Source organism: Monodelphis domestica, chromosome 1, assembly GCF_027887165.1.
Source record: "Monodelphis domestica isolate mMonDom1 chromosome 1, mMonDom1.pri, whole genome shotgun sequence".
In the NCBI taxonomy this organism is placed as follows: Eukaryota; Metazoa; Chordata; class Mammalia; order Didelphimorphia; family Didelphidae; genus Monodelphis; species Monodelphis domestica.
The window spans coordinates 650,154,817-650,443,174 of record NC_077227.1 but is presented as its reverse complement, the minus strand read 5'-3'; the positions used below and the strand labels follow the sequence as shown (position 1 = coordinate 650,443,174).

At 36.1% G+C, this 288,358-nt stretch overlaps 1 protein-coding gene and 1 long non-coding RNA gene across 7 annotated transcripts; both read left to right on the top strand.

Moving 5' to 3' along the window:
* Window positions 1-69,201: 69,201 nt before the first annotated feature.
* On the top strand, window positions 69,202-286,702 carry ACYP2 (acylphosphatase 2). 5 transcript variants are annotated; one of them, XM_056814016.1, is made up of 6 exons: window positions 69,202-69,382; window positions 69,475-69,701; window positions 88,504-88,520; window positions 93,237-93,346; window positions 186,439-186,534; window positions 286,255-286,702. In XM_056814016.1, the coding sequence occupies exons 1-6, from the start codon at window positions 69,330-69,332 to the stop codon at window positions 286,367-286,369; spliced, it is 618 nt and encodes a 205-aa protein (XP_056669994.1). In that variant the 5' UTR covers window positions 69,202-69,329; the 3' UTR covers window positions 286,370-286,702. The 5 variants fall into 5 exon arrangements, with proteins under 5 accessions (XP_056669994.1, XP_056669996.1, XP_056669997.1 ...); XM_056814018.1 differs by lacking the exon at window positions 186,439-186,534 and adding an exon at window positions 208,619-208,689 and having other exon boundaries at window positions 69,265-69,382; window positions 286,255-286,375; XM_056814017.1 differs by having other exon boundaries at window positions 69,309-69,374.
* LOC103092681 (uncharacterized) lies at window positions 69,708-80,531 on the top strand. Of its 2 annotated transcripts, XR_008915639.1 has the most exons (3): window positions 69,708-76,633; window positions 77,263-77,302; window positions 77,733-80,531. It is a non-coding gene; the product is annotated as an uncharacterized LOC103092681 (long non-coding RNA). The 2 variants fall into 2 exon arrangements; XR_008915640.1 differs by having other exon boundaries at window positions 69,708-77,302.
* Window positions 286,703-288,358: the final 1,656 nt, after the last annotated feature.

Here is a 288,358-nt window from a genome sequence, read left to right as displayed (position 1 = left end):
TTATCTGTAAAAGCCTTCCAAATCTGCCCAAACTACTGCAATCCACTATACTACCAGCCTACCTCTTTGTCCAGTCATATATCTCTTTGATGGTATCTTTTATGATGCTTCTTGTGTGGAATTCTTCATTGGTCATATGCAGTGGTCTTTTTATACTCACTATGTTTCTTTCTGTTTGTTTATGTGGTTTTTCCAATAATAAACCCAGAAGTTATGGCAGGATCAAAGAATAGAAAAATCAAAGAAAAATTTGCATGACAGCAAGGATGAGATGGAACTGAAAAATAATTAAATCAAGACTGAATGGAGGAAGGTGGGGAAGATGACTTTTTCAAATCTAAAACAGATGTAGTATAGTAAAATATGGCCAAAACCAAATCTATTCAATCAAGTAGAATGCTTTGGGACATTAAATGATCACATATAAGAGATAAGAAAGGTTTCCTCCTCCCCTTTATGAATTGTACTTTATGATAGAAATAGAAAATATCTTTATTTTGTCAGATAATAACAACTTTCAGAGGCAGGACATATTGCCTAATCCTGTTTAGTAAATGCTATAACTCTTCTAAATACTTGTCCCTAGTGGATACTTTGAATCATTGTCATAATAAAGTTATGATGTAATTCAAAAATTCTTATTCTTTGGGATGATTCTTTCTGGTGTTTGATAAGATCATTCTAGGATCATAAGATCTGTAAATGAAGTCTAGAGATCATGAAATCCAAATCCCTACCCCTGCCTCACCAACTATTTTTTTTTTAAACAAATGTTAAAGTATCCTTCCCCCCTTATTTTTTCCTGGAACTGTGATTTCGGCAGTGTAGAAGACTCTCCTAGTGGGGAAATTTCTTCCTTTGAGGCAGGTCAGTGAGATATGGTAACATATATAGTCTTAGAGAGTTTCTTAGGAACATAAAGAGTTTAACTGACTTTTCTATAGTTACACATTGCAAAGTCAAGATTTGAATTCAGATCTTTCTGATTCAAATTCTGGTTTTCTATCAGTTATAATCTACTTCTTAATGGCAACCTTTATGTCACAGAAACATGTCATCTATTAGTGTTTATCATCCTGCCAAATAAAGGACAGAGAGTATGATATGTACCTTTACCAATACTAACAGAAAACAAAATCTATCCAATGAAAATAAGTACATTACTAAAGCCTTATAATGAGCCATGCCTGTGGGAGAACTCTTAGTATGTTTCCTGTAGGCAGATACTCTACTCTTTGGTTGCCAACCCTCCCACTACAATTCAAGAAGTGATCTGCCAATATTCCCACCCCTTCCTGGATTGTTTATCTGATGTGCCAGAGTAGAGAAGGAGTGGAGAGTATGTGTTTACATGGTGGTAAATGGATGCAGATGTCCCCAAAAAGCATGTGAAGGCATGCCATCAATTCTTATTGGTAGAAACCCATTCTGTTACTCTAATGACTTTTTTTTTAAAAGAAAGTTTTAAAATTTATTTTGTTAAATATTTCCCAATTACATATAAAAAAATTTTAAATAATTGTTTTTAAAAATTTTGAGTTCCAAATTTTCTCTCTCTTCTGTCCCTCCTTCCTCCTTGAGAAGGTAAATGCTTTGATTGTAATTATACATGTGAGGTTACAAAAGAAAACAAACAAAATTAAAAGATGAAAATAAAGAAAGTAAAAAAAATGCTTCAATCTTCATTCTGAGTTTATCAATTCTTCCTCTGATAACATTTTTCATCATATATCTTTGGAATTCTCTTGGATCATTGTCTAAACCATAGTGGCTAAGTCTTTCATATCCTTACAATATTACGATAATGTTCTACTGGTTTTGCTAACTTTACTTTGCATGATCATATACATTTCAGGTTTTCCAGAAATCATCCTATCATAATTCCTTATAGCACAATTTATTGCATCACCATCATATGCCACAAAAATTTCAACCCAATTTATGGGCATTCCCTCAAATTTCAATTCTTTGCCACCACAAAAGAGCTGCTATAGTTATTTTTATGCTAATAGGCCTCTTTCTCTTTTCTTTGATCTCTTTGAGATACAGACTTAGTGGTGTTATTTGTGGGTCAAAGGGTATGCACAGCTTTATAGCCCTTTGGGCATAGTTCTAAATTGTTTTCCAGAATGGTTGGACTACTTCACAACTCCATCAATAATGCATTAATATCCCAATTTTTCCACATCCCTCCCAGCATTCATCTTTTTCCATTTCTGTCATGTTAGTCAATCTAATAGATGTGAGGTCTCATCTCAGAGTTGTTTTAATTTGCATTTCTCTAATCCGTGGTGATTTAGAGCATTTACTCATATGACTATCAATAGCTTTGATTTCTTCTTTTGAAAACTACTTGTTCATATCCTTTGATCATTTATCAACTGGCTAATGGCTTTTATTCTTATAAATTTGGTTCATTCTTCTATATATTTGAGAAATGAGGCCTTTTTCAGAGAAATTTGTTGCAAACATTTGTTCCCAGCTTCCAGCTTTCCTTCTAATTTTGACTGCATTAGTTTTGTTTGTACAAAAGTTTTTTTTTTTAATTTCATATAATTAAACTGATCTATTTTGCTTCCTATAATCTCCTCTATCTTTTGTTTGGTCATAAACTTCATAGCTCTTACAGGTTCATTTTGCCATTCTCCTTTAAATTACTTGCATTATCACCTTATATGTCTAAATCACTTTTCCATTTTGACCTTATCTTGGTTGACAGTGTGAGCTGTTGGTCTATGCTAAGTTTCTGCCAAACCACTTTCCAGTTTTCCTAGCAATTTTTGTCAGATGGTGAGTTCTAACCCCCAAAGTTTGGATCTTTTGGTTTATCAGTACTATTCTAGTGATCTTCACAGGTAAAATAGCTATAAAATGCCAGTTATCTTAAGAGCTGGCAAGAAGGGCAGCTAGGCAGTACAACAGACAAAATGTCTAGCTTGGAGTCTGGAGGACTTGGATTCAAATCTTTTTTTGTTGTTGTTGTTTGCTTGTTTGTTTGTTTTGGTAGAACTACCTTTTTATTGTATGTAATTTCTTTAAAAAAATATTTCTTCATTTTATTCCAGTTACAAATTAAAACATAAAATTTCCAATGTTGCCTGTTCCCTGTTGCCTCCCTCCCCTCTTCCTTCCCCTCTCCTGGAATTGACAAGCAATTCTATTGGGTTATACCTGGATTATTGGATTCAAGTCTGACCTCATACACTTCCTAGCTTTGTGACCCTAGACAAGTTACTTAACCCTCATTTCCTAGCCCTTGCTGCTCTTCTGCCTTAGAACTGACATTAAGTCAGAAAGTAGGGGTTTTTAAAAAAGGTTGTTTGGCAAGAAAAAAGCATGGAATTAATATTTTCTTTTGTATATTTCCAAACGAAACAACACCAAATAATTTCCATATGTAGTGTATAACAGAAGGGGGGATTTTACACAAAATCACAGATATCTATTATACATAGCTTGCTTTACTTTTAAATATTTAATGCATTTAATATGTAAATTTCAAAACTACTACTTGCCTGTGATTCTTTCTAGCCATTCTTCTGTTCTCTTTTGTACCTTAAAAAGAGAGATGCTCTAATGACTCTTTTATTTTTTCTTTCGCTACCATATTCTCAACCCATATCTCCTTGCCACCAGCTCTCTCTATTTTCTCTCTCTATTGGGGGAAAAATAGAAAAACAAAGCCTTTGAAACACATATGTGTAGTCCAACAAAAAACAAATTCCAATATTGCTTGTATCTTAAATGTACATGTTGAATTTATTAAATATTTAAAAGTAAAACAAGCTTTGTATAATGGAGATTTCTGGTTGCATGTACAATCTTCTTCTGATATCTTGTATGTTGGGGCTCTAACCTATTAGTAGATAGGTAGTGTGCTTCATTATCAGTCTTCTGGAACTACAATTATTCATTGCATTGAACCTTTGGTTTTAAGCCTTTCAAAGCTTTTTTTGCCCCCTTATAAATGTAGTTTCTGTGTTTTCATGGTTCTGATCACTTTATTTCATCAGCTCATACAAGTCTTCTTGGGTTTCTCTGAAATGATCCATTTTATCATTTTGTAGAGTATGATAACATTCCATTTCATTCAAACACTATAATTTGTTTAGCCTTTCTTCAATTAACAGACATGCCCTTGGTTTTCTAGTTCATTGCTACCACAGAAAGAACCACTACACAAATTTTTATATGTAACTGTCCTTTTCTTCTTTCTTTGTTCTTTTTGGGCCTAAACTAAAAGACTCTGAATAATTTAATTAATTTTTAGATATGGTTCTAGATTGTTTTCCAGGATGGCCAGAAACAATGAATTAGAGATTTAAGTGGGGGAGAGAGAAAAGGAAGCAAATAAGCATTTATTAAGCATCTTCTATGTACTATACATTGTGTTAAATGCTTTACAAATATCCCATTTGATCCTTACAACATCCAAATGGCATAGTAGGTACTATTATCATCCCCATTTTTATAGCTGAGAAAACTAGGCAAAGACAGGTTAACTGACTAACATGGAGTCATATAGTTGATGTCTCTGAGTCCACATTTCAACTCATTGTCTTTCTAACTCCAGGACCAATTTTCTATCTACTGAGCCACCTAGCTGTCTTATCTATGATCAATGATCTCATTAATGTTCTATCTAACTATATTAGTGTTCCTGTTTTCCCAGAGCTCCTCCAACAATTTTCTTTTTTTTTTTTTTGTAATCTTTGCTAATCTTATAGGTATAAGGTGGAAGAACATTTTTTTCATATGATTGTTCACAGCTTCTTTTTTTAACTGCCCATTTTTATTCTTTTGTTGTTTATTAGGGAATAGCACTTAGCAATAGCCTAGTTATTCAATTGAATTCATTCAGTATTTATTAATCACCTACTATACACCAGGCACTATGATAGGCACTAGGGACATAAAGCCAAAAACTGAAGCCATTTCTACCCTCAGACAGCTTACATTCTACTGGCCTATGTCATTGTTACTATTTTGGTCTGTATTTAGGTAGTCAATCTTTGATATACTGGTATTTTTGATGTCCTTATCTAAAAACATATTATCCCAACAATCAGGAGAAGGTTCTTGAATTCTAGCTGTTTGTACATATGTGTTGGCTCAATTACATTCTCTTAAAACTTTTTCCCTTGTGGACCACAAAAATACTTTTATTTATATAAATAGGCATGGTTTGAGTTTGCAGCCAGCAGTTATTATGACAGCTTGTTTTTGTGTGATGACTTGGTTCCATATCCTAAATATATAAACAAAGCTATAATGATATTGAAAACACCAAAAAGAAATACAAGCAACTTTTGGCCAAGATAGCTGCCCAAATGGAAGCAGATTATTTAGATCCTCCAGCAAAACTCTGAAGCTTACATTAAACTGAATAATAACCAAGAAATCCCAAAGAAAACCTATTACAAGTGACTTTTCTCACCCCAGAACTGCACAAAATGTAAGCCCAAAGCCCAAGGGCAATAGGAGGGAGTCAGAGAGTTATCTCCTCCTAGCACTGCTTCTTCTTGCCTCACCATCCAGCAAAGCCAGCACGGGATGAGTTCCTAGCTCTATCAAAGGGGACTTTCTTTTCTGAAGTAGCAAGAATGAAGTACTTCCCTGAAAAAGCACCCTGGTGGAGTGCCAAGGCCCAAGAATTTAAAGGTCCCTAATATACTGCCCTGAAATGCCAGAGGGGAACCTGAGGATTTAGTATTTTGAAACTCAAAGATCTATGGGTGCTAAACAATGGGTGAAAGACGTCAGCACAAAACCCCAAAGGATTCAGGGTGAGATCATTCAGATGATTACTCTTACCCAAAAGTACAGCACATTAGAAGTAGAGCCTAACCTTGGCACAGAGCCCAAATTCGGTACTATAGGTGAAGAGATAAGTAAATCAAAGAAAACACTACTCAGTATCAACAATTATTGCAAATCTAACTGTTAGCAGAGACTCAAAAGAAAAAATGAACATATATGCATTACACAACTACCTAGAAAAAATGAAGCAAGAAAAAAGATGAAATAAAAGCTCTTGAGGAAAGAATTTAAAGGAATGAAGAAAGAAAACAATAAACTTTATAATAAAGAAATGGATTCACTAAAAACAAGAACAGATCAAAAAGGAATTAATCTCGCCATGAGATAGCAAGAAATATTAGGACAAAATAAAAAACTTGAAAAATGGAAGAAAATGTGAAATATTTTATAATAATTTTGTATTTGAGAAGCAAGTCAAGAAGAAATTGTTTAAAAATCATTGGATTCCCTGAAAACCATGATTTAAAAAAAACCAACCTGGACATACTTTTTTAAGAAATCATAAGTAAAAACTGCTTAGATATATTAAAACCAGGGGAAAGAATAAAAATGGAACACATCTACTGATAGGAATTTCAAAAGTAAAATTCTAAGAATGTCATAACCAAAATCTAGAGTTCTATATCTAAGAAAAAAATTGTATTCATCTAGAAAGGAGGAATTCTAGGATGTTAAGGTCAAAAAATTTCAAATGGCTTTTGTGATATTTAGCCACCAGAGGAACATGGTACCAGGATATATGCATTGGTTTATTGGCTTTAGAACATCAAGATTAGGGAATGATAAAAACTTTGCAATGTTCTGGTCCCCAAAGGTCAGTATGCCCTGAAGAGTGCCCTTGCTTTCCTCTCTCTTATCAAAGTTACATCCTGATGCATTCCAAAAGATTGACAGTATATTTCTTGTAATGGATAAAAATGTACTACATTACCAAATCCTAAAAGATCCCCTGCACCTCTTGAAATACTATATAAGCCCATTCACTCCTCCATTCTCTTGGGGGGGGGGGCTTGAATCTATGCAACCCCTTCCCACTCCCCCATGTATGTTTTATAATTCTCTTAATGTAAATGAGCATCTTTGCTACAGAACTATATGTTTGTTTGGTTTTACATTTAATTTTAGTCCAAGGTTTGAGAAGTGATGCTGCTTGATTGGATTTAAGGTTGACAATAATGATGGCAACAGTGGAATGAGGAAGAGGATGCCTCTCCTGTCTTTCAGGATCCAACTGAGATATGGTACCCAAAGAGGCCTCAGTTCAGTCTGGGCTCCTGTAAATAGTAGTGAGGAATCTGTCCTTTCTCCAGTTTTGATTCTTGAAGCTCCTTCCCCCCCCTGTTGTTTTTGTTTTCCTTTTGAGAGAATGAATTCTTGGAGTTGCAATTTGAAAAAAGGAGTTTATCCATCTCTTCTTGGGGAGACCTCTTGGTTTAATTGCTTTGGTCATTTCCTTGAAGTATAGGAAATTTGGTTAGCAGTAAGAATCCACCAAAGGATTGTTTACTGGAAACTCTCAGTGGACAGAGAGCCAATCCTGGAGATAGGAGATCCTGGGTTCAAATCTAGTCTCAGACACTTCATAGCTATGTGACTCTGGGCAAGTCACTCATCCCCCATTTACCTATCACCACTCTTCTGCTGTGGAAGCTAGATGGTGTTGATTCTAAAACAGAAGGTAAGGGTTTTAAAAAAAAGCCACCAGAGGAACCTGGTGCCAGGATATATGCTTTGGTTTATTGGCTTCTAGAAAGATTGTCATTAGGAGGTGTCTATAGGCAAGAAAACTTTCTATTATTTTTCTGCATAAGGATCTTTTTAGTTTCAATGACAGGTAATAAAAATAACTCCTATAAGTATTAGCCACAAAAAGGTAGAATCTTTGATCAGGATGAAATTGTTTAAACATAGCCAGCTCTAAAATCTAAAACCCAAATTAAGTTTCTAAATTGAATATTTTTAAAGACTGACCCAAGAATTTTTAAAAATTACAGTTTTGCATCTAACTATTATCTGTCTGCATCTTTTGTTTGCAGCACTATGTGTAAGTTTCTTTTTTTTTTAAACAAAAGTTTATTTATTTGGTATTGACATTGCATAATGGAGAATCCATGGCAAGGGATGATTTGGTTGCCCAAGAATCATAGACTTCTAGGTTTTAAAGTAGCATCATCAATATAACACTTCATTTGGTAGATGAGGTAAGGTGGAATGCCTAAACTCACATAGTAATCTTGTTTCCTGGTCTGGCTCTTTATACGAGATTACATGTCCTCTCTTTCCAGCCTTTAAGCCTCAATGTCATGATGAGAAGGAATCAAAGGGTGGAACACTGTATACACATGTGTCCAGGAGCTCTACAGCGCATAGGTGCCCTTATGAAAGTAGGAGCAAGTAGGTAAAGCAGAACACAAAGTGAAGGATCTTGGTAAGTTTATTTCAACCTCTAAAAAAAGCCAGTGAAACTTTTTTAAAAAGAGTAAATCAGGCAAGTAGGACTTAGTGGCATGTTAATTGTTTTCATGTCTGTCTTTGTAAATCTGTGCTTTGATCTGTCTGCATGCAAGCTAGGATTTTATAAAGAAAACCTCTATATGACTTATGTATTAGAACTTTTCTGTCTCTCTTCCTGTGTTCTTGAATGTTGAGGAAATTTGGAAGACCAGAGAGCAAGAATGAGATAAAAAGAATTTATGTGTGAAGTGGTAACTCCCTAAATTGTCCTTTAAATGACTTCTATGAGTAAGCAACTGTAACTGTATGTAATCCTTACTTAGGGAAATTCTCTCTATTACGCCTATTGATAAATTTTCAGAACTTAATCGTCCTTTAAAGGATTTTTATATTTGCTAGAAAAAAGGCATAAAGAATACTTGATGCTTCCATCTTGTAGTGAAATTCAGAATTTGCAATAATTTAAAAGTGAATAATCATATGCTAATACTATAAGGAAGAAATTGAATAAACTTGAGATTGGAGACCTTTTACTCAATTTGAAACATTCTTGGAATTGACAACCTTGTTTTGTGAGACCCCAATTTTACCTTTGTGCCTTCAAGGAAACTCCATCACTGACCTTAGTCCCAAACTAAAGAATAGGCCATCAAGCACTATTGAGCACTCTGGATCCAAGCGACATGTAGTCAAGTTTCAGAACCCTTTTTGTCTTTAGGGTCTCCTTTGTGTTAGGCTTCTCCCAGTTACCCTAGCCTTTGAGACTGTGGCTAGTGAAGATCCCAAGTAAATGGAAGATAGACTTAAATCTATATTTTTACACCCTGCATTGTAAATTTCAGGATTGTGGTTCTGTGTGTCTTCCCAGATTTATCTCTTTATTTTGATTAAGGTGCCTATTATAACTACTGGGGTAGTTCTATGTTTTTCCTGGTTGACAGAATAAGTATTATTGAAAAGAATTAATATTTGATGGAAATTTTTCCTTTGGGAAGTGTGGAATTTCATGTTTATATTATTGGGAAGAGTGGTATTAAAACTGCAGTCTGATTTGAAGGTAATATAAAGTAGAAACTATAATGAGTTAGGACTGTCCTGAAATTATTGAGTTCTTTGTGAAAATTAGATTTGAACTAAATTTAATTATGTGCTCTTTAAAAGTGGGCTAATTGGGATAGATTAAAACTAAATATGTGACTGCCACTTTGGTGATTGTGAATTGTTTAAAACAGAAGCTAGAAGATGATAACCATTGTATATTTTGCTTTGTTATTTTATTGATTGGATGTAAGTCTCATACTGAATGATTCTGTATCAAGTTTTCAATGTGATTATTATGAAATGTATATAGAAGGAATTTTGTTAATTACTTGAGCTTATGAAAAGTTATATTATCAAATTGTATGAACTTGATAAGGTTCTCTGTTGGAACTAGTGTTCAAAGGGTAAATTTTTTTTAAAATATGGATTTCTTTGGGTTATTGATTATACCATTATAGCTTTAAATGCTGAAGGAACGACACAAATTGTTTACAACTTCCCATTTGGAAATGTAATAGATAGTACTGTTTTTTTCTGTAAAATTACTTGAGTTCTTAGAGATCTCTGTCCTGAGAAATCTTGGAAGTGCTTCATAGGGCATGAGCAGGGCTACTACCAACTCAAATAAATCTTCAGTTACTCTCCCAGCATGGTAGAAACTCTTTTAGGCGCCAGCTTTTTTATTTCATTCCCTTGGGAATGGGCACTCACAAGTCAGTATTAGAAGTGTTACAGTCAGTGAGTGTGAAATATGTGGGCTCACAGCTTTCCTTTTATCCTGGTCCCAGATGCAAAGATGGTCCTTCCCCTCTTTCATGATTGGCAGGTTACTGGAGAATCACCCTCTTATCTCAGAAGGTGCAATTTACAAATCCAATTATCCTAATTATTTAAACAGGGTTTAACCTGTCAAAACAAGGATAGTTTCAATCCTATCTGAAATCCTATAGCTTTTAACCATTCAAAGGAGGAGAAGGTTGTATACTGCTCTTTGGGAAAAAGAAAACTTGGCTTGTTTATCTCATCAGCCAGATGTACTTCCCTGAGATGGAGTCCATGCTATTTCTTTTCCACACAGGCATAATTCAAAAATAAAAATAATATGTAGTGAAGTTTATTTGAATTATGATGGCAAAAGCAAGAAGAAGAAGGTGAGAAAAGTTCTGGAATAGAATAGGAAAGAAACAGGTTGTCAAGGGACTTGTGAAAGTTAAGGGGCTTATAATTAAAACCTATTGGAGGAAATGTCATATGTATGCTCAATCTAGGAACATGAGGACTTAAAACAGAAAGTTATTTGAGCAATGGTGACAACCATGTTTTATGAAACCCCAAATTTACCCCAGTTCCCATAGGAACTAGCCTTTAAGAAACCCCCTGCCTGATCTTTGTCCCAACTGAACAATAGACCTTCAAGCGCCCACTGAGCATCTTGGATAGGAGTGGTAAAGGTGGTCAAATCTTAAATACCCTTTTAAAATGTTCTTAGTTTCTCTTATTGTAGGCCCCTTCCAGGTACCCTAGCTTCAGGCTATAATCTCTTTCCCAGGCCCCTATAAACTAGTCAGTTGTTTCTCTTTCATTATATTCCCTAAAGTATAAACAGAACCCCAAGTTCTTTAGTCCAATGAAAATTCCCAATCTTCATGTTTTTCCCATAGTTCTTGTTCTCAGAGTATCAGAGCTGAGCTACTCTGTGTGATGGCCATAAGAGCATTATCTCCCCTGTCCTTATTAAATAAATTTTTTTTTGTAACCACTTTGGTAGTTCTGTGTTTTTTTTTTCCTGGTTGACAATGGATTTGAATGTTTTTGAATGCTAAAATAAATTTGAGCTAAAGTTAATTTGTAAACTCCTATCTATTTTGTGATTTGTTTAATTTAATCTTAAGAACTGTTTTGCTTTCCCATTACAAAAAGAAAAACTTTTTAAAAGTAAATGAAGGGTGGGGGGGCAGCTGGGTAGCTCAGTGGATTGAGAGCCAGGCCCAGAGATGGGAGGTCCAGAGTTCAAATGTGGCCTCAGACACTTCCCAGCTGTGTGACCCTGGGCAAGTCACTTGACCCCCATTGCCTAGCCCTTACCACTCTTCTGCCTTGGAGCCAATACACAGTATTGACGCCAAGATGGAAGGTAAGGGTTTTAAAAAAAAAAAGAGTGTAAATGAAGGGTAAAGTCAGGCCCTCCTAAGAATTTCCAGAAAGATGAATTGTAATAGTATGAGAAAATCCTTTCACTTAAGTCCATTTTTGAGGGATCAAACTCAGTAAGGACTGGGAAAATATTGGAATAAAAATGAGATCACCTACTCAGAGAGAGAGAAAAAGAGAGAGAGAGAGAGAGAGAGAATGGGTACTTATGAGCCAGTGGCACACGTTAACCAACAAGCAAGAGTACCAAAAGATGGAGGCACACAGACTCCCTTTTATTTATTCTGGTCCCTACCAGATGATACCTCCCCTCATTCACCATTGGCTGGTCACTAGAGCATTACAATCTACATATGGAAGCTAGCCAATCAGAATGTGTAATTTACAAACCCAATTATCCTAATTATTCAAATAGGGTTTAACCAATCAAAACAAGAATTGTCTTAATCCTATCTATTTGTATGATGTTTTTCTTCAACCAATCAAAGGAGGAAAAGGTTATCTATTGCTCTTGTGTTTCAGTTTCTACACTTGTCACTTCTTATCTCATCAGTCAGATGTACTTCCCTGAGAGGAGTCCATGCTATCTCTAAGTCCTCATCAAAAAAACAAAACAAAACAAAAACCTACCTGATAATCATTATGTGATCAAGCTAAAAGGGAAAACTCTTGCAGAATTCCTTTATCTCTAAGTTTTCAATCTGTATGAGCAAGGTCACCCATCAGTCTTGGGGGGGGAAAAGCTTACTTGGGTTATAGAATTTCTAAACAATGAAATTGAATTACTAAGAATGTACAAGTCTCCTTATAGAAATGATTTCTAATGATTGATTTTTATGCCAGGGAGTTTTATAATTTAAGAAGGAGAGAAGAGAACTAAGTGAAATCTCTTATGTATGTGTGAGCACCAGCAAACTTTCATTATTATTGCAACTCCATGAAAGTAAGCTTAATTGTATTCAGCCACAGGCTGTGGTTAGTGAAACTTGCCATTAGAGGTAAAAACTCTTGGGTGTGCAACTACTATTATTCTGAGTTCTGAATTCATGTATAGTTGTTGGATGAATCATGAAGTCAGTAATCCACCATAAGAGAAAGAGCCACAAATTACTCGGAAGGAACATGATCCTGATTTGTGACAGGTTGAGATCTTCATCTGGGGAACTTGAAGGGACACCTCAGGACAACTGAGGTGAGATGCTACCTGATTTATGTTCCCAATTTTGTTATTTCTGTGAGAGATGAAGTTCAGAAAGATGGTAAACTCTTCTTAATGAAGTACTAAGATGGAGTCAAGGAGCCTTTCTATCAAAACAAGTGTCATGTTCCCAACATAAGCCCCATTTCAGATAGATAAGATTGAAACTGTCCTTCTTTTGATGGGTTAAAGGATATGCAGATAGGACTGAAACAGTCCTTGTTTTTGATTGCTTATAACTCAATTGAATAAATTTTGTAAATTTCACCATCCAATTAGCTAGCTTTTGGGATAAGATTGTAACTCTCAAAACAACCAGCCAATGGTGAATGAGGGGAGAGACCTTCTTTACGACAGGGACTAGGATAAAAGGAGCCTGCCTGATCCTATTTGTACTTGTTGGCTGGCTGTAGCACTTGGAGCACTGGCTCAGGAGTACCTATTCTCTTGAGGATGAAATAAAAGAGCCTTTGATTCTTTCAAGATTCCTTTGAGTAGGTGGTCATGATTCTCATTTCCTTTTGAATCTTCCTACCTGATTATTCCTGAGTTTGGCTCTTACCTGAACTCAAACAAAGTTAAGGATGCTGGTGTACCTGTGAGGAATCATTCTGTGCCTTTAAGTCATGTCTCAAAGGGGCAATTTTGATGCTGTTATAATCCTGTCCTTATTTTTTTCTTATTTTATTTTTTCCTTTTATAGCAAATTTCTATAATCAGAGTGTCTAGATAGAATCTGCTCCCCTCTCTTCCAGCTCATCCCACCTCGCTGCATGGCTGGAGGTCATGGGAATGCTCCAAACAGAGGTCACAGGTGAAGAGCCCTAGGAACCTGGCCTGGAACCTTGGGTTCAAGAGAAAGGATAAAGGTGTGGTGGCAATCTCATGGGGCCTCTCTACTCCCTTGGAGGCGGCGGTAGAGCACCATGGCTGAGTCAGCCAGCCATGTGGAGAGCCAGGCAGTGGTCAGTTAGGTTAGATTAGGCTTCAATCTGCTTTCTCTGTCTTTAGTGATTATTAATAAAACTCTATGGAAAATAGGAACCTGGAATTATTGTTATTAATTTAAATTTAAATTTTACAAGAGCAAGTGGTTAATAGAAGATTTGAGCTGATGCAAATATGTTAACTGTTTTCAGTCTGAATGTGTAAATCCCCAACAATGAAAGTAAATTAGCATTTGGACTTGTCATTAATACATAATGATGTGTTAATGCATATTAGTTATTACTACATTAATTATTAATCATAATTATACCAATTAATCATTAATTAATTAATGCATATTCTATTAATACATAGTCATGGATAAGATTTGTTCATATGAATGTAATTAACAACTGAACATGTTTTACTATAAGCAACACATTTGTTATACAGTGTTCTCTGTATATAACTGGGAATTATGTACTTGACTTTATGCATTTGACTCCACACCAAGTTTTTATTTCATTTGGAGTATAATCAGTCTTTCTTTTTTTTTAGACCCTTACCTTCCATCTTAGAATCAATACTATGTATTAGTTCCAAAGCAGAAGATGGGGGTTAAGTGACTTGTCCAGGGTCATACAGCTAGGAAATGTCTGAGAACACATTTGAACCCAGGACCTCCTATCTCTAGGCCTGGCTCTCAATCCACTAAGCCACCCAGCTGCCCCTATAATCAGTCTTTTGTAAGTTAATTCATTTGTGTAATCATTGAATTTGAGGATGGAAAAATTGATTTGCAAAAAGCATTGTTGCATGTGTTTTTATATGTAGTATTAACTCCCTAATAGTAAAGGAAATGGAATGGAAAGTTTTGAGAAAGCAACAGGTTAGATAATCCTGAATGTTAAATGTAAATGATGGGCATGTAAAAACCTAAAATCTCTGAATTTTAACTGATTTGTTCTATTGTTAATAAAATCAGAACCACAGGGTTTTGGATGGTTTTTAACCACCTCAATTGGGTATTGAAGAAGTAAAAATTTAAAAGTTGTACTATTTTGTATTGAGATTTGCTTTGTAAAAAATTTTAGCAGGAACATCTAAATAATCTTTATAAGTAATTTGGAACCAAAAAAAGCAAATCTACTACTTAGATATCTGAGATAAGTTTTTTTGAAGATAAAGCAACCACATAAATAAGACATCTGAGATCTTAAATGAAATTTGTGGCCATTGGAGATTAGTTACAAAAAATGCAAAAAAGATGATGTTAATATTATCATGATGGTTGGATGGCTTTGGGATTTTTTTTTTTCACTGTATTTGTATATTGAGTTCTTTTTCTCTTTCTTAATATTTCATGGCTATTATGTACTCACAATGGATTGTGACAAAAAATTATGTCCTACCAATTTTTTTCTTCTTCTTTGGCCATTGGGGGCAAATAGCCCCTCTGCCCAAAAATGGGAGAAATATTAAGGGTTAGCAAGTTTCTAATGGCTTTTGTGATATTTTTAATTGCTTTAGAACATTAAGATTATAGAATGATGACAACTTTGCAATATTCTGGTCCAAAAATGTCAGCATTCCTCGAACAGTGCCCATACTTTCCTCTATCTTAGCAAAGTTGCATCCTGAAGATTGACAGCATATTTCTTGTGCTGGGTAGAAATTTCCCACATTATCTAATCATAAAAGACCCCTCTCCCTTTTGTTTTCAAACACCAAATAAACCTATACCACCTTCTGGTCTCTTGTGGGCAGACCTTAGGTCTATCCACTCCCGACCCCACACCTCTCTACATGTATTTTTGAATACTCTAGGTGGAAATAAACATTTATGCTACAAAACTGTGTATTTAGTTTTAAGGTTGACAAGGGTTAAGGAGTACATAGATAAGTTCATAAAAGGTTTGGCAATTTTTACTAAAAAAATAAAAAAAGAGATCTTGAAATATATTCTGGGACAACTGGTTGGACAGTGAATTAGTGCCAGACCTGTAGGGGGATGGACTTGGGTTCAAATTTGATCTCAGTCACTTTCTTGTTGTGTGGCCCTGGGCAGGTCATTTAACCCTAATTGCCTACTCCTTCCTGCTCTTCTGTTTTAGGATTCTTACTAAGCCAGAAGGTAAAAGCTTAAAAAAAATTGAAAGAAATACAATTATTCCAAAAGGCACAAGATATAGGCTTACAAGCAAGAAGTTATTCTGTGAAAATGAGTATTATTCTATAAGGTAAAAATGGATCTTAAATGAAATTGAAGACTTTAAGGAATTTCTGATAAAAAAATCAGTACTGAGTAAGAATTTTGAAATACAAATGTAAGTCCAGAAAAACCTGGAAAGGCATATTTATTTGTGCACTTGGAAGGAACTATGTATGGTATGGTATGGTGCTAAGGTTCTAATAAGGGAGAAGAAAGGTGATCTCTAAGAATCTTAATGTCTTCAAAGAGCATGGAGGAATTAAATAAAACAGAAATCCTGGAAGAAGGATTGATTCTATTGAATTTTAAAAGAGGAAAGAGAAGAGAGAATAAAGGAAGGAGTACACTAGTATGGAATGAAGAAAGAAGTGGTGGAAAATGTTACTTCATATAATTGAGGGGCATGAGAAGATAAAATAAAGGGGTGTGGGGAGTGGGAATTAGATGAACCTCATTCTTATCTGAAATGGACAAGAATTGAACATACAAATACAAATATATATGCAAATGGTTTGGTTTAGAAATATATTAAACTTAACAGAGAAGCAAGTAGTGTTTTTAGTAAAAACTGCTAAAACTTTTATGGCCAAATCTGTGGCTTTTGGTCCTTGTCAACCTTAAAACCAAACGAGCATACAACTCTGGGGCAAAAATGTTCATTTTCCTTGAGAGAAGTCAAAAAGCGCACCTATGGGGGTTGGGGTGGGGAGTAGGTAGCCCCCCCTCCAAGAGACTAGAGGAGGATATAGGTTTATATAGTATTTGAAAACAAAGGGGAGAGGGGTCTTTTAGGATTAGGTAATGTGGAAGAGGCAAGCTAAAAGGAAGACTAGCATAAGGAAGTTTAAAAAAGAAAGTATTAAAAAAGTTCCTATCACAAGTAAAATAAATTTCTTGATTCAGGAGAGATTAAAAGGGGAAACAAAAGAAAGCAAAGAGCAAGGATCTAAGGTGGAGTTGGGTGGGGCTTAGATGATTTTTTTGACCAGGAGTTCCTAACACTGGGTCCATGGCCACCCAAGAGATTGGTAAGTAGATTTCAGAGGGTCTGTAGGGATCCTAAAGTTGACCATAGGAGTAGGGTCCCAAATCTGGCCATCTCCCCAACTTCTCCCCCACTTATATTGCTCCCCTCCTCACCACTCCCTTTTCTTATTCCCCTTTTACTTCTCTATAGGGTGAGATAGGATTTTATACCTCAATGAATCTGGCTGTTCTTCCCTCTCTGAGCCAATTCCAATGAGAGTAAGTGACAATTCCCTAAAGACATTCTGGGCCCATTGAGGCAAAAGCAGCCAGAAAAGACATATTTGCAGACCTGCCTCAAGACTTTGGTAAGGGCCAGTCTGACCTTGCAGTTCTCCAAATCAATGTCTAAAAAAACCTGATTTTCTTAATTGGCTCAGAACATTCTAACCAGCTAATTTACTATCACAAACCTTGAGCTCTATCTCTGGGACAAGTGGCCTTCCTGCATATCAACTATACCTTGGTACTTTTGTACTTCTAAAGAAATCTTTATGCCAGCAATAACAAACCAAAGAGGACTTTGAAGGTTACTATTGATAAAGTGTATGTACTCCTCAATGTAGGTGACAGCTGTGTACTCTAATTGGCACTGAAGGATGTATGTTTTTGACATGTCCATTCTTCTTGATATATCATTTTCTTTTGATCATAGAGTATAGGAACTGCATAAATATTGAACCTATATGTTCAATAAAATGGAATCTGTGATCCCATTCACAGCCCCCTAGGCTCTCATAATTCTTGACTCAATTGCACTGATAGACTTTGGGCATCTCTCTGTCTCTGTTCTCGCTCTGCTTTCTAACTCTCTGTACTCTAAGTTCTCAACCTGCCATTCTCCACTGCAAGTTTCAGTTCATCCATCTCTGCAGGTCAGAACATGCTGAAATCCAACTTCCAGCTGTTGTGCCACAGTGACTAGCTGGGGGTGCGACACTCTATGAACTCCCACTGCAGTTCCCCGTGAACCCACTGCTGGATATTCCAGAGGTCTGTCACAAGTAAGGTTTAAGTATTACCTGTCACCACCTTTATCCTTCTCTCCACTGTAATAGTTCTGCCCCATCCTTGCCTCTTTATATGATACAATTTATCCCATTTTACTTCTCTCTTTCTATTTCTCTAAGAACAATGCTGTTTTTTCACTCCTAGATTTTTTACATACCATCCTAAATAGTTTACTACCACACCCACTGTCTATGTATACTTTTTCTAACTAATATGATAATGATAATACTTTTTAAGAGTTACAGATATCATCTTTCCATATAGGAATATAAACAATTTGACCTTATTGAAGTCCCTAATTTTTTTCTCTTTCTTATTTACCTTTTTATATTTCTCTTGAATTTTGTATTTGGGCAGCAAATTTTCTATTTGTCTGGTCTTTTCTTCAAGAATACTTGAAAATCTTTTTCATTAAATGACTATAATTTCTCCTGAAAAAATATAGACAGTTTTGATGGGTAGGTGATTTTTGGTTGTAAACTCAGTTCTCCTGCCTTCTGGAATATCATATTCCAAGGCTTCCAGTCCTTCAATATGTAAACTGCCAGATCCTGTGTAATCCTGCCTGAGGCTCCATGATATTTGAATTTCTGCTTTATGACTGCTTGCAGTATTTTATCCTTGGCATAGGAGTTCTTGAATTTGGTTATTTCTTGGGAGTTGTTATTTGGGAATTTGTTGCAGGTGGTGATCTGTGGATTCTTTCAATTTCTTTTTTACCCTCTTGTTCAAAAATATCAGGAAAGTTTTCTTTGATAATTTTTTGTAATATGATGTTTAGGATTTTGATTTTTTGGTCATGACTTTCAGGTAATCCATTAGTTCTTAAATTGTCTTTTCTGGATCTATTTTCCAGGTCAATTGTTATTTCAATGAGATATTCCATATTTTCTTCTATGTTTGTCTTCTGTTTATTTTATTTTATTATTTCTTCATGTCTCATGAAGTCATCAGCTTCTATTTGCCCAATTCTAAATTTTTAAAGACTGAATTTCTTCCATGACCATTTGATCCTCCTTTTCCATTTAATCCATTCTACTTTTCAGGAAATGCTTTTCTTCATTGGATTTCTGTGCCTCTTTTTCCAGTTGACCAATTTTGCTTTTTAAGTTATTAATTTCTTTTTGCATTACTTTCATTTCTTTTTCCCATTTTTCTTCTACTGTCTCTAATTATTAAATTCCTTTTTGAGTTCTTCCAATGCCTGAGACAAATTTCCATTTTTCTTTGAAATTTTCCATGTGGTTACTTGGATCTCACAGTCCTCTTTTGACTTTGTGTTTTGCTCTTTGTTTCCATAGAAATTTTCTAGAATTAAGTGGGTGTTTTTTTTTTGTTTGTTTGTTTTTTTGCTGTTTGCTCATTTTCCCAGCATTTTTTTCTTTTGCCTGTGAACTGGATATTCTGAAAATTGCTCATTCTGTCTCTTTTGTTGCTGGCTTGCAGGACTCAGCACTGTGAACTATTTTGCCCTGGTTAGGTCTTCACCTCAGTGAAGGCTTGAAAGGGCCCAGTGCTATGGACTTCTGGGCCTCACTACAAGCTAGTGCCAGGACCTGGGACTTCAAGGGGTGGGTCTGGTGTGCTCTGTTGTTGGTATAGGTAGGGTTCTGGGATAACATGGTGCAATAGATGGGGTTGGTCAATCAGTACTCATCTGTGTGCAGTTTTGCTTCCAGTTCCCCTTTATCTTGTAAAAATCAACTTTCTCTGCATATCTTTCAAGTTGTATTAAGTAGGAGAGCCCTCTCACTTTGTCCTGCTAATGGTTTTTGACTCCTTTTGTTTTGAAGTGCTTTTGAATAATAGGGAGGTAATGGACCCAAGAAATAGAGATACATTTTTGGACTTGGCCAATGTTAATTCATTTTGGTTCATGAAGATTACTTATTATAAGGGTTTGTTTTTGTTTTTTCCTATACTCTTATTTGACGGAGGGTAGGGAGGTGATGTCAAGGAATGGAGGCTTAGCAATCATGATGAAAAAGCATAGCCATTGTAGCATTTTTTTTATAAATGTCCAGAAGAGAACAGAGGAAATTTGGAAGCAAACAAAAAAAGCAAGTCACTTTTGAAAATAATATGTAGAATTTATTATATACTTTTTGAAAAAGCAAGTGGTATAAAATGAAGATTCATGATTTCATATAAAGTTCTACTTTTGTATTCTCTGTATATAGAAATACTCCTTTTTGGTGTTAAAGTTCAGATAGATTTTTTAAAAAATACTAGTATGATCTTGATATTTTTAGTCTAATCCAAAACAATGAACATTTATCAAGTCAGTTAATAAACATTTATTACGTACCTAGTTCATGCCAAACACTGTACTAAACATTGGAGATACAAAAGAAGTGCCATTTACAATGGTTTATGAATTAGTTGGGACAGAATAATTTTGATATGGTATTATTTTGTGATAGCAATGGTCATACACACTATGCTTCTACTGAAATTAGTTTGACTCAGAACAAGTGATCTCATCAGATAAAACTAAATTGATGTGGTTTCCATTTAATTAGTTCTGCATCAGTTGAATCCTGAGTTTTGTGCTATATGTACCTGATTCTCTTTTGTTGTTTTTAATTTTCTGATTTTAAAATGTATCTTGTGCCAAGAAAATGTGCAGAAGTTTAAGCACTCCTTTCAATAATTTTATAGCTATTATAACAGTTGGTGTGGGAAAGTCAAGTGTCTAAAGGATCATTCAAGCCCATTATGAAACAGGATCAGTCATAATAAAACACAAAGGGAATTTTGAGCTGAAAATAAAAATCAATGCCAAGAACTGACAATTGATTACTCGAAAACTGCCTAATTGATCCTCAGAAAACAAACAAAAGCCTATAGTGGGATTTGGCAGTTGATGGGGTTGTTATTGATTCCTCTAAAGTGCAGTGTTGGCTTCTTAAATTTGGAAAAACAGTAAGATTAAGCAGATTCTAAAATGTCCTCCAGAAAAAAAATGCTTTGGGAATTGAATTTTTTTGTTTTAATTTTTAGTAGGCTTGGAAATCCTGATTGAGGGAGCATATAGCCAACTAATTTATCTAACTTGTAGCAAAATAAGTCAGAGAAAGTATATATAGGAGAATATAAAATTTTTAAACATTCTTTTTAACAGAAGATTTGACTTTCCATGAGTATCCAAGCAGTTTCCCTGAAATAGAATTGGCAGATGGCAGAGTCTGCAATTGGAGGTGAGGACAGACTAGAAATCCTGAGGAAAGGCAACTTTGGGACTCTACAAGAAGCCCAGTAGAATGCTATGCCATCCCTAAGAGAAATGCTTTATGTAAAGGAAAAGGGTAAAGGGATTTCCAGTATTCCAGTATCTGTTAGATATCCCATTTGTTACATGTGCTTTAAGCTTGAGTCAATTTTGCTTTAGAATTTTCATGTACCTGCTGGGAATGTGCCCTGGTTGAGCAATTTATACCAAGTGTTCTTACTATATTGCCTTGGGAAATACCAGTATCTGAAAGTAATTCAAGCTGGCTGATTAATTTATTATCAATTGAGAGTCAATGACAGTGCACTAGTGTGGACTTGTAAACAAGAGCATTAGAAAGTTCCAAGGGGAAGCTGGGTAGCACAGACCTGGAGATGGGAGGTTATGGGTTCAAAGCTAGCCTTAGACACTTCAGAACTGTGTGACTCTGGGCAAGTCATTTAACTCAGACTGCCTAGCCCTTCCTACTCTTTCTGCCTTAGAACCAATTCTAAGACAGAAAATAAGATGTATTTTAAAAGGTTAAAAAAGGAAGAAGCAATTGTGCCTCCAAACCCTAGTAGCCTAAGGGGAAGAAGTCACCATTTACTCTCTGGAAACCCAACTTGCCAGGGCAGATGGGAGCTGAGAAAATGAGAACAGAATCATCTCTAAATATACTTGATAACTTAAGGAGAAGGGAGAAAACATTAACAACTATGGGGATCAGGTAAAGCTTATTGTAGTATATGGTTCAAGAGCTGAATCTCAAAAATGGCTAGGTATTCTAAGACGCATAAATGAGGACAAAGTGCATTCTAGGTTTGGGGACCTGATCATAGTCGTGAAAATAGGGGATGGAATGTTGCATGTGAGAAAACAGTAAATAAGGCAGCTCAGCTGGACTGGGGTATATATGAAGGGAAATAATATATACCAAACCTGGAAAGGTAGGCTAGAACCGAATTGCAAAGGGCTTAAAATTTTTAAAAGAGGATTTGTATTTTACCCTGGAGACAACAGAGGGAGAGGCTTTGAAATATCTTAAACAGGATAGAGAAGTGGTCAGATGCATGCTTTGGGAATATCAACTCAGCAGTTATGTGAAGGATAAATTGAAGAGGGAAGAGCCTGGAAACAGCTAGGAGTCCAAGAAAGGTGCTATACGAATACAGGACATTCTAATTTTGTCTTCTTGGGAATAAGTATTTTTAGATGCTGAAGTAAGGACGACAACACATCTAGAAAAAGTATGTCTGGTTCTATTTTTATGTTCTGAATGGGGTGTCATCATTTCCAAATGTGAACAGGAAATATGTCATATGCCATATGTTTTCCAGTGTATGGAGCCATGCCCATTTCCATGACATGTCTTAATATAGCACAATAACAAAGAGGTTACAATGGAAATGTGCACTACTGCAAAATTCCCTTCCCCCTTGATACCTGAAATTTAGATAACCTGGTAACAGAGAAGTCTTAGATTATTTTTCAGGGACAGAATTATTCAACCATGTCTGATTCTTTCTGACTCATTTTGGGTTTTGTTGGCAAAGATACTGGAGTGATTTTGCTATTGCTTCTCCAGCTCATTTTACAGACGTGGAACTGAGGCAAATCGGGTTAAGTGACTTGCCTAGGGCCATACAACTATTAAGAGTCTGAGGTCAAATTTGACCTCAGGAAGATGAGTCTTCCTGACTCTAAATTCTGCCCTCTATATCACTCTATCAGAGTGCCCTCCACTGTATCACCAAACTGCCCAGGTATGGAATAAGTGAATCTTAAATAAACAGATTAGCATATTTACTAAAGAGGGATAAATACATTCAACAGATAAATAGATAATTTGACTCCATAAGACAAGATCTCAAAAATTGTCATCCAAAGCCTTTTATTAAATAAGTAGGAACAGAAAGACATGGGGAAGAAACATTTGTTTGACAAGGAAGCTGCCTTTTTCTCTCATCTCTCTCTCTCTCTCTCTCTCTCTCTCTCTCTCTCTCTCTCTCTCTCTCTCTCTCTCTCTCTTATTTTTTTCTTATCATTAAATGCTTAAGAATTATAGTTTAAAAAAAGCATTGTCCCAGATTATGACCATCTTTGCTACATGCTACTTAGCCAGGTTGATTAAAATTTCGATTGTCTTAAGAGGGTTCTATGTCTTTCCCATAAGGATGAATTTTCTGCCCTCCTACACATTAATATACTGACATGAACCTGTCAGAACAGGATGAAAATTCTGCCTAAGTAAGTACTCTTCAGATTAAGCAACTAAAATCAGGCTATGTTTTTATGCTTGGCACATATACCTTAGCTACCATTGATGAGGAAAAGCAGCACAGTTGGTCTCTGAGTCACAAAAGTGAAGGAGTAGTAAGTATTCAGTGCTGAGGATTCATCTAAACACCCCAGCCTCAACACTTCCTTCTTCATGTTACTAAGTAGGAGGAATATCCTTTTAAGGGAAATCTGAATTGGGCTGCCACCTGTCATCTAGGAGCTTTGTTTCTTAGGAACAACTGGTAAATTGAATATTTAACATGGCAGTAGCTGGAAAAAGATTCCACTTCTTTTATGTGCAAACTCCAAATTTGAGTATTGGCAAATACCCTTCTTACTTGTATAATGCTTGTACATTTCTTTGAATAAATAATAGATGGCTCAGTCCACTATGATCAACATTCTCCAGAGTGATTTAGGATTAGAATTGTGAAACTAACATCAGATTGGGGGATTATACAACTTGATTCTTTCTATTGCCTACTCATATGGCATCCAACTGTGGGAGGTAACCTGAATTTATCACCTCCTCAAAACCAGCTTGACTCAAAACTTATTCTTAATGAACTCTGACTTTCCCCTAAACTCAGCTTATATGGATTCAGCTTGTACTCTCTTTGCATTTGAAGATATGTGTGTGTGTGTGTGTGTGTGTGTGTGTGTGTGTGTGTGTGTGTGTGTGTGTCTTCCTTTTTAGTCCTACTAGAAGAACAGGCAAAGGCAGGGAAGGAGTGGGAGTTCAGTTACATGTGGGTAGAACGGGTGTTTAGCAAGCAGGTGTCCCAGTGGGAATTGTACAGAAAGAGTGAACCTAAGAACAAAACAAGTTAATCACCAAGGTAGATAAACAGCTCTGGGTCTCTGCAGATCTAAAGGACAAGGCATACACCTCAATAAAGTAAACAAACCAAAGCGAGGAACACAGTATAGAAAGCATTGTCAGAATGATCATTGGAGTTGGTCCAAGTCTCATCCTATCACTAGATTTTATGTTCAATGTCATGGTTGCCTAGATTTACTCTCCAGTCTACTCAACATAGAACTGTTTTGTTTCCCTACAACTTGGGAATTTTATAGCTTTATGTATTTTTTTTTAATAAAAGCACAATTAGGCTAAAGAATTTAGGAAATAACCAGATATTCAAAGTTGATAAAGTAGAAGGATTAATGGAATGATGACAACCTGGAAGGATGTTTTTTTTTTTTTAAACCTTTACCTTCTGTTCTTAGAATCAATATTAAGGCTTAAGAGTAGTAAGGACTAGGCAACAGGGGTTAAATGACTTGCCAGGGTCACACAGCTACCAAACATCTGAGACCAGATTTGAACCTAAGACCTCCTGTCTCTAAACCTGACTCTCTATCCACTGAGCCACCTAGCTTCCTGGGATTTTTTATGTTGGTGGTGTGCCACCAGATTCTGCCATTTCTTCTTCAATCAATAACTTCATTAAAAACAGATGACACATGTTTATAAAGTCTCCAGATGCTAGAAAAAGTAGAAGGAACAATTAGCATACTAGATAAGAGAATTGTGATATGAAAAGATCATAAGAAGTTAGAATAATGGGCTGATTAGAACAAAGAAAAATGAAAGATAAATGCATCATACTTGGATTTTTAAAAAATCAGTTATCCAAGTATGAGATGGGAGAATTGTGGCTATAAAGCAGTTCATGTGAAAAAGCACTATATGTGTCTTAAGAGATCTGGGCATGGTGATATGTGCCTGTAATCCCTGCTAAGTTTGTCATGAAAATGGCAAGCAGTACAGGTCAAGGTTACCATGCCAATCAAATAAGGACTAGCTTGTGAGTAGCCCCTGTACTTCTGCCTTAGGAGAGATGGGGTTATCCAATCTTTCAAAAGAAGAAAGAAAAGAAGAGAAGCAAAGAGAAAAAAAAGAAAAGAAAAAGACCTAGAATTTTTTATAAACTTCAAGCTTAATAGGAATCCACAATGTGATATGGCAGCCAAAAAAGCTTATGTAATCTTAGACTACAATAACAGAAGTCTGATGTCTACAAGGAAGGTTATAGTTCCACTACATTTTGCCTTAGTAAGACCGTATCTAGAGTACTGTGTTCAGTTGTTTCCTAAGTATGTACTCTTATTATATAGCAGACAAGTGGTGTCTGTTTACCTCTGGTGTTATAGAACTCAGTTTGTACCTTTCTTTTAGGGTAAAATATGAAATTTTCTCACCATTGTGGTCCTTGTCTTCTGGACATTCCATAGTTCATGTATGTGCTTCCTAAACCATGGTGGCCAGAACTAGACACTCTGCTTTAGCTATTGTAGTATAAGATTACTTTAGCATTTTTGACTGTAAGAAATTCTAAGTCCTTTTCTTTTCTTTCTCTATAGATACAAATATAAAATATGTATATTTCTCTAGATGTATGCATATATATAAACATATACATCCACATACATAAAGTATATATATATATATATATGTACACACTCAAGGCATAATGTTATTTATATATGTGTATGTTTGTATTTGTGTGTATGCATGTAGATACACATAAATAAATATACACATATCAGCTCTGGTATGAATTGGACTAGGTGGCCTCTGAGGTTCTTTTAGACTTCTAAAATTCCATAATTCTATGAAAGATAAAATTTTTGCATAATTAGTCTGAAGAAGCTTCTTTAACATTCTTCTTAACTAAGCTTCTATTTCTGTCTTCCATTCTGCAAAAGGGGAATGTGGAGCCCTTTCAAGCATCAAATCCTACTCCAACACCCTTTACTATGGTTAAGTATCACCAGATTAGTTTCTAGAATTTCAACCTAGAAAAAAATATTTGCACTCTATAACCTCAATCTTAGAAAGGAGAAACACTAGAACCACTAATAATGAACAACAAAATAAGAATAGAACAAATTGCAATAGGATTTATCATTGTTAAACAATCCTAGGAGGTATATATCATTGCATCTCTTTTACAGAATCAGAAACTGAAATTAGAAAGTCAAGTGAAGTACTCTAGGATCAGAAAGAGTATCTAAAACAAAATCCAATTTAAGTCTATTTCACAGACATTAGATTGTAATGTTCTTTTCATTAGAACACCTTAGCCTAATAACAATTATGGGGAAAAATATTCCTCAAGCTCTAGTGTTTAAATTTAGAAGCATTGAGAATTCACAATGGGAAAATACATTTAAAGAACAATGTCTTAAATAAATTGTCATCTGTGAGCAAATGTGTGGGACTTGGATATTCCTAGAACTGAGCCAAGCAGTGAATTCATTATTATGGGAAGAAATTTGAAGTAAGGCAAATCCTAAAATGAGAAATGCTTTAAAGAATATTTCAGTGCTGGATTTTGCAATTGCAGGAATTTCTTTTGCTTGACTATGCATGTTTGTTACAAGTTTTTATTCCTCAATGGACAGGGGATGGGATGAAGAGAAAATAAATTTTTATTAATAAAATATATAACTTTTTTAGTGCAAATTAAAATAGTTCTTATGTTCTACATAACACCAATCATGAATTATTTAGATATGAGGATGTATACATGGATGACTGGAAGAATGGTGATGTCCTCAAGAGAATTTAGGGAAATTACAAAGAGGGGAAGGTGGTAGAAAGAAAGGTCTCATATTTAACAAAATAGTCATAGAAGCTGTCTCTGGGTAGGAATGGTAACAAAAAACTGGAAAAAAGTGGAGAATGACTAAAGAAATTGTGATATATGAGTATAAATGAATATTGTGTAGGAGAAAACAGCAAATATGAAAACATATTTGAAACATACAAAGATGTATAAACTGGTACAGTCAAGTAATCAGAAGCAGGAGAATAATATATTCAATGACTATAATAATGTAAATGAAAACATTAAAAGGCAGCCAAACAAATTATTTGCAACCAAATTTGATTCCACACAACAGATGCTAAAACATATTTCCTTTCTCTCTTAAGAAAGATGGGAGCACTGAACAATGGAGCTATTTTGTTAGTCAGTTTTGCTTAACTCCTTGTTCCTAGAATGGTTTTAGTAGTTGGAAAATGACTGTGGTATAAAAAATGAATGTCCCCAGAAACTTTAATATAACACAAATTTTAAAAAAGAATCAATAAAACATCTTTATATGTGTGTACATTTTAAGGAAAAGAAGATATTTATAAAGAAGTCACCCTATATACTGTTGTATCCATTCAAAGGGAAAATGTCCTCATGGGGAAAAACCTACGTTTAACAAAATAACAGATAATTACAAGCTCCCTGCTTCTTCTAAATTTAAGTTGTTTAACTTTTCTGAATAAGCAGCTGTAAGAGGCATCAATAGGTTTATTATTAGGTCTAGTGCTTTGGCTATCCTAAGTACAGAGTTATTTTTAGCTCTATTTACATAACCAATATGTTTTAAAGCAAAAGATGGAAGAGATGCCATTTTTCAAAATCATGTGATTTTTTAGATATGCTTTAGCTACAAAAAAATGTGCCATTGCATGTTTTACTACCCCATCCAATTCAATCCATTCTCTGAAGTTAAGCTAAACAAATAATCAGGTAATTAGTAATAATTATTGGATTTATTTTAGGGTTGTACTATCAGAAAATATAATATAAAATATTATATTATACTAAGAACCCTGAATTATTAAATCTGTACATTAAAATGTTCGGATTTTCTGATTGGATTGGGCTTTTCCCAGAGGGCAACTGGACATTTGATCTGTGGCCTGTGGGGTAACTTGATCCTTTTGCACTTTGAGAGAGAGATGATGATGATGCCCTTGGAAACTGGTTGTAGGCTGGCCTCAAGGGACTTAGTTCAGTCTACTATATGGAGGCTTCTCAATTCTGATTCTACAGAAATAGCACACTTCAAGATAAGGATATGGTATTTAAATTAACTAGAAAAGATAGATGTTCAGAAAACCCTACCACATAGTAGATGCACAGTCACTATTTACTGAAGTAAGAAAAAGTATTAGTGAATCAGGTAAATTGGCACCATGATTCTAAGAAACAAAATCGCCCAAACAGAGGCAAAGAGAATCAGATTCTGCCTACAGGCATTTCAACTGCTTATTAAACAACATCTTGAAAGGTAAACTGAATATCGATGTTTTGAATATTGAATAATTGAACATATTGAATAATTGAATAATATTGAATATTGGTCCATTGATATTTTCTTTTTTTATGAACGGGTAAAAGGGATTTATTTAAAATTTAAAAAGGCTTAGAAAGTGAGGATAAAGGAACAGGGTTTCCCTAGCTCTAAGAAGTCCCACTAGCCTCCCCCTTCTAAATTTCCCCCAGTGGAAATTCTTCGTTTGCTTGACACTCCCTAAGCCCTGGCATATCTCTGGCCAAGATTCCCCAAACCTCACTGCCTACACCTGAATCTAATTAATCCTCCAGGTTGGTTTATAAGATGCCATTGATATTTTCAGTTATGTCTACATACAAATGACAGTCACTATGGACAATGTCATCTTCCATCCCAAGTCAAAAATAGTCATGGGAATATGTACTTGTCATCTTCTATGATGAGCCAAAAACAAATTGGTAACTCGAGACTTTGTGAATACATTTATTGGTATAAACATTTTACTAGGTGGTTCAATAAAATAGGATTTTAATTTCTTTGTTTCACTTAACAATTTTTAATGATCAAATTTAATACTATCTAAATTAGAGGAGAAAGTGTGGCCATAGCACTTAAAAAAATCTTTACCTTCTGTCTTGGAATCAATACTAAGTATCAGTTCCAAGATGGAAGAACTAGGCAATTGGGATTAATTGATTTTTCACACAGCTAGGAAATGTGAGATCAGAATTGAATCCAGGAACTCTCATCTCTAAGCTTGGCTTCTATCCACTGAGCCATCTTACTGTCCCCATAGCACTTTTTAAATGCATTATTTTAAACTAAACTGTACCTGAGAATTGAAACAAGGAAAGAACAGCCTGCTAGGATCTAACATTTATAAGAATACAGCCAGAAGGAAACATCCCTAAGCTTATCAGGTCAGGCATCCATCTTCTAAGTGGCACATTTGTGATTATTATAGAGAACCTTATAAAACAATTCATCTAGACCTGCTAATTCATCAATGTAGGTATTTCCTCTGGTCACAGGGATCACAGTCCCTTACTGCCTCCCCATCCTGTGCAACTCTTGTCTCTCTTCTGTTCTTCAGTCTGAGCCCTTTCCATATCTTGGAAGCATTCTTGGCTTTTTCTTGATATCATCTACCAAGTAAAGACATACCATGTGGTCAGTTCATCCCTTTTGCTCATAACACATATTTCTATGGTAATGACCTTTGTTCTGATCTCATTCATGGTTCCTTATTTCCCATGTGTTATAAACTGTTCACATTATGGGCACTAAAGAAGAGAGCTTAAATGGAATAAATAACAAGAACAACTAACCAAATACTGTCTTAATATACAATTGGGCATTACCTGAGAGACTATTTTGATAGAAAAGGCAATCCATCCAATTTTTTTTTTACCAAATATCTTAAGCAAAGGAATATAGCTAATAATTTTTAGTTATGCCATATATATAAACATATAACCTATGTTTATAAGATACTTTAAAGTTTGAAATGCATTTTATATATATTATCTTATTTCACTTTCACAATAGCTCTCTGAGGCAAGTATGACAAATTTTTTATAGATAAAGAAACTGAGAGTCTGAGATACTAAGTGACTTTGTTATGATCACACAGTTAAGTGTTGGTCGTGGGATTCAAACCCAGTTCTTCTAGGAATTACACAAGCATGCAGAAGCAACTCTGTGGCACAATGGATAAAATGCTGGAGTAAAAAGAACTGAGTTCAAATTTGGCTTCAGAGATTTACTAGCTGTGTGACTCTGAGCAAGGTCCTTAACCTCTGCCTGCCTCAGTTTCCTCAACTGCAACATGGAATTAATAATAGTATCTACTTTAGTGGGGCATTGTGAGAATCAAATGAAATAATATTTGTAAAAAATGTTTATTACAGTGTCTGGCTTATTCACATACTGCCTTTCTTTAGATTCCACAAATATAGCTAATGTAAGTTTGTATGCATTAAATATGGTGAATGATATTTTGTTTGTAAATCAGAGGTTATCTGAATACTGGTTTGTGATGTCAGAGTTCAGTTTATTTGTATTTAAAGTTACCAGGCAAGAAATTCAGGCAATCATAGCAATAATTTGAGTAATGAAACATACCTTTGATAAGGTTTATAAACCTAACTGAACTTAAATTTTATTTTTATTCTGAACTTAACACCAAGCAAAATGGACATTTCCATTTTAAAAAATAAAAAGGGGGTTAAGGGGAATTGTTTTCTTAGGAAAATTTCTACTTCCAGGGTCCAAGTTCTTTTGCAACAAAAGACAGTTAATAGACTAAGTAGAACCCACAGATATATAATGTTTTTGAACCTACTTCATCTTGCTCACTAGGAGCAATGCCTTTGCCCCAAATCCTTATTTCTTAGGGCAAGTCCCCCATAAATCTCATCAGTATCTAATTGCCAAAGTATATCTCTTCAAAATTATTTTGTAAAATGGAGATAATAGCATCTGCTCCACAAGGAAATATGTTTGATATAAATGATATTCTGTTTGAGGGATGAACTTTCAACAAACTCTGACTAGGTTGTTTTTGCTCTGAGGGTGGGGTGTGTGTGTGTGAGTGTGTGTGTGTGTGTGTGTGTGTGTGTGTGTGTGTGTGTGTGTGAAGTCCCAAGATCCTTTGAGTCTCCATGCAAATGATAGGAACACAGGGAAATTGAGAACTAAACTATTCTAAGGCATTTATAAAGCCAGGAACGTTTCATGAAATATATGACACACAGCACAAATTGTGGCGGCAGCTCAGCAGCTCAGTGGATTGAGAACCAGATCTAGAGATGGGAAGCCCTAGGCTCAGATTTGGCTTTAAATACCTCCTATCTGTATGACCCTGGGCAAGTCACTTAACTCCCCATTGCCTGGCCTTTACCACTCTTCTGCCTTGGAACCAATACACAATAATGATTCTAAGACAGAAGGTTATGGGTTAAAAAAAAAAAGAAATGCATATGGTAACCACCTTATATATGGCTGGCAGCAAGTCATCCAGTATTTGAATTATCCTATAGTCCTCTTCCCCCCACTCCTGTGAAAAATGGAAAAAATTTCCACAAAATTTTCTAGCAGTTCTATCCATTTGGAATTGTTCTCAGATCCCAATCAGTATTTCTTCCAGTTGTTCATCTAAAAATTTATCTTATGTTATTTTAAAAATTAAATTAAATTATTTAATTAAAAAAATTTTTTTACCAATTACAAGTAATAACAAATTTCCACACAAGTTTTCCTAAGTTATATGATCTCATCTGAAAATTATACCAAAGTTAGCCACTGAAGCATTGGTTTAATAGCGAGGAGTGTAGGGAGAATGGGATCGTCAAAGTATACAAAGTAAACAAGACATACCAAAGTGTCTGTATATGAATGAATGGATGAACAAATGAAGAAGGATTTGACTCCCTAAGTCTTGGCCACCTTCTCATCAGCCTTGCCTCTCAGTTCAGAGACTATGCTCTGGAGATTTTATTCTTTTTATCTCAAGGACTTCTGCCTTGGGGATCTGTCCCTCACTTCACTCCTACTCCCTGACAAGTCATCTCAACTTTGTCAGTCTCCATGCTGTTACCACACCACCCTCCCCTTTCCATCCTTTGGAGCCATAATTAAATCAACTCTTCCAGTGTTCCTGAAAGGGGATGTCTAGAGGCGGGTAAAGGAGCATCCTGGCAGGAAGTTGGTCAAAGGGTAGCACTGTGATTCTAGGTTTGGTGAGATGTGATGAACTCTTTATCAATCAGGAGGACAAGACTCAAGGGAGATAGTGGAACAAACCAACATGGAAAAAGCTGATCAGAATCAGTGATTATAGGTGTGAACATACAACACAGTGTGCATAAATATAGTTACTTTTAACTATTTTACAATACACAGACAGGTACCCAATAGATGATATTTAAATATTCATCATATTCAGCTGGACATGGACCATATAGCAAACATAATCCAACAGATCTAATCACATCCTACATGAAAACAATGCATCTGTAAGAAAAGGAATAAAGGTCTCATATATTTCCTGATACATAGCATACAATAACCCCAAATATAGGCTATATATAGGAATACAGCATGTGTACATTTCCATTATAACATTGCATATTTACATACACATCAAAGAAACACGTATCAACATTATACACATAGTATTACATATTAGCAACATACTGATATCCATCCTAGAAACATGAGTGAAACCTGGAAGTGGTAGAGCATTGCACAATGAAGCATATGTCATATACAAATAACTCCCTATGTACTTTCTATGCTTACATATAAAACACACATTCCATGCATTCCAACTCTGCGGTTGGTCTGGTGACCAACTTTACAAGTAACAACAATTACAATTAATTTGAACACATGAATGAGTAACCACTTCTCCCATTTTTCTTGAAGCATCATAATGAGTTGTAGCCAAATAGATCTACCAGTTCTACCAGGACTTTCCGAGCCTGTGGATAGCCTAAGGTTACTTTGAGCATTCAGAGACCCATTGGCCATTGAAGTTATATTGAATTTGAATTATATACTTAATATTGAATTTATGTATATTGAAGTTATAGATGGCTCAAATTATCATATTCTCCTGATAATATTGGTGCCCTCTATTCTCTAGGGATCTTAATAATTGGGGAATTGGGGAGGAAGAGAATAAATTTTTATAAATAATAAGCATTTAAATAGCACCTAATATGTGGCAGGTACTGTGCTAAGTACTTTTTTTTTACAACTATTATCTCCTTGGTTTCTGGTGAGGTAGTTGCTATTATTATCTCCATTTTATAGTAGACAAAACTGAGGCAGAGATTAAGTGACTTGCCCAGGGTCAACACAGCTAATAAGTGTCTGAGTCTAGATCTGAACTCAGGTCTTCCTGACTTTGGACCCAGTACTCTATCCCCATCTTTGTCAGCTGCCTCTGAATTTGGCTAGAGTTAGCTCTGGATCCAAGTCTCACTCATTTGACTTTCCTGGTCTTCTGGTGGGAACAAGAGCTCAAATATCTTTTTTATTTAAATCATTATTTAGGGGCTATTATCTAATTTTGGTGGTGTCTGCTATTGCAGCATTAATGGGCTCCTTTTTTTAGCCTTCTTAGATGAATGTCCATAGCTTCTTTCTTCCTACTTCTCAGGGAATCTAATTGACTGCTTAGTTGGAGTCTTTGTGGGGTCCTAACCACTCTGAAGGACTATCTTATAGACTGGTAAGTTGCTTGGTTTTTCAACTACTTGGCATTGGATGAATTTGCCATCTTGTGCTGTCCCTGGGCACCATGATTTCTTAGTAGTGGGGAAGTGGTCAAAAGAGTAAGAGGGCCACTACATAGCAACAGAACATTTCTTTCATAAACCTAAAGTACATACTCCCATGAATATACCTACTATCAGTAGACATGTGAAGGAAATACATACAGAGGAAACACACACGTAGGAAACACATGTGGCAAGGACACACATGGAAGGACAACATGATTCCAATGATGTAAGGCTAGTGACATCTTCTAGGATATCACTTGCTAGTTCTGCCCATGCTGGTCTTCTGTGATAGGTAGTTTCTGCTTGAAGATTCTCCCTGACTGTTTTTCCTCCACATTTGAACACATGTATAGACTGGTCATGAGTGCTGTTTACTCTGTTCCCCTCCATATGCATGTCCTGTTCACAAATGTTTATTATATTTATGCCCCTTCATATATATTCCTTCTTCCACTCTTATGATATGTCTGTGGAATTGTGTAAGAGAGAAAATGTTCTATTGCTTCTTTTCTTATCATGCTATAGCATTATGTGTTTTTCTTTGAGTTAATTGTATCCTACATCTGACTAGAAAAAAAATAAACACATCACTGTGAGCTCTTGAGCAATGAAGGTTTTTTTTGGGTGGGTGGATACATAATCCACAGAATACTTGGACCCTGATGTATCTTTTCTGGGAGTACCACATGTGTGATGTGGTTCAAATGCTACAGCTAAAATATAATGTTGGCATATACTAAAATAAATGCCTCCACTCACCCTCTGTAATATATTGAACTATTTGATTGAATGTACTCAGGAGTAATGAATTTGAAGCCATGTTGTTCAAGTTCTCAAGTAAGAATGACTTTGGAATTAGCACTGTAAGAGTTAATGAAAATAGCTGACAAAATGTTTTCTAGTCCATTTTCTGAAGCCCTAATGAGAGATTTTTCTATAGCCTCCAAGTGAAAGGAGTGTTTGATGTTAGGTACAATATAAGCAATTAACAAGAATGGATTACATGGCTTCATAGTGTTCCAAAACATTGCCACTGCCATCTCTCTTCCATTTTGTATTTTATTCCTGGCCCCTAAAATCTGTTCACATTTATTTAGCCCTTTTACATAGCCTCAACTCCCTACATGGTTTACAATTATTCTTCCAGAATTGGTATAAAAGAAAGAAATTACTTGGGTTCAAAGTGGGTAGGAGGGCAGAGGGAGAAGGAAAATAGAGTTCTGAGAAAAAAAATTTTTAAATCACAGAAAACTTTAGTTACTTTAAAGGCTATATCCTCTATTTTTCAACTATTCCAAACTTATTCTTCCAGGTCCTTATATACCTTCATAGATAATTTTAGAAAATGGTGTAGTTGTTTTACCTGAAAAGTTTCAGAAATGTCTTCCTATATATTACAATTCAAACCCTGAATTGTCTTTATGCCTTTATAATGTGCTATATAGAAATGATAAATGAAGCAATAATAATAATAATACAGGTATCTCTTCCACATTGTGAATGTTAGGGGTGCTGTACCTCTACAACCTGGAAAATCTGTATAAAAGGTTTTTGCCCTCGAAGTTTGATTTTTTCTATTTTTTATGGGGCATTTACAGTACCACATTTTAAAATTTGGGCATATTTGATCATAGGCTATATGTAGATAAATGTTAAGATATTTCTACATTTCTAGGCATTGTGTATCAGGTGCCTTTTATATTCTTTTTGTAAACTTTAACACCTTATTTTAACTTTAAAAAAGAAATTATATATGTTTATAGTAGTAAAAGAAAATATATTGATACATAATACCATACATATATTTTATGTATTTCTGAGTTTCTAAACATTTGCTTTGTCATTTGTTGGCCTTCACATATGTGGTTTTGCAAAACTCCTCCAAAATTCTCATTTAATTTTTTATGCCAACACATAATATATTGAAATTGTGTTGGGGAAAGTCACAATGTAGAAGGGATACTTGTAATTAATAACAAAACTGCATGGCTTTTATCCTGAGTTTATCTTTCTAAAAAATTCTCTATTGAGCTATAAGATTTAAAATAAAGGAATCACTCCTATTTATGCTCACCGCTCCTAAAATTTGGCATACCATGTTGATTTTCTTGTAATAGTTATCAAGGGTATTTTGAAACATGGATTAAAAAAAAAAACTCTTACCTTCTGTCTTAGAATCCATATTGTGTATTGGTTCCAAGGCAGAGGAGTAGTAAAGACTAGGCAATGGGGGGTTAAGTGACTGTGTAACCAGCTATACAGCTAAGAAGTGTCTGAAGTAAAATTTGAACCCAGAACTTCCCATCTCTAGGCTTAGCTCAGTCTACTGAGCCACCTAGCTGCCCCAAGGAACATGGTTTTAATTCCAGATCTAACATGTAATCTGGAGCACTTAAAATGACTGAAAAAAATTAAGACCAGAACATGCAGCAAAGTATAACCTTTGAATGGTGATAAGGTTCTGTTTTCTATTTTAAAGGATTACAGCTTTACCTAAGTAGAATTTTATAACTTCAAAGGACTGTGAGGATCATTCAGTCCAGTTTCTTCATTTGACAGATGAGGTAACTGTGATGATAGAAACTACTCCCTAAGTTTGTCCTACCTGCACCACATTTTTGCAAGCATATGTTGCTGGATGTAGGGGCACAGAGGATAAAAGATGTGGGCATAGCTCTTTCTCTCTCTCTCTCTCTCTCTCTCTCTCTCTCTCTCTCTCTCTCTCTGTGCTGGAGGGCTTTTGTGGGCTAAGCGGCTTGGTGGGCTTTGGTTTTTGGCTTAGGCATTTTTCTAGATAGGTGAGATTTTCTGTCCCCTTCCTACATTTCCCTTTTTTCATATATTTCCATTTTTTATTAAAATTACATTATTGAGAGCTACTGACTGCTGGCTTAAGAGTTAATTTTATAATGGCAACCACAATATTTTAATTAATGTTACATTTAAAACTTTTACTTTCATTTATCACTTAATAACTAAGACTTCTAGAAGTGAAGATATCCTGCTCAAAATGCCACACCAGGAATTAGAGTTCAGGTGTCCAGACTTCCAGGCCTCTTTTCTGTTATACCACATTTCCTCTTCGCATAAGCAATCATGGTAGCAGAGCTAATTATGCAAAATAAAATTATAATGGGCATTTTAGATGATGAGTATTCTTATTTAGATGACAAGAAAAGGAACAGAGGGTTTTTGGAAAGACAGATTGATTTTACTATGGAAACTCAAGTTGAAGATTTAAGTTCAGTCCTGTTTTCCTGAGTCATCTTCAACTCCTTCATCTCCCACATTCCTCACATCCAAGCAGTTGCCAAGTCTTGTCAAGTCTACCTCCACAATGCATCTTGGATACAATTCCCCTTTTTTCTCTTGAGGCCATAGTTTTCATTAAGTCTTACATAATTTCTTGCCTGGACTATAGCCATGGGCTCCTAATTGATTTCCCTGCTTCCAGTCCTTCCTTTTCCAATCCATCCTCTCTAAACTTAACCACCAACATGATACTTTTCTAAAGCATGCATGTGACAATCACTCCCCAATTTAAGATGCTTCAGTGTTTCTGTCTTTCCTATGGGGTAAAGCATGAATTTCAAAGTTTGAGTTTAAAAGTCTTTACAATCTAATTCCAACCTACCATAAAAAAGCATGTGTGCCCGCACGTATGTGTGTGTATGTATTCTGAACTTAGCTAGCACCAGAAAAAATATACATTTCCATATATATGATAGAAGAGAAAAAGATGCACATGAAACTGTGGGACTTTATTATGTAATGCTTATTCTTCTTTTTACTTATATAATAAAATTAACCTTTAGTTTCTAAAACTGTCTGGTTGTCTGTGCTTCTTTCTGACCTTCCTTCTGTTCTTTTCTCTGCATTTTGAAAGAAGATATTTTAATGAATCTCTTTTCTTTTAAATACCGCCATCTTTATGTACACTTGCTCTTTCACTCTTGTCCCCCACACCGCCCCCAAAATGGGAGGGAGAAATTAGCTTTTATGACAAGTAGAATTATTCAAGTCAAACAATTTATGAAACTATATATCTTATTCTGCAGTTGAATCTATTATGTTTGTGTCAGGAGGTGGGTATGTAGCTTACCTTTTCAGATTTATTACAAATTATTATCCTTCTCACAAATGTTGTTGTGCAGTTGTTTCAGTCATGTCCAACTTCATGACCCCAACTGGGATTTTCTTGGCAATAATACTAGACTGGTTTGCCATTTCCTTCTCCTGCTCACTTTTATAGATGAGGAAACTGAGGCAGAGTTAAGTGATTTGCCCTGGGTCACCCAGCAAGTAAATGTCTAAGGCTAGATTTGAACTTTGGAAAGGCCCAGCATTCTATCCACTGTGCCACTTAGCTGCCAGAAGACAACAAAAGTCACAAGGCAGCCTACATTAGCTCCATAGTAATTTCCACCTTTGTTACCCATTGCTAACAATGGCTAGAACACTACTCACACAAACCACAATCCAGTCAAACTAGCCTGCTTGCAGTGCATTGGATACAACATCCCATCTCATTGTCTTTGGCTTGATATTAGACGTTTTCCATTCTTGGAATGTATTCCCTCCTCTCCTTCATTTTAGATGCAACAAGAACAGTGATGAAATGCTAAGGAAGATTCAAACGTATTGTAAATGTAAAAGATAGAGTACAAATGAATTCTCAAGGTCAGTGAAAGAATAAAGTTTATAAATAGATGACACAGGCACCTAAAAGATATCAGAGTAATTCTTCTTTGGGCCACTGGAAACAGAGATGTCTATAAAAAGGGTGCCTGGGATTTCAAAGTTCCTTAGATGCTTGTTAAATGGAAATGAAAAGTTAGACTATTAATTTTCCTGAAACAAGATGTCTCCTACACACTATTATTAAGACTTCACAGGCGTATAGAACATATGTAACCATAGAGGATTTTATTCATTGTTCTCTGGGGGATTTTGTAAGTAAGGGAATTTTAGATTCTAATTGAAGGGGACAAATATGATCTCATAGGTATTATAGAACCATGGTAGGATGAAACTGGAATATTTTTATTGAAGGGTGTAGTTTATATAAATGGTACAGGATGGAGGTGGAGCATATAGAAGTATTATGTGTTGAGATAATACTCTCATATTTATAAATTCAGGAATTAGAGTGGGGGAAGCATGATGGAGAACATTTGGGTAAAGATCATTGAAGGCAGATCAGAAAATAGGAACAAGATAGAGGAAACAGAGATGCCAGTACCAAGTCATGTAATAAAAGGGGATTTCAATTATTCAGACATCTGTTGGAGTTCTTCCCCAGGGAAAGATGCTTTGGAGTCAGAAGACTAGACTCAAATCCCACCTCCAAAGCTTACTACCTGTACCACTTTGGACAAATAATAACCTCCTTAGCTCTTAGTTTTTTTTATCTATAAAATGAGGTGGTCAGACTAGATGGCCTCTGAGGTCCCTTTCAGATGTAGCTCCATAGTCATATTAGCTTTGGTAACCCATGACACTATTTCCATCGTATTGGCAAGAAAATAAAATGATGGTGCTGGTTTATTACTTCATTTTGTATGCATTTGTTTTGTTCTTTGTTCCTCTTCCTTCTCTTTCCCTTCACATTTTCTGTTTTCTAGATACCTTTCTCATTCTTCCTCCAAGACCCTTTCTGACTATGCTTGCTGTTGATATTCATGAATATTTAAACTTAGACCCAAAAATGGCACTTCATGATAAAAAAAAGTATACTGGCTTCCACTTTAGAGAATATCATAGAATGGAACTGAATTTTTGTCCTTTTTTTTTTTTGGTCTGGCACCCAGAGATGAATTTTGAAATATATTTGTTGTTCATGATTTCTGCCAGTTTATTTTTTCAATCTATTTAGTTTTCTCAGTTGCTCCTTAATTAAAATCAAATGTTCTTTTCTCACTTTTAAATTTAGAGTTCTACTTTGTCATGCTTTTCTGCTGATTTTCCCCCTTCTGAGTTTATATGATTGGCAAACTATTATTGGACAGTCTTATTTTACTGACAATGCTTAAACGGTTGAGAAACACAAGCTGAGAATTGCTCTAAGTGAAGAATATGTAGTCTTATGTAATCTTAAACAGTCAGGTTACAATCTAAAACTGATCAATAATTTTCCTCGAGAATGAATGATCATGTGGGAAATTGAAACATATTTGTAGCTGCCAAAGTAACTAACTGGCTTTGGGTTTTTGTTTTGTTTTGCAAGAGAATCATTCCAAACTACTACCCGAGACAATTTAAGTACAGACTAGCAAAGAGTATGGCCTAGATGTGCCTGGTTTGCCTATGAACTTAAATATGAATGTGCTACCATAAACTCAGTAGCTACTTTGCGAATGATGTTTCAGTCAAAGAATCATGGAATCTCAGAGGTGGAAGGTATTTAGAGAGATGCTCTACATTATACTGAGTAATTATTCAGTGTTTGAAGAACTTCAGCAATGGTGAATCCATTATTTTCTAATGTAGCCCATTTTACTTTTGGATACATAAAGAAGTTTTTTCATTGTGTCAAACCTAAATTTGCCTCATTGCTCCCATTTCTAGCCCTTGGGGCCAATCTGTCTTTCAAGCGACATCCTTTCAAATATTTGAAGTTAACTATCATATCTCCTCATCTCAAATGATTTAATATGTAGAGAGATCTTTATAAACCTTACACTACTATATAAATGTGAGTTATTCTTCAGACTAAAAGGTTCAACTGGCCCTTGTATGAGAACTGAACTCATAACAAATCTAGAGTAGCTTGAAGGCTGTGAAAATAGAGAGGAAAGTGAAGGTTCAAGAAATATATCTGGAGAAAGAATGCATAGGATTTGGATGTGCAAGTAAAAGAAGACAAAAGAGACAAAACATAATGTTGCTATAACAGTAAGGAAGAAGTTAAGGAGACCTACAGGTATTTAGAAGAAAGATAAGCTCAGTTTTCAGTTTGTTGCAAGAATCGATATCGAATTGTAAAAAACCAGAGGTCCAGGCTGCAATGTATTTTTGGAGAACATACATATATAGGAAGAAGATGAACTCCTAAGAAGAGCCCCCAGGTGAGTTCAGAGAAAGAAAAAAGAGCTTATCATTGGTCCTCTTAAGTTGAAGTTCTGGCCTTCCCTATCACAATCTTATTCCAAGTTGGCATTTTCACCCTCCGGAATTTCCTCCCTTCCTACCAATTAGCCCAGATTGCTACTTTCATTCTTAATCTCCTCAGTTATTGCTCTGAACTGCTTTGTCATAGGAGATGTTACTTTAATGTTGGCCCAGATTTTAGAAATATTGTTATAAATAAAATATAATTTGTATTTACTACATATGAAATCAGGATTGCTCTTTTTCAAATAGACATTTCTCCCTTGCATACAGTTTTTAAAATGGGCAGAAATAAAGTTTGAGGAAAGAACAAAAGAATTTTTATTTTGTTTTACTGAGGAAATTAAGATAGTGATTCATTAAGATTAATGACTATTCAATAAATAGTTAGGGAAATCTAATAGTTTATTGATATTGATTTACTTGTCCAGGATCTAAAAATCATGACTACTTTTTTAAAGCTAAGTGCTAGACTAAAAGGAAATTTTAAAGAGATTATGTAAGCTACTTTTAACAGTGCAAAGTAGAAAAAAAAACTTCACAACTTTTTTTTAGAAAAGAGCTATGTCTGTCCATTGAAGGTGCTGACATGCTTCTTTAAATGCTTATTACTTTAAGAGCATAAGAAATTTACATTTCAGCATTCTCAAATTAGCTACATTTCTTGAAGTGGTTTTTAAAAAATGTTGCCCTCTATCTACCAAATGTGACAAATTAAAACAAAGTTCTCAACTCTATGAGATTGCATTTGAATTTCTAATTAGGATATTTGTCTAACAATAAAACTATATTAGCTTGAAGCATTTTTATAAAATTCACCTCTTTGAAACTTACTATTTTGAGAAACATTAGAATAATGTCCACCTTTAAAAAAACTTACTTTAATAAATTTGTTGAGTGCAGATTACATAGAAAACAGATTATATAAGATATACACAAATATTATATACTAAGGAAGATAGATGTAAAACACAATCCTTTTATTCAAGAAATTTAAATTTTTAATAAAGAGATTGCACAAACATATGAAAATGTATTTAACAATAGGTAATAGGATTGGGAGACAACACTTGACATTGCGTGCCCCATCCTTCAAGCATCTGCAATTTGCACATAGAGGTTAGGTATATGCTTCCTTGCCAGAATATGTAATGGAGGGGCCCTGCTTTCTGCTTTGAAGCATGCACAGGTATAACCGTTTCTAGTTTCTTAACCATGTGATAAAGAAATATCAACTTTTGATTATCTGCTGAGCTGGAACTGAATGCACATTCTCAAGGTAGTAAGAGTTAAAATTTAGGGGGAAAACTGAGGCAGGTAGAAATTAGTTTCTCCCTGCAAGGAGTATTATATTTTTAGAGGTTTATTAAAGGTGAAAATACAGAATAAGAAGGCACGTGTCTAGGCCCAAAGAGGCCTAGACAACCTCACCTACATCATGAAAGAGATGCATCTGCTCTGAAGCGGAAGTAGGAAAGAGACCTCAGTAGGTGGGGAACTCTTATAAATAATAATTTGTGATCTCGCCCAGGTGAGAATTCAGTGCGATTACAAAGAATTCTGGGAAGTAAGTAAGGACTTCTGGGGTTTTGAGTCTAGGGTTCAAGTCTCCATTTTTACAAGGCTCTAACCAGCCAAAGCAAGTGGTCCCTTTCTCTTGTCTTCCTAGCTGCATTTGAATGAGGGAAGGCAAAGACTTCTAGATGCCTTCTGGTGGGGAGAGAGCCAGTGTTAGCAGCCTATTCTCTCCATCCAGGACAACATGTGGCTTATGAATACATGGACTGCAGAAGCTTTTATCCCTATTATGTCTGTCCTTTCCTGCCTTAGGGGAAGGCATATTGGAAATGGAACAGAATAGGCTGTGGCTTTGTAAGCTTTGAAAGATCTGGAGAGACTAAAAATCCAGGAGCTGGAGTCCATAGCAGAGTGTGTAGACACCTGAGTCTGGTCTGCAAGCACAATATAAAGGAAAAAAGCCAGGCCCATTTAATCAGTGAATTGACCCTATAGCCAAGATGCCAGATCCTACAAGCAAGGGAGTGACACCTTCAGAAGAAATCTTGGGGGAAATGGCTTTGTAGCCCATTTAAAAAAAATTTGTTTGAGCCCATTTCCCCCAGGGACTTAGGTGATATAGAGGAGAATGTGAGCCTGAATATTAGGGATGTGTGTGGACATTTGTACTTCTATTTTTGTAATATCTTTTCAGTAAATATCTTTTAGTAAAAAAAAAAAAGATATTAATTAATTAAATGGTACTGGGATGCAAATCACAGGCTACTGATTTTAGGGAGAATGTACCGAATGGAGACTTGAGTTGAAAGCATTAGAAAGACATTCTAGTAGCCCGCTGAGGTTGCTAAAAATGTTATTTCTAAAACCCTGAGGGGGAAATATAACCTTCTTCTGGGAATCCTGCTTCCCAGTGAAAGTGGGAGTTGGAACAAGCAGCCCAGTTTCTATAGCTAACTAGATTTGCTTTGGGGTTGGGGGGCCTGACTTGACAGTAAGAGTGGGAGTTGGATTAAGGAACCCCAAGTTCTATGTGAGTTCCAAATGTAAAGTATTATTTGATAAACTGGTATTTTTATTATGATTGGCATAGACCAGAAATATATCAAAAATTCAGAAGAGGGAGGTGTATGGGAAGGAATCGGCTAGGGCTGTCATTAAAGAATGCATGAGAGTCAGTGAGGGACATTCATAGATGGAAAAGAGTAGAGAAGGCATTCCAAAAAAGTTAATAAGATGAACAAAGTATGGAGAGAAGAAAGTACAATATACTAGTAAGGGGGGCAGTAAAGGGAAAGAAATAGTTAGAGATATATTTTGGAGGATTTTAAATGGCAATCAAAAGAGTCTGGAATTTGCCTTGTGAAAAAGCATTGAAGCTTTCTGAGCAAGTTAAAAACATGGCAGTGTTGTTTTTGGAAAAGTGGTAGCTAGTTACAATAATCTTGCCATTGCACCTTGTATAATAAATTTATGAAATTATTAGATAATTTTTCAAAAGAAATATCAGGAATAAAGACTGGATCTATAATTTCACTGGTATGAGGAACTCCACAGGTATAAGCAAACTACTGATACAGATCAGTACCTTCTCTGCAAATCTAGCTTTAGAGAATCATAAGGAATATTGAGAAAAGTTAAATGATTTTCTCAGGATCACAGTACATGTCAGTTGCAGGGGTTATTCCCAGGTTTTCCTGGATTTGATGTTGGTTCTCTATTCACTAGAGGCAGCTAGGTGGTTCAGTGGATAGAGCACTGGGTCTTGAGTCAGGAAGACCTGAGTTCAAATCCAGTATCAGACACTTAAATAGCTGTTTGACCTTGGGCAAATCACTTAACCTCTATTTGCCTTAATGCCTTTGAGAAAGAAATGACAAACAACTTCAGTATCTTTACCAAGAAAATCCCATGGACAGCATTGGCGTACTAGATCCATGGAGTAATGAAGAGTCTAACATGAGTGAACAATACAAATAACAATAACACTAAAACATAATGCTTCTAAAGAAATATTATCAAGGAAAATTTCCATATTGAGTAGAAGTCCTCATAATAACAATATACAATTACTACATTTTATAGAATAGTAGTAAACCTGTGGATTTACTATTTCCTATCACTTACATAATTGTATACTATTAACTTCCTTGATTAAGATAGAGAATCATAGAATTTCAGAGTTGGAAGAGAACTCAGTATCTATTTAGTCCAATCCATATCTGAACAAAAGTCTGTTGTGAATGGTTATCTGGCTTTTGCTTCTAGTATCCAGTGAAGGGAAACTTGATTTCCTGAGGCACTCTATTCTACTTTTGGATAACTCCATTTATCAGGGTTGGTTTTTGTTTTGTTTTGTTTGTTTTTCCTGACAGCAAGCCTAAATCTGCCTCTCTGCAACTTCCCCTTATTGTTTCTTGTTCTGTCCTCTTGGTCCAAGAAGAACAAGTCTAACTTCTCTTCTACAAGGCAGTCCTTCAGATACTTGAAGATAACTATCAATACTGCTTCCTTCCCTCAACTCTTCTCAAATTGAGGCTAAGTGTTCCCAATTCCTTTAATTCCTCTTCATATAGCATGATTTCTAGATTTCTCACCATCCTGCTCATCTTCCTCTGGATATGCTTCAGTTTATTAATGTCTTCGCTAAAATATTGACATATTATCAAGATATGTCAAAATATACTATAGCCATATGCACAGCCTCCATATTTCCTGCATTGATGTCCAAGATTTTTTAAAATATAACTATGATCAGAGATATGCAATTAGAGCTGTCCAGTAAAATAAAGGACTAATATTAGGTACTGAGATTCCAGTCATTGTAGATATTCAAGCCTATATGGTTGACCATATTTTAAAAAAATAGATTTCAATATGAAGAACTATCAGGATCCCATGCTGCTGTTATACTTGATTGTGCGATACAAAATCATTACTACAGAAATCTTTCTGTGTTAAGTAAGTGTGTATAACTGGATTTGAGTTTTATATTGTTAAAGCAAATTAAAGAACTTTCAGAAATTAACTTTCTGATAAAGAGAAATAGTATTATAAAAAAAGAGATGGAAAAGAAGGAAAGCCAAAATGATGGCAGGAAGCAATTCAGTTAGCTCCTTCTTCTCCACAAACTCCTTGTAAATTCCTTTGGAAACATTCAAAGCTTATAAGTCTCTAGCCTGTCCAAGATCCTGGAAAAATATATCCCAAGAAAGTAGCAACAGAGCAGATTTTCCTCCAAAAGTGTAGTAGCGCCTAGTCCTAACATTGTCTGAAATCAGAAAGAAGCCTAGAAGAAGAAGATAACAAGAAATGAACTCCATCATAATAAAATATCATGATGTCAGGAACACTCAAATCACAAACACAAAAGAAGAGAACAACTCCAAGACATCTGCCAATAATTCCTCAGAGAAAAACATAGCATGGGCACAAACTCAACTAGAATTCCTGGGAAAAATGAAGCAAGAGTTTTAAAAAAAAGTTTACAAATGTTTTCATGAATATAGAGTGCTTGAAGAAAAAACTGGAAAAAGAATGAGAGCTATAGAAAAAAGAATGATAAAGGTACAAAAAAGTTGCCCAAGCAACAAACTTCCTGAAAATTTACATGGGATAAATAAAAACCAGTGACTCCAAGAGATAATAAAACAAAGTCAGAAGATGGGGGAGGGGGGAATAGAAAAAAAAGTGTAAGGTATCTCAGAGTAAAAACAATCAACTTGGAAAACAGATTGTGGAGAAAAAATCTGAAGAATCTTTGGGTTAAAAGTCATGATCATGATGATAGCCTAGACATCCCATTTCAAGATATCTTAAAATTAGTCACCTCCTAAGAGAAATTCCAAAAGGAAAACAACCAGAAATGTCATAGTTAAAATCCAGAGCTGCCAGTCAAAGAAAAAATATTGCAAGCAACCAGAAAGAAACAAAGACATTCAAGTATTGAGGAGCCATAGTTAGGATCTCGTGATTTAGCAACCAACAACATATGGGAGCAGAGAACTTATAAAATGATGCTCTGGAAAGCAAAGGAGATGGCTTACAGCCAAGAATAACTTACCCAACAAAAGCTAATATAATGCTACAGAGGAAAAAATGGACCTTAAATTGAATAAATAGAGGACTTCTAAGTATGCCTGATGAAAAGACCAGAGCTATGGAGAAACTGTAAAGTATAAACATAGGAGTGAAGAGAAACATAAAAAGCTAAACATGAATGAACAACAAAAATTAAACAGGAATAAACTGCTTACATTCCAACATGGAGAGATGATATATGTGTCTGCTCTAATCCTTATCATCATCAGGTTCCATAGAGGAAATCCAATTAGACAAGGCCTATGAGAGAATCTATTACATCTTGATGATTCCAAGAAAAAGGTAGAAAGAGAGGGGAAAGAGAATACACCAAAGAAGATTAGAGAAAATAGCCTTTCATAATGAAAGTACATAATTAGACATCTATACAAACAAGAAGGAGGAGTAAGTGGTGGAGTACTGGCTGACAATTGAACCTTACTGTCATCTGAACTGGTCAAAAGAAGGAAGAATATACATAAATACACACAGTTGGATATAGAAATACATTTCAATCAGCAATAAAATAGGAGAGAAAAGGGGAGAAGGGAGAATTAAAGGAAAGCTAGATTAAGAGACAGATTAGTCCCAAGCAAAACAAATTCTAAGAATGTAAAAAAATATTTATAGCATTTTTTGAGTTGGCAAGGAATGGGACTCTAAAGGCGAGTCCATAAATAGAGGAAATAGATTAACAAGTTGTGGTATATAAATGTGATGGAATACTATTTATTGTGCTGAACTGTTAACATAGAAACCAACTGGAATCTCAGAACACTAATGATAATAAGGACTCAGAATGCAGAATGAGTCAAATATTTTTCAGGACATGGCCAATGTGGAAATTTGTTTTGATTGACTATACAATGGGTTTTGTTCTTATGCTCTCAATGATGTTGTAGTTGGGGGAAGGTTATGGGGAAGAATGAGGAGGCAGATCTTGGCTGATAAAAGCAAAATGTGTGTGTGTGTGTGTGTGTGTGTGCATGCGTGTGGTATGCAACCTGGGCTGGTCCAGGTATTATACTTCTTTAGGCACCATAGAGAACTGTTTTCAATTTGGGATAAAGACTGTATTAAAAAAAAAAGTTCATTCCTACCTATTTTCTAGGAATGCAAGATCTTGGTCACCAGCCACAAGAAAAAGTTTCAGCCCTTCATAGCCTGACCGATTTGTACCCAGATGACCATGAAGGCATGTTAAGGACTCAAGTCTTAGTCTCCTAAGCAAATTAAATATATTTAAAAAATATATTTAGACAATATATTAGACAAAATAAATAGACAAATAACTTGTATATACATTATCAAAGGCAAGATTCCATAAAACAAACACATATATAACCTTGTTCAATCTCCGACTAGTAATACTGGGTAAAGAATAAAATGAAGAATATGCCTACAAGTGTTCATGGAAAAGATCTCAGGAGTATAGATGATTCCACTGAGGCATAGAAAATGAGGTAAGAAAGAGTCTTGTTTTGGTGAGAAAAAGCAGCAAACTCCACACTAGAAATTGCTAAAATTGCTAGATTTAAATTGTGATCTCCAAGGTTATCATACTCTCTTAATTGTTAAACCCCAAAATGGTCTTACCTTGATCATTATGCTATTCAAACTCTCAGAAGCTTTTGACATTGTCAATCACTCATTCCTCTTAAGTACTCTCTTCACTTAGTTTATGAGACACTGATCTTGGTTTTCCTCTTACCTGTCTGACCACTCCTTCTTTGTCTTTTTAGATAATCATTATCCTCTAGATGATTAAGTCTGGGCATCTCCCAAAGGTTTTTTGGGCCCTCTCCCCTTTACCTTTTGCCTCAGTGGTCTCATCACATGGCTTGGGTTCAACTGTTTATCTTTGGCTGCCTCCCTAAATTGCATATTTAAGTTTGATCTTTTGACTGAACTTCATCCCCACATTAACAACTATTTATCTCCAACAGACACACACACACTACACAGGCATACTCATTTTATTATACTTTGCTTTATTGTTCTTCAAAGATACTGCTTTCTTTAAAAACAACAACAACAAAACCAAATTGAAGGTATGTGTGGCAATCCTGCCTCCAGCAAGGCCATCAGTCCCATTTTTCCAACATCATATGCTCACATTGAGCCCCTGTGTCACATTTTGGTGATTTTTTCAACATTTGAAACTTCATTATTATTATATCTGTTATGGTGACCTGTGACTAGTGATATTTGATGTGACTCTTGTAATTGTTTTGGGATTCCACACCAGGGAAATTAATAACTGTTGTGTGTCCTGACTGCTCTGCCAATCAGCTGTTTCCCAATACTGTCCTTCTCCTTGGGTCTCCTTATTACCTGAGACTCAACCATATCCAAGAATATTATATAACTTAGTTGATAAAGCAGTGGCAAGGTTTGAGAGAATAGACTACAATTTTGAAAGAAGTTCCACTGTAGGCATAAAGCTATCAAAAAGCACTGCATGTTTCAGAGAAATCTTTTATAAAAGGAAGAGTCAATCAATACAGCAAACTTCTTTGTGATCTTACCCCAATGTTCAGCAACCAATTATAAGTCAGCTGCTAACAACATGGAGGCAAGACCTTCTACTAGCAGATTCACTTGCTAAAGGCTAAGATGATGGTTAGCATTTTTAGTAATGAAATATTTTTTAATTAAGGTATATACATTGTTTTTGTAGCCATAATATTATTGCATACTTAATAGATGACAGGAAAGTGTAAACATAATTTTTATATGCACTGGGAAACCAAAGAAATTTGTGTGACTTGCTTTATTGTCATAATTCCTTTATTGCTATGGTCTGGAACTGAACCCATGATATCTCTGAGGTATGCATATGTGTGTGTATTCATCTACATAAACTCACATATATATATCTAGTAGTAATCTCTTCGTAACCAAGGATGATGATTGTCTTTGTGCGCTTTCATCTATGATGTAGATGAGTGTGCACAAAAACACTTGTGCGTGAAGGAGATTTAAGTGGAAAAGTCGATGCACAGAGGCTCTCTCGGCGTTGGAAGCCTGGGTCCATTGGCACAAAAAATTGTTACACCTGGAGACTTCCTCAGCTGCATTGGATGGCCATGTTGTCTTTTGTGCTTCAACATACCCTAAGCACTCTACAATGCTTTGCTGCATCGCCCTCTCAGCCGTTGAACCTTCTTATTGGTTTCTTCCGTCTGTTCGGCCGAAGCAGTCTTCACATACTGGGTGAGCAAAGCCTTAGTTCACCAGGAGTCTATGACCCGATGGCTACCCTCACAAGGTTTAGCCGGCCTGTTGAAGCCGTTGCCTGGAGTGTGGCTGCTGCCGCATGCTAGCAGCTACTAGGAGCCACAAGTGAGAGCTGGGTGTCAGGTGAGGGTCAGAGGCTGGAGAGCTGCCCTAGGAGGGCACGACAAGTCCTCCATACCAGAGATACTACCCCTCCCTGAGCACCCCATACACCTCTATATGTATCTATATGTATCTATATATCTTATTTGCACAATTGTTCATAGTTGTCTCACCCATTAGACTATGAGCTTCTCTAGGCTAGGCTCTATTTTTTGCCTTCCTTTATATCCCTAGAGCTTTAGCATAGTTCCTCACACATGGTAGGTGCTTAAAAAATGTTTGTTGACTGTGAGAAAGACATCTCCAGCTGGATTTCTCATGTGCGTCTTCAAACTCAGTATTTCCAAAACATTGCTTCTCATGCCAAGCCCTTACATCTCCTAAACTTCTCCATTTCTGTTGCAGGTACCATCATCTTTGCAATCAACTATTTGTCCCTTCTGATTCTAACCGGACTCAATTCGATTAAAATAAAGGATCATTTATTAAATGCCTACTATATGCCAGGAACTGGAGATACAAAATCAAAATAAAACTGTTCCTTCACCTAAACTTTTACATTCTATTGTATGTGTGGATAATATGTATACATGCTAAATGTAAGTTAATGCAAAACAAATAAATTAATACAAAATATGAAGTAGTTTCTGAAATAGAGGTTCTAGACAGTATAATGGAGTGTGACAGAGACAGTGAAAGGACAGGGTTGACTTGGATGAGTATGAAGTTGAAGAGAGTAGTGTGGTCTGGGAAAGGAACTTTAATTTAGACAACTTATAGCTTAATTAAATGAATTAAATGGTCTTTGAGGGAGACACGGGGCAGTAGATTGGCATAGGTGATGTTAGTTTGCTTATCTGTCCTTGGGAAAGAGATAAGAATCAGGGGTGAGAGGGTGATGCTTGAAAAGTGTCAGGATAGACATCTACTCCCAGTCCTGCCTGATTATACAGGCAGATGTTGGAATCTTGAGGCCAGGATGGTTATAAAGAAATGAATCTTGTATGAAGTTATAACCCTGAACCGGATCAGCTCTCCCTTGCCATACCCAGGATTGGATAAATCATCTTTCCCAGGGTGGAGCTGTTTATGTTCCTGGTTTGGTGGGAGGTTGGAGTAGCAAGAACATAGGAACAGATGTCTAGCAGCTGGTTCAGCCTGATAGTCAAGAAAGCAGTTATTGGAGTCCTGCCATCAGGTTGGTTCTCTCTCTCATCCCCACATTTCCATCACATCTCTTACACCCGTCACCTTCTCTCTACTCACATGGTTTCTACCTTGGTTCAGACTATCATTACCTCTTTCCTGGGCTATTAAATAGCTTCCCGGTAGCTCTTCTTAATTCCAGTCTCTTCCATTTCCAATCTATCTTCCACAAAGCTGCCACTTGATAGTCTTAAAACATAGATATGATCAGGTCATCCTACCATTCCTCAGTGGCCTCCTATTACATCTAGGATAACATATAAATCTCTCTTGAAATCTTATACAATATGAATCTTGAAACAACTCCAATATAAATACTTTGTTTTTAATTGATCTGTGTACATATTGAGTCACATCTTACCCTCTCCTCCAGGAAGTCCTTTGAGAATAGATACTGTTTCCTTTCTCTGGGCCCCTGAACATACAGTAGACACTTAATAAGTATATGTTCTATGTGACCCTGGGCAAGTCACTTTACCCAGTTGCCTAGTCCTTACAGATATTCTGCCTCAGAATCTATACTTTGTATCAATTCTTAGGCAGAAAGTAGGTATTAAAATAGTATGTTGAATTAAATTGATGGCAAGAATAAAAGATCCTCTTTTGTGAATGCAATACCTTCACTTTCCTTAACCCTCTTAACTTCTAAGTTATAGTGTCAATAAATCTTTTAATCCTTTAAAAGGATAAAACTGAGCTCAAAGTCTCTTTATTCTTTTGATGAATGTAAATATATGAAAGGCCAGGAGTGTGGTTAGGTCCACCATACTTTCCTTCCTGTGGAGCTATATGTGTTCAGTGACTATGTATTCATTAGAATAGTGTCTGGTTAAGGCAATAGAGAGATGTTTTACCCAATATAGAGGAGCAGATCTGGTGGTAGGAGTATGACGATATTGCCAGAACACATTATTCAGCTATATGTTATCAGAGTTTTAAGTTGCTCTTATATCTCCAGTCATTCATATCCCCTTGAGTGTGTGTCTTTCTATAAATATTCCCTAAGCAAATCCACTTTTTTACATTGGTGGTGGTTCTGCTTATGAGATAGTGGGCTGACTACTAAAGGTCTCACAGAGGCAAAGCATTATAAGATATGATTTTGAGGTTTTTTTTGACTTGTGGTTTACCTTGAACATGTGATTTCCTTCTTGAAGGAGACTCACATGTGAGTTGAGAGCTGCCCCAAGATTTAGGGCCCAATTATTTTAGACTTTGCAATAAACTTTTTGTCTTTAGATTATTATTATACATTTACTGCTTGAAAGAATCATATAGGTTATCTACACTGAATCTCTCATCTTATCTATAACTTGTCATTGATCATAGAAATCATAAGAGGTTAGAAGCGGGAATACAAACCCAGGTCCCATCAATTAAAACCTAGGGATTTTTAATTTGTTCTCTTTCTAGTTTTTAAATTTGCATGCCCAAATTCATTGAGCTCTTCCCTCCCTGATTTGTTAATATATGCACTCAGGGATAGAAATTTCCCCCTGAGTACTGCTTTGACTGCATCCCATATATTTTGATATGATGTCTCATCATTGTTATTTTCTTCAATGAAATTATTGTTTCTATGATTTGTTCATCAATTCAAATCTAGAACTCTTTCCTCAGTACCATACTGCTATATCAACCAATTAATAGGAATTTATTAAACACTTATTATGTGTCAGGTATTGGCAAATTGGTATACACAGTTTTGACACAGTTTTGACCTGTGCACTATGTGTTAATGTCTTAGTTTCATAGAGAAGGAGAGAACCTTTAATACATCTCTGCATTTTAAAGATGCAGGAACTGAAGCCCATAAAAATTAAATCACTTCCCTAGGGTCAAAGAGTTGATTCTTAACATAACCAAAGCCTCCTGATTCTCAATCCTTACTCTCTTCCGGTATACTAGAATTCTTGCTTAGTTTTGCATAGAGTGAAGATGCTGATTTTCATGCAGAAACATCTGGTCTGATATACAGACACTTTATTACAACATGTCATTCACAAACTGAAATCAGGGAAGTTATTTTTCTTTAAACTTCTGTAGGCCTCTAGCAGTTGCAATTAAAGTGTCAATAAAAGTTGTTAAGTGAGGTCTTGCAACTTGACACTTTTGATGTTATCTTTCAGGCCTTCTATTTCTTGCCTTACAAGGCTTCTTTTAAAGTTATTTTTTTTGCCTAGAGCTAAGAGTTGGTAAGTGAGTAATTTAGTGATAATTATAGGCTATCATTTTGGTTCTATTAAATTATATAGACTGCAATAATATAAAAGGGCAAGTTAATAGAAATAGCCAGGGGCTAGATTTTTAATCTTGGGTTCCTATCTTGGTTATGTCATTAATTAGCTGAGTGAATTTTAGTCATATCAACCTCTAGGGTTGTTCCTTATATAAAATAGAGATCTATATCAATCTTTCCTACTTTGTAGGATTGTTGAGAAAAATCAAATGAGATTGCTTTATGTCAAAGCACTTTGAAAAGCATAAATATTCAAATAAAAGGAATGGTATTAATAACAATAGCTCATATAAGAAGCTAGTGCTTTATGATACATAAAGAGAGGCATAAGTTCAGGGATAATTTCTTACATCAACAAAATATTCTGTTATTCTGAAATCAAATTCTTCATAGAAAAGCAATTATAGTATTTAAGAAATATAGATCAAAACATTAGGACAATAGTACTAGCAACAAAAATCACCTTGTACAAAAAAACTTTCTAACCCCTACTTATTGATTTGAAAAAATTCTACTATGAGGATAGCTAATTGACTCAGTGGATAGAGAACTAGGCCTGGAGACTGGAGTTTCTGGGTTCAAATCTAGCCTCCAACACTTCCTAGCTGTGTGACCCCTAGCAAGTCACTTCACCCTAATTGCCTACCCCTTACTGCTCTTCTGTGAATCGCAAAATAGTGAGGGATAACTGTACAACTCTAAGACAAAATGATATACATGTATATAAAACTGTGATATGTTAAATCTGAGGGTGTCATGGATAGTCAGTGATGGTGAACATTGCTTGGATGCTAAAGACGGCATGCAGAGTACTCTTTGTGGGTATGTGCACCACCACCACCTTCCCACCAGAGTTCATTACTAGAAAGGCAGAGAGAGTGTGGTAGTGTAAATTTTAGATTTATTCCATCCTGCTTAGTCTTTAGAATTTTAGCAACTAGGAATGTATATACCTCCACTTAAGGATTAACTGTGGGGGAGGATGGTCTGTGACCTGCATGTGCTAGCAAGTGGCAAATCAGAAACAACTGACTGACTCCCTGGGCTGTCCTAAGCCAAGTTTAAGCCACCATTGGTACATGTGAGACACAGGAGGTTATGTAAAGAACTGCCTTTATATTTTGCATCACTTCCTGTGAGAGGGACTTTGGCGGATTTTTGCAGTGGTTCTTGACTTAGAGGGCTGGAGTGTGGAAACCTGAGACTGCTTCCCTTAGGCGACCCTGGTGAGTGTTGAGGCTGACTTCCCTTTCTCTTGACCTTTCTGAAGGCATCAGCCTCCAAGGAGACCCCTTGTCTTGGAGGAGACCTCATGACTGGAAGCCGAGCTAGATTTAATCTTCTGGGAAGGCCCCTTGGCTGAGGCCTCTGAACTCCTCTTGGCTCAGGTCAGGTCAGAGCAGTTCTTCCCTTTTTATCTTCTCCCTCATTCTTAATTTCTTCCTTCAATTGTAAATAAACCACCATATAATTCCATTCTGACTTGAGTATTTCATTGGGATTTAGAATTTAAACCTCTGGTGACCAGTAAAATTATATTCAGTCTCAACACTAAAAATTTACCCTTAACAGTCGAGGTGCTCCCCTCCCCTCTATACCATGCCTGATGACATTTTTTCATATCCCCTGCCCCTCTTCCCAGCAGCCCAATGGGAGTACACAACAGGTAAGGTGGGCAGCTCACAGGCAGCAGAGCTGGAAGGGAGCAGAGCATTTGGGCTTCTCCATTTTCTCTCCCTACACTTGCTGAGGACATTCCTCACTTCATCTACCCCTCCCCGAAACAGCCCAATGGGAGCACTTTCTCCCTACCCTGTGTGTGGGGGAGGGAGGGGGAGGAGAGCACAGCACATGCTTTCTGAGGGGGGTGGGGCATGGCATACAGTCTTTAAAAGGTTTGCCATCACTGTCCTAGGTCACCCTATTACTCATTAATAATTTTTGAAATATATCTCAGAAAGGAGCTCAAAACTTCACAATTCACTTTGTCTTTTGGCTACAGACTATTATTCAATAGCCTTTTTTTTTATCACAAGCTGCTTTCACAGAATGAATGTGCATACAGACAAGGCTTAACTGACAACTTAGTCACCATCTTTCTCTTTTTTCTCTCCTCTTTTCAAGTCATTCTCAAACACAGTACAAACTTTCTTAGTAAAACTCAAACACATTATTGTAGCTCCAAAGCCTCATACTCAAAGTAGCACAAACGGATTCTAGACATTCTCAAATATATAGTTGTAACTACTCACTCTGAATCTCCCGTCTACTCCCAATTCTCACAGGAATAGATAAACTCAGCACTTACATTACAATTGTTGAACACTCATGGCTCCTAGACTGGCTTCTCAAACTACCAATACCTTTAAGGTTACTTACTAATATTCCAAAATGCCTTTATGTAACTGCAAAATCTTGATAGGGAGGAAATCTTTTGTGATAGAGCACACCTGTATACAGTGCATTTCATTTCTCCTCTCCATCCCACAATGACTTAAGCTCCTGATAGATAAGGGAAGGATCATTAAGATTTGGGGAAAAAATCTTTGGATAAGTATTTAATCTGGGTCTTAAAGGATATAGAATTTTAGTCAGAGGGATGACATGGGGAACATAATGAAAAAGGTTAAAGAAATGGTTAGTGTAGGACAAGCAGAGAGGATATGAATAATATAGTAAGGCTGAAGTATAGATGATAAAAATGGAGAGAATATAGATAAGGGCACAAAAGTAGAGTGGTGCCAGAAAGTGGAGAGCTCTGTAGGCTAAGGAGTTTAAACTTTATTTAGTAGATAACAGAGAGCAAATGAAGGATTGTAAGTGGAAGAATGGCATAATTGGATCCTATCCATAAGGAAAAGTAATCTGGTAGCACAAATTTGGACTAGGAGGGAAAAAGAGTGGAGGCAGGATAGCTAGGTACAAGATAATTGCAGAGTATTCTAGCTTGGGTTTGAATAGGGCCTATATTATACTGTCTTAAACAAGGTGTAACAGGCTAAAAAGATTGTGGAGACAGAAATAACAAAATCTGACAATGATTGGTTTTGGAGAATGAAAAGGACAAATCAAATACCAAGGTTTTCAACAAAAGTGACTAGGTCAGAAGCAGCAGTACTTAGTTGAATCAGTTTTCATTGATTTAATTATCTCCATGTTGATGATTCTTAAATATATTTATTTAGCTCTAAAGTTTCTGTTGATCTCTAGTCTCACAACTCCATCTACCTATTGGACATCATCAAATGAATGCCTCATAAGTATCTCAAACTAGATACTTAAATTCAATATCTCTAAAATTGAACTTTTCCCTAAAACCCTACTCTCTTTCTCACTTCTTCATTACTATTGAGGGTATCATCTTCCTTCTAGTCACCTAGGCTCTCAATCTAGGTTTCATCCTTGTTTCCTCATTGGTCTCCTTCCCCACCCCAAGGGGAACCCTTCCAATCTGTTGTCAATGTCTATAAACTCTGTAATATCTCTCAAATATACTTCTTCTCCTCTGACACTGCCACCACCCTGGTGCAAGTCCTTTCTACCCCAAGAACAGGCTACTATAATAGCCTTCTAGTTAGTCTGCCTGCCACAAGCGTCTCCTCTTCTCTAGCTCATCTTCCACTCAGATGCCAAAATAATCTTCCTAAAGTCAGGTTTGACCCTGTTATTTCCCCACTTAATAAACTCCAGTAGTTTCTCTATTACCTCTTTTTGAAGTTTTAAGCCTTTCATAACTCACCCTTCTACCTTTCCAATCTTATACCTTACCCTCCTTCACTTACTCTGAAATCCAGTGACATGGATCCCATTGCTGCTTCTTATAGAAGATACTCCATCTTCTGAGTCCAGAAAATTTTGCTGACTATTCTCTATGCCTGGAATATTCTCCCTCCTTATTTCTTGGCTTCTCTGACTTTCTTCAAGTCCTAGATAAAATCCTACTTTCTAGGTGAAGCCTTTCTTGATCCCTTTGTTGATTATTTCCAACTTATATAGTTGGAATCTGTATATAGTATATTTGTGCATAGGTGTTTGCATTTTTACTTCTTCATTAGATTGTGAACTTCTTGAAAATAGAGACTACCTTTTCCTCCTCTCCTCTCCTCTCCTCTCCTCTCCTCTCCTCTCCTCTCCTCTCCTCTCCTCTCCTCTCCTCTCCTCTCCTCTCCGAGAGCCCAGGACATAGCCCCGTGGGACATCTGTGCTTATCAAGTATGACCTTGATGAAGATCCAGCAAAGGAGAGTGAGGAGTGGCCAGATAGGTAGGGAGAGAATTAGGAGAAAGTGGTATTAAGAATATATAGAGAAGGAAGTTTCAAGCAGATGAGGGTGATTGATGGTGTCAAAGATTTTAGACAGGTCAAGCATGAAGATCGAGAAAAAGCCATTGAAGAGTTAAGAGAATGAAAGGAGAGGAAATGGAAGCACATTTTGTAAAAGGCCTTTTCAAGGTTAACCAGAAAAGGCAGGAAGACAGATATAGAATGATAGTGGGGCTAGAAGGATCAAATAAGGACTTGGAGGGGATGGGGGAGTGATAAGTACATTTGTAGGCATTAGGGAAGCAGCCAGTAAATGGGAAGAGTTTGGAGTTATTTCTTGTAACCCTCAAGGATAGTGGAATTTTAAAGGGACAATTGACTTATCTTTCCCTTTTAGAAGTAAACACTTGGTCATTTAGCCCTTAAGATGGTTCAGATGTTTTTTCCAAGAAGGAAAAATAAAACATATTGACCCCAAAATACCTTTGAGTTAATTCATTAATTATGATGATGTGCAACATGAAATAAACTACTAAAAGATGCATTTTTAGAAATTTTGATAGTTGTAATACACTCTTCTAAGTTGATCTGGCTGCTTTTTATGCTTATGCATATTAGAAATTGCAGTTAACATCAAGTCCATTTTTTTCCTCTGAACTTGCTCTTCTATATTTCTCTGGTCTTTTTCTCGTAAGATATATAAAGGGTTTGAAAATCCATTATCTTATTGCTTGTAGGAAGTTGGACTATTCCAGATCTTGCTTTTGCAGCCATTACACATCTACATATTTTTCTTCTGTTTGTATTTCAAAGTCTTTGTAGCTCCGGGTTTTTTATCAGGTAAATGAGAGAGAGACTGTGGAGCAACAGGAATATACAGTATTGGATAAACTTGTAGTCAGTGGACCTGAGTTTACATCTCACTGTGTGATTAGCTTTCTTCTTTCTGATCTTGGGCAAAAGAAGTAACCTCTGGACCGTTGCTTTCTGCATCTGCAAAAAGAGATTGGGTAGGTCTAGATATCTTAGTTCTATATATCTTATTTACTGCCTAGCCCTAGTTACATGTTCTGTGAATTCTTGAAAGTCCTTTCATCTGTTAGCCTTCTTCCATATGATCATACTAAATTTTATAAGATGTTAGTCTTCATTGTAACCTTTTTTGGGGGGACTTTTGATATATCATTTTAAAAGTTTTCCTTTTCTTTATTGTAGTTGGATCATAGTCTTGTATGATCCTGATGTAACTAAAAATTATGTAACTTTATGTAACTAAATTATAAGATCCTTTTGGAAGAGCAAAAAGAGGAAATGTTGGAGTTTTTTATTTTTCAGTGAGTTTAGGTATTATTATTATAAATCTCCCATTAGTTTTCTTACTTTTATGTAAAGGCTATTTATAATTGTATTTATGTCTTGGTACACTGACTTATAGATATAGTAAACTTTTTATATTTCTTTTGGTTGGGCTTTTCCTTGCTATTATTTCTTTTTAGTTTTGATTGTTACCATTTAAAAGTTATGATTTTTGTGGATATATTTTGTATTTTGAAACTTTATTTGTCTCTATAGGAATTTTCCTGGCTTGATGACATAAAATTCCAATGCTTTATGAATGTATGAAAATTTCTTGTTTATTTCATTGAATGGTATGGAAATTATATACGTAGCAGAGGTTCCTAAAACCTGCATTCCTTTTTTTCCCACCAAAGCCACCTTAGTGGCACTGTGCTTGCAGTCTTTTTCAGTGGTTTTCCTAGGCCTTTACCCCTGATGTGCCTGTGCTTGTGGGGGAAGATCTCTCAGACTTGTTATGAGGAAGATATTTTTTAAACTTTAAATTACTATCTAAATGGAAAGGTATGAGCTATTCTTTATATATATAAAAGATACTGCCCCCACTGTTAAGTTCCTTTTCTTACTGTATGTGATAAATTTGTACTGTTCAACCTTCACTTGTAATCAGTGGCTGGGGTTGCGATTTTAGGTAGTTTATTGCTATGTAACAATTAGCTATTTGTTGTAAAGTTAATTTGTAGATAGGGATCAAACCTATAACCTTGCATATAAGCGCAATAATCTAAACCATTTATTAAGGTTTAGGAAATGTGTCATTATGGTATTTAGTGTCTGAATTAGTTTCTTTGAACCTCAAAGCAAGTCCTCTGTCTTGATGCAGATTCTCATCAATCCTGCTGGGATTGGTTGGTCTCCTTGACCTTGTGCTTCTTGGCACTATGTAATGGCTCTTTTGTGATTCTTGGAATTAGACACAATTATTAATCAAAGTCCCATAATATTTAACAATCAAAGGCAGGTTTCCATAGTCTAAAGCTTTTAGGTATGCATTAATATTAGGGCTAATGGATATTGTATATATTGTAGCTGCTAGCATGCGGCAGTGACCACACACCGGGCAATGGCTTCGACAGGCAGGCTAAACCTTGTGAGGGTAGCCATCGGGTCATAGACCCCTGGTGAACTAAGGCTTTGCTCACCCAGCATGTGAAGACTGCTTCAGCCAAACAGACAGAAGAAACCAATAAGAAGGTTCAATGGCCAAGAGGGCGATGCAGCAAAGCACTGAGGAGTGCTTAGGGCGTGTTGGAGCACAAAAGACAACATGGCCATCCAATGCAGCTGAGGAAGCCTCCAGGTGTAACGACTTTTCGTGCCAATGGACCCAGGCTTCCAATGCCGAGAGAGTGGGACTGTCTCTGTGCATCGACTTTTCCACTTAAATCTCCTTCACGCACAAGTTTTTGTGCACACTCATCTACATCACAGATGAAAGCGCACAAAGACAATCATCATCTTCAGTTACTGAGAGACTACTACTAACTAACACTTATGTACACTTCATATTTACACAGTCTACATATAGACATACATTATAATACAATTAATTTACAATCATATTATACACCCTATTTACATGTTTTTTTAATAATTTTGTTTGATATGTGATGTCATGTTGTTTGTGTTATGTAATGTATGATGTAATACAAGTCAGTATCTAATTTTCTTATCTTATCTTACTTAATTTTACCTAACTAATCTCTATCTTCAAAGTACTTCTCTTAACTAAATTTCTATGCCTAAACTAAATCTAAGTATGTAACTATATTTTGTTAGTAAATAACATATCTATAGTTAATCATAACACTTAGTACCCTAACTATACATTGTTTCACTCATTTAAGTAGTGATTCAATGTAACCTAACAATGTTTATGTTTTGTGTTTGTTTTATTATGTTTTTACTTTTGCTATGTCATGCTGTTTTTCTATTTTAATGTCAGTGTTACTGTTGTGTAAGAGTTATGTTACTGTTGTATGCAACATACTTGCCCCTACTTCAGGTCTTTCTTTCTCTTCTCACCTCCTCTTTGAATATTTTTCTGCAATTCCATAGTAGTAAATATATTTGTGTTTGTATGTGAATAAATGCTATATTATTATGTACTATAATACATTACCCCAAAGTATAAATTCATTAGTCCATTTATACTGTAATCCTCTTAATTGCAAATTTCACAAAGTCTTTTAAATTTATAAATTTTCAGTCTTTTAACAATGTCCATTAATTCCTGAATTCTCTTCATCTGCATTGTTCTCTTCTATCCTCTTCTGCAGGAATGATCCTCTCCTTACTGATCTTTTTGACTGCAGACTTAATTTGACTGATGATTCTATCTTTCTGCAATCTCTTCTTCATTTTCTTCTTCTTCAATGATTTGTACATTTTCATTATTTATACCATGTGCTAATTTTATATGTGAACAATGATACCATGAATTTCTACCCAAAACTTTTACCGAAGATGGAGAAACTAACCCAATAGTGTAAGGACCTAACCAACTTTCCTGTGTTGCTGATGTTTTAGCAATTTTTTTTTACATATACCATATCTCCTGGTTCATAATTATGAAGAGAATAACCCAAAGGACCAGTTTGAATTAATACTCCCATATCATTTAATTCTTTTAGTCTTTGTTGTAAAGGACTTAAGTAAGAAGCAAATTGACAATCTCCTGAGAGAGATGTATAGACTATCTTACAAGTTTTTGCTTGTAGTGGGGCATTTCCAAAGAGCATTTCATAGGATGATATATGTAAATCTGCTCTTGGTCTCGTATGTAGGTAAAACAAAGCTATGGGAAAAATCTCTGGCCATTTGAGATGAGTTTCAGCATAGATCTTCCCCACCATAGTCTTTATTTCCTTACTTATGCGCCCCACTTGCCCTGAACTTTGTGGATGATAAGGAACATGATATTTTAGTGTTATTCTCTAGATTTTCATAGACTCTTTTCAGGATGTCATGAGTGAAATGTGATCCTTTATCAGAGTCTATTGTTAATGGTACTCCAAATCTAGGTATAATTTCCTTAATCAACACTTTCACCACAAAGCTAGCTGTATTTGTATTTGATGGAAAAGCTTCAGGCCATTTGGTTAATTTATCAACACTTACAAAGCAAAACTTGTGTCTTTCAGCCTTTGGCATGCTGATGTAATCAATCTACAGACTCTCAAATAGACAATATGCTAAAGGTCTACCACCTAAACCTTTCTGTCTGAATGCTCCTTGATTGAATTTTTGGCAAACAGAACAGCTTGAGCAGATCTTATTTGCCACAGTACTTATTCCAGGAGCAACCCATTGTCTCTATGATGTCAATTACAGCTTGAGTACCAAAATGACCTTTTGTGTGAATGGCTTGACACAAGTAGGTATACAGGTTTTTTGATAACAGCAACTTTCCTGTATCTATTAACCATATACCATGTTCTTTTCTTGATCCAAATTTCTCTTTCCATTTTTGTATTTCTGAGTCTACATAAGCTTTTTCTAGATCATCAGATTCTATAGTTGATAAGTTCATAATATACACTGGAGCATTTCCGGCTGCAAATTTTGCTGATATGTTAGCTCTATAATTTCCTTTAGAACAGAATCTCTTCTATTAGTATGACTTCTACAATGGATTACTGCTGGATGTTTATGCTTCTAGATAGCATCCAACAACTCAATTATTATTTCTGCATGAACAATTGGTTTTCCCAGTGCAGTAATAAAACCACGTTGTTTCCAGATCTTTCCTGTAGCATGACAAACAGAAAAAAAGCATAATGAGAGTCTGTGTAAATGTTTGCACTTTTACCAGTTGCCAGAAGAAATGCTTGCTTTAAAGTGATTAACTTTGCGGTTTGAGCACTAAGGTTGGTTACTAGGTAACGATCCATACCACAGCATCTCAAATTCTGTGACAACTGTAGCATCTGTACATCTAATTCCATTACACAAATATGAAGATCCATCTGTGAATAAAACCAAGTCTGGATTTTCTATCAGAGTGTCTTTTAAATATGTCCTTGTATTTAAATCCACTAGATTTACTGCTTCTAAGAATTCATGTAATGGTTCACTGTTCTTTGGCAAATGAGGAAGAAGTATAGCTGGGTTTAATATACTACATCTTTTCAATATGATGTTTTTACTACCTAGAAGTATAATTTCATACTTAGATATTCATTGGTCTGAATATGCTTGAGTATGAAATTTCCTCATTAGTGTTTCTATTTGATGTGAACAAAATACTGCCAATGGACATCCCAAAACTAAGTCTGATGACTTCTGAACTAACACAGCTGCAGCAGCTACACCCCTTAAACAGGGAACTGTACCTGAAGCAATTGGATCTAGCTGACAACTATAGTATCCAATTGGATGTGATGACTTTGTCCTAAAGTCTGTGTCAGTACACCAGATGCAATTCCTTTCGTCTCATTCACAAATAGTTGAAAAGGTTTAGTATAGTCTGGGATTCCAAGACCTGGTGCAGATAAAATCACTTCCTTAAGGTTACTTAAGGCTTACAGATATTCAGGTTTGAGTTTCAGAGGTTCTGGTTCTGGATTCCTGGTTAGATCTGTTAAACATTTAGCAATTTCACCATACCCAGGTATCCATTGACTACAAAAACCAGTTGTTCCAAGAACAGCTCTGAGTTGCTTCTTGGTTTTAGGTGCACTCAGTTTCTGGATATCAGCTATTCTTTTCTTAGTAATACTTCTGGAACCCTCTGACAACACAAAACCAAGATATTCAACATGGGACAAAACCCAATGAAGTTTTGCTTTAGAGATTTTATATCTACATTTATGTAATTCAATAAAAAGAATCTTGCTATCTCTTAAACACACTGTAGCAGATGGAGATACTAGGAGGGTATCATTTACAAAATGTACTATTTTATTTTCCTTTAATGTTATTGTTTTAAGGTCTCTGTTCAAAATTTGAGAGAATTAATTTAGGTTATCACAGAATCCCTGTGGAAGATGAGTGTAAGTCCACTGGGTACTATCCCATGTGAAATCAAAGATCTTTTGAGAATTCTTGTAAATTGGTTTCGAGAAAAATGCTGAACATAAATCTACCATGGTGAAATATCTTGCTTGACTTGGAATGGATGAGATTATAGCAACTGGACTTGGTACTATAGGATGAGTCTTTATTACATGATCATTTACAGCTCTCAAATCCTATATGAATCTATAGATAATTCTGCCATCTAATTTGAGCTTTTTTTTTTATTGGCAGCATGGGAGTATTGTATTCTGAGAAACATAGTATTATAATCCCTTGTTGAATTAGGAACTCAATAATAGGTCTTATTCTGTCTATAGCTTCTTTACTCAAAGAGTATTGAGGAACACAAGAATTAGTCCTTCCTTGGTTCTCACTATTACTTGGGTAGCTTATTTCAATAGGCCTACATCTGTGGAAGACTTTGCCCATAAATCTGGTATATCCTCAGGAATAGGATAGATGGGATTCAACTAATTCTCTGTACTGACTGAATCTAAGAATGGCAATGGAAAAGCTTTCAAAGATTCTTCTGCGAGTTGTAATGATATATCCCCAATGTCAGTACATTGAATCATTGCTCGCAATTTACAAAGTAAGTCCCTCCCAAGAAGGTTTATTGGACATTCTGGCATACAAAGAAATGCATGCTCCACAGTCAGTGGGCCTAAGTTATCATTTTAGGTTGTAGTTTTGCTACTCTCTCTGTTTTTTCAGTAGCTCCAATCACTTCCATAGTACCAACAGCTCTACAATATTTAGGAAGACTTTGCAAAACTGATTTACTGGCTCCAGTATCCACCAAAAGATCATATATCTAATCCCCTATAGTTACAGAAACATAGGGTTCAGTACTATTTGGAGGTTGGAAGGTTTCAAGAATTGGTGCTAGCACAGTAACATCAGTACAAAGCTCAGTCATTTCCTGTCCATTGTTAATGTTAAAATTATGGTTGAGACTGAAAAAAAAAATCTAAATTTAAGTGGTCGCCAGGAGAAATCCCAAATAATAAAATACCCAAGTCAGCTGGAATTTTTTATGGTGATTTAATTGATAGTAGAGGATATTAAGGAGAAGGGAGAAGGAGAAGTAGGCCCCCCCCAATAAGTGAGTAAGGGTTTGGAGTACAAAGGAGGAAGGACTCAGCTTGACCTCCAAAGAGGCTCAGCTAAGATGCCTGAACCTGAATCAGCTTAAGATCAAAACTCACCACCAAACCCAGACAAATAACTGCCATCACTCCAAGGTTGTCAGAATGCCTACCATGCTGCCAGCCAGAGTTGCCTCTCCAGGGAAAGAGGAGGAAGAGGAAGTGACATGCCTTATATAGAAAGTTTTACATCACTTTCCTGCAATCTCATCTGTACCAATGATGGCTTAGCATGATTTAGGACAGCCCAGGGGTCTGTCCTTTTTTCTGAACATGTCTGTTGGAGGCCATTTCCTCAGATAATTAAATCTCGAGTTTGATGCAGACCTTCCAAATCTTGTTAAACTAAGAAGGGAGGAGAGATGTAGAGTTTCCAAGACCTGATTCTGTTATTCCAAGTATCTCCATTGTTACTGATCAGGAAATAGCTAAATCAGATCTTCTAAAGAATGGTCTGATGAGAGTGGAATAGTTTTAAAATTCAGACTATCCAAGTCTACATCTGCTTGAATTACATGACTTTCCCAGGATTTTGTATCATCAGCTTCTATATTACTTTCATTGGTCTTTAAATTCTCCATCTTAGTGTCATTGTTCCCATTTACAATTTCATTATTATTATTTAGTTCATATTCTTCATGAATTTCTCTTATTCTACATTCATTAGGATTTTCTATTAAATTTGTATTACAATATTCTTTTTCTGTACAATTATTTACCCCATTATATCCTCCTTTGATTCAATTAATTTATTTTAATCACCATGTATTTTATTTTCATTGCTCCCAATTTCATTTATCCTCAATTCATTTTCAATTATATCACTCATTTCTTGATTCATTCTCATGTGTTCTTTGAGGAAACCTTTATAAGGCACTAGCATTCTTACGTTGGTCATACTTTACTACTTGGCTGTATTGAGGAAATCTTTATAAGGCACTAGCATTCGTATGTTGGTCATACTTTACTACTTGGCTGTATTTAGGTCTAGCTCCAACATTTACCTAAAACTGCATAGATTGAAATCTGGGACTTGTTGTCACTGGCAACAAGCATTCTGGCATTGATTTGCATACCTATTTTGATTAGTGTTGTGTTCCATCTGTTATTATTATAATCATTACTACTTAAGTTATTGTATTTATTATACCTATTCTTTAATTGTCTTCTAACATGATTCCTGAATCTGCAGTCCTGGTATAGATGTCCAATCCAATCACAAAGGAAACATTACCTGAGGCCTGATCTCCTCTCATTAGACTTAAAATTGTTATACATTGGCTATACACAGCTCAATGCAGCCACAGTTTTTCTTTCTTTAATTTCACTGTCTTTAGCTTTCATTTCAGTTTTAATTTCCTTTTCAAGTCCTCAACAATGGTATCTCTCTCATCAATTTTACTCTCTAGGTCATTTGTCAAATATGTGACTTTTCGCCATAAGTCATCAAGATCTAATTCTTCCCAGTCAGGGTAATTTGTTTTAAAAAATTATCTGACCTTTGGGACTGCATTCTTTACAAAGACCCTTTTGATGTGTGCAATTGTGTTTTCTTCCAGTGAATCTATCCCTAATAAAGTTTCAGCTACCTCGGTTATCCTTTTCAGTGTAAATCTTGAAATTTCTCAGACTTGTGAATGTTAAAAATTTCCACATTGAGGAATCCTCCATTGGAACAAATTCCCTATTGGAAACATTCCCCATTTTGATGTGAGAACTCGCCAGGATCAGAAATGGGAGGACCTCTACTCCACCCGTACTTAAGACTGCTTTAGGGGAGAAAACTCCTTGCAAAACAATGAAAGTACTTGTACCCATGCTTATAATAAGGCAAGGAGTTCTTTCAGCCATGCCTGTTTTTTAGAATTGATACAATGGGATGCTAGGTACCTAAAAGGGTCGGGCAAGTTTTCTCTTAATGATATTAGTCGACTCAGCTGTGTTTTCTCTGGTTCAGACTTACTGAGGAGATTAGTCGAAACAGCAGCATTTTCTCTGGTTCAGACTTACTGAGGTTAGTCAACTTAGCAGGAATTCAGATGGGCTGTCTTTTAGAAAACATCTATGGTGATTGGTAGATGGAAGAACTTAGGGGAGGTGACATAGGAAAAACCCTCCTATATAAGAAAAGGAATCTCTTGAGCAAGGGATCCTTGGAGGCTTGGAGATCCTTGGAGATAGATCCTTGGAGATAGATCCTTTTGGAGGAGGCTTTTGAAGGCTTTGAAGGAGATTCTTTTGGAGATCGCTTAAGAAGGAGCTCTTGGAGGAATTCTCTAAGGAGGTCTCTCAAGGGAGGCTGACTCTGGCTGGAACTCCCTCTGGGGAGACTGTCCCTCTGAATCCCTTACTTGGACAATCTTATGGTGAGTGATAACTTACTGGTTTCTCTCTTAAGGCTTAGGCCTGGGTTGGCCAGGCCTGCCCTGGGCCAACCTATTCTTTTCTCATTCCTTTTCTCTCTCCTTCTCCTTTTCTTTAATTCCTCATTGTATTATTAATTAAATTCTCTATAAAACCCAGTTGATTTAGGCATATTCATAATTTGGGAATATATTCCCTGGAGACCACCTTATATTTAATTTAAAAACCAAGACACTGTAGTGAAACATATTTTCTGCTGTCAAATTTACTCACCCTCTCTTATATCTATCACAATTTATATCTTCCACCATTTTAACTCACTACAGTTTACAACATCAACCATTTTTAATTATAACAGTTTATGGCATCCACTCTTTTAAATCTCACACCAGGAAAACCACAAGAGCTTCAGAGATCTTCTGCTTTATAGCCTCAAATTTTGACCATGCATTGGGCCTTTTAATATATCTTTCCATTACCTCTAGGATTGTATCTCTTGCTTCTAATAACAAATCATAAACCCCCTCATCTGTTGTATCCAGCTTTAAGTCCTCTGGCCAAGATTATAATAAAGGATCTGTTCTTGTCTCCTGTATAAATTTGGTTCTCTCTTTGTCATGACCACTTTCATTAATAGGGCAAAATCATTGAAATCAGGATCATTTAAATCAATTGCACTACGGATTTCTCTAATTATTTGGTTCATCACTGAAATTTGAGGTCCTCTTTTTGATGGATTCAAGGTCCTCCAGGGAAAATCTCTTATGCATCTTAACCTTATGCACTTCATTTTGCTTAACCACTGGCATATCTCTTAGTGGGCATAAATGTACTATTCTTGCTGCTTCCTCCTGTTCTAGCCTATTTAAGTTTTTCCCTTTATTATTTAATAATTTGTTGTCATGTACACTGCCTTGGTTCATATTCATGTTGTTTATAAATTGCTCCAATGTATCTATTTGATGTTTCATTTGCATAACTATCAGCTTTAAGTCAGAATCCCTTCAAAACCAGGTTACTAGATCTTTAAGAGGCTTTACAAAAAGGCACACAGAGGCATGAGACTTGTATATAATACACCCACAGATCACAGCAAGGGGTACATATGCCACAATATCACACAGTTTTAGATTCATCAGTGGCTTCATACAATCCATTTCAAAAATACAATGACAGGAGCTAGGGAAGGACACAAATGCAAAATAGGGAATATATATAATATAGTGAAAAAACATCATTATCATATTACTAAACATGTCTGCTGACATGTCAGTTTCCATTGTTAAATTTATTATACAGAACAATGTTATCAAACTGCAATTTATACATACAACAAAGAATCAAAAAAGAAATAAATTTCAAATTTTAAAAAGTTTTTTCTCCAAGATGGTCGCTCCAAGATGGCAGCTGAGGGAGGGTTCTGTGGGGCAGCCTCACTAACCCCCTTGAGCAAGTTGAGCCCTTAGAATTCTATGTGGCTTACCCCCTAAGCTCCTAGCAACCTAAATATAGAGTAGAATGTTGGCATAAAACTGCTCTCTTTATACTTAAAAATACTTATAACCTAGCTGTCTCTACCAAAACTGCTATGATGGGATTTTGGGTGAGGAAAGAAACTCAGGAACCAGAGTCTACAGTGTGTCTGGATTTAAATGCTACCTGTTAATTTATTAGCCATGCAACCTTGAGCAAGTCATTTAATTGCTCTGAATTTCATTTTCCTTATCTGTAAAATGGGTTTAGGGAATACTTTTCTATCACTTCTTAAGTTCTGAAATTATTCCATTTAGAATACATCTTTAGGTCAATAAAAACTTCCAAAAAACCAACTCCCTAGCATAACTGGGAGCCTGCAAGTGGCTCATCTAAGATTTGGCAATGAAGTCATAAAACTCAATCCTCTGAACTTTGACATCCTGGAGCTGAGGTCTTGCACCCAGATGACGTCTGGCAAACATTAAGACTTCCAACAGAAACATGTTTCAGCAGAGCTCAGAGAGCACCCTCCTGCGCTGCTGCACGGTGGGAAGGTGTCTCTGTTCTTTTCTATTATTTCTAACGGTGGTCTTCACTTTACTTTCCTGCTACTGACAGCATCCCCGGGATTCTTTGCTTTTCCTAGAAGCGTGATCCCTGCGCGATTCCGTCCCCGATCTGCCGAAGGGGGCGCGCCGGCAGCAGGACTGGGACTGATGGCTCCCCTCCCCCTCGTCTTCCTAGGCGCCTCAGTCTCCCGGCTCCTGCCGCAGCTACTCCGACCGGTACCCTCCGCCACCGCTGCCGCTGCCGCCATGTCGACCGCTAAGACCCTTAAATCTGTGGACTACGAGGTGTTCGGCAGAGTGCAGGGTATGTACGGCGCGACGTTTCTTCTCCTCCAGCCGTACCTCCGCCCTTAAAATGGAGAAGGTCAAAGTGTGAATGGGAGGGGGGAGGAGAAAAAGCTAGGGTAAAAGACTCCTACCCAAGGGTAGCCTGACCGCTACCCGGCCATGACACTGCATTGGGTCCAGGTGGAAAGGAGGTTGGGTGCGCAAGCGCATGCGCCAGGCAGCTGGCGCGCTCCTCCTCCGGGAGGGGGGAAATGGTGAGGGAGTCGTGAGGAGAGAATGGGAGGAGAAAGAGAAGAAACCGAGGGTAGGAAGAGAGAAGAAAGTCGAGGAGGGCAGAGGGCTAAGGTGCAGAGCAGGGAGAATGGAGAGAGAAGAATCGGGCAGAGGAGAGAAGAAAATCGACGAGGGTAGGGAGGAAGTGAAGAAGGGAGAGGAACGTGAGAAGCAAGAAGACAGGGCGGGGGCGGCAGAGGAAAAGGAGAGAAAAGTGGAGAAGGGAGAGAAAAAAGACCTAGAATGGGAAAGGAGAGAAAAAAAATAGAGGGAGGAGAGAAGAAAGTGAAGAAAAAGGGATTGTTTTATTTTGTTCTCTTCTCTTCCTTTGAACTATGGAGCCTTTGATTTTCAGACCCCCATACTTGCTGAGACCAATGAGAGTGGAAAGGGCTAAATAACTCAGTCAAGTGTATTCAGCAAAATCTAAAAATGGCCCTAGGAGAGCTTTTAAAACACAGCCATCTGAAAAATCTGAGACCTTAGGATGGATTACTTCTGTGCCTACTGGGAGAGAGTTGGCAGTGTTTAACATTTTTTCTTTCTTTCCTTTTTTCCTTTTTTAATTTCATGCATTTCCTGGGAATGTAATATATAAACACACTTATGGGCAACAATATAGGATGAGAAACAAGCATCATAAAATATACAGAGGCTTTTTTTTGTGGAGCGTTATATAGCTACTGCTTGGGGGTATGTTATATGAAAGGGAAATTTTATACACTATCAATATTTTATTATTCATTTTAGGACAAAAATGTATCAAGCACTTTTCTGTGTTCAAATCATTCTGCTGGTGCTAGGAGAGATACATAGATGTATTTTACACCTTAAGTTATAGTTTATATTGTACATAGAATAAGGAAATGTGAAACTTAGGTTTGAGATCCTTGTATTGCTTATGTGATCTGTTTTGTAGCATCTTCAGTGACATGAGGACCTGGGCGCAATTTTGGTTGTTGCAAAAATCTCTTTTACTTGTTTCTCTGCATCCAGGGAAGTCCTACAAACTATATTGACTTGAATTTAGATGTTAGGGCATTTGTAGCATATGTTTAAATATTGACACTGGTTTGTTGTCTATGATTTCTTTCAAGATAATATAATTTCCTTGTTTAAGTGAATTTTTGTTTCTGCTTTCTCTGATAGTATGATTATAATAGTTGTTTTTTTAGATTTCCCTGATGTTTCAGCCTCTCACTTTTATGTTAGAAGTGACTTTGGTTTTTTAGGTCTTTTTCTTTTAAGTAGTAGTTTATAGGATTTTGCTTTCTTACTTAATCCTTCACTTTTGTTTTACTTGATTCTTTAATCTCACATTTAAAGTTAGGAAATTTAGTTTATATTTTCCCTTCTTTGTGTTTCTAGCATTGCTTTTTATTCTGAATTAATATTTTTTGTTCTCTTAATCCTTTAAGATATTTTGTCTTCAGTCCTTTTATTTAATCTACCTTTATGTTATCCTCCCAACCCCCAGAAGAAAATAAAGATTAAGAAAAACTCTTTGATCCAGAACTCTTTCAGCTAGACATAGATTCCCAAAGAGGTCAAAGAAAAACCTAATATACATCAAAAATTACTTTTGGTAGTAGCAAATAAATAGATGCTTATTTAATAGGGAATAGTTAAACTTGTGATGGAATATTATCGTGCCATAAGAAACATTGACTGTGAAGACATTTAATAATAATGTATATATAGTGAATGATATAGATAACTGATGACAAGTACAGCAGAACCAGGAAAATAATATCTACAGGAACTTCAAAATGTAAATAGAAGGAATAGCAATAGCAATATTAAAATTTAATGTAATATAATTTTAATGATCAAACTTGACTCAGAAAAAGATGTGAATGTACCGTTTCTTTACAAAGGAGGCCAATTATGGATATGAAACTTTAAATGCACTATAAAACTTAATTAATATGTTTGTTAGTTTTTACCCCTTTCTCCCCACTCTTCTCTTTTGTTATATGGGATAGTTCTTTTTAGTAGGGGAGGGGAAGGGATATATTGGGAATGAAAGTGATATAAAAACAAATAATATCAATAAATATTTAAAAGAAATTGAGAGAGGAGATGATCACAGGATAAGCTCTTAAGGGAGGTAGTTTAATATTTCAATCTTCTGTACTTTCTCCCACCTGTGTCTTCAACTTGCTCTGGGTCTGTGCAGCTATTGATCTCTCTTTGTATCTTCATTGTGTCTTTTCTCTAAGATCCTGAAGTCTCTGCTATAATAAAACTATTTTTACTTCAGAGGGTTGTTGTGAAAAAAATTTTTTTTATACATTTTGTGACATTATATAAATGAGTTATTTTTTTATTATTACTTCTCACTTTGATGGATTTTTGTCCTCATCAGTGCTGGTACTCTAGAATGGCACAGATCATAATCTGTCCATACCTTCTTAGCTTATATGACATGCTAAAGCCTTCTTCAAGATTTTTGAACATTGTATGAATTCTAGTCAAGCACATGGACAATTCTTTGGATATCCCTCATTGTTGCTGCATAACTAGGCAAACTTATTTTCCTAGTGCTTTATCAGCCCATCAGCTCTCATATTCTAGCAGAATACCAGTCTAACCTACAACTTAGTATTTTCCCTAATGATGTACAATCTTTGTTGGCACCTTCTATCCCTGATCTTTCCACATCATTATGTGGCAAGAAGTGGCAGATTGTAACTGCTCTCTTTTCCCTCATTTTCAGAAAAGGTGATGTATACAATGATAGCTAAATGACTGCAAATGTTTCTAGATACATATTAGAGAAAAAGAATGTAGAAGATAGAGAATGCGTGATGTACCCTAATTAAGTCAGTGGTAAACAGTGAAAAGAAAATAAAAGCCTGGCTTGAGGAAAAGTAAGGAAGTAAAGCAAAGGATTGAAATGAGTCAATGGATTGCATAAAGTTGAATAAACACAGAGACAATGTAATAGTTAAAATTAAATTATGAGGTTGATAGTAGCTTTAGTAGCTTTATTACATGAAAGTAGTGATAGTAAAGAGAGGGAAATATAGGAAAGAGGTAGAGAGTAGCTTAGCTTACTATCCTATTTAGTATTTGATGAATTGAAGTTTACCACCAACAGGGTTCCTTCAGGTTCCAAGCTCTAGCTAGAAGAGATAGAGCAGACTCCTGGTCTCACCTTATAAGTAGTTTTCTCCACCCCCCCATCACATCTCAGGAACCAATCATACATAGTTCTTTAATTTGCAGGGGGAGGAGGGGCAGTGCCTGTGGGCTTAGTTTCCTGTCTGGGTTTCAACTTCTTTTCCCTGAGGGTTTGTCTATACCTGCACATCTCAATGGTAAATGACCTCCAGGTCACTGATTGATGACATCAAACAAAGTGACATAATGGGGAGGGAAATTCCCTTCCCATAAGAATATTATCCTAAAAGAGAATAAAAACTAATTCCTAATTCAGAATAAAGCAACACTAGAAACACAAATAGAGCAAGATATAAACTAAATATCTTAACTTTAAAGACATTCTAACAAAAATGAGAGGCTGAAACACCTATGTATCAGGGAAATTTTAAAAAACCTGGATATTATACACACACACACACACACACATACACACATATATATATATATTGCATGATTATGATGTCAGATAAAGCAAAACCAAAAATTTACAACATAATTACAGATAAACAAGGAAATTATATTATCCTGAGACCATAGATGACAAGCAATATCAATATTTAAACATGTTATAAATGCTCTAACATCTAAATTCATAAAGGAAAAATTAACAGAATTACAAGAAGATTGAGACAGTATAGGAATAGTAAGAGATTTTAATATCTTTCTTTTAAATCTGGACAAATATAACAGATAAGAGAAAAATATTGAATTTAACAAATTTTGGGGGGGAAATAGAGCTAAAAGATTTATGATGTCTTCTGAATGGGACTTCTAAAGAATATACATAGATATTTATACATATGTAAAAAAGAATATAACTGTATTTTTTAAAACAAAAATTGATCTTGTATTAGGCCACAGGAATTTTGCAAATAAATATAAAAAGGCAGAAGTATTAAATATCCTTTGTAGATTTTAATACAGTAAAAATAGTATTTTAATCCAGGGACCACAAACAAAACAGACCCAAATGGAGACTTAATAATTAGATTTTAAATAACAAATGGACCAAAAAACAAATAATGGAAATGACAATTGTGTGAAAGACTATGACAATGGTAAAATGATTTCTTAAAATTTCTGGGATGCAGCTAATGGAGTCAATGGGGGGAAAATTATATTGATGTATTATTATTATTTTTCTTTTTGGTTAATGTATCCCAAAATCATGTTACTGATTTTTGGCTGCCATACCATACACAATAATGCTCAGTTCTTTGGACCCCTTCCTACTTGACTCAGCTTATTTTCAGTTGCACAGTGGTTGGTAAAGAATGTAGATGGTGTTAAGAATTGTTTCTCTACTCCATATAAACATTAATTGTTTTTTGTTATTCCAAATGACAGATCAAGAAGTCAAATGTGCTACTAGAAGAAGAAAAACTGAATTTTTATATTGATATTGCTATAAATGAAATCATAAGATATGGAGATGGCTTGCAGAGTCTTCTTAGAGAGACAAAGGACTTGCGAAGTTTGTTTCTTTAGTTCTTGTAAGGGCAATAAGAAATATCCTCTCATGCTAGTGCTTGCTCCTCCTTCCTTACATCAGGCATGATTTGCACATACTCAAGGAATATCATGAGCATGATTGCGTAACTACAATATATGTAGCAACAGCTGTTATAGAAAATGAATGAATTCCTCCAAACCAAGTCAATACATACATTGATACTTAGTGACCTCAGTGGAAAGGTGGGTTCAGGGGAGTACAGTGGTAAGTATATTGGAAAATTTGGGTCAGAATTAAAAAATAGAAGAAGCCATTGAGTTATAAGCTATTCAGAAGTCTCATACCTATATATCATGAATATGTTTGTCAAGGGGAGATATGGAAGGCTCTGGAAGTATTGAAGTATTATATAGTATTGAAGGAATGAAATTAATATATCTTAACAAATAGGAAAAGACTAGTTCCTGATGTAGGAGTCATTTTAGAATCAGCTGTCTATAGTCAGACTATAAGAATAATTAGATCAGAAGTCAAACTCTACTACAAATCAGAAGAAACTATATAGGTAAAGAATGGACACTACATATAACTCTACCTCCAATGTGACCTATCAAAATAAGCTGTTGATCTTGAAAAATGGGACGGACAAACTTAGATTTATATGACAGAAGAAATTTCTGCTATAAGTGACACAGGTTTTAAAACATTGATTGATTTTTTTTTTAAAGATATTTTAAAGAGACGAAGATACCGAACACTGGAAAATCAGAGACAATATTATTTACCCAGAAAGCTTATTGAGAAGACATCAGCAACTAATGATCCATATGCATACTTTCTTATCTCTAATTCCGAGAATTTCTAAAACATGTGTCAAGATATCTAAACTATGTGAATAGGATAATTGGACTTTCATAAATAATGTTTTATTACAGATCAGAATTTCAGCCAAACAATTGTATAAGATTTGTTCATTTTAAATGAGGAACAAAAGATGTGTGTTCACCTAAAGTGTTCACTACTATTATAGGATATGTTTTTTATAGAGAACAAATGCAGGAAGCATTCTTTATATATTAGGAGGTAGCCCAAGTGTTCTTGTTTATTCATGGCATACTGATTACATCAGACCCTAGAACCTCTAAAGTGAGGACTTGTAGAATGTCTTTTGCCCAGATCGTGACTTTCAGTAGGTTAATTTGTCGATAGATTTATCTTGGAAAATTATTGCAAATGGATAGTAGACTATGTCTAGGATTGACCAAAATGTGTTTCAATGTCAATAACTATAAACTACTCTCTGACACACAAGTTATTTTTAAACACTAATATACACCCAGGGATGCTGCACAGCTTTGAATGATGGATTATCTATTTCTTCTAGGATCAAATACAAATTTCTCTGTATAGCATTTAAAACTTTTCACAATATGGTGTAAAAGTTAAAATTAATGTACAATAATAAAAATATTATATTTTAGGAGATTTATTAAATGATCATTAGAAATAAAGGAATAAAAGGGATAAAAAATAAAAAAACAAAAACAAAGACACATGTCCATGGCTAATCAGCCAGTTCAAAACCCCCACGCTTACCATCCTTGCCAGGAAGCCAAAGAGGCCAGAGCCCGAACACCCACTGAATTTATCCCCTGTCTACAGGAAGTATAAAATGACAAGAAGTCAGTGGGCTCCCAGGAAATGTAGTTTCTTTTTAAGGTAACATATTTTCAATTATACAATGGTCCCCTTTCCTGTTATGCATATTCTCTCTTCCATATGCTTGTAGTGCCTGGAATTTTAACTAATAAAGAATGAGGCCATTTTCCCAAGAATAATATCTTTTATTCATATGGCATGAGGTCTGTTAAAAAAGCATGGCTCTTTTGCCCATCTCTTCCTTAAGCAAAATATCTGCCATGAGCTCTGACAGTTGCTTTTATAAGAAGGTATGTCCTCTTTCTGATAGGCCTGACAGTTCATCCCTTGGACCTCCTTGTAGCAGGTGGACTTAGAGATCTCAACTCCTCTTCCATTACTTTATCACAGGGGAGGTGAGTCTTTACCCAAATAAGGAAAACACCAGTTGTACCCTGCTTTAGAATGCCTTAGTGAGGGTTGTGTTTTTTGAAGATAAAGGCTTTGAATAAATAACAGAAGGTCCCAGACCAATTTAGATGCCTTGGGCCTGAACTATTTCTGCCTTATCTTGTAAGGCCAATGGACTTGGAAAAGTAAATGATTTCCCACAGGAATATTACGAATAAATTATTACAATTCAATATTAACTTATTCATTCTTCCCTCTAATTCATTGGAAGATAGTCAATCCAACGAATCACAATAGTTGAGATATTTATAAATTTCAGAATTGACTCACCAGGATAATAAAAGGAAGGGAAGGTATTATATATTTAGTAAAGGGTTTTATTATGAAACTTGGGTGTTTCTTAGCATGATGTTAAAAAGTGATTAATAGACCCATTGATAGAGAGCCATTAAGGGGGAATTCCCCTTCTGGGCTAAGGGTCTTACAAATAACTTAAAAAATGTATTCATAGGGAAGAGATGAAGGGGATGGGTAACTCAGTGCTCACTGCTCAGTCCATTATATCCAAAGACTCAGTCTCATAATGTAGCTGTCTCATTTCTGAGGACATATTCTGTTGCTTTCATCTCCTTAGGCCTTCTGGAATCATGCTGGCTCTCAGAGCAGTTTGACTGGTAACATCTTTCTCTAAAATTTCTTTAAAAATAGATTAATATGGGGGCAGCTGGGTGACACAGTGGATTGAGAGCCAGGCCTAGAGATGGGAGATCCTAGGTTCAAATCTGGCCTCAGCCACTTTGTAGCTGTGTGACCCTGGGCAAGTCACTTGACCCCTATTGCCTAGCCCTTACCACTCTTCTGCCTTGGAATCAATATATAATATTGATTCCAAGATGGAAGGTAAGTTTTTTTTAATAGATTAATATAATTTAATACAGTCACTAAAATTTGCTTTACCAATCACTAGGTTGTTTTATGAGAGCTAACTCAAACCTTATGGTTCTAATCTTATTAATATGAAATGCACATCTAATTATGTACCTCTGTAATAGCAAATTTGCATTTCCTGTACTTCTTACTGCTCGTTACTTCTTTCTAAACTAGGAACTCAATTTAGAAACTGCCAATAACTGACTGAAAGGAGAATTTAAAAGAATCTATAGGAACTGGAAAGACCTCCATGAACTGATGCAAAGTGAAATGAGCAGAACCTGGAAAACATTGTACACAGAGACTGATACATTGTGGAATGATCAAATGTAACTGACTTTGCTACTAAAAGCAATGTAATGATCCAGGCCAATTCTGAGGGATCAATGAGAAAGAATGCTATCCACCTCTAGAGAAAGAACTCTGGGAGCAGAAATCTGCAAGAAAACATATGATTTATCACTTGTTTGTATGAGCATATGATTTGGAGTTTTGGTTTTAAAATATTACTCTATTACAAAAATAAATAATATGGAAATAGGATTTGAGTGATAATATATGTATAACCCAAAGAAATTGCTTGTCAGCTCTGGGAATGGGGAGGGAGACAACAAGAATCCTGTAACCATGGAAAATTTTTTTTAAAAAATCTATAGGGCCAGCAGGGTGGCTCATTGGATACACAATCAGACCTGGAAATGGGGATTCTGAGTTCAAATCTGGTTTCAAGACACCTCATACCTATGTGAATCTGGGCAAATCACTTAACCTGATCCTTAGGATAGAGTCTAAGACTGAAAATAAGGTGTTTTTTTTGTTGGTGTTTTTTTTTAAGAATCTTTGAAGATCTAATGTTTAGATTCAATGTTTTTAGTTTAAAAATGTTATATATACCTGATTTTTACAACTTTGTACTAGAATATGCTCAATGCCTTTGTATCTCATTAGAAACAATTATATTTGACATATATATTTTGTCTTTTTAAAAACAAAACCAAAAATCTTTCACTCCAGTTATTTACTCTAGTTTCATTTTTAGCTACGTTCTTCCCTCAGGAGGATGACTGCTGTTTTAATGAAAATTATCACCCTTTAAAGATTGTTATAATAATAAAACTATGGCCGCCAAGGAATTTACTTATGAAATTCCTAAAATGAAACACTCAAGTCAGAATGGAATTTATGGTGGTTTAATCACAATGGGAGTAAGAGAAGGGAGAGGGAGAGAAAGAGAGAGGAGAAAAGGGAAAGGGGTTACTCAACCTCTGGCCAAGCCAGAGGGAGATTAGCCCCAAAGGGCCAAGGTAGAAAAGAATCAGTCCTTGACTCACGTGACCGATCTGAAGGGAAGCTGTCTGTGGGCTCAAGCTTCTAGCACCAACTGTCTTCTAGCCCTGTCCACAGGAAGTGCGCAAATTCCAGAGGCTCCTTTCTCTGTCACTTCCTGTGCCTCACAAGTGCCAATGGTGGCTCAAGCTTGGCTTAGGTCAGCCCAGGTGGGCAGTTAGTTATTTCTGATTTGTCATTGACTAGCACATGCCCATGTAGTGTGGGTGTGCACAATTTTGGGTGCTAGACCAAGCAAGATGGAGATTTTAAAAATTCACAATCCCCCCTGATGATGATTGGGGGACTAGTCTCCCCAACTGATCACTAACATAAGCGTACTGCACCCCGAAAAATTCTAACTGTAAGTGTATACAAAATTTTGCCCTCTAAGAAGAAAACTATAATAGTTGTAGGTTAGGGGAAATAGAGGAGAAAGACAACAAACCAATGTTTTGCTGGGCGCATTGACAAAAGCCAATTAGGGGGCAGTCCCCTTGGCATAAGAGTGTACATTCAAAAAAAGAAAATGTTCAATCAACCGCCCCCCAAGGTTCATTCTGGATCTTTCTGCAGTGAAAAGGTTTAGATTTCTTTCTGCAAACAGTTCATTCTCTGGATTCAGTTAGTTAGCAAGCTTCTTCTCTGAAGATGTATCTTGAACAAAATTTAAATCTTGGATTTTATGAAATACACTGCTAAGGATCTAATCCTATATATGAGTACATAACTAGCACTTTTTGCAAAAAGGTTGCTTCTATGAATAAGTTTGATAGCCATATAGATGAATTTACCCAAAAGGTGCTTATCTTCTTATTGTGAAAACTGACTTGAGATAGTATATGTAAAAAGGATAGGCAAAGTATTCCACATTGTATCAAATAAGTTATATATAATATAAGGAATGAAATTCTTTGGAGGTTATATATATATATATATATATATATAATTTTAAGATATTAATTAAATAAGCAGAACCAGGAAAACAATAATATAATGATTCACAACAATTCTGAGAGACTTATGAAAAAGAATGCTGTCCTCTTCCAGAATAAGAACTATTGAAGTAAGAATGCAATTGAAAGTATATGGTCTATCACTTGTTTATCTGGGTATATGTTTTAGAGTTTTGGTTTTATAAGATGATTAACTTATAAAAATAAATAATATGGGAACATGTTTTGCATGAAAAAACACATATAATACAAATTGAATTGCTTGCCAGCTTTGGGAGGGGAGAAGGAATATGTAAAGGAGACAATTTGGACTATATAACTTTGGAAAACTCATGTGAAATTTAATTATTAAAATTGTGTGAGACAGAGTTGAATGTGCTATTCTCCAAATAAGTATTTAGTTATAAATGCTAATTTGTTACCTTTTTGTTGGTTGACTCTGGGACAGGCTTGGGAGGGAGACTGATGAATGCCAGAGGGAGCAATGAACAGCTGTTATTTCCTTTGTGCCTCACCTCAATTGGGTTCCAAGCACAGGTGTTTTGATTTGTAGACCAAAGCCTGGTTGGGGAGGTGGGGAGGAGCCTTGTGTGTATATTGACTGTTGCCTAGTCAGTTGGCACTTCTTAGCCCATTCTTGGAGTGCTTTCTTTCATTAAGGGGAATAAATAACTGCCTCTTTTTACTCCTACCTTCTGACTGATTTTGTTTATTTGAGTGAGTGGGGCACTTGTAACCAATTTTTATTCCACACAATTAAAAAAAATTAATTAAAGACCACCCAAGATTTTTAGCTAAATAGTGGACTCCCTTCACAGTCTGAAGAAATGCTACAGAACTATCTGGGCAGAAGGTAGGGCCCAAGAGGGAGAGGCATAATAAGCAAGAACAACTAAGCAACTAGGCTAGGTGAGAAAAGAGAATGAATTCTTCTTTCTCAAGCCAATATGTATCCCTTCTGATGTCATCATTTAGTCCTTCGCCTGGACAAATCTGATTGGGAAACAGGCACATACCTGTTCTTCCCTTACTGCTTCATCACAGGAAGGGGCAGGTCTCAGGAGGCTGCCAACAGATCTAGCATATGGCTTCCCAACACAGAGGCTAGAGCTAGCTGATTTCATGATCCTAAGAAAGTTGTTACTTATAGATAAACAAGGAGCAGATCTCCACCAAGCCTATAACAAAAGTCAGCCCAGTGATAGATCCATAATCATGTTATCCTTAACAAAGCCAAAAGATCTAGACAAAAGAGGGGAGGGAGGACCTAGCCCAGTTTCATAGCCTGGGGGGAGAAACTGTTTGTCTCAACTTTAAAATAAAACTGCTTCATCCTGACTCCAAGGTGGGGGGCAAAGGAGAAAAATGATTTTTCAATAATATTCCAATTCAACATTAATTTTCCACAATAGTAAATTATATTTAATTAATAACCATGATGAAATAAATTAGATATTATACCCACATAGCCTATTTAGAGCCTGTCTAAATTCTTATGTAATTTTCCTTATATTACAGAATATATGCTATATATGTGTGTTAGTGTCATAACAATTAACAAATCTTAGATGTCTCTTAGAGATAACAAAAGATAGACCATAAATCATTTTTCTCTAAGATAAGTGTACAAAATTCTTTAACACAGAACAGAAAAGATTCCTTATATAATTTCATTAAATAGTGGAATTATATCCTGGTTTTACATGTTCCCATATCATTGTCCAATTATAAAATTATTGATATACCTTTTTAATATATTTGTAGGAGGCTCTCTTTTATAGTAGGCCCAACTACTCCTTTAGTTAGTTGTGTCTAACGGTATTGAAAAAAACTACAAATTCAGGTTAAATAGCTTAGGTCTTACCAACTAGTGGCTTAGATGTGTTTCAGCCTTATTCAATTAGATAAAAATTTAATACTGTGTTCATATATTTCAGTGATCACTTCCCCTAATTATAGAGTTGCTAAAAAAAGGAAAAAGAGAGACATGGCTATAGTATAAAGAGAATGGTCCCCTAGCCTTATGTCACTTTCAGGCAAGAGTCATAGAGAGAGCCAATTTCATTGACAAAAATTCCATAAGCCAGGCTCATAATCAGTTAGATGGGAATATTTTCCATTCAAGAGGAAATGCCATACTAGGGAAGTCAAGGCCAGAGAGGACTTAAGTAACCAGTGTCAAAGTTGCTCTCCTCCCTTCTCTCTAGACATAGAACTGAACTTGCAGCTAGTTCATAGATGTAAACCCCATAGGGCTGCCAGTGGTGAATCATTGCCTTACTGAATTAGGAATTAATTGCGTTTTGGAATTCCACATAATGAATATGTTAACTTGAGAAAAACACAGAACTACTAAAGTCATCAGAAAAACCAAGTCTTTAATCAGGAAAGAGATAGTGTTCAATATTCCAGCCGCCACAGAGTCAAGTGCCTAATACCACAGAGAGCCTAAGGCTCTGATACTCTGGCAACAGTGTCTCTGAGAGGACCATCACACTAGATGATCCTCCGAAGAACAATAGGACTTGGGAAATTTATATACCTTTTGAGGAACTAAGGGACAAGGAAGTATGATTGATTGACATTACCATGGTTACAAGGAAATGAAAAGTCCAAGCTACACTGACAGGTTACATACCGGTTTGGGAAAGAAACCATAGCCAGATGCCTACTTACAATAGACTAAAAGGATGGTATTCTTGGAAATGGATCTCTGATACAGTGGGGGAAACTTCTACGACTAAAAGGGTACTTAATATTTTTCTTAGATAGGCTAGCTCCACCCGAACTGGGATTATCAAGTACTTTACAGTCTGTTATTCAAAGGGGAAGCTGGGTGGCTCAGTGGATTGAGTCAGGCCTAGAGATGGGAGATCCCAGGTTCAAATGTGGCCTCAGACACTTCCAAGCCATGTGACCCTGGGCAAGTCACTTAACCCTCATTGCCTAACCTGTACTGTTCTTCACTGCTCTTCTGCATTGGAACCAAGACAGAAGGTAAGGGTTTTTAAAAAAAGAGCCTATTGTTCAGTCTGAGTACTGGTGAGTCTGAGACCTCCCTCCAGGGGAACTCTCATATAATGGGGCAAATTTGGGGTCTCCAGAATTCAAGTTGACAAATATATTAAAATTTACTCAAAACTAGAATAAAATGCTGTAAATCTCTAGACTGTCTTTCTACATACAGACACACATACAGACACACACATGCATGTGCACACATACACAGAGCTCCAGATTATAATTCCACTGTAGATGTAAACTCAATTCACAATAAAACAGTTCTACAAGATAATTTTTTTCCCTCTCTATTTTGATAATTACTCTCTGCTTTGATAATCACTCTCTGTTTAGTCAAAGAATAGTTATAATGGAAGCTCATTGGAGAATAAGGGGCTCACCTAAGATCAAACAGGTAGTAAATATCTGAGGCAAGATTAAAATTCTAGTTTCTGATTTCAGAGACTGTAATCCTTAATAATTTTATCCAGTTATTTTATCATTATTAATATTATAAATTCAAATAAATGTTAAATTATTTAATTCTAAATATTGCTCAGTTTCCAACTTCTTTTCAATTCCATAGGAAACCAATATTTGTAAAATAAATTTTAATTCTAGTTAGCTAGAAGTTTCAAATCTAATTCCAACCAACATTTCTTTAAGGGTAGATCATAGCTCTTCAAACATGGCAATCTTTGTTTATGTTGATATTCTTTTTTTTATCTCACTGTTCTCTATTCAGTTTAACGATATTTTGAAAACCTTCTTAAATTTGTGTTGTAATTTGTGCAATCTGGATTTTCTATTGTTTTGTGTATTTTAATAAGGATAGTTGATTTTTCAAATGTTATACTTTCAAGAGTATCTTCATATGTATCTTTTTGGTATTTTTAATTCGGCTACAAAACTATAGTCAGTTTAAGTCAATTCAATACTATGCATCAATTTGAACTATTTTTAAAACTTTCCCGCCTGTCACTAATTCTGATTAACTTAGAATGAATTCTTGGAAATTACAGAAGTATGTTTCAATATTTCACTTTCTTTATATAACTATTTCTTTACCTTATACTTCACAGCTTTCAAATGTTTTATTACTTTGCTCATACTATATTGTTTTTTCTTCACTGAATCTGTCATTGAACTAAGAGTTTTCTTATGCATCTCAAATCCATTGCATAACTTTGCACCTAGGTGAAACTTCCAGATTTATTGCCACAATTTCTCTTTCTTCCCCTCTCCATCGATAATATTTTCAGTTTGCTTTTTTATAGCCAGTAAACTTCATATTTTGCCAAATCATCCAGAGAATCCCATTGGGCTCCAGAAATTCTTTTTTTCCCCTACAGACAAACCCCCCACAACTACTGAATTATTTATTATTTTAAATAAAAAAACTTCCTGTGGAAAATTTAACCTGAAATGCCAATCTAATTTGCCTAAGATTTTGTAAGTTTAATTTCTGAAGTGACTGAGATATAAATGCTAGTCTTTCCTGGAACAATAGTATTTTTTTTTAAACCCTTACCTTCCATCTTCAAATCAATACTGTGTATTGGTTCCAAGGCAGAAGAGTGGTAAGGTCTAGGCAATGGGGGTTAAGTGACTTGCCCAGGGTCACACAGCTGGGAATTGTCTGAGGCTAGATTTGAACCTAGGACCTCCTGTCTCTAGGCCTGGCTCTCAATCCACTGAGCCACCCAACTGCCCCCAACAACAGTATTTTTATACAATTTCTAAAGTTAAACACCCAAGTCTTAACTCACACATACTGTAGAGGACCTGTCCTCAAAGCCCACCGGTTTGTAAAAGAGCCTGATTCTATACTCATGGTTATGATTAAGATTATTTGGGTAAGAATATAAATTTATTGATTTGGTTAGCATTATAATCAATCAAGTGGCCCCCTTAAATGACCAATTACTTTGAAACTCCATCATGTGGATCTATAAATAGAGTGTTAGGAAGTCATTATTCAGCCTCTCCCTTGAACATCCCAAGATCTCCTTAACTGGTATATAGCTAATTAGGAAATGGTTCATCAAAATATTCATTCCTCCATCCCCATGTAATGGGTATAAAACAGGCAGGAAGAGAATCTTTTTTTTTTTTATCAGTTTTCTACTAGTCAAATTTTGCTAAAAGGTAGACATTCATTGAGATTCTCAAAGATAAAAAAAAATGTGAAGAGTCTCTGACCCAGAACCCAATGGAATATACAACAATTCTAATAGAAATTAATATAGTATATGGAAAAACACAATTTAACATTACTACCTGAGTACTTTGGCTTTAGATTTCAGTGATAGGAGAAACATAATTTTGTACTTTACTGTCTATTAATAACCTCATCATCTATATAATAGGAACTCTAGGCTTGTTTCTGCAACAATTATTGCTGCTCTGCATTTTTATAATCCTTATTTTAGGCAAAAAGGCATTTCTATCATTAGACGACTCATTCTTCTGCTAGAAGACCCTGTTAAGATAGTTTTTTTTAAATAATTTCTACATTTTATATTTAAGAGGAAAAGGATTAATAAATTTTTAAGTAGGAGACCCCTGCTGTGCAGTTGGTCAGTTAGTGACAGTTAGAAGGGTGTGGCTTGTAAGTTGCAGACCGTTGGAAAGGGCTTTTTGGTTTCTTGGTCCCCTGGGAGAGGAGTGTGTGTGGCTTGCTCTCTCTCTGGGACTGTTGGAGTCAGAGAAATGGATTTAATGCCTTAATAGCCTTATTGATTATCAATTAACTTGGGTAGATAAGGTGGATAGATAGTGTTTATATTATCAGATAGAGAGAATAGGAGAGTAGGAGAGGGCTTCAGCCTAGCAGAAGATACTGCCCTCTAAGGCAGATAGATGTAGGGTTTTCTAGAAAAATTTAGTTAGGATTGGGATCTTGGGTATAGTTATAATCTATTATAAAGTTACTTTCACTTTCCTCCTTCCTATTTCCTAGCTGTATTTCCTAATAATAAACTAAGTGTTTTGCATTTAATAAACTGTGCACAGGCTTTTGATCAAACTCCTGTCCCCCAAAATTTAACCCTTTTCAACCCCCTGACCTTCTGGTTAGATACTCAGGAATATACTGGAGACAGCTCATGTTGGCATTGGAAAATGCTTCAGATCAGGGCCTAATTTATTATTTTATTTATTGTCCCTATTTAAGAAAGGATGGAGAAAATGTTAATAATGTAGGTTAAATATAAAGATGTTTCATGTGTACATTTTTTCCTAGACAATTAAATGTTAAACACTTACTTGCACATCTCTGGACGTTCTCTTATTCATAATGGAAAGTCTGGCCAAAACAAAACAAAAAGTAACCAAAAACTTCATCTACCAAGGAAACTCAATTAAAGGCTTATCCAACTGGAAACATGACTTTAGACCTCATTCACCAACAGAATTCTGCCCTTAGCCACAGCCTGAATAGTTTTGTACTTTATTGCTATCCAGATGCCTCTTAATCCAGCAAGTTTTCCTGATTTTCTGTGTAATTGTTCTTATTCATGACTATTATGCTACATTTCTAAATTCAGAGTAAATCTGGATACAAAAAGGAATAGTGTAGGGCCATTTGAGTTAGGTAATAGTAATAATAAAGAATCATCTGGTTCAGTTCCTTCCTTTAAAAAATTGATGAAACTGAGGCCCAGTTAAGTGTTTTTAAGTTTTAAGGGCTGTCTCATAATTCCACAACTTGGGGATATGGTGAAAAATTTGCGTTCATCAAGCATCTCAAAATCTTTCATGTATATACAATTTTGTTATATGATTTAACTATGTTACAAGGCAAATTCATTTTCTGTGCTGTGATTCTGTGTGTACAATGGTGGTCTATTTAGCATCATTGTTTGGACCTTTAAAATTTGGAATATTTGTTATTTTTGTGTGTTTTCTTTCAAGAAAATTGGTTGAAAGTTAATTTTAATAGTACTATATTATTTTCAATAGAATCTTTGGTGTTTGGGGGGTTCTAGACTTTTTAAAGGACAAAAGCCTTTTTGTATTAAGACATGTATAAACTTAAATTTCCTCCTTAATCAGAATGACCCAATTTAATAGAAACAGCAGGAAAAAGAAATGTCTATCTATGTGTGTGTATGTACATACACATATTTATACATATATATGCATATAGGTATTGTTAGGTAAAAGTTAGGGTTGTTGACTGAATATATTATATTAGTGGTTGCCAGAGATTTAAATTCAATCCCAAGTCAGTTTGGGATTTTTATGGTGGTTTAATTACAATAGAAGGAAGAAATTAAGAAGAAGAGAGAGAGAGGAAAGAGAATTGGACTGCTCTGGTGAGCCATGTAGGAGTTCAGAGGCTTAGGCCAAGGGGCCTTCTCAATCTACCTCGACTTCCAGCCACAAGCCCTCCTCCGAGATGACAGGCCTCCTCGGAGGATAGTGCTTTAGGAGGTCAAGGAAAAGAGGAATCAGTCCTATCACTCACCAATGTCACTGAGGGAAGATGCCTCACCTAAACCACTAATCCTCCATCATTTGTCAATTTCCTTTTCCATCATGTTAGTCCATTCAGTAGAAGTGAGATGATATCTTAGAGTTGTATTAATATTCATTTCTTTAATCAGTAATGATTTAGAGCATTAAAAAAAAAAGTCCTTACCTTCTATCTTAGAATCAATACTGTGTATTGGTTCCAAGGCAGAAGAATGATAAGGGCTAGGCAACGGGGGTCAGTGACTTGTCCAGGGTCACACAGCTAGGAAGTAGGTCTGAGGTCATATTCAAATCTAGGACCGCCCATCTCTACATCTGACTCCCAATCCACTGAACCACTGAGCTAGCTGCCCCTAGAGCATTTTTTTAATGTAATTATTTTGATAGCTTTGATTTCTTCTTCTGAGAAGCACCTGTTCTATCCTTTGAGCATTTATTAATTGGGGAATGGATTTATTTTTATAATTTGTCTCCTTTCCCTATATATTTGAAAAAAGAAGCCTTTCTCAGAGAAACTTGATGTACATTTCTTCCTGTTCTTCTACCCCCTTTTCCCCTCCCCCCCCCCCGAGTTTCTGGCTTTCCTTCCAATTTTGAATACATTGATTTTGTTTGGGCAAAAACTTTAAAATTTCATGTAATAAGTATTATTCATTTTATTTCCCATGATTCTCCCTCATTTGTTGATAGTTATATATATTGTAAATGAGCTCATAAACTTAATTAGTTCCAGAATTTACAAAAATGTATAATTCAAATAGACATTTTACTGTCCTTAGTCCTATTTAAGGGTAGGAAGTATAATCTGAGAATGAATGAATTTTACTGGAAATGTTTTGTGTCTTTTGGTTAACATCTTTACTTTTTGTATCAAACTTATGTAACATATTATTTTGCACTTAAAAATACCTTAAGATCAAACATTAATATTCCCTCTTAAAGTTGTCTTCCCTTTGCTTTTGTATTAAAAGAATCAAATACAATGTGAACAATCAAATGACATCTATATTCTAAATGCATATCACTAGCTTTTGTTTTTGATTGACTGTAAAGTAAAATATATTTAAGAAATTTTAGTTCATTTGCCAATAAGCAAATTTAATCAAAATTATCATACAAGCTGATAACATTCTGTTAATAGTAAGATAAACTGATATTTCTTTTTTTTCTCTCTTTTCTAATAGGTGTCTGCTTCAGAATGGTAAGTCAATACACAGTCTATTTCTTTACTCCTTCTTTTGAAAAAATACTAATATTCTGATGACAGGAACATTATAGTCTCTCAGCGTACAAAGACAAAAAATTTCACCATGTATTTCATTAACATTCTGTGGCATTTAATTAAAATATTTTTTCTCTGAACTATTCTCATTACATATAAATACAAAATATTAAGATTAAAATAATCTCTTCAGAAATAATGTTCTCCTCAGAGCTTTGCTTTTTAACATTTTTTTAACAAAATCTAAGCAAACTACATCTATAACAATGGAGATATTATAATTTTCCCCTTTATTACAAGGAGGTTTAAAAAATCCTTCTTTCATATTAGATTAAAATCTAAAATTCCCTTCTGCTCTGCCTTAATGGAGATAGAGAACAGCTGTTCACTAGTTAGAGCTAAAGTTATTCATTCTTTTCTGCAGGCTGAATAATTCTAGTTTCTAACTTATTCCCATAGGTACTATTTTTCAATACATGTTGTAAATTTAAATGGCAAAAAAGGGGGGGAAAGTATTAAAGAATTAAAGTTCAAGTCCCCTTTTCCCCTTCTACATTTTATAGTCATCTCTAGTTAGAGAGCCATGAACTTTTACCCCTCTTTTAAATACCAGGAGAGAATATTCCATTGTTTTTATAAAGTTACGACTCTTTAAAAATCAGGCATTAATAGAGGGAAAAGATATTGGGCATACTACATAGAATCATCCTTTATCTGGTTTCTTTTCATAGTATTCACTTCTAATCAACAAAAGTTTTATAGCAAATGCCCTATACATAGCTCTGGATAGAATCTGAGAGGCCATTGAGTCTAAACTGGTACTTTATGAATGAGGAAAGTAAGGGCCAATGGCAGTAGGTGACTTGCCTGGGGTCACACAGTAACTAACTGTCTGAAGCAGGATTTGAACCCCCATTTTCCTAATTCCATGTCCAGCTCTCATCTATATCATATGACCTCTCAGAATTTTAATATAATATTAATAGGCTTCTTATGCTTAGACATTAGAGAGCTGTCAGATATCAAGAAAGATAGCAGTGGACTGCAAGGTGGCTTAGTAGATTGAGAGTCAGGCCTAGAGACAGGAGGTCCTGGGTTCAATTCTGGCCTCAAACAGAAGCCTGGGAGTAAATTACTTTAGCTTAAAAGCTGGATGGCCTTCTAAACTAAGGATTTAAGAAAGGTTTTTCATATAGAAATTATTACAATTCAACATTAATTTTCCTTACACCCTTATAACAAGAAATTTTTAAATATTTAAAAATGAATTTAACAAAACTAACCAACATATTGAAAAACAAGGCATCGCATGTAATATTCTATACTCAGATCTTCCTACACACATCTACAGAGAAGGCGGGGGCTGGCAACGATACCTTCTCAAATCTTCTTGGAGCCAGACTTGATCATTATGATTTAGCAACTTTTAATTTTGACTGTCTCATTATTATGCTTTCCATTTACATCCTCTTAACCATTTAACCATCTTAACCTCTTTTTTTTTAAATATATTTTATTTGATCATTTCCAAGCATTATTCGTTAAAGACATAGATCATTTTCTTTTCCTCCCCCCCACCCCCCATAGCCGACGCGTAAGTCCACTGGGCATTAGATGTTTTCTTGATTTGAACCCATTGCTTTGTTGATAGTATTTGCATTAGAGTGTTCATTTAGAGTCTATCCTCTGTCATGTCCCCTCAACCTCTGTATTCAGGCAGTTGCTTTTCCTCAGTGTTTCCACTCCCATAGTTTATCCTTTGCTTATGAATAGTGTTTTTTTCTCCTGGATCCCTGCAAGTTGTTCAGGGACATTACACCGCCACTAATGGAGAAGTCCATTACGTTCGATTATACCACAGTGTATTAGTCTCTGTGTACAGTGTTCTCCTGGTTCTGCTCCTCTCGCTCTGCATCACTTCCTGGAGGTTGTTCCAGTCTCCATGGAATTCCTCCACTTTATTATTCCTTTTAGCACAATAGTATTCCATCACCAACATATACCACAGTTTGTTCAGCCATTCCCCAATTGATGGGCATCCCCTCGTTTTCCAGTTTTGGGCCACCACAAAGAGCGCAGCTATGAATATTTTTGTACAAGTCTTTGTGTCCATTATCTCTTTGGGGTACAGACCCAGCAGTGCTATGGCTGGGTCAAAGGGTAGATATTCTTTTGTCGCCCTTTGGGCATAGTTCCAAATTGCCCTCCAGAATGGTTGGATTAGTTCACAACTCCACCAGCAATGAATTAATGTCCCTACTTTGCCACATCCCCTCCAGCATTCATTACTTTCCTTTGCTGTTATGTTAGCCAATCTGCTAGGTGTGAGGTGATACTTCAGAGTTGTTTTGATTTGCATCTCTCTGATTATAAGAGATTTAGAACACTTCTTCATGTGCTTGTTAATAGTTTTGATTTCTTTATCTGAGAACTGCCTATCCATTTCCCTTGCCCATTTATCAATTGGAGAATGGCTTGATTTTTTGTACAATTGATTTAGCTCATTATAAATATGAGTAATTAAACCTTTGTCAGAGGTTTCTATGAAGATTTTTTCCCAATTTGTTGTTTCCCTTCTGATTTTAGTTACATTGGTTTTGTTTGTACAAAAGCTTTTTAGTTTGATGTAGTCAAAATTATTTATTTTACATTTTGTGATTCTTTCTATATCTTGCTTGGTTTTAAAGCCTTTCCCCTCCCAAAGGTCTGACATGTATACTATTCTGTGTTTACCCAATTTACTTATGGTTTCCTTCTTTATGCTTAAGTCACTCACCCATTTTGAATTTATCTTGGTGTAGGGTGTGAGGTGTTGATCTATTCCTAGTCTCTCCCACACTGTCTTCCAATTTTCCCAACAGTTTTTATCGAATAGTGGATTTTTGTCCCAAAAGCTGGGATCTTTGGGTTTATCGTATACTGTCTTGCTGAGGTCGCTTTCCCCCAGTCTATTCCACTGATCTTCCTTTCTGTTTCTTAGCCAGTACCAAATTGTTTTGATGACTGCTGCTTTGTAATATAGTTTTAGGTCAGGGACTGCAAGGCCCCCATCATATGTTTTTTTTTTCATTATTTCCCTGGATATCCTTGATTTTTTGTTCTTCCAAATGAACTTTGTTATGGTTTTTTCTAAATCAGTGAAGAAATATTTTGGTAGTTCAATGGGTATGGCAACCATCTTAACCTCTTAACCATCCTCTTAACCATTGTCTTCCTGCTTCTCTTTACTTCATTTCGTGTCACTTCCTGTTTCTTTCCCGGCATCTATGTATTTGTATTATTCATCATTCTTATAACACAGTAACAGCCCATTTGTACATCCCAACTTGTTTAGCCAGTCTCAATCTGATAGTATCTACTTTATTTCAAGGTTTATGCTGTTGCAAAGAGTGCTGTTACAGTTTCTCTCATCTTCTATCCATTTTCTACAAAGCTGCCAAAGTGTTGACTCTAAAAAAACTTATCTGACCACATGAACCCCCCACTAGAAAATCTTCATTGGCCTTCCCATTGATTCTAGCCTAAAATTATTTAAGGCTTTCTCTAATCTGATTCCCACCTGCTTTTTAAGTCATACTTCATTTTTTTTCTTATGCTCTCTCAATTATAGTCAAATGGGATCATTTACCATTCCTGGTATGACATTTCATCTCCCACCTCCATGCCTTAGCAAAGTGGTTCCTCAAGTCTAAAATGTTTTTCCTCCTACCTGCACTCTATAGAATCACTTACTTCAGAAGCCAGCCTACATGCCATCTGCTCCACAAGGTCTTTCCTAATATCAAGTTATTGAAGTTGTCCTTGAAATCCCTTCTCATTGTGTACACTTTGTATTTACTTATTTATAAACATGTTAAATCCTCCCAGTAGAACATACAGATTCCTTGAAAGCAAAAACTATGTCTTTGTAGTTCCAGTACCTAGGACATTGCCTCCAAAATTGCCTAATAAATGATTTTTTTAATTGAAATTTGAAAACCTCTGAAGAGAAGGGCAGAGAAACAAGTTGTCTAGTTTACCTTTTCTGCAAGTCAGAAACAAGAAAATGTGTGAATGGCATCCCTATATTGTAATACTTTAGTTCACTAAGTTGCTAAGGCAATAGCTGATAACATTTAAAACACACATTAGGAAGGGAAGATAGGAGGGAAAGAAAATGAATCATGCAAACATGGAAAAATATTTAAAATGTAAAAAAACACATTAATTTACTTTCCTGACTTGGTAAGCAATATATACTGAACCGTAGCTTTCTTTGAAGATGTTGTAGTGCCTTGAAATTGTGCTTCTGAATGTGAATGGTTATTATCTGTTAATGTAAATGTCACTTCTAATATAATATTGGACATGCACTTATCTCAAATGTACCATGGAAGTTGCTTACTACTTATGAGACTTTGGATAAGTCACATAACTTCCCTGGTTCTCAGTTCCCTCTTTTGTAAAATAAGACTAGAAGATAACTGAGAGCCTTTCTAACCCTAGATGGTATCCAGAACAAATACCATCCATTTACCTGTGATTAAAGTTTTACTGTAGTTGAGATATATAACATTTACCATTATATACCTTAAGAAAAGAAATTACAATCCTTAAGTTAGTGTTCTTTGAATTTTGGAACCAAATTTATTAGGAATCTAGGCTTTTTGTGCCAAATGGACTGTCCTTCTCTCTCCTGTTTTCCTATTAATTTAGTACACGGAAGGTGAGGCTAAGAAGACTGGAGTTGTTGGATGGGTTAAGAATACTAGCCAAGGAACGGTAAAAGGCCAAGTTCAAGGTCCTGAAGATAAAGTCAACTCTATGTGAGTAATAAGATTTCTTCAATATCTACTCCTTGGAACATCAAGTTTAATACAGGCAAATATAAATGCAGTTTGTGAAATGTTTAAAGGCGTTCCTAAATATTAAGAATTAATCTTTTCTTTAAAACTTTTTATATTATTGTCATAAGCATAATTGCTTAGAATTGCTAATCATTTCCACAAAAATAGATTATATAAAATAATATACCCAGTTGGACTCTGACATTGCTGGGGTTTAAGTGATAAATCCTACCATCACCAAATACTTGATTTATATTTTTGATGATCACATGAACAGGTTTTACAGTGAGGTTTCATGATGTTTTGATAGAATATGGTGATAATGTTAATGAAATGATTGTGAAATTGTGTTGGTCAGGGCAATGTAACAAGGGGAATATTTGAACAGTGGTGGAACAGATTTAGTTTGTGTGTTCTAACAACATCAACAAATGCTTAGATGACAATGAGGTCTCCAGGAGCATTAGCTGCTTCTGAGGGCCTACAAAAGTGATGGTGAACCTTTTAGAGGGGCAGGTGATGTGAGATATGTCCTCAGGAGAGGGGGAAGGGAACAGCCTGGTCCCCCATACCTCTGGCTTTATAATAAGAAACTCTGGCTAACTCTGTTCTGGGGTGATGGTGCCTGTACCCACAGAGAGGTGTAATGATTAAAATAGTGGGAGTCATAAACTGTTACAGATAAAAGAGTGGTTGGCTTAAATTGTGACCGCAGAAAATATGGTTTCAAGACAGTGTCTTGTTTTAAATCAAATATAAGGTGGTCACCAGGGAAAAATTCCCAAATATTAAATATACCCAAGTCAGCTGGGTTTTATAGAGATTTTAATTTATACAAATGAGGAATTAATGAAAAGAGAGAAAGAGAAAAAGGAAATAATGAGAAAAAGGTCTAGACCAGCCTAGGCCAGCATGAGCCAGCCTAGGCTGAAAACCCTAAGAGAGAGATCAGTCAGTCTTTTATCCACTCACCACAAGATTTGTCCAAGCAAGATTCTAGTGTTCAGAGAGACACCAGCTGCCTCCTCCAATTCAGCTTTTCCCAGCTGAATCCCCCAAGATCTCCTTTTTGACCTCCTTTTAAAGGGAATTTTCTCCTTTGTCACCTCCCCTAAATTCTCACATCTACCAATCACAGTAGACGTTTTTCCAAAGGACAGACCATTCTTAATTCACAACTGAGTAGACTTAAACTTTTGATTAAGTTCACACCTGAAAAAACCTCTGAGTAAGTTCTCACCTCTTTGCTCCTTGTAAATTCACAATTTACCTGACCTTTATAGGTACTTAGCACCCTTTTGTATTAGATCTAAAAATAGGCACAGCTTAAGAATTTTTGCCTTTCTGTAAGTATGGGTTTAAGTATTTTTCATTTTTCAGCAAGGAGTTTCTTCCCCTAAAGCATGCTTAAGTAGGGATGGAGTAGAGGTCTCACATTCCTGATCTAAGTTCCTTCATTGTTTAAAATGGGGAATAGTCTTAACCAAATATTATGAAGTAGGGTCTGAGAATTTTTAAGATTCTGAGTGACCCCCTCTGGAATGCGTGCCATAAGCTCACCATCATTGGCCTGGAAGATATCTTCTTGGTAAAAATCTCATGAAACTTTGGAGAATTCATAGACATTCTCTTCTAGTATCTTCTGGACCTGTTCAACATTTCTTTTTAACCAATTAACATATAATCTAAGAGATTTTAGGAGACTTTAGGGACTGACTAGTCAGCTTTCCTGATTCTTCTCTATGACTGAAGCAACACGTATTTATCCATTCTCTAAAGACCTACAGTGATACTGCTTGAGGTGGCCCATTATACTTTTGTCTAGATCTAATTATTAATAATTTTTATTCTTACATCAAGTCTAAGTCTCTCTTTATAATCTTCATCCATTGTTATTAATTGTATCCTTTAGAGTCAACAGAACATTCCTAATCATTCTCACATATTATAGCCCTTCAAGTACTTAGAGACAGCTGTTATGATTCACAGTCTCCTTTTCCTTACAGGAACCATTCCTAGTTCCTTAAACTAATCCACATATAGTATAATCTGTAGGTCCATTACCATCCTGTTCATCTTCCTTTTGCCACTCTTCAGCTTATTTTGTAAGAATTTAAATTTAGGTTTTATGCTAAATATGAAAGTTCTAAAGTAATATTGTGAATGTTGATTTAAAAATATTGCAGCTTAAGTCAAAATGACTTTTAGCAGCTTTATTTACAAAGAGGTGGAAAGAGTGAGAGTGGAAAAATGTAGAGAAAGAGATGGATTCTAATAAGCCTATCAGCCCTTCTCCTGAGAAGCCAGGCTCAGCCCCAGCAGGTCTTCCCCAAGGATTTTCCTAGTAATCCTCAGCCAGAAGTCCCAGGGGTGGTGTCTTCAGCCAGAGTTCTACCAATGTAGCCTCCTCCAAAGCCAAGGCAATAATCTCCAGAACCAATCTCTCCAAAAGCCAGGAAAGGAAAGCCAGCTACTCATCCAGCAAGCTGACACAGAATGCAGGGAAAGAGTCTTCTCCTTCAGTCCAGCTCACCTAAACAGAGTAAGAATAACTGAATCCTTGAGCTGGCCTTTTAAAAGCACTTTTCTCAATGTCACTTCCTGTCGCTCCCCCACTTTACGGGAACCAATTGCAGTCTTTCATTTTGCCTAATACTGCCCAGGGGAGGGTGGTGACCTTTGGAGGTATGAGCTTACTCTAATAAGTGACTTGCAAACTCTTTTAGTGTCAAGTAAGGTACTAAGTAGGGGTACTTGAGTTTTTGATTAATTAACTTAAAAGTTGCTGATTGATAGACAAAGAGAGTTTAATTCACTCTTCATAATCACTTATCTTCAGCTTATTCCATGTGATCTGATTAGAGTAGTAGTATATAGGGACTATTACTCACCTCCCTAGACTAAGACATTTTACTTTTCTTATTTTTTTAAATTTAATTAAAAATGTTTTTCATTTGCATGTAGAAACACTTTTTGACACTTAAAAATTCAGATTTTTTTCCTCCCATTTTTCCCTGAGGCTGTGAATAGTCTGATATAAATTCTACTTATAGTTTCATATAATACCTATATCCATATTTCTCATGTCATGGTAGAAGTCACATATCACATGTACAGTAGGAATCTCCTGGGGGTAGGGGGGAGCAGCTGGGTGGCTCAGTATATTGAGAGCCAGGCTTAGAGATGGGAGGTCCTAGGTTCAAATCTGGCCTCAGACACTTCCTAGCCATGTGACCCTGGGCAAGTCACTTAATCCCCATTGCCTAGCCATTATCAGTCTTCTGCCTTGGAGCCAATACGCTACTGACTTCAAGACGGGAGATAAGGATTAAAAAAAAAAAGAAATCTCATGAAGGAAATCTAGTGGAAGATGACATGCTTTGATCTGCACTCAGATTCCCATAGTTCCATCTTTGCCTGTGGATAGCATTTTCATCTTGGAGATTTGCTTCTGACAATGGTTTAGTCCTTCACAGTTGATCACTGTATAATATTTCTGTTACTATATATACCATTTTCCGTTTTGCTCACTTCTCTTTGCATCAGTTCATATAAGTATGTTCCAGGTTTTTCTAAACTCATCCTGTTGATTGTTCCTTATGGTATAATAGTATTCCATTATAACCATATACCACAACTTGTTTATCCATCCCTCAAGTGATCCATCAGTTTCCAATCTTTTGCCACTACAAAAAGAACTGCTAAAAATATTTTTGTACAGGTAGGTCCTTTTCACTCATCTCTGATATTTTGGGGGTATAAAACCAGTAGTGGAATTATTGGGTCCAAGGGTATGGATAGTTTTGAGGTCCTTTGAGATTAGCTCCATATTGCTCTCCAGAATGGTTGTATCAGTTGTACCAGTTAACTGTTCCACCAGTATTCCTAATTTTCCCACATCCCCTTCCACATTTATCATTTTCTTTTTTGTCGTGCTATTTTGCTTTTCTTATTGCTACCTCATATAGCATTGATTCTTTTGCCTGCTATTTCACATTTATAATAATGAACTTGTAGTCCACTGAAAGTTTTTCAGAAAAGTTTCTAACGAGATATACCTCCCTCTATTTTTGTGAAAATAATTTTTTAATCTAAACATAAGACTTTTTATTTATTTCTATTAAATTACACCTTACTGTTTTTAACCTATTATTTGAGATTATTAATGCTTGTTGGATCCTTTCTCTGTCATTCAAAATGTTAACTGATTATACCTTTTAGCTTTGTGCCATTTGAAAATGGAATAAATATGCCATTCTTGCCTTTATACAAGTTTAGACTCCTGGAGCATACTCTAGTAGACCACTTTAAAAAAAAGTTTATTGATGTATTTTGTTTTTATATTATATTTTTATATTATAGATATTATAGATATTGAGGAAATCTATTACAATTATGAAAATATATATTTTACCTATATGTATAACACATTATAAGAAGTCTCATATGCATAGTTGTAAATTCTTTAACCCCTAAAAACTACATTACACCAAATTCCTTTCTGTATTACTTGGAATCCTTTTCCCTTTTCCTGGGACCTCAGGTTTACATGATTGTATTTAAGTTTGCTGTGACTCCTCCCACTCTCTCTCTTCTTTCACAAGCGGGCTGGGTTAGTACCTTTCTTAACTAGTTTTTTTAATTTAGTTGTTATTAATAAAACTTTATAAAATATAATACTTAGTTATTGAATATTAATTTTAAACCCCACATTTTTGGCTTACCATGACAGGACAGAATTGTCAAATATTTTTAAGAGAGATTTTCAGTTAAGTTAGTAAGTTTTTCACCAGCCACCCAGCCTGGCTGCCTTTGCACCATCCTGACTACTGCTGCTCCACCCTACTGCCTGCACTGTTGCTGCAGTATGTATGTGTATATATATATATGTTATGTTGTATTAAAGGTAGAGAACCAAAAAGAAGTTCCTACCAAAAGAGGTGTTTATATAAAACAGGAAACCAAAAAGAGTTTCTGTGCAGGTATTATAATTAACTCTTCAGTTTAATTTACTTCCATCAGAACAATCTAGATTTCTTGGTGATGTTATAGACCCTAAACAGATTTTCCTCAGCAATATATAGGTTTAGTTTTTTCTAGACTTTTCTGCCAAATTTTGAAATAATGGCAGTAATATACTTTGTTTAAAATTATCTTTGCCAAGGTTAAAAGAATTGCTACATCTGTAAACATTGTGACAATTATCCATCAGTTCATAATTTTTTTTTAATGTCACACAGCAACTCATGTGAAATATGATAGTGGGTTTGCTTGCTATTGTAATTAACTGGGCTATTGTGAATTTGGGGGACTTTGGTACTTTCTTTGAATGTACATTATCTACTATACTACTGTATTACCGTTTTATTCTGAAAATCATTTGTATTCACACAGTTGTTTATGGCCTAGTTAAAAAGGAAATGGATTTCATTTTGATGAGGAACCTTTGTATTCTATCTCTCCTTGGCTGACACTGTCACTGATTGTAAACTATATATTTTTGATTTTTAAAAATCTTTTATTATTGTTTTTCCTTGCATGTGCAATATAGTATTTGAGTTATATTTTTTCTCTCCTTTTTTGTATTTGAAGCATATTCCAACAGTATTGAAAAGATTTTCTTTAACTTTTTTTTTTGTTTTGCAGTAATATAAGTTAAAAATACATTTGTTCTAATATTAATGCATACCCCAAAATCTTTAGACTACAAAAATGATGCCATTGATTATTTTAAAAGTATGGAACTTTGCTTAATGATTCTGTCTGATTCTGGAAGAAGGAAATACAAAAAGAGCCACTGTACAATGCTAAAGAAGCACAAAGCTACCTGTATAATGCCTATCGAGTGCAAGATCAAAGAGACTAAATCCCAGTAGGATTGATGTCATTTTAAGCCAAGAGAAGAGGACTTGATCTTGTTTGGGTTTTGAGGTTGTGGCTGTTTTGACATACATCAGAAGCTGGATTTCCTCTGAGCCACCTTACTTTGGTTACCATTCTGGCTCCTATAATCTAGTCCCTTTTCTGTCTTTCATAGTGTGGCAAATTTTATTTAGTCCTGGCTACTGATTGGATAAGTGAATAATTTCTTAAATCATTTTAATTGGGCCCTGATTCAAGGACCTGTTATAAATTTGTTTTTCCTTTACTTAGATTTTCTAGACATGAGACTTAGATATTTTATTTTTCATCCACAAGTTGTTTTTTCTTTTTTTTTCTTTTTCTGATTTTGGATTTCTTTTGCCAATTGATTCATATACCTCATAACTTAGCCATGCATCACTGAGTGATCCCTATGTTTCTTATTATCCACCTCAGGGGGGTCTTTGTTATTATTGTGAACTTTGATTTGAATTTGAGCCTAATTTAGGATAAGAAACAAGAGACTACCTTCCAGAATCCAGAAGGCACCATGAAGACACCTGCAGAGACTACATGCTGCAACAGAAGATCCAGAGTACACTTTGGGATAATTGAACTATGGGGTGTTGAAATGCTTTTATTTTGAATGTATACTCATATGCCAAAGGGGACTGCCCCCAAATTGGCTTTTTGTCAACCTAGTAATCATTGGTTTTGTTCTTTTTTCCTTTTATCCACAAATTATTGCAATTTATAAGATACTTATGTATCCTTGATCCTTTTGGGGAGACTGGGCTCCCAACAGGATCTATAGGGGGGGTTGTATAGTTGGAAATTGTTGAACCCCTAAAAACAACATTACCCAAAATTCCTTTCTGTATTACCTAGAATCCTTTTCCCTTTTCCTGTGTCCTCTTGTTTACATGATTGTATTTAAGTTTTCTGTGACTCCTCCCATGCTCTCTTCTCTTGTGACTGGGCTGGGTTTAGTTATTTTTTTAATTTAGTTATTATTAATAGATCTTTTAAAATATAATACTTAATTATTGAATATTAATTTTAAAACTTACACATAACTAAGAAAACTAATAATACACTAATGTCATTTGAAAATGCATGCCGCATTTCACATCTTAGCATCCCTTACCTCTCTATTTAAAAACAAATTTATTTTCTCTCCCTCTTACTCTTCATACCATTGAAAAAAAGTTTATAAAATTGTAACAAATATGTCTAGTAAAGCATAAACAAATTCCCTTCATCTCTTATAATTAATACAAACATCCATTAGTAATAAATTGTATTGATCATAGTTTCTATAGCTTAAAATTTCTCTTTATGTTTGTGTAAATTGTTCTCTTTTCTGCACATTTTATTCATCATTTATAAAAATTCTCAAAACTGTTTTTGTAATATTGATTTTATAGCATAAATTGTTTTAATTGGTTCTGCTTACTTTTAATATCTTTTTGCAGTCATCTATTTCCCCATTCCTTTTAGCAGAATGGTATTCTATCATATTTATATACCATAATGTATTTAATTTAATTTAATGTCTAATAATAAAAATATTATATTTTATGAGGTTTATTAAGGATTATTAGAAACCAAGGATACAAAATAAAAACCACATGCCCATGGCTGATTAGCCCATTCAAAATTCCCTCGCTTAGCTTACTTGCTACACTTGCTACATCATTGCAATGGAAGAGAAGAGAGCGCCGGAGGCATTACTGCCAGTTAAATACCAATTGTGATCTCACCAACGTGGTGACTCAGGTGAGATTATAGGGAATTTTTGGAAATACCAAGGACTTTTGGGGATTGAAGTGCGGGGTTCAAAATATCCATTTTTATATTCCCCTGAGGCCCGAGGAAGACTAGTCTCTCTGATGGGCCTTGTAAACATACCAACTTTGAAATTACAATAATTTGAGGATAAGAGGAAAAGAGAACAAAACTAATAATTGCTAGGTGCATTGACAAAAAGCCAATTAGGGGGCAGCCCCCTTTGGCATAAGAGTATGCATACAAAACAAATCATTTAAACCCACACAGTTCAAATTGCTACATCCCAAAGTTCACTCTGGATCTTCTGGTGCAGTGTGTGGTCTGTGGAGGCATCTTCATGGTGTCTTCTCCAAACAGTTCACTTTCTGGATTTGGAGAGGTAGTGTGTTTTTTTCCCTAAAATTACTCTCAAAAGGAATTTAAACTTTGCAAATTTAAAATAATGATAATATTTATACATTAATATATTCACTGATTCTTCAATTCTTAGATAGTCCTTTAATTTCTAGTTTTATGTCATGACAAAAAGAGGTGCTATAATATTTTGTTCCTAAAATTGTTTTTTTTACCCTTGATCCCTTTTTGGTATAGTCCCAAGATGTGTCAAAGGGCTTGCCTTATTTAGAAACTTTTGGGATATAATTCCAAATACCTTTCTAGGATAGAAACCTAGGTAGGACCACCAATACTGCATTGATATGTCTTTTTTCCCATTCCAAGATGACATCAAACCATTAATGATTATTTTTTTACTTGGGCCATTCTACCAGTAGAGATATATAGCTCATCTCCTAAGAGACTTTGTTAAATATTTGTCTATAATCTAGGTAAATTATATGTTAAAAACTCCATGGCATAAATGTTTAGTAATTTTTCCTTTGTTATATATTTATTTACTATCTCCTTTCCTAGATGGCAAACTCTTAGAACACTCTTATTTCTATTTTATATTTTAAATATTTGCTGTTTCTTAGGACAGTTGTAAATGGACTTTCTTCCCTTGTAACAAATCCCAGGAAGTAGAGGAGATTTTCTAATCAGTCACTCAATCAATAAGTATTTAGTAAAAGTCTATAGGATACTCAGCTAAATGCTTCCAGGGAGCTTATCTTCTAACAGGACATACCTACATATGTAATAATAATTACTACTCTAAGGGCTGTTGAAGTCACCAGGGGAGAGTGTACAGTGAGAAGAGCCTGGAACTTCCATTTAAAGAGATCACTCAGGCCAGTCTTCTCTTCGTTTCCCACCTTGCTGCCCTCCTTTGGATTATACCCCAGGACCTTTTCATCCTGAAAGAGCACTTCATCCCTGGAACTCTCATTCTTCCAGATGGCTCCTTCCTCTGATTGCAGACTAGAGAGCTGCTCCAAGAGCAGATTTAAGGAGAGCACCCTGGCCTAAGCTTGCTTTTGTGTGTTGTCTTCCCCTGTTAGATTGTAAGCACCTTATAGACAAGGATATCCTTTTTTTTTTTTTAATCCATTACCTTGTCACTTAGAATCAATACTGTGTATTGGATCCAAGGCAGAAGAGCAGTGAGGGTTAGATAATTGGGGTTAAGTGACCTGCCCAAGGTCACACAGCTAAGAAGTAGGTGAGGTCAGATTTGAACCCAGGACCTCCTTTCTTTAGGCCTGGCTCTCAAACTATTCCTCCCTGCTCCTTCTCCCTCATCCCCCTCGCCCTAACTATCTTTTACCTTTCTTTGTATCTCCAGCACTGAGCATAGTGTCTGGTACATAATAGGCACTTCATGTTTATTGAGTGTGAATCTTAAAATTTCTCAGACTTGTGAATCTTAAAAATTCTCAGACTCTACATCAGAAGATTTGATTAAGCTAAACCCATTTTAAACAATGAAGGTACTTCATTAGGAATGTGAGAACTCTAACATTACTCCACCCATACTTAAGCATACTTCAGGGGAAGATAAAGTTGTAAACTCCTTACTGAACAATGAAAAGTACTTAACCCATACTTATAGTAAGGCAAAAGCCCTTAAGCTAGGTCTGTTTTTATATCTAATACAAAAGGGTGCTAAGTACCTATGAAGGTCAAATTAATCACTAAAAGTTCAAGCAAGCTTAGCAAGAGGTGTTAGGTTTTAGTCTACTCAGGTGTGACTTACTCAAAAGTTTAAGTCTACTCAGGTATAAATTAAGAATGGTCAGCCCTTTGGAAAACGTCTACTGTGATTGATAGATGTGAAAACTTAGGGGAGGTGACATAGGAGAAAATTCTCTTTAAAAGGAGGTCAGAAGGCCTCTGATAAAGGTGATTCAGCTGAATTGGAGGCTGGTCTCTCTCTCTTGGTGGCTGAAAGGGAATGCAGCTTTGGTAGCTGGGTTGGAGCTCGGACTAGTTTGAGTAGCTGGGTCTCTCTGAACACTAGAATCTTGCTTGAGACAAATCTTGTGGTGAGTGGATTAAAGACTGACTGGTCTCTCTTAAAGCTCAGGCCTAGGCCCCTTTCCCATTATTTCCTCTTACTCTCTCTCCCCCTTTCTTTAATTCCTTCATTTGTATTAATTAAAATCTCCATAAAACCCAGCTGATGGGTATTTCATATTTGGGAATTTTTCCCATGGCGACCACTTTATTTTTTATTTAACTCAAGACACTGTCTTGAAACCATATTTTTGCGGTCACAGTTTAAGGCAACCACTCTTTTGTCTGTAACATGAGTAAGAGCCCAGGACATAGTCTATCCATGAGAGGGCTGGTTATGGATGATGAGTCTCTTATAAAGGGGACTGAAAAGGAGTAGTCAGATAGGTAGGAATCAGGAGAGAGTGTCAAATGCAGCAGGAATCTCCAGAAAAATAATGACTAAGGAAAAACTATTAGATCATTGGTGACTTTGGAGAAAGTAGCTTTGGTGGACTGAGGAGGTCAGAAGCCAGATTGAAAAAGGAAATGGGAGGAGCAGAAATGGAGACAAATAACAGATAAGTTCTTTTGCATGTTTAGCCTAGAAAGGGAGGAGAGATAGGACAGAGGCTTGAGGTGTGGTTGGGTCTAGAGGACTTCTAAAGAGGACCCCTTGCCATTCTGTGTGCCATTTCAGTGGCTCCCATTGCCACAAGGGGAAGCAGTTCCCTTTGATCAAACAAAACTTCTTTTTGTTAGGAATAAAAAGGGATCTGGCCAGAGTTATGAGTTTAGTAATAAAATGAGAGATGAGAGAGAGAATATATATATATTTCTCTTAAGGAATGATTAACCCGATTAGGACTTATTCTCCATTTGGCTGGTTTAAGGTAAAAACATTCTGCTGTAGCAAGGCTATCTTATCCATATTACATGGAAGTCCAGAAAGAGAACTAGTGAGTGAGTAGTGCTCTGGGTTTTTCAGACCTTCCCCAACCCACTCACTTTCATGCATCATGCCCATGGGCCAACTGTTGGCCCTTCCCCCTTTTCTAGGACCATCCAGGGGACAATTACTCTGCCTTGTTGTCCCCACCTTAATTGCTGGCTTTCCCACTGACCTCAGGGATCACCAGAGCTTAGTTTCTGTCCTTGTGATCAAGGTCCTCTAATTTCCTTCACATATTGTGATAGTCCATGTGAATTGATATGATTGAAAATGTCATAAAGACAGTTTCTACAAAGATTACTGCTTCTAGAAATGAGCTCAGAAATATTAGCAATTTAAAAATATAATGCAGTGTATACATTGATTTTTAAATTCCTAAACATTTATGAAATACTTTCTATGTACAGGGTATTATTCTAGATACTGGGGTTATGAAAGATGATAAATGAAATAATTCTTGATCTCAGAGAGCTTACAGTCTTATAGGAAGACTATGCTACAAGGTTGAATGTGACAGGCAAAGAAGTAGTTAGCAAAATCTCATTTTGTATTTCATTCCATGATTTTATCCTGAAAAGATCTTCTACCTCCCAACTCTCTCCCCAACCTCAGTAGTCTCCAGAGAAAGAGGAAATTTTGGAATAATACTGAGTAAATACTATTCGCTTTTAACAGTTAGTTCCAATTCTACTGAAGATGTTATTAAGAGTTGATGAGAAAGAAATAACATCTCTTTTTTAACCTAGACATGGAAAATTTCATGAAACCATTTTGCAATTTATGAATGTGTTTTATAGTTTAAAGACATTAAGTTAATAGAAATCTTATGTAACTCAAAGTGTTCCATTTTTCAAACTCAATTTCAAACAATTCTCTTTTGGTAATGCCTACATCTCTTAGTTTAATAAATAGTATCAAATTGTTTTAAATCAGATATAGATTGAAACTCAGCTAAATTGTTAATTTGCTAAGTAGGGACTGATGAAAAATCCCAAAAGTTTTTTTTAATATTTTAATTTATTTTTATTTGGTCAATTTCAAACATTATTTCTTGGTTACAGAAATCATATTCTATTCCTCCCTCCCCTCCCCCTGCCCTTTCCATAGCCACCATGCAATTCCACTGGATATTACATGTGACCTTGATCAGAACCTATTTCCATGTTGTTGATATTTGTACTAGGGTGATCATTTAGAGTCTACATCCCCAATTATATTCCCCTTGACCCATGTAATCAAGCAGTTGTTTTCCTTCTGTCTTTCTACTCCCACAGTTTTTCCTCTGAATGTGGATAGTGTTCTTTCTTGTAGATCCCTTCGGGTTGTTCAGGATCACTGCATTGCTAGTAATGGAGAAGTCCATTACATTCAATTGTACCACAGTGTATCAGTCTGTGTACGATGTTCTCCTGGTTCTGCTCCTTTCACTCTGCATCAATTCCTGGAGGTTGTTCCAGTTCACATGGAATTTCTCCACTTTATTATTCCTTTGAGCACAATAGTATTCCATCACCAACATATACCACAATTTGCTCAGCTATTCCCCAATTGAAGGGCATCCCCTCATTTTCCAATTTTTGGCCACCACAAAGAGCGCAACTATGAATATTCTTGTACAAGTCTTTCTTTATTATCTCTTTGGGGTACAAACCCAGCAGTGTTATGGCTGGCTCAAAGGGCAGACAGTCTTTTAGTGCCCTTTGGGCATATTTCCAAATTTCTCTCCAGAATGGTTGCATCAATTCACAACTCCACCAGTAATGAATTTAATGTCCCGACTTTGCCACATCCCCTCCAGCATTCATTACTTTCAGTTGCTGTCATGTTAGCCAATCTGCTAGGTGTGAGGTGATACCTCAGAGTTGTTTTGATTTGCATTTCTCTGATTATTAGAGATTTAGAACACTTTTTCATGTGCTTATTAATGGTTTTGATTTCTTTAACTGAAAACTGCCTGTTCATGTCCCTTGCCCATTTATCAAATGGAGAATGGCTTGATTTTTTTGTACAATTGATTTAGTTCCTTATGAATTTGAGTGATTATACCTTTGTCAGAGGTTTTTGTTATGAAGATTGTTTCCCAATTTGTTACTTCCCTTCTAATTTTGGTTACATTGGTTTTGTTTGTACAAAAAATTTTTAATTTGATGTAATCAAAATTATTTATCTAATCCCAAAAGATTTTAAGAGCTCCCATAACCAGAAAATCTACTTAATTTCCTTCTTGAAAAGAATGGGAAAGAGAACGAATCAATTTTAGGGTACTTTATGATAAAAGTAATTTTAAATTATTCATAATCAGATGTTAATCTTAGCAGATGACATTCTTAAATTCATTTTTTTTTAATCTTGCCTTTTGTCTTAGAATTGATACTAAGTATTGATTCCAATTAGAGTGGTAGGGTAAGGTGTTTGGGGTTAAGTGACTTGCCCCAAGTTACACAGCTAGGAGGTATCTGAGGCCATATTTGAACCCAGAATGCCCCATTTCTAGGCTTGGCATTCTATCCAATAAGCTACCTAGCTGCCCCTTTATAAATTCACTCTTAAACACTAAAATAGTTAATTTATTTTTAACATATAGAAAATGAATGTCAAAACTAAAACATGTTTGTGTCATACTTGTATTTTCATTGCTTCATGATCAATATTCTTTTTCTGTTTCTATTAAACAAATAATATTATGTTAAATTATTCAGAGATCTTAAAGTTTATCTTTTCTCACAGTGACTCCACAAAGGTATAGACATTTAAGCTTATAGATCTAGAACTAAAAAGAATTTTAGAAGCCATATAGTTCAACCCCTTCATTTTACTGATGAGAAAACTAAAATTTTTTTCTTAGTGGGTATAGGTAAGTATATCTTTGTCAGAAATAAATGACACATGAAGACAAAAGGCATCAATGAGACAAAATAATCTAGGTTCTAGTCACCTACAAAAATGTAAAGAATCATAGTATTATTTTTACAAAGTCAAGGCAGAAAATTTTTATAAAGGAGGAGACTTCACTCCTCACATAATTAATGTAATCAACCAAGGATTCTAGAATATAATCACAAGGTATTAAGTGTAAGGAAGGTCATATTTACTTAGATTTTAGTATATAAATTTGATTGCTTTTTAAAAATAAGAACTCTAATCATGAAGTAGTATGGTTTAAGGAATTTTCCTACAACCCTATAATGTGTGAATATATCCTTAATCAACTCCAATGGTTGAAAAGTAACAGATACCACAGAGGAAACATTTTGAGATGGACTGAGAGAATTAGATATTTCTAAAGGTGTATTTATAAAAAGAGTGAGTTAAAGTTAACCAGTTTAGAGTTGGAAAAATTCCAACTCATAGTTTTTCTGTTTGAGAATTGGAGCTGAAAGTGGGAAGAAAAAAATCGGATCCTAAGTGAGAATATCTTATTAGGGGAAGGGAAGGGATTTTTGGTTTCTTTTTCATCTGACTCCTTATTCTCCCATTGACCAGCTCATTGGCAGGACTAGATTAATAGAATACAATGCATTAAGCCAAGAGAAGAGAAACACATCCAAGGGAGGCAATAGCTTTACCAAGCATAAAGCCTTATAGAGGAGTGAAGTGTTGGCTATAGATTCTAGATGTGCTTGCTTTGTAAAAAAATCTACAAAAGAACTTCCTATACCAGAAATTGTGAATTATTCTTTTGCTATAAGTGACCCCTACATATGTATTTTACTATGATTGTAGTCTTAAGTTTGACCCCACTACACCCATGTACTCTCTGTGTATTTGTAGAAGAATGTGCTCTAGGCTTTTGGGGAAAATGTTTCATGCTAATTGCATACTATAGCATTTAAAGAAGCACCTCTGCTAACAGCTATTTGAGTCTACTGGCTAATTGCTAATGTGAAGCACATTAGTGGGGGCTTGTAAGAAATATATCCTGGGTTAACCTAAGAGTTGTAGCTGTTCTCTTGGAGCTAAATCTGTCAATAAGGGCATGAGTTTATAGAGTAGCCCAGAAAGAATATCCATAAAAGAATGTTAATAGAGTATCTTTGGCTATGTAAGATTTACATTTTTAGTATGATTTAAATTTTTGATATTTTATTGATATTTCCTTTTCCCTACATTTGACACTCACTTAATCTCAAATTTTTCTACTCTCTACTGTTCTGTTTACTTTCCCTGTTACTATTATATTTACCCATCATGAGCACTATTCCTTCTCTGTCTTTTTCCTCCCTTTCCTGTCCCTCAGTTCTTCCTAATTTTCCCAGTTACAGAACTTCCTCAGAATCTTCCTCAGAAGATTATAAAAATCAACTAGTGGGTATATATAAATTGCATCTAAGGTTACCAATAATAACTGGTTCTTGAGAAATGACTGACTTTTCTTAGTCCAGTGTTACATCATGCTGATGTTTGAGGACGGATAAAGTACCTGAAGTTATTCACAAATTATGCCTCAATTTGGTGATCCTCAAAGTAACCCCAACAAATAGATTGGTTGGGAAGTGAAGATTTTTTTTAAACCCTTATCTTCTACCTTAGAATCACTACTGTGTATTGGCTCCAAGGCAGAAGAGTGGTAAGGGCTAGGCAATGGTGGGTTAAGTGACTTGCAAGTGGTCACACAGCTGGGAAGTGTCTGAGGTCCGATTTGAACCCAGGATCTCCTGTCTCTGGGCCTGGCTCTCAATCCACTGAACCACCCAGCTGCCCCCAGGAAGTGAAGATTTAATCAAGATCATGAGCCTCAATGGGAATACCTTAAGTCTAGTCTTCAAGTTTCAGATGGACAAAAAGAACCTCACCTTCCTTATCTGCTGGAAGCTTGGCCCACTGAGGTTAATAACTATTCATGATCCTCCCCAGTGCCCCTGGCATAATACTTTCATTTGACAAAGATGAGAACCCAAAGGGAAGAGTAAGATTAAATGTGTCACCTTTATGAATCATGGAACCCGCCCAAAAATTTTTTTCCAAGAAGTTGTAATCATTTGGCTCAATGGACATGTTTTATTTGACATATTTCATGCACTCTAATGGATAAAAGGTAATTGTTTTAGTATGAAAGCAGCAATTATGCCTTTTGGGAAACTTTTATTAAGCAATGATATGCCTTATTGTGCTTAATGACTTCACCTTTAAGTTTTTACTTATAGAAAATTGTAGCAAGTCACCAGAATAGGAATGCAATATTTTAAATTGATATATCGTATTCTTTGCCTACCATATACGTAGAAGATACTGTACTAAGGATTGAATTTTTAATAAAAATAATAACATTAATATATGATCGAGAAAGTAAATGTAGAAACAAATTTAATAGATTATATTTGATATAATACATTTGCATAGCATTTCATAGTTTATAGAGTAGTTCAATAGCTTACAAAGTACATTCTTTATTTTATTTCTTTTTTTTTAAACCCTTAATCAATATACCACTGTGTATTGATTCCAAGGCAGAAGAGTGGTAAGGGCTAGGCCATGGGGGTTCAGTGACTCACCCAGGGTCACACAGCTAGGAAGTATCTGAGGCCATATTTGAACCCAGGACCTCTTGTCTCTGGACCTGGCTCTCAATGCACTTAGTCACCTAGCTGCCCTATGAAAGTACATTCTTTAGGAAAGCCTTGAGTTAAGTATTTTTATTGTGAATATTCCCATTTTGCAGATGCAAATAGGCCAAAATAGGTAAAATTACTTGCCTCCAGTCTTGGAACTACTAAGAGCTGGGATTTTGATCCAAGCTTTCAGACCAAGTCCAGTGCTCATTTCACTGTAAATATGATGTATTTTTACTTTAAAATAAAAGGTTTTCTTTCTTCTCTATCATATATTTTATGTAATGCAGGCATTTTCTTTCCCATTTGTTCTCTCTGTCAAATAAAAGTAATATGGGAGGAAATCGTGGTTTGTTTACACATAGATTAATCATGTTGGATATATGCTACACAGGGATTTAAAGTTAGCATCCATGAATACAAAATGGTTTTTTTCTCTTTTATTTTGCAAAATGTGGTGCTGTCATTTAATAAAATAATAGTTTGGAAATTGTTCCTCTACCAAAAAATGTTGGCAGAACTTAACTCTAAAATTGGATACATGTAGCACACAATTTGCAAAAGAAAGCCATCAGTCATCCAAACTGAGAAAATGAGACATAAAAAACAAATACACATCTGCAAAATGTCCTTGGATGTTGCTAACCTGGTAACAATAATTGAACTGTTTGTTGCATTTTCAGCTAATGCCTCATCTAAATCCTAGTCACTTGTATTCCATATTTTCATAATTTTAGATGAAACCACACCCATGTCCTTAAAAATATTTTAACTCTCGTTTTCTTTCCTGGTTTTCCAATCATATCCAGAGAAGATGATGTTCAAAAGCTAATTGTAGTTGAAGTTTTTGTGTTCAATTGTAAGCATATTTTAAGAAGTTAATTGGAAAATTGGAATGCTTTTAAAGAAGTGCATCATGATGCAAGGGGACTGGAAACTGCCATGAAGAACTGGGGCTAATTCCTCAGAAGACAATTATGGGAATAATGTAACTATATGTAATTATTTGAAAGAACTTCCATGAGAAGAATGTGACTTAGTAGGCATATTGACTCTGGGTTCAAGAGGATCTGGTACAAAACCCATTTTATCCACTGTATGACTTTGGACATGTTACTAAACCTCTCTTTGCCTCCATTCTTTGTGAAATGAAGGGGTGGAATGAGAAAGTCCCTGCCAACTCTTTGTCTGTGGTCCCATGAAGAAGAGGAAGGATATTCCTTTGATATAACCCCAGAGGGTTGATTTAAGAATAGGTGAAAGTAATAAAAAGGTAGATTTCAGTTTGACAAAAGGAAGACTCTTCCAACAATTTATAAGCTGAACCAAAATAATGAGCTACTTGATGACACAAACAGCTCTTGATCAGTAGAAGTATTCAAACAGAGGCTAAACATCCATGTCCAGGTTTGGTGTTGGAGGGATTTCTTATTGAGTTGGAAATTAAATTTGATTGCTTCCAAGTTTCTCCAACCCTTATGTTACATTCTATATATTATATACCTATAATTTGTACGTATAAAATTGCTTATGGTTTATATATAAAGTTTAAAGCTAACTGGCAGAATCAGCATATTTTTTGCCTGGTTCCTATTTACCTCACATTTTTAGAGGTACTATTCATTTAATAGCATTTGAATAAATCTTGAATTCTTAACAGTAACCACTGATTTAGCTATGAAATCATATTGCTTTGAATTTCCAGGCATAATGAGAGTAGCTTATAATAAGGCACTGGATTTTGTGAAGACCATAATTTCCATGTTGAACAATTAGTCAGTGTCAGATTCAAAAGTATTTAATATTTTTAAAATGTGACTTTTGGATCCTTCCCCAGTAGTGATTTCTGTGTAACCAAAATGGAGTCCTAGATTTTCTTTAAGTTAGTACTTTTCATATAATGATCTCAAACCATTTTAGATGCATTTCTTAAGGTAATTATCATAGTATCCTAGTGCTATACAAATGGAAGAGATGAAACCTTAAAGAAAAATTCCATTAGAGGCTCCATTAGAATGATTTACATACGTTTTAGTAGAATGAGATAATATTGAAGAACCATGCCTATATAAAAATCTTTAATGTGTAACTTGATTATAGATATAATATGTTTTGTGAATAACTGTGTAGGAGTTCTTTACTGTATCTGAGTTGGGAGCCAAGGACAGATTGGGTTTGAGATGAGGAAAGCAGATTCAAGGCTCTGCAAAGAACTTAACAGCAAGTCAACATGTCAACCAGCTTTTATCATTGTGCTGTGAATTCAGAAATAAAGAAAGGCAAAACCTTATCCTGCTCTCAAGAAACTCATGTTCTAATGAGAGAACATGCAAGCAACTAGATTCATGTACCTATACATGTGTATATCTAGATATCTAGATATACACATGTATATGTAAAGTTGGAGAAAGAACTAGCATTGAGGGAGACTGGTAAAATCCTCTTGAAGGAGATAGTATTTGAACTGAGACTTAAAGGAAGCTAGGAGTCTTGGATGAATAGGGAGAGATTTTCCAGATATAGGAAATAGCCGATTAAAAGGTTCAATCTGGAGATGGAATGTAATGTGTAAGGAACAGTAAGGCTGCTATTTCTAGATCATAGCCTACGTGGAGGACAACAAAGTATAAGAATATTGGAAGGGCGAGGAAGGGTCAGGTTACAAAGGGCTTTCAACACCAAATAAGATTTTATATCTTATCTTGGAGATGATTAGGAGCCATTGTAGTATATTGAATAGACAACTTGACATGGTCAGACCTTTCCTTTAGGAAGATTAATTTGAAAGCTGAGCAGAGAATGAACCAAGAACAGGGAGAAATGAGCAAGGAAGATGAACCAGAAGGCTATTGCAATAGTACAGGAGTGAAATAATGACAGTTTGCACCAGGCGAGTTGGCAGTGTCAGAGGAGAGAAATGAGTGAATATAAGATAGGGTATGAAGTTAGAAATAGATCGAAAACAGTTTGGCTATGTGGGTGAGTGAGAGTAGGGAGTCAAGGATGACACCTAGGTTGTGAGCCTGGGTGACTGGGAGGATGGTGGGTGCCCCAGAGGATAGTGAGGAGGTTAGGAAGAGATGATAGTCTGGGAGGAAAGATAATTTTAGTGAATTTAATATGTCTAGGAGATACTTAATAGTTCAAGACCCCTAATAGGCCTTTAGAGATGTGAGACTAGAGGTCAGGATAGAGGTTAAGGCTGTTTCTGAGAATTATCTGCACTGAGACAATAATTACATGCATGAGAGTTGAGAGAATCAAGCAAGATAGAATAGAGAATGAAGAGAAAAGAGTCAAGAATAGAGCTTTAGGGGATACCCACAGCGGGCAGAAAGATCCAAGAAAGGAAAATAAGGAGTGGTCAGACTGAAAACCAAGAGGCAGCAGTGTTGCAAAAACCTAGGGAGAAGAGAGTTTTGAGGAGTGACTGACAGTATCGAAGGCTGCAAAGAAGTCAAGAAGGATGAAGATTTAGAAAAAGACCATTAGATTTAGCTCTGAACAGAGCACTGGTACACTGGACTGCAGAGTTAAGAAGAGAATGAGAAGATGAGAAGTGGAGGCATCATTATAGATGGTTTCTCCAGGAATTTAACCAGAACTGAAACAAGCTATAAGGTAGTAACTAGTCAGTTAGGGACATGGTCAGATCTTGTGAGGGGTTTTTAAAGATGGGAACCATATGGATGTTTTGTGTTTTTTTTTGTTTTTTTTTTTTGTAGGCAGCTAGAAATCAGCTAGTAGGGAGACGTTTAGGGGTAATATAGGTGCTTATCAGCTGGAGAAGATGGACTAGAATTCAAATAAAGGGTACATATGGAGGAGTTTGTATTGGCCAGGAAAAAGGCTACCTTTTCAGGTGAAATTGATAAAGGAAGAACTACTGGGTGAGCACATAGCTGATCAATGTGAGATTTAGAGGAGAGAAAAGGGACTTTTCAGTTTAATAGGCTAAGATGGACTTTTTGGGAAATATATTTTTATTGAGGTGGGTGAATTCTTGAGAATAATTTCAATTTTTATCCATATTTTTGAAAGTGAAGAAGCTTAAAAATAATTTCTAGAAGCAGTTGTAACTGTCAAAAAACTGTCAAAAGAATGACAAAAGGCATTACTAAAATAAAAGCATTTCTATTTCATTTCTCTTTAGATAAATATTTCATATTAGAAATTTAAGCTTCTTACTGACCCAGATTTTGTAAGGCTGTTTCTTTTCACCACGAGTGAAAAAATAAAATACAAATAAAAAGTTGATGTGGCCATTATTGTGAATTAGCCTTTTAAGAAAATTGACTAAACCTAATTTTTCCAACTCTAGGTGGAGCTCTTTGTTTTTTTGTATGTTGTTACCTTGTTAAACTAAATGCTTTGTTTTCAAAGCTAGCTATTTTTGGATGCTTCTGTGTAACATCTTTCACAAGCTTTTCTCTTACTGCAATTTCCAATGACTAATTTTCTCTTTGTCATGGAGCTATGTATAATGATACAGAGCACAGAAAAAAATGTCATATTGACTCTATAATGGACCCAAGGAACTGAAATCTTGGGCATTGTGAAATCTAACTTAAATCTGTTTCTATAGCAACAGGATAGACTATTGTTATGACACTGTGTGATGCAGTTTCCATGGGGTTTAAAAAATGGAAAACGTTATTTATCACTTTTATTTCCTATAATACTCACTCCTGAAAAAAGGATCCATGGAGCTGTGATATTCTTCTTTGACTGGTTTTATTTTATGAATAAGAGCAAAAGATAAAACTCTTTCAGATATTATTAGCTATTGCCATAGCAACTGATTTAGCACTGTTCTCCCCTTGGTGCACAAGGGGGTGCTAGTTTTGTGTCTTTTTATGGTTACAGACAAGACGCTGCAGGTTCTGTTTTTTCTCCCTCCCCTATCAGCTTAGTTCCTCTGCCTCCCTCTCTACCCCGCCCATCAGTCGGGATTACAGCTGGAGAAAAGAATCCTGGACCAGGTGTAATATTTGGGGTCATTTAAGAATAGGCTATTTCGACGAGATAAAACCTATAGAGCGTCATGCACAGCCACATTTCTGCAGGTCCTTTTGCTGAACTCATGCTCAGCCATATTCCTTCTGGTGGGGAGGGGGTTGCTGCACACTCCTTCCAATAACATGGGGAAAACAGCCTGGCAAGGCTACACCCCAGTCTTGGATTTCTGTGTGGAAGTACAAAGGCGAGAATTCTTCCAATTAAAAAATGACTCCAACTAAGTGTATTTTCTAAGGTTGCAAAGAGAAGAGAGGGCACCTAGCCTCCGATGCTCTGTGTCCCCTTTAAAGTCAGTCATACCATGACTTCATCAGGAGTGTCATTTGCCTGGAACCTTCTCTGAAACCAACTCTCACATTGCAATCACTAGAGGGCACACTTGGTGATATTTTCTTACTTTAAAACAAAACAACATCCACCCCCTATCCCACCCCCACATACCAAAACTAATTTCTTCACTAAAATTTTGGCGTATTAGATTTAAGGACAATTACCTGAAACTTAAAAATAAAAAAGTAACATTAGGACATTCTCCTACTTAATGTACTGGATAATAGCCATTCATCATTCACAAAATATTAATTTTCTATTTCATGTAAGGGATAGTACTAAACACTGTGTGACAAGCTCCACTCTGAAGAGTCTCTGGGGGAGCTAACTGCTGAGATAAGACCTATATGGTCACAAAAAAAAACAAGACAAAGCCAAGGACTAGTTCAGTAAATGTCAGACAAGGAAATGAAGTTAGTTTGGCAAGTGCTGTTTTTGGTGAAACCATGTTGACTCTATCATCATTTCTTGGGTGTTTAATAATGATCCAAAGACATAGCATATTTTAGATATTTTGGTAGGATTTTAAGTAGCAATTACTAACTTACAGTTTACAGACTCCACTTTTCCTTTCTTTGGAGATATCTATATTTCACCAGAGCTGGGGCACTACTTAATGCTCCATAGTCTTTGAAAGCTTAAATAGATTACTCATCTACATCCTTTAGTTCTTTCATTAATCTGAAATATGGTTCATCTTGATCTGTTGATTTAAACTAACCAAAAGCACTTAGCTCCTCTTCTTGCTTATCTTGAATTTCTTTTCTCTCTGAGCTATTTTTCCCCCCTGACTTTTTCTAGGCCAAAGATCATTCCAATTGTAAGAGAAAATACAAGCAGAAATAATTATTCAGCTGTTCTTTGTCACTCCTTATTATTCACCTTTAAGTACTATTTTTTTTTTACCTTTCTTTGATCTTTTTGCCTGTATAAATTAGTTACTATCACATCTACGGCCACAACAAGAACAGACCAAAAACCCCTCCATACCCTTAGTCCTTAGCATTCCTTGTCAGCCTATAGATCACTAGAGTTTGGAGTTAGAAAGTTGTGACGTTAAAACCTTTTAAAAATTTATGAATGAGAGGGCAGCTGGGTGGCTCATTGGATTGAGCGTCAGGTCCAGAGATGGGAGGTCCTAGGTTCAAATTTGACCTCAGACACTTCCCAGCTGTGTGACCCTGGGCAAGTCATTTAACCCCCATTGCCCAGCCCTTACTGCTTTTCTGTTTTAGAACCAATACACAGTATTGATTCCAAGATGAAAGGTAAGGTTTTTTTTTTTTAAGTATGAACTGTATGACTGGGCAAATCCTTTAACCTTTCTCAATCTCAGTGCCCTCCTTTGTGAAATAGTGATAATAATAGCACTTGACAGGATTGTGTGAGGATGCACATAAACACACATTTTTTTTTACATACACATATATTTTTAGTCTGAGTCTCTTTCCTGAGTTCCAGTTCCCCATTACCAACTGATTATTGGACATCTGGGTGGGTATCCCATAGCTATCTCATATTCAACTTGTCCAAAATAAAACTTGTTATCTCCCCTATAAATGCACTTCTTTCCCAGACTTCCCTATTTCTATTGAGAAAGCTACTATCCTGGTCACTCAGGCTCTCAACTTCAATGCCACCTTCAACTCCTCACTGTGCCAGGCATAGGCAGTTATCCAATCTTATCATTTGTACCTCAAAGACATTTTTCTCATCCATCTCCTCTCTATTCATAAAGCAACTACCCTAATTTTGGCCCTCATAACTTCTCCTTAACTATTGCAATATCTCCTTAATTAGTTTCTCACTATCCAATCTTTTTCCATTTCAGTAAATCATCCAAAAAGCCACCAAAATGGGTTCCCTCAAGTACAGGTTTGACCATGGCATTTGCCATTTAGCCCATTTCAGGGCTCCCTATTTTCTTCAGGATTAAATATAATTTTCTCTGTTTGACATATAAAACCCTTTGTAACCTGGCCTCAACCTTCTACCTTTTTAGACTTATTGAACTTAGTGAACACTAAAATCCTATTAAACTAGCCTTCTTATTGTTCCATCTTCTACTTCTTTATCGTTACACTAGCAGCCCTCATGCTTTGGAGTGCCCTTTGTCCTCTCCTCTTCCCCTTAGAATCCCTAGTTTCCTTCAAGATCCAGCCCTTTTTCATGAAACCTTTCTTCAATAGTGTCCCCTTAGCACTGATTTCCTTCTTAAAGTATCTTGTACCTATTTAGTTTTTGTATACATACACGTGCATGTACACAGTTCTATTTTGTATATTGTACATGTATGTATTTATGTGTTATCTCCTTTACTTAAATTATAAATATCTTGAAGGTAGGGACCTTTTCATTTTCATATTTGTATTTTTAGCACCTATCATAGTACCTAGCATGCAATAACTGATGGTCAAAAGTGATTGATCATAGCTGACATTTACATACACTATTTCATTTGAGTTTTAGAATAACCTTATGAACTGACAACTCTTACGTATTATTTATCCCCATTTTACAGATGAGGAAATTCAGATGCCAAGAGGTTCAGTGACTTGTAGATGTCAAAAGTAGAATATGAATCTAGATCTTCCTATGTTGCCTGTCATTCAATGATGCCTCTTGCTGTCTGCATAGACTGCCCCAGTCTCTCTTTGGCTTTAGGGAGTTACACCAAGCTCACTTTTGTGATTTTTGCCTCATTCTTAGGATAAACATATTCACTGCAGTGAAATCTTTGGACTAACCCCAACATGGCATTCTGATTGCCTTTTTAACTTATGGTCTGTACCACAGTTAATTAATTATCCCCCCCCACCCCCCGAGTGTGTTCTTTTCCTTTGGGCTTATCAATTGATTTTAATTATTGTGTCTCTGTTATGGGAAGGGACATTTCAAATGAAAAATTTTAGGAGCTGGTTTTCCTAAAGTGGATATCTTTTTGTGTTTAGGAGTCCTTTTGTGTTGTGTGAATTCCCATGTAAGTCTTGAGTTTTAAGCAAGCTATTGCTACAGAGAATATTGGAATATAAATAACGATTGTTCTTAAGGTAGGGTCAGTTATTGTTACATTCTCGAGGGCACCTTTTTACTAATTTCTTTTTTTTTCTTGGGTGTCCTTTTCAAGAGTTCATTAGTATATAAGACTCAGAAAATGGAGAGCTGGGCTCTAGTGGACATTGACTTTAGTATCCTTTTTGCATTAATTATCTTGCTCATTGAACAAAACATATTCAGTACTACGCTAGGTTCTGGAGAATATGAAGATTAACTGCAGCATGATCTTTGGTCCTTATAGAGCTTATAGTCTAGTAGAAAGGCGATGTGACATATATAATGATGGTAATAAAATAATATACAAATGTGTAAGAAGCAGAAATAAAATTCTGCATGACATCTGAGGTAATAGTTATTACATGGCAGTGGGATCAGAGAAGATTAATTGGTATTTGAACTGGGCTTTTTGAGTATAAAGAGATAAAGGCTATCTGCTACAGTGTCAGCAGAATTAGCTTTAGAGTCAGAGAATCTGGGTTTGAATCCTTACTCTGCTACTTAACTGGCAATGTGACCTTGGATAAGTTACTTCTCCCTGGGCCTTAGTTGCCTTATATCTAAGGTAACTTCTGGCTATAAATCTAAATTTGTAGATTGGAGAATAAAGAGGACACTATCTAGGGAGAACATGACAAAAAGTATAGAGGGAAGAAAGTACACATGTTCTAACTTGCCAGCATCCCTTCTGAAATTAATTCTTAAACCTGGACAGAATATTCCAGATATAGTCTGACCATGGCTAAGAACAACAGGACTATCTATCATGTACTACTCCTCATACAAGATTGCATTGACTTCTTTTTATTGTCTTTGTCATACTGTTGACTCATAGTGAGCTTTCAGCACATTAAAATCCCCAAGGTCTTTTTTTACAAGAAAAGAACATGTCCTTTTATTTTGCACTTCTGGCAAAAATTGATTTTTTTGGACTTATGTGGTGAATTTATTCTATCATTAAATGTGATCTTACTGACTTTAGCCATCCGTACCAGTTATTGAGGTAATTTTGTATTCCACAAAGTCAAGGTTGTTTTGATTCCCAATATTGTTATCCAAAGTAGTAGCTATCTTGGTTAGCTTTGTATCATAAAAAAACCGATAAACATGTCATCTATCCTGACTCTAAGTCATCAAGAAAAATATTGAACAGGGTAGGACCAATGACAGAGCCCTCTAACATTCCACTAGAGCTCTCCCTGAAGGTCAACACTGAACCATTTTTCATCACTTTGAGTCTTTTTTGGGTCCAGTCTCTGAACTACTTGTGAAGCAGTTTTAATTATCAAAATGTCACCCACATTATCTCTATTTTGTCCATATTTATTATGTGATACATAACATTACTTATATTTACAAAATATGTCTTATGTTTATAAAGTATATTTGTTATACTTTACTATTATTTATAATATGTATTATATGCAACTTAGTATTTATGTGTAAAGGGATACAAAGATAAAAACAAAACAGTTCATGTCATATAATCTCAGATTCTCAGAGTTGGAAAGGTTGCCAGAAGTAATCTAGTCTAATCTGAAACTAAACGTTAATGCTCTTCATGTTATCTCTGCTACTTAAGTATCTTCAATGATCAGGGGTTCATTACACTTCATTCAGAACATTTGACTTTGACACAACTCAAATTCTTAGGAAGTTTTCCAATGATTTGTTTGTGTATTAGTTAACCATTTTTAATGATACAATTGTCTATCCATTCTCCAACTATGGGTATCTACTTTGTTTTCATTTTTTGACTACAACAAAAAGTGTCATTCTGCACATTTTTATGTATAATACTGCTTTTTCTTTCCATAAATTCTTAAATATGTGCCTAGCATTATGCTCTCTTGGCAATGAATTATGTTTTCTCAATATGTGACCAAAGTATTTAAAATTCATCCTTAGTATTTGACTTTCCGGTGAATAGCCTGAATTAATTTCTTTAAGTATTGACAGATTTGATCTTCTTGCTATCCCAGAGAATCTCAAAAGTCTTCTCTAGCACCATGATTCTATAGCACTCAGCTTTCCTTATACCCCAACTCTCAAAGCCATATATTGCTATTGGAAAAACCATAGTTTTAACAATATGGACCTTTTCAGTAAGATGATCACTGCTTTTTAGTATTCTGTGCAGATTTGCCACATTTTCCTTCAAAGGAGAAAGCATCTTTTAATTTCATGGTTGCAGATGCCAGCTACAATGATCTTTGATCCCAAGAATATAAAATCTGACATTGTTTCCATTTCATCTTCTCTTTGCTAGGAAATGATGGGACCAGTTGCCAAGATCTTAGTGTCTTTTTATGATAACCTTTGAGCCAACTTTTGCACTCCTACTCTCATCAAGAGGTTTCTTAATTCTTCTTCACTTTCTGGTGTTATCATTGTCTTTATATTTGTAAGTGCTATATACTAATATATAATAATTATTATTATATATTATATATATAATTATAAATAATAAAAGTAATTAATGCTGAATTATTTGGTGATTAATGATTGTATTGAGGAAAAAGAAAACATTACCTCTTTAACACTTACTTTAAATTTATTCTTGAATTGTGTAACTAAAATTGTTGACAGTGGTAAATTTAGCTTTTTCTTTTTCTTTAATAAGCTGTTTGAAAAGCATTTTTTCAAAATCATTTTTCAAATGGATGTGATAAATGATATGTCAAAATTGATCAGCTTTCATTCCATCAGCATTTTCTTTTGGGAACACTGTGTGTTGAGTTGTAGTCAATATTAGAAAAAATGAAACTTTAGTAACTGGAAATGAAATATATATTAAATGCACATTTTTATGAGTTAAATTATTTTTAGGCCATAAAACATATCCTAATCATATCTTCTATAAACATCTATCCACCAGGTCACATTATAACAATATTTGATATTCAGCTAGAATTCTATACAAAATATATTTTGATATATTATTAGCCATAATAATTGAGAGCCATAACCGTCATATTTTAGAAGAAAAGTTTACCCATAACAATGTTTATCAATAAGATCACATTATACCAATATTTGATACTTGTCTAGAATTCCATACAAAATATATTTTTGATATAGAGCCACAACCATGAATGTCATCACCTGTCTTCTTTGTTGCCAACAGAGGAATATGCTGTCCTTTATTTTCCCAACCACCAAATTGTCCAATGAATGGTTTGTGAATCATTTGCATTTAGTGAGTAGACAGGAGTTTGGAAGTCCCTATGGGAACCTGCTGGGACAAAAAAAGGGCTACCAAAGAGTGAATGTGAAGTTGCTGAGTGTGATTCATTACTTTTATGAGCAAGAAATTGAGTTTATCGTTTTAGAGTTGTAATATTTTTAAATTGTGTATCCCACAAATTGAGGGAATAGCAGTTAACATACACTTGAGTTTTTTTAAATAAATATTTAAACGGTGTACTAAAAACTTTCAAACTTTACAAGTCATTAAAATGACTAGCTTATATATCTGACCACGCAATTCATATGCTATCTCTTTTAAAATTTTTAGTTAAAACATTTTAACATTCATATTCAAAGTTTTGAATTTCTAAAATTTCCCTCCTTTACACTTCACCCATTGAGAAGGTAAGCAATATGATAGCCATTTTACAGGTGAACTCATACAAAACATTTATATATTAACCATTTTGCAAAAACAAGGCAAGAAAAAAAAAGTAAAAATCAGTGTTTTAATTCACACTCAGAGTTCATCAATTCTCACTGAAAGTAGAAAGCATTTTTCATTTCAACTCCTTTGGAATTGTCTTGGATCACTGTATTGATCAGAGTAGCTACATCTTTCACAGTCGGTCATCCTTATAATACTGTCATTACCATTATACATGGTATACATCTCCTGGTTTTGTGCATTTTACTTCATATAAGTATTTGCAGTTCATATAAGTATTTGCAGTTTTTCTGAAACCACCCCAATTATCATTTTTATAGCACAATAGTATTTTATCATAATCATATACCACAACTTTTCAGCCATTCTCCTATTGATGGGCATTCCCTCAATTTCCAATTTTTTGGCTTCACACAAAAGAGCTATTACAAATATTTTTGTACATTTACATCCTTTTAATTTTTCTTGGATATCTTTGAGTGCAGACCCAATAGTGATATTGCTGGGTCAAAGGTGCAATTCTATAACTCGTGCATCATTCCAAATTATCTTGCAGGCAGTTCATAATCCCACCTTGAGTACATCAATGTACCTACTTTTCTATATCCCTTCCAGTATTTATCATTTTCTTTTTTTTTTAAATATATTTTATTTGATCATTTCCAAGCATTATTCGTTAAAGATCATTTTATTTTCCTCCCCCCAACCCCCCATAGCCGGCGCGTAAGTCCACTGGGCATTAGATGTTTTCTTGATTTGAACCCATTGCTTTGTTGATAGTATTTGCATTAGAGTGTTCATTTAGAGTCTATCCTCTGTCATGTCCCCTCAACCTCTGTATTCAGGCAGTTGCTTTTTCTCGGTGTTTCCACTCCCATAGTTTATCCTTTGCTTATGAATGGTGTTTTTTTTCTCCTGGATCCCTGCAAGTTGTTCAGGGACATTACACCACTACTAATGGAGAAGTCCATTACGTTCGATTATACCACAGTGTATTAGTCTCTGTGTACAATGTTCTCCTGGTTCTGCTCCTCTCGCTCTGCATCACTTCCTGGAGGTTGTTCCAGTCTCCATGGAACTTCTCCACTTTATTATTCCTTTTAGCACAATAGTACTCCATCACCAACATATACCACAGTTTGTTCAGCCATTCCCCAATTGATGGGCATCCCCTCGTTTTCCAGTTTTGGGCCACCACAAAGAGCGCAGCTATGAATATTTTTGTACAAGTCTTTGTGTCCATTATCTCTTTGGGGTACAGACCCAGCAGTGCTATGGCTGGGTCAAAGGGTAGATATTCTTTTGTTGCCCTTTGGGCATAGTTCCAAATTGCCCTCCAGAATGGTTGGATCAGTTCACAACTCCACCAGCAATGAATTAATGTCCCTGCTTTGCCACATCCCCTCCAGCATTCATTACTTTCCTTTGCTGTTATGTTAGCCAATCTGCTAGGTGTGAGGTGATACCTCAGAGTTGTTTTGATTTGTATCTCTCTGATTATAAGAGATGTAGAACTCTTCTTCATGTGCTTGTTAATAGTTTTGATTTCTTTATCTGAGAACTGCCTATCCATGTCCCTTGCCCATTTATCAATTGGAGAATGGCTTGATTTTTTGTACAATTGATTTAGCTCATTATAAATATGAGTAATTAAACCTTTGTCAGAGGTTTCTATGAAGATTTTTTCCCAATTTGTTGTTTCCCTTCTGATTTTAGTTATATTGGTTTTGTTTGTACAAAAGCTTTTTAGTTTGATGTAGTCAAAATTATTTATTTTACATTTTGTGATTCTTTCTATATCTTGCTTGGTTTTAAAGCCTTTCCCCTCCCAAAGGTCTGACATGTATACTATTCTGTGTTTACCCAATTTACTTATGGTTTCCTTCTTTATGTTTAAGTCACTCACCCATTTTGAATTTATCTTGGTGTAGGGTGTGAGGTGTTGATCTATTCCTAGTCTCTCCCACACTGTCTTCCAATTTTCCCAGCAGTTTTTATCGAATAGTGGATTTTTGTCCCAAAAGCTGGGATCTTTGGGTTTATCGTATACTGTCTTGCTGAGGTCGCTTTCCCCCAGTCTATTCCACTGATCTTCCTTTCTGTTTCTTAGCCAGTACCAAATTGTTTTGATGACTGCTGCTTTGTAATATAGTTTTAGGTCAGGGACTGCAAGGCCCCCATCATATGTGTTTTTTTTTTCATTATTTCCCTGGATATCCTTGATCTTTTGTTCTCCCAAATGAACTTTGTTATGGTTTTTTCTAAATCAGTGAAGAAGTATTTTGGTAGTTCAATGGGTATGGCACTAAATAGATAAATAAGTTTGGGTAGGATGGTCATTTTTATTATATTGGCTCGTCCTATCCATGAGCAGTTAATGTTTTTCCATTTGTTCAAGTCTAGTTTTAGTTGTGTGGCGAGTGTTTTGTAGTTGTGTTCATATAGTTCCTGTGTTTGTCTTGGGAGGTAGATTCCTAGGTATTTTATTTTGTCTAAGGTGATTTTGAATGGGATTTCTCTTTCTAGTTTTTGCTGCTGAGCTGTGTTGGAGATATATAGAAAGGCTGATGACTTATGTGGGTTTATTTTGTATCCTGCAACTTTGCTAAAGTTGTTGATTATTTCAATTAGCTTTTTGGTTGAATCTCTAGGATTCTTTAAGTAGACCATCATGTCATCCGCAAAGAGTAATAACTTGGTCTCCTCCTTGCCTATTTTGATGCCTTCAATTCCTTTATCTTCTCTAATTGCTACTGCTAGTGTTTCTAGTACAATGTCAAATAGTAGAGGTGATAATGGGCATCCTTGTTTCACTCCAGATCTTATTGGGAATGCATCTAGTTTATCCCCATTGCAGATGATATTAGCTGTTGGTTTTAGATATATACTGTTTATTATTTTTAGGAATGACCCTTCTATTCCTATGCTTTCTAGTGTTTTTAATAGGAATGGGTGTTGTATTTTATCAAAGGCTTTTTCTGCATCTATTGAGATAATCATGTGGTTCTTGCTAGTTTGCTTGTTGATGTGGTCAATTATGTGGATGGTTTTCCTAATGTTGAACCAGCCCTGCATCCCTGGTATAAATCCTACTTGATCATGGTGGATGACCCTTCTGATCACTTGCTGGAGTCTTTTTGCTAGTATCCTATTTAAGATTTTTGCATCTATATTCATTAGGGAGATTGGCCTATAGTTTTCTTTCTCTGTTTTTGACCTGCCTGGTTTTGGAATCAGTACCATGTTTGTGTCGTAAAAGGAGTTTGGTAGAACTCCCTCTTTGCTTATTATGTCAAATAGTTTGTATAGTATTGGGATTAACTGTTCTCTGAATGTTTGATAGAATTCACAGGTGAATCCATCAGGCCCTGGGGATTTTTTCTTAGGAAGCTCTTTGATGGCTTGATGGATTTCAATTTCTGATATGGGATTATTTAAGAATTCTATTTCCTCTTCTGTTAGTCTAGGCAGTTTGTATTTTTGTATATATTCATCCATTTCTCCTAAATTGGTGTATTTATTGCCATATAATTGGGCAAAGTAATTTCTAATGATTGCCTTAATTTCCTCCTCATTGGAGGTGCTGTCCCCCTTTTCATCTTTGATGCTGTGAATTTGCTTTTCTTCCTTCCTTTTTTTAATTAGATTGACCAATACTTTGTCTATTTTGTTTGTTTTTTCAAAGTACCAGCTTCTTGTCTTATTTATTAAATCAATAGTTCTATCACTTTCGATTTTATTAATTTCTCCCTTAATTTTTAGGATTTCTAATTTGGTTTTCTGCTGGGGGTTTTTAATTTGATCGCTTTCGAGTTTTTTCAATTGCATTTCCAATTGATTGATCTCTGCTCTCCCTTGTTTGTTAATATGAGCTTTCAGGGATATGAATTTGCCTCTGATTACCGCTTTGGCTGCATCCCAAAAGGTTTGAAAGGATGTTTCGCCATTGTCATTTTCCTCGATGAAATTATTAATTGTTTCTATGATTTCTTCTTTAACTAAACGGTTTTGGAGTATCATATTGTTTAATTTCCAATTGGTTTTAGATTTGGTTTTCCATGTACCATTACTAATCATTATTTTTATTGCCTTGTGATCTGAGAAGGCTGCATTCATTATTTCTGCTTTTTTGCATTTGTGTGCTATGTTTCTGTGACCTAATGTATGGTCAATTTTTGTGAATGTGCCATGTGGTGCTGAGAAGAAGGTGTATTCCTTTTTATCCCTATTTATTTTTCTCCATATGTCTATTAATTCTAATTTTTCTAAGATTTCATTCACTTCTTTTACCTCTTTCTTATTTATTTTTTGATTTGATTTATCTAAATTTGATAATGGTTGGTTTAAGTCTCCCACTAGTATGGTTTTATTGTCTATTTCTTCCTTCAATTCTCCTAGTTTCTCCATTAGAAATTTGGGTGCTATATTATTTGGTGCATACATGTTGATTAGTGATATTTCCTCGTTGTCTAGAGTCCCTTTTAACAAAATATAATTACCTTCCCTATCCCTTTTGATCAGGTCTATTTTTGCATTGGCTTTATCAGATATCATGATGACCACTCCTGCCTTCTTTCTATCAGTTGAGGCCCAGAAGGTCTTACTCCATCCTTTAATTCTGACCTTGTGGGTGTCAACCCGCCTCATGTGTGTTTCTTGAAGACAACATATGGTAGGGTTTTGGATTCTAATCCATTCAGCTATTCGTCTACGTTTTATGGGTGAGTTCATCCCATTCACGTTCAAAGTTATGATTGTCATTTGTGGACTCCCTGGCATTTTGATAGGCTTCCCTAATTCTAACCTTTTCTTCTTCGGCTCTACCTTTTAGTCCAGTGATTTACTTTGAATCAGTCCCCCTTGTCCCCTTCCTTGATGTTTCCCTTTTTAGTCCCTCCCTTTTTCTTCCCTCCCCCTCCCCCCTCTCTTTCCCTCCCTTTTTGTTCTCCCTCTCTCCCTCCCCCCCTTGGTTTTCCCTTCTCCTTACCCTTGTTGGGTAAGATAGAATTCAAGATCCCAATGGATCTGGATGTTTTTCCCTCTCAGAGTTGATTTCCCTGAGCTTGAGGTTTAAGTAAACCCCCCCCCTCTTCCTCTCCTTCTTATAGGAGTTTTCTTCCCCTCCCCTTCCCATGTGAACCTTTGTGTGAGAACCATTATTCTATTTGGTCTTTCTTTACCCCCTATTTATACATTACATTTTCCCCACATGTTAGTATACATAGATTGATATAAATGTGGTCCTTATAGAAGAGAGTTTGAGTAAAAGAAGAAGATAACATTTTTCCCCTTTCCTTAATATTTACCTTTTCAGGTATTCCTTGCTCTTTGATTTTCGGTATCAAACTTTCCACAGAGCTCTGGTCTTTTCTTTGCAAAAAGTTGGAAGTCTTCTATTTTGTTGAATGCCCATACTTTCCCTTGGAAGTATATAGTCAGTTTTGCTGGGTAGCTGATTCTTGGTTGGAGACCCAGCTCTCTTGCCTTTCTGAAGATCATGTTCCATGCCTTACGATCATTCAGCGTAGAACTTGCAAGGTCTTGTGTGACCCTGATTGGCATTCCTTTATATCTAAATTGTCTTTTTCTGGCTTCCTGTAGGATTTTTTCTTTTGTTTGATAGCTTTGGAATTTGGCAATTACATTCCTGGGAGTTGTCTTTTGGGGGTTTAGTGTAGAAGGTGTTCTGTGAGCTCTGTCAGTGGCTGTATTGCCCCCTTGTTCTAGAATCTCTGGGCAATTTTCTTTGATTATATCTTGTATCACCATGTCCAGTTTGGTGTTTATTTCTGGCTTTTCTGGGAGTCCAATTATTCTTAAATTCTCTCTTCTCCCTCTATTTTCCAGATCTATCACCTTGTCGGTGAGATATTTTATGTTCTCTTCTAATTTCTTGGTGTTTTGGCTTTGCTTTATTAGTTCTTGCTTTAAAGCCTGGTTTTCTTTTACAGTTTGGTCAAACTGGTTTTGTAGATGCGTGAATTTCTTTTGCATTATTTCCCACTTTTCCTCCCAGAGGGCTTCCATCTTTTTGGTCATTTCTGATTCAAATTCTTTATGGGTTTGTGGAGAGTTTCTATTTCCTTTGGAAGATTTTGGAGAATTTTCTTGTATATCTTCTTCTATCTGCTCTGTATTTTGTATTTTGGCTCCATAGAATGTGTCCAAAGTCGCCCCTTTCTTCTTATTTTTCTTGGTATTTTGGGGCTTCTGTGCTTCTGTGGAGTTTGCCATCTCTGAATGTGGAGGATTAGCTTTTCTTATCTCTGTCTGGTGTTCAGAGGCTTTAGTCCTGGGCAGATGTTGGTTCTATGAGCTTTCCCTGGGTTAAACTGAATATGCCTCACTGGAACTGGAATGGAAGGGTCGGACCACGAGGCCACATTCTCCCCCCGGCTCGCTTTCCGGAAGTTGCCTTCAGAATCGCTGGCCGTGAGGCTGTTTTGTAGGCCTGCGGGGGGGATGGGCTGTAGCTTCCCCAAGCTCCGAGGGCAAGGACTTTCACTGAGACTTGGATAGCAGGATCCAGCCCGAGAGGCTGTCTTGCCCGCCCTGAGGGTTACTGTTGTTTCGACCAGCTCTCTGCAGCGGGAGCCCCAGGCAGTAACTTTCACTGGGACTCAGGTAGAAGGCCCTGAGGGTTGTTGTTCCGAGGACCCTGCTCTCTGAGCCGGGCCGGGCCTTGGACTCTGCGCTCCTACCCCTTAGGTCCGAGTGATCTCGGGTTCTGGCTTTTGAGGGGAGCTGTACCTTTTGAACCGGGTCCAGGTCCAGGAGGAGGGTTCCCAGGGTCTGTGCTGTTGATTGTTTTGAATTTCGGTGCCTTAGGAGCTTATAGTTTGAGATCGGTCGGGAAGGGTTTTCCGGAGATCTGAACTTTAGCTTTCTCTAAGCCGCCATCTTAACCGGAAGTCCCCCATTTTCTTTTTTTTTATCCTTGAAGCCAATATGATAGGTAAGAAGTGGTGCCTCAGAGTTGTTTTAATTTGTATTTCTCTAATTATTAGTGATTTAGAGTATTCATTCATATGACTATTGACAGTTTTGATTTCTTCTTTGGAAAACTGCTTGTTTATATCCTTTGACCATTTATCAAATGGGGAATGGCTCTTATTTTTATAATTTGGCTTAGTTCCCTATATATTTAATGAGACCTTTGTTAGAGAAACTTGCTGCAAATTTCCTCCATCCCCACAATTTCCTGCTTTTCTTTGAATTTTGGTTGCATTGGTTTTGTTTGTACAAAAATTTTCAACATCATATAATAAAAACTATCCATTTTACCTCTTGTGATTCTCTCCATCTCCATCTTTGTTGTAATATATGAAAATGTTAATGATTTATCTGTATTTATTTCAAAAACTATTTGGTTATAAACTTTTCCCTTATCCATTGATGTAGCAAGCAAAAATTTCCATGGTCTCCTAATTTGCTTATGATATCATCCTTTATGTCTAGATTGTGGCCCCATTTTGACCTTATCTTGACATATAATGTGAAATGTTGGTTTGCCTACTTTCTGCCAGATCCTTTGCTATTTTTACCAAGTTTTTGTCATATAATGAATTCTTGTCTCAAAAGTTTGAATCTTTGAGTTTATCAAATATTAGATTTACTGTGGTCACTTAGTATTGTATGTTTCATATCTAAACTATTCTACTGATCAACCATTCTGTTTCTTAGCTAATACTTGATTGTTTTGATGATTATCACTTTGTAACATAGTTTGAAATTTGGTACTGCTAGGCAAATCTCCTTCACTTTTTTCCCTCATTAATTCCTTTAATATTTTTGACCTTTTGTTCTTGCAGATGAATTTTGTTATTTTTTTCTAGCTCTATGAAATAGTTCTATGGTTGTTTGATTGCTATGGCATTGAATAAGTAAATTAATTTAGGCCATAATTGTCATTTTTATTATATTAGCTCAGCCTACTCATGAGCAATTTGTAGTTTTCCAATTCTCCATATAAATATGCCTTTGTGTCAATAGTGTTTTATGATTGTATTCACATAGTTCTTGGCTGTGTCTTTGCAAATAGACTCCCAAATATGTTATACTGTCTGCAGTTATTTGAAATGGAATTTCTCTATCTCTTCCTGTTGGTTTTTGTTGTAATATATGAAAATGTTAATGATTTATCTGGATTTATTTCATATCCTGCAAATTTGCTAACATTATTCATTGTTTTGCCTAGTTTTTTAATTGATTCTCTAGTGTTCTCTGAGTACCATTATATCATCTTCAAAGAGTGATAAGTTTTGTTTCCTTGTTGCCTATTCTTATTCCTTCAACTTTCTTTTAATCCCCTAAGCTTATCATTTTTTTTTATTTTTTTGACTTTTTTTTTTTTAAATATATTTTATTTGATCATTTCCAAGCATTATTCGTTAAAGACATAGATCATTTTCTTTTCCTCCCCCCCACCCCCCATAGCCGACGCGTAAGTCCACTGGGCATTAGATGTTTTCTTGATTTGAACCCATTGCTTTGTTGATAGTATTTGCATTAGAGTGTTCATTTAAAGTCTATCCTCTGTCATGTCCCCTCAACCTCTGTATTCAGGCAGTTGCTTTTTCTCGGTGTTTCCACTCCCATAGTTTATCCTTTGCTTATGAATGGTGTTTTTTTTCTCCTGGATCCCTGAAAGTTGTTCAGGGACATTACACTGCCCCTAATGGAGAAGTCCATTACGTTCGATTATACCACAGTGTATTAGTCTCTGTGTACAATGTTCTCCTGGTTCTGCTCCTCTCGCTCTGCATCACTTCCTGGAGGTTGTTCCAGTCTCCATGGAACTTCTCCACTTTATTATTCCTTTGAGCACAATAGTATTCCATCACCAACATATACCACAATTTGTTCAGCCATTCCCCAATTGATGGGCATCCCCTCGTTTTCCAGTTTTGGGCCACCACAAAGAGCGCAGCTATGAATATTTTTGTACAAGTCTTTGTGTCCATTATCTCTTTGGGGTACAGACCCAGCAGTGCTATGGCTGGGTCAAAGGGTAGATATTCTTTTGTCGCCCTTTGGGCATAGTTCCAAATTGCCCTCCAGAATGGTTGGATCAGTTCACAACTCCACCAGCAATGAATTAATGTCCCTACTTTGCCACATCCCCTCCAGCATTCATTACTTTCCTTTGCTGTTATGTTAGCCAATCTGCTAGGTGTGAGGTGATACCTCAGAGTTGTTTTGATTTGCATCTCTCTGATTATAAGAGATGTAGAACACTTCTTCATGTGCTTGTTAATAGTTTTGATTTCTTTATCTGAGAACTGCCTATCCATGTCCCTTGCCCATTTATCAATTGGAGAATGGCTTGATTTTTTGTACAATTGATTTAGCTCATTATAAATATGAGTAATTAAACCTTTGTCAGAGGTTTCTATGAAGATTTTTTCCCAATTTGTTGTTTCCCTTCTGATTTTAGTTATATTGGTTTTGTTTGTACAAAAGCTTTTTAGTTTGATGTAGTCAAAATTATTTATTTTACATTTTGTGATTCTTTCTATATCTTGCTTGGTTTTAAAGCCTTTCCCCTCCCAAAGGTCTGACATGTATACTATTCTGTGTTTACCCAATTTACTTATGGTTTCCTTCTTTATGTTTAAGTCACTCACCCATTTTGAATTTATCTTGGTGTAGGGTGTGAGGTGTTGATCTATTCCTAGTCTCTCCCACACTGTCTTCCAATTTTCCCAGCAGTTTTTATCGAATAGTGGATTTTTGTCCCAAAAGCTGGGATCTTTGGGTTTATCGTATACTGTCTTGCTGAGGTCGTTTTCCCCCAGTCTATTCCACTGATCTTCCTTTCTGTTTCTTAGCCAGTACCAAATTGTTTTGATGACTGCTGCTTTGTAATATAGTTTGAGGTCTGGGACTGCAAGGCCCCCATCATATGTGTTTTTTTTCATTATTTCCCTGGATATCCTTGATCTTTTGTTCTTCCAAATGAACTTTGTTATGGTTTTTTCTAAATCAGTGAAGAAGTATTTTGGTAGTTCAATGGGTATGGCACTAAATAGATAAATAAGTTTGGGTAGGATGGTCATTTTTATTATATTGGCTCGTCCTATCCATGAGCAGTTAATGTTTTTCCAATTGTTCAAGTCTAGTTTTAGTTGTGTGGCGAGTGTTTTGTAGTTGTGTTCATATAGTTCCTGTGTTTGTCTTGGGAGATAGATTCCTAGGTATTTTATTTTGTCTAAGGTGATTTTGAATGGGATTTCTCTTTCTAGTTCTTGCTGCTGAGCTGTGTTGGAGATATATAGAAAAGCTGATGATTTATGTGGGTTTATTTTGTATCCTGCAACTTTGCTAAAGTTGTTGATTATTTCAATTAGCTTTTTGGTTGAATCTCTAGGATTCTTTAAGTAGACCATCATGTCATCCGCAAAGAGTGATAACTTGGTCTCCTCCTTGCCTATTCTGATGCCTTCAATTTCTTTATCTTCTCTAATTGCTACTGCTAGTGTTTCTAGTACAATGTCAAATAGTAGAGGTGATAATGGGCATCCTTGTTTCACTCCTGATCTTATTGGGAATGCATCTAGTTTATCCCCATTGCAGATGATATTAGCTGTTGGTTTTAGATATATACTGTTTATTATTTTTAGGAATGACCCTTCTATTCCTATGCTTTCTAGTGTTTTTAATAGGAATGGGTGTTGTATTTTATCAAAGGCTTTTTCTGCATCTATTGAGATAATCATGTGGTTCTTGCTAGTTTGCTTGTTGATGTGGTCAATTATGTGGATGGTTTTCCTAATGTTGAACCAGCCCTGCATCCCTGGTATGAATCCTACTTGATCATGGTGAATGATCCTTCTGATCACTTGCTGGAGTCTTTTTGCTAGTATCCTATTTAAGATTTTTGCATCTATATTCATTAGGGAGATTGGTCTATAGTTTTCTTTCTCTGTTTTTGACCTGCCTGGTTTTGGAATCAGTACCATGTTTGTGTCGTAAAAGGAGTTTGGTAGAACTCCCTCTTTGCTTATTATGTCAAATAGTTTGTATAGTATTGGGGTTAACTGTTCTCTGAATGTTTGATAGAATTCACAGGTGAATCCATCAGGCCCTGGGGATTTTTTCTTAGGAAGTTCTTTGATGGCTTGATGGATTTCAATTTCTGATATGGGATTATTTAAGAATTCTATTTCCTCTTCTGTTAGTCTAGGCAGTTTGTATTTTTGTATATATTCATCCATTTCTCCTAAATTGGTGTATTTATTGCCATATAATTGGGCAAAGTAATTTCTAATGATTGCCTTAATTTCCTCCTCATTGGAGGTGCTGTCCCCCTTTTCATCTTTAATGCTGTGAATTTGCTTTTCTTCCTTCCTTTTTTTAATTAGATTGACCAGTACCTTGTCTATTTTGTTTGTTTTTTCAAAGTACCAGCTTCTTGTCTTATTTATTAAATCAATAGTTCTATCACTTTCAATTTTATTAATTTCTCCCTTAATTTTTAGGATTTCTAATTTGGTTTTCTGCTGGGGGTTTTTAATTTGATCGCTTTCGAGTTTTTTCAATTGCATTTCCAATTGATTGATCTCTGCTCTCCCTTGTTTGTTAATATGAGCTTTCAGGGATATGAATTTGCCTCTGATTACCGCTTTGGCTGCATCCCAAAAGGTTTGAAAGGATGTTTCGCCATTGTCATTTTCCTTGATGAAATTATTAATTGTTTCTATGATTTCTTCTTTAGCTAAACGGTTTTGGAGTATCATATTGTTTAATTTCCAATTGGTTTTAGATTTGGTTTTCCATGTACCATTACTAATCATTATTTTTATTGCCTTGTGATCTGAGAAGGCTGCATTCATTATTTCTGCTTTTTTGCATTTGTGTGCTATGTTTCTGTGACCTAATGTATGGTCAATTTTTGTGAATGTGCCATGTGGTGCTGAGAAGAAGGTATATTCCTTTTTATCCCTATTTATTTTTCTCCATATGTCTATTAATTCTAATTTTTCTAAAATTTCATTCACTTCTTTTACCTCTTTCTTATTTATTTTTTGATTTGATTTATCTAAATTTGATAATGGTTGGTTTAAGTCTCCCACTAGTATGGTTTTATTGTCTATTTCTTCCTTCAATTCTCCTAGTTTCTCCATTAGAAATTTGGGTGCTATATTATTTGGTGCATACATGTTGATTAATGATATTTCCTCATTGTCTAGAGTCCCTTTTAACAAAATATAATTACCTTCCCTATCCCTTTTGATCAGGTCTATTTTTGCATTGGCTTTATCAGATATCATGATTACCACTCCTGCCTTCTTTCTATCAGTTGAGGCCCAGAAGGTCTTACTCCATCCTTTAATTCTGACCTTGTGGGTGTCAACCCGCCTCATGTGTGTTTCTTGAAGACAACATATGGTAGGGTTTTGGATTCTAATCCATTCAGCTATTCGTCTACGTTTTATGGGTGAGTTCATCCCATTCACGTTCAAAGTTATGATTGTCATTTGTGGACTCCCTGGCATTTTGATTGCCTTCCCTAATTCTAACCTTTTCTTCTTCGGCTCTACCTTTTAGTCCAGTGATTTACTTTGAATCAGTCCCCCTTGTCCCCTCCCTTGATGTTTCCCTTTTTAGTCCCTCCCTTTTTGTTCCCTCCCCCTCCCCCCTCTCTTTCCCTCCCTTTTTGTTCTCCCTCTCTCCCTCCCCCCCTTGGTTTTCCCTTCTCCTTACCCTTGTTGGGTAAGATAGAATTCAAGATCCCAATGGATCTGGATGTTTTTCCCTCTCAGAGTTGATTTCCCTGAGATTGAGGTTTAAGTAACCCCCCCCCCCCTCTTCCTCTCCTTCTTATAGGAGTTTTCTTCCCCTCCCCTTCCCCTGTGAATCTTTGTGTGAGAACCATTATTCTATTTGGTCTTTCTTTACCCCCTATTTATACATTACATTTTCCCCACATATTAGTATACATAGGTTGATATAAATGTAGTCCTTATAGAAGAGAGTTTGAGTAAAAGAAGATAACATTTTTCCCCTTTCCTTAATATTTACCTTTTCAGGTATTCCTTGCTCTTTGATTTTCGGTATCAAACTTTCCACAGAGCTCTGGTCTTTTCTTTGCAAAAAGTTGGAAGTCTTCTATTTTGTTGAATGCCCATACTTTCCCTTGGAAGTATATAGTCAGTTTTGCTGGGTAGCTGATTCTTGGTTGGAGACCCAGCTCTCTTGCCTTTCTGAAGATCATGTTCCATGCCTTACGATCATTCAGCGTAGAACTTGCAAGGTCTTGTGTGACCCTGATTGGCATTCCTTTATATCTAAATTGTCTTTTTCTGGCTTCCTGTAGGATTTTTTCTTTTGTTTGATAGCTTTGGAATTTGGCAATTACATTCCTGGGAGTTGTCTTTTGGGGGTTTAGTGTAGAAGGTGTTCTGTGAGCTCTGTCAGTGGCTGTATTGCCCCCTTGTTCTAGAATCTCTGGGCAATTTTCTTTGATTATATCTTGTATCACCATGTCCAGTTTGGTGTTTATTTCTGGCTTTTCTGGGAGTCCAATTATTCTTAAATTTTCTCTTCTCCCCCTGTTTTCCAGATCTATCACCTTATCGGTGAGATATTTTATGTTCTCTTCTAATTTCTTGGTGTTTTGGCTTTGCTTTATTAGTTCTTGCTTTAAAGCCTGGTTTTCTTTTACAGTTTGGTCAAACTGGTTTTGTAGATGTGTGAATTTCTTTTGCATCATTTCCCACTTTTCCTCCCAGAGGGCTTCCATCTTTTTGGTCCTTTCTGATTCAAATCCTTCATGGGTTTGTGGAGAGTTTCTATTTCCTTTGGAAGATTTTGGAGAATTTTCTTGTATATCTTCTTCTATCTGCTCTGTATTTTGTATTTTGGCTCCATAGAATGTGTCCAGAGTCGCCCCTTTCTTCTTATTTTTCTTGGTATTTTGGGGCTTCTGTGCTTCTGTGGAGTTTGTCATCTCTGAACGTGGAGGATTGGCTTTTCTTGTCTTTGTCTGGTGATCAGAGGCTTTAGTCCTGGGCAGATGTTGGTTCTACGAGCGTTCCCTGGGTTAAACTGAATATGCCTCACTGGAACTGGAATGGAAGGGTCGGACCACGAGGCCACACTCTCCCCCTGGCTCGATTTCCGGAAGTTGCCTTCAGAATCCCTGGCCGTGAGGCTGTTTCCTTGGCCTGCGGGGGGATGGGCTGCCGCTTCCCCAAGCTCCGAGAGCACAGACTTTCACTGAGACTTGGATAGCAGGATCCAGCCCGTGAGGCTGTCTTGCCCGCCCTGAGGGTTGCTGTTGTTTTGACCTGCTCTCTGCAGCGGAGGCCCCAGGCAGTAACTTTCACCTGGACCGACAAGCTCTTTGCAGCGGAGGCCCCAGGCAGTAACTTTCACCCGGACCGACCAGCTCTTTGCAGCGGAGGCCCCAGGCAGTAACTTTCACCCGGACCGACTGGCTCTCTGCAGCGGAAGCCCCAGGCAGTAACTTTCACCCGGACTGGGACTTGGGTAGAAGACCCTGAGGGTTGTTGTTCCTCAGACCCTGCTCTCTGAGTCCGGCGCGGCTGCCGCTTCAGGGAGCCTTGGACTCTGCACTCCTACCCCTGAGGTCCGAGGGATCTCGGGTTCTGGCTTTTAAGGGGAGCCGTACCTTTTGAACCGGGTCCAGGTCCAGGAGGAGGGTTCCCAGGGTCTGTGCTGTTGATCGTTTTGAATTTCGGCGCCTTAGGAGCTTCTAGTTTGAGATCGGTCGGGAAGGGTTTTCCGGAGATCTGAACTTCAGCTTTCTCTAAGCCGCCATCTTAACCGGAAGTCCTAAGCTTATCATTTTAACAAAGGCTTCACTTATTCCTGTACTTTTGGGTTGTTGTTTTTTTGTCAAAAGCTTTTTTTTGTGTGTCTATCAATATAATCATGATTTTTTGTAATTGTGTTCTTGATATGATGAGTTAGTTTATAGTTTTCCTAATATTGAATCAGTCCTGCATTCCTGGTGTAAATAAATTCTACCTGACCCTGGTATATAGTCTTTGTGATATATTACTATAGTTTCCTTACTAGTATTTTATTTAAAATGTTTGCATAAATATTCATTAGGGAAATTGTTTCATTTTTGTTTTTTGCTCTTGCTGATGTATGCATCAAAACCATTTTTATGTCATACAAGGAATTTGGTAGGTCTCTTTACCTTTTTTATCACTTAGATTATATAGTATTAGAATTCATTGATCTTTAAATGTTTAGTAGAATTTGCTTGTAAATCCATTTGGTCTTCTAGGTTTTTTCTTAGGGAGTATATTTATACTTATTTAGTTTCTTTTTCTAAGACAGGGTTATCTAAGTATTCTATTTCCTTTTCTGTTAATCTGGTCAATTTATATCTTTGTAAATATTCATGCATTTCACTTACATTCTTAGTTTTATTGGCATATAATTAGGCAAAAATCTCCTAATAATACTTTAATTTCATCTTCACTGGTAGTATATTGACTCTTCATTTTTGATACTGGTAATTTGGTTTCCTTTTTTAAAATCAATTTAACCCATGGTTTATCTACTTAATTTTTTCCCATAAAACTAGCTCCTGGTTTTGTTTACTAATTTAATGGCTCTTTTACTTTCAGTTTTATTAATTTCTCCTTTGATTTTCAGTTTCTGTTTTGGTATTTAACTGGGGATTTTTAATTTGTTCCCTTTCTAATATTTTTAGTTGCATTCCCAATTCATTGATCTGTTCTTTCTCTCTTTTACTTTTAGAAATATAAAATTTCCCCTAAATGTTGCTTTATCTGCATTCTACAAATTTTGGAATGTTGTCTCATTGTTATCATTCTCTTTAATGAAATCTTGATTCTTTCTTTCTTTCTTTCTTTCTTTCTTTCTTTCTTTCTTTCTTTCTTTCTTTCTTTCTTTCTTTCTTTCTTCCTTCCTTCCTTCCTTCCTTCCTTCCTTCCTTCCTTCCTTCCTTCCTTCCTTCCTTCCTTCCTTCCTTCCTTCCTTCTTTCCTTCCTTCCTTCTTTCCTTCCTTCCTTCTTTCCTTCTTTCTTTCTTTCTTTCTTTCTTTCTTTCTTTCTTTCTTTCTTTCTTTCTTTCTTTCTTTCTTTCTTTCTTTCTTTCTTTCTTTCTTTCTTTCTTTCTTTCTTTCTTTCTTTCTTTCTTTCTTTCTTTCTTTCTTTCTTTCTTTCTTTCTTTCTTTCTTTCTTTCTTTCTTTCTTTCTTTCTTTCTTTCTTTCTTTCTTTCTTTCTTTCTTTCTTTCTTTCTTTCTTTCTTTCTTTCTTTCTTTCTTTCTTTCTTTCTTTCTTTCTTTCTTTCTTTCTTTCTTTCTTTCTTTCTTTCTTTCTTTCTTTCTTTCTTTCCCATTACCTTCCATCTTGGCGTCAATACTGTGTATTGGCTCCAAGGCAGAAGAGTGGTAAGGGCTAGGCAATGGGGGTCAAGTGACTTGCCCAGGGTCACACAGCTGGGAAGTGTCTGAGGCCAAATTTGAACCTAGGACCTCCCCTCTCTAGGCCTGGCTCTCAATCCACTGAGCCACCCAACTGCCCCCTTGATTGTTTCTAAGATTTGTCCAGACTCATTCATTCTTAAGATTAGGATATTTGGTTTCTAATTAAATATTAATTGATGCATATAAGGCCCTTTATTGACTATGATTTTTTTTGTTGCATTATGGTATGAAAAGGGTATATTTACTATTTCTGCTTTGGTTGTGAAGTTTTGATGCCCTAATCCATGGTCAGTTTTTGTGAAGGTACCATGTACAGCTGAGAAAAAGGTATATTCTTTCCTGTTCACATTTCATTTTCTCCAGAAGTATATCATATCTAACTTTTCTAAAATTCTATTCATCTCCTTAACATCTTTCTTATTCATCTGATATTTAGATTTTATCTAGTTCTGAAAGGGATAAATTGAGGTTTCCCATCAGTGTAGTTTTACTCTTTTTCCTCCTATAAATTAATATGACTTTTCCTTTATGAATCTGGATGCCATGCCATTTGGTACAGATATGTTTAGTATAGATATTACTTCATTGGCTATGGTGTCTAATATGGTTTTCCATATTATTTCTTCTTATTAGGTCCATTTTTGCTTTTATTGCCTATCTTTGAATTCCATTTACTTTGAACTTTGAGTCATTTGGAAAACGTTTTAGTCTTCTTTGCCCCCTTCACTCAATCCATTGGCAAGAGCTACTAATTCCTATTCCCTAAAGCTTTTTTAGCTACCTCCTTCATTTGTATGTTGTTAAGTGTTCTTGAAATGTATTTAAATAGAACTGTATGTCTTTGGAACTTTCAATTATGTTGTTATTTCTTTCAGATTAGGACCTATTATGCCTAACACTCAGGAGGAGCTTGACAAATGCTGACTTGATTAGTAGTTATGATATTTGATATCGCTGGAGGAAAATTGTGTGGTTTTTGGAATCTTTTTTGCTATATTCATAAGTTCATATGTAGGAATGTTACAGAAGTAAATCATGTATGCTAATGTACCCAAAATAGTGAGAGATAGATCCCCTTCTCAATTTGCTTTGTGTCAATGACCTTAAACTGAATAATGAATGATAGAAATGCCAGAGAGTACCTTTTCCTGCACAATACACAAGGTTGGGGTCCTCATATATGAGTTTAGGACCTCTTCTTATCCTGTGCAACATAGCCTTTATCCTCTTTTAGTTCCTCCTCCTATGCACCCCTGTTCAGACTTTATCTTTCATGTCCACAGACTTCTCTGCCCCTTTATGCTAAACAGAGCTGTAAATATAACTTGCTATGATTTTTCCCCCTACATTTCCCAGTCAGCATGTAATGCAATGCATTTTCTATATCTTTGTGGTTCAGGTATGTTGAAAGAACTGGACTCTGGACTGTAATTCTTCTTGATCCTCCATTATCTTGGCTCTAGTCTCCTCTAGTGTCTTTAATTACAACCCCAAGACTTGAAAGGCATTTACAATAGCATAATAATATGCCTCCTTTTCCCACTACATTTGGTACTATTCTAGTTTCCCCATAGAACATCATTTATTTATATCAAGGACTTATTAGTTCTTTACAGTTTCCCTGTGTCCTATATTTTTCTTGTTTTCCTAACACATGCACCTATATATTTTTGGTATATTTCATTCTAATCTGATTTATGGCCCATTCTATAATTATGTCCTTAAAAGAGTTAACTGACTAATTGTATAATTTGTATCAGAAATGCAAATTAAATGCCACCTGGAGGTGCTTATATGTTTTGGATACTTATTATAGGCTTTCCATCACCATAAAAGAAACCCTTTTCTCTGAAAGAATGGATGAAAGCTACATCAACAATCATCACCAAAGTTTTAATATTGTATTCATTCCATTGAGCATAATATTTTATTGATTTTAAGATGGTTTGAAAAGTATTTTGATTTGGTTCTTTTTCTTTAGAATGATTTTGAAATCTTTACACTTTATGTAATGTCTACATAGGTGCTTTTACAGTTTTAAATAATTTTTGTGACTCACATAAATCTGATCATACGGTAGGGCTTCATATATTCTAAGACCTACTTTAGATGGCTGAAACCACAGATGTATATGAATACCTGCTGACCTCATACATAAAGATGTTTTCTTATATATATATATATATATATATATATATATGTATAATATTGCTGGAGGAAAATTGTGGGGTTTTTGGAATCTTTTTTGCTATATTCATATGTTCATATGTAGTAGTGTTACAGAGGAGAATAGTTAAAGGGGAACTAATGTATTCTTATATTACAATTTGAATTTGGGATCAATTTTAGGCATGATATAAAAGCAGCCTTGACAATTTCTATATATGGCTCTAATCTCAAGAATAACATTAGGGATGATAGTTTGAAAATTTTAATTTAAATTATTATTAAATATGACTACCATGAGTGTGCCATTTTTTCCCCTTCCTAGCTTGGTCTCCTTTTTTGGAACTAAAATCTAATCCTATAATTATTAGAACTTGGCTCTAAATTAGCCATGAATGCACTATGGACTAGGAATTATGGCATGCAGACAAAATTCTGGAGAAAAGTTGGGATCAAATTCCGGATTCAGGTCTCTCAGCATTGAAGTCTACATAATACTACCAAAAAAAATGGCTGGGAATCTGGGAAATGTTCAAACATTTTTTATCAATGAATTGGATGAAATTGGTAATAGTTTGCACATCAGATTCACTGATGATATGCATCTGGTAGTACATAGATAATCAGTGGGTGACAGTCATGATTTATGAATTCAAATTATGGATTATATCAAATAAAAATTAATTTACTTAGGAGAAATGTAGAGATCTACATTGCTGTTTTTAAAAAAAATCAACCTCACAAGCATAGATAGAAATATTGACCAAAAACAGTTCTGATAAAAAAGATATTTGAGGTTTTCAGAAATTCTCAGACTCACATAATTTACTTTTGCAAAGGACTCAGTGATGTAACACTAAATCCTATTAGATGGAAACCCACTCTATGATGTACCTGACAAGTGTAAGGTTTCAAAGAAGGTAAACCCATCACCTCTTTTTTGAGGCAGTCCATTCTAAATTCCCATAGCTTTAATTGTTCAAAAATTTTTCCTAACATCAAGCTTAAATTCATTTCTTTCTCATTTCTACCTATTGTACTTGGTTTTGGCCTCTGGGATTAGACAGAATAAATCTAATCTCTCTGCCACATATCGGTCTTTCAAAATACTTGAAAATACCCATCACATCCTGTCCCATTTTTCCCTGCATCTCCCCCACCCGACCCCCACCTGCCAAACAAATAAGATTCTTCAGGTTAAATATCTCCAGTTGCTTCAATTTATCCTCACATGACTTAGACATCTTAGTTGTCCTCTTCTGGATACTCTCTAGTTTATCAATATTTAATTTTTAAATCCTTCTTAAACTTTGGCATCTAGAACTAACCATCTTACTGAAGATATGGTCTAACTAGACCACCCTATAGAGAGACTATCACTTCCCTTTTCTTAGAAGTTATGCCTCTCTGCGCAACCCAAGATCACTTTAGTTTATTGGCTGCTACATCACACTATTGACTCATATTGAATCTGTGGTCTACTAAAACCTCCACTTTTTTTTTTCAGAGAAACTGCTTTCTAACCATGTCTTCCCCATCTTGATCTTTTGAAGTTAATATTTTGAACTGTTAAGACCTTACATTTATTTCTATCGATTTTAATCTTATTAGATTCCGTTTAATCCTCTAATCCCAAATTGGCAAACCTATGGCATACATGCTGGAGTGTACCAGAGGGGGCTACTCCCCTCCCTCTCTCCACGCATGCCTGAGGACATTTCTCCCATCACATGCCCCTTTGCCCAGTGGCCCAATAGAAGCACTTACTTCTCCCTCCCCTCTCTACCCAGCCTGAGGACAGTTCTCACATGCCCTGCCCCTCTGCCCAATGGTCTATTTGGGAGCACTTACTCCCTCCCTCTCTCTAACCAGGCTGAGGACATTTCACCCATCACTTCTCCCCTCTGCCCATAGGCCCAAAGGGAGTTCTTCCTCCCTCCCCTGTCTGGGGTAAGGAGGTGGCACACATGTGATGTGAGGGTTGCAGTTCAGGCACATGGTCTCTAGAATATGCACCATCACTGCTCTAGTTTGTCAAGATCTTTTAGTATCCTAACACTTTAATCCTCTTTAGCCACCTTACTCACCAGCTTTGTGTAATATGCAAGCTTTTTTTTAAACATTATTTTATTTGGTCATTTTCATACATTACTCATTGGAAACATAGATCATTTTCTTTTCCTCCCCCCCCTCCTCCAGCCACCCCTCCCCTAGCCAACCCGCAATTCCACTGGGTATCACATGTGTCCTTGCTCCGAACCCATTTCCTTGTTGTTGGTATTTGCATTAGGGTGCTCATTTAGCGTCTCTCCTCAATCATATCCCCTCCGCCCCTGTAGTAATATGCAAGTTTAATGGGAATTCCATCTCTGCCTTTATTGATAAAAACATTAAGCAACATGGGATTAAGTATGGTTACCAAGGGCAAAGCCCTTAGAAGCCTTTCATACCCAAACTGACACAATTAACAATCCCTCTGAATCTAGTCATTCACCCAGTTCTAAATGATCTAATCATATTGTTGTCTAGTCTTCTCCATTTTTTCATAAGAATATTATAATATTCTTTGCCAAACCTTTTGCTAAAAATGTAGCTATTATACCTCCTCTGGTCCTTCTGCTACTAGTACTTGTGTGTTGAGTTCCCAGAGGTGCCTACTACTCCCTTACATTCTAGGGCGACCCTCTGGGCTGTGCTGCTAAAACTATAGCTCGTGTCTGAGCCACCACTGGTATTCTTCTTTGAGCAATAGATACAATTATCTTAAAGCAAAGGCATTTACGGAGATGGCATAGAGTAAACTCTAGACATAAAAATCCCTACCATAAAACTGGAGTTTATTTTCCTCCAAATACACACAGTATATATATGGAAAGAGTTGGCACATATTTAGAGTACATGGTTGCAGAAATGTAGGGAACACATGTAGCCAAGGCATCTCTTTCTTTCAATATTGCGGAGGCACAAAATTCTTTTTCTCTCAGACTTCTCTCTGAAGTTCAGTTCTTGATTTTAAGTACTAGCTTTCTTTTTAAGTCCATAGCAAACTTTCTTTTCTGTTGCAAGGAGATCATGTTCCTTCCTTGTAGCCTTGAGTGACTACTTCTTTCTTTATCTTTGGTTGTCTGGAGAATATACCTCCCTTAATTGTACCTAAAACTTTATCAAAACAACTTTCCTAATGTGAATAATTCTCTTCCTAGCTGTATTGTGGTGTTGTTTAGGGTAGAAGGAAGAAAGACAAATTTCCTCTGTACCTTTCCTAAATGATTCTCTCTCCAAGGTCTTGTATAACTTTCATGATCTTTGTATCATTTGGGGAATGTCCATCTTCAACCAGCCAGATAATACTTTGTTTTTTTTATGATGACATCCTGAGGTATTAATGCCTTGTAATCTGAGCTCATGAGAAGAATCAAATCACACCTTATATCATGTAATCACAAAATGAGAAAGTGTTAATTAACTCCTTTGGGTATAAACAAAACAATAGTATAGAATTAATATTTTATCATCTGATTACAAAATTGAGACTAAGCTAAGAGTAGTGATAGATGTATAAATGGAGATTTTGAACCTTTGACTTCATCCCCCTGAAGTCCTTATATTTCCCCAAATTCCCTATACTCTCTCCTGCGTCTCCACCTTGTACAGCTGTACAGCCACTTATATAACAATAACATGATCACACCAAGGTGTTGTCCTGGATCCTTGCCTTGTTAGTAATAGTTGTCATTCACAGTTGATCATCGTATATTATTGTTGTTATTGTATGTAATGTTCTCCTGGTTCTGCTCATGTCACTTTGCATCACATTGTATAAGTCTTTCCAGTTTTTTTTTGTGGTTATCTTGTCATTTATATGGCACAATAGTATTCCATTATAATCATATATCACAACTTGGTCAGCCATTCCCCAACTGATGGACATCCCTTCAGTTTCCAATTTACTGCTATAATTATTTTTGAACATATAGTTTCTTTTCCTTTTTCCTTGATCAATTTAGGAAATAAGACCAATTTTGGGTATTGCTGGGTCAAGAGTTTTACTCTGAATATAATCATATATTCTTCTCTAAAATAGTTGAATCACTTTACAGTTCCACTAATGATGTATTAATGTCCCCATTTTCACCTATCCCCTCCAACATTTGTCATTTTGTCCTTACATCATTTTAGTCAGTCTGATAGTCAATCTGAGATGATATCTCAGATTTGTTTTGATTTGTATTTCTCTAATCAATAATGATTTAAAGCATTTTTTCACAGAATCACCTATAGCTTTGATTTTTCCATATAAAAACTGTCTATTCATATCTTTTTACCATTTATCAGTTGGGGAATGGCTCATATTCTTATACATTTTATAAGGTTCTCTATATATTTTAGATAGATCTCTGAGAAAATGTCTAAAAACTTTTCTCCAATTTTTTGGTTCCTTTTAATTTTGGCTACATTAGTTTTATTTGGACAAACTTTTTAGTTTGTGTATTCAAAATGATTGATTTTACATCTCATAATGCTTTGTATCTCTTATTTACTCAGAGATTCTTCTCCTGTCCATAAATCTGAGAGGTAATATGTTCCTTGTTCTTTTAATTTGCTTATGATATCTCTCTTTATGCATAGATCGTATATCCATTTTGATCTTACGTTGGTAAATGATATAAAACATTGTCCTATATCTAGTTTCTGCCAAACTACTTTCTAATTATCCCAATAATTTTTGCCAAATAATGAATTCATATTCCAAAAACTTAGATCTTTAGCTTTATAAAGCACATGGTTATGATAATATTTTGCAACTATTTGTTGTATACCTATTCTGTTACACTGATCTACTTTTCTGTTTCTTAGCCAATACCAGAAAGTTTTGATAATTACTGCTTTATGATATAATTCTAAATCTGGGACTACCATATATCCTTCTTTAACTTTTTTTATTATTTCCTTTGATATTCTTGGCATTTTGTTTGTCCAAATGAATTTTGTTATTACTTTTTCTTGTTCAACAAAATCTTTTTTTTTTGGTAATTTAATTGGGATGGCATTGAATAAGTAGATTCATTTTGATAAGATTTATTTTTATTATATTTGTTCTACCACCTATTGTTCTTTGAACAATGAACATTTCTCCCATTCATATTTTAACTTTTAAAAATCAAAACTTAACAACTACAAAATAAAATGACCATTTCTATATATAAGTAGAACAGAAAATAAACCTGATAACTTTTAAAAAACTTATGTACAGTCTTGCAATCAATAATACTAAATATTGATTCCAAGGCAGAAGAACAGCAAGGGGCAGGAAATTGCGGTAAAGTAACTTGTCCAGGGTCATGTAGCAAGGAAGTAAATGAGACTAGATTTTGATACAGGACCAACCATCATTAGGTCTGACTTTCAATCCACCATCCACCTGGCTGCCCCTTTATAACTTTTTTCCCCACTTACATGCAAAACCAATTTCTAATATTCATTCCCCCACATTTTGAGTTCCACCTCTCTACTCCTCCACTCTTCCTCTCTCCCTGAGAAAGCAAGAACAAGCAATTTAAGATTGGTTATAGTTGTACTATCATATAAAACATTTGTCATTTTCTAGAAGAAGTCATTAAAACTGATGAAAATAAAATGAAGGAAGGTCTGCTTTGATCTATATTCAGACTCCATCAGTTCTTTCTTTGGAGGTGAATAGTATTTTCATCACAACTCCTTTGGGATTGTCTTGTATCATTTATTGCTGAAAATTGCTAAGTCTTTCACAGTTCATCATCATATTGCTGTTCCTGTGTACAATGTTTTCCTTGTTCTGCTCACTTCATTCCACATCACTTCATGTAGTTCTTTCCAAGTTTTTTCAAAAATCCTTCTGCTCATCATTTCTTATAGCACAGTAGTACAATAGTATTCCATTATAATCATATACCACAGCATATTCAACCATTCCCCAATTGATGACCATCTCCTTGGTTTCCAATTTGTTACCATCACAGAGAGCTGCTATAAATATTTTTGTATAAATAGATCCTTTTCACTTAAAAAAAAATCTCGATGGCATACAGAACTAGTAATGATATTGCTGGATCAAAGAATATGCACAATTTTATAGCCTTTTGGACAGTTAGGAATTGCTTTCCAAAGTGATTGGATCAGAAACTTGATAAATTTAAAAACTTTCCTTCTTATCTTCCTTCTACCCTGCCTTCTGTTTTTTAGTGATTTAAAGAAATGCTTCAATAATCTTCATTGCTTTTATTTATTAATTTTGAGAATAGTCAAGTTACTAAGTCCTTACCTTTTAAAATTCTACTATGATTGAGAAAGAAAAAGAAAAAAGCCTTGTAAACAAATATATTTGTCAAAACAAATTTTCAAATTGGATGCATCTGAAAACGTATGTCTCCTGTCATTTTCCTTGAGATTCTTGATTTTTTTGGTTTCTCCAAATGAATTTTATTTCTTTAACTTTATAAAGTATTTAAGGCAACTAGGTGGCACAGTGGATAGAGCACTGGGCTTGGACTCAGAAAGTCCTGAGTTCAAGTTTGGCCTCAGATGCTTACTAGGTGTGTGACCCTGGGCAAGTCACTTAACCCTGTTTGCTTCAGATGCCTCATCTGTAAAATGAGCCAGAGAAGGATATGGCAAACCCCTCCAGCATCTTTGCCAAGAAAAACCAAATAGGGCCAGAGTTGGACACAAATGAACACCAATAACAAAATAATTCTTTAGTTGTTTAATTGTTATGGCATTGAATAAATAAATTAGTTTAGATCAGATTTAATTAAATTTAAATTAATATCATTTTTATTATGGTGGCATGGACTAACAATAAACAATTAATTTATGTAAGGTCTTGCTATTTCTATAAATGACATTTTTTAATTGTATTCACATAGTTCCTTTGTGTGTTAGAATATAGACTCATAAATAGCTTACGTATTCCACAGTTATTTTAAATGGAATTTCTCTATCTCTTCCTGCTGAATATTGTTGGCAATATACAGAAATACTGATGATTTATGTGTCTGTTACATATCTTGTAAATTTGCTAGAGTATTGTTTCAATTATTTTTTTAGTTGACTTGATGTCTAAAAAGACCATTATTTACACAAACATAATTTTGTTTCTTGTTTCCATGATTTCCTTTTCTTGTCTTATTGCTACAGCTGGCGTTTCTAGCTCATATTAAAAAAAAAAAAGATTACAACCATACTTATTTTGCCCCTGATGTTGTCGTAAGGTCTATAGACTTTCAGTATTAAGTATGTTGTTGGTTTTCAGTTTTAGATAAAAAAAATATTTTCTATCTTAAGTAAAAGCTCATTTATTCTTATGCTTTTTACTATTGTTAACAAGAACAGATATGAATTTTGTCAAAAGCTTTTAAAGTATCTGTTGATGTAATCACATGGATCATACTTTTTGTATTATTAATATAGCCCTTTTTTATAGTTTTGCATGTATGGAACCAAATCAGTGTCCTTGGTATTGTGAAGATAGAAGTAACTCTGTCTATTTTTAATCAAATCAAGAACTTAAAGTACCTCTACTTAGTAGCTAGCTAACCATTATGTAAGAGAGCTCACAAGTCACTTACTAGTTCACATTCCAAAAAACCACCCAGTGCTAGGCAATTTGGGAGGCTATGATTGGTTCCCATGAAGTGAGAGAGAGACAGGAAGTGACACAGAAAAAGAACTATAAAAGGAGAGACCGAAAAGAAGAATTCATTCATTCCTTGGCTCTTCAATGAGGAGACTCTCCTTCGTAAGGAGGATTCTGCATGATTCTGTGCTGGAGGCTTTCTGGGTGGATGACTGGAACTGAAGGAAGAGGCTTACACTGGTGAGACGCATATTGAAGTGGTTATTGGACTTCCATGTGGAGATTGGGATCTGAGGGAGCTTTTGTCAGAGATGAGCTGAATTTCTTTGGATTGGCAATTATAGGGTATTTAGCTAGAATATTTAGCTAGGAAATGTTTTCTACTTCCCTCTTACATTTCTCTCTTTTGCTGTTTTTATATTATATTAAATTATTAAGAACTACTTACAGATTTTTTTGACTTAAGAAATTCATTATTTTAATAAACAGAAACCACAATCTCACTTTTATAACTCTCATAGTGAATCAAACCTAATTTAAATCTTATAGTATAAAGCCAATTTAGTCATAGCATATAATCATTTAAATATATTGTTGTAACTTGTTGGTCAACATTTTATTTAATATTCTAGTTTTTATTCTCTGCTTTCTTGGCTTCATTTGTCTGTCTTTGACCATAATATATTAAAGAAGGATGTTAGGAGGATCCCTTTTCTCCCCCAGCTTCACAAACAGGATACATAATATTGGAATTTATTGATCTTTAAATGTTTGTTAGGCTTAACTAGTAAATCTGTCTGGTCCTAGGTTTTTCTTTTCTGAATTTGGGCATTAATTTATTATTTGTTTCACTTCTTTTTCTGAGTAAGTGTTTAAATTCTCTGTTTCTTATTCTGTTAATTACATTATTGTATTTTGTATGTATTCTTCCTTTAAATCTAAATTGTCAGATCTGTTAGTAATAAGATGAATTTTAAAGATCTTTTTATTTTATCTTCATTTTTTAAAAAATCAATTCTCCACTTTCATATTTTGATATCAACAATATAGTATTGAATATAAACTTAATGTTTTGTCAATGAAGAAAATTTTCAGTATTTCTCATTTTCTGCATTTGTGAGTTTTTTAATGCCCTTATATGTGGTCCATTTTTATAAATATGAGATACAGTGTATAGGTATATGTAAATTCCTTTCCATTTCCATTTAGTAGTAAGCCCTGGAGAACTAGCATATCTAACTTTTCTTAAACTCTCTTTAAGTCGTTTATTTCTTTCTTGTTTATCTTATTGTTAGATTTTTTGTCTGAGAGAAAGACACAGTAATTTCCCACTGTTATAATTTTATTCTCACTTTCTCCCTTCAGTGTTCTTCATTTGTCCTTCAGTCATTTATAAGCTATGCCATTTTTAGCACATATATAAAGAATTCATATGAATTAACTGTCTATGGTACCTTTAAACATAATGTAGTTTTTCCTCTTCTCTTTTGATAAATTCTCTTTTTTATGGTTTCTTTGAGATCATGATTGCTACCTCTACTTGAGTTCAAGCATAATGAATGCCATTCTAGCCCTTTAATTTAGCAATATGTGAATCTTTATGTTTGGATTGTGTTTCTTATAAACAACATGCTCTTGGATTCTCCTCTCTAATTGATTCTTCTATTCTTTAGCTTAGGGATAAACTTTCTGGGCCTTGTGCTGGGTTCTGGTCTAGCCTTATCTCCTACTATGCTTGTCATTGGGAGTTCTTTCTACCTTGGTTTGTTTCCACTAAGAGGCTACAAAGATTTTTATGCACTCTTCTTATGCATGCCTAGACAGGATGATAAACATGCTGTTTGTTTCTCTTAATTTTTCTTTATTGTCACTTTTTTTTTTGCATTTTTTAGAGCTTTACTATTTATGGAGCATCTGGAATCATCTAGATCCTCATAATCCAGTCTTGTCTGGATGTACCTATCCATTTTCATATATTTTCAACAATTGATGTTAATTGCTCAGGATTATAGTTTGAAGACTTTTCATTTTCCCTTTAAAAAAATAGGAATCATAACTGTTTTCCAGTATTGGGATACTTTTCCAGTTTCCCAAAACCTTTTGCAGATTACTTGCAGTAATTACTCGCTCAGGAATCACATACACCAGAAGCCATGTGAATTCTTTAAGAGCAACTAGATGCCCTCTTACTATTGCCTTATTTATCTTAATTTATTAGTTCCTGTTAGCTATTTTTGTTATTGTAGCATTGTAAAAGTAAATTTCCCAACAAGCAGAATAAATTGAGCAGCTCCACCTTTTCTCTGTTGTTAGTTATCACAATTTCACCCCAACTCCCCAAGCAATGGTTGTATCTCTTCTTTAATTTTCATTCTTTTCTACCAACAAGGTCCCTCTTTTTATTCTTCTTATCTTTCACTGTCAACTTCATCCAGTTCTGAGCTTTACCAGTTTTGACTGTTTTATATGATAACATACTCCTAGATTCATCCTCTTCTCCCTTTTGCTTCAATCTCTGTATATATCCTCTTAAAAGAGAAATTGGCTCATGAGTTCCCTATGCATCGACATGGATTTTTTTTCAGAGAATTCCCACTTTTCCTCTGCAATGAGCTGCTTCCCTTTTACACCTTCACAATTTCATTCTTGAGTATTTCTCATCCCTCCTGGTTTGACTTCTCCGTAGCATTTTAGTGATATGATCCTACCTGTCTCTCCTCTGAACCCTTTGACATTTGCTTTCACAAACTCTAGGATGTGTGTCAGACTATGCCTGTATTTTTTCTCCTCAGTCACAGACTGTACGAACTATAAGTATAGTATGTATCAGCAATGCACATATTAATCAAAATAGTTAAAGCTATCATAAGCAACATTAAGAGACATTTGTGTCCAGAGTCAGAAAAATGATGTATTTTATCCTGGATCTGGATACTGTTGTTCATTTTTCAATATCACATTTAGGAAAGACATAAGCATACTGGAATGCATGTAAGGAAGTGACCAGGTTGGTAAGAAGCCATCAATAAACATCTTTAAAGCATTTGCTGTCAGTCTTCTGGCCTTTTTTAAGCACCTACTAAATGCCAGGCACTGTGCTAAGTGCCAGGAATAGGAAAATTGCCACAAAAACAGTTCCTGCTCTCAACGAACTCACAGTCTAATGGGAGAGACAGTATGTACTAAAAATCAGGAAAGAAAATCTGTATATTCTAATATTCTCACTTTCATTTGATTTTTGCCTGGGGGTAGACCCTTCCCTAAATCATGGATGGATCCCCCAGGAGAAGGGGCAGATGAGAACAAACTGTTTCAACAGTCAGGTGGCGGAGGAGTGTTGTGGAGCACTGAGAGCTTGGTCAGACCTACCCAGCATCCTGGGCTATTGCTTGCCTTATGTCTTACCACTGGACTTTGGTGCCTGTGGAAAAATGAGAGTCCATCTTTGTCCAACTCTGTCTCACTCAACCATGATTTTTGCATAGATAATAATCTAGTTACTTCGTATATGTTAGAATGATTTTTAGGAAAAGGGAGCAAAGGAGGGTTACACAGAGGGAGAAGGCACGTGTAAATAAAATTGAATTTATTAACAGGTAAGGGAAAAGTTTTGGGAATGAGGGGAAAAGGTTAGCATCTGACAATTAACCCAGTTATTAAACTCACTATCTAAATACTCTAATCTAAATACCTGTTTCCTAAGGGTAAGTCCAACAAGGAACCAGATATCTCTCACACACAGAGTCCTTGGTGGGTCAGGTACAGGGATCCAGCTGAGTCCTCAATTGTCCCAGAGAACAGAGGTTTTCTCCAAGTTTCGCAGAGTGTATGGAGATGTCCTCTCACCCTCATTTGGTAGAATTCAAAGAGGCTGCTTGCTAGCTGTCTAGGGGAGTCCAGGAGAGATCAGATCTTCACCTTCCAGGCTTCCCCTTCAGCTCCAGAGTGTCTGTTGGCAAAACTGTTCCTTGGAATTCTGATACAACCAGCTCAGGCAAGATTTTATGTCTCAAGACCTGTCAGTCATTCTCTCCCTTGCTACAGATAATAATAACCAAATTTAAAATTTCCAAGTAACTGCCAAGTAATTTTGATTAATGACAAAACTAGACTGTTTTCCTTATCAAGATTTTTTCCCAAAACATTATTCCATTATTGAGGTAATAAATAATACCCCATTATTAGAGCATTATTTTGTGTATCTCTATGATACAGTCATTGTCCTAGTTTTGGATCTTTAGTTTTCTAGATGTGTGCATGTATTCAGTGTTAAACAATTTATAGAACAGACTAAGAATAGTGACCTCAATGCTGTTTTAGAATGTTATTCAATTTATTGCCCTGTGGAATTTCTGAAATCTTATCGTTATTACATCATGATTTTTTTCAGGACCTCCCACATGTCTGTTGACCATATCTGTTTTTGGTTTTTGTCCCATGTGTCACTTATGTATTATAATGCCATCTCCTTAGGTTCTTTGGCCTGATTTTCTTCTGCCCCCACAATTTCCTCTGGCCCCACAAATTCGGTTATAGGTTTTTCAAATATATTCATCTCCTTGTTTTGTATCTCCAAGTTTTCATTTGTTCCATGTAGTTTGTCTTACATTTTCCTTTGCTAACAATAAGCTGCTATAAATCAAGCATAGTTCTACTAGTCTTCTGAGTTTTTCTAGTTCTATTTTTGAACTCCCCCCCCCCAAGCTGTATTTATTTTTTGGATTTCTTATTTTTATTTTGGGTCTCATTCCAGTCCTTTTCATTTTTCAGTGATTAAAAAAATCTTTATCATCACCAGTGATGTTTGTAACTTAAAATTTTCACTATGTTTGATCTCTATATTACTTTTATTAACTTGGCATCACGTGACCCCACAGTTGGTCTTTTTCAAGACAGGAAATTAGTTTTGTCCAGAGCAGCAGGAGACAACAGAAATGATTTGCCTAGCTTCAACTGCCTTTAGTGCAGAGGAACAAACTGAAATGATTATTGGCTTAATGATTGACTTCACTCAGCAGAAAACCCGCTGATAAGAATTCATTTTTAAGTTTTGAGGAGAAAGGAGATATTTTTCAAAGCACAGTATCAGATTACAGCCCATAGCAATGGGGAAACAAGAAGCCTACATCTGCAGTAGGCATTGAAAAATATTCTGAATCGTAAATAACCCAAACTCCAAAGTATGACTTATTTGCCAAGTATATATACATATATATATATATATATATACAACTCATATATATGTACATAGGTGCACAGGTTTATTTACAACATATAACAGCATACAAAGTGATTGTATGTCTTACTTTGAATTTCATCTTTCTTTTAAGTAACAGCAAAAATAATCTTTTGCTTTTTTTTTTTTGGCCTGCTTATCCATTTTTTAGCTGTGGTATTTTTGCAGATGTATTTCATCAGTTCTTAAGAATGAAGTTAGGAATGTTTGTTGGTTTTCAGGTTAGCACCACCCAGAAAGAAAAGTGGAAAAAAATCCCTTCTCTTAAAATTTTTAATGTTATCGCTGCAGTAATTTTTTCCTTTTTTTTCTTTAAGACTGTTAATTTCTAGCTTTGTATTTTGCAAAACCCAGTAGAACTTTTATTGTCATCAAGGGTAATGCTAATAACTTCTCTTTTCATGCAATGTTCATTATGCTTTTAAAGGAAAATTAACCTTTTTAAAAAAAATACAAGATATCATTCTACATAATTAAATTACTATGGGTTTTTTTTTCTCCTAATTTTACGATAAAGGTGAAGTTGTTTGCTATATATTATTTATCATATGTCATTTGGAGGGGGGAAAGTTATTCATATTTGGACATATTTTTATTTAGGTATTATATTCAAATAGTTTTAAATGACCTAATAACCAGTTTCTTAAACACATAGCATATATTTTTGGGACCTTGGAGCTTTGATCTTTACTTTTCTATCTCTAATTTTAATTTTCTCCCTGAACTTTGGTATAGCTTATAAATGTTCTTAGTTCTCTTCCATACTGGAAAACTTTTACTTCACCCTGCCATCCCCTCAGGCTAACATACTATATCTCCTTTCCTGTTCATTGCTAAACTCCTAGAGAGATTGTCTACAATATTTGGCTTAATTTACATTACTTCATTTCTCAACTGTTGTAGTCTGGATTCTGACTTTAATGCTCTATTAGATCTTCTCTCTTAAAAGTAGTTTGATTGATATGAATACTGAATAAATAAATCAATTTAGGAAATTTTGCCATTTTTATTATATTGCCTTGGCCTACTTATAAGCAGATAGTATTTCTCCAGTCATTTTTATCTATCTTTATATCTAAAAAGAGTGTTTTGTAGCTGTATTCTTAAAAGCTAAGTGGCACTGTGGGTAGCACCCTGGGCCTAGAGTCAGGAAGGCTCATCTTCTGGGATTCAAATCTGCCCTCAGACACTAGCTATGGGATCCTGGACAAGTCACTTACCCCCTGTTTTCCACAGTTTCCTCATCTAGAAAATGAGCTGGAAAAGGAAATAGCAAATCACTCCACTGTCTTTGCCAAGAAAATCATAAATGGGGTCACAAAGAGTTGGATACAACTGAAATGGCTAAACAACGGCAAAGTTACTTTGAATGGAATTTCCTTTTCTGTCTCTTCTGGGTTTTGTTAGTGACATGCAGAAATGTTGATTTTATGTGGATTCATAGTACATCCTACAACTGCTGAATTTAAAAACTATTTAAATAATTTTAGTTGATTTTTCTAGAGTTTTGTAAGGAAATCATCATATCATCTGCAGACAGTGATGTCCTGATTTCCTGTGTTTCTTTCCTCAATTTCTTTTTCTTATCTTATTACTATAGTTCGCCTTTCTAGCACCATGTTAAATAGTAGTGGCTTACCCCTGATCTTAGTGAAAAAAAAAACCCATTGTTTATTCCTTTTACATATATAATGCTGCTTCCTGGTTTTAAGTAATACTACTTAACCATATTAAAGAAAGGTTCATTTATTTCTTTTTTCTAGTGGTGATGTTTTTTTTTAGAGGAATAGATGTTAAAATTTGTTAAAAGCCTTTTCCATCTATGATTTTTGTTGTTCTTATTATTTTTATTGTGAAAAGGAATTTTTTATTTCCTTTGTCTATTTTAAGTTAATCAATCAGGAACTCGATACCCCTACTTAACTAGACCAGCCCACAGGGAAAGGAAGGAGAAACCAGAGAGACAGGAAGTGATGTGGAGAAAACTGCTTATAAAAGCCAGTGGAGGGCTTTCTGGTTCAATTCTACTGCCTTGGTAGCTCTTGCTGAGGGAGGACTTCATTGTTGTCTCTACATTGGAGGGGCTTCTGCATTGGAAGGATTCTTTTACTTTGGACTTCTGCTTTGGAGATTGATTCTGCACAGGTAAGACTCTTGCTGAAGAGATTACCATGACTCCTGGTTGGAGATCAGGCCTGAGGGAGCCTTTGTCGGAGTTGAGCTGAATTTCTTCAGATTGGCAATTATAGGATATTTAGCTAGGTGATATTTTCTACCTCCTTCCTACATTTCCCTCTTTACTATTTCTAAGCTGCTGTAATAAAGGTACTAACATACTCATAGTTTAATTTTTAATTTTTATAAATGGTGACCACAGTAATTCTTTTTAATTCATAAATTTAGTCAAACTATTTTTAACCCTTACATTGTTTTCTATGTTGTTTATAAGTTTCCTTTATATTTAATCAATCCTGTGTTTTGGGTATAAATTCAATCTGCTTATACTAGATAATGTTTTTGATATGTTTCTGCAGTCTCACTGCTAATATTTTATTTACAATTTTTTTCAACAATGTCCATTAGCTATATTAGTCAAAGTTTTCTCCCATGGTTTGGAGTCTCCCTGGTTTAGGTATCAAGAAAATTATTTGGCAAGATCTCTTCTTTGTCCATTTTTGAAAACAGATTATGTAATAATGGAATTAATTATTCTTTGGATGGTTGAAAGAATTAATTTCTAACTCTGATATCAGGGTTTTTTTGAGAGTTCATTTATATTTTGTTCAATTTATTTGAAATTGAGTTTTATAAATGTCTATTTCTTTTGTTAATTTATAACTTTTACATTTTTCAAATATGTGATAATTTCATTAGCATTTTCAGTTTATTGGCATATAGATAGAGGCAAAAATAGTTTCTAATAATTTTCTCTATTTCTTCATTTGTTAGGAATTGACTTTTTTATACTAGAAGTTCTCTTAAAAAATAAAATGTTCTGATCAATTATCTATTTTTATAACATTTCCTATTTTTGCTTTCTAATTCAATTATTTTATTTTCAATTAATTTCATATTTGATTTTTCAGAATGTCTATTTTGCCCTTTAATTGGTTATTTGAATTTGTTTTTATTTTCTGGTTTTAAAGGTACCATGCCCCCTTCCTTTATCTATGTTTTCTCTAAATTGTTGATGAAAGTGTTTGGTGATAAACATTTTCTTTTTTTCTTTTCTTTTTAAAAACTCTTAATTCTGTCTTAGAATCAATACTAAGTATTGGTTAAAGGGTAGAAGAGTGTTATAGATTAGGCCTTTGATGGCAAACCTATGACACGTGTATCAGCACTGACACGTGTAGCCATTTTCAATGACATGTGGCCGCATGCGGCTGCATACAGAGAAGTGTGGGACCTCATGTCAAGAAGGACTTTTTTTTCCCTCAAAGTTATGCTTGGTTTTTTGGCGAATTTTGCCACACAAAGCTCAAAAAGTTGCCCATCACTGGGTCAGGCAATTGGGATTAAGTAACTTGCCCGGGGTCACAGAGATAGGAAGTGCCTGAGGTCAAATTTGAACCCAGGGCCTCCCACTCTAGTCTTGGCTCTCAATCTACTGAGCCATTTACCTGATTCTGATAAATATTTTCCTATAAGCACACCTTTGGCTTCATTCCATAAATTTTAATATTGTTATTGTTACTTTGTTGGATGAAATTATCAGTTGCTCCTGTGATTTGTTCTTTGATTCATATATTTATTCAAATTAAATTAGTTTCCAATTAATTTTAATTCCTTTCCCCAAGACCCTTTTAAAAATATGATTTTATTGCTCTTTGGTCAGTAAAAGATATGTTCAAAATTTCTATTTTTCTGCATTTGTTTGTAAAGTTTTTAATGCACTAATACAAGATCATATTTTGTAAATGGGCAAAAAGTGCTCAGGGATATGCATATTCTTTTCTATTCCCAATTTTTCTTCAGGTCTTTATAATTTCTTTTGTTTATTTTTTCGTAGAATTGTCTAAATATAGAGGGAATATATTGGCATCCCTAATTGTTATAGTTTTGCTGAAACTCATTAAATTTTTCCTTTAGATATTTAGATGCTACAAATGTTAGTTCATAAATGTCAGATATTAATAGAAATGTATTATTTCTTACATATTTTAGCATAAAATATTTTCCCTATTTGTCTCTCTTTTTCCATTTTCAGCGTTATGTGAGATTATTGTTGCTACTCCTGATGTTTTATGTTCAGTTCAAGAAAAGTGGATTTTGTGAATCTTTACTTTTCAAATGTGTTTCTTATAAACTATATATTAGATTCAACTTTCTAATCCTTTCTTCTCTCCTGTTTTATGGGTGACCATCTCATTTACATGTATAATTATAATGGCTAAATCCATGTTTCCCTGTATTCTTCTTTCTTATCCTTTTTCTTCTCTTGTTCTCTGCTGAGGAGAGTACAAGGGATTCTTTACAGAATGCTGAAGTGTGCTTAGTGCCAGTGCTCTATGCTTAATGTAATCAAAAACCAAATCCCAGTCCTATTCCCTACCCATTCATTCTTTCCTTTTAAAACCACTTTCAAATGCACTTTCTGAGCTTAGAGTTTGCTTGTCCTTATTAATCTGTCCTCGATCTGCACCTCGAACCTTTTTCCATTGCATTCCATGTTCCACGTGATTTTCCTAAAGCACATGTAAGTTGGTGTCACTCCCAGACCCCTTCCCCAATTAAGAGATGATTTTGTTTTGTCTTTGAATCCTGAGAGCTAAGCATACAACTAGTAAGCACCTGAGTTCAGATTCCAACGCAGGACTTTTAACGCTGGGCCCAGGCAGTATTCTATGCACCAGGACACCTAGCACCCTAAGGAGTTCTTTATAGGGCTAGAAAAATAATCATGAAATTCATATAGGAAACAAAAAGTCAAATATATCATTCAAGACCTGACACATTTAATATATGGAAAAATCAATTTCAAAATCAGAAACTCGCTGAAGTTTCTAATTAGTCGTAGCTGGGGTGAGACAACATTCTAACTTAACTTAAATGAAAGCATGATTGCTAAGCAATAATTATTGAGACACAGCCTTGGTGTGCCATCACCACAATCCTGGCTAGGGGCAATATTATTCATTAATATAAACGCTACCACCATCTTTGAAGAAAATGTGTATCCTTAATGCACTTAAAAATACCAAAACCTTACTTTTGGTCTCAGACACAATTCTAAGACAGTGGCAAGAACTAAGCAAATTGGGTTAAGTGACTTGCCCAGGGTCACTCAGATCATGTCATATTAACTGTTTATTTGAAATAGTGTCTTATCTCCCACCAAAAGCAGCTGTTAATGCTTTGAAATCAAGGATACTTATTTGAACTTTGCTATCTATCCCTAGCACGTTGTTCTTTTTACATGAAGTCCTTAATAAAAATTGTTATATTTTAATGAGATTTCACTTGAAAATGATTTGAGAAAATTACTGATTTCAGATATTAAGAGGCCATGTGGCATAGTCAGTGCATAGTCGACCTCTGTGCCATGTTGTAAATCCTACCCCTACACAGAATGGCTTTACGATCCTCATCTCCACATGGTTACTTGTAGAACTGCCAATCTGCATTGGTAGATAGAGTTTGCCTGCACTGATGAAATTACAACAAAATAGGATTCTTTCCACCTTTAAACTTTTATATCCAGTCATTTCCCGCATGCTTAAAAGATTTCTAAGTTGGTTCGCCATCACAGTACTGTTTTTCCAGTAAGGTTAAACCTCCTTTTATCCATTTCATAACTGACAGAAGGGTGGGCTAGATACACACAACGCGGCTCTGGGCATCAGGAAAATGTGAATTCAAGTACTAGCTCCGACCCATCTGAGTGAGCTTGGACGAGCCACCTCTAAGTGCCCTGGATCTCGCCACACCTTTAAGCTTCCCATATGTTTGAAGGGTGTGGAGTTGGACAGAATGGAACCTCAGCAATCCCTAACTAAAGGGCATTCCCCACCCGAACACTAACAAATGGTTATCCAGAGTTTGCTTAGTGACCTCCAGAAAGAGAGCACGCATTGCCTCTTCAAGCAAACTACTTTAGGGCAGCTTGTTAGAGGTTTTCCTGACATCAAACCTATCGTTTTTTCTTTTCTATTTTCCCATTGTTTATTTTCATATTAATTATTATATATTAATTAATATACATTAATTATATTATATAAAACATAATTAATATAATATTAATATATTAATACTAATATAACATCTTATTATATGTTCCCATTTCTATTCTCCCATTGTTCTTGGTCCTAGCCCTTGTCCTGTGGGGCTAAACGTCCCTCTAAATATTTGATGACGGCTATCAAATTTCCCAACTTTTCTCTTCTCCAAGCTAAACAACTGCAGTACCTTCAACCAGTCTTCATGTGACATTGGAACTCCCTATTCTAATAAAATTACAACTCTAGACCCCAAACAAAAACAACAATAAAAACTTTAACAGCAGTATTGATCTCAAGCAGAGCTTGAAAAATTGTTTAAAAGGCATAAAAAACACACATTTCTTTATGGTACAGAAGCAGTAGCTACTTGTTCTAAAAGAGAACTTAAGGTGGCAATTTTTCATTATGCTCTTTTTTTATTTTAAAGTTTTATCCCTTTAGCTTTTATTGTTTACAATACTGTTGCATCCAGATATATTTTACACATTCCTCTCCCAGTTATATTTATAGTTTTAATAATAGCTTCGAACAGGGCAAGACTGTTGTTAAGACATTCATGTTTTAATTATGTTATTTTAAAAACAGAGCCAAATTTGTGATGTTATACATATTGAAAACTTCAAGGGAAACAATGAAAAAGTGTTTATGAATATTTTATTTACTGAAGCTAATTAAAATATAGTTACTAAGCACATTTAGTTGATTTTACTGATGTTTGATGTAATTTCTAATAAAAAATTTTAATTAAGCAAATTTAATTAAAACAAGCCAAATACCCATACTGTTTGGTTGAGAGAAATTTCACTAATTCTTCTGTAGTCTACAGTTAGGTTGAACATGGTCTATAAAACCAGACAGATATATTGTCTTCACACAGTGTTCCAGGAAATAATCTGTATGTTAAGTCATTGTCTCTGAGGCAGTCATCCTTCAACAAAGTGCCAGTCTGAGGGTCCTGGTTTGTTTTTCTCTGCTCTCCTTTTTAGAGTTCTCATGTTCTTTGTGTGAGCTACAATGTAATCTTCCTTCCTTTGGTTGTTATTGAGTGCAAGACTGATCAAGTGTGGGATTGGTCCAGTAATGAGTTCTAGTAGCTCAGTAATGAGCATTTCACTAGATTTCTATCTTACAGATTCTCCTCATTCCCAGGCTTTGTGAACTTATTCTTCCCTTTCCTGCCTCTCATCCTCTAAATGCTGTTCTGAAAGATGCAACTATGGAAAATCCAGTCTGTTTCAGAAGTCAGATGCATAACCTGGTATAACGGATCTGGAGTTTGGGGGGGGGGGAGGTGCAGAGGAGGAAATGGGTAGGAAAGGGAAGAAAGGATTAGAGGATCAACCTGAGATTCTCACATGCAGTTCCTATTAGTCAGTCCACTTGGTCAGCACATTTTCTTCTCACTTTTTAAAAAACACCTTTGTGATCTATAGTTCTATTCCACAGGAAATCTGGATTGTGCCCTTTTAGAGGAGCCAAATGCACAGTTCTGAATACTATATTTCCCTTAAATAATAAGCACAAATGTCCTTTCTTCATTATGAAGACAGCCCACACACAAACCTAGGAAACAGACCCTCCAGGATAAATCTTCAAAGTTATCATTCTGCAAGTTTAAATTTCTTTTAACAGTCTCTTCATATCTTTTTTCCCCTGCTGATAATTATATTGCATTTAGTGAAGGATACTATTTTTTAGTTAAATTGAATATTGGTAACAGTCATCTAAAATGTGTCTCATGAAATTGTTGTTGTTCAACCATGTTCAGTTAGTCATGTCCAACTCTTTGTGACCTCATTTGGGATTTTCTTGGCAAAGATACTGGTGTGACTTGACATTTCCTTTTCCAGCCCATTTTACAGATGAGGAACTGAGGCAAACAGGGTTAAGTGACTTGTCCAGAGTCACATAACTAGGAAAGAAGTGTCTGAGGCCAGATTTGAACTTAGGAAACTGTCTTCCTGACCCACTGAGCCACCTAACTACCCTATCTCATGAAATATCTGGGTTAAAATGCAGGTATACAAAATGGTATTTATTAATCTGAAACAGAAGCCATTTTGAGACATGAAAAGTTGGTGTCTTCTGTGGCACCTGAGAGATGGCTCAGTGCTAAGGCAACTTGACTCCTTCTGTCCTCACACATTCTCCTGGTCTACTCAAAATATGTCATTTATTATATCATAAATTATTAAATATTATATAAAATTACTAAATAAATTACTAAATAAAAATTATTTTCTTTATCAGAAATTGGTAGCTAGAGGGGTCTAGCTTTGATAGATGTTTCTGGTTCTTATTCAGTCAAGAGAATTGAAACAATTTTTCATTACTGAAAATGAGAGGAAAAATATAAACTAAATAGAAAAAAATCCTAGAAAACATAAGGACAAACTTATAGGAAGCAATGTGCTGACACTGAGTTTGGAGTCAGAAAATCAACATCCAATTCTGGCCCTGCTCTATGTTGGCTGTGTGGCCTTGGGCAAGCCACTATAAGTGTTGGACCTGAGTTTTTCTATAAAATGGAAAGATTGGACTATTGAATCTGGAAGCTCCATTCAGTTCTGAATCCTATGAACCTATTTTAAATGAAAAAAAAAACTTCACTGAATATATTCTTTTTTAACATGTTTAGATTTTTAGTTTAAAACCAATAAATTTTCACTCATTCAGGGCCTGCCATGTGCCAGACACTGTGTGAGACACTGGGGCTTCAAAGACAACAATAATCATTTATATATCATTTCTAAAAAAGCCCAATGTCAGGTGATCAGGAACTGAGCCACTATTGCATCCCAGTGCTATTGGACTAAACCTGGTACTTCTTTTGGTCATCACTCTTCAAACTCATGTTATGTCACAGACCAAATTATGTATACTTTGCAATAATCATGATTCAAACTATTAGTCATTGAGCCAATATTTACTGAGTGCCTATTTTGTGCAAAGCTCTGGGCTAGGGGGAATAGGAAAAGAGAAAGAGCATGAGGAGGATTTCTTATATTTAAACAACTTAAAATGTAGTTAGGGTGTTAAAACTGGAAACAGTCATTAAACGTGTAAAGCGTGGTATAATGAAGTCCAAATGAGGAGTGTAGACAGTCATTGCTACAAGAGGAGGCAGAAATCACTGTGGGTTGGAGTGTCCTCGAAAGATTTCATGGAGGAATAGAGACTTGAGCTGGGCTGTAAAATATGGAGAAGATTTAGGTCATCAGGGAAGAGTGGGAAGACTATTCAAGGGCAGGAAGCATGGAGAGAGAAATCAATTAGATGCCATATTGAAATAGTGAGGAGTCCAGCCTGACTGAAATATATAAAGTAGTGAGAGATAAAATTGGAGAGGTTGGGATCAAATTGTGTAGGTCCTTAAATAACAAGTTAAGGAGATTATATAGTATCCTGTTTCCAGTAGGGAGTCACTGAAGGTTTTTGAGCAGAGGAATATGCTATTTGGAATGAAATAGAAAGGAAAGGGCAAGTATGAATGAAGAACTGATACAAGAAAATTGGACAGATTTGGTTGTTTGAATTAACTAAGCTATAACTACCTACAAAAATATAATTTAAAAAGTTCCTGTGTTCATTGGCTCAGGAAATAAGGGATCTTAAAGTAATCTTTTTCCCCTGTAACTAAAATGAGATATTTAATATTATTAATAAGTCTATTTAGTTTAGATTCTGAATTAAAAACTTTTAAGCAATAAAAGTTCTTTTTGGTTTAATATTATCTTTTATATTTTCAAGGAATTTTTATTAACAATTAAGCTTCTATGTGATTTAGGATGTTACATCTGTATATTATGATATCTCATTGATACTAAAGTTTATTGGATTTTAATTTGAATGGTTTTTCTAAACAACCACTGGATACCTTTTAGATTGGAAACAGATTGTGCTCTTTTAGATAAATGTGCATTTGCCATCTGTTATTTTCTCAACATACAGTTTTGCGTTTATTGAAAACATTTGGGCTTCAAAGAACTTATGTTGACCTAATATTTTCTTTTTGCTTTTTAAATCAATCATTCTATATTTCACAAAGTTTCTTTAAAACAAGTTTTTAGAACTTTCCCAAGTATATAAATTATAACACCTGAAAGTTGTTTAAAAACTATTAATCTTATAAAACGTATAACTACATTATTTTATTTTTTCTTTAAAATTTTATGTTAATAGTAGTAATAGTTATACATAAGAATATATAAAGTAAGAAATATAAAATATAATAATGTTTTAACACAAGTATTTTGAGTAGAGCCTTTTTTTTTACTAATTTGGTATACTCTTTTTTAGGTTTTATTTGTGCCTTTTGATTTTTGTGTCACAAAATTCATTTCTGAATATGCACTTTTCCCCTTCTTCTACCCACTCTTATAACAAGTATTTTTTAAACCCAGCAGTTAGTGAAAACAGCTTATTTGGGAATACTTTAAAATATATTTTTAATTTTCAACTTCTGTAATAATAAAATATTAATATCTGCTATCTGAATCATTTCATCTAGTACTTATCAATTGACTTTTTTCTACATTATCACTGTATCTCTCCTGAAGACTGATCATTTCTTACTATAAAGATTTAAAAAAAATAATCCTAGTGGAAAGAAGTTCAGCCTCTTAAATGATAAACAATATCACAATGCAGATTCTCATAGTAAGTTTCACCATTACCATTCACCAAAATTAATCTTTTAAAAATCAGTGTTATATATATAGTAAACCATTAAAGATAACTTCATGCTTTTATATGGTCTAGATGATCAAACTCTCTGGTTTCACTTCATTAAAAATTCACAAGGTCTAATACAATAGTAATGAGTTGAAAATTTCATTTGGTTAGTGACTATAGCCTGTAAAGAATAAAGAATAAGTCATTGGAGTCCTTAGGTTATAACAATGGTTTGTACATAGTATGTATTAAAAATAATATGATGTCACCTTCATTATGCTTTTAGGCATTTAGAGTTTTTGTGGGTCAAAGGTTCAGACTGCAAGAGAGTATAGTATATACTCTTATATAGATAAATAAACATATAAATAATATAAATATATAAAAATATAATAAATAAATATAGACAAACTCATAAATATATAGATAAATTAAACTCTACATAGATAAAATGAATATAATTTTTGCATCATATTTTATGGGACTAAAAAAATCAGTAATATGCATCTCTTAGAAAAAGTGGTTTGATACCCCCAAGTAAAACCCAGTATGTTATCTTCCTTCTTCCCGCAATTTAAGATCTTTTTAACAATTAAACTTTTAAAAATAACCTTGAATGAAAAATACACCTAGTGAAAACTGTAATCACTATTTCTTGTAAATAATTCTTTTCCCCAAAGACCTTATTATATATATTTTTCAATTGCATACATAAACAATTTTTAACATCCATGTTCTGACATTTTGCCATCCAAATTCTTTCCCTCCCTACCATCTTCTCTTCCTGAGGCAATAAGCAATTGATATACATTACACATATGCCATCATGCACTACGCTTCCATATTTATCACATATCACAGAACAAGTCACACACACACAAGAAAATACTCGTGAAGGAAATAAAGTGAAAAACAGTATTTTTTAAAATTTAAAATATTTTTTCATAGTTACATGATTCATGATTCCCTTCTCTCTTCGCTCTACCCTCCCAGAGCTGATAAGCAGTTCCACTGGGCTATACATGTATCATTGTCCAAAACCCATTTCCATGTTATTCATATTTGCAATAGAGCCATCTTTTAACATCAAAACCCTAATCATATCCATATTAAACTATGTGATCGATCATGCTTTTCTTCTGTGTTTCTACTCCCACAGTTCTTTCTCTGGATGTGGATAGTGCTCTTTCTCGTAAATCCTTCAGAAATGTCCTGGATCACTGCATTGCTGCTAGTAGAGAAGTCCATTACATTTGATTGTACCACAGTGTGTCAGTCTCCGGGTATAATGTTCTCTGGGTTCTGCTCCTTTCACTCTGCATCAATTCCTGGAAGTCTTTTAAAAAAATAGTATTCTTCTATCTGCATTCAGATTCCATCAGTTCCTTTTATGGTGGTGGATAGCATTTTTCATCATTAGTTTCTTCTAGTTGTCTTGAATCCTTGCATTGCTAATGGTAATTGTTATTCACAGTTTATCATTCTACAGTATTGATGCTACTTTGTACAATGTTCTTGTTCTGCTCAATTCACTCTGCATCAGTTCATATAAGTCTTTCCAGTGTAATAATTAAAAATGGGTTTGACAAATATAAGCATTTAAAAAAAATTATTTTGGTCACGATTTGTAAAATTAACTCTTAAGTCACAAGGCTGTTAGCAGCTTTAGTAGCTTTATTACAGCAGGGTAGAGATAGTAAAGAGGGAAATGTAGGAAGGTGATAGGGGAATTGTCTGGCCTACCACTCTAACTCTGCTCTGAAGAAATCTAGTTCGCTTCCTTACAAATTTCCATTCTTGGGCCAGAGGAGCAGGAGAGTCTCAGCCTCCAAAGCAGAAGTTCTCCAATGCAGAAAATCCACCAATGCAGAAGTCTTCCAATGCAGAAGTGCCACACAGAAGAATCCAATGCAGAGACACCAGTGCAGAGGTCCTCCCTCAGCAAGAGCCACCAGCATAACAGAAGCAGAAGTTGTATCTCAGAATGCTCTCAGCTGGCTTTTATAAGCAGTTTTCTCCACATTACTTCCTGTCTCTCTGGTTCCTCCTCCAGTAACCTATCAAAGTCTCTCAATTTGCCCATCACTGCCCAGGGGTCAGTGTCTGTGGGATCCACCTCTAGTCCTCTGAGGGTATGAACTCTTATCAAAAGGATTCACAAGTTCCTGACTAAGTTAAAAGGGTGGAGCACTCCAAATACTTGATTGTTAATATAAAAAAATTTCCTTTCATACCAGGTTTTTCTGAAGTCATCTTATTCATTATTTCTTATGGCATAATAGTATTTCATTATTGTACATAATTCTTAACAATTTGAGTAGATTGGTTAAACATATTGCTGTAAAAGATAGTCACATGAGTTTTTTTGTTTTCTGTTTCTTTATGTTGTTTTTATTTGTTTATATTTTTGTTTGTTTATATTTCTTCCCATAGAGTTAATCATGAAACCAGAAATTAGGATATTTATATAAACTCAAGTAACCCTCAGTCACTTGATTCTCTAGCAGTGTATTAGAAATCTAAGGACAGATTCCCTTGTTAAATGCCCAACATTTTCCTGGTCCTGATGTTGGCAGAAAACCAAAGAAATATGTTCTAGATGTATTGGTTAAATGCTTCCAATCAGAATAAGGAAGTTCAAGGAAAAAATGAAGAATTTAAAAAATCTGTTCTCACAAAAGAATATTTTGATTCATATCATATTTTTAAAAGTTTTTAATTAATTTAGGAAAAAGCAGTTAATGGTTTCCTCTATGGCAAATTTGCAGAAAGAGGAGAACAAAAGTCCTATAGGTTAGGCAGGCATTAATGAGTTCTGGTTTGTATCACATTGATATGGTTCATAGATCATAGATTTTGTAGTTAAGTGGCTCAGTGGATAAAACACTAAACCTTGGGTCAAGAAGACCTGAATTCAGTTCCAGTCTCAAATACTAGCTATGTGACTATTTCTCTCAGTTTCCTCATCTGTGAAATGGGGATAATAATAGCACCTACATCCAAGGGTTGTTGTAAATATTAAGTGAAATAATGTTTGTAAAGCCCTTAGCACAGTACCTGATACAGAGTAGGCACTCTATACATGTTGGCTATTGTTATTATCATGTGGATTAGGGTACTCATCCAAGTATAAAATATGTCTATAAAATATTTTTTTAACCTTATCTTCTGTCTTGGACTTAATAATACTAAGTATTGGTTCCAAAGCAGACAAGCAGTAAGGGTTAGGCAATAGGGATTAAATGACTTGCCTAGGGTCATACAGCATGAAAGTATTTGAGGCCATATTGAACCCAGAACCTCCTATTTCTATGCCATGCTCTCTATTCACTGAGCCACCTAGCTGCCCTATTCCTATATAATCTATGACCTTGGATATCTCTTACATGTGATTATAGTGTGTTTGTTTGTTTGTTTGTTTGTTTGTTTTTAAACCCTTACCTTCTGTTTTGGAATCTATACTTTGTAATGATCCCAAGGCAGAAGAGTGGTAAGGGCTAGGCAATAGGGTTCAAGTGACTTGCCCAGGGTCACACAACTAGGGAATGTCTGAGGCCAGATTTGAGCCTATAATCTCCCCTCTCTAAGGCCTGGCTCTCACTCCACTGAGCTCCCCAGCGCCCCAATTATGGTGGTTTTTTTGATGTCATCATATTTTCAATTTATGGTTAAGTCAAAGGGAAAATGAAAATACTAAGTGGGTTACTTGGGTTAAAAATGGAATGATATGGGCTCTCTTTTTGATATTGATGTTGAGTAAAAGAGACTTTAGGCTACCTACATTCTATAGAACTACCTATATGTATCTAAGTTACCAGAGTGTGCTTTGTCATAGTATTTTTGAGAGAATAATAAGAATAAGATGGGTTTCTAAAACACATCTAAGTTTGCAAAACATTTACATATGCTGTCTCATTTGATCATCGCAACACATATAGGCATTATTATTATCCTCATTTTGCAAATGAGGAAACTGAGCCTGAGCAAGGTTAAATGACTTGCCACGGGTCTCAGAAGTACTAAGTGTCTGAAGCACGATTCAAACTCAAGTCTTCCTTTCTTCAAGTCTAGCACTCAATCCATGCTGCCACCTTACTGTCTGAGTGATCTGAAGGCCTAAGTAAATGACCGCTGTTGTGTTCGTCTGTGTAGGTTTTAGCAAGTTCCCACTCACTATTAATTTGCTTTTTGTATTTGGCACTTGTTGGTTTAGCGGTATACTGAATCTGCTTCTGAGGATCTGGAGTTAGAACCAATTTCCAGCCCTGGTTCTGAAGCTTACTGACTGTATGGTCATGATCAAGTCACTTAATGTTCCCGAGCCCCATAAAGAACCAAAAGAGGAGTTGTTAACAGTTGTTATACCAGAGTTCTTGTGAGGAAAATACTCCCTAAACCTTGGGCTAAATAAATGTAAATTTTCATTTTATTATAACAAGAAAATTGTTGAAATAAGTCCGAGTGTGGAAGTTTTTAGAGAAAATAATTGATTCTAGGAGCAGCTAGATGGCTCATTAAATAGAGAGCCAGGCCTAGAGATGGGTTCAAATCTGTCCTCTGACACTTTCTAGCTATGTGACCCTAGGCAAGTCACTTAACCCCAGTTGTCTAGTCCTTACTGGTCTTCTGCTTTTGAACCAAATCTTAGTATTGATTTTAAAATGGAAGATTAGAATTTTTAAAAAGATAAAGAAAATAATTGGTAATATGAAATAATAAAATCAATTTTCTATCATCTGTGTGAATGAGGAAACACTTACAGTGACCCAAAGTGGGCATACCAATAATTAAAAGATACTTTATTTGACCTTGGAACATTTTATATGACTTTCTTATAGCAGATTTCCTTCCTAATTATGTTCTGGTTAAGCTAACAGTAAAATGAGGTTTTATTTCTTAAGGAGCTAGTAGCAAGGTGGTAGGAAAAGGCAGAGTAAGAGAATGTTGAAGTGTAGAAGGATGCCAACCCTGGATAAAGCAAAACAAAAAACCCGAAACCCCCACTACAGATAACACAAATGTGACAATGTACAAGTAGAATTAATTATTTTTCTCCATCACATATATATCACTGTTGTGGCAGCTGCTGATGACTATAAAGGCCATTAAATTATTTAAGTGTTTGCTTTGGGGAATGGGGAGGAGAAACTTACTAAAATTACAGACACCCATGAGAAAATGAAGTCCTCATAAACATCTGGCATGTGATTTGCTCTCCTTTGCTGCAGAAATACTTCAGTGGCACCAGTATTCCTAAAACACTTCTCTTGTACTGACATTCCTTGTGCAGCAGCAGCTAATCCCATAAGATAAATTCAAGCAAAAACATTTAAGACCATCCACATTTGGCTCCAGTCTACTTTTCCAGCCCCATTTCACGTTGTTCCTCTCTAGGAACACTACATTCTAGCCAAATTGGATGATTAGCCATTCTCAAACTGGACATTCCATCTCTTGCATCTCTGTACTCTCATGACAGGAATGCACCCCCTCCTCATCTTCCCTTCTCATAATTCGATTTTTTCTTCAAGGCCCAGTTTAAGAGCCACCTCCTATGGGAAAGAAAGCTCAGTTCTCAATCTCTTCCTCCTCCAATGATCTCATATTTACTTTTCTGTTTTCATGTTGTATCCCTCCAGGTGATAAGTTCCTTGGGAAAATGGCTTTTATTTTTGTATCCCCCTTATCTAATAAATGTTTATTGAATTGAATTTGAACCCCAAAGTCAGTAAATACTGATTCCCCAATAAATCCGGAGTAGCCTTTCAAAGATATCGTAATTGGAATTTATTTGCTTGTGGGTCACTGCAATTTTCCCCAACAGGCTATCTGTTGTTCTTGACTGTAGGAAGGGCCAAAAGGGCAGGTCAGGAAGGACAAAGAATTTATAGTAAGTGTTGATGTGAGCAAAAGAGCTTAGCCATTTCTAATTAAAAACAAGTGTTAATTTCAAATCGTTTGTTGGTGAATAGATTTCTCTGCTCTTCTACCTCTAAAAGGCAACAGCGGAGTATTCATGTGCAGCAGGTCACAAGATTCGTTCAGGCAATCAATCCCCAAGTGAAACCAAAGAAAGGTGAAGTAAACACCAGAAGAGGTGATAGACTTTAGCTCTGAGAGGGGAACACAGTGTCCTTTTAGACTTAACGTTCATCCCTATGTCCAGATTTGGCACTTTCTATTTCCCTTCTCTTGTGGCTCACTATGAATCATCACCGTGTATCAGTAACGAGTAACCAGGGTATTAAGATGACTTCTGAATTAAAATATAGAAAGGAAAACCAAACTGTAGTTTTCTAGGCCTTGCACTAAGCAATATCAGCTCTAAGGAAGCCTTTTGAAATGTAAAGGAAATGTTCAAGGCACATTTAGAGCCAATTCATGAGCTTGGCCTTGTGTGTATGTGACTGTGTAGTTAAATAGTCTGAGCAATGCCTTTGCTTTTAAGACCTTTTCTGCAAAGGTATTTTCAAATGAAAGGTCAAATGAGCTTGAGTAAAATGGAAATTTCATTTTTTAACAGAATTTGTTGTTAGTTTTTATTTTTATCAAGGGAAATAATGCTTCATAACTTAATGCCGTGAATTCATGAACCTAGGTTCCAGACCAGTGTTTCCTTGTGTGATTTTGAGTAAGTCTGTTGTTCCATCCATAAAATATATGATGATGCCAGCCCCATCTGTTTGCTTGTCAGGATTAGTACTAGTGCATAAAACTGTCCTCATGGAATTACTTTCTAAAAGTGAGATAACACGTAATTCATGTGTTTTAAAATTGGTGGCATAAACATGATTCATTTTAAGAACAAATCCATACAAATTGGTTATATCACTATTTCCTCTCCCAGTTTATAGAATAATGTGAAATACAAAGAGCTATGCTGCTCTGTTGAGGTAGAGCGATAGAAGTGAAACAACCACAATATGTGGCAGCAGAGGCTTAGGTCTATGGTCCCGTTCCCCTACTTAACCATCTGTGTGATCTTGGGGAAAAATCACTTAACTGAGCCTCAGCTGCTCCCCAAAACTGAAGTAGTAAATTCTTGTTCTATTTCATTTAGCTGACATTTGTGAGGTTCACATGAGAAAATGTCATAATAATAATAATAGATTACCATTGTTTATTCTAAGGTCTACTAAACATTTTCTTCACAATAATCCAGTGAGGTAGATAGTGTATGTATTATTATCCTCATTTTGAAACTTTGGCCCAGAAAGGTTGATTGATTTGCCCATTGTCACACAGCTTATAAGGAGTACAGTGCTTGTGTCTATGCTTCACAGCTACAAAGTACTACATTAATGTAAATAATTATTGTTTTTTTTAAGTATTAATTAGTTCATATATGGAAAATATCTGTCTAGGATCTAAGGCAGTTTATAAAAAAAAAACAAGTAGAAAGTAGTGGGAATATTTTTAAAAATTGGTATCTTTTATTTTTTTACATTACCTTCATTTCCCAATTTTTCCTTCTCTTCTCTCCTACCCAGGTAGCCAGATCTTATAACAAATATTTTTAAAAGAAAAAATATGTAATTCAGCAAAACTAGACACACTCAAATACCCATATCCGATCTCTTCAAAGAATGGAGAGAGGCATTTTCTCAACTCTTCTCTGGAGCTGAGTCATTATAATTGCATGAAATTCAAATTATTTTTGTTCTCTCTATTTACACTGTTGCAGTCATCTTGCATATTGTTTTGTTGGTTTCACTTCATTCTGTTGCCATTTATATGTCTTCTTACACTTCTTTGAATTTTTCATGTGCATTATGTTTTATTGCCCATAATACTCCATTACACTTGAGTGCCACGATTTTTTAAGCACTCATCAAAGGCCACCTGCTTTAGGGGTGGTAGTAACCCAAAAGAATAACCTGCAAGTGAAATATTGGGCATGCATATTGATCACTTGGTAAAATGAGAAACTACTTCCCAACTGCACTGTGATTAACTCCCTTGTGTTTAATTTTTCAGCTTGGACTATGTTTTTCCATTTTCTAAATCCCTCTGATTGGGATTATGATTCAAACTCTTATTTCCCCTGTGATTATCTTCTGCCAAATCTGGATTTGGGACAGGTGTTCAGCATCACAGAACTCTGTTAGCTGGTGTCAGATACTCACTCAAAGAGAGACAGGTTTAGGAGCCCTGAAAACCACTGTTTGGGACAGGATATAACAAAGGATACTCATACTCTGGGAAGCCTGGCCCACAAAACAAGGAGCCCAGTCATTAGGAACAAGGAGACAAGGCAGGAACCCAGCCACGGGATGACCATGGTGCAAGGGAGGTAACCTATTTCCAGAGAATGGGGTATTCATCTCCATGTGAAACAAACCAGCTACAAGACTGACTCTTTGCACAGCCATGTGGTAAACTTCTACCAACACAAGACTTCTTATATTCCCCTGCTGTTGGAAAAAGAGCTGGAAAAGCTGATCAAAGAGTCAAAAGGTGGGACTCCATTTATAGATATGGAATAAGGAGATGCAGCTATGAGGATTAGGGGCCTGGAAGGTTACGGTGAGATGTACCATTGCAGAATGATTCAACTACATTTTGCCAGAGAAACCACATTAAAGTTACCCCTTTACCAGTTCAGTACTTTTATTCCTGCTTATTTCACTGTGCATCAATTCATATATACCTTACTGCACAATCATATTCCCTGGTTTTTTACAGAGATCTCTCAGTTCATCGTCATTATATTTAAAGATCAAATAGAGATATCTTGGAAGTATTATGAAAATTAAACCCCATTTGGAATTCAGTTGAATTACATTTGTTTAAAGAAGCAATTTTTTAGATAAGTTGTCATAGGTAGTGTACACTCTCCAGAAAATCTTACCTTATTTTCTCTGTATGCTTATTGTATTTTTATCCACAGTTTGTGTATTAGAAAATGGAACTAAAAACACATAAAAGAAAAGAGAAATTTCAGAAAGCCACAGGATGAGGAGGCAGGGAAGAGGTTTATGAGGCTATTGCTGCATCGAGGCCATACTGCTGTGGTAATCTGACTTCTCTGACTGTCTGCCCTTTGCTGTCTGTGTTCTCTCTGTCAATATGTTCCATTAATGTGCTGACTTGCTATAAAGTAGAGAGGAGGGAGGTGCGTGTATGCATGTCTCCTTTGGGTATTAGTGCCATTTTCAGTCCATTACTCTATACCTGAAATGATTTCCTTCTTTACTCTTGTTTCTTGGAATCTATAACTCTCTTTAAATCTCTGCCCAAGGACCACTTCCTGGTGTTTCCTGATTCCCTCAATTATTAGTACCACTTCCACTATTTTATTTATTTTGCATATATCCTACATTTACTTATTTGTGAATACGTTGTATTTTCTCTCCTCTCCACCCCGCAACTTTCAGGTGGAATAAGATATGGCAGTGATTATAAATAAGCAAGAAACAGAAGTAATAAAAAAATTAGTCCTGTGTTTGACAAAACCAAGAACATAAGTTACTGGGGGAAGGACTCCTTTTCTGCCAAAAACTGTTTGAAAACTGGAAAAATATTTAGAAGAAATGAGATCATGTCAGCAGTTTACACCATATGCCCATAAACTCAAAAAGGATATAAAACCTGATGATAAAAAGTCATACCATGAAAAACAAACAAAAAATGAGCAGAAATGATCAAGGCCAGTCAAGTCCAGCTTGATATGAATAATGAATCCCTATAGTGGTAGAATTATTTGAATTTACATGGCATGTTAACATTAGGCTAGAACCAATTATAATACTTTTACATAATTTTAACTTTGAATAGTATGAATTCAAATGCATGCAAACACTTTAGAGGAGTCATTATTTGAACCAATAGAGACTTGGTTCAACTTTCACAGCTTTGGCTTGAGGAGTTGATGAATTCTTAGCCATATAAAGGCTGGAGAAGTTTTAAAGATAAAATTGATAATTTTGACTAGGAAAGATTTAAAAAGCTTATAAATAAAATAACTAAGGACAGAATTAGAAGGAAAGCAGAGGGGAAAACATGTATATCAAATGTCACTGATAAAGTATTATATCTAAAATATATAGGAATTTGGCCCCAAAAGAAAACACAAAGCCATTTTTTGGCAGATGTGATCAAAGAATAGGAACAGTTTTCAAAGTATTTGCAAATTATAAATAATAATTTGAAAGTATGCTTTCAAATCACTAATAGTAAGAGAAATACAAATGAAAATAACTGTTTTCTCCTCAATCAATGAAAATTAGCAAAGAAGAGAAAAGATGGGAACAATTATTCATTGTTGGAGCGTTTTTGAGAAGAAAGACTCACTGTGGCAAACTATGAAGTGGTTTTGCCATTCTAAATTCAATTAGTAATTAGCAAGAAAAGTGACTAAATTGCCCAAACTCTTTAAACTCAGCAATCCCTCTATTGAGATTATATCCCAAGAAAATAAAAGAATGAAATAGAGATCCAATAAATACGAAAATATCAATATTGTAACTTTTTGTCATAATAAAGAATCAGAAACAAAGTGGGTGGTCCATCAAATGTAAAATGGCTGGGGAAAAACTTATGTGAAAATATAGAAATGGTATTGTGCATTAAGGCTTATATGAATTGATATTGGGTGAAACAAGCAGAAGCAAAGAGAATATATACGACTACAGAAATTTTTGTTTTTTAAATCAGTAAAGAGAAGTTAAACTGAGTAAATGAAAAACCAGTAGAGAAAATGAGACATCTCCTTTTTCAAGCAAAATAGTAGGGCATTTCTCTAGCAGAATGTAGGCAGTCAAACAAGGTTTTTGCAACAAATATTTTTGCCTGATTTTTTTAACCCAAGGAAGTGTTAATTTTGGAGAGAGGTAAAAAATAATTAACATAAAGATAAAAGCCATTTAAAGGACATATATGAAAACATACCACATATTAGGTGTATTATAATGGTGATTAGATAGACCTGGATGGCTACTCAGGTCTCTTTCAAGTCTTATATGCTGTGAATCTAAGAACCATATACGTTCCTTTAGGAAAGGAACTAGCTTACTTTTATATTTTAACTCTTAGAGACAAGACCTGTGCTTGGGATTTAGTAAGTACTTAATAAATGTTTGTTTTTTGTTGTTTAGTTATTTGTATGTCTGTGACTGAGAATGATCTATCTCAACTACAGCAGGGCCAGGTACTTTCAAGTGGCTAATTCTTGGGGAGAGAGAGCTGGACACCCTTCCCTACCTGGAGACCCACCACAACTTGTCTTTCTAGGTCAGATTCCAGCTGGGCAAGAAAGGGAAAATGCCACAGCCAATTAATTCCTTTAAAATTCATTCTCAGTTCCACTTTAGTAGCCAGCTGAAAAGTTTCTTTTCTTTATGTAGCATGGGAACTGGAAACAATCAGATTGCCTGCTCATACTCTGAATTGCATGTTCTGAATCAGAGAGTAGTACACTTCCATTATTGTTGGAGCAGACTCCTTGGCCTCTTCCACCTGGGCAAGCTTTTCTACGCAGCTACATAATGTAGTATAGTGGACAAGACCACCAGGCTTAGGGTCAGGAAGAACTGAATTCACATCCTGCCTCAGACATTTACAACTCTGTGATCCTGGGCAAATCACTTAATCTTTCCCTATTTCTTTTTCTTTTCCTCTAAAACAGATAATTTTAGTACCTCCCTCAGAGTTGTATCAAATAACGTATGAATGTATCCAATGAAGTATTTTGAAAAAAAACCTTAAGGTAATATATATTTTTTGTAAGTAATGGGATGGATTTCATGCCATATACATGCATTTCATTGCTTTATTTTTTGGAGGCTTGACTGATAACTTGAAGAACTTCAGCACACCAGCAACAACTATAATATTGAAAATCATTAAAGTATTATTTATACTTTATTTATTTATATATATATATAAATAAATTATTAAAGAGCTACAAATTTTTTACATTTCCTTGTAATAACAATGATTCTTAAAATCCACAAAATTTAAAATAGCCATGTTATACATAAAAAAGTCAAAAAAGTAACTCAAAAGATGGAAATAAACATGTATCAATGGCCTGGGATCTCACTTGATTGAAACAACATTGCAAATCTATGGGAGGGTGATAATCAAGGCAAGATGTTTGTTTAATTTCTCTAGAATTATTTCTGTTTAATTTTTCTAGAATAATTTCTGTAGGGTCGCAATAGAAATAGCATGATTAGTGTGGTTAACATGATGAAAAACATGATGCAGTTATAGCAACTATAGTCTGACTAATATATATGTTTTAATGCAAAAAATTGAAAATGAATTAAAAAATAGACTTTAGCAAACATTAATGTAAATCATTTACCATAGTGAAATCCAAAGAGCCTGGAATCTGTTTCAGGTAACATTATACTACTAAGAATTGCATTGGAGACCTGGCATAAAGGATAATATTAGAGCGATACATGACCAAAAAAGGAAATTGAAATATTATATAGTGAGCTCAAGGATGCCTGCTTACTACTGTGGTACTTGTGAAATATCAAGAGACTTAAAAGAGGGATCTATTTTTTTGGTGGACCTCCTCATAGAAAATTTACAAGAGGATATGAATGAGTCCACAGCATAAAATGTGTGCATAGATTATGATTTGTATTATCGAAGGGAATACCCACATCATTGAGATTCATTAGTCTTCTTTCTTGGAAGGCTGATGATCACTGAGGAATAATTTAGGTATGGTTTCTGTTTGAGACAGAAGGTTGTTCAGCCAAATAAATGATCCCATGATATTCAATTAAGTGGTTGAAATAAAAGATTGCTTCTCAAATTTATAAGGAGCTAAGTCAATTGTACCAAAAAATCAAGCCATTCCCCAAATGACAAATGGTCAAGGGACACGAATAGGCAGTACCCTAAAGAGATAATAATGAAAAATGTTTGTACAAAAATATTCAGCTACGATTTTTGTGGTAGCAAAAAATTGGAAAGTGAAGGGGTGTCCCTCAATTAGGGAATGGCTAAATAAATTGTGGTATATGATGGTGATGGAAGACTATTGTGCTGAAAGGAAAAATGAACTGGAAGATTTCAATATGAACTGGAAGAACCTCCAGGAACTGATGTAGAGTAAAATGAATAGAACCAAGAGAACATTGTACACAGAAAAGTGAAACATTGTAGAACAATCCAATGTAATGGACTTTGTTTATACAAAATGGTACCAAAGGATTTATGAGAAAGAATGCTATCTACATTGAGAAAAAGAACTGTAGGAGCAGAAACACAGAAAAAAAACCAAATCACTTATTTGTTTATATGGATATGTAATTTGGGGTTTTGGTTTTAAAAGACTGCTTTATTGCAAAAATGAATAATATGGAAATAGGTATATGATATTTGTATAACCCAGCGGAAGTGCTTATTGGATCCAGGAGTGGGGAGAGAAAGAAAATAAATTATGTAAACATGGAAAACTATTTTAAAATTTAAAAAAATTTTTTAATTTAAAAAATAAAGGAAAGAAAAGACTGCTGCTACTATTTATATAAGTAGAAGAAAATATTAAACAAGAAAACAGTAGAAGTTTCTAAGATATGAACTTCATAAGCAAAGAAAAAACTTATAAAGCTTAGTAAGAACACCTAAGGATGAAGCCAAAGCAAGATTTTTAAAAATAAAATATAGAGAATGTTAAATGGTATCAGGCTTGGACCTATAGAAGGGAGTTAGGTGGGATGGTGGCCCTGAAGTCAGGAACACCTGAGTTCAAAACAAGCCTCAGATCCTTACTAGCTATGTGACTCAGAGAAAGTCTGAGTCATTCTGCCTCCCTCAGTCTCAGTCCTCATCTGTAAAATTAGGATGATGATAGTATCGACTTCTCTTGTGAGGATCAAATAAGATAATTTTTGTAAAGTGTTTTGCAAAACTTAAAGAGCTATATGAATGCTAGCTGTTATTATTATCCAAAATAATATTGAAACCTAATAGAAGGGACAGCTAGGTGGCTCAGTGGATTGAGAGCCAAACCTAGAGATGGCAGATACTGGGTTCAAATTTGGCTTGACTTCTTGACTGATGCTTAACTCCCATTGCTTAACCACAACTACTCTTCTGCCTTGGAACCAATACACAATATGATTCTTAGATGAAAGGTAAGGATTAAAAAAAAAAGAAATCAAATAGAAAAAATTGAAAACAACCATCTGATAGAGGATCACCTCCTTCAAAAACAAAACAAAACAAAAACAAAAATACTCAACATCAATAGGAGGAAAACAAAACCTGACTATTTAAGAAAATGAAAAGTTCAAATACAATTTGTCAGAGAGATTTATCAGCCTGTGTTAATATAGTAAATAGTAAAAATAGTAGATGCACTAAAATGTTTCTGCCTGTTACAGATGAGATGAATAAAAAAAAAAGTACTTTTATCAATAAGACTAAAATTATTTTTTTAATTGTGTAAGATTTTTTAAAAGTCTTTGGGACAGTAGATAGAATACTGATATTGTAAAAATTGATCAAGTTCATCAATCTCATCCCCTTAGGAGGATTGGGAATATTATAGAACCATAAGACTATACATCTTAGAAACTTCAGTGGGTAGCTTCTGAAATTCTTCTCCCTTAAATGAATCAAAGATACGTAAAGTGTCCCTCTGCTGTTTTGACAAAAAATGAATGAAAATATGTTTGTCAAAAAAGAACATTTCAGTATACTACCAGCTGTTATGGAGTTTTGCTCCACCCCCTTCAAGGAATATACTTTTAAGGAAAATTGTGTGGATATTTGTTGAAAGTTATGGCAAAACAAAATATATCAATTTAAATAATGTCTTTTTATTATGGAATTAAGAAGATGCAGCTAGCTATTCAGAGTAAGTAGAAGGCATGACTCAATATTTATTATTACATATATTATTGTTCTTTGTAGAGATAGCCTTATCAACAGTATTTCAGGCTATTTATGATATTGTATAGTAAAATGAAATATCATTTCATTAAAATATTTTTATTAGTTTCAATTAAGCTGTATCTTAGCATTTAAGTGACTTGCATAGACTCCATTGATAGACATTTAATTTTAACTATTTATTTGGAATATTGAACACGATGAAGTATTTACCTAGGAAATTAGTACTTACATAGATTCAAATGACTTTGATTATATATAGTATGATATTCTTGTGCTAGTTTATGAAAATTCATAAAGATATTTTTGTAAAAGTTATTGTATGAATATCACATTTGAGATGGGGTTCCGTGCTTATGACTGTGGAGAACTTCAATTGTGAAAGTTCCTTCCATTGATATAGTTTAGCAGCTAATCTGTAACTTAGAGTCTTTTTTTTTTTAAACCCTTACCTTCCATCTTGGAATCAATATTGTGTATTGGTTCCAAGGCAGAATAGTGGAAAGGGTGAGGCAATGAGGATTAGGTGACTTGCCCAGGGTCACATAGCTATGACTTGTCTGAGGCTAGATTTGAACCCAGGACCTCCCTTCTCTAGGCTGCTCTCAATCTACTGAGCCACCCAGCTGCCCCAACTTAGAGTCTTTTACTTTTACTTAGAGACATTCAGAGGTTGATAGCATTTGTTTATTTACTTTGAGGTTTGCAAAGCATTTTATGAATAGTATTTTATTTAAATCCTTACAATAATACTTGATATTGTGAATTTTAGATTTACTCTACCCTGCTTAGTCTAGCAATCAGGAATATATACCGTGGAAAGGAAACTTGGGATTCCCTCAAAATTGGACTCAGACTGTGGAAGTCACTTTATTCAGTCAATATTAAATGAAATTTATAAAAATCTAGGAATACGAGCTACATACCACACACCATATCATCCCCAAAGTTCAGGGCAAGTGGAGAGATTAAATAAAGACATTAAAACATTGATAGGAAAATTTTGTGCAGAAACACCAAAAATGGACAAACATTCTGCCTTCCATCTTAGAACACGACCCAGTGGAGATTTACACATCTCTCCATTTGAGATGGACGTGCAATTTGTCAAGGAAGGATGTATAAACCAACTTACGTGGCAATGATAGGTGGAGACTGTCAATAAACAAAATATATACAAGCTTTACAGACAAGAATGGCAGAGTTGCATGAAATGGGCTTGATACATCAAATAGTACCCCTGGATTACAGTTTGCACAATATCAAACCAGGAGACATAATATACTTAAAAACTTTCAATAGAAAATTGGCTACAGTCATAAAATGGACTGGACCACATGAAGTATTGCTTACTACCCCAACAGCTATAAAAGTTGCAGGGAAAGACTCATGGTTTCATTGTTCCCATGTAAAACCAGGAAAAAATTCTACACCACTGTAACAGACATAGAAGATAATTAGATGAAAGATAGTGCTGAGAAATGAAAACAAAAACTGATTAACATAAAAAGTACACCACAAAGAAATAATAGCGACACATAATGTTCGAGACAACTTTCCAGCCCAGAGGAAAAGCAACCCAGAGGAAAAGCATCCCAGAGGAAAAGATTTTAAACCAGCCCAGAGGAAAAGCATCAAGAAAATATGCTAGAGACAAGAAACAAAGAGGAAAAGCTGAAAGGGACAGCTAAGACTTTGAACTTTGTAAATTTGTTTAATAGCTACTAGAGAACAGCTCTAATCGGTAAAGAACTGGTGCCATATAACATCGACATCGCAGCATTAAGTGAAAACGCTTACCAGAAGAGGGATCACTTAGTGAACCCACCACTGCATACACCTTCTTCTGTAAAGGTAGAGCCTCAAATGAAGACAAAATCCACGGTGTTGGCCTGGCTATCAAGACCAGTTTGCTCAAACAGCTGCCAGACTTGCCTGTGGGCATCAGCGAGAGGCTCATGAAGATCCATTTACCTCTCAGGAAAGACCTGTATGCCACAGTCATCAGTGCATATGCCCCAACACTGACAAGCACAGAGGAGACCATCGAGCAGTTCTACTCTGACCTGAGTGCCGTCCTGCACTCAGTGCTCACAAATGACAAGCTGAAACTACTGGGAGACTTCAACGCCCGTGTTGGCCAGGACCATGAAAGATGGAAAGGAGTGCTCGGCAAACACGGCGTGGGCAAAATGAAAAACAGCGGCCTACCGCTACTCAGCAAATGCTCAGAGTTCGAACTCACCATCACAAACACTGTGTTCAGAATGGCGAACAAATATAAAACAACATGGAAGTACCCGTGATCAAAACAGTGGCATCTCATTGACTACATCATTATACGCCAGCGAGACATCTAGGATGTACAGATCACCAGAGCCATGAGAGGAGCTGAATGCTGGACAGACCACCAATTGGTTAGAGAGACTCTCCAAATGCGCATTGTGCCTCGCCATCCAAAACGCACCCAGACAGTTCACGCATTTTACAACGTGAGTCATCTTAGAGATCCATCTTATTTGCAAACATTTCAGTCCTGCCTGGACGACAAGCTGTCTGCCAAGGGGCCACTCACTGGAAGCTCAACCGAGAAATGGAACCAGTTCAGAGACGCAGTGAAGGAAACATCAAAGGCAGTCCTAGGCCCCAAACAACACAACTACCAGGACTGGTTCAATGAGAACAACACTGCTATTGAAGACCTATTGAGAAAAAAGAACAAAGCCTTTTTGGAGTGGCAAAATAACCCAAACTCTGCTCCTAAAAAGGATAGATTCAAGTCTCTCCAAGCCACAGCGCAGTGTGAGATCAGGAAGATGCAAGACCGATGTTGGGAAAAAAAGGCAGAAGAAATCCAGCACTTTGCTGATATGAAAAACTACAAACAATTTTTCAGTGCCCTTAAGACTGTCTATGGGCCATTAAAACCCACCACCACTCCCTTGCTATCCTCTGACGGTGACACTCTCATAAAAGATAAAAAGGCATCAGCAACAGGTGGAAAGAACACTCCAGTCAGCTTCTCAACTGACCCTCTTCAGTCGACCAAAGCTCCCTTGACCAGATCCCCCAAAACTGCACCATTGAACAACTTGATGTCCCTCCTTCAATAGAGGAAGTCCAAAAAGCCATTAAACAAATGAGTGCAGGCAAGGCACCTGGTAAAGACGGGATCCCAACCGAGGTGTACAAGGCCTTAAATCGAAAGGTGCACCAGGAATTCCACATAGTGCTGACCAGCATATGGGAAGAGGAAGACATGCCCCTAGAACTCAGAGATGCCTCCATTGTAGCCCTATACAATAACAAAGGCTCACGAGCAGCCTGTGACAACTACAGAGACATCTCACTACTCTTCACTGCCGGAAAGATCCTCGCCCGTGTTATACTCAACAGACTCTTGTCATCTGTTTCAGAGCAGAACCTGCCTAAATCACAATGTGGCTTCCGACCAGATCGCAGCACCATCGACATGGTCTTCACGGTGAGGCAAATGCAGGAAAAATGCCTTGAGCAGAACCTGAGTCTCTACATTGTCTTCATAGACCTGACAAAGGCGTTCGACACAGTGAACAGGGATGCATTGTGGATGATCCTCAGCAAGCTCGGTTGCCCAGCAAAATTCGTCAAACTGATCCAGCTCTTTCATGTCGACATGACAGGGGAAGTCCTATCTGGTGGAGAGACTTCCGATCGCTTCAACATCTCCAATGGCATGAAACAAGGCTGTGTCCTCGCTCTGGTACTATTCATCCAAGTATTACGACATGTTGTGATGTATCTAGACCTGGGCGTCTACATCATATACTGACTGGATGGCTCACTATTCGACCTTCGATCCTGGAAGCTCTCTTCTCAGATGACTGTGCTCTCATGGCCCACCAAGAAAATCATCTTCAAACCATTGTGGACAGGTACTCCACTGCAACAAAACTGTTTGGCCTGACTATCAGCCTCAGCAAAACAGAGGTGCTGTTCCAACCCGCACCAGGGAGGCCAACTAACCAGCTGTGCATTACAGTCGACGGTTTCTAATGTCAACACTTTCAAGTACCTGGGCAGCACCATCGCCCACGACGGGTCCCTAGACCATGAGATCAATGCCAGGATCCAAAAGGCCAGCCAGGCACTCGGGCGGCTGCGCTCCAAAGTCCTCTAACACAGCGGTGTAAGCCCTGCGACGAAGCTCAAAGTGTATAACACAGTGGTCCTCAGCTTGCTCCTGTACGGTTGTGAGACATGGACACTGTACTGGAAGCACATGAAGCAGCTGGAGCAATTCCACCAATGCTCTCTCTGGTCAATCATGAGGATCCAATGGCAGGACCGAATCACCAACCAGGAAGTCCTTGACAGAGCCAACTCCACCAGCATCGAAGTCATGGTCCTCCAAACCCAGCTACGATGGACACGTCATCCGCATGGACCCCCAGCAAATACCAAGACAGGCATTCTATGGTGAACTGTCAGCTGGACTCAGGAAACAACGCCAACCAAAGAAAAGATACAAGGATCAGCTAAAGTCAAACTTGAAGTGGGATGGCATTACACCAAAGTAACTAGAACTTTCTGCCTCTGTCAGAAGCAGCTGGTGTACCCACATTAACCATGCCGCCACCACCTTTGAAGATGAACGACGTCGACGTCTTGCCGCTGCGCGTGAACACCAACACCAGGCCACAACCGCACCTCCTGTAAAAACTGGAGTCCCATGCCCCATATGCCACAAACTTTGCACCTCAGTCTTTGGACTTCAAAGCCACATGAGGGTACATCAATAGATCATAATGCACAAAGACCATTGTCATTCTCGGTCACCGAGAGACTACCACTACTAGAGAAATGAAACACACCCCAAAAAAGCTAAAATGGACAGCTAAGACTTTGAACTTTGTAAATTTGTTTATATAAAAAGAGGACAGATTAAATACGAGACTTTTGTGTAAGACTGAGTGTGTTGAAATAATAAAACAAAAGTAATTTCACATATTAGGGAAATAGCATGTATCACTACATAACATGGAAGAAAGAAGAGATCCATCAGTCAACATGAGAAGTGGAAATCTGAAGAAACTTGATAAGTATTAAATCAACACAACACTATTAGACACAAAACACCAAAATCACTGACATATTGAGAGACCTTATTTACATAAACAAGTGTCTGAAATAGTATTTATGCAAAATATAAATATGTATATAGTTAGTCTTAGGCAAATAGAAAGATCAATAGATTTTTCTAGTTGACTGACATCATGATGTGGAACAATGTGTATTGTTGTATTATATGTAAATAATTTCTCTAAATAATGTATTAGTTTTAGTTAATGTAGAGTAAGTAGTGTTAGCACTAAGATTCAATTTTTTTGTAATAGTTTTGTTCAACATGTATTGTACTGAATTCATTGTAAAACCCAAAACTACCCTTGCCCAAACTTTCCTGCAAAGAATCCTTAGAGTAGATTTAGTAAATTCGTAACTATCATATAAATAAGTGACCTTGGGAAGGTCACAACAAAAAATGGGGATGATTGTGGAAAGGAAACTAGACTAACAGTTGGTGGGGGAAGGGGCAACTGGGAGTGGCAGTTGGGTCTTGTGACTAGCACTTCCTTCCTGCCAGGAGTGGCAGTTGGGTCTTGTAACTAGCACTTCCTTCCTGTCGGGTGTGGACTTCCTTCCTGATGTTGGAGGAGAGAGGTGCTTGTTCAACCCAGTCTGGTGTGGTGTGCCTCTACTTTGTTCAGCCCGAAGACACAGGCTTCTGAAGATTAGAACTGTTCTTGTTTGCTTTCTGTCTACTGCTAAGATTCTAAATTAGACAAAGCAGGACTGATATAGAGTAGATGGGAGTGGAAGAACCCTCTGCCAGCCTCGGGGCCTGGCCTCAACTCTGAAGCTAAGGAAAAAACTCCTATCCCAACCGGTTATTAAACTTTATATATATTATTTGAATTCGCAGTCAGATAAGTGGGCTATCTTTTATGGGCATAGAGGGAGCTGAACTTCAGTTCAGTCATTCCAAGACAAACAGACCTTATTGGACTCCTGCTGCTTTCTCTCAGCAGGGGGCATCTCTCTCCTTTGTTTCACCGAGCAATATTCCTCTCAACTCCTCTATACCCTAATACAAACCTCCCAAACTTCCCCATTTTTCAATCCTCCTTTTCCTTTCCCAATATTACAATACACCCCTACTTAAGGATTAAGTGTTGAGGAGGATGGCCTATGACAGACATGTGCTAGCAAATGACAAATAAGAAACAACTGACAGATCCCCTGGACTGTCCTAAGTCAAGCTTAAGTGACCATCGGCACATGTGAGATGCAGGAAGTGATGTAAAAAAAGTCTATATATTCGTGTCACTTCCACTTGCCAGTATCTTTTGTGGCGGAGGCATTGAGCTCTGGGTCTCTCTCTCAGAGATGTTGGGTTCAGCATCAGTGTGGCATGCTGGGCATCTTGGCATCTTGGCATGCTGGCAGTTCTTTTCTGGGTTTGGCAGTGAGAGTCCTCGGTGCGGTGACTAGGAGAAGTTCAATAGTGTGGGTCAGGTGAGGTGTCTTCCCTGAACTCTCTCAGAGTTTAGGCCGATTTTCTTTTTTACCTTTACCTTTCCTAAAACGCTGTCCTCCTAGGAGGCTCCTCATCTTGGAGGAGGCCTCGTGGCTGGAAGCCGAGCTAGATTAAATCTTCTGAGGAAGCCTCATGGCTGAGTTCTCTGAACTTCCTTTGGCTTAGGCTAGGCCAGGGAAATATTATACCCCTTTCTCTCTCTCTTCTTCTTAATTCCTTCCCTCTATATTAATTAAACCACCATAAAATTCCCAAACTGATGAGTATTTTTATTGGGATTTGAATTAATCCCCAGCAACCATTAGTATAATATATTAGTCAAAAACCCCTAAATTTACCCCTTACAGTCTAGTTGCTGTTTTACCAATGAAGAAGCTGAAGCTGAGAGAGGTTAATAATGTGACTTCTCCAGGTTCACACAAGTAGTGTATGAAACCAGATTTCAGGTCAGATCTTCTTAACACCAAGACCAGTACTTTCTCCAACTATGTTTTCTGTAAAAAATCCTATTGCCCAAGTTAAGTGATTTATCTATCATATAGCTAGTCTATGTCAGAGACTGAACTTGATCTCAGATATTCTTGCCTCAAAGGCCAGTTATCTACCCATTATGTCACAATGCAGTTCATCAGTATAAAGAGCCAAATTGCCCAGAGTCAGATTATTGCTTTATGCATTTAAAATATGGTTTGTCAGCATAATTCTTTTTTTTTTTTTTAGGTTACAGTGTCACCGACATAGACTGTATCCATACTGTTGCATACATGTGCAGATATCCTTCAGTGGGCACCAAGCCACATCTTATATATCAGAACGGTGACTCAAATTTCTTTTCTGGAATATTTATGAACAGATATATGAATTCAATGTCCAAAAATAAGACAGAAACCCATGTACTTCATGTCATGATAACATTTCATATTATATAAGATTTGTATTAATTTGGTGTGTTAAGTTACTTGGAAAGGATCTATATTCCAAGTCAGAGGAGTTTTACTGAAGGGACTAAACTCCTCTGGCCAATAAAGTTTTTAATCTTACAAGCACTCACAGTTTTTGCTAGGTTACCATAGATCAGCAATCCTTTCCCAATGACTGTGACCTGTTTTGCTTTTTTCAGGAAGGTCTCAAAGGGATCATGCCTGAAAGAAAAGATATTTGTTGTGCCATTTTATTGGTTGTAATGAGAATTGGAGAGACACTGGCACTTAACAGACTAAAGACAAAAATGAAGCAGATGTACACATTAACTGGTACAGAGGTAGCAGCACCATATTTGTGTAGTTCATAGAGGACCAAACTTTTTAAAAGAAATACCTGCTAGGAAATTGAAGAACAAATTTGGAGCCAAAATGTAAGCATCTGATGTGGGATAGTTGACGCTATTCCTTATGGCTCTGATGGAAACACTGAGCTCATATGACTAAGAAACTCTAGGGGGATATCTAAGCCACCAGAGTTGTAAAGTTGTGTTATCACAGCTGAACTAAAGATGATTGCCATTTGACTTTTCTATCCATGGTTACCCAAGCAGGTAGCACAGCAGAAAAGCCCTAATTCTAGGGGATTGGACATAGTTGTGCTACATACAAACACTACCCCCCACCCCACTAATTATTATTTGAATGATGGGATAGGGAGGGAGAAACTAGGAAATATTTCTAAATGGTCTGTGCTTTTGTAATTGCATAGAATTCATGCAGTGAGCACTACTGACTATTTTTTTCAGGTTCTGCCAATGCTCTGACTGATACTATATCTCCTTTAAACTGTCTCTCCAGTCCTTAATTGTAAACTTTCCATCAGGTCCTATCCTTGGCCTTTTTTTCTTTCTCTCCCTACTCTCCCTCCTGACACACTCATCAGACCTTCAACTATATCAATTCCAAATGATCTCCACTGCTGAATGCTATCAGGTTCACATCTTAGACTTTCTACTAGATATTTCTGCCTGAATATCTTAGGGACATCTTTCCTATGTTTAATTTACCTTTTCCTCAAAACCCACCCTTCTTTTGCCTTTCCTATTTATGTTGACGATATCCTCTTTAAGTGACTCTAAGAACTGTGAAGCCATCCTCACTTCTCTTAACTTCACTCCCTGAAATGTCAGTTGCTAACTCCTATCCAATCTAACCTTATAATGTCTTTTAATATATATTTCCTCCTTTTTCTCCTTATTGCTACCATTTCCTCTTTTAATTTTTTAAAAAACGTTTACCTTCTGTCTTAGAATCAACTCTAAGAATCTGTTCTGAAGCAGAAGGGCAGTAAGGGCTAGGCATCTGGGATTAAGTGACTTGGCCACTGTTACAACAGCTAGGAAGTGTGCAAAGTCAGATTTGAGGCCAGGCCCTCCCTACTCCAGGCCTGGTCCTTTACCCACTGTACTATATCTGCTCCTTGCATTCCCTCTTGCCTAAATTATTGGAATAGTCTCCTAGCTGGTCTTTCTGCCTCCAGTTTTTCCTCTTACACACTGCTACCAGATTCAGATTCCTAATGCTTATTTCTGCTCATTTTGCTAACTACTTAAAAAAAAATTTTTTTTTTAGCTCCCCAGGACCTAAAAAATTCAGTCTAGACCCCTTAGCCTGACACTTATGGTCCTCTACAGTTCATCTCTAGCCTACTATCCTGGCTTTGCCTAAAACTATTTTATACTCCAGTCAAATTAAAAGGCTCCACATTTTCTGAACACACTTTAAACTTTTCTTGCCTATTATGTACTTTTGTTTAAACTTCTCTCTTTTTTCAATACTCTAGCCTCCCTCTCCTTCCCATTTCTGCCTACTGAAATACCATTCTTTTTCTTGTCCTGACTTTGCTAATCACTCCAGCCAGAAGGGATCTCTGCTCTAAATTCTCAGAGTATTCTGTTTTATCCTGAGCTTCTCATATACTTTATATTGGCTTGTATATATGTCTTCGCTCCCCTTCTAGATGATAAGATACTCAAAGTCAGACACCTGATTATTGAGTTTTTCCCTTAACAACTAGCATAGAACCTTGTCTTTGAGCTCTAATCAGGGCAGAGAGACTAGACCTTTGTCCTGGGTACCTTATTTAAAGGATATCAAATCCAGAGTGTTTTTGGTGTACTTGGAATTCATCAGGAGCTAGAAATGACAGAGCACAGAACCTAGTTAATGACAATAATTAGTTAAAATTGGTAGTTACCAAATGGTAGACTGGGTCACACTCCTTCCCAACCTCTTCTTGTTCAGCCTGCTCATTCCCCAACATATCTTTGCCATGGATGATTTCATTCCGCTTGTGTGGAACAAAGTTTGTGTTTATAACATTTTCCCCAGATGTCAATATCTAGTTGTCTCTGTTTTAAATAGAATAGCTATTAATTCTTCATTACATTAGGGATCTGCAATTTTATCAGTCAGTACTCCCACAGTACTTCTATGTCTCCTAAAATGCCTTTCAGTGACTTCTTATGGTCAGATAATGCTTCACACGGTGGCCAAATTTCTGGTAACGAGCCTGCTGCATTTGGCTTGGCTGATCCCCAGACAACAGACATGCAGCCCATGGCCAGGTCTGCACCTGAAGCTTTTCCCTTTTGATGGGCATGCCAGAGATTGCCATTAGCTGACATACTTTTCAAGAAACCAAGAATGAAAGGATGGAAGAAATGAAGTAGCAGCCTGGGATACTGGAAAGAGCACTATAGATTTAGAACCAGATCTAGCTTTGAAACCTGGCTATACCACTTAATGTGTGACTGTGAATAAGTCCTGTGACTTCTCTAGGCCTTAGTTGCCTCATCTATAAAATTAGGGGGTTGGCCTAGATGACCTCCAAGGCCCTTCCCAATTCTAACTCCTACCATCCCATAAGCATGTTTCTGTCCTAAAGTGTGGCCCAACCCAGCAGTGGTTCAATAGTGAGCTAAAATGGGCAGCACTGAATCTGATACTCTGATTTATCTGTAATCAATGTGGTTTGTACCTCAAGCAGGAAAGGAGACAACCTGTTCAAATGTTCTCATCCTGTATGACTGCTTCACAGGGGCTTCACATAGCATATTGAGAGTCTTCATCTAGAGCCCTTGAGACTGAAAATGGTAGCATGAAGCAAACAGACTGACCTGTGGGATTCTCACTACTTGACTTTAAAGACAACCACAATTTTAAACATTTCTTAACATCAAAATTTACATAGTTAAATTGAATGTCCACAAGGAAACTTACTATCTCTGCAGATCAAAGAGTGTTGGCAGCTCTAAGCAGCTGATGTCAAAAGGAAACTCAAAGTAGCTCAGATCTAGAGCATTCTATTTTTCTTTGGCTATCCTAGGCAGAAAATGCTGTGGGGTAAAATAACAGTGGAAGAGAAAGATCTAGTTCCTTAATTTGAATGTTTTGTTTTGTTTTGTTTTTGTCTTGTAAAATTACCAGACAATTGAGTAGAGTAAAGATAGCCAATCTCTGAATGTTTCTCCATCCTGCACCAGCTGCCTGGGGCTGGTACAGTTTAGATTACTGAAAGAAAATGTTCTTTTTTACTTTTGGAGGGAAAGAGGACATAAGAGAAGGGTCATGGAGTTCACCAGGAAGAAATCCACAAGAAAAATAAGCAAGATTTAAAAAATTATAATAAGCATTTTTAAATTAGTCCTGTATTTAATTATTGGATAAAGTCGAGTTAATCCCCAGGTTTAAGGAATATGAATAGGAATTATTAATAATGGAATGTGCAGATTGACCTTTATCCAAATTCACATGGGCAAAGTAACCTTAAAATACAGCATGTTCTTAGACTTAGCAGATAATCTTTTCAGCTTTCAGCTGCCTTAAATATGTGTATTAAAATGACCTTTTGTTAATGGAATGAATTTTGAGTACAAATAGAGGCACCTATGGAGGCTAACAATCTGCTTCTCCTGTTTTTTCCTTCCCTTCTGTATATTTCATTCCCAATCTATTGCTCTTTCTTTGGTTTCTTGCATGTGTCTTGCCTTTGAAGAGTTCATTTTTTTATTTTTCTGTTTTACCCATTATTTTTGCTGCATAGACCATGAGTTCTGATCTTATAATTTTAATTTCTCTTCTGAACTGTTCCAATCAGGAACAGCATGTTGTGGTTCCATATTCTCAAATTCCACCGGGTCCTCTGTCTCATCAAGAGCTGGATCATTTTCCTTTGTTATGTAGTACTTGTTCATAGATCTGGAGGCCATATTTTTTTTCTGTCATCCCTATTTTTCTTATTGATTTGTCTACTTTTGTTCAAGGTCTTTGAGTTTTTATCTTCATGGAATCTTTGGCCTATGATATGATATGATATCACATATCCATAAGCACAAATATAGTTTATACATAATAAATAAAGTCTTTGAGCACAAATATAGTTTATACATAAAAAATACAGAGTAATTTCCAGGAGGGGAATGGGATAAGGGATTAACAACATGGAGAACCATGAAAGACATCCTATAGGAGGTGGCACTGGAGCTAAGTCTTAAAGGCAGCCACGGTTTCAGGAGGCAGAGAGGAGGAAAGAGAGCATTCAGTTTAGGGGACAGTCTATACAAAAGAACAGAGAAAGGAGATGTAATGTTATGAGTGGTAAACATCAAAGAAGTCAGTTTGGCTGAAAGGTAGAGTCAGTTAAAGGGAGTGATGATATATAGTCTTACTGGGAAAGTATGTGCCTTACACATACTAAGTGTTTAATAAATCTATATGGACAAGATTTTGAATTCGAAATTGGGAATCATTACTTCCTAAGGCCACCCATTATACTTTTGGAAGTTCTAATTGTTAAGAAGTGTTTTCTGACATCAAGTCTAAATTTGACTCTTTGTGACTGGAAACCCTAAAGATATTCAAATACCTTTCTCATAAGCCCCCTGAGTCTAAACATCCCCAGCTTCTTCAAGCCATCATTTGTGTGGTATTACTTGTTGCTCTCCTATGCATACTCTCTAGCTTACTATCAATGTCTTTCTAAAATGGAAGGTCTAGAAATCTGAACTGATTTCATACTCAATCAACAATATTTCAGATGTGGTCAAAGGTGGGCAAAGCACATTAATATTGTTGTTGTTCAGTTTTATCTGACTCTTCATTACCCCATTTGAGGTTTTTCTTGGCAAAGATAGTGGAATTGTTTGCCATTTCATTCTCTGACTCATTTTATAGATGAGGAAACTGAGACAAAAAAAGTTAAGTGGCTTGTCTAGGGTCACAAAGCTAATAAGTGTCTGAGGCCAGATTTGAATTCAAGATGAGTCTTCCTGACTCCAGGCTAGTGCTCTATCCACTATACCACCTTGCTGCCCATACAGTAATACTGTCACCTCTTTATTTCTGAAAGCTATACTTCCAAAATCACATTAGCTTTTTGAGGTACTATGTTAAATTGCTTATTTATATTGAGCTTTCAGAACATTTAAACCCCCAGATCTTTTTCAGACAAACTGTGACACAATGGATAAAATACTAGGCTTAGAATCAAGATCTGATTTCATATCCAAACCCAGACACTTCCTAGCTGTATAGCCCTGAGAAAATAACTTAAACTCCATCTGCCTCAGTTTCCTCAACTATAAAATGGGCACAATCATAAAACCTACCTCCCAGGATTGTTGTGAAGATGAAATGAGATAATATTTGTAAAGCATTTACCACAGTGACTGGCACACAGCATATGCTTAATAGATGTTTATTTCCTTTCTTCTGTGCTCGTGAAACTGATTCTTCTTTTTCTTCTTCATCTTCTTCTGATTATTATATTCCATTCTATTAAGTTGTTAGGTCAGCCAGCATTTATTAAACACTTACTATGTGCCAGGTACTGTGCCAGCTACCAGGGATCTTAAGAAAGGCAAAAGCAGTTCCTGTTCTCAGAAAACTCACACATTAGTGGGGAGACAACATGCAAACTCTCTCTCGCTCTTTCGGCCTCTTTCTCTCTCTGTATATTTATATATAGATACACACATACATATATAAAATTGAAAGTAATCTAAAGGAGAAGATACTAGCATAGAGGGTGTACTAGTGGGGAAATCAAGAAAGAACCAAAGTGTTGACAGATACTTGGGAAAATGGGAATAGATAAAAAGGTAGCACCACTTCTTCCTCCTTTTCTCCAGGCAGAGCTGTTTGACTATGGAGTCAGGTTTGACTATTTTCACTAAGTGAAAATCCCCTTCAGTCTCTTTCTTCTTAGTTGATGTATTTTGTAATTCCCCCTCTAGCACATTGAAGATGATTAAGTCTTCAGTAGAACCAAAAATATCTATTTAATTGGGTAAAAGGGTTGAAGTATAATGAGGGTAGAGGCAACTGGAAGTCCTTGACTATTTCCCTTCTACACATGGTTTTAGGGGTTTGAATTAGGAGTCTGGGACATAATTTTAATATCTTGGTGAGCTCAAGATGTTGGTATTTCTTGTCTCAAAGATATGGTTGGTATATATCGTCTTCAGGATAGGCTCTTGCCTTCCCCTAAGGGAAAAGTCTCTATCCTAATAATATCACTGATGAATGGACTGGATCTTCTATTTCTCAGCAAATGATTAATGGATCTATGTTGTCTTCTCAGTAAGGGTTTTATTCCTTCTCTCTTCAAGCCAAGGAGAGAGAAAAGAACTCAGCAGATCTCAACTGCTCCAGCTTTAACTTAGCTGGAATGTTCCATCCCATCCCCTGATGGCAGTAGGATTCCATCTCATCTTTTTCTGAGACAGCTTTTCAAATCCAGTCTTTTCCATTCATTTTTGACATTTTCCTCTTTCACAAGGGGAACAGGAAAGGCCCCTTGGAAGAAGGTGAGATTTTAGCCAATACTTGAAGGAAGCCAAGAAGCAGAGACAAGGAGGAAAAGCATTCCACGCATTGGTGATAGCCACTGAAAATTTATAGAACCAAGAACAAAGAGATGACTCAGTGGATAAAGAGCCAGGCCCAGAGACTGCAGGTCCTGAGTTCAAATTTGGCCTCAGACACTTCCTACCTGAGACCCTAGGCAAGTCACTCAACCTCAATTGCCCTTATTGCTCTTCTCTCTTGGAACCAATACTTAGTATCAATTCTAAGAAAGAAAGTAAGAATTTTAATGAATGCATAGAACTAGCACAGGATATAAACGGACAGTTCTCAGATGAAGAAATAAAAACAATAGTCATATGAAAAATGTTTCATATCACTATAGATTGGCTAATGTGACCAAAAGGGGAAATGATAATATTGGAGGGGATGTGGGAAAACTGGGGCACAACTACACTATGGGTTGAACTGTGAACCGATAAAACCATTCTGGAGAGCAATATGGAACGAGGCTCAAAGGGCCACAAAAAACTGTGCATGCCCATCGACCCAGCAATACCATTACCAGGTTTGTATCTTAAAGATCCCAAAAAGATCAAAGAAAAAGCAAAAGGACATATATGTACAAAAGTATTTATAGAAGCTCTTTTTTAGTGGCAAAGAATAGGAAACTAAGGGGGTGTCCATCAATTGGGGAATGGCCAAACAGGTTGTAGTATGTTATGTGGTTGTGATGGGATACTATTATGCCATAAGAAATAACGAACTGTGATTTCAGAAAAACCTGGAAAGACTTATACAAACTGATGCAAAGTAAAGTGAGCAGAACAGGACAACACTATATATAGTAACAAATATCACATGATGATCACCTGTGAAGGACTAAATTTCTATCAGCAATGCAAGGATTGAAGGGACACATGATGAAAAAGGTTATCCATAGAAGGAACGATGAGAGTCTAAATGCAGAGCAAACCATATCATTTTTCGCTTTATTTCCTTCATGAGTTTCTTCTCATTTGAGGGATATGTGTCTTCTTTCACAGCATGAAGAATATGGAAATATGTATTGCATAACAATACTGGTACAACTTATATCAGATTATTTACTCTCTCAGGGAGCAGAGAAAGAATCTGAATTGCAAAATGTCAGAAAACAATTAGTAAAAACTATTTCCATATGCAATTGAAAAAAATTTAAGAGGGGGGGGAAGAAAGTGCATAGAACCAGGAGATAGAGCATCATGTTGAAGAGATAGCAAGGACACCATTAGATTTTATTAGGTTATTAGATTAATCCCAGGTTTTTAGTGTGTCAGGATCTTTTTGAAATCTGATTCTGTCATGTAGTGTTAGCCATCCCTTTTATCTTTGTGGTTTTTGCACACTCGATGAGTCTGCCAACTCTATCTTCCTCTAAAGCTTTAGTAAAAATGTTAAACAACACAAGCAAAAATCCCTAGGGAATTCTACCTACCATAATGACAGTAAATGATTTGTGAATGAGTATCTCACATGTGTAGCACTTTCAGGGTTACAAAACAACTCCTCTCCTACATATACAGTATGCTCTGGATAAACTGTTTTAGACCATACCTTGTACTTTCCAATCTCTTTGCTTAGGGAATGCTCTTCATTATGGCTGGACTGTGCTCCCTTTTGCTTTCCGTCTCTTTAGTCCTTACAAATCCTTTAAAGCCCAATTCAAGAGACACCTATGTCATCTATTCTTTATCTCCTAATTTGTGACAGCATTTTTCCTTAGGTTTCACATTGAACTTTGTTTTACATCTCTGTAATGCATGTATTCTGTAGTATAGTATTATAATTATCCATTTATGTATCATATCTACCTTCTAACTTAAAACTATGAATGTAAGGACTATGTATTACTTAAACTTCGTTCCTTCTCTTATTGCCTCGCATCATGCTAGACATACATTAGACATTTAATAAATGTTTCTTTTCCTTTAATAAAACATTATTTTTTTGACATTATTTTTTAAAGTTTTGAGTTCTGAATTCTCTCCCTTCTTTTGGTCTCTCCCCATACATTGAAAAGGCAAGCAATGTGATGTCAATTATATGTGTAGAATCATTTAAAACATATTTCCATATTAACCATGTTGCAAAAAAACCCCAAGAAAAATAAAGTGAAAAAGTTACACTTCAGTCTGCCCTTAGAGTTCATCAGTTCTCTTTGTGGAAGTGAATAGCATTTTTCATCATGGGTTCTTTGGATTGTCTTGGATCATTGTCTTGATCAGAGTAGCTGAGTATTTCATAGCTGGTCATCATACAATATTGCTGTTTACTGTGTACAGTGTTCTGATTCTGCTCACTTTACTTTTCATAAGTTGATATAAAAGTCTTCTCAGGTTTTTTCTGAAATCACTCTGCTTGTCATTCCTTATAGCACAATCATATTTCATCACAATCACATACCACAACTTGTTTAGCCATTTTCTACTTAATAAATGTTCATTAAATTAACTTAAATTCTTCATAAATCACTATTAGTGCCTTTTAGACGAGCCTTGTTATTTTTCAACTCTTAGTTTCTATGATAATTACCTTGTGATAATGTATGTGGAAATCATGTTTCTATGATTTTCCATCTTTTGTGACTACATATGAATTCATTGTAACATTTGCTGACTTGTTTCATTTAGTTACTATATGATGAAATATTAGAGTTTTTGAATCATTCAAATGGGAACAAGAGGATAAATAACATTTTAAAGGGTCCTCTGAAATCTGGAAATCAGACCTTTCTTACTAATAATGTTTTTGCTTTATTTATTGGAATTTAAAACTTAGAGTGATACTTGAAAAGGGCATTTATAAGTAAGAAACATAGACCATTGTGTCTATGAGAAAAGGTCTACTAAAAATTCCCGGTACTATCATTTTGTTACATACTATTCTTTTGGAGTTGCAACACTTTCTTTTGTTCTGAGACTTACAGTATACACTTTCCCCTTCTTTTAAATGTGCTTTATGACATATATTTTAAGCTGAGTAAAATTTACTTTTTTTTTTAAATTTAAAAAAAGGAGCCTCCTCCTACTTCCTTGAGATATTTACAAAGACCTTTGGGTGTGGCAAAAATAGGGCTGGGAAGTGCTGCTATGGATTATTTTTGGTCACGGAATGTGAAGAATTAAAAAATGTTGAGGGTAGACATTTTTTTTTTCTTTGTTCACCCAACATTTAGCACAGTGTTTGAGACATAGTCTTCATTTAATACATGTTTGTTAAATTAAATTGAATAAAATCTTAGAATTTAAAGAGACTTTAGAGGTCATCGAGGCCAACCTCCTGCCCAATTCAGGAATCCATTGTAATATTCCTAGAAGGCAGACTTCCAATAAGTAGAAGGGCATGGGGATGGGAGATGAAGGGTCATGTGTAAGGAGCTTAAGTAAATTAGGCTGACTGGATTATAATTTGGGTGGAGGAGAGCAACATATTTTTTAAAAAGTCTCTGTAAATGAGATGAACTTTGTCCCTGGACCAACTTTGCTAATTGTGTCTTTTATCCCAACTTTTCTCTTGTCCTTTGGCAAATTATCCTCAAAATTCTTACCCTCCCCTTCCCCCAATCTTTAATCTTTCCCTATCTACTAGCTCCTTCCATTCTGTCTACAAATATTCCCAGGTCAGAAAACATTCACTGGACTCTTAACCTCAAGCTATTATCCTACACCTCTTCTTTCTTTCACTGTCAAAATCATAGAAAAAGCACTTTTTTGCCGTCACTTTCTCTCTCCTCACTCACTTCTAAACCTGTTGCAGTCTTCATCATTCAACTGAAACTATCCTCTTCAAACTTAACATTGTTCTCTCAGGTGCAAAATTTGATGGCCTTTTCTCAGTGATCATTTTTTATCTCTCTGAAGCATTTGACTATGTATATATGCATATATATATAAAGGTTACATAATGAAATATATTTTTATGTATTTTGACATTGTTGACTAACTTTTGTTTGATTTTGTCTTCTCCTGGATACTCTCTCTTTCTTCTGGGTTTTCATGATATTGCTCTCTTGGTTCTTCTACTTAACTGTCTAGTCCCTCTTTCTCTATTTACTTTGTTGGATCATCAACCATATCCCTCTTGTGTGTATACCTAAAAATGTCCTAGACCCTCTTCTTTTCTCTATGTTCTCTCAATAGCATCATCAACTCAGTGGGTTTAGTTATCATCTCTGAGATAGACAACTCCCAAATCTGTATATTCAGTTCTATCCTGTCTCCTGACCTCCAGCAGTAAATCAATAACTGCCATCTGCATGTTTCTAACTGGATATTCTATTGGTGTCTCAACCCAAGAAGTCTAAAACAGAGTTTATCTTCCCTAATCCACCTCTCTTCTGAACTTCCTTATTCTGTTGAAGTTGCCATCATCTTTCCCAGGTGACTATGTTAGCAACCTTGGAGTTAGTCTTTACACTTTATATCCAGTAAATTGCCAAGTTTTGTCAACTCTACCTTCACATTATTACTTGTATCCATTCCCTTCTCCCTGCCCCCATACAACCACCACTGAAATTTAGACCTTTGTTGCCACTCAGTGTATTATAACAGTAATACTCTGCTATTCCTGCCTCAGTCTTCTTCTCTTTCCATCTTCCTCACAGTGGCCAAAGAGATTTTTCTAATTCACAGGTCTAACCATGTCACTTCCCTACATAAGAATCTTTAGTAGTGTTCTATTTCCCTTAAGAAAAAATACAAACACCTCAATTTGCAATGTAAAGCCTTTAGTAATTTAGTTCCAGGCTACCTTTCCAGGTTTATTGTACGTTGTTTTCCTCTACTCTCTTTGTGGTCCAACTGAACTGTCCTGATGGCTGTACCTCATATACAACAATTCACCTTCTGTCTGTCTTTTATGTGAGGCCTTTCCTGAACCTCCCAGTAAACACTTAACCTCTTTGCTAAACAGAGAGACATATCAGCTGAGAGCAACCAAATAGTTTACCAACAATTGGGAGAGCAAGGTCATTCCCAAAATATTGGGGAAGAGGATGGTAGAAGATTAAGAGAGACTTCAAAAAAAGTAAAATAGAAAAGGGAACTGCAGAAAACTTTGTATGAGGTCTAACTAAAGCATCATCTTAAAGTAATGTGTTTGTGTATTTGTGGGTGTATATATGTTTACGTGTATATGTGTACATATGTAAGTATAGGACTGAGGAAAATAGATATAAAGTCAAACAAATATGCCAGTCTGTTTGTAGTAGAAATGATACTTAAATATTGGGAAGAATACTTAGAACTGATAAAATGCATGCAAAAAAAAAAAACAAAACTTCATGGGGAATTAAATAATTTATAGAGGGGGCAGCTGAGTAGCTCAGTGAATTGAGAGCCAGGCCTAGAGATGGGAGGTCCTAGGTTCAAATCTGGCCTCAGACACTTCCCAGCTGTGTGACCGTGGGCAAGTCACTTGACCCCCATTGCCTAGCCCTTACCACTCTTCTACCTTGGAGCCAATACATAGTATTGATTCCAAGATGGAAGGTAAGGGTTTAAAAAAAATAATTTATAGATACTTAGGGATCAACTTTAAAATATTTCAAAGAGGAAAAATCTTCACTATTTTAGAAAGGGTTATATATGATATTATTACCAAAAAACACAAGCAAGAAAACCACTAAATGTAGACCTACAGGACTGTTTTTTTTCTGACTTTGTGGAATGGGAATATTTTACTTATGTATCAAAAATATACTAGATGGAGGCAGCCAGGTAGCACAATGGATAGGCCTGAGTATAATGAGAGAACCTGAGTATAAATCTGGCCTTAGACACTTCCTAGCTGTGTGATCCTGGGCAAGTCACTTAACCCTCATTGCCTAGCCCTTGTTGCTCTTTTGTCTTAAAACTGATATGAAGAAATGTGAAGATTGGATTTAGTTCTCCCCGATTGTAACAATGAAGGTACTTAGCTCTTCCTTGATTGTGAAGTTTAAATTGTAATCCCTTGTCTATTTTTAGATTTTAATTCCCAAAGTATAAAGCACAGTATTTAAAAGTTGAGTAAAGAGATCTACCCATTTTGGTTGTTAACCACAAAAAGGTGTGAATACCCATTTCATACATTGAGTGGGAGGTCTGTGACCCACGTTTGAAAGAGTGGGCAGTCCTGGAATGGAGCATCAGCTGTGATTGGTAGACGTAAAATTTAGGGGAAGTGACACAAAAGAAAAAGGTCTTTAAAAGTGAAAACAGAGACACACAGAGGTCAGACACTCGAACTTGGAGTGAAGAGAGTCTCCTGGAGACTTGAAGGGAGTCACTTGGAGTGAAGAGAGACACTTGGAGTAAAGAGAGACTTGGAATGAAGAGGGACATTTGGAGTTTGAAAGAGACACACTTGGAGTGGAGCCTGCTGGAGTTGAGGTTGATAAAAGAATCTGCTGATTGAACTGACAACGTGGTGAGTGTAAAGACTGACTTCCTTGCTTGCCCTTGCTGGAGGCGTGAGCCTCTGGGAAAGGTCCATCATCTTGAGACTCCTTTCTCCAGGCTGGGGCCTTAGAATTTCTACCTGGCTCAGAGGAAGCCAGGGCTCTCTCTCTCTGTCTCTCTTTTTCTCTCTTCCCTTTTCTCTCTTCCTTAATATCTTCCTTCTATTGTAAAATAAATTACCTTACATTTCATTTACTTGAGTAATTCATTTTGGGATTTAGTAATTAAATCCCTGGCAACCACCAATTAAATATATTAAGTCCAACCATGTAAAATTAACAGAAAACAAGGGTTTAAAAAATAAAAATATGAGAAAGAAACAGGCAGGTTTTTAAAGATAAGTTTCTGCAGCAAAATACAACCTCACTGTCACATAGCTTATTAGAAGTATTAGAAATACAAATAGCAAAATCAGATTAAAGGTCCTCCTCCAACAAAGTGTCTTCCACTCCTATATTAAGATAATTTAAAATATACAGATAACTTTATTCAATGATCTTTTAATTATGAATAACAAATGAAGCATAAGATTGGAGATATATGATTGCCAAATGTATTCATCCCTACCATAGTAGATGTATTGTACTGTTAAGGGTAAAATTTTAGGGTTGAGATTGAATATATTATTTAATGGTTGCCAGGGATTTAAATTCTAAATCCCAATGAAATACTCAAGTCAGAATAGAATTTTATGGTGGTTTATTTACAATAGAAGGAAGAAATTAAGAATGAGGGAGAAAGAGGGGAAAGGTAGAAGATCTACTCTGACCTGGCCTGAACCAGGGGGAGTTCAGAGGCCTCAGCCAAGGTACCTTCTCAGAAGATTAAATCTAGCTCGGCATCCAGCCATGAGGCTTCCTCCAAGATGAGGGGCCTTCTTGGAGGTTGGTGTCTTCAGAAACCCAGGGAAAGAGGATTCAGCCTTAACACTCACCACATGGTTGCCTAAGGGAAGCAGTCTCAGGTCTCCATGCTCCAGCCCTCCAAGTCAAGAACCACAGCAAAAAGCTGCCGAAACCCCACAAAAAAAATATTCTTTAACAGGAAGTGACGTGAAATATAAAGGCAGTTCTTTATATTACTTCTTGTGTCTAACATGTACCAATGGTGGCTTAAACTTGGCTTAGGACAGCCCAGGGGGTCAGTCAGTTGTTTCTGATTTGTCACTTGCTAGCACACTTGGGTCACAGACCATCCTCCCCCACATTTAATCCTTAAGTGGGGGTGTATACATTCCTGGTTGTTAAAATTTTAAAGATTAAGCAGGGTGGAGTAAATATAAAATTCACCGTACAGAGATTTCCTCTAATGTGAGATTCTCTAGATCTCCTATTTGCAAACTGTAAAGATTAAAATTATGGTTGAGACTGAAAATCTAAATTTAAGTGGTCGCCAGGGGAAATCCCAAATAATAAAATATCCAAGTTAGCTGGAATTTTTTATGGTGATTTAATTGATAGTGGAGGAGATTAAGGAGAAGGAAGAAGGAGAAGGAGTAAGTTTTTTCTCTCCCTCTCCCCCACCTGGCTAGTATCAGGCGGGGAGATCAGGAGATAAGGAAGTAAGTTTTTGGAGTATGAAGGAAGAAGGAATCAGCTGGAACTCCAGAAAAAGAAGGGCTAACCCCAGAAGCCCGAACCTGAATCAGCTCAAGGCAAACTTACCACCACCACTCCAAGATGTTGAAACGCCAGGCACACTGACAGCCAGAGTCACCTCTCCAGGGAAAGAGAAAGAGACAGGAAGTGACGTGCTTTATATAGATGGTTTTACGTCACTTTCCTGCATCTCATCTGTACCAATCATTGCTTAGCTTGACTTAGAATAGCCTAGGGGTCTATCTGCTTTTTTCTGCACATGTCTGTTGCCTTTTTTCTCAGATACTTAATCCTTGAGTTTGGTGCATACCTTCCTAATCTTGTTAAACTAAGGAGGGTGGAGAAAAATGTGGACTTCCCAAGACCTGATTCTGTTATTGCAAGTATCTCTATTGTTATTGATCAGGAAATAGCTAAATCAAATCTTCTAAAGTACAGTCTGATTAGGGTGGAATAGTTTTAAAATTCACAAAATGACACTGTATTGATTGCATTAAGCCTTGGGAACACTGCAGGGTCACTTCAGTGAGATACACAAGTACTAAAAAGGAATCAATTTAGAAATCTACACAGAAAAACTAAGTAGAAAAAGATCACAACTTGCCTGAATTGAAACAAGTCCCTTGAGTCCAATACATATTCCTTAGATAGTCATTGTAAATGCGTGATCCCAGAAATGAATGAGAAGGGAAGAGCAGACTAGATTGTGTTTGGAAAACTATACCCTTTTCATGGATCCTAATCCACTCCGTGGCACAAAATGCCATGAAATATAATTTTTAAAAAGATTTAAAAAATTTTAATTTTATTAATTTAATTTTTTCTCATTTTTCATTTAATTAACTAATTTAGAATATTTTTCCATGGTTAAATGATTCATGTTCTTTCCCTTCCCTCCCCCTCCCCCCCCAGGGTTTTATATGTATCATTGTTCAAAACCTATTTCCATATTCTTAATATTTGTATTAGGGTGATCATTTAAAGTCAAAATCCCCAATCATATCCCCATCAAAACATGTGATCAGTCATATCTTTTTCTTCTGTGTTTATACTTCCACAGTTCTTTCTCTGGATGTGGATAGTGTTCTTTCTCATAAGTCCCTCAATATTGTCCTGGATCATTGCATTGCTATTAGTAGAAGTCCATTACGTTCAATTGTGCCACAGTGTATCCCTCTCTGTGTACAATGTTCTCCTGGTTTTGCTCCTCTCACTCTGCATCAATTCTTGGAGATTGTTCTAGTTCATATGGAATTCCTCCAGTTCATTATTCCTTTCAGCACAATAGTATTCCATCACCAATAGATACCACATTTTGTTAAGCCATTCCCCAACTAATGGACACCCCCTCATTTTCCAATTTTTTGCCACCACAAAGAGCGCAGCCATTATAAAAATATAATTCCTAATGATGGTATATGACTGTGAATGCCATCTTCTCTGGAGAATCAAAATTGAAGATTACCTAAAGGGCAATGGAGAAGTTCACAGTGGGTATAGTAAGTAGGCTGCACCATATTATCAATAATGACTTACATGTTAGGATTGGTGTAAAAGATATTATCATTAAGGAGGAGGGTTGTTCATGTAGTGAGAATGAAGAATAAGGTATGGAGAGGCTAATCCTGTTATTCATGAGATATTAACATAGCCATAGAAAGGACTCTAGTATGTAGGGTTGATCTTTGATAAAGTATTGAAGAAATTGATTAGAATTGTTCTGAATGAGAAGGCATGAATGGCTTGATGATCTACATGGCTAGAGTGCCCGCATCAGGGAGAAGACAGGTTCATGAATAAGTCTCAGTGATGTAAACTTGCAAACCCCCCAAAATCATAGAGTTCGAAGTGACCTTGAAAATAATCTTCTTGTGGGCGAGGAAACTGACATCCTAAGAGGTTGTGGTTGCTCCAGTTTGTAGCAGAAGTAGGACTACTGCCTTTGACTGTCAGTTTAGTGTCTTTTCCTTATGATACCTTATCGCTGAAGTCTTGCCTGAGGAAGTCCAAAAAGCCATTCAACAAATGAGTGCAGGCAAGGCACTGGGTAAAGACGGGATCCCAACCGAGGTGTACAAGGCCTTAAATGGAAAGGCGCTCCAGGCATTCCACATAGTGCTGACCAGCATATGGGAAGAGGAAGACATGCCCCAGAACTCAGAGATGCCTCCATCATAGCCCTATACAAGAACAAAGGCTCACGAACAGCCTGTGACAACTACACAGGCATCTCACTACTCTCCACTGCTGGAAAGATCCTCGCCCGTGTTATACTCAACAGACTCCTGTCATCTGTTTCAGAGCAGAACCTGCCTGAATCACAATGTGGCTTCTGACCAGATCGTAGCACCATCGACATGGTTTTCACGGTGAGGCAAAAGCAGGAAAAATGCCTTGAGCAGAACCTGAGTCTCTACATTGTCTTCATAGACCTGACAAAGGCGTTCGACACAGTGAACAGGGATGCATTGTGGGTGATCCTCAGCAAGCTCGGTTGCCCAGCAAAATTCGTCAAGCTGATCCAGCTCTTTCATGTCGACATGACAGGGGAAGTCCTATCTGGTGGAGAGACTTCCGATCGCTTCAACATCTTCAATGGCGTGAAACAAGGCTGTGTCCTCCCTCCGGTACTATTCAGCCTATCCTTCACCCAAGTATTACGACATGCTATGATGGATCTAGACCTGGGCGTCTACATCAAATACCGACTGGATGGCTCAGTATTCGACCTTCGCCGCCTGACTACAAAAACAAAGACAACAGAGAGACTCATCCTGGAAGCTCTCTTTGCAGATGACTGTGCTCTCATGGCCCACCAAGAAAATCATCTCCAAACCATTGTGGACAGGTTCTCTACTGCAACAAAACTGTTTGGCCTGACTATCAGCCTCAGCAAAACAGAGGTGCTGTTCCAACCTGCCCCAGGGAGGCCAACGAACCAGCCGTGCATTACAATCGATGGCACGCAGCTTTCTAACGTCAACACTTTCAAGTACCTGGGCAGCACCATCGCCAACAACGGGTCCCTAGACCATGAGATCAATGCCAGAATCCAAAAGACCAGCCAGGCACTCGGGCGGCTGCGCTGCAAAGTCCTCCAACACAGAGGTGTAAGCACTGCGACGAAGCTCAAAGTGTATAACGCAGTGGTCCTCAGCTCGCTCCTGTACGGTTGTGAGACATGGACACTGTACCGGAAGCACATGAAACAGCTGGAGCAATTCCACCAACGCTCCCTCTGGTCAATCATGAGGATCCGATGGCAGGACCGAATCACCAAATAGGAAGTCCTCGACAGAGCCAACTCCACCAGCATGGAAGTCATGGTCCTCAAAACCCAGCTACGATGGTCTGGACACGTCGTCCGCATGGACCCACAGCGAATACCAAGACAGGTATTCTATGGCGAACTGTCAGCTGGACTCAGGAAACAAGGCCGACCAAAGAAAAGATTCAAGGATCAGCTAAAGTCCAACTTGAAGTGGGCTGGCATTACACCAAAGCAACTAGAACTCGCTGCCTCTGACAGAAGCAGCTGGCGAACCCACATTCACCATGCCGCCGCCACCTTTGAAGATGAGCGACGCCGATGTCTTGCCGCTGCGCATGAACGCCGACACCAGGCCACAACCGCACCTCCCGTAACGACTGGCGTCCCAGGCCCCATGTGCCACAAACTGTGCCTCAGCCTTTGGACTTCAAAGCCACATGAGGGTACATCAATAGATGATAATGCACAAAGACAATCGTCATTCTCGGCTTCCGAGAGACTACCACTATGAAGTCTTGCTTACTCATATACTCTCCTCTACTATTTCTTGAAAATTGAAGTTTTTGTGGTCTTATATATATTTTTCAGAAGTCTGACACAATTTCCTTATCTAGTGTTTCATTGCAACGATAACTAGCTTTATCTGAGGGGATTTTCAGATACTGATATGATCCCTTCCCCACCCAAAATGTTTTTTTTCTGTTTTCACCTGATAGAGAATACTGTTTTTCACATATTTACAGCCATCCTAAATAACTGAAAGCAGAGAATTAGCTGTATCCATTTATTTCTTGCAGAATATATTTCAGAGGTGGTTATACCATTTAATAAGGTAGCTTCAGTGAACAACAGGATCATAATAACTAGTGCTATGAATTTCAGTCAAATGTGAATTGCCATAACCTTGCAGAGTCTAGGAGCCCAAAGAAATTAGACCTTGCTCCATTATTATAATTATTCTCTGTATAAGAAATGAAATTAGATTTTATAATAAATATATAAATAAATGCAATAAAATGGGATAATATAAAATAGGAAAAAGCTATATCACAATATTTCAAGTAATACCTGCTATTGTCAGTTTGTAGTTACATAGCTTGTCAAGTTAGTAAGAATTTATGGGGGTCAGCTGGGTAGCTCAGTGGATTGAGAGCCAGGCCTAGAGACAGGAGGTTCTAGGTTCAAATCTGACCTCAGACACTTCCCAGCTGTGTGACCCTGGGCAAGTCACTTGACCCCCATTGCCTAGCCCTTACCACTCTTCTGCCTTGGAGCCAATACACAGTATTGACTCCAAGACAGAAGGTATGGGTTTAAAAAAAAAAAGAATTTATGAAGCACCTACTATGTGTCAGGATTAGATATTAGGACTGTGGGCTTGAAAAAAAACTATATATATATATGTCTTTGTGTATTTGAATGTATTATATATACATATAAATAATATATATGTAAAACTATAATCATATGTGATCCAATAATTCAGCACATTAATGAAACCTAGTATTTTTCAGACAATTTTAATTGAATTAAGAAAGAATAAATTAACAAATGAATATTATTCTTTCAAGTTCATCTGGGATGATAATTTTTAAAAATTCTGATGTCAATTGATAATGGCTCCATTTGCCCAGATCCCATCTATTTAAAAAAATAAAATGTTTGAGATTTTGGCCAAGGTCCCTGTTCTGCCTACCTGTAATTTCAAAGAAATTATTAAAGAAGTAATGCAAATTAGATGAGCTAGCTTTTAAAAATGATTTTCTACTAGTTCTTCAGTTCTAAAAACTGGAAGGTTCCTCAGCAATTATCTTGTTTGATCTGTATACCAAAGGAATGCATACTCCCTGAGGAGTAGTAAGCCAGTCTCTACTTGAAGACTTCCAAAGAGGAGGAGCATACCACATCATCAGGCAGCCCATTCCACTTTTGGACAATTCTAATTGTCATTAAATTTGTCCTGATTTGAACTAAATTTACCTTTTTGCAATTTATACATATTCTCCTAATTCTGACTTGGGCAAAATGGAATGTCTATTCCCTTCTCCACATGACAGATAATCATATTATGTCTCCCTCCTATTTCCCAAGTCTTATCTCTAAGCTAAAAGCATGCCCAGTACTTTAGGTCCATCCTTATATAATATGGACTTGAAGCCCTTTACAATTCTATTTGCCTTTCTCTGGACACTCTCCAGCTTATCAACATCCTTCTTAAATCATGGTACCAAAAACTGAACACAGTACTCCAGATGTAATCTGACAAGAGTAGAGTACTATAGGACTGCCACTTCCATATTTCTGAAAGCTGTGATTTTTTTTATCGTAACCCAAGATTTCGTTAGTTTTTTTGCCTGCCATGTCACATTGAGGACTCATATTGGCTTGAAGTCCACTAAAACTCCAAGGTCTTTTTCAGAGCAATTTCCATTTATCTATGCCTTTCAAATCTTAGTGATAGATGTGAACAAAAAGAATTTTGCTACTCTTTTATGACTCTATTGCCTGTCCAATTCTAGGAATTGCTGTAGGTATCAAAAGACTGTTTGCTACTTTCTTTCTAGGCCACAGATGCTAATCATTGCTGAGCTCTGCCCTCATTTGCATTGAAGGATATGGATTTATATTTCCACCAATCAGATTCACCGACTTCTTGTTTCCCTCACTCCCTGCCTCCAGTATATTAACCACGTTCATGCATCATGTCACTGCCATGTGTTCATTATTCACCTTTCTTAAAATCACTAGTTTATAAAACATCCCATTGGATTAGATAAAAAGATACAGAAGCATTATTTTCATAGGACAGACTGTATATCCTCTTCATTCCCTAGTCCAGATCCTCTGAAGGTAGAAACCCAGATTTTTGAGCGCTGAAGCAAATGTCTCCAACTCCAGCTGCCATTTTCTACACTAAGGCCTGAGTCATGGAATAGTAAGGATTAGTATCTGCTTATAACTGCCATTGCTATCTATAGAACTGGAGATAGATGTCTGTGGCTAACTAATGGCTCTAGAAACTGGGAGTTCTTCTCCTGGGTGCAGCTGCAGTGGTCAGTGTAGAGAACACCCTAAGACACCCCAGAGCCTTGTTAGGTCTCATTTTCCTCACCTCAGTCTTCTCCCTGTATCTCTGTACTGTTTTTTTGTTCATTCATTTTTCAGTTGTATCTAACTCTTCATGACCCCATTGGGATTTTCTTGGCAAAGATACTATAGTGGTTTGCCATTTCCTTCTTTAATCTCTATTCCTTTACTCTGGGACAAAATCCTCAGTAGGGAATTAGCCATTATCTGTTATCAGAGATTTTGCAAAAGCAAAAAGTATAAAGGCAGTAAGTGAACTACTATCAATTTAAATAAACAATTTTTTCTCCCCACAGTTTCCTTGAAAAATCTTCACACCAGTGATATCTCTTACACAAACAGAACTTTTGAATCTCAAAATAGATAATGCTACACCCATAGTATAACCTTTGGGTTCTGTTTTCATTAACAAATCGGTATAGAACATCCAATTAATAAGCACTCTGAGGGATAGAAATATACAAAACAATCCCTATTCTCAAGGAGCATGGTGTCTTGTTGGGAAAACATGATTACCACAAATGAACAATTAGGAAAAAAATGACTGATTATAATTAAGGGTTAAATGGTGTGATTTGGTCTAAAAGTACAAAAGCATTTCCAGGAAGGGAAAGTTTGCTCTGGGTTGGAAAAGATAACTATGACAGAGATTGGGTTATTTGTGTTGGGCAGGATGGATGCTGCTGAATGCTGAGTATACCAGGGTGAAGCTTTCTTGACCCGAAAGTATATTCAAAATTGTGGTAAGTTAATATTAATTTTTACCCCTTTTTGACCTTCAAAACAATCTTTTGAATTTAAAGCAAAAAAAAAAAATTAATCTTAAAACTGAAGCTGCCAACTGCTTTCTCCCCTACTTGCTAAGGCAGGATGGAGAAAAGTTCTTTGTTTATCTGTAAATATGTCTCTGGGTGGCTAAATAATTAAATAAGGTAGGTAGAACCATATGGAGTAAAGTGTGCATGTGCTATGTAGTCATTCTAAATGCTACTCATGTCTTGACTGAGTCCTCCAATTAGAGAGGCTCAAGAAAGGGACATAATGAAGAGCATAAATTGATGGAGGATACAGGAAGTCAGTATCTTTTCCTGGAACTGTGTACTTAAGAGGGTTCATGGTCTCGCTTCAACTGACAAGTCTACTTATAAAGGAGGTATCTGAAAGAGCTAGCTGGCCTCATGTGACTTGTGCATCTCTCTTTTTTGCTATTTAGAAAAGAATTTTAAAAATAAGATAGTCTCCAGAGAATTTTATTGTAACAAAATGAATGGAAAGTAACATAATAATAGTATATAATAATAAAATAATCATAATGGAAATTAGGGGGACAGGTGACATTTTCATTAGAATATAGATTTTAACCTATTTCTAAACACCGCGTGTAGATAACTTTGTCTCTAACTACATTTGTAAGTGCAAATCTTGTCACTTCAGTACTCATTTCCCATTAATTTTCTGAAAATCAAGAATATCTTTCCTTTCAACAAGTTCTCAAAGTGATCTTTATCAAATGAATACTTATAAGTTTGATAATAATAAAAAGCAGTTGTCATAATAATAGTATTTATGTTGCACTTTAACATATATATATATATATATATATGTAGTAGTCTTTGTGCTGATGTACCCTCATGTGGCTTTGGAGTCCAGAGACTGAGGCGCAGAGTTTGTGGCACATGGGGCCTGGGACGCCAGTTGTTATGGGAGGTGCGGTTGTGGCCTGGTGTCGGCGTTCACGCGCAGCGGCAAGATGTCGACGTCACTCATCTTCAAAGGTGGTGGCGGCATGGTTAATGTGGGTTCTCCAGCTGCTTCTGTCAGAGGCAGCGAGTTCTGGTTGCTTTGGTGTAATGCCAGCCCACTTCAAGTTGGACTTTAGCTGATCCTTGAATCTTCTCTTTGGTCGGCCTTGTTTCCTGAGTCCAGCTGACAGTTCACCGTAGAATACCTGTCTTGGTATTCGCTGTGGGTCCATGCGGATGACGTGTCCAGACCATCGTAGCTGGGTTCGGAGGACCATGACTTCGATGCTGGTGGAGTTGGCTCTGTCAAGGACTTCCTGGTTGGTGATTCGGTCCTGCCATCGGATCCTCATGATTGACCGGAGGGAGCATTGGTGGAATTGCTCCAGCTGCTTCATGTGCTTCCAGTACAGTGTCCATGTCTCAAACCGTACAGGAGCGAGCTGAGGACCACTGTGTTGTACACTTTGAGCTTCGTCGCAGTGCTTACACCTCTGTGTTGGAGGACTTTGGAGCGCAGCCGCCCGAGTGCCTGGCTGGCCTTTTGGATCCTGGCATTAATCTCGTGGTCTAGGGACCCGTCGTTGGCGATGGTGCTTCCCAGGTACTTGAAGGTGTTGACGTTAGAAAGCTGCATGCCGTCAATTGTAATGCACAGCTGGTTCGTTGGCCTCCTTGGTGAGGGTTGGAACAGCACCTCTGTTTTGCTGAGGCTGATAGTCAGGCCAAACAGTTTTGTTGCAGTGGAGAACCTGTCCACAATGGTTTGGAGATGATTTTCTTGGTGGGCACAAGTCATCTTTCTTGAGAGCACAGTCATCTGCAAAGAGAGCTTCCAGGAGGAGTCTCTCTGTTGCCTTTGTTTTTGCAGTCAGGCGGCGAAGGTCAAATAGTGAGCCATCCAGTCGGTATTTGATGTAGACGCCCAGGTCTAGATCCATCACAGCATGTCGTAATACTTGGGTGAAAAATAGGTTGAATAGTACCGGAGTGAGGACACAGCCTTGTTTCATGCCATTGGAGATGTTGAAGCGATCAGAAGTCTCTCCACCAGATAGGACTTCCCCTGTCATGTCGACATGAAAGAGCTGGATCCGTTTGACAAATTTTGCTGGGCAACCGAGCTTGCTGAGGATCACCCACAATGCATCCCTGTTCACTGTGTCGAATGCCTTTGTCAGGTCTATGAAGACAATGTAGAGACTCAGGTTCTGCTCAAGGCATTTTTTCTGCATTTGCCTCACCGTGAAGACCATGTCGATGGTGCTGTGATCTGGTCAGAAGCCACATTGTGATTCAGGCAGGTTCTGCTCTGAAACAGATGACAAGAGTCTGTTGAGTATAACACGGGCGAGGATCTTTCCGGCAGTGAAGAGTAGTGAGATGCCTCTGTAGTTGTCACAGGCTGCTCGTGAGCCTTTGTTCTTGTATAGGGCTATGATGGAGGCATCTCTGAGTTCTGGGGGCATGTCTTCCTCTTCCCATATGAGGGTCAGTACTATGTGGAATGCCTGGAGCGCCTTTCAATTTAAGGCCTTGTACACCTCGGTTGGGATCCCATCTTTACCGGGTGCCTTGCCTGCACTCATTTGTTTAATGGCTTTTTGGACTTCTTCTATTGAAGGAGGGGCATCAAGTTGTTCAATGGAGTGGTTTTGGGGGATCTGGTCAAGGGCGCTTTGGTTGACTGAAGAGGGTCGGTTGAGAAGCTAACTGAAGTATTCTTTCCACCTGTTGCTGATGCCTTTTTTATCTTTTATGAGAGTGTCACCGTCAGAGGATAGCAAGGGAGTGGTGGTGGGTTTTGATGGCCCATAGACAGTCTTGAGGGCACTGAAAAATTGTTTGTAGTTTTTCATATCAGCAAAGTGCTGGATTTCTTCTGCCTTTTTTTCCCACCATCGGTCTTGCATCTTCCTGATCTCACGCTGCGCCGTGGCTAGGAGAGACTTGAATCTATCCTTTTTAGAAGCAGAGTTTGGGTTATTTTGCCACTCCATAAAGGCTTTGTTCTTCTTGCTCAATAGGTCTTCAATAGCAATGTTGTTCTCGTTGAACCAGGCCTGGTGGTTGCGTTGTTTGGGGCCTAGGACTGCCTTTGATGTTTCCTTCACTGTGTCTCTGAACTGGTTCCATTTCTCGGTTGAGCTTCCAGTGAGTGGTCCCTTGGCAGACAGATTGTTGTCCAGGCAGGACTGGAATGTTTGCAAATAAGATGGATCTTTAACATATACAAAGCACTTTACATATCTCATTTGATCTTCACAACAACCATGGGAGATAGGTGCTATTAATATCACCTTTTTACAGATGAAGAAAGTGAGGTTGAAAGCAGTGGTTAAGCGACTTATCTAGGACTACACAACCAATAAGTATATGAGGCCAGATTTAAACTCAAGACTTCAGGATCCCTAGCCCACCACTCAGTCCATTGCACCCACTGCACTACAATGGAGTGGAGTTTTAGAAGTCTCTTATTAGCAGAATCTTAATTTAGTCTGTAGGAAGCTCCTGTTACAGCTTCCGCTTGAAGATTTTAGGATTGTCCATGAAAAATCTTTTAATCTTAGGGCCCCAAAGCTTTGCAGAACCTGCTTAGGCTGTAGCTACATCTAGCAAATTTTGTCACTCTAGAATTGACTCTAACCACATAGATGCAACAATTCTTTTACTTAGTAAGATAGTTCTCAAACTGTGTTTTTCCTACGTAGACCACTCAGAGCTCTCTCAGCTATTTTAAACTTTCTAGGAAAATGGGTAAACAACACATGAACTACTAGCTAGAAGTAGACATAAATCATGCTAAATTCCTCTTGATGATGTTCTTGAATGTTTTAGATATGTTTTTGTTTACTTGTACTTTTAGCTACACCAGTAACTTCTTGGTCCTATTTGTGATGCCATATTTTTAGCTGGTGCTGTGATAACAAGCAAGTACTGCACAAAAATCAATATGGAACGAGAAATGAGGGTGGTGATGTGCAATCTGATTTCAAGGTTTAATAAGTTATGCAGTGTGTAATAGGTGTACATATTGCATTAGCAAATAATTGTGGTTATTTTGCAGAATGAAATAAAAATATTAATTTTTCTTTCATCTTATATGTTTTTTCCAGAGAGCTTCTAAATTGCTAGGACATAGTTCCTTAATAAACAGAACTGTTGGGTATTTCTTTTGCTTTAGGAACACCATGGAAAAATCACCAAGACATTAAAGGCACCCTAAACCAAAAGATTTTGGGGAACCTCAGACTTAATAGATAGGTAACAGGAAGGTGTCGGAAGCTTTGAGAATGACTTGCCCAGTATTGCTGCTTAGTAATAAGTTCTGGAATTAGAATTTAAACTCAGGTCTTCCTGATTTGAAGTCCAGCCCTCTTTCTACTATTAAACATGCTGCTACTGGCCAATATGGCAGCAAAGGAAAGTGATAAATGTTGAGGGGAATGTGCAAAATTGGGACACTAATACACTGTTGGTGGAGTTGTGAAGTGGTCTAACCCAGGGGTCCCCAAACTTTTACACAGGGGGCCAGTTCACTGTCCCTCAGTCTGTTGGAGAGCTAGACTATAAAAATCTAACCCTAATCTTAACTGGGCAGCAGTATACACAGTGCGGAATCCCCTCCCCCAGATCTCTGCTCACCATGCTTTTGTCTTCCATTGTGCAGCCACATAATCCTTTGTGAGGCACCTCCTTCTAAGGCACCACACAAAGAATTATGTCACCTGAAGTAGTACTATATGTGAGCGACGCAGTGCTTTGTGGCACTACCACATACAGTGCTACTCTCACTGACCACCAAAGAAAGAGGTGCCCCTTCCAGAAGTGTGGTAGGGCTGGATACATGGCCTCAGGGGGCCGCATGTGGCCTGCAGGCCATAGTTTGGGGACCCCTGGTCTAACCATTCTGGAGGGCAATTTGGAACTATGCACAAAGGGCTTTAAAAGAATGCCTACCCTTTAACCCAACCATACCAATGTTGGGTTTGTACCCAAAGAGATAATAAGGAAACAGACTTGTAGAAAAATATTTATAGCTGAGCTCTTTGTGATGGCAAAAAAATTAGAAAATGAGGGAATGTCCATAGATTGGGGAATGGATGAACAAATTGTGGTATCTGATGGTGATGGAATACTATTGTGCTGAAAGGAATGATGAACTGGAGGAATTCCATATGAACTGGAACAATCTCCAGGAAGTGATGCAGAGCAAAAGGAGCAGAACCAAGAGAACATTGTACACAGAGACTGATACACTGTGGTACAATTGAATGTAATGGACTTTTCTACTAGCAGCAATGCAATGATCCAGGACAATCCAGAGGAACTTGTGAGAAAGATCACTATCCACATCCAGAGAAAGAACTGTGGGAACAGAAACTCAGAAGAAAAACATAAGATTGATTAGGTGGTTTGATAGAGATATGATTGGGGATTTTGACTTTAAAAGATCACTCTATTACAAATATGAATAACATGGCAATAGGTCTTGAACAATGATACATGTATAACCTAGTAGAACTGCTTTTCAGATTTAGGAGTGGGGGGAGGAAGAGTAGTGTGGAGGTAGGGGGTATCATGAGTCATGAAACCATGGAAATATGTTCTAAATTAAAATAAAAAATTTAAACACATGCTGCTTTGCAAAGGGTGTGTGTGTGTGTGTGTGTGTGTGTGTGTGTGTGTGTGTGTGTGTGTGTGTAGACTGAAGAAATAATGTTGATAAATTGGAATTGTGAGGAAGATGATATGATAGGATGACTTCCCTTCTTTAGGTCAATATGGAAGGTTTGTGGAGACACACTATATATATATATATATATATATATATATATATATATATATATATGCCATTTATTTATGTTTAATAAGATGAAAATAAGGATTAATATCAAGGAAACCTTTAAACTAACCTGGAACTGTCTCCATCCCCCTGCTAAGTCCACCTCACAGTGGAGTCTTCTGTTCTTCCAGCTACACTAAACCTACACTGATACTAAAAACCCAAAATGGATTGCAGTAAGGAAATTAGAATATTGATTAAGATATTGATTAAAATAAGATATTTGATAAAGAGATCTATGAGGGTACAAGCAAGGTGGAGAGCAGTGAGTGAGACTTGGAAGAAAGTAAACAGAAAAAGTTCTGTCAGTTGGTGAGGTCCTCTCAATGGGTCATTGGCAGACTGGGTCTCTCATTGACTGAGTCACTCACTCAGTTGGCTTCGATTGGTGAACTTCTCTGTCTCTGGCTGTTGTCAGAGACAGACATCTGAGACTTTACTCTTGGCTGGTGAAAGGGAAGAGGGAACTCTGAAACCCAGCTGAAGAGTGTTTCTACTTTGCTGATCAAGAGAAGTCATATCTAAGAAGCTGGTAGATCTACTTTTCTGGAAACCAGTTTTGGAGTAGGACAAAGAATGAAGCTGATGGTCTGGATTCTGGGTCATACCAAAGCTACCAGATTGTCAGTTAGCAGCTGCCATCTTGGCTGATTGAATTTATATGTACTTGGATAATAACTTTATCAAATTAAGTTAATTGAATAAGGATTTTAGGTAGATTTATAGTCAGATAGCGTTTTAGGTTTTTAGTAAGTATCAGTGTAGGTTTAGTGTAGCTGTAAAAACAGAAGACTCCACCGTGAGGTGGTCTTAGCAAGGGAGTGGAGACAGTTCCCAGTTAGTGTAAAGGTTTCCTTGTTATTTATCCTTATTTTCATTTTATTAAACATAAATAAATGGCTTTTTTCATATATATAGTGTGCTTCCAAGAACCTTCCATATTGACCTAAGGAAGGGTAGCCATCCTATCCCATCCTCTTCCTCACAACTCCAATTTGTCAACATTATTTTCTCACCCAGACCTGGGACTTAAGGAATCCCATAGAAAGCTGCCAACGCCCAAGTAGAAAACCTGAGATTCATTTTGCAGCATTATCAGATTTTTTTAATTTTACTTACCTAAGGTTGGCAAAGCAGCCTTCAGGGAAATGGATGAACTACTTCCTTTTAGCAGATTTATTTAATAAGTAAGATATCGTTATTGCATATTTAAAATTATGGTGTCATGGAATTTTTTAATCTAGAAGGGATTACTACATCCAATCTCTTTTCTTCCTTTGACATAGAGGAAACTGTAGCCTGGAGGAAATGAAATGATTTGACTCAATTCACACATACATATAGAGATTAAAGAGTGGCAGAGCAGGAACTAGAACACAGCTCTCCTGCCACTTATCATTATCCCAGGCTGACTCCTCCTCCATTTAATGCCAGAAGTGAGTCAAATCCCTAATAATAACTGACCAATATTTGTTATTCATCTATTTTGCTAAGACTGAGACGTCACTTCAGGAACCTGCTGAAAGCAAATAATTTTACCTTTATTGTCTAGTGATCAGCTGAAAGGAAATCTTTCATTGACCAGTACAGTGTGATCTCTCTATGGTAAAATCCATTTCAAGTCACATTTTTAAACAATATTGATTGTAAATAACACTGCATTGAAAGCAAGCAGTAGCTTATCTTATGCTTCAAAGGCAGAGAAACTTTATGATGTCTATTACATAGCCTCCATCTTTTAAAAATTAGTGTTTTCAACACTTCCTATTTTCTAAATATTTTCTATGTAAATAATTTTTTAAAAATCTATTTTAGAAGCCAAGCTGAAACAGTGTTACATTTTCACAAGAGACACTATTGTCATTATTATTGTAATCTTCTACAGGATATGCTAGAGAAGTGGTTTAAAAATGCTATTTTTAACTCTTAATTATCCACAGAACATTTAGACTTTGTGAGGGTTAGAGAAGGAAAGAAAAACTGTAAAAGGTAGACTAACCTCGAGAAACAAATACATGACTAATATAAAGCTTTCATTATGTCTTTATTACTGAACACCCAAATTCAGTCATGTGTCAATTTTATTTCTATGCTAGAGGAGCTTAGCTTGAAAATAAACTATTATAAACTGTAATTAATGGATCTCTGTCACAGCTGAACAACTTTGAAAGAGGTCAGGTGGCAAAGAGGAAGCGCTTAAACCAAAACAAAACCCAGCTTTGGCAGCAGGGAGATTGAAAATATTGCAAGCTGGATGATCTTCCCTTGGATAACTGAATGCTATTATCTTTAGGAAAAAGTAAGAAGATCAACTTGGGTCTGGATCCATGTTATGACCATGCTTTGTTAAATCTCTTTTTTTTAAGTGGCCAGTCTTTTTCTAACATGGCAGGTCTTCAAAATAACAAGTTTTTTGGCTGAACTTTTCTTTGCCTTTCTTTTTTTTTTCTTCTTGAAGTAGGTTTACTTTCCAGAGTAGGTCGAAATATTCAAAATTTTTGCTTCTCAAATACAACTTTTTGGAAATCTGAATTCATTTTATTTGTCATTATCCTAGTTTAATAGGTAGCCCTAGCATATACTTTCACATATAGACACCACATTTAACACATGAGCACTTCTGAAAAGCTACCTTTGGTTCAAGGAACTGTTAGTCTGGGACAATCTAAAACCATAGCTTTTGAGCCAACACAAATGTATTTACTTTTACTACTCAGTTAAAGTATACAATTAGTTTGAACCAGAGGCATTTACTAAAATAGCATAATTTTTAAAAAGGAGCAATAAGAACTTTGCCCCCCATAAACCTGGGGCACATTTTTCTACAAGGAAATATGCCATCAATGGGAAGGCTATACATAAATGTGTAGAGAACATTCATAGAAGGGCAATCATGTAGGAGGAGATTGTTGAATGATAGATCTAAAAGTGACTTTAGCCATTTAGTCCACCTTCTGACTTTACAAAGAAATAAAGGACTAGAAGGGATAACTAGCTTCTCCAAGGCGGCAAAGAATATTTGGAAAGACAAGGATTTTAATAGAGGGCCTCTGATTCTAAACCCAACACATACAACTATGGAACAGGAAAGAAGAGGCATGTGCCAAGAAGTAGTATAGCAAAGACACATATATGGAAGACACACATGGCCAGGGTTACTCACACCTTTAAAGATGAAATCACGCCCCAGTGTGGTTCTGTGGGGGTCCTGGGTACTCCATCTCTGCTCAGTGTCATATGCTAATATCCATATTATGGTCTCTTTTAGGCATTGGTCTCATAAAATGAGATATTTGTAAAGTACTTTGCAAACCTGACACTGAGCTCATGATTCTGAAGCAGTTCTCTTACAACTGATTCTTAACTTTATCTCTTCAGTGCCACCTGTTGCCATCTTGGGTTCTGTCTACTAAGGTGCAATGACTTGAAAACCTCTCCCTGATAAGGTTAGGCTGGCTGTTCTTTTTGTCTGTTGTTATGTCAATGAGTTACTACTCCTATCTTAAGGCCTCAAAAAAAGCCAGCAGGATACATCCAACCTCAAATCATCTTTTCTTTTAACTATCTATTTCTGAGGATGAACCATTTGCTATTGAGATCATTCTCAGACTTGGCATTTTAAACTCTTTATACTTCCTCTTAAACTAGTTTTGGGGATTTCCATGCCTTCAAAACCCATTTCATGGTGCTCAAAAACTCACAGGACCTGTATATAATCTGGTCCCTTAAACTTCAGTCAATCAACAAGTATTTAGGAAGTGTCTACTTATTGCTATGTATGGTGCCAGGGAAACAGATAAAGATAAAACAGTTCCTGTAATTTGCATTACAGTAGTGAGATGACACATGCATATAAGAATATATGATATATAAAAATACATAAATACAAGAATTTCTCTTTGGGGGAGGAGAAGGCATTTGCAATATCCTTTTAACCTTGGCACTCAATTGAATCTGAGTCAGAATGGTTATTGTCCTTTGTACTGGAAGAGGACAAATGACATCACTAGGGTAATGTCTTTTGACTTGAGAATAAATTGAATTTAAGTGAGGCAGAGTTGCACAAAGTCATCAGCTTTACTCTCTTCTAGTGTCATCCAAATCCAGCATCAAGACTACTGGTGAAGGCTCAGGGTGCAGGGTAGGACGTTGGCTTCTCCGATGTCTAACCAAGCTCTAAGCAGTCCACAGCATCTGCTTTCAGTACCTTTTTAGCCATTAGAACAAATTGTTTTCATCTGTTCCTTCTGCTGTGAAGCCTTCACTTGCCTTAGGAAGACATTTCGCTAATTTACTAACAGGTTTGAGGCTTATTGGTTACCCTCAAACTGATTTAGCCCATCTACCTGACATGGTTTTGCTAGGTTATGGTTGCTAGGCATGTTACCGCTTCTTGGAGGTGAGAGCTGGATATCAAAGGAAGAAAACATCACTGAAAAGGGCTCAGCAAACCCCTCCAATGGAGTCTTCCCTGAACACCTTGTACCCCACTGTGAATCAGAGCTTAAAAAAAATATAGCAGCTAATCAGAAGTGCAGAATATTTTATTTCACTCACTTGGCTCACCATCCCTACCCTTATTTTGTCCATCTGTCAGCAGCAACAATAATAAAAGCCTTGGTGTTGTAGTTTAGCCAGTAAGAAAACTTGCTCTCTCCCTTCAAGTGACAACACCAGAAAATGACAGATATTTCCTGTTCTTTTTGGTTGAAATAGTTGTTTTATATTTTCATGTTTCTTTATGAGTTTTCTCTGTTATAATGGAGGGGATGCTGTTTGGGGTATGAGTTGTTAAGAAATGACAATCGTGTAAAAATATCAAGAAAACATTTTAATTTACTAAATTTAATTTAATAAATCATTTGATTAAATCAGCTATCTATATAACCTACTATCTACCCCTCCTGCCTTCTCTCTCCCACAAAATAATTATCTTGTACTTGCTAGTTTCTGGGTGTTGTACACACCAATAGAATGTAAGTTCCTTAGGAGAAAGGTCTATTTTCCCTTTTTGTTTTACTAAACATGGTGATTTAAAGATTGTCTTGCACACAGCAGGTGTTTTTATTGAGATTTTGTTGAATTGAATACACCTTAGAATAATGTGAAATTTTATTTTCTACTTCTGCTTATTTCATCAATTCAATGAAAAGCAATTCTTCAACTTTCATTCTATCTACCAAGAAATGAACCAAAAACCATGAAAAAGATCAGAATACATGTTTTAACTATAGAATCTTCAAATATCCTAGCTTTAGAGTCAGAAAGAAACAAGTAGGGCTCATTATAGTGTCTGAAACCATTTAATCTCCCTATGAAGGAATGACTCATAGGGAAGAGAGAAGGCCAAAGAGGCTGTGGAGAATAGATTTTTATTAGCATAGTTTATTTTTTTGCATTATTTTTATTTCCAAACATCTCTTAAGTCCCCTCCCCAGAGAGTCATCTTTTGTAACAAAGAGGGAGAAACATACACTTCTACAAAACTAAGCAGCCAAGTAAATGTATGCAATATTCCAAATCTCTAGTTCCCTAGTTCTGAAAAGAAGGGAATGAGGTGCATTTTCTCATATTTTCCTTTGATTGCCATAGGCTGTCATTATAGTCACATAGTGTACAGTTCCTAACTACCTTGTTGTAGTCATTATGCCTTATTATCTTCTTGGTTCTTCTTATTTCATCTGTATCAATTCATATAAGTCTTACTATGCTTATTTATATTCTTCATATTTATTATTTCTTATGGAGCCAAAATATTCCATTACATTCCTATATCACAATCAATAAAGGTCTTTTCATCACAAACATGTGAAAAATTCAAAACCAAAATGTTTAAATTCTTTGTATAAATAGAAACCTATGAGGATTAAAAAGCCAAATGTAGGCTAAATGGGAATAATCTATAAATTTCAGAATATTGTTAATCTTTGAATCCTTAAATATTATATTTCAGAATGAATTTTCCATTGGTGACTTCTTCAGCAACATTCTTTGATGATTAGCATGCAGAACTTTTGTCCCTGGAACCCCGCCATCAGTCTAGACAAGCTGAAGGACTCAATATCATACATTAATTTATAAAAACTAAAAACTATTAGCAGAGGAAGAGAATATTTATGCCTATCTTGTTGAAGTCCTCTCCTTTTCCCCTTCATTAAACCGTGTTTACAACAAAGGAGGAGCAAGTACATGAAAACTGATGAGAAGAATAGCAAGTAGTTAGCAAATATCTGAGTTAACCATGAAAATTGTTATTCACTCAGTCCAAATAATGACTAATACTAGAAAATCTGACAATAATTCTAATTTAAGAATGTAGTGGAAAGATCACTAGATTGGAGCAAAAGCTCTGGGTCTGAATTCTTGCTTTGTTACTTCTTGTATGAGCTTTGTTGAGTCATTCTAATACTCTAAGTTTTGGTGTCCTCATTTGTAAACTGAGGCAACTGATCTAGATAATCTTTAATGTCTTCCAGTTCTAAATGTATCTAAATATAGCTTGTGAAGAGGCAGTAAACAATTTACTGGATTGACAAGATGACAAAAATAGTTGGTTGATAAAGAATTGGTTAGAATCAGAAGATCCTAATTTTGATAAGTGATCTGACATTTATCATCTTATTTTTCCTGCCTCTGGTTTCTTGATAGTAAATAATAATGACAATATGACTCATCTTTAATCATAAAATGATTGTGCAAAGAGTGAGTTGTCAGATGCTTAAGAACTCTGGGAAAAAGATGAATACAATCAAGGAAACGAAATGTAAATTATTTAATATCTATTTGACTTCTAGGTTGGTATAGTTCTTATGAAACCATGTATTCACAGGAAATCACCAAACCACAACTTTCTCATGTATCCAACCTCTTTCCCTGTAGAGATTTTTGTAAGCTCCGAAGGCATCAGAAGATATCTTGGGGAATATATGCCACTTCCTGGAGTCTAAAGAGATATAGGTTGCTAAGTCAAGCCTGTTGAAAAGTGGTCCCTACTCCACAAAGTCCCCTAAATCAAAGGATCAAAGATTTAGAGCTGGAGGGGACCTTGGAGATCATCAAGTCCAATCTCCTCATTTTATAGATGAGACACCTAAGATCTAGTGGAGGCAAGTGATTTGATCAAGGGCACATAGCTAATGAATGCCTGAGGTAGAAAATAGAAATTAGATCTTGACTTTAGTATCAATGTTCTGGCCAAGAAGAGTAGAATCTGGAACTGAAAGGAATCAGATCATCTAATTCAACATCTTCCATTTAATGGGAAATTGCGACCAAGAGAAGATTATAAAAATGCATCATTAGAAGAAGGCCATACCAGGATATTGTCAGGTATATTATTACTTTGGCTGCCAAAAATGTGTCTTTTTCCTTGAAAACTGCTTCCATATATGCACAGTCTTTGTAGTTTATATAACCATACATTAAATGTTAGCCTATATAATTAAGAATCAGACATGACTGTTAAAAAATGGATTCTGTTTGAGGAAGATTTCTTTTTTGGTGGGCTTAGATTTTTGTATTGTTTAAATATGAAAAAGATCTGTTTCTAATCAGCTAAAGATAGTAACTTCCTGTCTCCCTTTGGAATTGGAATATACAATTCTATTCTGTAACAAAGAATAGATGAAACTATATCTCTTAAAAGTTGTTTGTGCTCAGTTCTAAATTTTTCACTTAAGTAGAACATAAAAATGTGCTTGCTTAAGTATCTCAGGATAACATTAAAAAACAAGGAAACATCTGATCTGTCTCCCTATCTCCAGGCAGAACTTCATTCTGAAAGTTAACTATTTTTTTCCTTAGGTTTCTGGAGGTCATCATAAAACCTTCCTAGATAATTTAGATACATTCCTATATCTTAAAATTCATAGTCATTAAGTTTATTTTTATGTCTCACCACGTCACTTTTGCTAATATTTAAACCCATTGCCACTTGTTCTACTCTCAATGAAAAGATGTCCACTGTCACTCATTTTATATGATCTCTTTAATATATTTAAAGACTGAGTCCATCACACTTATGATTCCACCTGATATTTCCAACATGCTTTCTTTTCTTTAGGCTAAATTAAGCCCAGGATCTAATTTAAATTTATTATTTAATCTTGTTCATCTAATTAGTGTGGAAAGGCTTAGAGCATAGATGTGATTAGTTATCAGAATAGTCATCCTATAGAAGATAAAGCCATATAATTTTTTATTCATTGATATTTATGTAATTATTATATATGGTGGCAAATCTATAGAATGTAAACCCTTTGAGGTTAGGTACTATTTTCTTAGCAATGCCTTATTATATGTTTGCTTTTTAATTGAACTAAATGGACATTAAGACCAGAAATGCAAGAATTTCAATTCTAATGAAGCCACTAACACTAATACAGTATCACTATTGTTATAAAATAGTTATTCCAAAACTTCAGAAAGATCCATGATGTCATCAGTATGGGTTTGGCCTCTACTTTTGCAGATATCATTCTCCCTACACTTTATAAGAGGGTCTTCATGAGTTGCTAGAGCCAATGGGGGAAAAAATTCAGGCTGGTGGGCAACTTTTTAGTAATAAGCCTTTCTGAATGTAGCTAAGCCGGTCCTGTTTCTTTAATGGGTCAACACTTAAAGGCAGGAAAAACTCCCAGAACTTGGGTAACCATGTAGCATTGATCAGGGTAGGACTTTGCTGGAGGTGTTGAACCTTAAAAGAAAGTGAAATACAAGTGAAATGTGAATGTAAAATAAATAGAAAGAAAATTGCAACATGGTTCTATAAATTTTTAGTAATCAAAAAGTACAAATGACCCCACTTTAGAGAAAACTTTATAATAAAGTCCAGGCTTTTCAAATATTTAAATTGGGGGAAGAGCAATTATTCATATTAAAACAGTATTTAATGTTTTGTTTTTACCAAAAAAAAAAAATCCTTCACTATAGTATTAAAAAAAAACAAACAAACACTTACCTTCTGTCTTAGAATTGATACTAATTGTTAATTCCTAATGCAGAAGAGCACTAAGGGCTAGACAATTAGGGTTAAGTGACTGGGCCAGGATCATGCAACCATGAAGTTTCTAATGCTAGAATTGAACCCAAGTGCTCCTGACTTCAGTCTTGACTCTCTATTCACTGCCCCCTCACTATAGCATTTTAAATGAAAAGTTCTCCTGGTACATGTAAAATAATTTTGCTTGGAAAAATCCCATTTACGCGCAACTTTTTAACAGGATACCCAGGCAGTGATGCCACTTGTCAGGATCATCTCTTTTCTCTACCCATCAACCAGCAGCTGTATCTACTTACCTCTTGTCACCTGTAGGCTCTGTGCTGCCTTGAGATTTATTTATGCTTTTTCAGAAAGCATTTCAGAAATTCCTTAACTATAATAACTTGCCTTTACTTACCAAGATCTTCCTGTTCTTTCTACTGATAGTCATTATGGACTTTCTGGCCTCTGGCAATGCCTTTGCTACTTGGATTTTTTGTCTGGGTTCTGACTTCTATAATTCTTGTATTGACTGTCTAGTTTCCAGACATCTCTGAAACAAATAGCTATTAAGATTCTGAGCCACCTATCTCTGTTGCCTAGATTATTTATCTAGGTTTTTGAATGCTCACAAACCTTAAACTACCCATTTGCCAGCAAGGATTCTTGATGATCTGCTTGAACTAACCATCTTTCATTGCCCTCTCCCTAGATGCTAGGCTGTCTGGCTAATTTCAGCCTTGATCAAATCTATGGCATATGGTGCATAAGTGCACTCTGTCTCTATGTTGCTTATCTGATGCCCATTCCCAAACTTTGTCTGTCCTAAATTGTACTCCCAGATAATTCCTCATGTCTGATTAGCTTCTGAGCCTAGGACCTGATCTTCACTTTCAGCCTTGTTTTGTCCCTTCCATTTTCACCCAATTTCCTGCCCTGTTTATGTGTTCTAGTTTCCTCCCACACACTCAATTATGCCTGAAATGCGTAAGTGAAAGAGTGTTCTGTATATTACTGTCAAAATGACCCTGGTTATCAACCAGAGGTTGATGTTAAGATTTCATGTTAGCTTCCATGAAAATTTAGGTTTTAAGTTTTTAATTTAAGTTAATATTTTCCATAAATACACACGGGGAAGATAGGACTATCAAGGATAACATTGGTAGCAGTAATTAACATGAGTAAAATGTTTTACAAACCAAATAAGATTTTCTTTCCCTTGAAAATCTTTTTTATTTAAATTTTCTTTTTATTTTAAAAAATTCCTTCAATTTCCCCCCAATCACATGTAAAACTGTTTTTATCATTAGTTTTCTAAAATTTTGAGTTCCAAAATCTCTCCCTCCCTCTCATCTTTCTCCCCTCCATAAGAAGTAAGCAATCTTATAAAGATTATGCATATGATATCATGTGAAATATATTTCTATATTTATCATGTAGAAGAAGAAAATATGAAAAAAAATATCATGAAGAATAAATTGAAAAATAATATGCTTCCATCTAATTCAGACTCCATCAGGTCTTTTTCCGGAGGAGACCATTTTTTCATCATCAGCTCTTCAGAATTATCTTGGATCATTGTTATATTGCTGAGAATTATTGTCATTAACAGTTGATCATTGTATAGTTTTACTGTTATAATGTACAATATTCTTTTGGTTCTGCTCATTTCCTTTGTATCAATTCATATAAGTCTTTCCAGGCTTTTCTGAAATCATTCTGCTTATCATTTCTTATAGCCAAATGGTATTCCATTACAATCATATATCCAACTTGTTCAGGCATTTCCCAATTGATGGACATCCCTCAAACTTCCAATTCTTTGCCACCCCAAAAAGAGCTGCTATAAATATTTTTATACAAAGTCCTTCTCTCTCTCTCTCTCTCTCTTTCTCTCTCTCTCTGTCTGTCTGTCTCTCTCTCTCATCTTTGGGATACAGACCTAGTAGTTGTGTTACTGGATCAAAGGTATACAGAATTTTATAACCCTTTTGGCATAGTTCCAAATTGGTCTCCAGAACAGTTGAATGGTTCAGAACTTCACCAATAATGCATTGATGTTTCTAATTTTCCCACATCTCCTGCAACATTTATCATTTTCCTTTTCTGTCATATTAACCAATCTTAGTGTGAGTTGTCTTTTTGTCAAATTTCTCTAATAGTGATTTAGAGCATTTTTCATGATTTTAAATAGCTTTGATTTCTTCTGAAAACTGTCTGGAACAGTCTTGTCAAAATTAAATCAGTATTTCTTTTGGACATTTTAAATGATCACTTAACCAATGGAGATTGGCTGGTTCAAATGATTTCTTCTCCTTTTAGCTCTACTATCTATAAACAGAGAATGGATAGAGAACTGACCAAAGAGGCAGTAGTATTGACAAATAGATCCTAAATGAATTAAGTACTTACAGAACTAGATTTAACCTTATTAAGGGATCTCAGTTCTTGTTATGATATATATATATGAATATATATATATAATTCCAGTAACTAGAAACGCCCTGAGAAGTGGAGTTTCTGACAAAAGCTGAGCTATAAAATACATGTCTAACATGTGACAGAGCTTTGACCTGGGGACAATATTTTTACTTATACTGATTTCTAGGATTGTGGCTCTGGGTTTGACTGAGTGGTCTGGGGTCTAGAAAAAAAAAGAATTAGATAATTAAAGGCTCTCCACTTGGAGGTTAGGACTAACAGTAGAATTTTGTTGATGTCTCCCACCACATCCATCTGATGAAATAAAGCTCTGGAGAATATCACTGAGAAGCAACCAGGCAGTAATGCCTACATACTGCAAAGGGATGGTCATGTTGCTGATCCTTCAAGGGAATGGAAGAGACTAGAAAGTGTCTTTGCTGCTTGTGAGATGAAGCCTCAGAGTTGTTTTTATTTTCATTTATTTTCTTGTTAATAATTTATAACAATCTTTCACATAGTTTGTCATTCACAACTTTTTTTAATTCAACCAAAAACTAGTTCTGAATTCATCTAGTTTCATTACTGCCTAATACATATCCTTTCATCATTTCCACAAAAACAATGAAATATTTTATCAAGTGCTTTATTAAAAACTATATCTGCAACATTTCCCAGTCTATCAATTCAATAACTAAAAAAATGGAAATAAGGAATAAATATTCTGACATTATCTATTTTTGACAAAGCAATGCTGAGTTGGCTTTTCAGAACAGTTCTTCCCTTCCTATGGAAAATAATCTCTTTAATGATCCATTTCCATTTTTTTGTGGTTTTCCAGATATTACTATGGATACTGCCCCAGTAATCACATCTACCTATTTGTTTAATAGATTACTTGAGGATCAATGAAAGGAACTTGGGACATTTAGTTTGAAGAAGAGAATTCTTAGAGTAGAGAAAGACATGATAGATGTGTTTAAGTTTCTGATGAGTTGGATTTAGAAGGCTTAGATTTCAGTCCTAGCTCAACTAATTGTGACAAGTGTCTCAAGCTAGAAACAATCCCTCTGAATTAAATTCTTTTCAGTTATATGAAAAAGGGTTTTAACTATAACCTCATAGGTCCCTTCTAGCTATAAATATATGATCCTATAATATAGAAGAAGAAATAGACTTGAAGAAGCAACAGGTGGAAATGACAAAAAGATAGTTTTTGCCTTAATGTTGTGAAAATATTTCTAATAATTAGAACTGTCTCAACTAGGAAAAGACAATAATGAATTCTCCTCTGTGAAGGTGTTCAAACTAAAATTTCATGTCCTAAATTGCCTTGCAAAAGAAGCATCCCCTGCACCCAATTTATGTTGGCACCCTGGAACAAAATCCTGATTGCTTACTTTTCTTGTGACTTTGAATAAATGGATTGGGTAGCATATAAGCATAGGCACGTAAGTTATTACCCCTGCACACACAAATAAAATAGCAGCAACCATATAATGCAGTATCTTCCAGATTTAAAAAAATTATACTTTGGTACTGGCTAAGAGACAGAAAGGAGGATCAGTGGAATAGACTGGGGGCAAGCGACCTCAGCACAACAGTATACAATAAACCCAAAGATCCCAGCTTTTGGGACAAAAACCCACTATTCGACAAAAACTGCTGGGAAAATTGGAAGACAGTGTGGGAGAGATTAGGAATAGATCAACACCTCACACCCTACACCAAGATAAATTCAAAATGGGTGAATAACTTAAACATAAAGAAGGAAACCATACGTAAATTGGGTAAACACAGAATAGTATACATGTCAGACCTTTGGGAGGGGAAAGACTTTAAAACCAAGCAAGACATAGAAAGAATCACAAAATGTGAAATAAATAGTTTCAAACTACATCAAATTAAAAAGCTTTTGTACAAAAAAAACCAATGTAACTAAAATCAGAAGGGAAACAACAAATTGGGGAAAAAATCTTCATAGAAACCTCTGACAAAGGTTTAATTACTCAAATTTATAAAGAGCTAAATCAATTGTACAAAAAACCAAGCCATTTTCCAATTGATAAATGGGCAAGGGACATGGATTGGCAGTTTTCAGATAAAGAAAGCAAAACTATTAATAATCACATGAAGAAGTGTTCTAAATCTCTTATAATCAGAGAGATGCAAATCAAAACAACTCTGAGGTATCACCTCACACCTAGCAGATTGGCTAACATGACAGTTATGGAAAGTAATGAATGCTGGAGGGGATGTGGCAAAGTAGGGACATTAATTCAGTGCTGGTGGAGTTGTGAACTGATCCAGCCATTCTGGAGGGCAATTTGGAACTATGCACAAAGGGCACTAAAAGACTGTCTGCCCTTTGATCCAGCCATAGCACTGCTGGGTCTGTACCCCAAAGAGATAATAAGGAAAAAGACTTGTACAAGAATATTCATAGCTGGGCTCTTTGTGGTGGCCAAAAATTGGAAAATGAGGGGATGCCCATCAATTGGGGAATGGCTGAACAAACTGTGGTATATGTTGGTGATGGAATACTATTGTGCTCAAAGGAATAATAAAGTGGAGGAATTCCATGGAGACTGGAACAACCTCCAGGAAGTGATGCAGAGCGAGAGGAGCAGAACCAGGAGAACATTGTACACAGAGACTAATACACTGTGGTATAATCGAACATAATGGACTTCTCCATTAGTGGCGGTGTAATGTCCCTGAACAATCTGTAGGGATCTAGGAGAAAAAACACTATTCATAAGCAGAGGACAAACTGTGGGAGTGGAAACACCGAGGAAAAGCAACTGCCTGACTACAGCGGTTGAGGGGACATGACAGAGGACAGACTCTAAATGAACACTCTAACGCAAATACTAACAACATGGCAATGAGTTCAAATCAAGAACACATGTGATACCCAGTGGAATCACGTGTTGGCTATGGGGTTTGGGGGGGGAGGAAAAGAAAAAGATCTTTGTCTTTAATGAATAATGCTTGGAAATGATCAAATAAAATATAAAAAAATGATACTAATCTTAGGGAAAGTCATAAAATGACAGAATAATTTTCTTTTGTTGCTATAATTTCATTGAAATAACAAAAATGTAACAGTAGATATTATGATAAAGCAAAGTTGGCTGGGTTCTTGCTCTTTTTACTCCCCCCTTTCCAGCAGGAAAAAGAAGACTTTACTTCCCAGTATATGCCTTTCTCTTCCCATGAGCCAGTCCAAAATTGTAATCTACCTTTTGGTCCTTAATTCTAACCCTCTTCCTCCTCTGAAGAGTCTTCTGGAAGCCCTCACAGTCTGAGCCATCATACCCAGCAACATTGAGTACATTTCTAGCCTAGGAGTAAAAAGGCCTTTGTTCCACCTGTATCACTTTCTCTTCTAAGTTTAGGATCTTATTTAAGACTCAAAGTTATTATTAGTAAAATCATAACCACAAAGTCATTTCCTATATTTTTCTGCGTCTGAATGTTAGGAAAATTTCCAACCTTCAGATAGACATTTCCATCTCTAACCTATTTAAATTCTGTGAATTTCCAACTAGCCACAGGTATCTTCCATTCCTCTTTGCCTATGAAAAGTAAAGATACAGACATTCAATACACAGAAGTCCTGATTGATCATGGATTTTATGAAAGGAAAAGCCCTTTCACAGGCATTATCTAAATCAGAAGGTATAACAAACTTAAAAGTATTTAGTTATTTTGAGTAAAATGTTCTCTCTGTAGAAAAAATAAAACAGAGAGGAAAGAGTACTGAAACCCATCACCAGTCCAATAGTTTGTCAGACAGAAACAGTCCAGCCACACTTCTCAGCAGAATTCTTGAACAAAGGAAGGCCTCGTCACATCTGTGCCTACCTCGAGGCCCTGTCCAAATGTTCCCCAACCATGCTTCTGCCAACCCTCTATCCAAGCAGCTTCCTCTCTTACATGTCCATCTCACACTTCCTCTTTGACTCCGACTTGCTCAACTCTGAGAGCCAGGTAGGAGCTCCCAGGCCACCCCAACCCTGACTCAGGCCTTAGAATGAATCCAGTGTCCTAGAGGGCTGAGCAAGGAATGCTACATCTGTAGATTACAACCACCAGGATTCCCAGTTCTGGTTTCAGCACTTTCACCCTACCCACGAGGAAGCAGAAAATATGCTTAGACCAGCAGAAAAATGTCATGTTGACTTTTTATTGTGTCACATTTATGAAATTAAGCCAAGCGAGATATAGAGTAAAAATGAACAAAGCCTTTAAGGGCAGGGCAAAAATGAAGTACTTTCCGGTATTTTAACAAAGGCATCCAGGATTAATTTTTTTTTAATGGGTCTAGCCACTAAGTAATAATAGAGGCAGAATTTCTTCCAAGGCATAAGAATAAACTTTTTTTTTAAACCCTTACATTCTGTCTTGGAATCAATACTATGTATTGGTTCCAAGGCAGAAGAGTGGTAAGGGCTAGGCAATGGGGGTCAAGTGACTTGCCCAGGAGTCACACAGCTAGGAAGTGTCCAAGGCTAGATTTGAACTCAGGACTTCCCCTCTCTAGGCTTTGCTCTCAATGCACGAAGGCCTCTAGCTGCCCCTATATAATCTAGCTGGGGCCTTTACAAATTACCTTTATTGTCTAGGTCCTTACATTTGGCTGCCTGCCAAATGAGGGAGGGCATATTATTTCCTGGAAGTTAAGCAGAAGAGCCCTTTGGGCCTGAATGGGATGTTCATTAAAATGAGAATTCATCAAATTGTAAAATCTTAAAGTCAGACCTGAAATGGATAGTCCTGACTTCAAGCAATGATATATTTTTCTCATGGCATCCACTTCCATGTTACAGTAAGATGCCTTCTGTCAAAAGAGAACTTCCACACAGCAGAAATGAAAAGAGGGACATATTTGAAACTGTGAATTTCAGCTCCAAAAAAAGAATTATTCAGAGAGGATTAAATGGAAAAGGCAATGCTATAATAGCAATCACTATTTCAAATAACTATAATAAACTTGACTAGATATGTATTTAAGTCTTACTGTAATATTTGCCTGAATACTGTTCAACCAGAGAGTATATTAAAATGAAACTGCATAATGAACAGAAGGTTATAAATAAAGCCTTAGCCTTTCTCAATTGCTATGTTTAGCAAACAAGGCCTGGATCATTCAGAAGTTACCCAAATAACCAAGTGTGAGATCTTGGGTTCTATCAAAGAAATCAGTGCTCTATTTGTTCAATTTTGAGATCCTGAATTTTTAAAAATGGGATTATCTATAATCTGATAGTCACCTTTTTTTCCTCCTTGCTAAAAACATAAAATCTCCTCTACATATGGCCAAAAAGAATCACTTACATCTCCTTCAAAGCCTAGAAAATATGAAAAAATGACAACAGATTCTTTTTTAAAACATTTTTTCAATTACATGAAAAAATAATTTTTTTAAAAGCTTGAACCAAATTCTCCCTTTCCTTCAATCCTCTACTCTTCTGAGACTGTTGATATAGTTTTATAGGTACAATAATGTATAACATTTTTCCAAATTAGTCATTTTGTGGAAGAGAACAAACAAACAACAATGAAGAAAGAAAGTGAAATGTAGTGTGCCTCAGTCTTCATTCAAAGACTCCTTCATTCTTTCTCTGGAAGTAGATGGCATTTTTCATCATGAGTCCTTAGAGATTGTCTTAGATCACTGTATTGCTAAGAAAAGCCAAGTCATTCGTGATTGTTCATCATATAATATTGCAGTAATGGTGTACTTTGGTCTCCTAGTTCTGATCACTTCACTCTGCATCAGTTCATGTAGATCTTTCTAGGTTTTTCTGAAATTATCCTTCTCGTGATTTCTTATAGCACAATAGTATTCTATCACAGTCTTGTAACTTCCAAGTCTTTCCTACCACAAAAAAGCTGCTATAAATATTTTTTGTACAAACATGTCCTTTTCCCCTCTTTTTAAAAAAAAAATATCTCTTTGGGATACAGGCCTAGAAGTGGTATTGTTGGATCAAAGGGTGTACAGTTTTAAAGCCTTTGGGCAGAGTTCCAAATCACTTACCAGAATGGCTGGATCAGTTCACACTCCACAAATACTGCATTACCGTCCCCCACATGGCCTCCAACATTTATTATTTTCCTTTTCTGTCATATTAGCCAATCTGATAGGTGTGCGGTAGTGCCGCAGAATAAATTCTTTTCACCCTTAGCTCAGTTTAAAATGTAAGATAGGGCCAGTTGACCTTGTTTTCCTTCTACAACTATTGAAATAATTTTTCCAACAGTTTTCTCAGCTAAAGCCAGATAGCTAACTATGACTGACTGATACTTGATAACTTATGATTGAGAACTGAGAGACGAGATGGATAAATTAAATCCATCAGCAAGAAATTGACTCAATCCTTTTGATTTTCATCCTTTTCTTTCCCTCCTCCTCCTGCTAGGGGAAGTGAAAGTAAACAGTTGGACCAAAAGAAAAAAATTCAGTACACATTTAGCCAAGAAAAGGTCAAGGTCCCAGATAACTATAAGTAGGGAATAGTTTAGATTTGTCATTGGCCACTGGTTTGACTATCTTTTAGAAATAAAACTCGAGTTTATATATACAAGTCCATGAAAACTTTAATTAAATAAGTATAGACAACAGTTAGATTTAGTCACTGAAGCACCAGATTGGGATAAGAGGATGTGAATTCAAATGCCCGCCCGACTGCTTCTTACTTATATGAACTTGGACAAAGTATATTAACTTTGTGGACCTCAGTTTCCTTGTCTATAAAATTAGGAGCTTGAAATAACAGTAATAGTTACCGTTATTATTAATTAGAATAGCTAGTATTTATAGGAACTTTAAAGTTTACAAAGCTCCTTACAAATGTAGTCTCATTTTATCCTCACAACAACCCTGGGAAGTAAGTTCTAGTTATTGTCTCCATTTTACAGATGAAGAAGCCAAGGTAGATAGAAGTTACTACTACTTGGCCAGGAGCACACAGCCAAGTATCTAAGTTTAGATTTGAATTCAGGTCAGGTCTTTTTGCCTACTACAATCTAGTATTCCATTGCCCTGAAGCCCTTGCAAACTAAACTCTAAATCTGTGATCCTGTGACTTAATAAAAATGTCCAAATTTGACTCCAGGCCAAGGAATGCTTCCTGAAAATTATATTTTGTCATATTTTATTGGGCATGGCAATTTAAAAATTAAAGTGGTGCATGTGAAAAATAATCTAGAAAGTATGGGAACTTCTAAGTTCAGATTGCTATGGCATTTAAAACTGATCTCTGTTCCTTCTTTGGCAGCTCAAAATAGTACTTAGAGTTTAATAATTATCACCACTATGAATATGTTCTTTTGAAAAAATTTAATGAAAATAATCTTTCCTATTTCTGTTCCACACAACTCGGGTTTCTGAACTTTGTGACAAAATGGGGTGTGTGTGTGTGCGCACATATATTATATTTTTACTGAAATAAATTTCTCATTTTATGGCCCATTTGTCAGTTTGCAAGCCAATCTACACATTTTTGACTTAGTTCTAAGATCTTAAAGCAGACTTTAGCATGCACAGCTGACAGATCTTTTATTATTGTGGCATAAACCTGCTGCTCTGATTACATCATTTTCCTTTGTATTCATGTTGGAGAAGTGGGCCTTTATTTATTTAGATAATGTTGCCTCTTCCTGCAGATACTGTGGCTTAATAGAAACAATCTGACTCCCAACTAGATTCCATTGTATTTCCTTTCTAGAGGAAAAATTTGCATGGATTTTTGAAATTTTTTTAAGGTTAGATGTTTTTAGATCAAAATGCTTAATTTACTATAATTTTTCTTTTATTTTCAAAGAAGGGAGAGTTTATAGCTTTATTCCTGGCTCTAATCTTTGCCTAATATAAGAAGCAAAACCAGACCCTTCTAAATACTACCAAATCCAACTTTCACTCCAGTGATAACTATTTATAATGCAAAAGTCTTGAAGGGAAGAGAAGGAAGTAGAAGAAAGTAATCTTATTTAATGTATTATAGTAGAATAGTTTGTAACCTGTTTATAATCTGAATTTGCCCTAAAGATAGATATCATAGCACCACAGGTTCTAGACTGTGAGGGTCCTATGCCTTCCTTTGTAGCAATATTAAAAAAAAAAAGAATCTGAATACATTTTATATATCTCATAAGCATGAATTCATGAGATCATTTTGTTCTTGAAAATGTGATATAGTGGGTAGAAAGTACCATTTTGTGTACACAGACTAGAAATGGAAATGAGGCAGACACACTTTTTAGGGCTTGCAAATAGCAGTCATTTAATCAAAATTGACTCTTGGCAGGCCCTAGTTTAATTAAATATGAATGACCACAGTTTGGTCATATTTCTACTGCAACAACAGATAAAATTTTTCAAAATGTTTATGCTAAGGAAAGACCCTTCTAGATTCAAGTTCTCAGCTCAAAGTCTACTAGATTTCCTAATTTTCTTTACTAAATTACTTCTTTCTAGGTGGAAATGAATTTATGCCATGCTAATCTTCATATTAAAAGGCTCAGCACAACTGCAACCTTTTCAAAGGCGTTGATGAACCACAGAGAATATCATAGGGATCGTGGTAGGTCTTTGTGTTTCACTTCCGAGGAAATCTTTGCTCTGCGACCACTGAATGAATTGACTAATTCTTTGGCACCCAGAGCCCTTCAAAGCTGACTCACTTGAACACTACTCCAAGTTCAAGGAAAATTATACTTGTGAGTCAGCATCCACTCAAAATCATTGTCCACAAATACCTACTTATGATTTCCTTTACAAACCAACTGAGGAACACATACAGCCTATATTTCATTCATAAAATATCTAGCCTCTATGTGTGAAACACTGCTAAAGTGTCATACAAATGTGAAAGGCATGATCATTGCGCTAAAGCAGCCAACACAAAGTTTGTGACAGATATAATATCTCCTCAAATTGCAATAACTAAAAGTAGCATATGATTAAGTGTCATGAGTGGTTCAGTGTGCTGTGAGAGTGCAAAGTGAGGGTATCTCTTCTGGCTGAGGTGATCTGGAAAGTTCTCATGGAAAGATGGCATTCAGGTTGAGCACTAGCATATTTCTTTTAACTTTTTTTCCAAAAAAACTTTCCAATTACCTGTAAACTATTTTTAACATTTGTTTTATAATATAGCTTATACCTGGGCAATCATGCAAAACATATTTCAATATTGGTCATGTAATAGAGAACATAGGACAGCCAAAAAAAAAGAAGAAAATAAAAAAAGTAAAACTAGTATGCTTTGATTATTCAGGGCTCGTCAGTTCTTTCTTCAGACTCATATAGCATTTTTCATCATGAGTCCTTTGGAATAGTTGAGTGATATTTCATAAGGGTAGGGGGACATTATAAACAAAAGGTATAGAATAAACAAAGTCACTGAGGTGGAAAAATGCGATGCCTACTTAAGGAATGGTGAATACTACAATTTACCCTGAATGTAGGGTTTCTATCAAAGATTAGTGAGAAATGGGGTCTGAGATGTATATTAAGGTCATGTTGTAGACAGTCTTTATTACCAATCTTAAGCAGTTTGAGTTTCATTCTATAGGTATCTATGAGTTGGTGAAATTTTTTGATTTACAAAATGACTCAAAACATTACATTTAATTAATTATTTCATTCATTTATTTATTTGTTTGTTTGTTTATTTATTTTAAAAACTCTTACCTTCCGTCTTGGAGTCAATACTGTGTATTGGCTCCAAAGCAGAAGAGTGGTAAGGGCTAGGCAATGGGGGCAATGTGGGTCAAGTAACTTGCCCAGGGTCACCCAGCTGGGAAGTGTCTGAGGCCAGATTTGAACCTAGGACCTCCCATCTCTAGGCCTGGCTCTCAGTCCACTGAGCCACCCAGCTGCCCCCCAAACAGTACATTTTTAAAGACAAAAACTCAAGAAAAAATATCTTCCTTTTTAAAATTCAATTCCATTTAGTTTTCAGTTTCAAATTCTCTACATTTCTTACTCATTTCCTACCCATTGAGAAAGCAATAAAATGCAAATATGTTAGATACCAAGCCAATAAAATAAAAATGACAATTCTACTTAAATTAATTTACTCCTTTAGTGCTATACCAATCAAATTACTAAAAACCTGTTTTATAGAGCTAGAAAAATTAATAACAAAATTCATCTGGACAGACAGAAGGTCACGGACATCAAGGGAATCATTGAAAAAAAAATATGAAAGAAAGTGCCTGAGCAGAACCAGATCTCACACTGTATTACAAAGTGGTAATCATCAAAATAACCTGATACTGGATTGAAAATAGAGTAGCGAATTAGTGGAATAGGTTAGGTAAATCATACTCAGTAGTGTAACAAGGGAATCACTTTAAAAGACTGATATATATTAATTTAAGGTCGCCAAGGAATCAGCTATGTAATTCCTAAATGAAAAACTCAAGTCAGCCGCCAGCCTTTTTTGGAGTTTAATTACAATAGGAGTAAGAAGGGAATTAGAGATAGAGAGAGAGAAAAAGGGAGAGAAGGGAATAGGGCTTAAATACCCCTTCTGTTTAGGCTGGGCCAAAAGGCCCAAGCCCTTAGATAGCTGGGGCAAAGAAAAGAGATCAGTCCCTATTACTCACGTGTCCAAAATGGAGAAACAGTCTCAGAGGCCCCCACCTTCAGCTTCCTTCAGAGCAAGCCTTCTCAGAGCCCAGGAACCACACCGACCAAAACCTCAACAACCCTCGAGTCTTCAGACCCCCTATCTTTAAGGAAAACATCCAAGTTCCTCCCCTCAGTTCTCCCATCTACCAATCACTGTTCATCAATTTCCCTGTGCCAATGGAGGCTCTAGCTTAACCCAGGACCGCCCAGAGGTTTCTGGCTTTTGCACATGTCTGTTGAAGGTTATATTTTCAAATGATTAAATCTTTACTCCTTTGCTACAGCCCTTTCTAAATCCTGTTAACCTGAGTAGGGTAGAGATTGGAATAATTAAATTTTGATCTAGGCTGCAGCCCTTACTCAATCCTATTAGGACTGAATAGGGTGGAGATTTATTCCAAGTATCTCCATTGTATCAATTCTAAAATCAATCAAGACTCAAAGAAATTCCTGTTCTATGCTTAAGCATAGGTCAAAGTCCTTTCCATTGTTCAGCAAAGGGTTTCTGTCCTAAAGTAATCTTAAGAAGGGAAGAGAAGGAACCTCCCATGCCAATGGGGTTCCCATTCCAATAGACTATCAGTAAGAAATTTTCCAAGTATGAAATATCCCAATGGTGAAATTTCCAACATTTATAAGTCTAAGGAATTTTAAGATTTACAGTAGTAAATGACCATAGTAACCTAGTGTTTGACAAACCGAAAGATCTAAGCTTTTGTGGATAAAAACTCAATGTCTGACAAAAATTTCTAGAAAAACTGGAAAGCAGTTTGACCAAAAGTTGGTATGGACTAAACATCTCATACCACATAGCAAGATAAGGTCAAAATGGGTACACAATTTAAACATAAAAGATGATATCATATGTGTAAACTAGGGGAGCATGGAATAGTTTACCATCATATTTATGAATAAGGGAAGAATTTATGACCAAAGAGACAGAGAGCATTACAGGATTCTAATTGCTGGAAAAGTGCTTTTGAGAGATCCTAGGACAGCAAGGAGATCAAATTAATTAATACTTAATTAAATTAATTCAAACTGTTTACTGGAAGGTCAAATAATTGAAGTTGAAGCTCAAATATTTTGGCCATATAATGAGAAAATAAGACTCATTTAAAAAATCCTTGATGTTGCAAAAGATCCTTAAAGACAAAAGGAGAATGGAATGGCAGGGGATGAGAAGCAATGGAAACAATGAACATGAGTTTAGACAGCCTTCAAAAGATGGTGGAAGGATCGAAGGGCCTGGAATCCTACTGTCTATAGGGTCACAGGAAGTCAGACATGACTGAATGAATGACTGAATGATTGAAGAGCAACAACAAAATGCTTTGTACCTCCTTTTCCAAACTGTTAATTTTCTTTTCATATATCCCTTTCCTTATTCTTTTCTCATTTCCCATTCTTTCCCCTTGTGCCTTTGTTTTATTTTTTAAATCATTTTTTATCTCCTTTTAACTCCTGCTTTAACTCTTCTAGAAATTTAGCATACCTGTGTCCAAGCTGCATTTTTTCTTTAGCCTTTGCCTGTAGGTGTTCTGGGAGTCATTCTTTTCTGTGCTTATGTCTTGAATTTATCTGTTATCAAAATAGCCTTTTATGATCAGATGCCATTTCATTTGTTCATTCTTCCAACCTGCTTCCTGACCATGAACTTTATGTTATAGTTGGGCTCTGCATACTTATTAATTGGCAGAAGGAAAAATATTTGGCTTGAACTTCTTCTGTCTTCTTATATCCTTCTGTTTTTACAGCTCTAACTGGGGACCTAGAAACTTTCAGAACCTCTAAAGCTTTTGGTGTTCTCTGTGGGAGAGGTCTGTTTACTGCCCTCCTAGTCTTGAGTTCTGTAATTTTCTATTGGGTCTATTGACTATTTTCTGGTTGGGAATTTCAATAGGCTTCTGCTTGGCTCAGTCACTCTTGGACTGTTAGGAAGCTCTATAGGTTCAGGCTCTCCTAAGGTCTAGGATGCTGTATTCTGCTCTGTGGATCAGGGTCACAAAGTCATGTTCTTTTCAGAAGTTTTTCTGTGCCTAGTACATAGTGAGGCCAACACTCAGAAGCACTCCTTTATTTAAAATATTTGAAAGAAATAAGGCCAGGCTTGATTAAAAGAAAATCAAGAAGAATTTGAATGTATCTAATTTTTCCTATTATTTATGTGTTCATCTATTATTTCTGTGAAAATATATCTGTGGAAGAACTATTTTTAAAATTTGCTTTGACAAGGAAGCACATATTCTCCCAGCTTAGTAATAATTTAAGCTGCTGGAGAAGATGGGTGAGAAGAGATGGTAGCATGAGTAAATGTGTATAGGGTCAGTGCAAATCTGGCAGTTCATTCATTTTTCCAGACTCTAATATCTTATATAAATATATGTTTTATTGGATATTTGCTGAACTAAAGGAGTTGAATTTCATAATGCAATTGAACTTCAGTCCTTTTCATCATCAAGGTTTACATCTTATTTACTATTTTATGAAGATAATCAGGGTCACTTTGTCAATATAAACTAATAGCTATACTAGGGTACAATGGACTGAATGGTTCCCTTCTCTCTGTGCTGTTTTTTCAGTCTCATAATACAAGTAGAATGTTTTTCTTAGATTATGTGTGTTAGTTGAATTATTGGTTGACCCAAAACAATTTCTAGGGATAGTTTGGGCTGAGTTCAGTACAACAAACATAAAACATACCACATGGATTTTCAAAAGGATATGGAATATTTTTCAACCTTAATGGGTTTTCAGACATACAGGGAGAGAAAAATCTGCAGCCTTAATGCAGATCCATAAATGGAAACAGAGACCAGCTGTGCAGAGGGGAAGTGGTTTTCAGAAAGGAAAACAGACTTTCTTCTTGACAGTGAGTAAATATGACAGATGAATAGGAATAGAAGGTGAAAGGTAAAAATGCAGGACGAGACACATGGAATATTTGATGGAGTGGGAGCCCCTTTACAAGCAGTGGAGGATGGAAATGCATTGAATGATGTGTTGGCTTTCTCAGGGTCACTCAGCTTTTCCCATTACTCTTCTCTCATCCCTTATCTAGAATTTCTCATTTGGTTTTTGTGAGCTTGAACTTTTCTCCGTTTGTAGAGATGATTGATTATTATTTTTCCCTCAAGTATCTTTAGTTTTCATTTGTAGCTGCAATTACCCAAGTAATATAGAAAAAGAAGAAGAAAATGCTCCTGTTTGAATTGTAGTTGGAAATATTTAGCTATATAGATCATTTAGATAAGCCCTGACTTTGAGGGCCAGTCCTTATCTTCACTTTATTTTGGTCCAGTGAGTTTACTAAAGAACAAATGCCTAGCTGCCTCCATCCTTCTTACTTATTCACCAGGAGGTTTTGCCAGGGTCAATTTCAGTGACTATGATGGTGTAACGCATGAAAAGCTCAGACATAAATAATATCATTTCAGAAGGGTTGAGCACTACTACCTATTATAGTGAATATGAAGATAAGGAGCTGAGAAACATATCTTTGACTACATAAAAAAGTGGGATTTGTTTATTTGTTTTTATTTTTTTAACCACAGAGGCAAGAGTGGATAGAATAAAGGCATTTCCCTGATGGGAACACACAGTTCAAAGATTCGAAGAAAGAATAGCAAGGAAGCCATGAAAGACACAATGGGAGTATTACATCACTCAAAGTCACTGTAGAGTAAATAACCCATAGTCCATTAGAACATGTTGCCAATCAGATTACATTATTTTCATTTTATAAATAGAAATCAATAGAAGATGATGAGGAAGAAGCATCAAAAGAATACGTAAAAGTAACTAAGAAAGTTGGTTGGAGTCCAAATTCAGACACTTGCTCCTGTTTAGTAGACCCCCACATTGTCACGAAGCAACATCATGTAACTTTGTCAGCTAATAAGTGGTTTGCATGGGGGGAAACAGTGATAGATGTTTCAGATAATTAAAAATAATATCCCTATCCTGAAAAAAAAGAAAAATAGCATATTCAACATTAAAAAAGTCAAGGCATATAACTTACTGAAAAATATTAAAAACATTTATCCTCTCTATGATGAAATCCTAACAGTGTTCAATACAGTAGTAAGGTGTATGCTTTTTTGAGGGGTGTGAACCCTAAGATATTTACTGTTATACTTCCTTGGATCCAAAAATCTCATTGGCAATCTACTCTCTTCACTAAGGCAGATGAAAATATGTCCAGGGTTTATTAGTCTATGTCTACATAAACAAGAGACTTAAAATTACCAATCTAGAGGCGCTTATTGAAGAGTATTCAGTATTAGGCTGAAATCAGCATAAATCCGCTGAAATCCCATAGTCTAGCCTCACAGGCCTTCTCAGAACAGTTAAATCAAAAGCTCTGGTTCTTGCATTGTAAGATATGCTTTGAGAGCTTCACTAATCAAAGTTGCATAGCAAGAAGCAGAACAATATCTCCATATTGAGTTTATCTCCACCTGTTCTTCCTTCTCTGAGACTGTGGGGCTTTACACATTAAAATAGACCAGGATGGAGAAGTTACAAGTCATGTCCTTGGCTTCTCTTTTGGAGCATCCTCATGAATAATACTATCTATCCAAAGAAGTTTGTAATTCTTCTTTAACTTTGGGAAGGAGCTACAGAAAGAGAGAAGTCAATTCTTGGGAAACCAAAACTTAAAAAACAAAACCATATAAATCAATATCAACTTATTGTAGATTTGGATTTGGAAGATACCTTAAAGGATATCTAGTTCCATATCTTCAAGGATGAAACCTTGAAGATGAAACTGATCCCTGAAGAGGTTAAGTGTCTTAACTAAACTAAGGTCTAACTGAGATTAAGTGGCAGTTTCTCATTTTTTGTGACTCCTCTCAACATCTTTCAAAAAACTTTGTATAGAACATCTTCCCAACACAGTAAAGTTCTACTAAGTATTTTATTTTAATTTTATAGTAATTAATCTTAATTTAATTAATTTTAATTAAGTGACTTGACAAGGATCACACAGCTAGTGTCTGAGACCAGATTTTAGGTCAGGAAGATGAGTCTTCCTGACTTCAGGCCTGACATTCTATCCACTGAGCATCTAACTGGGTGCACAGATATTCTAGGAGGGCTAGCACCTCTGGTGTGAGGGCTTTCTGAGATTTTCCAGGCTGCTCATTCACCTTTGGTGTTCACCTGACACTCAAATCTCACCTATAGCTCCAAGAAGTTGTGGCATGCATAGATTTAATATCTCAGTAAGCCATCTTGGTAGACAAGCTAAACCAGGCTGAGGATAAACAATGGGCCACAAACTTTTTGGTGAATGAGAGGGATGTCTACCCTAAGCATGTAAAGACTTCCCTCAGTGAAATGGGCAAATGAAAATAATTTGTTCCAATGGCCATGAAGGCAGCTGAAGTAGGCACTGTGGAGCACTGAGAGATTGGTCAGGCCTCTAAGAGACCAAGGTCATCCAGTGCATCCTAGGCCATCACCAGTCTTCTGACTTCAGTCTTGCCCCTGGACTTTGATGACTCTGGAAGAGAGAATGAGGCCAAAGACTTTGTGCAATTCTGCTTCATTTATTCTAATTCATGTACAAGTCAACATCATCCCATGATGCTATTGGTTCTTCAGTTACTTTAATCTTTTTTTAAGGTGTTCCTTTTCCCACTGATTCTTTTCCCCTCACCATTGATCACTTCCTCTAATTAGTTTTTTTCCATTTAGTTTTCACTTATTAGTTACTTTATCTCTCTTTCTATTATTTGGTTATATAATTCTTTCTCTGCAACTTTTTTCCTCTAACATAGTGAAATAGGACCTCTTTCCTTTCTTCCCCTTTGACTAGTCCTGTTCATTAGTTTTTTTAAATTTCATCTTTTGTACTCCCTTCAAAAAAGGATTTCTATCATTCCTTTCCTTATCCAGCTTTTCTATCTAATCTAGATTCTTATTCTCCGATTCATGACTCATATAAATAAATGGTCTCTCTCTTTCCTCTGTATTCCTCATACAATAAGAACTTTCAAGGTTACCATTTTAGGTTGTCCCTTCTAGGTGGTTTCTTCCACTACCCTGTAGAGCTTGCCCCATGGACTCCTTTACTAGTGTGCCTCACTCCCAGAACATTGCCAATTATTGCAATATCCTATTACAAAGAGGACACTAAGCCATGGCAAGGCCTCACCCTCATCATATCTGTACCATCAACCTATAGTGACCCTTTTTTCTACTTTTGACTCAAAACTTCCTTTCTGGATCCATGCTCTCCCATTTTTCCAGAGTGGTAGGGGCTAAGCAATAGGGGTCTAGTGACTTGCCCAGGGTCACATAGGTAGGAAGTGTCTGAGATCAGATTTGAACCCAGGACCTCCTGTCTCTGGGCCTGACTCTCAATCCACTGAGCCACCCACCTACCCCCTAATGCTATTATTTTTGTTTCTCTTCTTTTAGATTGTCTTTCACTTCCATGTATTTGCATTCCCAGTCAGTTATTTTCTCTTTTGTTTGGTGAGGCTTGCCATCTCAGATTACAGTTTTTCTATTCACCCATTACTTTTACTATGCAGACCATAAATTCTGCCATCATAATTCTCATTTCTCTTGTGAACCACTCAGGAACAGAGTATTGGGATTTCTTGTTCTCTTTCTCATCAAATATTGGATTATTTTCCTTTGTTTTGGAGTTTTTGCCCATAGATACCTGAATTCCCTTACTAGATATGGAGGTCACATTTCCTTCTATTATTACTGTTTTTCCTGTTGATTTATCTGCTTATGTCCAAAGTCCTTGAATTTTCTTTTTGTCCTGAAGTCCTTAGTAATTTCAGTCATTCCCCACTCCGTCCTTGTTTTCACTTATTGTTCACTTTCTGATCCCCTTACTTCTCTGGCTGGATGGGAGCTGACCCTTAAAGCCTTAGGACTCTGCCTGAGTAGTCAGAACTGCCCCAGCATGAAGCCGTGCTCTGACCCTAAGGGTTAGTGCAGTCACACATAACCCCTCTCTTATTGTCCTGTCCCACTCCCTTTCTTCCTGAAGTCTTTGGCCCGGTATTGGCTTTGCAGTGATGGTGCTACAGGATTGTCCATCCTGGCACTTGCATTTCAGAGCTTTGCAGCACTGGCTCTATTGAGTTGAGACCCCTGATAGGCTTTTGCTTTCAAAGGGCTACGGTTGACTGACTGTTGCCTCCAGGGCATATTTCTAAAGCTTCATGTTCTCCACAGCACTGGAGAGAGGAAGAACAAACCAAGAGATGACAGTTGGTTTTGTTAAGTCTGTGTTGTGTCCTTGGATCTGCTACTGCAGCCTTGCTGTCAGCACTGGGAGAGGCATACTGGGTAAATGAAGGGTCAGCGAGCAGTAGAGTATAGATTTGGAGTGGCTTTTTTTTTGACTTGTTTTTTGTCTTCTTTTGGATTCTGGGCACAGAGATAACTGAAGGTGCTTTATCTTTCTGTTTTGGAGAGGTCTGAGAAATCATGGGGATCAGAGAAAATGTGGCTCTCACTGCTTTGTGACAAGGAAATCACTTTAAAAGACTGATATATATTAATTTAAGGTCGCCAAGGAATTCAGCTATGTAATTCCTAAATGAAAACTCAAGTCAGTAGTCATCCTTTTATGGAGTTTTAAATTACAAACAGGAGGAAGAAAGGTATTAGAGAGAGAGAGAGAGAGAGAGAGAGAGAGAGAGAGAGAGAGAGAGAGAAAGGGGAGAGAAGGGAATAGGGCTTAAATACCCCCGCTGTTTAGGCTGGGCCAAAAGGCCCAAGCCCTTAGATAGCTGAGGCAAAGAAAAAAGACCAGTCCCTATCACTCACGTGACCAAAATGGAGAAACAGTCTCAGGGGCCTCCACCTCCAGCCTGCTTCAGAGCAAGCTTCTCAGAGCACAACCTCTCAGAGCAAAAACTCTCCAACCTCCCTAGTCCTCAGACCCCTGCTATCTTTAAGGAAACCATCCAAGTTCCCTCCCCTCAATTCTCACATCTACCAATCACTGTCCATGTCTTCCCTGTGCCAATGGTGGCTCTAGCTTAACCCAGGACCGCCCAGAGGTCTGTGGCTTTGCACATGTCTGTTGAAGGTCATATTCTCAAATAATTAAATCTTGATCCTTTGCTGCAGCCCTTCCTAAATCCTGTTACCCTGAGTAGGGTGGAGATTGGAAGTTCCAAGACCTGGTTCTGTCATTCCAAGTATCTCTATTGTATCAATTCTAAAATCAATCATGACTCAAAGAACTTCCTGTTCTATGCTTAAGCATAGGTCAAAGCCCTTTCCATTGTTCAGCAAAAGGTTTCTGTCCTAAAGTAATCTTAGGCATGGAAGGAGAAGGACCCTCCCATGCCAAGGGGGGGGGGGTTCACATTCCAATAGACTATCAGTAGGAAATTTTTCAAGTATGAAATTTCCCAATGGTGAAATTTCCAACATTTATAAGTCTAAGAAATGTTAAGGTTTACAGCTTACACCAGAATAGATTATTAATAGATCATTTGTGATAACTTGGGAAAGAAAGAGCTGATCACTAACAAGCCTGACTTGGTTTCCTACAATAAGGTACTTTATTATTTTGCATATGGACATTTTGGTTACTGAAAAGGGCAGAAAAAGAACATTATATCAAGAAATGTACACCATTGACTTGAGAAGCATAGCCTCCCAGATAAATATATCATAGAGAGATACATTCTGTCCTGAGGACCAGAGAACTGGCCCTTAGATAAGTATCCTGAGAGGATCTCTTTGAATATAGAGCAGTGACTGGTTATAATGGCTATAGAGCATTGTGGTCCATGGACTCATTTGTAGGTGAAGGTTTTTGAGCTTTTTTGAATGTTATAAATGAATTGTAAATCCAACTGTCTACAGTCTGTGGGAACTGGAGCATTATCACCTGACAGAAAGCTGGGTCTTTTGAGTTTTGCATCATAAGTTAGAGATGAATTATTGAAGCCCTGATTTAAGACATGAAAAGTGATAGGCTAGCCATAGCTGAATCTGCAGGAAGAAGCCAACAGAAGAACAGGGAAGGAAACTTAAGAGAAGAAGCCAACAGGAGAGGCCTTAGCAAAAGTAGACCTAAAAGACAATAAGGAAACACTACTTACAGAATAGACAGCAAGCTAATAGAAACTCACTAAAAGAGATGTGAATCCTACTGAGGCTTTGTGTTGAGCAATCTTGGCTTATTGCTTTTTTTTTTCATCTACAGCCTGAGAAAACAGAAATCTCACAGGAGTGTCTGTATTGCCCTTCACTATCTTTTCTCATTAGAGAAGGAGAAAGGGGGAATCGGTTCTGAATCTGCTTTGCTGTGAGAAGAGATTTAGCTTTGTCAAAAGCTAATTGAACAAAGTAAAATCTCTGACTACTATTGAAAAAGCTGGTTGAAAAAGAGACACATGGAGCTATCACTCTCTATAGCTCCAGAGGCAAAAATTCTTAAGAATCTGAAAAGTGATCTGAGTTCTTTGGCAGTGCTTTGGCTTAAGGAAACTGCTGTCATTAAAAGTGCATATTTTTTTCAGCACCTTGTTAAGGGTAGTTATATGCTAAAAGAATTTGTTACTGCTTCAGTGGTCTTAAAGTGGCAGAGAAGCAACTTTGCCGGTTGGAAGAACTGTGAGAATTAGATAAGGATCAAATAGCAAAAATGTATTTTTTTCAGCCAGTGATGCAAGGTGCATAAAGTTCTCTAATGAAATTCAGAAAAGCAAGGCCTGCACTATAGTGTTTTAAATTTCAAGTGACTTCCTTATTTGCCTCCTTGTGACGATGCTTTCCACCATTGACACTATGTGCTTTGGTGGGAAAATGAGACATAGATTTATGGATACACTATTATACTGTGACTATTACTTCTCTCTCCCCCCCCCATTTGAATAAGTTTATTTAGTCAATTTAGAACATTATTCCTTGGTTAAAATAATCATATTGTTTCCCTCCCTTCCCTTCACCCACTCTTCCCACAGACAACCCACATTTTCATTGGGTATTACTTGTGTCCTTGATCAGAACCTATTTCCATGTTGTTGTTTACACTAGGATGTTCATTTAGAGTCTACATCCCTAACAATATGCCTTCAACCCATGTATTCAAGCATTTGTTTTTCTTTGGTGTTTTTACTCCCACAGTGTTTCCTCTGGATGTGGATAGTGATTTTTCTCATAGGTTCCTCCGAGTTGTTCAGAATCATTGCATTGCCACTAATGGAGAAGTCCATTACATTCGATTGTACCACAGTGTGTCAGTCTCTGTGTACAATGTTTTCCTGATTCTGCTCCTCTCATTCTGCATCAGTTCTTGGAGGTTGTTCCAGTCCCCATGGAATTCCTCCACTTTATTATTCCTTTGAGCACAATAGTATTCCATCACCAACATATACCACAATTTATTCAGCCATTACCCAATTGATGGGCATCCCCTCATTTTCCAATTTTTTGCCACCACAAAGAGTGCAGCTATGAATATTTTTGTACAAGTCTTTTTCCTTATTATCTCTTTGGGGTACAAACCCAGCAGTGCTATGGCTGGATCAAAAGACAGACAGCCTTTTATTGCACTTTGGACATAGTTCCAAATTGCCCTCCAGAATGGTTGGATCAGTTCACAACTCCACCAGCAATGAATTAATGTCCCAACTTTTCCACATCCCCTCCAGCATTCATTACTTTCCTGTGAGGTGATACCTCAGAGTTGTTTTGATTTTCCTTTCTCTGATTAAAAGAGATTTAGAGCACTTTTTCATGTGCTTATTAATAGTTTTGATTTCTTTAACCTATTCATGTCCCTTGCCCATTTTTCAATTGGAGAATGGCTTGATTTTTTGTACAACTGGTTTAGCTCTTTATAAATTTGAGTAATTAGACCTTTGTCAGAGGTTTTTGTAATGAAGATTGTTTCCCAATTTGTTGCTTCCCTTCTAATTTTAGATGCATTGGTTTTGTTTGTACAAAAACTTTTTAATTTGATGTAATCAAAATTACCTATTTTGCATTTTGTGGTTTTTTTCTAGCTCTTGCTTGGTTTTAAAGTCTTTCCTTTCCCAAAGATCTGATAAGTATACTATTCTGTGTTCACCTAATTTGCTTATAGTTTCCTTCTTTATATTCAGGTCATTCACCCATTCTGAGTTTATCTTGGTGTAGGGTGTGACTATTACTTCTCTTGACATTAATTGAATAAAATTCATAATTATTCTTAATTCAGCCCTCTAGTGAGAAAAGCTGATGATTATTTTTTTCTTTGTATTTATTGAGTAAATTTTTCATGTTCTTCTAATCATGAGTGGTACTATTTTGACTGATGCCATTGTATTTGTATAAGTGGACAGCAGCACATCAATGGGGGCTCAGGAACTAAAGTGGTGATTAGTAATAATGTATTCCCCCACTTTAGAATTGCCCCACCAATATCCTGACAGAGGTTATGTAGTTATGAGTAGCAATGACCCTACCCTTTAACCCCTTGAAAAATCCATAGATTTGCCTGCTAGTATTGTGTATGTTGGATTAGCCCAGTGTAAGGATGATATTAAAAAAGTAAGTATTGTTTTATTAGTTTAGGGATAAGAAGTAAAGTGGCTGCTTGAGAAAAGAACTGAAGTCTGAAGCAGAGCTGAGAGAGCATGTTAATTTCAGATGTGATAGTTATAACTGTTTTTCTATGTCAATTACTCTCTCTGGCAGTTGGCAGAGACACTCTCTCAGAGAGACTCTCTCTTAGGGCTGGAGGAGGTAACATCTTTTCCTCTCTCTGTCTGAGGGAAAGATCTAAAGGAGCTCAGTGTTTTCCTTTCCCAACTTGGGAAACACTATTGAATATCTATTGTGGTTTTTATAGATTGGTTTATATCTGAGAAGACCAAAGAAAGATCTGGTCTTTGGTTTGACAGACTCAGAGTCCTAACTTGCTTCTTGTTGAGACTCAACCAGCTAGCCTTTGCTATTTTATAATTTGAAGGCGCAGTTAAGATTTATAAGGACAATAGTGGTAGTTTTATTTAAATAGTATAAATTTGGGTTAGTCAGATCAGGGAGGATTAGTGTAGCCTGTGAAACACAGGAGAAGCAGTTCCTTGTGGAACCTGGGAGTTTATTTAGGTGGTTTTAGAATCCCTTAGAATTAGAAATCCTTTATTTATCCTTATATATTTCAATAAATATTTTTATAATAAAAGTCTCTTTAGCATCCTTGCACCTGGCCCTGAAGGGAAGTTCACATTTGAGCTTCACTTCATCACTGAGGATACTTTTGATTACCTCTATCAAAAGTATCCAAACAGTTTGAACCTGATTGGCGAGTTAAACAGTTTTGAAGTTTTGAACCTATACTGGAACAGTTTTTCCATCTAAATATTTTATTTTATAACTTGCCAAAATTTATTTTTACACAGTGAGAATGAAGGTGGTGGGTAAGAGTAGATACTTTGTTGATCATGAAGTGTATGCCTGAACAACATTGCCAGCATGATGGGCACAGCACCACACCTGGGCTTCACTAATAAGCTCATTTCCTTTTTTTTGGCAGAAATATAAACTGGAAGAGATCAGATATATGATTTGAATATAGGATGGCTGGATTTCATTAAGACACTTGGTAAAGTTTCCTATTTTGTCCTTGAAGACAAGGTGAAAAGTTGTTAGCTAAGTGATAAAGCACTGTAAATTAATAGCTGGTTGAACAACCATACAAAAGAATATTTATAATACCATTAAAGTATGTCTCTGATAACACACCAAAGAATTCTACCATACTTTTGTACTTTGTATTCAATACTAATTCAGTGTCTTTGATGAAGATTAGAGAGCATATCTATAATGTGGATTACAAAAAGATTTGCAGAATAATTAACATATTGGATGGGAGCTTTAGGATAATCTTAACAGGTTGGAATAGTGGAAAGAATTAAAATAAAATTTGGTAAAAGATAAATAAAAAATTTAGAACTTAGGTTCAAAGGATTCTAGGAATCTCTAGTCTTCTTTTAAAATATGGGATTCTGACCTTTAGTTTTTCCTTAATTACTGGTGCCTTTGATCTCCCATGTCCCTGACTTAGCAACCTAACTCATTTCCTGCACTTTTCTGATTATGACTTCCCAATCCAAGACATCCCAAGTTCCCAATACCATTTCATATTTACATCCTCACCTTCAACTTGATTTTCAACTATAATTTACTCAATCATTTAGCATCTCAGGTCATAAAAGTCTAAGCCCTTTTCCCTGTCAACTGGGGACACCATGTGTGTATTGGCATTTTCCCTTGATGTGTACCAAGTTATGAATCTTATTGTCAGCCATTAGTCATTAGACAGAAATAAGATATTAAGAACTATATCCAAAGTACATATATACATACTTCCTGGTATATATATACACTCTGTGTATGTGTGGAATAGAAGGATAAAAATATGGAAACACATACATACATATATGGTTGGGAAAAGCAGCCAATATTTTACATTTTGTTATTTTAACTTTCTGCTAGACTTCCTCCCCACTCATCTCAGTGTCTCACCATTTTCTTCTCTCAGATCATTTCCTCCCCTCTTTAATAGAACCAACAAAATACATTTCTTGGAGTTAAAAAAAAATCATATCTTGAGCCCTTTCTAGATCTTCACAATGGAAAACGCTATCTTTAAAAAAACAATTGGAATATGCCTCTAAGCTAATTTCAACAATAGTATCAGTAAGGGATCATGCCTAGAATATTTTTTCACACTCCTCCCCCAAAGTCACAGAGGAAATAAGAGCACTGTATAAGGAGTATGAGATATCTAAATGCTTCCTCTAGGCTGATCTAAGGCTTCTGGCAGCTGCTAAATGCTTCTAGCTGCCATTGCTCCCATTTCCTGGCTATCAGGACTTCTATGCTATGCCCTCCCAAGGGAACACCACAGTATAACCCACTAATGGAACATAGAAAGTTAATGTTAAAGTTAGCACTAGAAATTTAAATTTGAGTTTCCCAGGTCAGTGCTACCTTTGAAAACTCTATGCCAATCCTTTTAGGAATAATGTTGGAGCTATTTCCCACTTAAATGTGCTGAGGGTGCTTTAAAAAAAAGATCTTTTATCCCCTAATGGAATATTGATTATTAACATTTATCCTTTCAGCAACTTATGTGGGTTTGAAAAAAAAAAGATTTTTAAGCAGCTAGCACTTGCAAACTGTATATACATCACCAGATGTAAGAATAGCATATGCTCATCTGTTCAATACTAAATGTTTTAGCCTATACCATGTAAGTGAGTGATAGAGAAACCCTAAATCTCAAAATAAAAATAATTCATGATTCAAAAATAAATATGAAACAAACAGCAGAGAGGCATTTTTCAAAGTACCCATATTTCTAGCCTTCTATTTTGTCTTTATGTTGGATCATATTTTGTAGAAAATACTTTTTTTGGAGTTATTGAGCTTCTCCCCCCCTAAAAAAAAATTCTCTGATACTATGTTGAAATTTGACACACCACTTAGTGAGATCCCATTGTGCCTTTAAGTACAGGGCTATCTTAGCTTCTTGGTTGTTTCCTTCAATCTCTTAATTGATTGAAAATGTGCTCACCAGTATTTCTGAAGCCAAGATGTTTATTGCAGAGTAAGTCACCCTATGTGATACTTGGGGAAAAATAAAAGAAATAAAAATGGCCTAGATTTGGAAACTAGAAATGGTTGTGCCAAAGCTACACCCCAGCAAAAATCTTTGCCTTCCCACTGTACAAGGCAAGAGAAACCAGTGTAAGACCATAATCAAAGATCTGATAAATTTATCATGATTTAAAAACTGAAATCTATAACAGTAAACATTTATTTTATTTTAGATAATATTTTATTTTCCCCCAATTATATGTAAAAAACAATTTTTAACATTCATCTAAAATTTTTTTGAGTTCCTAATTCTCACCCTTTTTCTTTCCTTCCCTCCCCTCTCCCACTCTTCACTCCTCTCTGAGACAGTAAGTAGTCTAATATAGATTTTATATGTATATTCATCTTAAACATTTTTCCATATCAGCCACTTTGTAGAAGAAATCTGAAACAAACAAACAAACAAAAAGGATGGAAAAGGAGAAGCAGTATCTTTCTGTCTGCATTTAGATTCCATCAGTTCTTTCTTGGAGGGCAGATCATATTTTTTATCATAAGTCTCTGAATTATATTAAATCACAGCATTGCTGGGAATAACTAGCAATTAGCTGTTTATCAAAAAATTTAAAAAACAGTTGTTCATCAAAAAATATTGCTGTCACCATGTACAATGTTCTTCTGGTTCTGCTCACTTCACTTTGTATCAGTTCATAGAAGTCTTTCCAGATTTCCCCCAAATCATTCTGCTCATAATTTTTTACAGCATAATAGTATTCCATCATAATCACTTGTTAAGCTATTCCACAATTGATGGACAGCTCCTCAATTTCCAATTCTTTGTTGCCACAAAATGGACTATAATAAATATTTTTGTACAAATAGGTCCTTTCCTTGTTTTTTTTTTATCTCTTTGGGATACAGACTTAGTCATGATATTGCTAGATCACAGAATATGCACAGTTTTAGAGTCCTTTGGGAATAGTTCCAAATCATTCTCCAGAATTGTTGGATCAAATCATGACTCTACGTGTATTGGTGTCCCAATTTTCCCACAGCCCCTCCAATATTTATCATTTTCCCTTTCTGTCATGTTGGCCAGTATGATACATGTTATGTGGTACCTGACAGTTGTTTTAATTTTCATTTCTGTAATCCAGAGTAATTTAGAGTATTTTTTCATATGACTATAGATAGTTTTGGTTCCTTCATCTGAAAACTGCCTGTTCATATCTTTTAACCATTTATCAACTGGAAAATGACTGTTTTTTTAAATAAATTTGACTTAGTAGTCTACATATTTGAGAAGTGAAACATTTATCAGAGATACTTTGTGTAATTTTTTTCTTAGCTTACTGCTTTCCTTCTACTCTAGTCTTGGTTACATTGGTTTTATTTGTATAAAACCCTTTTAATTTAATATAATCAGAATTATCTATTTTGCATCTTATATTGCTTTCTTTCTCTTGATTTATCCTAAATTCTTCCCTTATCCATAGAGCTGACAGGTATACTATTCCATGCTCCCCTAATTTGCTGATGGTATTACCTTTTATGTTTGTTATGTTATGTTACCTTTTATGGCACTGAATAAGAGATTAGTTCAGGTAAAATTGTTGTTTTTATTTTATTTGATTGACCTACTCATGAGCAATTAATATTTTTCCAGTTGTTTGGATCTGACTGTGTAAAAGATGTTTTATAATTTGGTTCATATAGTTCCTAGGTTTGTCTTGATAGGCAGAATCCCAAGTATTTTATATTATCTACCATTAATTTAAATGGAATTTCTTTTTCCATTTCTTGTTCCTGGGCATACATAGTTGATAATATATAGAAATGCTGATGATTCATGTGAGTTTATTTTATATCCTGCCACTTTGCTAAAGTTGCTAATTTTTCAACTTATTTTCAGTGAATTCTCTAGTATTCTGCAAGTATACCATCATGTCATTTACAAAGAGTGAGAATTTATTTCTTTAGCACCTATTCTAGTTTCTTCTCTTATTGTTATAGGCAGGCATTTGAATTATAGTAGTGTTAATGGACATCTTCGTTTCACCCCTAATCATATTGGGAAGGTTTCTAGCTTATAACAGTGAACATTTTACTAAGTGAATACCATGTTCCAAGCACCAGGCTAGTTGCTGAGGATATATAAGAACACAAAGTAGGCCTTTAAAGAGCTTACATTTTATTAGGGGGAATAACATTCCCCCAAAAAATCAAGTACAAAAATACATACAAGTAGATACAAAGTAATTTCTAGCAAAATTGGGATAGGCTTTCCATGGGAGAGTCACTTGCCAGATCCTTAAAGGAAGATTTATTATATAAGAAGGATGTAAGAAGTGACAGTATACTAAGCACAGGGCACAGATTATTCAGAGTTATGGAGAAAGAGGATAGAATTGCATATAGGAACCTGTAAGTGGTCCAGTTTTTTAAGTTTTTAGAATGTAACTGATAAAATAATAACAAAAATACCTGAATCCAGCTATGGGTTTAGACATTTATGACCAAATGAATTCACTTAAGTCACAACCTCTGCCTCAATTTCCTCAACTTTAAAAAGGGGATTGTAATAGCTCTTACCTTTCAGGGTTCTTGTGAAGATCAGATAAAATGATTTTTGTAAAGTGCTTAGCACAGTATCTGGTTCATCGTTGGTACTATTTAATCCTAGCTTTTATTATGATGTTTTTTGCTTGACCCCTTAAAAAATATCTTTTACTAAACTGTAGAGAAGTTGAAATCTATATCAGTGGAGGGAAGTATTCATGGCAACAGAATCACAGAATCACCTCATCTACATGCTGAGAGGGCATTGACATGTGCTTTAAATGCAACTCTTCTTGATAGATTCCTAACATGAAAGATCCAGGTAAATTTGGGGTTCTCTTACTTCTCTGATTTATTTCCCCCCCCAAATGGAACCTAAGAATGTCATTGTTTGGCACTCTCCCAAAGGATGGCCATCTGTTCCCCTTATAAACATTAAGGCTCCTAAGGCATCAATCATAAACAGATTTTAGAATTCAGAAATGATTTCTACCTGAACCTATGGTGTCCCTATCCTCCTTCTGATAGCTTCATCATTACTCCACCTCACTGGAGACCTATACCATTCCTACTGTTCATAGTTCTATGTTTGATGTAACTCCTAGAGGGGAAAGGTTGGCACTCATCACTCTGGCTCTGCCTTATATCTTTCAGTGCTGTTCATTCAGCTCTTTCTATAGATGCAGTTGTCCCTTCTCCCAGGAGGTGGTGCAATTCTTAAGCAGCTGGGCTAGGAGAAATTATGTTTTCATTTATTCACTCCCAAGGTCAGGATGCATCTAAGCTATTTTCTTTGCCACAGATGCTCTCCAGCAGTTGCTCCTTGTTTGGAGATGATGCCAGCCATCATGCTTTTTCATGCCTAAGCTTAAGAATGACACCAGACTATTGACTCTTCTTGCTCTCTAGCACCTGGTCCCATGGGCCCTTTCCATTATAAACAAAAGATCTTTTTAGGTACCATGAGAACAACTTTCTTCTTGTCTTGATTATGAATTTCAATTTTATATCCTGAATGATTAAGATTGAATTTTCCCAAGTGCTTCCCTCTCTTCCACTTCTCAGGGCATTTTCCATTTGCTTAGAACCTCCCACTAAGGCCTGATATGTCCTTACTCATCTTACTTGTTTCTTTATGGCATATCTTACTAAGAGATATTTGAGTTGGCTATGTAAATTTATGCTTCTGGAAAACTCTAGAAAACAATAAGCGGAGGAAGTTTCAAAGCTTCCAGTATAGGCATTTAATATACAAAGTGATGGGATAGGGACAGAAAATAATCTCTCACTATATAACTTCAGAATTCATGAAGTACTCAATTCAATAATGAAATAATTCTTTAAAAGGTAGAGGAAGTGATGGAGCAGATGTTTTTTCTGGACCTAATTTAGACCCATGAAGAGGCAGTAGAATATCAGTAAGAGGATAAGGTGAACATTTCATCTTAGAATTTATGAGAGAGACACACAGAAAATCTGAGCATAATCTAACATGCACTGTAGATTTCAGGAAAACTGAATCCAAAAGGTTCAGATAAAGAACAGATAGTATAACTTGACCTAAAATTTTTTAGGTTAAGTCAATCAATAAATCAAATATCAAGCATTTATTATATACCTACTATGTGCAGTCCACAGTCTGAATTTTAGTTTTACTCCACCCTGCTTAGTCTTCAGAATTTTAGCAACCAGGAATGTATATACCCCCACGTTCAAATTAAGTGTGAGGGAGAATGGTCTGTGACCTGCATGTGCTAGCAAGTAACAAATTGGAGATGACTGACTAATCCCCTGGGCTGTCCCAAGTCAAGTTTAAGCCACCATTGGTACATGGAGACACTGGAAGTGATATAAAGAACTGCCTTTATATTTCGCGTCACTTTCTGTGAAAGGGGCTTTTTGTGGCTTTTGTGGACTTGGGTGGAAAAACTTGACTTGGAGGCCTGAAGTGTGGCTCTGAGACTGCTTCCCTTAGGCGACCACATGGTGAGTGTTAAGGCTGACTTCCCTTTCCCTTGACCATTCTAAAGGTTCCAGCCTCCAAGGAGGCCCCTTATCTTGGAGGAGGCCTCCTAGCTGGAAGTCGAGCTAGATTTAATCTTTGGGGAAGGCCCCTTGGCTGAGAGGCCTCTGAACTCCCCCTGACTCAGGTCAGGCCAGAGTAGATCTTTACCCTTTCCCTCTTTCTCCTTCTTCTTAATTTTTTCCTTCTATTGTAAATAAACCACCATAAAATTCCATTCCAACGAGTATTTCTTTGGGATTTAGAATTTAAATCCCTGGCGACCACCAAATAATATATTCCGTTTCAACCCAAATTTTTACCCTTAACAAATCCAAGAAGAATAGAAAGATCTCAAAAATGAAATTTCTGAAGATAAAATCAGATATAATTCTGATTAGGAATAAAAAGTAAACATCATCTAATATAACTCAGGTGGGTGCACAAGGAATTCATCAAGGAAATTAGGTTTAAAATACATATAGAAAATAGAATCAAGGACTAGTAATAAATGTAAAAGCATGGCCATGGTCCCTTGAGATCTCTAAGGAAAATGTCAAAATCCCTAAGAGTTCAAAATTAGCATACTTGCTAAGGATAAGAAAAGAGTTTTAAAAGCTATATTGGGAGGAAAAGAAGGATCAAAAGAAGGGATAAGACCACTGCTCAAGATGCATGAAGGAAAGGCAAAATAAAACTTCTATTTTCCTTCTCATTTCTCTGCCAAGAAGAATATTTTTAAAACAGTGATGTACAGAACAATAAAAACTATTAGCATTTGGTTTAAATCCAAGATAAGTGAGGATAATATAAGAAAGCACCTAATTACACTCAGCAAATTCAAGACCTCATTCCTAGACAAATTATATCCCAGGGTACTTAAAGAACTATCATATGTAATTCATCATCAGCCATTAGTGATCTCTGAAAGACTATAGGGAATAGAAAAAGTTACATGGAACTGAAGAAAAGTATATGTTAAAGGGATGGTTTATGAGTATATCTCACTGGGGAATGTGATCACCAAGACCCTCATGACTTCATCAAGGCCAGGTCATGGGATTTCGTTTTTGGGTAGAGTTAGTAAGGTGAAGAGCTCGATAGTTATAGTATACCTATTTCAATAAAGAATGTGAAGGAAAAAATAAATGGTGGTTAACTACTTATTGAGGGAATGTAGAAGTAATTCCTGTTCAGAGACAGATTGCTCTAAAGTTCTTGTGCATTTTATTCTAATGCCAAGATTCTCTGAATTCAACTTATTAAGACAGTTCAGTTTAAAAATAGCAGAAAGGCTATTTATTTTCTTATTTAAGGTAAATGGATTACAGTAGCAAAGACACCAGTGAATTATAATGGTATGAAAAGTTCCTTTTTTATTTTAAGCTTTTTTTGTTATAATGCAAAAAAAGAAGTCTTAACTATTCTACAGAATAAATATGTGATAGTCTTGCATTTTTGTTTAAAGATGGTCAGGCATTTCCTTTTTAAAATTATTTTTATTTCCTTAAATATTTCCCAATTTCATATTAAAAAATTTAAGTCATTTTAAAAATTTTGAGTTCCAAATTCTCTCTCTTCCTTCTGCCACTCTAGTCCTCCTGGGGAAGGAAGAACTTTAACTTCAGTTATACATGTGAGGTCATGCAAAAGATAAAATAATGAAAATAAAGAAAAAAATTTTAAGTATGCTTCAGTCTGCATTCAGAATTTATCAGTTTTCTCTCTGGAGGTGGATAGTATCTCATGGGTCCTTTTTCTTAGATCTTAATTCTTGGATCTTATCCTTAATCAGAATAGCTATTTGGTCATCCATCCAGTATTGCTTTTACTGGGTACACTGTTCTTGTTCTGTTGGCTTCACTTTGCATGAGATTATGTCTTCTCAGCTTTATCTGAAACCATCCTGCTCATCATTTTTTACAGCACAATAGTATTCCATCACAATTATATACCACAACCTGTTCAGCTGTATCTTAATTTATGGGCATCCTTTCAGTTTTTAATTCTTTACCAACACAAAAAGAGCAGCTATATTTTTATACAAATAGGTCCTTTTTCTTTTTCTTTGATCTCTTTGGAATACAGGCCTAGTAGTGCTATTGCTGGTTGCAGTTTTATAGCCCTTTGGGTATGGTTCTGAATTCTTTTTTAGAATGATTGGACTAGTTCACAATTTCATCAACAGTGCATTACCATCCCAAGCTTTTCATATTCTGTTCCTTATTTGTAATTTTCCTTTTCTGTCATGTTAGTCAATCTGAAGGATGTGAGGTGATGTTTCAATGTTGTTTTAATTTTCATTACTCTATTAAGTAGTGATTTATATTTTTTTTCAAGTGACTATTGATAGCTTCAATTTCATCTTCTGAAAACTGCCTATTCACATCTTTTGACCATTTATTGATTGGGGAATGGCTCAATTTTTTTTTAATAAATTTGGCTCAATTTCCTATAAATTTGAGAAATAAGACCTTTACCAAAGACATCTCTTGTAAATTTTCTCCCAGTATCCTGTTTTCCTTCTAATTTTGGCTGCATTTGTTTTGTTTGTGCAAAACCTTTTTAATTTCATGTAATCAAAATTACCTATTTTACTTCTTGTTATTTCTTCTCTCTTTTTTGTTATAAATTCATCCTTTATCCAGAGATCCACAGGTATATTTTTACACACTCCTCCAATTTACTTATGATATCCTCCTTTATGTCTATATCACATATCCATTTTGACCTTAACTAAATATTCATCTATACCTACCTCCTGCCAAATTGCTTTCCATTTTTTGAAGCAATTTTTGTCAGATATTGAATTCTACACCAAAAGCTTTAATTTGGTCATTGACTACTGTTTATTGTGTACCTAATCTAGTCCACTGATCCACCACTCTATTTCCTAGCCATTGCCAGATTATTTTGATGATTGCTGCTTTTGTGATGTAATTTCAAATCTAGAACTGATAGTCTACCTTTCTTAATATTTTTTATTATTAATTCTCTTGCTATTCTTAACCGTTTGTTTTCCAGATACAGTTTGTCACTATTTTTTCTGGCTCCATAAAATGTTTTTCTGGTAGCTTGATTGGTATGGCACTGAATAAAGTAATTAATTTAGGAAGAATTGTCACTTTCATTATATTGGTTCAGTCTAACCAGGAGCAACCAATATTTCTCCAATTGTTTAGGCCTCTTTTTTTAAAAAATGATTTGTAATTGTGTTCATATAATCCCTGAGTTTGTCTTTGCCAAAAGACTCCCAAGTATTTTATATTGTCTGCAGTTATTTTAAATGGAATTTCTCTTTCTATCTCTTCCTACTGAGTTTTTTTTGGCAATATATAGATTTCTTTTTCTTGTCTTATTGCTATAACTAGCATTTCTAGTACAATATTGAATAATAATGGTGACAACAGGCATCCTTACTTAATGGCTGATCTTATTGGAAAGTTTTCAAATTTATCCTCATTATAGATCATGCTTGCTTTGGGTATTAGATAGATACTGATTATCATTTTAAGAAAGATTCCATTGATTCCTATGCTTCCTAGTGTTTTTATGCTTAATGGATGTTGTATTTTGTCAAAGACTTTTTCTGCATTGATTGAGATAATCATATGATTTTTGTTGTTATTATTATTGATATGGTCAATTTTACTGACAGTTTTCTTAATATTGAACCAGTCCTACATTCCTGGTATGATTCCCCCCCCCACCCCCAGTTATAAGTTGCTAATGTCTCCTCGTTAGTACTTATTTGAACATTTTACAAATTTATATTCATTAAGAAAATTATTCTGGGGGCAGCTGGATGGTTCAGTGGATTGAGAGCCAGGCCTAGAGATTAGGAGGCCCTGGGTTCAAATCTGGCCTCACACACTTCCTATCTGTGTGACCCTGGGCATTAACCCCCATTGCCTAGCCATTACCACTCATCTGCCTTGGAACCAACACATAGTATTGATTCTAAGATGGAAGGTAAGGGTTTTGGGAAGGAAAAAAAAGAAAATCACTCTATAGTTTTCTTTGTTTTTCTACTTACCTGATTTAGGTATCAAAAACCATACTTATACTTATTATAATAAGAGGAATTTGTAGTACTCTTTCTTTACCAATTTTTTCAGATACCTTATACAGTATTAGAATTAATTGTCCCTCAAATGTTTGATAGAATTCACTTATAAATCCATCTAGTACTGGGAAATTTTTCTTAGGGAATTCATTGATGTCTTGTTCAATTTTGTTTTTTTTTTCATTTAGGGTTATTTAAGTATTATTGTATTTTCTCATTTCTTGATCTGAGCAGTTTATATTATTGTAAATATTTATCAATTTCACTTATATTGTCAATTTTACTGGTATATAATTGGCTAAAATAACTACAAATATTTGCTTTAATTTCACCTTCATTGGTGGTGAATTCACCCTTTTCATTTTTGATAGTAGTAATTTGGTTTTCTTCATTGTCTAGTCAAACTAACCAATGGTTTATTTTTATTTGTTTTTTTCATAAGATTGATTCCTAGTTTAATTTATTAGTTCCATTTTTTAAATTGCAATTTTATTAGTCTCTCTAATTTTCAGGATTTCTATTTTTATGTTTGAGGATTTTTAATTTGTTCATTTTCTGGTATATTAGTTGTATACCCAGTTCATTCATCTTTTCTTTTTCTTTTTAATCAATATACACATTTAGGAATAGAAAATTTCCCCTAAGTACTGCTTTGACTGCATATCATAAATTTTGTTTTCTCATTGTTGGCATTCTCTTTCATGAAATTAGTGATTGCTTCTCTGATTTGTTCTTTGACCTACTCATTCTTTAAACTTAGATTATTTAGTTTCCAATTTCATTTATTCTTCGTAGCTTTTTATCAAATGTAATTTTCATTACATTATGATCTGAAAAGGATGCACTTTGTATTTTTAATTTTATGCATTTGGTTTTAAAGTTTTTTTTACCCAAAATCATGGTTAATTTTTGGTGCCATGTGCAACTGGAAAAAAAAGTATAGATCTTTCTATTCCTATTTGCTTTTCTTCAGTGATTTATCATATCTAACTTTTCTAAAATTCAATTCATCTCCTTGACTTCTTTCTTATTTATTTTACAATTAGGGCTGTTTTCCATCCTTTGACTGTGACCCACAAGTTGGTATTGCAATGGAGCTGCCAAACAGTTGCCCCTCAGACCTTCTACTCACTCTTGGCTGAAAGTGCTCCTCTCTGCTCTTAAACGATGGCCCAGATGGTTCTATATCCACTTCTAGCACAAGAGATCCCTGTAATGTCTTTCTGACTAGTTGCCAAATCCTCTTACCTGACCTGAGAGCTCCTAATGCTACTTTCCTTTTGTGTCCACTACCTAGACCTACCGTTGGCATGTCATCCAGGTGAGCTGTGGACCAGCTTCCTCCACCAGATCTCTTTCTTTCAGATTTCCAATATTGGCTCTGGTGGAAGAATGTCTTACTCTGACATTTTGTTGACTCGACCACTCAATTTTTAGATGTTACTTTAAAGTTGTTGGGAGAACTCAGCTAAGTTCTTCTCTGCTCTGCCATCTTCTCTCTGACCCTGCAGATCCCCAAACTACTTTCTCAATCCTCTGCTAGTTGTTTGCTGCTCTGGTTTATGGGACTGGACTTTAGTCACTTAATCCTTTTTCATAGGCAGAGCCTCCCTGCAGTCAGGGACATGTGAGACATCTTTCACTTTAACAAAGTTGTTACGTTTCTGGAAACTCTGCTGATTACTCTCTTTTTGATTTAAATGACTGAATAGTTCCTCTGGGGCTTCTTCTCTAAGCAGATGCTCTACCTACCAGCTATATTCCCACTAGGTGTAGTTTCATCCTGTTTGACCTCCTGTCAGTCAGCTCCCTCTCCTTCAAGACATTATCATCCTAACCCTCCATTTCTATCAGTGTGCTGAAAATAGTTTTAAAAATCTATAGCAGAAAAGGGAATACATTTGTGACAATTGTAACTGTGGAAAGAAGCTCTTCATCCTAGCAGGTGGGATAAGGCATCTGCCTTTATGGAAATAGAATCAACACCTGAAAGACTATATCACTGACTGGTGGGTCCCTCATCCATGATTCATCTGCATGCAATGGATATTTTCCCTGATATCCGATGGGTAAAATATCTTCCTTTATTTATTGAATACATTGGACCAAAAGATTTTTTTTCATGGAAACAAGTCCTTAAAATTATTATAAAGCTTGTAGGAAAATATGATTTATTTTACAAAAATTAGTTCTTTTAGGAACACATCTATTTGATGAATAGATGCCAATTTATACTTTTCATCTTTTGTAGCTACTAAAACACATTTAAACATTAATGACTGATAAAGCAAAGTATAATTTTCTTTCCCTTTGTTCCCCAGTGGATTTAAAAACAAAACACATGTTGAAAGTAGCCAGGTTCTGTTCTGGATGGGACATCTCTAAAAGGGTGATTTGTCTCCAGAGACAACAAATTTCTTGGCCTAGCTGATGAGGCTGACAACTTGTGCAATTATAGTAGTGTGTTACCAAGCCAGATGGTTTGAACAGTTTTATATGTCATGCCTAGAATGAAATATCGCCTTCTCAAGGGATTAGAAACAAGTAAAAATAAAGGCTTCTTCAACTTTGAATAGTTTTAAAAACATAACACAAAACAAATAGCACAGTACTTTATGTATAGTAGTACTTAATCAGTGTTTGATCAGTGAATGAATGGTATTTTCCCTTGTACCTTTTTAGCTTTTTAAAATTACCTGGGGGCATCTGGTAGCTCAGTGGATTGAGAGCCAGGCCTAGACAGGAGGTCCTGGGTTCATATTTAGCCTCAGACACTTCCTCCCTATGTGACCCTGGGCAAGTCACTTAACCCCCATTGCCTAGCCCTTATCACTCTTTTGCCTTGGAACTAATACAGAGTAGTAAGGGCTTAAAAAAAAAATTATCCTGAACCCTTCCATCCAGCAACCTTAACTTTCTGAATTGCACCTTGATTGCATTTGGCCATTCTTGTTGCTCTCTTAACCTTTAAATTAGTTGTGGTGCACTCATGCTTTTATACAGGGAAAGTGTTAGGGAGTAGAGTTATGACTGCCACTTTCTTAATGTGTCTTTTCTCACTTTGGGATAGAAAGTAAGATGAAGCAAAGATTTCCTAACCATTTAGTTATTTTTTTATTTAGTTATTCCCTTGAATAACTGTGCTTGAACCATCCAACATGTTATAATCCCAGTCAGGAATTCCTGTTTCAGAAGCAAAAGCTAAGTCCTAGATTTAGCTTAGTTGGAATATAATGGAAGAGTCCCTGTTTTAAAATAGCTGAGAAAGGACAGAAACAGCCTTTCAAGGGAAACTTCTTATCTAGTGCTCTCACCTCCGAGGAGTAGCCCAGAATGCCTTATTTCCAATGTGTATTTTTATTTTGGTCTTTTAACTGCCTTCATCCTTGCAATACTTTTGAGGGGTGAGAACACTTGAGCTCTACACTTTGAGGGAGACTCTTGGCCAGCCAAGTGTGGGCCTGGAATTTGTCAGGGACTCTTTGTCATTGTATTCTGACAAGCCCAGGTCACGCTACCACTCTAATCTGTATACCCAGATAAAAACTAGTGGACTCTTCACAAAAGTCTCTTCTCTTCCCAAGACATATTGGCAGGACTAAGTCCACTAGGTCTGAATAACACAAAAGAAAACCATGAAAAGCGACGCAAATTTACACAAAAGGAGGATTAGAAATAAGTCACCTGAACCCACCTAAACATTTGCTGTTGTCGAACCTGTTTTCTTTGAAATGCACCCCCAAGGATGCTGCATTATTCCCTGGCTCTCCCAGAAGAATATGGCTCGTCTTAGATCACCAACACGGCAGTACTGATGCTGTTTTTCCCCTTGGTGCTACTTCCAGTCTTTTCTCTAAGTCCATAATTTAAGGTCGTTATTCCCACTCTGTGGGTTTTGCACTCCTTCTACACTTTTTTTACATTGACAATGCTGCCCCTGTTTCCCAAAATTGCTGATTTTTCCACCAAAGGGATTTTTGTACTGTTCTTAGTGGTAGAAAATACATGGTAGAACATGCTTTAAAATATTTTCAATTTGAACAATATTTTATCTCCAAGAAGTAATGTTTCTTCTTCTTACTCTTTCCTTATCCTTTCCTCCTTTTCTGCCTCTTGTCTCTCCTCTCATTCGGCCATTTTCCACTAGATAAAACTGATGATGTCATTTTATTTGTCTAACATATTTTCTGCTAGTATTTCTGTTAAGAAAACAATAACAACAACAAACATTTATGAAGCACAGTACCTAATATGTTCCAGGCCCAGCCCTAGATGCAGGAGATAAAATAATAGAAAATGAGATAGCTCCTGTTCTTAAGGAAGTCATATCCTACTGAGGAGAAAAAAATGTTAATTAAACTTAAAAGACATACGCCACATAAACATGAAATAATTTGGGGGCATGTGGAAGAGAGCCCGAACAACTGAGGAAATCAGAAGCTGTCATGTAGGAGAAGACATTAGATGGTCCTTGAAAAGATCCAGAGATTTCCAAAGACAGAGGTAAAGAGGGAGCGCAGGAGAGGAAAGGAATATAACCCATGTAAAGGTATGGAGGTAGGAGACAGAAGGCCATCTGGGGGAACGAGACAAGAATTTTAGCCAATGCAGAATGTGTGGAGGGGAGTAATGTGAAAGTAATCTGGAAAGATGGGCCGGAGCCAGATTGTGAAGGGCTTTAAAGGTCAGAAAAGGAATTTGTATTTTGACATTTGACTTGAACTTTGAAGAAACTAGAGATTCTGAATGGAAGAGATGAGAAAGGAGTATATTCCCAGGGTGACAAGTCTGAAAAAAATGGAGAGAAGAGGCCAGTTTGCTCGGCCTAGAAGTGCCTGTGTGAAGTAGGGCATTATATAAAAAGGCCAGAAAGGTAGGCTAGTCCAAGGGTCAGTCGTCCAGCTTCAGGTGGGAAGAGGGAAGGTGAGGATGCAGGATCTGGAAATGGTCAAAATTTAAATCCTCCAACTTAAATAGCACTTGATTGTATGCATTTCCTGGCAACAGTATTTACCACTAAATCTGACCTCAGACACTTCCCAGCTGTGTGACCCTGAATAAGTCACTTAACCCCCATTGCTTAGCCCTTACCATTCTTCTGCCTTGGAACTAATACATAGTACTGATTCTAAGATGGAAGGTAAGGGTTTAAAATAAAACAAACAAAAACAATATTTACCACTTCAAATTCCCAAGGTTCAAAGGACAGAAACTTTCACAGAATCACAGAATATTGGCATTAGAAGAGAAATGAGAGGCTCTCTAGTTTTCTCTGTACCACAACAATCACATTATGCTTCATTCCCAAAAACGTTCTTTTAGGTTTTGTTCAAAGATGTCCCGGGAAGCGGATCCCAGATACTATCAGCTGGATATCTTTTAGACATCTTAAACTCAACCTGTCCAAAGGAGGATGCATTGTCTTCTCTCCATTCATGCAAGCATCCTCCTAGATCAGGTCTTCAGCACATTTCTGTTGGATTATCACAATAGCCTTCCACACAGCTACCAAAGCAATTCTCCAAAAGCACAGGTCTGACCTTGTCCCTAACTGCCTAGCTCTTACCACTCTTCCGTCTTGGAGCAGATACCTGATAAGATAAAGGGTAAGAATTTTTTTAAAGGTAATAATAAAATCTATTTTTAAAAATATGAACAAAGAGCTTTCTTGATTATCTCTCACCAACTTAGTGTTTTCTTGCAAATTATTTTGTGGCTTCCTTTCATTCTTAGCTGAAAACCCACCTCTACAAGAAGGCTTTCCAGGTCTCTATCAATGCCACTGCCTTCCCTTTGAGATTGCTCTCCATATATACATATATACACATTTACATATATATTTAGGTGCATATATATATATTTCTACACACAAATATACACATTTATATATTTATAGCCACATGTATATATGTGTGTTGTATTTGTATGCACACATATGCATATATAAACATACACACCTATGTTCACTTGCATATATACAATATAAACTATATACACACATACATATACATACACACATAGATGTTGGCATGTTGCCTACTCTTCCCCATTAGACTGTGAACTCCTTGAGGCCAGGGCTGGATATTTTTCTGCCTTCCTTTGGATCCCCACTACTCAGCATAGCGCATGGCACCCAGAAAGCCTAGTAATAAATATTATTGACTTATCAGCCACAGAAAATTATATGATAAAGCTAACTCAGTTCCCTTTCCTTGAAGACACGGGCATCGTATCCTATCCGTCCATCAGTATACATTCATGAAATGCCCACCATAGGTTGGGAAGTTTGCCAAGGAAATACCAGGACAAAATGAAAAGTCCCTGCCCTTAAGTAGCTAGAATCCGTACTTGCATTTTAAAGATAAATGATCACTTTCACAAAATGAGGGAAGAATGGTTTATTCAGGATTTACTTTGAAAACATTTAGTGGTTCCAAGCGTACGAGGAGTCCCAGGCATGGCGTGGCTGCCGCGTGCTGATGCTCTCCAGGGAGAGGGGCACAGCTGCCAGGAGGGAGGAGATGGGGGCACCGCCACACTCTGCCCTGCTCCGACTGCATTCCGATGGAGCCCGTATTTAGTAAGCTTAATGAATTGGAGAGGCTCTAAAGGATGGCAATCAGGAAGGGAAGAGCCTAGAGTCCATGTTCGAAGGAACTGAGGATGTTGGTACAAGAGAAGAGAAAGCTTGAGTGGGGCTGTGGGGTGTATCTGAAGTATTTGAAGGGCTGTGAGGTGGAGGAGGAAACATACATTCATTTTCTTTTGCCCGAATGGCAGAAACAAGAACAACGGGTATAATCTGCAGAGGCAAATTCAGGTTTGACGTCAGGAAAAAACCTTGCTAATAATTAGAGAGGTCCAAAAATGGAACAGGTTGTTTTCCTTCCCTTGGAAGCCTTTCGGCAGGAGAGGAACGACCACTTCTCGGGTAGATTATAATGGGGATTCTTTTGGTATAACGGTCAGACTAGATGACTGTTGAGGATCCTTCTCATCCTTAAATTCTGTTAAGTATAATTGGAAATACAGAAAAAATAAAAATAAAGTCATTTGGCGGGGTGGAGGAAGATCTAGCAGCTGGAAGCATCAAGAAAGGTCTTGGGTTGATGGTAGTGTTTGAGCTTCATTTTGAAGGGAACCAGGGATTCTATGAGGCTGAGGCTAGCCCAGGGTCACACAGCTGGGGGGAGGGGATTGTCTGAATTCACATTTGAACCCAGGACCTCCCATCTCCAGACCTGGCTTCCTATCTACTGAGCCCTATCAATACCTAAAAAAAATTATTTTCTATGACTGCATCTTTATAGTAACACAGCTGATTGATAAGAGCATACAACACCGCTGCATTCTTTCATTTAGTAATTTTTGACGTGGTAGAACAAAATGCTGGCTTGAAAATTCTTAGCTCAGATTCATTCCATACATACATTAAAACAGCAAAATCTAGGTCATGTGACTCTGAAGGTAATGTTGTTCTGCAGCCAGTCCTCACGTTCCACAGTCTTCCAGCAAGGTGTAAAGCAAGGAGTGTTGCTCCCTGAAGGTGTTGACAGCCAGTCTTATGGACGAGTGCTGGCAAAAATACGAACAAAAGAATTTCCAACTTGTGCCAGGATTCTTCCAATACTCCTGTTTGTAGGTGATATTGTGTGAATTGCACAGAGCACTCTAACGCTCCAAAACCTCTTCAGTGAAATATATAGTAATGCAGAAGAGACTGACCTAGCCACCAAACTAGAATAGCAAAATGGATTTTTAAAATGATTACTGACAATATGAAAAGTGCAGCTGGACAGGAAGTCAGTCGGTTAGTGCTAGAACGTGTATATTTTAAATAGGAACAAAGACAATAAGGGGGGCCCACAATTGCTTAAGAAGAGGGGATTGGGTCAAATTCCATTTGAGAAACAATACAATTCTTTAAATGATCATGAAAGAGCCAAAAATGCAAATAACCCAAACTGCAATGGAAAAATAAATGGTGAGCATATGACCAACAGTGATTTATGTACGAGAAGGGCAGATAGATATAGATATAAATGTACATATTTGTATTGAGACTTGTGGGACATATGTTTGGGATATGTAGATATTTGCATATCCATTTATCTTTAAGAACAAATGTGTGTATACAGATAGATATACAGATATCTAGGTGTAAGACTTGTGGGACAATCTGCCTATATGTGAGTATGTACACATATAGAAACATACATACACACATTTCTTTCATGTGAATCATTGTTAATAATATGTCATTTATTTTTCCATTGTTATTTGGATTATTTGCCATTTTGGTTCTTTTAAGATGATATTCTGTAATCCATATCCATATACACATCACTGTAAGAATATTTTTTTCTTACAAAGATGCAGTAATGCAAATATGGGACATGTAAAGTACTGTTCATTTTCCCAAATGAGATCTGACTTGATAGAGATATAATATGTATTTGTGCATTTCTGTATCTGCAAGTCCATATTGGTTTATCTTTCTATCTAACATTCTTTTCTTGCAGAGTGGGGATTAATTTTAATATACTTAATGCACAAAAGGGGAAGAACAGGAGCTTGTGTATACAAACATTTTCTGTTTTCCCACAAAGAAACTAAGAGAAAATGAGAAATCCTTAAAGAATTTTTGGCCCCTTTGAGACATGTAAGCCTGTAACACAAAGGTTACACATTACATATTTATTTCTGTATGTCAGATAGTTAGATAGATAGATAGATAGATAGATAGATAGATAGATAGATAGATAGATAGATAGATAGATGGATGGATGGATAGATGGATAGATAGATGGATGGATGGATAGATGGATAGATAGAAGGATAGATAGAAGGATGGATAGATAGATGGATGGATAGATAGATGGATGGATAGAAGGTTGGATAGATAGATGGATGGATAGAAGGATGGATAGATAGATGGATAGATAGAAGAATGGATGGATGGATGGATAGATAGATAGATAGATAGATAGATATATAGATAGATGATAGATAGAAGAATGGATGGATAGATGGATGAATGAATGGATAGTCAGGGCATACCAAAAATCTTTGTGTGGTTTTAATCTATTAAAGACTTTTGAGACACCCATATACATACATTTCTCACATTTGATGTATATTACATGTATGATATATTTATGTACCTATGTACACACATATATGCATATAAATTATACACATGCATCTATTTAGGACTAAAAAAGGGTAGACTAGTAATGTGCCAAGAATAAGAGGCAACAAATAGGCAGGCTAAGTAGAATAGAAGTATCTTTGAGATATTCAAAGAATGAGAAAAATCTCTTCAGTGTATGGGGTGGGTCCTTTAAGGAGAATCTGTGTAACAACATGGAAAAAACTATGTTAAGAGGTGTAGGAGGATCATACCTCTGGTGGGAGTTCCTACTCCAATAAAACCACAGATTCAGCAAAGTAAAAAGCCAGATGGATGAGACAGGACAGAGTGACTGTTCTCAGGGGAGGTCATAATGAAGATGAAAATCAGGCTCAATGGAAGTAAGAGAGACAAAAGAGTAGAAGCTGAACATCTTAGCCAGCAGTGACCTCTTCCTTCACTGCACATCTTAAATTTTGTACCACCCATATGGAACTTAATCACATTCTATCTTTTATTATTATGAATTTGTCATAGAATCAAACCTTGGTAAGGAGACAAATGAAACCAGAAGGGAAGAGATTGAAGGCCTGGAAGAACATGAAAAAGTAGATGATATATCAGGAGGTTGGGGTCAGAGAAAGTAATTTCAGAGTTCAAGATCTTGAATAATAATAACAATAATGGTTGACGTTTATAGATTGCTTTAAAGTTTACAAAGCAGCCAAATGATGAATGAATCGTCATGAATGAATCCAAGATGTCTCTCTGACCTCACTACAACACAGCATCATAAATAGCACAACCATTGAAGGGCATCTTTTTCTGTTTTTTGTTTGTTTGTTTTAAACTCTCACCTTCCATCTTGGAATCAATACTGTATATTGGTCCCAAGGCAGAAGAGTGGTAAGGGCTAGGCAAAAGGGTTCAAGTGACTTACCCAGGGTCACACAGCTGGGAAGTGTCTGAGGTCAGATTTGAACCTAAGACCTCCTGTCTCTGGGCCTGGCTCTCAATCCACTAAGCTACCCAAATGCCCCCATCTTTTTCTATTTTTGAAATTTCTTTGTAGCCAACAACTTTATTCCCACAATTTGATTGTCAGATAATATTCTCTTGATACATGAAACGAGGATTTGTAACAAGTCTTTTTAATTTATTAATTTTTATCTTAATAATAAATTTCTACATAAGTTTTTTGAAGTTATATGATCCATATTGTTTCCCTCCCTTCTCCTCCTGTATCCCCCCCAGGACTAACAAGCAATTCAATCTGGTTTGTACATGTATTATCACACAAGACATATTTCCATATCATTCATTTTTGTAAGTGAATATAATCTTATAAACCAAAACCCCCAAACATATACTGAAATAAACAAGTGATAAATCATATGTTTTCATCTGAATTACTACTCCAACAGTTCTTTCTCTAGAGGTAGAGAGTCTTTTTTTTTTAATAAGTCCCTCAGAATTGTCCTGGATCATTGTATTGCTGTTAATAGCAAAGTCTATCACATTTGATTGTTCTCCAGTATTGTAGTTTCTGTGTGTAATGTTCTCCTGGTTATGCTTATTACACTTATTATCACTGTGCATCAGTTCACGTAAGTCTTTCAAGCTCTTTCTGATATCATCCTGTTCATCATTCCTTATAGCACAATAGTAATCCATCATCACATACCACAATTTGTTCAGCCATTGCCTGGTTGAGAAACATCCCTTTCATTTCCAACTCTTTGCCACCACAAAAAGAATAACTATAAATATTTTTGTACAAACAGGTCCTTTCCCATTTTTAAAAATCTTTTTTGGGATATAGATGTAGTAGTGGTATTCCTGGATCAAAAGGCATGCATTCTTTTTATAGCCCTTTGGGCATAATTCCAAATTGCCTCCAGAATGGTTGGATCAGTTCACAGCTCCATCAACAACGCATTAGTGTACCAATTTTGCCACACCCCCTCCAACATTTAACATTTTCCTTTATCATCATATTGGTCACTCTGATAAGTGTGAGATGACACCTCAGAGTTGTTTTAATTTGCATTTCCCTAATCAAGAGGGATTTAGTAGCAAGTCTTTTTTGACCACCCATAGAATGACCAAAATTGTAGAAGTTTGGTCAAAGAACCTAGAAAATATATTTAGAAGTCATATTAAATATTTTAAATTAAACTACTGAACTTTAAAAGGGATGTTTAATTTTTTTTTGCTGAAACCTAGATTTTTAATTATCACCTCCTTCTCCCAATATTTCAAAAGCTTCATTTTCAGTTAAATGTATCTGATAACAAATCTGAGTTGCCAAGGTATTAGGTTCTATTATGATAGCAAAAGCACTCTTGAAATATAGGGAAAGACTCCCAAATCTCTTGTTTCTTTAATTGAGAGTAATTTTATTATAATAAGTTACTAATATTAGTATTTCAATTGATAAAAAAAAACTCTTTAGACAGAACCATTTTGAGATTAGCCAAGCCCTAAATAGCTTGTCAGTACATAATTATAATTCTTGGATATAAGGTCATTTATACATGTCTCACTGGTTTAGACTGACTTTCCTCCATTTAGAACAAATTATTGAGATTTTATTGTATCTTTATATGGATGTAATAGGAAGCTACTGAAGTTTATTAACAGGGCAGAATAAAACCACTGGCCTATGAACATAAGAATACTGAGAACCCTTTAACCAATAATAGAGTATTTCTACTTCCCAGACATCTTTTGATAAATCCATAGAAATGCAGCATAATAATAGTACATATAGACTTTGAGGTTTGAAAGAATGGTTGTGTTTCTCTTTTAGAGACATTACAAATATTGCATAAGTTCTAAAACATTTTAAACAAGTCTAAAATTCACAGAGTTTTTGACATTTCTAACATTGGTACAAACACTTTCTACATACAAGGATTTCTTGGTCCTTTTTGGAGAGATGAAAGAACAGCTTTGTTTGAACTTTTGCATAAAATTATTGTGCCCTTAAGTTCTGAAATTAAATACAGTTTGTATAAAGAGTTCACTCAGTTATTATCCATGCAAGGCAATATTTTTTATACCTTCCTGTTAGGCACCAGTTTTATATTACTTTTTTAACATCCTAGCTTAAAGGTCCTAAAAACCTGCAGCCACCTCTCTATGTAATTTCTTATCTTTTACTGTTACAAGATGGGAGGTTCCCGATAGAATAGAATGGAGGGTGAGTCATGTTTCAGAAATTAAAATTGACAGAGTTCTGACAGGTCTATAATCAAGGTCAGGTGCTGTTTCCAATACTCTTTAGCTTCTGTCCTTCTTTGCAAAAATAGAAAAGCAAGCATTAAGAAGCTATTGCTATTAATGATTCATAGCAGGGCTATTTCCTGTGACTAAAGTTGACAGCCATAATTATTTTTAATATCATCTGAAGCATGCTTGCAATGTGTAGAGTGCATAGGAAAAACTGAAAGTGGAGAACTGATACTGAATATCCTGGTTCTTGGAAGTGTAGAGCTTCCTGTCCATCTAAGACTTTTGAACTCACATTAATTAGGGAAAGATATGTATAGTATTCCTACCCATCTCACTTCTAAGGAAATAATTTGAAAGTCTCTTTCAGTCCATATGAATAAAAGTTTATTCTCTATGTGTTTTTAGAAAGGTGATATGATTAAAGCCATTACTTTCAAATAGAGTTGGTCTTCAGAAATTCGTCAAGCTATTTTAGTCCATCTCTAAGTAGGTTAAAAAGGAACGAGTTAGTTGGAGAAATGTGGAAAAGCAATCTGAATAATTCTAGTCATATTTCTTTTCCTGATTAATGGGACTCATCCATTCATTTAGCAAACATTTATTAAGTGCTTACTGTATACAGATTGCTGTGCAGAGCTGTACAGACATAAAACTGAGATAAACCTTCTCCTCAGAATATTTAAAATCTGGTATAGGTAAGCTCGAACACAGATTATTAAGTGGATTAGAAGAATGCAAAGAGTGTTCGAAGAGATTGGAGAGGTAGGTTTTTACCTCTGAAGGCTTCCTTGAAGATATGAGTTAGACTTTAAAAAATGGATAGAAAGTCAACAGATAAGGAGTGGAAAGGAAGCTATTCCAGTTATAGGGATGAGTATGAGCAAAGTATGATGCTAGGAAATGTAGGGAGGTCACTGTGTCAACATAGTTATCCCTTTGAGCAAGAATGGAGAACAAAATTTACCAAATACAGTTAAACTGGCCTAAATGAAAATCAAAAAAGGTGTTAAAAGAAAATTAGAACTTGAATTACTAAGAATAATCAGCTCAGTCAGAACTGTGAAACAGAAGGGAAGATAATTTCAGCATCAATTCAGATCCTTGTCTCTGGGGCTTCTTCAACTTGGTTGAATGTTTGTTAGCTATGATGTCTTTGTCCAGTGACCAACAATTGCACACGCTATTGGGAGAGATGAATTATATCCATCTTGACAGTCTTGATATAAATAAAATCAGAAGATGAAAACTATGATTAAGGATAAGAACTATTCAAAGTCATTCCTTTCAGAAGAAAATAAAGTTTACTGAGAAGATTTTATTCAAGAGCATGCTGGTAAATGTTCAACAACCTACTTCCTGAGGAGGAAAAATGCACATGGAATACTTTAAAGTTTAATTTGCATTATTAACATTTTCTCCATCATTTTCATAAATCTATTCTATTGATGAAGCAAAAGATCAAACCCTAATTTGTAGTGTTTGCCAATTTTTAAATGTTCACACAGAAAATTTAATTTGAACTGACTCCAGGACACTCTTAGATTTCTTTTCTGTCAAAAGGCATCAAGAACCATTATTTTCTGGGATTTACAAATCCATGAATAAAACAAGTAGACCAAAAGAGCCATATAAACACCTTACCCAGAAAACACCTGATTTAATTACCAGAGACACTGTGTTAGAAGAGCAAAAGGAACATTGGAGGGTAAAAACAGATTAAAATGAGGAAGGAAAGAATAATTTTTGAATTAATTTATTTAGTCAATTTAGAACATTATTCCTTGATTCAAGAGTTACATTATTTCCCTCCCTCCCCTCACCCACTTCCCACAGCCGACATGCAATTTCATTGAGTATTACATGTGTCCTTGATCAGAACCTGTTTCCATGTTGTTGGTGTTTGCACTAGGATGTTCATTCAGTCTATATCCCTAAACGTATCTCCCTCGACCCATGTAATCAAGCAATTGTTTTCTTTGGTATTTTTACTACCACAGTTTTTCCTGTGAATGTGGATAGTGGTTTTTCTCTTATATCCCTCCGGGTTGTTCAGGATCGATGCATTGCCACAAATGGAGAAGTCCATTACATTTGATTGTACCACAGTGTATCCATCTCTGTGTACATTGTTCTCCTGATGCTGCTCCTTTCTCTCTGCATCACTTTCTGGAGGTTGTTCCAATTCCCATGGAATTTTTCCATTTTATTGTTCCTTTGAGCACAATAGTATTCCATCACCAACAGATACCACAATTTTTTCAGCCATCCCCAATTGAAGGGCATCCCCTCATTTTCCAATGTTTTGGAGCTATGAATATTCTTGTACAAGTCTTTTCCCTTATTATCTCTTTGGGGTACAAACCCAGCAGTGCTATGGCTGGGTCAAAGGGTAGACAGTCTTTACGGCTCTTTGGGCATATTTCCAAATTGCTCTCCAGAATTGTTGAATCAATTCACAACTCCATGAGCAATGAATTAATGACCCAACTTTGCCACATCCCCTCCAGCATTCATTATTTTACATTGCTGTCATGTTAGCCAATCTGCTGGGTTTGAGGTGATACCTCAGGGTTGTTTTGATTTGCAACTCTCATTATAAGAAATTTAGAACACTTTTTCATGTGCTTATTAATAGTTTTGATTTCTCTAAATGAAAATTGTCTATTCATGTCCCTTGCCCATTTATCAATTGGAGAATGGCTTGATTTTTTTGTACAATTGGTTTAGCTCTTTATAAATTTTAGTAATTAGACTTTTGTCAGAGATTTCTGTTATGAAGATTGTTTCCCAATTTGTTGCTTCCCTTCTAATTTTGGTTACATTGGTTTGGCTTGTACAAAAACTTATTAATTTAATGTAATCAAAATTATTGATTTTATATTTTGTTATTTTTTTCTAACTCTTGCTTGGTTTTAAAGTTTTTCCTTTCCCAAAGATCTGACATGTATACTATTCTGTGTTTACCTAATTTGCTTATAGTTTCCTTCTTTATATTCAAGTCATTTACCCATTTTGAGTTTATCTTGGTATAGGGTGTGAGATGTTGATCCAAACTTAATCTCTCCCATACTGTCTTCCAATTTTCCCAGCAGTTTTTATCATTCACTTCTTTTACCTCTTTCTTATTTATTTTTTGGTTTGATTTATCTAGTTCTGATAGAGGAAGGTTCAGATCTCCCACTAGTATAGTTTTTCTATTTATTTCATCCTTGAGCTCCATTAGTTTCTCCTTTAGAAATTTGGATGCTATGTCATTTGGTACATATATGTTGAGTACTGCTATTTCCTCATTGTCTATGCTGCCTTTTATCAGGATGTAATTACCTTCCCTATCTCTTTTAACTACATCTGTTTTTACTTTGGCTTTGTCAGACATGATTGCAACTCCTGCCCTCTTTTTATAAGTTGATTCCCAATAGATTTGGCTCCATTCTCTTACTTTTGCCCTATGTGTGTCTACCTTCCTCATGTGTGTTTTTTGTAGACAGCATATGGCAGGGTTTTGGATTCTAATCCACTCTTGCTATTCGCTTGCGTTTTATGGGTGAGTTCATTCCATTCACATTCAGAGTTATGATTACTATCTGTGTATTTCCCAGCATTTTGATTTCTACTCCTAGTCCTGCCTTTTCTTCTTTCACTATTTCCTTCTATACCAATTTTTTAAATTTTAAGTCCCCCTAATTCCCACTCTTATTTTACTTCCCTTTCTACCCCCTTCCTTCTTATTCCCCACTTATTTTCTTTACAGCCTTTTTAAACTACCCCCCCCCACCCTCCCCACCAGTCAGTTTGTCATCCTTATACTTACCTATAGGGTGCAAATCAATTCTCTGCCCTCAATGGATTTGATTGTTCTTTCCTCTTTGAGTCAATTTCAATGCATGTAAGAGTTTAGTATTTCTTATCTCCAACCTCTTTACCTTTCCAGTATATTGATGTTCTCCCCCCTCCTGCCATGAGCTTCTTTGTGACATATAAATTTACCCCCTTTTGTTTCTTTTTCCATTTCTTTTAGTATTAACCTCTTTTTTCAGCTCTAGTTGTATATATGTGTATATATATATATATATATATATATATATATATATATATATATATATATATATTTATGTATACCTTGGCATTTTATCCTATACAGTTTGTCACTGTTCCCTCTAAGTGTAACTCTTCTAGCTGCCTGGGTGATAATAACAAGAGTTACCAATGACCTCTTTTCTTATAGGGATACATATCATTTTAACTTATTGGGTCTCTTAAAAAAAGTTTTTGTTTTTTTGGGGGGGGTTGTTTTTCTTTTTTTACTCTTTTTAATTACCTTTTGATGATTCTCTTCAGTTCTGTGCTTGGGCATCAAATTTTCTGTTCAGGTCTGGTCTTTTCTTTATGAATGCTTGGAATTCTTCTATTTTGTTGAATGACCATACTTTCCCCTGTAAGAATATAGTCAGTTTTGCTGAGTAATTGATTCTTGGTTGTAGATCTAGTTCCCTTGCTTTCCAGAATATCATATTCCATGACTTTTGGTCCTCCAGTGTAGATGCAGCCAGATCCTGTGTTATCCTCACTGTAGTTCCATGGTATCTGAATGACTTCTTCTTAGCAACTTGTAATATTTTTTCCTTGGTCTGATAGTTCTTGAATTTGGCTATAATGTTCCTGGGTGTTGTCAGTTGGGGATTAAGTACAGGAAATGATCTGTGGATTCTTTCAATCTCCACTTTTCCCTCTTGTTCTAGAATATGGATAATTTCCTGTAGTATGATGTCCAGGCTTTTTCTTTTGTCATGGTCTTCTGGTAGACCAATGATTCTTAAGTTGTCTCTCCTGGAATGATTTTCTAAATCTTCTGTTTTGTGAATGAGATGCTTCATATTTTCCTCAATTTTTTTCATTCTTTTGATTTTGTTTTATAGTGTCCTGCTGCCTTGAGAAGTCGCTTGTTTCTAGTTGTTGTATTCTTGTTCTTAAAGAATGGATCTCATACCTGGCTTTTTGGTCATCCTTCTCCTTCTGTCCGATTTTCTTTGGAGGTCATCTTTCATCTTCTTTGCCTCATCTTTCGTCTCCTTTGCCTCATTTTCAAGCTGGTTGATTTTGGCTTTCAAGACACTATTTTCTTGTTCAAGTGCCTGCTTCCAGATGACTTATCTTAGTTTTTAAGTTCTTTTCCCAGTTGTCTTCAACCTCTCTTAATTGTGTTTTGAATTGTATTTTGAGTTCTTCCAGAGCTTGTATCCAATTTGCTGGGGTTTCTGTTTTTTTGTTTTTTTTTTTAACTTGGAGTTCCCTCATCCTTCTCTGTTCCATTTGCTTTTTGTTCATTGCCTGTATAGAAGCTGTTGGTTGTAATTTCTTTTTTCTTTTTCTGTTGTTTGCTAATATTTACCCCTTCTTTACTCCCAGCTATTGCCTTAGCTCTTGCACCTCTCATTTTTTTGTGGTTTGGGGCTTTTCTTTCTGCCTACACCCTTAGAGTTTGTCAGTAAATCTCCAGTGCAGTCTGTGGGGGAGGGGTTTTGGAGCTTGGGCTTCCCTGCCCTCTGAAGGCTTTGATGGGATTAAGTCCAGCTGGGTTGCTGAATGTGCCCTGAGGCCAAAACCTCGGGAAAGGGTGGGGGGGGATATGGAGTGTGTTCACTGCTGCAACTATGCCTCCCACTCTGCACTCCTACTCTTCTCTAACTGCTTTCCCACTGCCTGTGTTGGACGCTCTGCCGGCATAGCTTTGCCCTGGAGGTCCTCCCTCCAGACCAGCACTTTTGCCCTCCCAGAGGTTTCAGCTGCTGCTGGAGGCTTAGTGCTCTAGTTGGGGGAGGGATCCTGGGACCTTCCTTTTTCCTTCCCCTTAAACTGGAGTGTTCTCAAATTCTGGCTTTTGGGGGTGTACCTTTTAAGTTGAGTCAAGCAGGAGGGTTCCTTGGCTCTGTCTTGTTGTTAGGTTTGATTTTCTGTCCCCTAGGAGCATTTAGTTTGTAATCGGTAAGGAAGGGTTTTCAGAGGTCTGAACTTTTGCTGCCCCTATGCCACCATCTTGACTCCACCACGAAAGGAATGAATATTTAAACAAAATCTTACAGTAGGCATTTAAAGTTGAAAATGTAAAGGAAAAAACAAAGAAGAAAAATAGAAAATATCTATAAAGATATTTATAGATTTTTATACCAACCATTTTAACCCTCAAGATTTAGGGGTTCTTTTCTAACTACTAAAATTTGACTCTACACAGAATGTAGTCATGTAGTTGGCAGGAGTGGCACTAAAGAATACAAGGAAGGGAAAAGCAGACAAAATGGGCCATGTGTATACAAAGAAGACTCTTACTAGAGGTGACACAATTGTAAATGCATTTATAGGTCAATTAACAAAGTATCTGAAGAGAAAGCAAGATGCCAAAGGTGTGGAACATCTCAGACTTTATTAATACCCAAAAATATGACCAAGAGAACATCAACAACTATTCACCTATGTGACTATTTTGATATCTATACAAAATCTTTATAGGACTTATCTTACATGCAAGGTTGTCCTCAATGAGAGTATTAGTAAGGACAGGTGATATCCTACATGAAGCACCTCTTTAATTGACCCAGAACATTGTAGAGTCTCCTGGAAGTGATTTGTAACCCCACAAAAGACCTTGACCATCTATAAGGGAAGTCCAAATCAATTTTTTTAAAAGTTCTGTTGCCTGGATTTTGACATGAAGTTGAATGCCCATCAGTATGGACAAGATATACCTGAAACACAATATAAATAGAAAAGTTGGGTGCAGAATTATATAGGAAGAAGGAAGTAGACTGGATCAAATGAATGAATAAATGAAACATTTATTAAGAACTTACTATGTTCAAAGCACTATACTAAGCCCAAGGATACAAATAGAAAAGTAAAATACTCCCCATTCTCAAGAACCTTGTACTCTAATGTGGGGAAAAATACAGAGAGGAGGTTTCAACTGCAAGTCAGAAAGGTTCCATGGGTACATTGATTGGCACAGCAGATAGTAATGCCTCTTCTTTAATGTCTTTTCCCCGATAAAATCATAGCCATTTCTGATGCTGAACCAATGATTTGGTAACGAGAGTTTTCTATTGGATATTCAGTTGGGTTGTAGTACCTGCTGAAGTAAATGCCAGGCTACATCTTCCCAGAGCTGACTTCCCTGGATGATAGCTGAAGGCATTGCTCTTCCCAAGACTTTTGGGTTCAGGGTCCTGGACTCATCTAATTATAATTTGAGAGATGATGGTGATCAAGGTTGTTGTAGTGATTTAATTTGCCTGCCCAGATCCTGTCTCCTGGGTCTTCCTCAACAGCTTCAAGGCTAGTGAGTGATAGTTGGTTGGCAGTTAAGGGGTGACAGGCCCCCATCTCTTTAGAAGGTATTTATCTGTATGATGATTGTGACAGCTGGATTAGAAGCAGAACTTCTTATATAGAGGAGTGTTACTACTTCTCAGGCTCCTGGACTTCTCTGCACATTGGTAGCAGCTGGCTAGAAGTTGCTGCTAGTGAGGATATAGAAGATGGGTCCTTTCTCTATAATAATTTCTTCCTTTGATGACTTCTGAGGCTGAGCCAAGATGGTGTAGTAAACCAGAATAGCTCCATATCACCACAAGAATCCTCTCCAACCAAGATTAAAATATCACCACAAGACAAATACAAGAGTGAAAGAACCAACAAGGAGACAGAATGAAACAACTTTCAAGAAAAGAAAAACCCAAAAGATAGGCAGAGAACATCTAGGGCACTGGGGTAAGAGGAGAGCAGAGCCAGCAAGAGGCTATATATAGCAAGGAGGGAAGAGCAAGCCCCATCCCCACACACACACAAACACACATCTGCTGTCCCAGGTTTGGTACCTAAGCCCAAGCCAACATTCAGATCCTTGAGATCCTGCCTGGCCAAATAGAGGTATAAGCCAACCCACACCCCTTAAAATTTCAAACCTGTGGAGAAGTCCAGAGTCCTAACCCAGAGTCTGGGCTCAAATGGACTGATCTGTGTGGGTCCAGAGTGAAGCCAGGAATCCCTGGCTTGGGATGAGGACATAGTACACAGTTTGGAATGGCTGACAATACTAAGGGTGAGGGGGGGATCTTTTTGCCTAAAGCTAAGGGTAGAACTCCAGGACATGGCAATCCAGGGTGTACCTGATTGGATCAAGTATACAGTGAGACCAAAAATTTTTGCCTTAGCAGCTGGGTAGCTCAGTGGATTGAGAGCCAGGCCTAGAAACGGGAGGTCCTAGGTTCAAATCTGGCCTCCGACACTTCCTAGCTATGTGACCCTGGGCAAGTCACTTAACCCCCATTGCCTAGTCCTTACCACTCTTCTGCCTTGGAACCAATACACAGTATTGATTCCAAGATGGAAGGTAAGGGTTTAAATTTTTTTTTTTTGCCTAAGCCTGGGGCTAGAATTTGCTCAGCCCCTAACCTGATCAAGTTCAGAGTGAGATCAAAAGCTTACACCTAAGCCTTAGGCAAGTCTTTAATCTATCAGCATCTTAGAAATGAATCAGTAGTGGGAGGGGGCTCTCAGAGCTCTCAGCCCTCAGACCATCACATCAGCCTCCAAGAATTGAAACTGGTAAAAAACCCAGATAATAAACAGAAAAGAGCATCAAGGAAGGACTGAAGTTTAAGAGAGTACCCCAACTTCCCAGAAAACAGCCTACCTATAGTTAGATAGGAAAAATGAGCAAATAATTTCTCCCTTCAATGATGGCTACTGGGGATGGGCTAGTAGGTCTAGTAGAACTACTGTTCCTAAAGTTATTCCCAAGGTAAAGAGTCTTGGGATGTTCCCATGTTGCCTTCAGAAAATTACAAAGATTTTTTGTTGTTGTTCAGTCATTTCAGTCATGACTGACTCTGTGACCCCATTTGGAGTTTTCTTGGCAAAGATACTGAAGCAATTTGCCATTTCCTTCTTTACTTTATTTGACAGATAAGGAAACTGAAGCAAACTAGGTTAAATAACTTGCCAAAGATCACATGGCTGATTTGTTATTTCCTTCTTTAGCTCATTTTACAGATGATGAAACTGAGACAAACAGGGTTAAGTGACTTGCCCAGAGACACAGCTAGGAAGTAAATGAGGTCAGATTTTAACTCTAGTCTTCTTGACTCCAGGCCCAGTGCTTAACCCACAGTACCTACCTCCCTGTTATATGTACATATAATTTGGATAAGGGGAAGGACAGTAATACAGCAGGATAAACTTATAAATATTGAATCTATTTTAACATAGAAGGGATGAAGGAAAGGGATATGGGAAAAGGTGAAATCTGACTGTTTTTTACCCACTAAATAATCAATGTCTGACTTACACTAAACTAAACCCTAAGCTATCTAAAAGCAAGTCCAACAGGGTCAATACCTCACAAAGAGTCCTTAATGAGCCAGAAACAGGAGTCTAGCTGATGTCTTCAGATATCCTAGCAGGGTAGTGATCTTTCCCCCAGTGTGGCAGTCCACCAGGAAGATTGGAGTTATTCTTTCACCACAGCTAGAAGATCCTCAAGGCCAGTTGTTTGATGGATGGGTTGAAGACGATTCACAAATACACCTGTCTCCTTCTCTCAGGCACAGAGTGACAGTTAATCAACTGTCCGTAGGAGTTCTGACTCAATCAGGCTCAGGAAGATCCTGAGTCTCAAGCCCTGTCAATCATTCCTTGCCCAAGTTTTATTTTCCTTTGCTACATCCCCACAACGTTCTTATATTGACCTCAACATTTTCCTGGAATCAAAGAACTACATTTTATACCAATACCCTGCCTCTATCATTGTATGGCGGTAAGACACGGGACACAGTAGCCTCTAAAGGACCAAAAATGATGAACATACTGAGAACAGTAGGGAGGCATTTAATGGGTATGTGTCAGCAGGCGATCATTTGCAGCCATTGAAGAACTTGGGAGATCAGGGATAAAAGGTGTCATCACTGAAATGTACGATTGGAAAAGAAGACGGGACTTCATGTTCTGAGGATAAAAGATGACGAATGGCCAATCCAAGGGCTGTGCAGTTATTCTTATGCTACTGGGAGAATGTGAAGACGACCTCCATCATGTTGGGTGGGTGGACTTTCCCATGGAATGACTACTGGCCTGGACAGGATCTGATTTTCATCACTAGAAGAAACATCCACATCAAGGAGATTCCTTATATATTAGTGCTGATTTAAAGCAAAATTCATCACTTTTGTCTAGCCTAGTAGTTCTCAAAGTGATTCCAAGGACCCATGGGGGTCTCTGAGATCCTTGCAGGAGGTCCATGAAGTCAAAACTATTTTAATAATAATACTAGAAAGTTTTAATGTTTAATATGGTAAATATTGATAGATATACCTAGTGGAATATTCAAGCAGGCTCATATTGGCTTATGAGAGCCTATTGTTAAATCCTCAAAAATTCTGCAAAATAGTTGTTAAACAGAGCCAGTACATAATTCAGTCAGCTCCTCTACTAGTAACATTATTTGTTGCTTTAAAAGAATTTCAGGCAAACATAAAGAATAATTATAGACAAAAAATTCAAAATGAACATTAAAAATTATAAAGATCAAGCACGACAGACAAAAAGATGAAACGATACTCAGCCCATCCCTCCTTAGAGATGGGAGGTCCACAGATGTTACACATTGCAAATATTTTCACACTTTTTCAATGAGTTGATCAATAGTTCTGATTTTGTTTTGCTTTCCTTTTTTGTCTTTTAAAAAATGTTATCTGTTATAGGAGATGACTCTCTGGGAGGGACTAAGGGAGGAGAACTATGGAAATAACTATGATGGTATAAAAATAGAAAACATCAATAAAATTTTTATTAAAAAGGAAAAACAATGTACATGTTAATATAGAGAAGCATGGAAAACCTACTGATGAACTTATGCAAAGTGAAATAAGCAGAACCTGCAAACAGTATGCACAATGACTGAAACAATGCAAAAGGAAAAAAATCACAAAACCAATGGAAAATTAGTGTTGCAAAAGAGTAACAGGCAAAGTTGACCCTCTCAAAAGAGATGGAGTTCTATGGGTGTGGAAGATTGTATATAAAGTCAGGTTTCTTTTGTGTGTTGATTAATTTTTGCTGGGTTTTTTTTTCTTCTTAATTCTTTGTTATAAAGGATGCCTCTCTGGGAGAAGCAGTACAGGGAGAAATATAGGTGATGGCAAAAATAAAAGGTAGCTGTTAAAAAAAAAAAACACATTACTTTTTTAAAAGCAAAAAGAATTGGTGTCAATCACAGGATAATATGTTATTTTCTATTTTTGAAAATTATGTCTTTAATAATGTCTTATTAATTATATTAATTATAATTATGGTAATCATTATACATTTAACATTAATATAAATTATATTTTAATAATTAATATATTTGAAAGCTAATTTGATTATATTTTTCCTGATAATGTTAATATTATGCTGGTGAGAAAATCTGGAGTATTTATGAAGTTGTTAGAAATTTTTCCTAAAATCATCATTTGGCATTGCATAAATCATTTGTTGTAATTATCACTTAATTCAATATCTGAAATAAAACAAATTAATCACTTTAAAATATTTCTAGAGGGGGCAGCTGGGTAGCTCAGTGGATTGAGAGCCAGGCCCAGAGATGGGAGGTCCTGGGTTCAAATGTGGCCTCAGACACTTCCCAGCTGTGTGACTCTGGGCAAGTCACTTAACCCCCATTGCCTAGCCCTTAGCACTCTTCTGCCTTGGAACCAATACACAGAATTGATTCCAAGATGGAAGGTAAGGGTTTAAAAAATATATATATATTTCTAGATAAAATTTATTTTCCTTGTCAACAATCAAATAAAAGTTAAACAACCTAGAAGCTGTAATTAAAGAACTTGAAATTGAAAAGTTTAAAATTGTTTAAATATTGACACCAAAACAAATAGCATATAGTTAATGTACTATTATTCCTGTATGGCACACATATCCTATATAAAATATGCATTTTTCTCACTCTCATTCTATTCTCATTTGGCAGAGACTAGCTAACATTAATTTCTTGCAAGATCTTACTTTAATGATTTACATCCTTGAAGAATTTTCATTATTTCATTGCAATCAAGATGAACTTACAGTGAGATATTAAATATATCCTGAGATATATTTATCTCATCAAAATAATCAAATATACCCTGAGAGCTTTGGAAAACTTAAAGATGGGTATTGGAAAGCAGAAGTATGAAGTTGAGGATTTGATTAAATCCAATAAGTTTAAAGACATTCCATTTAATAAAAATAATAAATTTAATGCACTTCATAGGAATATGAATAGAAAATATAATTCAGCACATGAACTTAGGTCTTTTATTGGACACAAACAACGTTGAAAACATTTTTAATTCTTTTGATTTATTAGAGTCATCTATTTGGCCTTTCAACACGGATACCTGATTTTTTTTAAATTGTATCATTTAAGTGAAAATTTAAAACCTGTAATTTATTTGAATATTTTTGAGATTTTTATTCTTAGATAATAATACAGTGTCAAGCAATGTTCTAATCCTTGCAACTATATAAGAAGCTAAAAAGATAATTATTCCCATTGCAGTCAGGAATGTTGAAGCTTTTCTGAAAAAGGTTTCAATTTAATGAATATAACTTATACAAAGCTAAGAAGTAGTTTAACAGTAGATCACAGAAGAAATTTAATGACAATAAATTTATTGGGAAAAGAGTTAATGGATTTAGAAGCAATTCCAGAGGGCAACTGGATGACTCGGTGGATTGAGAGCTAGGCCCAGAGATGGGAGATCCGGGGTTCAAATGTGATCTCAGTCGTTTCTCAGGTGTGTGACCCTGGGCAAGTCACTTAACCCCCATTGCCTAGCCTTTACCACTCTTCTGTCTTAGAAACAATACCCAGTATTGATTCTAAGATGGAAGGTAGGGTTTAAAAAAAATAGAAGCAATTAAAAAAAAAAAAAGATGCAATTCTATTTGTCAAATCAGGGTTGAATTACAACTATAGGTTGGCTATAGGTACAAGATTTTGTCAAAAATCAACAAAAGCATTCTGTGGGGATTCATTGGCTATATGGAATTTACAACAAAAATTATTGAATATTTTCTTATTGTAAATGATATGTTATACATCCTTTATTTCAGTAAATTTTATGGTACATTTATGTAAGTGTATATAGAGCCTGTTGGGAGGGACACTCATTTTTAAGCACATAATGGGGTCTTTAGACCAAAAAATTTGAGAATTGATGGTTAAAGCCAATATTAATTTTAATTACTTAACATACCTATATTAGGTAGAAAGTAAGGAGAGATAACCCTGTTGTCCTGCATCCTTTGCTCTGGTCAGAACACACCTAGGATACTGTATTCCATTCTTGGTTCTACATTATAGAAATGTTATTAATTATCTGGAGAGCATCCAAAGGAAGATGACAAGGGATAGTGAAGGCCCTCAATACCATGCCATATGATGGGAAGAAATTACAAGATCCAGATATATTTATCCATGATGGCTATTTTGAAGTATTTGAAGAGCTGTCATGAGGGAAGAAACTTTAGCTTGGAAAGTTTCTTGATAAATGGGAAAACTTCTCAATAGTTAGAGCTGTCACAAAATGGAATAGATAAAAATGTACCCCAAAGAAGGCTAGATGACAAGGAATGTAGGTATGTTGAAAAGGGGGTTGTTTTCAAATAAGATTGGACTGAATTACTTCTCGGGCCTCTTTCAATTCAAATTCTGAGATTCTTGGTATATTAATGATGCTAAAAAAGAAAACTTGGTGTTTATAGCCTGCCATGGGAAGTCCATAAATGAATAATCAGCATGTAATAATCAAGGACTGGCCATTTAAGTTTTCATTACCCTTATTTTGTCCAGATTTAATGGCATAATACAATATCTATTCTATTCTATTATTAGAATGATGATATAAATATGAAATGCATATGTTTTAAAGGTTTCTTACTAAAATGTTTTGCTTAAAATCCTACTAATATTTATTGTAATATTATTTCAGCCTACTAAATAGAACTTTACATATTAAAAAGATTTTTACTCTTTCTCTCTTTGTTTTTAATCCACAGGAAGAACTGGCTAAGCAAAGTTGGAAGCCCCAGTTCTCGTATTGATCGGACGGACTTTTCCAATGAAAAAACCATCTCTGAACTTGACTACACCAATTTTAGCATTAAATACTAGTAGAGAAAGAAATTCTTAGAATAAAATTATAATGCTCAAGTGTCACACTGGGTTCCAAACTGTGAATCCATAAAAGGAAATAATAATGCTTTGTATTTCCATTTAAAAAATGGAAATTTGTTCTAAAAAATGTAAAACTATGATGTTACTAAAAATGCCTGGCACTGAAATAATTTAACTCAAATATTTTTTAAACGGAAGTAGAATTTTAAAATGAGAAAATATCAGTATAAAATGTATAGTATAAGTAGCTTAACTTTAGCTCATAAAGCCTTGAAATTGAATGAACATGACTATTCATCACATAATAAAGTTAACTATTTAAAAATGAAACTCATGTACTCTTATCTATTACATTCTAAAATTTCCTATAACAATTCTTTGAATAATATTAGTAGTATCTTTGTAGGAAATCCAAAGTTTTCAAGGTAAATTTATAGCTTACTTAATTAATTATATGCTCAGTATATACTTATTTCTAATTTCACTCAGCATCCATAACCAAATATAGTTAAATATGAACACTAATTAAAGCTTCCCAGTTTATAGCTATTTGATATTTTTTATGGAATAAAGAGCTCTTCATAAAATTCCTAGGAGGCATTAGTCCAAGTCACAAACTCCAGACCATTTTTTTTTTCTGGCAAAACTTCCATTGTACTAGAAAAAGAGCTGTTATCAGATCTGCCTGAAATGAAAAGGCTAAGTAGGGGCAAATTTATTAGACTCTCCTGATAGGGTCTATAATGCCCCCAGAATGTGTCACATTCACTTGATAAGAAAATTGACCTAGTCCAACATAAACTATAGCATTGCCTGTAGATCAGGGGTGTAGATCTTCAGAGCACAGACACTCCCACAGCCAACCCTCTTTATACCTTAGATGGCAAAGAGGATATGTCTTCTTGTCTGTAATAGATCAGGCCTTCTGCTCATGCCTAGGATGGGATGCAGACCTTTACCCCAGAGGGCAAGGCCTTTTGGCCTGTCACTTGGAAGATGCTCTATGAGTCGTTCCCTTCTACACAGGCTAAACAGGCTGCATGGGGCCACACCTCATCGAAACATACTTACAATGACTTATAGAAAAGGGGAAGTTAAAAAAACTGCAGTTAATATGAAATTACAGAGAAAAGCAGCTAAATATATTACATTCAGCTTGCTATATAGCCTTTTAAAATATAATTACCATAATTATTGTTATAGAATATGATTACCATAATTATTGATACTATCCCAGATTAATCACTTCTTGAGATAAATACAGATTGGTTCTAGTATCCAGGATCATAATTAAAAGGGGTCAGGGATTCTCATTCTTTTCAGATATATAGATGGATCTGGAGTCATCCTCCTAAAGATGATAGTTAAACATAGGGAGCTGATGAGGTTACTGAGAGAAAGCATAGAGGGAAAAGATAAAAGGACCTAGGACAGAACTTTGGGGAACTCTCATAGGCAAGAGATTTTATATGGATGATGAACCAGCAAAGGAGACTAAAGAGTGGCCAACAAGGTAGGAAGTGAACCAGGAGAAAGAGAGTATTATTGCAAAAAAAGTAGCAGTAAAGTATTTTAAGACAAAATCTTCCTATACTTTTCAGTAGAATAATTTACTTTTTTTCCATAAGCACCAAGAAAACAAAGAGTCATATATGGAAAAGTAGAGTATGACAGACAATTCGGGATATGAAGGAATTCAAAATATTGCAATTCTTCTAGTAAATGCCAATTTACCTATAGTCTTTCTGTTGTGCCCTTTCCTTCTACAGCTCATTTTACAGATGAAGAAACTGAGGCAAACTAGGTTAAGTGATTTGCTTAGGGTTATATAGCGAGTAAGTATATGATGCCGGACTTGAACTCAGTGTCTTCCCAACTTGGCATCTAACACTATCCAGTGTACCACATAACTGCTTTTAACAATGTTATATATACCAGCCATCTTAGGGGGTTATTGTAAATGGGAAAATAACATGTGCATGTAAT

Coding starts and splice junctions, on each gene's coding strand:
- ACYP2 (XM_056814016.1), top strand. CDS start 69,330: ATGTTTCAGCAGAGCTCAGAGAGCACCCTCCTGCGCTGCTGCACGGTG. Junction 69,383..69,474: donor CGCTGCTGCACGGTGGGAAG/GTGTCTCTGTTC, acceptor TGCTTTTCCTAG/AAGCGTGATCCCTGCGCGAT. Junction 186,535..286,254: donor ACATCTTATATATCAGAACG/GTGACTCAAATT, acceptor TTTAATCCACAG/GAAGAACTGGCTAAGCAAAG.